The 208486-nt window shown below is 42.9% G+C and overlaps 3 protein-coding genes and 1 long non-coding RNA gene across 11 annotated transcripts; 2 read left to right on the forward strand and 2 right to left on the reverse strand.

The window, feature by feature from the left end:
• HBEGF (heparin binding EGF like growth factor) lies at nucleotides 12463-25200 on the reverse strand. Of its 2 annotated transcripts, XM_021081491.1 has the most exons (6): nucleotides 24850-25200; nucleotides 24472-24645; nucleotides 20930-21107; nucleotides 15353-15508; nucleotides 14498-14587; nucleotides 12463-14156 (listed from the first exon to the last, which is right to left on the reverse strand). In XM_021081491.1, exons 1-5 carry the CDS (start codon nucleotides 24893-24895, stop codon nucleotides 14515-14517), a joined length of 627 nt encoding a protein of 208 aa, XP_020937150.1. In that variant the 5' UTR covers nucleotides 24896-25200; the 3' UTR covers nucleotides 12463-14156; nucleotides 14498-14514. The 2 variants fall into 2 exon arrangements, with proteins under 2 accessions (XP_020937150.1, NP_999464.1); NM_214299.1 differs by lacking the exon at nucleotides 12463-14156 and having other exon boundaries at nucleotides 14515-14587; nucleotides 24850-24895.
• Nucleotides 30684-76112, reverse strand: LOC110259509. 7 transcript variants are annotated; one of them, XR_002341944.1, is made up of 7 exons: nucleotides 75574-76112; nucleotides 55868-55903; nucleotides 46786-46911; nucleotides 43478-44686; nucleotides 39126-39324; nucleotides 34972-35071; nucleotides 33221-33666 (listed from the first exon to the last, which is right to left on the reverse strand). It is a non-coding gene; the product is annotated as an uncharacterized LOC110259509 (long non-coding RNA). The 7 variants fall into 7 exon arrangements; XR_002341945.1 differs by lacking the exons at nucleotides 33221-33666; nucleotides 55868-55903 and adding an exon at nucleotides 30684-32134; XR_002341942.1 differs by lacking the exon at nucleotides 55868-55903.
• Nucleotides 38510-53108, forward strand: SLC4A9 (solute carrier family 4 member 9). Its single transcript, XM_021084880.1, is given in 23 exon segments — nucleotides 38510-39347; nucleotides 39677-39837; nucleotides 40119-40232; nucleotides 40644-40699; nucleotides 40847-41004; nucleotides 41250-41337; nucleotides 41646-41800; nucleotides 42201-42317; nucleotides 42478-42608; nucleotides 42611-42651; nucleotides 42808-42941; nucleotides 43109-43371; nucleotides 44195-44253; nucleotides 44444-44632; nucleotides 44760-44873; nucleotides 46480-46641; nucleotides 46792-46970; nucleotides 47790-47862; nucleotides 49281-49349; nucleotides 49607-49780; nucleotides 50386-50541; nucleotides 50904-51006; nucleotides 52006-53108. Coding segments are annotated over 22 exon segments (2865 nt in total). The 5' UTR covers nucleotides 38510-39129; the 3' UTR covers nucleotides 50958-51006; nucleotides 52006-53108.
• ANKHD1 (ankyrin repeat and KH domain containing 1) lies at nucleotides 76322-208105 on the forward strand. Its single transcript, NM_001203267.1, is given in 34 exon segments — nucleotides 76322-76708; nucleotides 100613-100766; nucleotides 104217-104373; nucleotides 105755-105902; nucleotides 106601-106748; nucleotides 109548-109781; nucleotides 112086-112180; nucleotides 122385-122622; nucleotides 122850-123041; nucleotides 129456-129565; nucleotides 152477-152564; nucleotides 156749-156876; nucleotides 157071-157214; nucleotides 158577-158679; nucleotides 167260-168018; nucleotides 176227-176372; nucleotides 176535-176646; nucleotides 177104-177249; nucleotides 177861-178003; nucleotides 178438-178651; nucleotides 181283-181458; nucleotides 181579-181741; nucleotides 184148-184243; nucleotides 185537-185653; nucleotides 190501-190675; nucleotides 191741-192197; nucleotides 192822-192968; nucleotides 196732-196881; nucleotides 197312-198924; nucleotides 203187-203363; nucleotides 205523-205723; nucleotides 206472-206647; nucleotides 207173-207337; nucleotides 207616-208105. Coding segments are annotated over 34 exon segments (7623 nt in total). The 5' UTR covers nucleotides 76322-76417; the 3' UTR covers nucleotides 207676-208105.

Raw genomic sequence — 208486 nt, forward strand, 5'->3', positions numbered from 1 at the left:
AACCGGCTCGATCCTTCATGCTCTTGCATCACAACGTCCTTGGATGCCAGGTATGAAAGATGACAAAGGGATTCCCGTTCTGACTCAGCGGTAACGAATCTGACTAGTATCCATGAGGGTGCAAGCTTGATCCGCGGCCTCACTCAGTGGGTTAAGGACTCAGCATTGCCATGAGCCATGGTGCAGGTCACAGACGTGGCTCGGATCCTGCATGGCTGGGGCTGTGATGTAGGCCAGCAGCTGTAGCTCTGATTTGACCCCTAGCCTGGGAACTTCCACCTGCTGCAGGTGTGGCCCTAAAAAGCAAATAAAAATAGTAATAAAGATGGCAGAAACCCAAGATGGAAGGGCTTAGGTCCCTAAACTACTATTTGAAGAAGAGCCTCCCATTTATTAGGAAAACCTCTATTTTTTTTTTTTAACTTTTTGTCTTTTTAGGGCTGTACCCACAGCATATGGAGGTTACCAGGCTAGGGGTCTAATTGGAGCTGTTGCTGCCGGCCTGTGCCACAGCAACGCCAGATCCTTAACCCACTGAGCGAGGCCAGGGATCAAACCCACAACCTCATGGTTCCTAGTCGGATTTGTTCCCACTGCACCATGACGAGAACTCCGAATACCCCTATTTCTTATATTTTATTTTATTTCATTTCAACTGCAGCCACATCATGCAGAAATTCCTGGGCCAGGGATGGAACCTGCACCACAGCAGTAACCCAAGCCACAGCATCTCCTTTACTGCTAGGCCTCCAGGGAAGCCCAAGAGTACTCACTCGAGACTTGATGTGAGTGAGAAATAAACTACTATGATGGGCTACAGGCTGGGCATTTACCCGTTTGTGCAGCCAGCATTATCTGTGCAATAGAGCTCCTTCCTCTCGCCAGGTCAATGCTACTTCTCCAGCCCAGAGCCTCCCCTGGGCTCCAAACCCAGCTCTACAACTATGCACCACCACCGCAGTAACCAGAGCCACAGCAGTGACAATGCTGGATCCTTAACCCCCTGAGCCACCAGGGAACTCCATCCTTAGCCACAGTCTCGAAGGAAGGCCCTGCGTGATGTGACCCAGCCTCCCTCTGCAGCCTCTTCACCTCTTCTGCTGACCCCAACCCGGCTGTCCACACTCCTGTCCCATCAGCTCATTTCATTTCCTCACTCACGTCATCCTCCCACCCTGAGCTGACTGTTCCCTCTGCCTAGAAGCCTCTTAGCCCTTCTCTTCCCTTTGACCACATCCGCTCACCCTTTCGGCCTCATCTTGAATTTCACTTCTTCAAAGAAGTGGCCTCCCTGACCCCTGGAGCAGGCACAGCCACCGATAGCACCTCCTACTGCCCATCACAACTCTCCTGACATTTGATTGTTGTGACGGGTTTAATTGTCTATCTTTCCTGTTAGAGCACACGTTTCTAGAGGGCAGGGCCTGGGCCCTATTCATCTTTGTGTCCCTAGCTTCTAGAGCAAACTAGGGATCTCTGCAGGACTGTTAAATGAACAGCTCAAGAATTGTCAATTTGAAGTTGCCACATGACATCTCTGGGTGGCCTCTTAGGAGTATCAGTGCTCTTTCATGAGAGCCAACAGTGAATTCTCAGAGTTTCTCTGTGATCTGAGTCAGGGTGATTCGCCCTGTCTCCGTAATGAAGAAACAGAGCCTCAAGGGAGCAGGTGATCTGCCCCAGGGAAGCAGAGAGGTGAGGCAGTCACAGGGCTCCAGCTGTGACCGCACTACCTCCCCTCTCCCTCCCCCTTTTCTCGCCTCTGAGCACCAGGCGGAAATGTAATGTCATGACACATTGGGGGATTTCTTTCTTCCACTGCATTTTTCTGATGTGACTCCAGCCTGGGGAGGTTGGGGGAGGCGGGCGGTGGGGAGGGTAGCTGCCGCATTCCTCAGCGGCCCCCGTTTGCATAGCTCAGAGAGAGAAGAAAGAAGTTAGCGGGCGTTGGCAGACGCACTGGGCATTCAGCTCCTGTTCTGGCAGCTGCAGAGGCTGGGCCCAAGCGCAGGCTCTGCTAAGGCCAAGGAGGCAGGCCCTCTCCCGCTCCAGGCTGCCAAGATGAGGTGGAAGAGGTCAGGGCCTCGGCCTAAGATGGGGGATCACAGAAAGAGGCCCCTTCTTTCTGCCCAGCCTGGCAGCCAGTTGGCCATGAGCCACCAAGTGTGTGCATGTGGGGTGGGGGTGGGGGTGGGGAACAATGGCAGGGCCTCGGGGCAAATCCCTCCAGGTTCGAGGGCTGATGGGACATCAGAGGGTCTGGGGGCCTCTTTTCAGCCCCTGCTCACCCTGGAGATACCGCAAAGGCAGCCCCTGGACAGATGTCCCCACCCAGCTTCTGGGGCCACTGCCATCACATTCCAGAGAGGGCCACAAGCCACAGACCGTGACTTGAGAAAGAGCGTGAAGCCTTGCTCACCATGGAAACCAGGCTTCTTGGGAAAAGGTCACATATTTGATGTGGCTGTCATCGGGGCACCTTAAATGAAGCACTGTTCCTGTTTTCCTGAGGACACCCACCAGCAGAGAAGGCCTGAGACAAAGGGGGTGGCAGCTGACCTGTTTGCCCGGCTTTAGGCAGGCCCCCGTCACACTTTCCCCTTCTCAGCAAAGCCCAGCGCTATACCCACTTCCTCAGCCTGACTCCAACTTGGCTCCACTGGGTCAGCCCCGCAGTCACAGCCAGGAGCCTGGCAAGGAGATAGACTGCTCCAAGAATCTGGAAAAGGAGGTAAAAACTAGCAGAGGGTTAGAAGTCAGAGACTGTTGTTGTTTTTGTTTTGTTTTGGTCTTTTTGCCTTTTCTAGGGCCGCACCCATGGCATGTGGAGGGTCCCAGGCTAGGGGTCTAATCGGAGCTGTAGTCCCCAGCCTACACCACAGCCACAGCATGCGGGATCCGAGCTGTGTCTGTGACCCACACCACAGCTCACGGCAACGCCGGATCCTTAACCCACTGAGCAAGGCCAGGGATCAACCCTGCAACCTCATGGTTCCTAGTCAGATTCATTAACCACTGCGCCACAAGAGGAACTCCATAGAAGCAAGAGCTTGTTAATAGCTATCATGTACCGAGTACTTGCTTCTCGCCAGGCGCTATGATAAAGGCTTTACACGCACCGCAATCCCCACAAAAACCCTAGTAAGAAAAGTCCAGCTTTGAGAGGTGAAACAACTTGTCCAAGATCGTTATAGCACCAGGAAATGGCCTGCTGGGGATTCAAACTCCACTTTGCCTGATGCAGAGCCTGAACTCTCAACCTCTGCCCTGCTCTCCCTCGTTCATTTATTCATGCCTTCACTCATTTATTCAATTGCCCATTCAGGCATGCCTGCGGCAAACATTCAGTGAGAGCCTCTGGTGTGCTCCGAACTGCACTGGGCCGGGCCTAGAGAGCTACAAAAGGACATGTTTCATGACCTCCACAAGTTCACGGTGGGATGAGCAAGCAACGACAACACACATCGTGATGGAAGCCATGGGAGCAGAACAGCAAAGCTGCTATGGGAAGAGGACTAATTTCCCTCGCATGGTCCAGGCCCGGTGCTGTGGCCGAAGCACAGAGGAGGCGTGACTCACTCAAGTGGGACTGCCAGTGGCTGGTCGTCTTTCTCTAGAAGGTGTCTGAACACATACCTGGAAAAGGATGCTTGTACCTGAAAGGCTGAACGTGGGTCAGGCTCCTCAGGCCTGGACTCTTGGGGTCTGGAGTTGGCTCATCTGAACAAGAGATAACACTCACCCCGAAATGGGCCTGCTCATTCTTAGCCAGCACAGGGCTTCCTGGGGCCCCCAGCCTACTCGGTACCACCAAAGAGATAGCAAGAAGTCAGGCCTTCCTGGAGAGCCTTGGGCGAGGACAGGCTGTACACAGCCAGGCTTCACCCAGACACGAACGGCAGAAGGAAGAACGAGCCAGTAGCTTCTTCCTTCTTCCACGCTCCCCGTGAAGCCTGCCTACTGTCAAAAGCTGGCTGGCAACAGGAAGAAAACAAGTGCTTCATCACAGGGAAACCAACCCAGGGACTTCTGGGTTAGGCAAGGCCTCGGGGGTTGGGGAAATGGGTGATTTAATTCCTCCCATCTGTCTGGTTCCAGCACCCACATCATCTGTCTTCCGGGGAGCCTCCCACGCTCACGACAGCACTCCAGCCCTGAAAGGACCCTTTCCTTAGAGGCCCTGCTGGTTAGTGATGGCCAAGATGCTGGGGCAGGGCGGGGGGACGGAGGGAGGGAGGGAGGTTCTCTCAAGAGCAGGAGGGCAGCTGGCTTCCTGTGTGGGTGGCAGTGAGCTAAGAGGTCTCGTCCTCTTCTCCATCCATCAGGGGGGCAATCAGCATGCCCTCACCCCAATGCGCAACTTTTAAAGTTCAAAAGGAAAATCCAAACCACAACCACCTCCAAATCGTATGAACTTGGTGGTGGCCTGACCCGCGGAAACCAACCATGGAAAGGGCCATGCCTTTTTTTTTTTTTTTTTTTTTTTTTTTTTTTTGTCTTTTTGCCTTTTCGAGGGCCACTCCCGCGGCATATGGAGGTTCCCAGGCTAGGGGTCGAATCCAGGAACTCCGGATGGGGCAATTCTAAGCTCGTCCTCCTGCTCTCAGGCAGGGCGAGCCCTTTTCTTCCCTCAGGGTGGGCCTCTGTGGAGTGACACTGCCTGCTGCCCCAGCCCCTCGAGGCCTGGCCTGGCTCGGGCACCTCGCCAAGTAGGGAGGAAAACACAGGGCCTTCGCCTCTCTTCTCTCTTTGGAGAATGGTGGTCAAAATAGGAGCTCCCGGTACGAGGAGCCTGGGTCCTCCTGGGCAACAGCAGCGTCAACCACACCTGCATTAGGTAGTCATAGCCTTGTGCAAGCTCCTCTGTGTTTCAGGGCCCTTGTCCACCAAACTGGAGATGATAACCCTACCCACCTTCCAGGAGGTCTCGTGGTGGCGCAGCAGAAACGAATTTGACTAGGAACCAAAAGGTTGCGGGTTCGATCCCAGGCCTTGCTCGGTGGGTTAAGGATCTGGCGTTGCCGTGAGCTGTGGCATAGGTTGCAGATGCGCCTCATATCCTGTGTTGCTGTGGCTGTGGTGTAGGCTGACAGCTGTAGCTCCGATTAGACCTGTAGCCTGGGAACCTCCATGTGCCGTGAGGGTGGCCCTAAAAAGCAGAAAACAAACGAACAAACAAAACTGCCCATGTTCCTGGGCACTGTAAGGATTAACTGAAATCCTATGAGAAGAGAGAAGAGGAGTTCTCATTTTGGCACAGTGGAAACAATCCGACTAGGAACCATGAGGTTGCAGGTTCAAACCCTGGCCTCGCTCAGTGGGTTAAGGATCCGGCGTTGCCGTGAGCTGTGGTGTAGGTCGCAGATGCGGCTTGGATCCTGCATTGCTGTGGCTGTGGTGCAGGCTGGCCACTGTAGCTCTGATTAGACCTGTAGCCTTGTAGCCTGGGAACCTCCATATGCCACGAGTGCAGCCCTAAAAAGACAAAAAGACAAAAAAAAAAAAAAAAAAAAGAAGAGAGGAGAAACATCATATAAATGCCAGCTGTCCTTTCTTCTGTCTTCAGGTCCTTCTTCTTTCTCCCCTTTGCCTCTTTTTTCTTTTCCTTGCATCCCTGTCCCTCTCATCACCCTCACTATAGGGCCCTCCCTGACTTTGTAAGTCCACAGAAAGAGTGCTTGATTTCCTTGGCCCTGCAAACTTTCGCCCCTATTCCTTCCCCTCTTGATGAACAGAATCACCACTTGCCCAGCTGCTCAGGCAAAAATCCAAGAAATCATTCTTTTTTTTTTTTTTTTTTTTTTTTTGTCTTTTTGCCTTTTCTAGGGCCACTCCCATGGCATATGGAGGTTCCCAGGCTAGGGCTCGAATCAGAGCTGTAGCCGCCCACCTTCGCCAGAGCCAGAGCAACGCAGGATCTGAGCCGCTTCTGCAACCTTCACCACAGCTCATGGCAACGCCAGGTCCTGAACCCACTGAGCAAGGCCAGGGATCGAACCCGCAACCTCATGGTTCCTAGTCGGATTTGTTAACCACTGCGCCACAATGGGAACTCCAAGAAATCGTTCTTGATTCTTCTCTTTCCCATAATACCCACTTTCAATCACCAGCATGTCTTACAGGTGGTTCCTCCAAAAACGTATCCTGCATGTGACCATTTCTCGCTACCTCCTCTGCTTCCCCCCGAATCCTGGCCGTTATCACGTCTTTCCTGGATGTGGCTGCAAAGGTCTCTTAACTGGTCTTGCTTCTTTCCCTTTGGCTCCCCTAGAACCCTTTTGCTGTATATCAAAGTTCCTGGGCCAGGAGTTGAACTAGTGCCACAGCAGTGACTGGAGCCACTGCATCAACACCAGATCCTTAACCTGCTCTGCCACAAGGGAACTCCCAAAGTTATACTTTTAAAATATGAATCAAGTCATATCAGTCCCCTGCTCAAAACACTCCATTGGCTTCCGAATTGTTCACCATGGCCTATACAGCCCCATGAGGTCTGGGCCTTACCGCCCTCTTCAACCTCCAAGGACTACTCTGCAGCTCAGGGGTTCCCTTCTGTCACTCAGAGATACGAAGCTTTTGCTTCACATGCCTGAGCCTGTCTTATCCCAGTTCAGATGTTATCTCCTCAGAAAGACCTTTCTTGAGCCACCTTGTAAATTAATTCTGTCCTCAGTGACTCTTTTTTTTGTTGTTGTTGTTGTTGTTGCTATTTCTTGGGCCGCTCCCACGGCATATGGAGGTTCCCAAGCTAGGGGTCGAATCGGAGCTGTAGCCACCGGCCTGTGCCAGAGCCACAGCAATGCGGGATCCGAGCTGCGTCTGCAACCTACACCACAGCTCACAGCAACGCCGGATCGTTAACCCACTGAGCAAGGGCAGGGACCGAACCCGCAACCTCATGGTTCCTAGTCGGATTCGTTAACCACTGCGCCACGACAGGAACTCCTGTCATCAGTAACTCTTTAGGAGATCGCTCGTGTGGGTGTGTGTGTGCTATTTCTGAAATTAACCTATTTCTTTATTTACACTTGTATTGTTGGTCCATGTGGCAGTCTGGTCCACTGTTCTCCAGTGACAAGAATCGTACTTGGCATATTATAAGTTCCCAGTCCATTTTTTTGAATGAATGAGTTAAAACATGTCCTCCAAAATTACTTCTTTTCTCTCCCAACCCTCACTTCATCCAAGCGCCCTCCCTCTTCTTCAGAGCATGGATCTCACATGGAAGGGACAGAGTAGCCTCTGCACATATTTGCTGAATGAATGAAGCTCAAACGATTTATATCTACTAAGCATGTCAGCCTCTTAACACATTCCCAGGAATATTAGCATTCTCAAACGGGCAGCTTGAATTTCAGGCTCTGTTGATAAAGGGCAAAATTTCAGGCCAGCCAAGCTGAATATATTTGGATCAAGTTACTGTTCCATGGCTTCTTAAAGCAACGTATATTTATTAAGACCCTTTAGGGCTCCTCTGAAACCAAAGTTGACATTAAAATGTAAAACAGGAACTGAAAAGCACTGTTTGTTTCTAAGGAAAGAATTATGAACTGAGAATAAGAGGCCTGAGGTTCCATCCTGAATGCGCCACTAATTAGGTCCTTGGACAAGCTGCTGCTGATAAACAGCGTTTACTGAGCATCTAACACGTGCCTGACCCCGACCTAGGACTTTAGTCACACCTCTCGTTGCTGCAACTCTGCCAGAGGGCTATTTTTAGCCTGTCTACTTGCTAGATAAGGAGCAAGGTTCAGAGAGGTCCACGACCAGGCGTGGGGGCCGATGCACTCAGGAACAGTAGAGCCGGACTCGGACCCAAGTGTGCATCAGCCTGTACTCCTGGGCCTTTCCTGACACCCCGATAAGGCACCTCAGGGCAGGAGAAGACCCTCTAAGGAGCTGCTCTCTATGTGATTTCTTCGCTATATTATTTCTGGATTTGAGGAAGAAGGAAAGATAACTCATTTGGGAATAACTCATTTGGGAACATGCCTTGATGGTTACGGTAAAGGCTCGGGTGTCAGGCATGACTCTACGGCTGACCTTAGGCATCTACCATGTTTTCACGGGTAAAGTCAAAGTATCTACCTCCTGGCCCAGTGGGCCATGCCTCCTGAGCACGCCACATGTTAAATACTTATTAACCTGGAGGACAAACTATCAAAATATTAAATCACTATGCTATACACCTATACCATTCTAAACCAACTACACTTCATTAAAAAAAGGTAAGTATTAGGGATGTAGTGTACAGCCTGATCACTAGAATTAATACCGCTCTATGTTATATACGAAAGTTTGTTGGGTTTTTGTTTGTTTTTTGTCTTTTTCGTCTTTTTTTTTTTTTTTTTTTTTTAGGTCTTTTTGCCATTTCTTGGGCCACTCCCGCAGCATATGGAGGTTCCCAGGCTAGGGGTCGAATCGGAGCTGTAGCCCCCGGTCTACATCCAAGCCACAGCAACGCTGGATCCAGGACGTGTCTGCAACCTACACCACAGCTCCCGGCAATGCCGGATCCTTAAGCCACTGAGCAAGGGCAGGGACCGAACCCGCAACCTCATGGTTCCTAGTCGGATTCGTTAACCACTGCACCATGACGGGAACTCCTGTCTTTTGTCTTTTTAGGGCCACACCTGCAGCATATGGAGGTTCCCAGGCTAGGGGTCGAATCGGAGCTGTAGCCAATGGCCTACAACACAGCCACAGCCACACAGGATCCGAGCCTCGTATACAACCTCACCGTAATGCCTGATCCTTAACCCAGTGAGCCAGGCCAGGGATCGAACCTGCAACCTCATGGATACCGAGCCACGTCAGGAACTCCTACATATGAAAATTTTTAAGAGAGTAAATCCGGAGTTAACATCACAAGGAAACATTTTTTTTTTTCTTTTTCTTTCATTTTGTATTTACATGAGAGGATGGATATTCACCCAACTTACTGTGATCATCATTTCCTGATATGTACATGCTGCATCCTTATGCTGTACACCTGAAACTTATCCAGGCTGTATGCTAATTAAATCTCAATAAAACTGGAAGGAAAAAAGTCTATTCATCTCACTACGATGATATGAACATCATAAAAGAAAGTCTGTCAAAGGCAGCTGAAAGGGATGCTCACAGAGAAGAGGAAGATGCTTCTTGGCGCCCACGAGGGCCGGGTTTCGTCCCCCGGCCAATCTTGAGAAGTGGCTGCAGGTGCAGAGGTTCCCAGGCAGACTGTATCAGCCAAGCAGATGCCAGGGGAGCTCCCGTGAAGCCAAGAAGAGCTTCAAGAGCAGCAGGAGACAGCCGCTGAAAGACAGGAAGCCCAGAGCCCACAGGAAACATTAGCTGGGGAAACAAAAGTGTGCTCGGAAAAGCCTGGCCCCGTGTGAGGCCTGAAGGCTTGACGCTTAGAGGCAGGAAAGGGAGCCCCACGAGGAGTTCAAAGTAACTCACGGCTCCAGGTATTTCTGACATTTCTACTATTTCCTCTGACTATCAAAGCAATACGCTGGTACTTTACATAGAGTTTTATGTAATGCAAATAGCAAACATGTTCCTATCCAAGTTTTTAAGCATCTTTTTCAATGAAGTTTAGCACCTATAGAAAAGTGCACGAGTCATACTCCATGAATATTCTCGGAGCATGTTCCCCCAGCTTGCCAGCACCTAAGTCTACAGTTCCTCTAGCTGCTGCCTTCCAGTCTTCACCAGTTCCAGTAGGAATCCCTTTCCCGATCTCTTTCTCCGTAGATTAGTTTTGCCTATTTAAAAATTTAATACAGGAGCTTCCTTGTGGCTCAGCAGGTTAAGGATCTAGTGTTGTCACTGTAATAGCTCAAGTCACACTGCTGTGGCACAGGCTCGATCCCTGGCCCGGGAACTTCCACATGCTGTGGGTGTGGCTAAAAAAAAAAAATAAAGATTAAACAATTTTTTAAATAAATGGGATCATGCAGAATGTACCCTTTTGTTTCTGGCTTTGTTCACTCAGCAGTATATTGCTATGGTATAGATTAGTATTTCATTGCATAGATAGACCATAATTTATTTATTTATTTCATCATCAAATATTAACGAGTGGGGAATTCCCTGGTGGTCTAATGGTTAGGGCTCAGCACTTTCACTCCTGGGTTCAATCCCTGATCTGGGAACTGTGATTGTAGATCAAGCACTGCGCACCATGGCAAAAAAAAAAAAAAACCTGACAAGTGAGTGTGGCTAATTTACAGGTTTTAGTTTTAGTAAATAATATTAAGAACCCTCCTGTACCTATCTTTTGGTAAACACATATATTCGTTTCTCTTGTATCCAGCCCCAGAAATGGAACTGCTGGGCTACAGGGTGTGCATATGTTTTGCTTTGGATATTCGAAGTACGTACATGAGCTCTGTGTGGGCCCCTGGAGAAGCTTCACAGCATCCCGACTAGGAGAGGACGAGGGAGGGACAGTTCAGTAGCCTCTGTCCAGTGGCCTCCCAGGGGGTCTGCCTCCAGTTCATCCAGGGCACCCGGACCTTCCCAAATCCCATTCATCCTGTCATTCCCCCCGCAGCCTGCCCCACACAGGCCCTTCTTTAAACCCAACCACACTTCCAGTCCCGCATCGCATCACATACCTGTGCACTTGCTGACCTGGGACTGGATTTTAATCATTTCGTATACTCATTCATCCCTGTAACAACTAGTATGTGTCTATGACTCAATTGCACAGTTTTGGATCTGGGATTAGAGCAGTGTACACACTACTGTCTCCATGGAGCTAGCATTCTAGCAGGAAGAGCTAGGCAAAAACAAAGAGGAATACGTTAGTGGCGATGAAGGCTATGGGGACGATAAAGCTGAATAACAAGGAGAATTGGAAGAGTGGGGAGAGGGAGGAACATGCTGGCGTTTAACAGGGTAGAGTCGGGGAAGCCTGGATCCCGAACCGGCTAAGCCGCAAGGGAACACGCTGTAAATGATCATTCTGGCAATTTTCTCGTGGCCTCGTGGGATTCAGTGGTTCCACTGCTATAGCTCAGGTTCCATCCCTGGCCTGGGAACTTCCACATGCTGTGGGCATGGCCAAAAATAATAGTAACTAAATCATCTATCACGCTTATTATGTTGGAATGGGAGCACAAATGGCAGAAGAAAGGGGACAGGAGGCCACGGCAGCGTCCAGGTAAGGGATAGCGGTGACTTGGGCTGGGGTGATGAGAGCAGCAGGGATGAGAAGTGGCAGCATTCAGCCTTTGTGTCCTAAAGGTGCATCTGACCAGACTTGTGATGGGTGGCACGTGAGTGAGATGTCAAAGCTGCCTTGTTTCCACCAAGAGCAATGCCTGCTTGTGGTGCGACACGGCGTCAGCCCCGAGACCAGGGTATCCTGACCAAAGGAGCCGATGCCCTTCCTGGTTCCGGCCGGCCACACTTTTCCTACGTGAAAGGTCTCGTCTCTCTGGTCTCAGAGATGGTGTGATGTAAGCAGGGAGACAAATAATTAGAGTCAGAATCCCAGGCACAGCTCTGTCATTTACCAGCTGTGTATCCTCAGGCAGGTTTTATCACCTCTCCAAAGCTCAGTTTACGATTTTGAAAAAAATGAGGCAGCACAGGAGTTCCCGTTGTGGCTCAGTGGTAGTAATCCCGACTAGTATCCATGAGGACACAGGTTTGATCCCTGGCCCCACTCAGTGGGTTAAGGATCCAGCATTGCCATGAACTGTGGTGCAGGTCACAGACGTGGCTTGGACCTGGCATTGCTATGGCTATGGTGTAGGCTGGCAGCTGAAGCTCTGATTGGACCCCTAGCCTGGGAACTTCCATATGCTACAGCTACAGCCCTATAAAACAAAACAAAACAAAAAAAATAAAGAGAGAGAGACAATAGTCCCTCCGTCGCAGGATTGTGGGGGGAACTCAGCACACATAAACAGGCCTGCCGTATAGCCTAATACAGAGACAGAGCTTAGAAAATACCTACATTAGGGAGTTCCTGTTGTGGCTCAGTGGTTAACAAATCCGACTAGGAACCATGAGGTTGTGGGTTCAATCCTTGGCCTTGCTCAGTGGGTTAAGGATCTGGCGTTGCCGTGAGCTGTGGTGTAGGTCGCAGACTCGGCCCAGATCCCACATTGCTGTGGCTTTGGTATAGGCCAGTGGCTACAGCTCCAACTGGACCCCTAGCCTGGGAACATCCATATGCCGCGGGAGCGGCCCAAGAAATGGCAAAAAGACAAAACAAACAAACAAACAAACAAACAAACAACAAACAAACAAAAAACCTACATTAGGAGTTCTCTTCAGGTGCAGCGGGTTAAGGATCCTGTGTTGTCACTGCAGTGGCTTGGGTCATTACTGTGGTGTGGGTTTGAGCCCCGGGCCCAGGAACTTCCACAGGCCGCAGGCATGGCCCAAAAAAAAAAAAAAAGCAAGAAAGAAAACACCTACATTAAACCAGTTTCCAGACAGAACAAACAGACAGAAGCCTCTGGTGTAAGGGTTATCTTTATTTGAATTGCAAAGTATAAATATGAACCAGGTTTGGAAATACAGGTTGTAACAGTTCAGTAATGGCACCAGAAACTTCCAGAAGGGGCCATGACAGCATACCTTTGCAGTTCTGGTGAGGAGAGGGGGTTTGTGCAGAAGCCCGCCTCACCTCCCACCTTTTCTGTGGCAATTGGTAGGTTATCAATTACCGAGATCAGTCAGCTCCCATGTTTCCTGCTCCTCCTCAGCCTTCTTCTCTGCTGATACCTTCTCTAGAGTGTCCTGGGCTGCACTGACCCCTGTGTGGAGTAGCACCAGAAGAATGGCAGGAGTAAGAGAGATGTCTTGACGCAAGGAGCGTGTCGGCGGGCCTGGGCCCAGAGCGGGTGAGGAGCCAGGAGAGCCACAGGAGAGCTCTTCCGAGATGGGGCAGGGAGAGGACACAAGGACACACTGATATCTGTGGCATCTTGACATCAGCACCTTGCGCTTTCAAAATACAAACGGTAGACACAATCGCCTAGGCAAGACGGCAGTCCAACTCATAGAGTGGATCTGACAACGCTAATTCCCACATCCTGACCACACGCAGCTCCCCCCGCGGCACTCCGAACGCGGAAGATCCTCAGAAATGTGAACAGACCACAGGGGACGACGGCAGAAGGGTCCCAGAGCCATCGCAGATTTGCGGCAGAGGCGTGTGATGCTGAGCCCGATGGCGGGCAACGCGGGGTGGAGGGCCAGGAAATTGCCAAAGTAACAGTCTAGGCACTTGCAATATTATTGTTAGATTGTTAAAAACTAAATAAATTAACATACATAGAATAAAATAAATATATAATTTAAGAGGCATTTTACAAACGAACAAACAAACGAACAAAAATAGTTGTTATTTTTCCATCTGGGTAGAAGTCCCCAAATTCAGAGTTCTCAGGTTTATGGTATTTCACAGTTAACTCATCAAATCCAGCGCTGGAGGGTCCAAATGGAAGATCCCTCAGGGGCGACTTGAGTACATGGCTTCTCAATCTTTGTCACTTTCTTCCAGTCCACAAAGCTTGATTTCTTCTTCCCCTTCTTCTTTTTTTTTTTTTTTCAGTCAAAGATCCTGGAGCACATGAATTTGCCTTTTTTTTTTTTTTTTTTAGGGCCGCACCTGTGGCATATGGAGATTCCAAAGGTAGAGGATGAATTGGAGCTGTAGCCGCCGGCTGACACCACAGCCACAGAAACGCCGGATCCGAGCTGTGTCTGTGACCTACACCACAGCTCAGGGCAACAGTGGATCCTCAGCCCACTGAGCGAGGCCGGGGATCGAACCTGCATCCTCATGGTTCCTAGTCGGATTCGTTTCCACTGTGCCACAGTGGGAACTCCCCTGGAGCACATGGCATTTTAATCTAGAAGACAAGTGTTTAAACAAACTTACGGGGGCACGTGGGGCTTGGCGGAGGGGAATCAGAAGGGCACAAAGGTTCCACACGTTTGCTTTCTTCAGACCCAGATCCCACTGGACATATTCTGTTTGGCACTTGAAGGCTCTGGTATTTTGGCAAAGCGATTTCAGAAGGCCCGATCTAGGTGGCAGCGGGGGCTGAAGGACTCTTGGGGGCCAGTTGTGAAGTCCTTCCACTCTGCAGAGTCTGAGCTCACCTCGGATCTTCTCAGAGGCAGCAGTCCCCAGCGGATCCCTAAAGCACAGGGGAAGGCATTTAAAACTGAATCCAGCTAAGAGGGCTGAAGCGTCTCCTGGGCCCAGTCTGAAGAAGTGGAAAAAGCTGGGGAGGGGTGGGAAGGAGAGGAGAAGCGGCTGCGAGGCTGTCTCTGCAGGCATCTCTCTTGCCCATCTCTCTCTAGCAACTTTCACCCCCGTGCAGACGCAGCACTGACGTGCTTCTGAAAAACACCTCTGCATTAGGACTGTGACCTCCAGCAGCCTGCCCCCAACCCTCGGTGAGGAGAATCCAGCCTGCCAGGAAACAGATCCAGGAAAGGTGGTGACGGTGCCATGGGGCAAGGGCTGGGCCATTACCTTGAGCACAGTTTCTCTCAGTGGGAAGCAGTCACGCCCAATTTCACTTTCTCTTCATTTTCCACGTCATAACCTCCTCTCCTGTGGTACCTGAGGGAGATAAGCCCAGTGAGCAAGCTCTGTTTGTTCTAACAGGATGCAGGTCCCCGAGCAGGTCCTTCCGGAACACTCTGGCCCAATGGTTCTCACCAAACTTAGAAAGGCCCAGAGACATAGGGCAGCCCAACAGGCCAAAGACCCAACTGGCCCAAGGGGTGCCTGTCTCTCACGGTAGGCTACAATTTGCAGACAAGGTTCACCCCATTTATGCAATCCTCACCGCATCCTTAAGAGGCCGGGGGACAGAGGTGACAGTCACGGAAAGATTCAAGCCTTAGGAAGAAGGGCGTGAGTGGATGGAGGCCTCACCACAGATGACCCCACTACTCGTAAATGGACAGAGGGCTTAGCAGGCCTCCCCAGTCTGGACATAACCGGGATTGGAAGCACAGCCTGAGGCCTGACTGTCTCAGGACTGGAAGGATCTCCCGATGGTGCCACCCATGCCCTGACCCCAATGCCAGCCAAGAACAGAGCCGGGGCAGAGGGCGGTGTGAAGAGGCCTGGCCCCAGGGTGGGCTGCTGAGCCTGCGGTGAGCAGCAGGCCCTGCTACGGCCTGGCGATTTTTGCCCTGGGCTCTAGACATTGGACTCAGGTCACACCAGAGAAGCCAGGTTCTTGGAGAGCCTGTACCCAGGAGTGTTAGACTCCTGGCCCGGGATGTGGGGGGTTGGAAGGCTCACGTGATCATCGGGTAGAAGAAGCCGGAGCAGAAGGAACAGAAGCGATGTGTGGAAACAGGCTGTAACACTCACCTGAACATGAGAAGCCCCACAATGACGAGCAGACAGACGGACGACAGCACCACGGCCACCACAGCCAGGATGGTGGTGTGATCATATGTATATAAACGATTTTTCACCGGGAGGCTCAGCCCATGACACCTCTCTCCGTGGTAACCGGGGTGGCAGCTGGTCCGAAACAGAAGAGAGCAGAGACGAGGTTAGTGCACTGGCCTCACTCTTGGCAACGGGCCACCTACCGAAGCCAAAGCCCGCTGCTCACATCGTCCGCCTGTCAGTCCCCGACTGTGATCGCTGTCCCTCCTCCTCTAGTTCAAGACTCTTGAGAAGCCCCTCTGAAGGTTCCTGGCCTTCCTCCCTCACTCCACGCCCCCCCTCTCTTCTCCCTCTGGTTCTCTGGCCCCATATTCCTGCTCCAGGCAGGGAAGAAGCCAGGGAGGACTTCAGGTCTTGGCTAGATACAGACCACGTGTGGATGATTCATTTCATGTGTGTTGAGATGGTCTGTTTAAACCCGTTCAGAGGACTCGGGCCCAAGAGCTGTGGGCTGAGCTCAGGGCATCGGGTCCCACTCCCTCCAGGGAGGCCCCTCAACCCTCAACGCCCAGAAATAAACCCAGCCTTCGCCACCAGTGCGTCCAGCGTCCAGTCGCTCTCTGCCACTGCCCAGCCTATTAATAGGCCTTGCTCCTTTGCCAGGAGTCGTTTTTCTCAAGTTTCCTTCATTCATCTCCCAGCTCCCCGCTTGCTGTGAGGCCCAGCTTGAAAGCTTCACTTGGCCTTTGGCCTGTGAACCCTAGGCCGTCAGGTCTTGTTCATCACAGGACAAAGCAAACAAACCAAGAAAACATCTTGCCCAGCTGTCCTGCCAGCGCATTTTGGAATGGCAGAAACACCCCCCTGGCTTTTCTCACTCAAGAAATAAATCAGGAGTTCCTGCGGGGGCTCAGGAGGTTAAAATCCAACTAGTCTCCATGAGGATATAGGCTGGATCCCTGGCTTCGCTCAGGGGGTCAAGGATCTGGCGTTGCGGTGAGTTGCGGTGTAGGTCGCAGACGCGGCTCAGATCTGGTGTGGCTGTGGCTATGGTGCAGGCCAACAGCTGCAGCGCTAAATGGACCCCTACCCTGGGAACTTCTATATGCTGTGGGTGTGGCCCTAAAAAGACAAAAAGAAAGAAAGAAATCAGATGGAAACTGCCTCTTCGAACACAAAACCTTTCCTGGAAGCTCTCGGGAAGACGCAGAGGCAGGTGAACAAGCCCACTCAAGTCTGTTTATCTGAGCATCCCAGAGATGCTCTGATGTAGGTAGGAGCCCCGAGTTACAGGAAGGCAGAGCTATTTTCCCCACAGTCACACAGCAGGGCAGAGACGGGGACGTGGACTGTCTGACAGTGCGCTCAGCCCACTCCCGTCCATGACTGCCCAGCCTGGGGGGCAGTGGCCCTGTCTGCCTGAGGACTTTAGGCCACGAGCTGCTGAAGGGAGCCCCGAGCACCTGGCGGCTGTCTCTTCTGACCTGTACATCCTCTGGGAAGGAGTTGGGGCACCTGGTTCCTCAGAGCAAGGAATCCCTTCTTCCTGCTGAGAGGTACTAGGAAAGCTCCAAGGAGCAGATCTGCCCAGACCCACAGCCAGGCTCCCCTGCCTTCCTGCCTGGCACCTCTCCCTTTCCCAGCTCCTCCTGGGTGTTTTGGGGAACCACCTCATGGCAGGATCCATGTAGGTCAGGCTCACAGTAGAGCACAAAGGTCCCTGCCCGGTCTTTCCATGCATCTGTCCCAACAGCCCAGATGGGCAAAACAGCAACCCCCATCCTGCCAGGACGTAGAGGACACTCTCGGGAGCGGCCCTGGAAAATCACTTGTGCCCAGCACTTTACAGTGTGTGAACACTACCCTTACCGACCAGCTTAGCTGAGACTCCTAACACCCTGGGAGGCAAGTAGAGCCTCTTTTACCGATTCAAAGACCAAGATGAGGGTCAGAGAGAATAAATGATTTGCCGAATGTTTCACAACGAGGGGGCAGATGGGCCAAGATGAAAAATCAGTCTTGGCAGATTCCAAATTTTTAATTCTCTCCATTCGGCACCGTGCAGGTTACGCCAAGGAAACACCTGTCTGATGGGCTTGATGGGTGTCTGGGGCTTCCGACTGTGCGCTCTCCCATCGTCACCCTCATCCCTGTCACCGTGAATCATGAATAGTAAATAGCACACAGGACAGGCTTACTGTGAGCTAAGTGCTCTGTCCTAACTGCTTTACAAGAACCGTCTCACGCGGTCTTCAAAACATCTCTCCGAAGGGGAAGCCACTGTCACCACTCTGCAGATGAAGAGACTGAGGCTCCTGGGAGAGAACTTGCCCCAGATTACACAGCTAGCCAGGGGCAGAGCCAGGATGCAACCGGGCAGCCTGGCCGACTTCAGAGCCTGTGCTTGCCTCGCGGGGAGTGGGGAGGGCAGCTGAAGTGGAGTCTGTTTTTCACTTCCAGCGCACCAGCCAAACCCCAAAGGTGTTACTCAGATGATAGAAATAAAGCTTGGCCTCAGAGGCCCGCAATATTCAGTTACATAATCCCTCCACCCCCACCCTGAGTCAAAAGGATAATAATGTAAACATCCTAATATTACCCCCTCCCCCTCCCTGTGCAGACAGCTCGGGGCTCCCCCAAGAAAGGAGCATCTCAAGCATCCCAGGGTGGGGGCAAGATCGTGCGTCGCGCCCAGGACCAGCGACCCAACAAACTGGGACGTGTTCCTCCTACCCACACCTGTGACCCATTTCAGAACGTGCAAGACCACAGAAGCAAGAACCTTCTAGAGTCCCGAGACACCTTCCAAATCGGATTGTCTACCCCTGCCCCAGGAGGTGGAGGGGGCATCTTTTGGCGGAGGGGACTCAGAGCACACGAGGTCCGGACGGGTCCTGCTGCTATTTCTAGCCAGGTGACGTCGAACAAGAGACCTGCCTGTCTCCAAGCTTTGGTTTTCTCACATGAAAGACGGGACAAAGTGCCTGCCTCACCAGCATTTTGTGAAGAGCCAATGAGATAAATAGATGACAGAACTTCATAAAAGGCCGAGTCCCGCATGTGTGAGAGCTATTCTATAATCGGCCTCCAGAGGACACTGCCCACATCCTGAGGAAGGGGACACCAGAGCGGGATGGCACCCAAGACGGGGGGCTGGCCATTCCTTCCTGACGTCTGGGCAGTGAGGCTCTGAGACCTCCTCAGCTCACTGCCCCCCGGCTCCCTCCTGCCACAGGAAACTCTGCAGCCAATTTCTGGGTCAGCAGCTAGTCAGGAGCCCAGGACACTGCTCTTTGAGGGCAACGTTTGGCTGGTGACACAAAAGGGTTTTCCTGTTGATGGTGGCGTGGAGGGCTGGTCTAGGAAGCTGGCCAGCCTCAGGCTTACCACAGCAGCCTGGACACACCCTGGCTGGCGGTTCCTGGGGCTGGAGGCAAGAAAGAGTCACAAAGGGCCCCAGATAGAGGTGCCTAGATGTCCCATTCTCCCAAACCAGGAGCTCTGTGTCTTCTTGCTACCTGCTGCCCTGAGTCCCAAGGGCTGGAGGCAGGAGGCAGCCAAACCAGACACAGAATCCGGCCCCTTGAAGATGGGCCTGGGAAGCAGACACAAAGTCTTCACATCAGCCTGCCACGCTCTTCGGCTGATAAAAACTTGAAGAGACCTGTGGGCCAATAGCTGTCCTCTGTAAAATCCTACTCTGACTCTGTAAGAACAGACAGGGAAGAAGGACATAAGCCAACACCCCGCGCAGCCCGGGGGGCATGAAAAGCATGTTGGACTGGAAGTCAGGCACCTGAGCGCCTGCCTGGCTCCTGCCACTTTATTTAGCAGTTGATCTCAGACAAATCACTTCCTACTTCCGGGCTCCAATTTCCTCATCTTTCAACTGGAGACAGCAAGGCCTGCCTACCCAGCAGAGGGCTTTGGAGAATCCCAGGACAGGGCCTTATCGTCCTGTCCCCTAGAAGAGCTGGCACCGAGCAGGTGCTCAACACGTATTATATGCACACTGTAAAGCTCCAGGGCACAGGAGGGAAGGCGCTTCCCCGTCATCACCACCATCCCGAAGGCCACCTTGGCCAGGAAACCAACATCTAGTCGAGGTTCTCGGGGCTCAGGTGGTCGGCCAAGCTCAGCTCTCCAGGAGAGCAGCCCTGCAAGGGTTCCCAGCTGAGCAGTGGAAGTCCAGCCACCAACGCCCTGGACCACTTCGGCCCAGACAGATTCCTGGCCTCAATCCATCCTGACTACTCTCAGTCACTGGCTCCGCCCTGCGCTCATAAGGCCATTTTACCAATTTAAGACAAACATTTCCTGCCTGGTCCCAAGACCTTGGAAAGAATAATTTGGGGACGGTCTAGGTCATTCTGAAGCAACCCCCTCCAATACGAAGCTCCTGACAAGGATATTAAAAGAGCGGACACACAAGTGATGTTGACAGCGTGGGCGGTGATGGGTCTGCCAGTTGCCAAATACAGGGCAGCTCTGCTATATGAGCTCCGATGGGACAAAGATGCTTTAAAAAGCCAAGGGATCTGTACCAATCCCGGCAGAAGAGATGGTCAGCCGGCCTTCCTGATGGGTTGGGGAGCTGCGTGCAGTCTCTTGACCCCGTCTGGCGTCTCCCAGGTCACAGAGGCTGCCTCTTCATGGGAAACGCAGGCCCAGAAGAGAGTGGCTGTTGGCAGCCCGATGTGGGTGGTGGTCTCGGGCACAGTGGCGACACGATGCTTGCCAGAGAGCATGGCAGTGCCGCCACCCCTGAGGGGTTGCCAAAGCAGCCATTTGCTACGCTTGGCCTAGGAGAGTGTCTGGGGAGCCCACCGCCCCGCCACTCACGCCCCTGCCCAGGGACGGGCTGGGGCTGCCTGGCCGGGGGCTGAGGCCTTCTGAGTCGGGTTCCATTTTCCCTTAATCCTGCACAAAGGAACGGTTCTCTCACCCCCATGGCCCAAGGTCAATACCCACCATGTCCCCCACCTCCTGGCCCTCGCTGGGGTGAGGACGACGGAAGGAGGGGCTGCTCCCTGCTCCCACAAGGACTGCTTTCTGTACAATCCCGCCGGGCCTTAGAATCAACCCGCATTTGCTCAATCCCATGCTCTCAGGTCCAAGGACACACACCCCATACCTGCACAGCACGCAGCCAAAGGCGCCTCACACCTGGCTGCAGGGCTTGGGAAAGGAGGCCACAGTAGTGCCATCACCCGGGAGCCCTGCTCTGCCATGTGCCCTACTGGCTTCTCCCATCCAGAGCAGGGCATGAGGCAGAAACGAAGAACCTGCCTACAGGTGTCGGCTCCCCTGGCCACAGGCTCACTTCTGAGCAAGCAGGAAACGCCCCCAAGGATGAAAGAGCGTCACAAACCCAGGCCACAGGAAACTGCATCCCAAGTGGGGGGGAGCTCCTTCCGCTGACTAAAAATATTTCCCCTCCTCCCAACTTCCTCCCAGAGGGTGAGAAGAAACTGGGCAGAATGATGAATTCAAGGAACAGGGGCAACCAGGAACAGCCACCTGGGGGACAAAGGGGGAGCCAGTGTTACTTACATGCAGGATGGCGCCCGGAGCTCCTTCACGTACTTGCACTCTCCGTGGATGCAGAAATCCTTGTACTTCCGAAGGCACGGGTCTCTCTTCTTCCCTAACCCTTTGCCTTTCTTCTTTCTTTTCCCTCGCTCCTCCTTGCTCGGTGTGGCCAGAGCTTGTGGCTTGGAAGAGAAATCAGCTGCGGGGGGAAAAGCACCATGTTCAGCCTTTGCCTCGCTCAGGGGCAAGAACGAGAACAGCACAGCGTCTGGAAGGCTCCTCCCTGAGGTCCGAGGTCCGGGCAGGCCCCTGGGCTCTGGGCCTCCCAGCTGAAGCAAGAAGGCACAGACCACCCAAAGCTGGGGGAGGAAGTAGAGGCGGTGGGGGTGGGAGAGTCCCAAGGAAGGCATTTCACAAGCTCAGTTTAAGAACCTCATTCTAAGAATGTGAGCCTCGGTGGATTGCAGCCGATTGGGCAAGTCTACCCACCGTGCCCCCAGCCCACTGTCCGGCCTCATCTCTTTCTCCCCACGCCCACATGCTTCTATTTCGGCCTTAAATCAGCCTCATTTCCTGATGCTGCACTCAGTGACCCACTTGCAGGAAGACAGGGTCGGAGATAAAAACTGCTGCTAGAGAAGGTACTTGGAGGCTATGTTAGAGGGAAGATTATTTTTTTTTAATGTTGCAAAATTTTTAAATATTTTTATGGATCTACAGTTGCTTTATGATATTGTGTTTGTTTCCAAGAGCGTTGCTTTTTAGACATCAGGCGAAATATTTACCCTGCTCTGTGCTCTTGGCAGCTAGTCGCTTCTCTCAAAGGTTTCTTTGCATTTATCCCCAAAGGTCCCGTGTATAGCTCTCTAGGATGGAGCGTACAGTGCACGAGAGGTAGAGAAATGGAAAGTAAAACTATCAGAAGGAACTAGAACTGTGGTGACTCTCCCCATTCTTTTCATACTTCGAAGGGGCAAAACAACCTCTCAGACATCCAGCCAGGACTGACCAGGGGCTGCTCCCATCAGCCCAGGGCTCTCATGCCAGTCCCCTCTCCCCTGCCTCCAGCAGAAAAAAAGGGGCCTGATCTCTATGGCTGTAGTGACGTGTCCAGCAGAAGGGTGAGCATCATACATTAGACTGGAGTCCTAGGATGCTCAAGGTGGAATTGATTTAAAAAAATATAGCTTTCTGGAGTTCCCATTGTGGCGCAGTGGTTAATGAATCCAACTAGGAATCATGAGGTTGCAGATTCGATTCCTGGCCTTGCTCAGTGGGTTAAGGATCCAGCATTGCCGTGAGCTGTGGTGTAGGTCACAGACGCGGCTCAGATCCCTCCTTGTTGCTGTGGCTCTGGTGTAGGCCGGTGGCTACAGCTGCGATTAGACCCCTAGCCTGGGAACCTCCATATGCCGCGGGAGTGGCCCTAGAAAAGGCAAAAAGACAAAAAAAAAAAAATATACACACACACACACACACACACACACACACACAATATAGCTTTCTGGAGTTCCCATCGTGGCAGAGTGGAAATGAATCTGACTAGGAACCTTGAGGTTGCAGGTTCGATCCCTGGCCTTGCTCAGTGGGTTAAGGATCCGGCGTTGCCATGAGCTGTAGTGTAGATCATAGATGTGGCTCAGATCTGATGTTGCCATGGCTGTGGTGTAGGCCAGCAGCTGTAGCTCTGATTGGACCCCTAGCCTGGGAATCTCCATATGCCACTGGTGCAGTCCTAAAAAGCTCTATCTTTCCATTTCCAGGTGAAAAACTTGAGGTGCCAAGAGTCAGTGACCTGCCCAAGGTCATGCAGGGTTGGGATCTGAAATGTGGTCTCTGGACTCCACGTCCAGTGCTCTTTCTAACACACCAAGCTGTCTCTCTCTCTCACACACACACACACACCCTGTCCTAGACGAGCCCAGAGCACCTGGGATGCTGAGCCAGGAGTGAGACAATAGATGGGCTAAAGTCAGCAGACTTGTGCTTCAATTTCAGCCCTGTGGTCTTGGGCAAAACACTTCATCTCTCTGAACCCTGTGGTTTTCAGTAAAAAGTCGGGGGCAGGGGTTCCTATCTCAGAGGGTTGTAATGAGGATTAATTAACCCACAAAAACATATTGAGTGCTTCGTACATAGAAGGCACGTAATAAATGGCAACATTTTTTTTTAAGGTGATAGGATCCCTAGAACTGAAAAAATGGACTTTTTGCCCAGCAAACCCAAGACAAGGGAAGTGGCAGGTGCCAGCAGTCCCGTAGCCGCCTCCCCAACCCCCCGGCTCTTCTGGTGCAACCCCAGACCCCTTCAGAACTCAGAAGGTAAGGCGGATGCTCAGAGGAAGCTGCTGACCAGAGCTGCAGCGAAACTGAGGCAGAAGGGCCAAGCTGGTCAGAAAAGGGAGGGAGAGAGTGACAGGGGGACAGCTAGGCTCCTGCCGGGGAGAGGGAGCAGTGAGTCAGGTCTGCAGAGGTATGAGGAGCAGCTGTGTGGGTGGAGGGTGAGTCACGGCCCCGCTCTGCCCTGCCTAGAAGGACAGGGCCAGGAGGATCCAGGTTGTTCAGGCCAAGGGTGACCCCAGAGGGCCACTGTCAAGAGGATGGAAGGCAGGAGCCCAGCCTCAGCTTTGGAGCAGACCCTGGGTTTATACACAACACCTCAGGGAAGCTGAGTGAGTAAGAAGAGGGGTAGCTGAGGAGCAGGCGGAGCTAGAACAGGTGGGTATCTTTGCAGCCAAATATAGTCATTCCAGGGCTCCAGGGCTCAGTCCCTGCTCCACCCTCAAGCATCTCTGCAGGTGGCTGGGGGCAGGGAAGCGAGCAATACCGGAGGCTCTGGACTCTGCCCTGTACTTGCACTCATGTGCTCAGCCACGGCGCTCGGCTGGTGGGAGGATCCCACCAGCCCTTCCTCCCTTGAAGTCTCTCTCAGGGACTCAAGGTGGTCAGGAAGTATCCGGGCGTGGGGAGACTTGGGAGACACCCAGCATTTCAATACAGCTCTCTAGGAACCCAGTGCTCACTCTTCACAGCCCTCCCAGGGGGAGCTGGTCTCTGCAGGGACCAAGAGTTCCTCATTTCCCTCCGTTTGCCCAACCTGGAGACAGGTGGACGGAGGAGGCTAACAGGACACACCTCCTAGGTGCCCAGCATCCGAACATCTGTTACCTTGTTTTATGCATAAAAGTCATTTGATGTAGAAACTAGGACTTGTGCCCCTTTTTACCTAGACACTCTAAGGGAAGCATCTCAAGCATTCCTTGCATCTCTCACCCAGTTTACCTCAGAGGAATGGACCGAGCCCAGACACCTTGCCTGTCTCAATTTGCCCCCAAGTATCCAGAAGGGCAGCAAGGAGCCACGTGAGACCCCAGGGCGAGAAAGACAACAGGACCTACATTCTAGGATCCCCCAGGGAGCTTGGCAGGCCAAGGGGCTTTTCCTTGAAGTCCTCCCTCCCTGAAAACCCCCAAACCGCAGGTGTGTGCAAGCAGCATCCTTGCCAGATCCACTTATTCTTCAACTGCCCACCAAGGTCCAAGGACGGACAGCCCCAGCACTAACCTCTCAAAAGGTCCAGGTCTGCCTCTTCCAAGTCCAGGACTTCCCGGCCTCGGCCACCTCCCGGGGGCAGCAGCTGGTCCGTAGATTCGGTAGGGGAGACCAGATTGCTGGTTCCATCCGCCAGCCCCCTCCGCAGGCGCTCCAGGCTCTCGCCGGTCACCAGCGCCGAGAACACTGCGGGTGAGGGGCAAGGCCGCATCAGACCCCCCGCCCAGACCCCCGTCGCTACGTACCGCAGCCGGCGCCCGCCCGCCAGGGAACACGGGCCCCACCAAGTGGCCCGCGCCGGGGACGCAGCAGCGATCTCCCTCCGTGCCCCCCGGCAGAGCGTCCCCATCCCCCCCGACCGACCCCCGGGAGCGGCAGCAGCCCTCCTACCTGCAGCCAGAAAGAGCTTCAGCACCACCGACGGCAGCAGCTTCATGGTCCCGGGCCGGGCGGAGGCGGCGAGGCAGCGATCACTTTAGAGGCGGCGGCGGGAGCTGGGCGCTGGCACGGGAGCCGGGGCGGGCAGAGCGCAGGAGACCCCGCCGGGCACGATCTGCTGCCGGCCTTGGGGTGCAGGCCTGGCTGGGATGTGCGGGGAGCTCGCGGCTGCCCGGCGCCTCTCTCGTTCACTCCGTCTGTCGGTTCGTCTGTCCGCCCGCCCGCCCGAGCCCTTGCGCCTCAGCCAGGCCAGCCGCGTGCCGCGCGCAGCTCCCTCGGTCGACTGAGCGCCGCTCGGCGCGCGGCCGGGAATAAAGCTCCGCGAGGCGCCCAAGCTCCGCCCCGCCTCCCGCCGCCCCCTCCACCCCCCCCCCCGCCCGCCCCGCGCGCCGGGACGCCCGCCCGGCTCCCGGCGCCGGCCGCGCAGCCCCCGACCCCGCGGGCGCGGCGGGGAAAGGGGGCGGGAGCGAGGGGCGGCGCTCACATATTTTGGGACCAGGCCAGGGCGGCCGCGGCCTGACTGTGGGTAGGGCTGCTGACCGGCAGGTGGCGGGGACCCGGTCCTACCTTTCCCCAAATGCTTGTCGCGCGGCAGCCCTGTGACGGCTGAGCGGCGCTTCGCCCTTGGACGCTCCTCGTCTCTTCCAGGCCTGGTCCCTCCCGGCATCCCTGTTCTAAACCAGGGATCCCCCACTCAGGTCATCATTTGAGCTTCAGATACCCGCTTCTTTGCCTCCCCACAAATCAAGGAGTACATAATAATTAACTCATTTATCATTTGAAAATTAGACAATGAAAGCCAACAGGTCTCAGGTGAGCCTGAGAGGTTACCAGAGTGGCAGCTGCAGGCCCTTGGTATCCATCCAGCAAAGGCGAAGAAAGTTACCAGTATTCTTTCAGCCGCTGGAGAGGCTTCTCCCCATCTTTGTCTCAGTGGACATAGTCTCCATTAAGATTTTTGAACTATGGGTTATAATTCCCAGGCTTCCGGCATCGGAGGGAGAGACACAGGCTGCGAAACAAGCCTTCGAATCCCATCATCTTCCGCCAGCGTGGGAACTGGGCCCCTCCCGCAGGCCCCAGCTAGTTAGCCTAGGTTATTGCGTTCAACAGGTGCCAGGAGTTCCCGGCGTGGCTCAGTGAAAACGAATCTAACTAGGAACCATGAGGTTGCGGGTTCAATCCCCGGCCTTGCTCAGTGGGTTAAGGATCTGATGTTGCCGTGAGCTGTGGTGTGGGTGGCAGACGCGGCTGGAATCCCGCGTTGCTGTGGCTCTGGTGTAGGCTCTGATTAGACCCCTAGCCTGGGAATCTCCATATGCCGCAGGAGTGGCCCTAGAAAAGACAAAAAAAAAAACAAAAACAAAAACAAAAAAACAGGTGCCAGGAGATTGATGTGTTTCTCTTCCATCCGAAGTATTTTTACAGGGGTCTTCTGGAGTCAGTGTCCTGGCCCAAAGAAATGACTCTCTCAGTAGGCATTTCAGCTCCCAGGGACGTGCTGGGGCGGGAGTTGTATGACACAGGGCTGGGTTGGCATTCAGAGCCCTCAAGTTGTGCCAGATAGAGCTGCTGGCCTGATGCAGCCCATGTGTAGGGATAAAAACAGGCCTGCTATTTATACACAGTCTATCCCACTCTCCCTCCTCATCCCCGCTTGTGTAGGGGTCAGTGGGGCGCTGTGCGCTTTAATTTGCCCCAGCAACTCGCTCCAGATTCCGGTTTCCACGATGCTGGAATCACGAAAGTCCCAAACTGGAATCCTGATGTTGCTTCTTACTGTGTGACCTTGGACAAATATTTAATGTCGCTGAGCCTCAGTTTCCACATCTCTCCAACGGAGACAACAATAATAATAACACCTACTTTGTAGACAGCGTCTTGAAGCTTGCCCTCGGGAACACGTATGAAGGACTTAGTACAGGGCCAGACATAGTATAATGACTGTGACCTATTGTTATTGTTATATTACTAAGCATTGTACACGGACCATTGCTTTTCCTTAGAAACCTTTTTTCTCTCCCTTTCCCAGAGGTCTGAGACGCCATGTGTAGTTGACTTGGTTTTAGGAGGAAACTCACCTATCACCCGTTTGGCTAAATGCCACTTTGGGATTGTTCCTCTGGGTGATCAGTATCGGGCCGAGAACCTCAGTAGCTGTCACCACCCAGGCCACACCTTTGTTCTCCCTCAGCAACTGCCTGGCCACCTGCTTCCCTAAAACAAAACCACCTTGGGGTCAGGGCTCTCCTGAAGGGAGGAGGAAGGGAAACACTTCCTGCCACCCGGCCAGGTCACCCCTCCTGCCCCCAGCACGGCAGGGTCACACCCTACTCTCCTGCCCCAGCCTGCCTCTGCCTTCACAAGCTCTGTCCTTCCGCCTTCTCACCCCCACATCAGCCTTAGCCCATTCATGGGGCAACTCCAAGCTTTCATCACCCCTGCGAGCCTCACCCCTGCGAGCTTTGTGTGTCAGCCAGGTTTTATGGGAAGGGCCTGGAAAATGAAGACAAAAGACCTGGAATGGTTGGGGGACAGTCACTTCTCCTCTCAGAACCTTGAGCGTCTTTCGATTAGAAAAAGTAAACGTCGTGGCACAGCGGAAACGAATCCGACTAGGGATCATCAAGTTGCCGGTTCCATCCCTGGCCTCGCTCAGTGGGCTCAGGATCCGGCATTGCCGTGAGCTGTGGTGTGGGTCACAGACGTGGCTCGGATCTAGTGTTGCTGTGGCTGTGACGTAGGCCAGTGGCTAAAGCTCCGATTAGACTCCTAGCCTGGGAACCTCCACATGCCTCAGGTGCGGCCCTAAAAAGGACAAAAGACAAAAAAAAAAAAAAAAAAAAAAAAAAAAGTAAACTTGGAGCTCCCCGCTGTGGTGCAATGGGATTGGCAGTGTTCTGGGAGTGCTGGGATGTGGGTTCGTCCCCAGCCTAGCACAGTGGGTTAAGGATCCAGCATTGCCAGAGCTGCGGCTTAGTTGAAGGCTGTGGCTGGGATCTCTGTATGCCTCGGGGCAGCCCCCAAAAAAGAAAGAAAGAGTAATCACGATTCATGCTGGGACAGCATCACTAACTCATTTATTCCACAAACAAGCAATGAATCGTTTTTTGGGCACTAGGACACAGCGATAAACCACAGAGCCACGGATGTGCTCTTACGGAGCTAACATTCTACAGTAGGGCGAGGGGCAACACATTAAATAAAGTAAAAAGGAAAACAGGAGGTCCTCTTGTGGTTCAGCAGATTAAGAACCCTCACAGAGCTGTGTCTCCATGAGGATGCGGGTTCTATTCCTGGCCTCGCTCAGTGGGTTCAAGATCCGGCACTGCCACGAGCTGTGATGGAGGGCTCGGCTGCAGCTCCAAATCGACCTTTAGCCCAGGGACTTCCATATGCCACAGGTGCAGCCATAAAAAACTTAAATAAAGAAAATAAGAAAGGAAAGTAGAGGAGTTCCCTTGTGGTGCAGTGAGTTAAGGAGCTGGCATTGTCACTGCTGTGGCTCGGGTTGCTGCTGTGGTACAGGTTCAGTCCCTGGCCCAAGGACTTCCACATGGCATGGGTGCAACCAAAAAGAAAGAAAGACAAAAAAAAAAAATGAAAATAGAGTCTATGATAAGTGCTAAAATGAAAGTTAAAATTCAACGATATACCATAGGATGATGTTTCCCAGGGCTTGCTTGGAACAACACTTGAGATTTGGTGGCTGATGAGCAAAAGTCTCTCTGAGCCTGTGACCTATAAGCTGATGCCTGAACAAGTGGAAGGAATCAAACTTGCGATGATGCATGGACAAAGCATTCTGAGCCATGCAGATAGGGCAAAAACTCTGAGGTGGGAACAAGCTTGGAGCATGCAGGGGACAGCAAGAAGGCCAGAAAGGAGGGAGGGTTACAAGATAACATTGAAGCCAAGGCTAAAGGACAGATAACAGAGCATGTTACAGGCCGAGGGAGATGCTGGACTTGATTCTCCATCACTGTATCAAAGAACCATCCACAAAAAGTGCAGGTATGCAGCAGGATTCTTCCGCCTCCTCCCCTCTCTCTACCCAGGCCTCCCCCACCTGCTCTCTGGCTGTCAGGTACCTGGGACAGACTCCTGAGAAAGCAGACAGGCACTCTGCTTTCCTGTCTATTGACCATGGCAACTGAGGCTTGGAAAACTACAGTCCCTGGGAAACCAATGAGTCACGAGGGAGCAAATCCGCAACAGAAACCCTGGCGTCCTGCTTCCCAGGCCTCCAGAAAGCCCAACTCCGTGGGACACCGCGTGCCACTGACTCTGCTAGGCCACGCGGACCTTCCTTTGGGGGGAGCACTTGCAAGCCAGTGGGGAAGAGGTCCTGGTGGTGACAAGAAAGGGGAAAAGGGGACTTGGAGAGGGGACTGACCTGAGTCCTTCCCCGCTGCGCCTGAGATGTCTACGCTAGTAGACGCGTTCTCCTACACCTGGCTGTGCATCAGGATTACATGGGAATTTATTTAAGATAAAAAGGCCCAAGCCCCACCCCACTGCTCCTCTTTCAAAACTCCTGGGGTGGGGCCCAAACATTTATACTCCCAGCAGATAATTCTGACATCAGCCTGATTCGGAAGCACTGGGCTGCATAATTAACTAGAATAATGACTCAAGTATCTGAACAAAATCTGAACATCTGAGGCAGAGGCTGAAGAGCTTTAAAGCAGTGACTCTTCCCATGGTTCAGCACTTCCGAGGCATCATCTCGTGTGGTCCTCACAACTGCCCTAAAACTAGATACTCCTCCCCATTTCATGGGGACAAAGCTTAAAAAAAAAAAAAAAAAAAGGGTACCAGGAATTCCCGCTGTGGCTCACTGGGTTAAGAATCTGACTAGTCTCCCTGAGGATGAGGGTTTGATTCCTGGCCTCACTCAGTGGGTTAAAGGATCAGATGTTGCCACAAGCGGCGGTGTAGGTTGCAGATGCGACTCAGACCCGGAGTTGCTGTGGCTGTGATGTAGGCCGGCAGTTGCAGCTCCAATTTGACCCCTAGCCTGGGAAACTCCATGTGACACCGGGGCCACCCTAAAAAAAAAAAAGGTGAGTAACAGCCCATGGCCACCCAGCTCTCGAGACTCTCAGCCTCAGTTTGAATTTCTCTTTTAGTCCTGTGCCTGTGCTCTTAAGTTCAACATGACCCTGAACAAATATACCAGACAATGGCCGCCCTCTCTCTGCTTCTACAGGCAGCAACATCCTCAGCCTTCCTGAGGCTCAGTGCTCCATCTGTGCTGGCGCCGGGGTGGGGAATGATAAGAACCTCTGCCTCACAGAGGTAAGGGCAGCAGGACAGCTAGTGCAATGGGTACACCCTCGGGAGCCAGACTGCCATAGGTTCAAATTTGGGTTCTGCTAATGCTCTAGCTTTCTAACTTTGGACATGTTGGACAATTTCCCTGATTTGCAATCTGCTCATCTGCAAACTGGGGATAATAATGGTAGCAGAATATGATGCCTGGTCCATAGCAGGTGCTTTCTCAGTGACAGTTACAGTTAAGACCAAATGCTTCCTTCCTTCTTTTTTTTCCTTTCCATCTTCCTTCCTTCCTTTTTTTTTTTTTTTTTTTTTTTTTGTCTTTTTGTCTTTTTAGGGCTGCTCCCATGGCACATGGAGGCTCCCAGGCTAGGGGTCAAACTGGAGCTGTAGCCACCGACCTACGCCACAGCCATAGCCACACCAGACCCAAGCCATGTCCGCAACCTACACCACAGCTCACGGCAATGCCGGCTCCTTAACCCACTGAGTGAGCCCAGGGATCAAACCCGCAACCTCATGGTTCCTAGACAGATTCGTTAACCACTGAGCCACGACGAGAACTCCTTCCTTCCTTTCTTCTTCCCCCTCTTCCTTCCAACGGCAGTGTGGTAAAGTGCTGCTTTACCCTGGGCCAGCCCGCCTCAGTTGAAGTGGTCCCTCTCTACTGGGAGATGGCCACACTTACTAATGAGATGAGGGATTTGCAAGATGGAGTTTCGGAGCCCTCTACCCAAGAAAGCAGCCCTGACTCAAAGCCCGGAGAGAAGCAGGTGCCCCCGGGGGAGGGGATTCAGCTGCCTCTCCTTCCACTCTGACCAGGAGAAGCACGTCCCAAACAGACTCAGGGACCTGCCAGGCGGGGAGAGGGATAAAGGAGGGAAGCCTCCACCGACGGTACTTCTGTCACCAAGTGACCATGAGCTCAGGGTAAGGAGTTCCTGCTCGCACCCCAAGTTGACTTCTTTCATTGCCATCTCTGTCCCCACTGGGGCTCGCTGATCACTCAGTTTGGGCTGCAGCTGGACTCGAGCTCGGAGCTGCCCTTTGGAGTGTCCACCTCCCCGCTGCCTGGGGGCTCCTGGATGTCGTGCCAGACAGGGCTTCCTGCGCACCCGCACCCTGGACGTCCGATTGCCTACAGTCAAGACCTGCTTCAGCAGGATGAGAGACAGGAATGCATGAGGTGGGGAGGGGGTCGAAGAGAGGAATCCAAAACCCCTGTCATCTGCAGAAGATGCTGAGGGAGGCATATGTATGAGGAACTTGGTGAAGGCTTGGATTCGGAGCCATCCTCCTCCATTTCTGGACCCATTTCTATGACTTCGAAGGACTAAAATCTCCAGTCCCAGGGAGTTTCCTTGTGGCACCATGGGTTGAGGAGCCAGCACTGTCACTGCAGCAGTTCTAGTCATTGCTGTGGCCCAGGTTCGATCCCTGGCCTGGGAACTTCCACGTGCCATGGGCACAGCTCCCAAACAAGCAAACAAAACCTCCGGTCCCAGGATTTTAGCTGTTCAGCCATCCCCTAGCCCAGATGGCTCTCTGTCAGCAGAGAGGGGCAAAGGCTTCTCACCCATCACACAACCCGCCTCCCTCCTCAAGCCTCAGGTTCCTCCATGTAAAATGAAGGAGCAGTTGAAACAATTGTTCTGCATTCAGGTGCTGGCCAGTGAGTCCATCATGAACCGTGTGCAGTCGTGCTCCTGTGAAAGGGCTTTGCTGGGACAATTCCGTGAGGTTCAACATTAGCTGATCTACAGGGCGTGAGAACCGTGTCTCAGCTCCCTCATCTCTTGGTGGGGGGAGAAGCGCAATCTACTTGCAGGTTCTTGTGACCACTGAAGGAGATGGCGTCTCTGAAAGTGCTTGGCAAAATGGAAAGCCCTGTATAAACAGGCCGGTGCTATTATTTTCTTCTCCAGGGCTCAACCTTGGAACGAGGTCACATCGCAACCTGTACCAGGAATGTATAAGTTTGGTTCCTCTGAGACATGTGGTCACAGAGCTGCAATTTAACAACTGAACATCATCCGTTTGATCTTTTTCATAACTTAGGGTTAATCTAAGACAGGGATTCACCAAGGAAGAGATCCTGCCTTTTAGGGGACATTTTAGGAATCTGTGGGAGACAGGGGAGTTCTCAGGCATTTGAGGGGAGGGTTGTTAAGCCTACACAATTAAGAATTGCCCCCCATTCCACGCTAAATTTTTTTTTTTTTTTTTTTGGCTGCATTCATGGCATGTGGAAGTTCCCGGGCCAGGGTTTGAACCTGCACCACAGCAGTGACCCAAGCTGCTGCAGTGACAACGCTAGATCTAACCCGCTGCTCCACAAGAGACCTCCCCACCTGCTTTTCAGGGGTCCACCAAACATTCGTACAGGTGAAACTCTTGGTTGTAATTACTGGAGCCTAGAATCCTCTCTAATTTACACAAAATGCAAAAAGAGTTTTTGCACCGACTTTTCCAGTAATGAAATGAGCATGAATCGTTTATTTTGGTGGCATCTGAGTTGTCATACAACTGTATGACAACTGATACAACCCTGTATCAGAAAGTATTTGTAACTGTCATAGTCAAAGAAAGTCTCTGTTGGTGCAAGCAACGGGCTACTTCATTGAGATTTCTAGAACAGTTGTGACCAAGCATTTGCATATTCCAGTAATATTATTTTATTTTTAGTGATCTTCTCTTTCATAGTAATTAGGGTCTTGACCTTCTTTAAAAAGTAAATGTGCAAATAGGATATTCTTTGTGAACTGGATCTCAGTATGGTAAAGAGGTTAACATATTTGTTAAAAAAAAATATATTGGTTCTGGAGTTCCCATTATGGTGTAGAGGAAACGAATTCAATTAGAATCCATGAGGATGGGGGTTCGATCCCTGGCCTCACTCAGTGGGTTGGGGATCCAGAGTTGCCGTGAACTGTGGTGTAGTTCACAGATACAGCTCAGATCCCATGGCTGTGGCTGTGGCTGTGGTGTAGGCCCGAAGCTGTAGCTCCAGTTCGACCCCTAGCCTGGGAACCCCCATATGCCATGGGTACAGCCCTAAAAAGCAAATATATATACAGAGAGAGAGTCTGAAAATGTTGAGAACCGCTGACATAAGAGCTATTCACATGAAATACGAATATCTGTATCCTTTGTAAAAGCGCTGTTCTAGATATTATCACATATACAGCCCCTGGCCACTGCGCGAATGAGGTGTAATAAACTGCAGTGTTAGAAAGTTTGGCTCATCTGGTATCTGGCAGAGGGCCTTTCTTTTGTGAGATAATGCAGGTGTAGAATTCATATGTTCCCTTTTTGCATCCACTGCCAGGAAGCTCAAAGTTAAGTTTTGGTACCCACTTGCAGCAATTAGCCACAGTCCAGCAATTTGACGACAGCTATTTCTTTCTGCTCCAATGTGTTTTCATTATGGGGCTCTTCAATCATTCTTTAAATATTTCCTCGTTTCTTTGTCTCTTGTCTAAATCTTTTCTGGAAGTAAGGGGAGCATAAATAATTAGAATGAAACTCAGCAATCACATACCTGCATTTGCCTTCCCAGCACTTCCTGCGTGTCGTCCGGCAGTCTAGGTCAGAGGCACCTGGAAAGCCTGTGGCAGAGCAGTTTACCAGAGGCTCAGGTGGTTTTGCTCTGCAGACTCGCTCCCTCTTTTTCCTCTGCCTCTTCCCTTCAAAGGCTCTCGCCCCTCCACTCCAGATGGGGTGGGGGCATTGTGAGAAGTGAGAGCAGGCTCCCGCTGTGAGGGTCCACTCCAAGTCCTGGCTGGATCTTGGTGGCCCGGGGGTCGAGGCAGAGTCAGAGAAGGGCACCCCGGCTCCAGGATCCAGAAGTGCAAAGCTCCAGCTGGAAAGACTCTCCCTCCACACACACTGCCCCCGCATCTCGTCTGGATCTCTCAGGGCAGAGGCTTCCAAGCTCAGCTGAGGGACGTGACTGTCCCCCTTCTGAATCCTGGGCCCACTGGTGCCTGGCTCTGACCTTGGACAAGTTACCTCTCTGAGCCTCAGTTTCCACATCCAGAAGTGGGAACCTCACAGAGCTACCGTGAAGACTTCCTGAACTCACCTGCACGGGTTCAGTGCTGGGAAAGAGAGCAAGTGCTCAGAAGGGCAGTGGCTGTTCCTTCCAGTCTGTCCTGGATTCGAATGACTCACAGCCTGTCTGCTGCCCCCAGCTGTGAGCTCCTGAAGGCAAGAGGGTGCCTTAAATCTCAGCTCCTCATTCATAAGCTCAGGGACTATGACTAACTGCTTGACCTGTCTGAGCGTCATTGTTCTTTTTTTTGTGTGTGTGTGTGTCTTTTTGCTATTTCTTGGGCCACTCCAGCGGCATATGGAGGTTCCTAGGCCAGGGGTCCAATCGGAGCTGTAGCCACCGGCCTACGCCAGAGCCACAGCAACACGGGATCCGAGCCGCGTCTGCAACCTACACCACAGCTCACGGCAACGCCGGATCCTTAACCCACTGAGCAAGGGCAGGGACCGAACCCGAAACCTCATGGTTCCTAGTCAGATTCGTTAACCACTGCGCCACGACGGGAACTCCCCGTCATTGTTCTTACAATAAAAGAAGAATAATGAAATACACCTCAAATTGGTGGTGTCAGTAAAATTAACAGTGCATATTTCAGGTAAAATGCATTTTCTTTTGTTAGTTTTACTCTTATGAGTATTTTGGTTTTTTCCTATAACAGATATGATTTATGTATTTTAAGTCACTTTACAAAAACATGCTTTTTTTCTTAAAAAAAACACACACATTTCTTGAGTACTCACATTTTAGGTGTTGTTCTAAGCACTTAACACACATTATTTAATTCTCACAACAGCTCTCTGAGGAAGATAGTGTTTTCACCCCCATTTTTGAGGGCTGCACCTGTGGCACACAAAACACATGGAAGTCTCAGGCCAGGGATCAACCATGCACCAAAGCAGTGACCTGAACCACAGCAGTGACAACACTAGATCCTTACCCCACTGAGCCAACAGGGAACTCCTTCACCCCCGTTTTCGATATGAGAAAACCTTAAGGAGGTTGAGCTATCTGCCCAGCTGGCTGGGAGTGAAACTACACGTGATAAAATTTCATAAAACTATACACACAAATGAGGGCAAGTAGGAATAAGTGACATCTAAATAAGGCCTGCAGAATTCCCATTGTGGCTCAGCGGTAACGAACCCAGCTAGGATCAATGAGAATACAGGTTAGATCCGTGGCCTCGCTCAGTGGTTTAAGTATCCGGCATTGCCATGAGCTGCGGTGTAGGTCAAAGACAAGGCGCAGATGTGGTGTTGCTGTGGCTGTGGTGTAGACCAGCTGCTGCAGCTCTGATTCAACCCCTAGGCTTGGAACTTCATATGCCTCACCTGGGGCCCTAAAAAGCAAATAAATAAATAAGCAAGTAAGGCCTGCAGTCAAGTTAACTGTGTTGTACTTATGTCATCATCCTTTTGTTTCGTTTTGCTTGTGTTTTTTTAGGGCCGCATCCACAGCATATGGAAGTTCCCAGGCTAGGGGTCGAATCAGAGCTGTAGCCGCTGGCCTACACCACAGCCACAGCAACTTGGGATCCGAGTTGCCTCTGTGACCTATACCACAGCTCAGAGCAACGCCAGATCCTTTAACCCACTGAGATGGGTCAGGGAACGAACCCACATCCTCATGGCTACTAGCTGGGTTTGTTACCACTGAGCCACAATGGGAACTCCTTCATCCTTGTTTTGATATTGTATTATTGCTGAGTAAGATGTTACCCTGGGGGGAAGCTGGATGAACAGTACCAGCCAGAGACCTAGTTTTTGGGCGACTTTTTCTACAGGTCTTCTATAATTAGACTCAAATAGTTTTTTTTTTTATTAAAAGTTTTTTAAAAAGCTTGTCGTAAGGATGACATGAGATAATACGCCTTGTACAGTGGTTGGAGACAACTGACGGTTCGGTGTATGATACATTCTTTCTTCATAGTTATATGACAGGCTCCCTTCATTGTGTATACTATGTACCAGCCCTCTTTTAATGCCCTGTTCCATCTAATAAAACCTATGATGTAGGCACTTGTATTTTCCTCCATTTGCTGATAAGAAAACTCAGGTTCTACAAAGATAAATCTCTTCTCCACTTGCTAGAAAGGGACCCAGCCAGGATTTGCAACCAGGCAGCCTCTTGGTGACACCACTCCCTCCCCCTCAGGGCCGGCTCAGTGGACTGCTACAGGTCTGCTTTGAATCTTGGAAATCATCTACTCCAACCATCTCAGTTTCGGTGGAAACAAACAGGCTCAGAGGGGGGAAGGGTTTGGCCCAAAGACTCCCAATACGTCTGTGACTGAGCCAGGATGAGTACCAGGTCTTTGAACGCCTGAGCCTGGGTGTCTCCCAGGGCTGCCGGCCCACCCCGCACACCCTCACTGGGAGACTGCTCGTGCCCACAGGCGGACCCTGGCTCTCATCCACCAACCTGTACAGCTCAGGGCCCTTGAGACCCAGCAGAAAGAGGGGCCGGGGGAGAGCAGAGGCATGGCGGCCCTCTAACACAGGCAGCATCGGGAGCCAGGGAAGCTGGGCCATAGAGAGGGCAAGGGCAGACCCTCTGAACTTGGCGGGGGTGGAAAGGGAGGGCGTGCTTGTGAGGGGGTATTCATGCTAAATCCAGCTCCTGTCCCCTCCAGACTCCCTTGAGTCACTTGCCCCTGAGGTTGGGACACATTCTTGGAGGGGGTGGCTAGGGGATTCCCCGCCCTCTCAAGCCCTAGGCCAGTTTCTGTTCATCCTGGGAACGAAACCAACTCCCTCCACTCAGACTCAGCCCTCAGTCCCCCACTGGTAATACGGTGACTCGCTCCCCTAATTGCTGTCCTGGGACCTCCTTGGACTTGGAGCGGTTAGCCCTAAATCCAGACCTAGGGTTGGTGGGGAGGGGAGGAACGGGTAACAGGTGTCCCATGGGGGGTTTGACACACATTCAGATGAGCCTGATGGGTTTCTCTCCCCACCCCTGTTGCGCTCCTCGCCATAGCTCATCGCACCAAGCCAATCTGCCGTGGGGGAGGGCAAGGCAGAAGTTCCTGGAACCCTCCAGGCCACCTCTGCGCGTGGTGGGTCCGCCGGGAAAGGAAACCCGACCGACCCTTGGACCAAGGGAGAGGCCCTAGCGATCCGGTCCGCGGGGAGCAGCGCCCTCGTGTGGCCTCTGGGAGCAGCGCCGCTCATTTCTCAACCCCTCCCCTTCTGTGAGCTCATTGAAGTAGTATTTATTGAGTGTGACTAGGTGCTCTAGGGGCAACGGTGAAGAAGATAGATAACATACCTGCTCCGTGGACAGCGCATTCTTCTGGGTGTGTGTGTGTGCGCGCGCGCGTACGTGCATGCACGCACGTGTGGAGGAGCAAGCAATAAATGATAAATAATAAACAAGGCAGTTACTACCAGTGATAATTGCTAGGAAGAAAATAAAACAAAAATAAGATGGAGAAACTTAGGACAGGATGAAAAAAGGAGATGTTCCTGAGTAGGGAATGTCTGCGATGAGACCTAGGTGAAGATCTGGGGGGGAAGCTTTCCTTGTTGAGAGAAGGGTTACTGCAGGAACAGAGGGGGGCTTTGGGGAACAGAGGGAGCTCAGAGTTGCTGGAAAGGATCGAGGAAGCACAGAATAGTATGAGAGTCTATCAGGGAGGCGGGCTGGGACCAGGCTATACGTCAGATCTTAGAGGCCATGACAGAGGTCGGATATTCTTCCAGGAGTAATGAGGATGCACAGGGTGGGTTTTGAGCAGAAGAGTAATATCGCTTGATTATCTTCTAAAAATGTTTATTTTGGCATTCTCTTGAGGTGCAGCCAGTTAAGGATCCAGCATTGTCACTGCAGCGGCTTGGGTCACTGTTGTGGCATGGGTTCAATTCCTGGCCCAGGAACTTCCATCTGGTGGAATAACAAAAGGACTCCTATGTTGGAGTGAAATGGAAACATACTAAAATTTAAAATAAAAATCATAAACTGAAAGGACCCCAATGGCTGCTGTGTGGAGAATGGAAGAGGGGAAGCAGGGAAATGACGCAACAGGTTAGAGCTATCGAACCAATCCAGGGGAGACGTGAGAGCGGCTGGGAACAGGATGGCCACGTGGAGGTGGGGAGTTGTGGTTGGATGCTGGGTCTGTTTTGAAAGTAGAGCCAACAGGACTTGCTAATAGACCACATTCTCTTGCTCACCTGGCTCCCTGAACGCCTCCAGACACACCCCCTAGCTGGCTCCTCCATGTGCGGTGGGGGGCTGAGTTAGCGGGTAGATCCCAGGCCCACAGCTAAATGAGGAAATTTCCAGGTGTTGTCGGTCAAAGGCATGTAAGACTCAGGCACTGCATTCTCAGTGAATGGCCTCCACTTTCCATTGTAAGTCCATTAAGCGGGCAGGGTGTCTGCCTGCTGTCTCCCTTAAGCTGCCTGACATCCATGGATAGACCCAGTTATTTATTGGGTCTCTGTTTATGCCAGTGGGTGCCCTCTGGGTGTGTTAGTGACACCCGAAACAGTCCACAGCATTCGGTGTTTGTATTTGACACAGAGTAGAGGGTAGTATGATCTGGGGGCCAGACCTCAGCTCAAGCCAGCGAGGGACTCCTGTTCATTTACACAAAACACAGTAGGGTCAGACGTGATCCCACAGGAAACGTGCACATTGCTTTGCCCCAGGTCAGGCATTTCTTGAAGAGCCTGGAAAGCTGAGATTAGCCTCACACACTCAGGCCAGCAGGGAATGGGGAAAACAAGCAGGGGACGAGGTGACCTGTTGGCTCCGGAGTCAGCAGGCCTCGCTCTGTCTGTGTCGTGCTGCATGGGGGGGAGGGTGCCTTATAAATACAGCCAGCCAGAGGGCCCTGGCCCCAGAACCGAGGACAACAGCAGCCCCTGAGCATCTGTGCAAGTCTCACCGAGATGAAGCTGTCAGGCCAGGAAGAGTTTGAAGTCTCCAGAGCTTGTGAAAATGTGCCCACAGGAGAGCTGGACAATGACTCTGGCTCTGGGCCCAGACCTGATGATCCCTTAGACGCGGCCAGCGGGAAACTGGGGGATCCCAAGGACCTCCTGCTCTTCATTCAGCTCAACGAGCTGCTGGGCTGGCCCCAGGCGCTGGAATGGAGAGAGACGGGCAGGTGAGTGGGACCAGGGCGGTTTTGGGGGGGTCTTTCCCCTGCCCCCAATGGGGCCTCCTCCATGACCGCCAGCTCTTCCTGTGTGTGTGTGGGGGGGGGGTAGTCTCACTCCCAGTCAGTTCCTTTCTGTGTTTTGAGTTCCCCGAGATGCAAGATGAGGGGTGACTACTGCCCAGGAAGGAGCATGCTCTTGTACCGCTGGGCCCAGGATCCCCTCCCCGACTGCCTCACCTTCCCTGGCTCGCCTGCATCCCCACTCCTAGCCTGTGTCCCCACTCCTAGACTTGGACAGATGCCTGCAATAACATGGTGTACCCTCTTCACCACAGGTGGGTGCTGTTTGAAGAGAAGTTCGAAGTGGGTGCAGGCCGGTGGAGTGCCCCCCATGTGCCCGCCGTGGCGCTGTCCAGCCTCCAGAAGCTCCGCAGTCTGCTGGCCAAGGGACTTGTCCTGCTGGACTGTCCAGCTCAGAGCCTCCTGGAGCTTGTGGGTACGCTGGGTGCCTTTGCTGAGAGGGCCTGGGCAGCCATGTCGTTTCACCAAGATTTTCCTCCCCAAAGTCTTGGAACTTTCCAAAGCCCACCCCGCCCCGCCGCAGGGGATTCCATCCCTGTCACAGGGGAGAGATGCAAACGCAGAGCGGAAAGAGCAGGTTCACTGGCCCCTTCATTCCCTGAGACTCTCAGAAGGGAAAGGGACCTGGGCAGAGGGGAAGGGGAGCGGTTGGGGGCAGGGAGTTCTTGGGAAAAGGATGGGAGCCTCTTTCTCCAGAGCAGGTGACCAGAGTGGAGTCGCTGAGCCCAGAGCTGAGAGGGCAGCTGAAGGCCTTGCTGCTGCAGAGACCCCAGCACCCCATCCAGACCACAGGCACCAGCCCCTGCCGGGGTGAGACGTCCCACCCTGAGCCCAGGACCAGAACTCTGGGGTGGGAGGGCCCCAGATCTCCCCTGTACTTCCCGGACCAAGGGTGGCCTGGCCTCTACTCAGACCTCAACCCAGGGGTGAGAAGCGGGCGTAGTAGGGAGGGCAGAAGAATGGAGGAGCCAGAATCCCAACAGCCAGAGCTCTGCGAAGGGAGGTTCTTGGTAGATGCTGGGGAGACTACACAGTGGTTTAATCTTCACAGCCATGGTGGGAGGCAACACCCACATTATCCCCATTCTAGCGCTGAGAAAACTGAGGAGCAGAGGGAGAAGGTGGGCTCCAGTTTTCACAACTTGGCAAAGCTGGGCAGGGAGCCCTGGGGGGTCTCGCCCAGAGTCTGTGCTCTTAATCACGCAGAATCCTGCTTTGTAGGATCGGCCCAACCAAGAGAGGCTTCGCGGGATGAGGAAGCGCCCCTGAAGGAGCAGGTGTGTGGCCCTTCCTTGGGCAGGGCTGGGAGAGGAGCCAGGGGTTCACAGAGACCCACCCTCCGCCAGCCTCCTCCTCAGTCCAGATCCTGCCGACAACCTCTTCCCCGAAAAACCTCTCCTCCTCCGGGTCTCTTTAACCCCCAGCGACAGAACCCTCTGAGACAGAAGCTCCCCCCGGGGACTGAGGCGGGGGCTGTGCTGGCCGGAGAGCTGGGCTTCCTGGCGCACCCCCTGGGGGTCTTTGTGCGACTGCGGGATCCAGTGGTGCTGGGGCCCCTCACTGAGGTGCCTCTCCCCAGCAGGTGAGGCTGCCGAGTGGGGCTCAGGGATCCTGGAGCCCCGAGGAGGCCCTTACTGGGGAGGGTATTAGGGGGTCTTTGGGCCCCGCTCCCTTGGGCTGGGGGGCTCAGGGAGGGGCAGCGGTCAGGACTGTGAGGAAGGCACCCGCGCGAGTGTGTGCGTGGGGCTGGTAGGGAGTCAGAGCCCAGCGCTGCCCTACGAGAGGGAGCAGCCGCCGACGCTCCCTGGAACCTGGTTCCTTCCTCAGGTTTTTCTGCCTCCTTGTCGGTCCCCCGACCCTGGGAAGGAGCTATCACGAGATGGGCCGGGCGGTGGCTGTCCTCCTCAGCGACCCGGTGAGCTGGGCAGGTGTCGGCGTGCACGCGTGCGCACCCAGGCTTGTGGCAGTGAGTGCGTGCGCGGACTCGATACGTGTGACCGAGTGCGGCAACGAGGCCGAGATCACCGGCCCTTGGCTAGCGCCGCACCCCCTCCGCCAGCGCAGCGCCGGGGCGCAGTAGGCACCCACGCTGCTCGATGCCCGCGTGCGACACGAATGCTTGAGGGACCCGCCTGCCTGTGTGACGTGTGTCTCGTTTTGAAACTGCAAGTGCCTGTAAGGGTGAAGCTTCGTATTTAGCGCCCCTCTGCGCCCTGTCCCCAGCAATTCCAGGGGTCAGCTCGTCGGGCCAGCAACCTTCAAGACCTCCTGGCAGCCCTGGATGCCTTCCTAGAGGAGGTGACAGTGCTCCCTCCAGGTCGGTGGGATCCAACAGTTCGGATTCCCCCGCCTAAATGTCTGCCCTCTCAGCACAAAAGGTATCTGGGGGTCATGGTCCCATAGAGACCCTTCCGCACTGGCCTTGGGTCCACTGTTGGGGGCGTTGAGGCGGGGAGGGGAGGCGGTTGCCAGGAAAGGGACAGGAGCCTGTGCTCTGATTGGGGTCAGGCCGACCCAACTGGGCTCACAGTCGCTGTGAGACCTTGCGCGAGGGCCTTCCCTTGCTGGAGCCTGGCTCGCACGTCTGCTAGACGGTCACACACACCATGCCCTGGTCCTTGTTGAGGTGGGGCCCCGGGCTCCGCGCGCGGGGCCGCGTCCCGCCAGCAGAGACACGGGCCGCCGCCAGGGGGCAGCGCGCCCCCAGCTCCCGCGCCCAGTCGCCGCGTCGCCGGCTGCTCGGAGATGCTCCGCCGACTTGGCTTCCCCTGTGCTCAGGCTCCCCGCGCAACTGCAGGAGGCCACGCGCCCCTCTGCCCGGCGAAGGGCCCCGGCCGAAGACCCGCACGGCTGCGGGCCGCACGCGCCCGGCCCTGAGTTGCGGCGGACGGGCAGGTGAGGCGAGCTGGGGTGCGAACCAGGGGCCGGTCGAGGCGCCGGGAGGAGGCGGAGGTGTGCGCTCAGCGTGCGGGGCGGGAGGCTCCCCCGGCCGCAGGGAAAGGGAGAGGGGAGTGGGCTGCGGGAACCCGGATCGCTGATGACCCCCGGGCGGGAGGCTGTTTGGGGGCCTTGTCCAGGACGTGCGCCGGAAGGCCTCGTGGTACCCCAGCGACTTCTCGGACGCCCTGCACCCCCAGTGCCTCTCGGCCGTGCTCTACATTTACCTGGCCACCGTCACGAACGCCATCACTTTGGGGGACTGCTGGGAGAAGCCACCGACGGTGCTCAGGTCGGCGGGGCGGGGGGAGCGGGCAGAGCTTTGGTTCTCCACGAGCCAGGCCCTCTGCCCTTCTCGGGGACGATGGGTGGGCTGAGAAGGCTCCCCCCAAGCTTGGGGGGAGGACTCCAGGGTCCTGCGCTGACAGTGTCCTCTAACGGCTTCTAGGGGGTGCTGGAGAGCTTCCTGGGCACAGCAGTGGCTGGAGCTGCCTTCTGCCTGATGGCGGGCCAGCCCCTCACCATCCTCAGCAGCACTGGGCCAGTGCTGGTCTTTGAACGCCTGCTCTTCTCCTTCAGCAGGTGGGAGGACTCACCCACCTCCCCTCGCCCTCACCACTCACCCTCGGCCTGGTCCTGGCGGCCTCAATAGGGGAGGATGGGAACGGCCTGGCTCCAGGGGCAGCTGACCCAGATTAGGCTGGGAGCAGAAGGGCCCTGCCCAGCCCTGCCTGTCTCTCGACCCCTAGAGATCACGGCCTGGACTACCTGCCCTTCCGCCTGTGGGTGGGCCTCTGGGTGGCCACCTTTTGCCTGGTGCTGGTGGCCACGGAGGCCAGCGTGCTGGTGCGCTACTTCACCCGCTTCACCGAGGAAGGCTTCTGTGCCCTCATCAGCCTCATCTTCATCTACGATGCCGTGGGCAAAATGCTGACCTTGACCCAGGCCTATCCCATCCAGAGACCTGGCTCTCTTGCCTATGGCTGCCTCTGCCAGTACCCAGAACCAGGAGGTGGGTGAGGAAAGTAGGGAGCTGGAGGAAAATGAGGGCGGAGGCAGAAGGGGTTGTCCCCTTGCTGTCCCGCTTAGTTCAGTTCAGCCAAGTGCTGAGTACTCACCTAGTAACCAGCAGTGCTCTAGTTCTGAGTCAGGTGAAAATAAGTCTACAGAGCAGGCCCAATATCATCTTTACTTCTGACAAGGCTGAGAGAAGAACACCGTTACAGCTATGAGCGAGCGGGCTTCCGAATGAGGAAACCAGACTTAGATGGACGGACTCACCCAGGCGGTCATGGCTGCAAAGACAGGGACTGTCTCGCCCCAGAGGAGCTGAGCTAAATGCACACACGGTGCCTGCAGCCTACTCCGCGGAGGGGCGTGGCCAGGCAAGCCCAGTGTCTTCTCCCCAATTCACCAATCAAATAAATTGCCACGCTTGCCCTTGGCCGAGTGACTGGGTGGCAAGAAGCTTGGAGTGTTACACTCGCCCAGATCCCTCCACAAGGTCAGAAACAGCAGACCAGGGAAGAGGTGTCCGCTCGAGGGTGCCGCCCCGTACTAGACATGGACGGGACCCATTCTGGCCCGGATGGAAACACAGATTGGTGTGCTCATCCATTTGCTGGGGATCTGCTTTCGCCAGGCCTGTGCTGAGGAGCAGGGAGTCTGTTAGGCAGGGAATCTGAAGGGACCAGGGCGCGAGGCAATGTCCTGAGGACGGACTTGTAGTGATTGGAGGCAGCAGACAGGTGAATCAGAACCAAGAACCCTCTGGGCCTGTGAGATCAGGCTCCTGATTAGGGGAAGATACGCCTGAATTCTTCTCTGCTTCCCAGGAAACGAGTCTCAGTGGACAAGCACGAAGCCAAAAGTCGAAGATGACATCTTAAGCTTGGTGAGGGCCTGTTCCCCGGAGGGCGTGGAGAAGAGCGGGTGCAGGCCAAAGAAGCCAGTGGTTCCTGGCTCTTCCCACCCCCCACAGGCCACTGAGGCCCAGCCATTGGCGGTGGCTGGAGCTCTGCCTCGCGTCCTCGGGGCCTCAGTGGTCCGCTCCTACCGCCGTGTCTCACCACCTCTCCGCACAGGACCTAGGCCTGGTCAACGCATCCTTGCTGCCCCCACCTGAGTGTGCCCGGCGGGGAGGCCACCCTCGTGGCCCTGGCTGTCACACGGTCCCGGACGTCGCCGTCTTCTCCGTCCTCCTCTTCCTAACCTCCTTCTTCTTTGCCATGGCTCTCAAGCACCTCAAGACCAGCCGCTTCTTCCCCTCCGTGGTGAGTGTCACCTCTTTCTGGGGGAGAGAACGGGCTCTCGGCCTCGGGCCCTGTCTGCGAATGGGAAAGACCACGGAAGGAGGTGAGTGGTGGCCGGAACCTCGCTGAGTGTCCACTGGGTGGCCAGGTGCGGAAGATGCTAGGCGACTTCTCCTCCGTCCTGGCCATCCTGTTGGGCTGTGGCCTCGATGCCTTCCTGGACCTAGCCACGCCAAAGCTCCTGGTGCCCAGAGAGTTCAAGGTGAGAGCTGGAAGTGGAAGGCGGGGGCCCAGCAAACAGGGCCGTAGAGGAGGAGGTGTGACTAGACCCCCCCCCCACTTCTCCTCCAGTCTTCCCTCACTCCTAAAATAATATAATAATGGCCTCACAGATGTCGTGAGGACACATCATGTGCCAGGTACACAGTGAGCACAGAACACTAGGGAGCTATTATTACAGGTAAGGGGTTAAAAGGATGGGTTCCAGTCAGACCTCCCTGGGTCCACTCCATTTCTGCCACTTCTAGCCGTGTGTCTTAGGGGAGTTAACCTGCAGGCTGAGCCTCGATTTCTTCCTCTACAAGGTGGAAGTAATAAATAGCAAGAGTTCCTCCTTCATAGATTGTTTTGAGGTTCACGAAGTGCAGAATGCAAAGCACTGTCACACTGCTAGGACTGGCACACACCATACCGACCTCCGTAACTGTTAGCCATTGTTGTGGGTCCTCCCCACCTCTGGCGTGGCCCGACCCACGGCCCTGCTCCCCCTCTTCTCTGCACCTCTGATCGCCTGCTCTGATCCAGTGAAGCCGGAGCTCTCTGTCTAGCACATGGCAGTGCACAGGACAAGGCTCAGCACTGACCTGGCACCTAAGCGTTGCCAGTGCATTTGGAGACCTCCCCTCCAGCTTCCCTCAGGGCAGGAAAGCAGGGGGGCGCCAACTGGGGCGGCCTCAGGGGCTCAGAATCCCAGCCGGCCGCTGGGGCCCCTCTCCCACACAGACGCTAGTAATCGGAGCAGACGCAGACACACCCAGCCCTGCCCCTGCCCCAGATCAAGGCAGGTCTGAGCCTGAGTTGCCCCACCCTGGATGGGGGGTGGGGGCGCCTAGGGAAAGGGCTTTGCACATCAAGAAGGATGGGCAGCTGGGGGTTTGGGATGGAAATGCTCTATCATTGTACAACTATAAATTTAATAAATTCATTGAATAATATTTAAAAAGTCAAACAAAAGTGAAAAAAAAAAAAAAAAAAGAAGGATGGGCAGGCCTCATTCACCACCTCTTCCTTTTGCAGGGAGGGAGGGGGGACTTGAGAACCAAAGTCCAGAAGCCCTGGCTCCAGCCCACCCTCTAGGCTGGTCCCCCTCCTTCTGCCCTCTGTCATTCTTTTTTTTTTTTTAAAGAATTTATTTATTTATTTATTTAATTTTTTTTTGGTCTTTTTGCTATTTCTTTGGGCTGCTCCCGGGCATATGGAGGTTCCCAGGCTAGGGGTCGAATCGGAGCTGTAGCCACCGGCCTACGCCAGAGCCACAGCAACGTGGGATCCGAGCTGCATCTGCAACCTACAGCACAGCTCACGGCAACGCCGGATCGTTAACCCAATGAGCAAGGGCAGGGACCGAACCCGCAACCTCTTGGTTCCTAGTCGGATTCGTTAACCACTGCGCCACGACGGGAACTCCTGTCATTCTTGCCCTGGGGTGCTTTGAACCAGCTATGCCTACCCAGTCTGCTCCCACCTAGCATCCAGTGTCTCGGGACTGGGGGGCCGGGGGCGTTGGGAAGAATGCCAAGGCTGGAGTGTGCAGGGGAGGTGCTCTTGAGAGACCCTCTCCAACCTGCCCGTGGACTGCCCTCCCCCAGCCCACACTCCCTGGGCGTGGCTGGCTGGTGTCACCTTTTGGAGCCAACCCCTGGTGGCTGAGTGTGGCAGCTGCCCTGCCTGCCCTGCTGTTGTCTATCCTCATCTTCATGGACCAGCAGATCACAGGGGTCATCCTCAACCGCGCCGAGTATCGACTGCGGGTAAGGCCTGCTGGGGAAGACCCTAGGTCCCTAGACCGAGGGACAGAAGTTCCGGGGTGGGGGGGTCCAGGCTCCCCCTCTCCCGCCCCAGAGGACAGAGGGCCCAGGTCTGGACTAGCTGCATCCTCGTTGCCCCACCACTACCTGCAGAAGGGAGCTGGCTTCCACCTGGACCTCTTCTGTGTGGCTGCGCTCATGCTGCTCACGTCAGCGCTTGGGCTGCCCTGGTACGTCTCAGCCACTGTCATCTCCCTGGCCCACATGGACAGTCTGCAGAGAGAGAGCAGAGCTGGTGTCCCAGGGGAGCCTCCTAGCTTCCTCGGCATCAGGTGAGGCCATTCAGGAGGCAGGAATGAGAGGTGGGCAGCAAGGTGGGCTAGTGGGTACAGGGCAGGGTTATTTGGGCAGCTTAAAGTCTAAGCTGGTGAGTCCAGAGGGCTCAGCGCCCCACCAGCACTGCGGTGGGGTGAATGGATGCGTTCTGGGACCTTGGCTTCTCCTCCTCCAGCCAGAGGACTGGGCGGGGCCTTAAGAGGAGCATCGCGGTTGTAAGGGCAGAGGCAGCCAGAGCTGAGCAAGGATGAGGTGCCCCCTAATAATCCCCGCTCAGTGTGGAAGCACCTCACTTAATGTTACACCATAACCATCACAACACTGATTTTGCTGAAAACACAATCTTACTGTTGAAAGTATGTGAAATCAACTTTGCAAATTGGGAAGTAAAAGGTATTATGGTAGTGTAAAGATTGCTAAATTTCCATCAAAATAAACAATAGAGCAACTAGAAGCTTGAACTGATGAAGAGGCCAGGGTCCCTGAACTGAAGTGCCTTGTCCCTTCCTCTCTCTCTTTGGCCATACTTGTGGCATGTGGAAGTTCCTGGGCCAGGGAGAGAGCCTGCGCCACGGCAGTGACCTGAGCTGCCCCAGTGACAATGCCGGATCTTTCACTTGCTGAGCTACAAGACAATTCTTTGCTCTCCACCAAATTTTCACACCAGACTAAGGCCCCCTCCCTGGCAGGTTCCTACTGGGAGATCCCTCCACTTGCCCCCTGCCAGGGTGGGTTGTGGTGTCTGGCCAGCATCTCCGGCCTAAGCACTGCAGGGCCCCTCCCAGACCCTGGCTAAGCCCTCCCTGTCCCCACAGAGAGCAGAGGCTGACGGGCCTGGTGGTGTTCATTCTCACAGGACTCTCCATCTTCCTGGCACCGGTACTCAAGGTACCTTTGTTAGGCCAGCATGGGGGCAGGGCAGTAAGAATCACGACTGTAGCAAGAATGGTCACTGGCTGAGGGCTATTGCGTGCCAGGCACTGTGTTAGGTTTTCTCTGGACAGAGTCTCATTTAATCCTCACACTGCTCCTCAGAGGCAGAGGCCCTTTGCAAGAGCGGAAGCCAAAGCTCAAAGAGATGAAAGAGTTGACAGGAGAACACCAAGAGAGCTGGTTTCTCAGATCTAATCTGAGAACCCAAACTCTTACCCGGTGGGCTTTCTGCCCAGTGGAGCTGGGTGTAGTCGTGCCACCATCCTTGGGGGCCAAGTGCCACCCCTGCTCCAGCCTCTCGGTGAGCTTTAAACATCACACCCCAAATCTTTGAGGCAAATGCTTTTACCTCTCCCTCACCATATGCTTACAGAACACCTGCTGTGTGCAAGGCTCAGCTAGGGACCCAGGAGAAGGGAGGGGGGAGGGGAGGCATATCCAAAAAGAATACAGAACCAAGCCCCGGTCGGCCACACAGACACACGAATAACCACTTAATAACAAGTAACAGCAGAAAGGCTCAACAAGCCGAGACAGCACGGCAGTCAGGAAGGGTGTGGAGAATGGCACCCAAGAGTCACTGGCAGGACGACAAGAGGTTAGGGGAGGGAGAGGTCATGGAGGCTGGGTGAGAGTAAAGGCATGGAAAGAGCCAGATGGACCGGATCAACCGCTTCCTGACTAGGGGACTCTCATTGAACAGGTATTTACTGAGCATAAACCGCATGCCCAGCACTGCTCCAGGCAACTGGGAATATAGTGGTGATCAAAAGAGATCATCGCCTCCTGCAGTCTGGTGAGAGGAGGCAGACTAAAACGATTAAAACAATAAAATAGGATCATTTCAGGCAGTGAGGACTTCTAAGAAAACCGAGAGCAAGGTGACTAAGAGCGCCGGGGGTCTCCTTTAGAGCAGACGGTCAGCTCAGGGGAGGTTTGTCTGGGGTGCGATGAGCAGTGAGAAGGAAGGCGGGGAAGAGCATTTTAGGTGCAGGGCGTAGCAAAGCAAAGGCCTTGCAAGAGGCAGAAATAAACTTGGGCATAAGGAGGAAAGGAAGGGAGGCCAGGAGAGCAGGAGCGGGGCGGGCTGAGGGGAACGTGAGGGAGGAGTGCGGAGAGGTAACAGGCACGTTACTTAGTCCTCTGAAATCCAGTGTCTCCCTCTGTAAAATGGAGACGACCGTAACATTTACCCCATCTGACGGACGCCAAGTGTCAGCGAGATCAGGCATGCAAAGTGGGGAGGAAGGGAAAGATCTGGACGTGCTTAGATGCTGGAAGCGGGGCTTGGAGCCTCGGGGTGTGTGTGGGAGGGTGTCTGGGCAGCTGGCAGGGACCAGGAGTCTTGCCAGCGCTCCACTTCTCTCTCCCAGTTCATCCCGATGCCTGTGCTCTACGGCATCTTCCTGTCCATGGGGGTGGCCGCGATTAGCAGCATCCAGGTGAGTCTGTTAGAATCACCAAGTAACCCCCCTCTGATCCTTTGCTTTCCTGCTGGTACCTCCTGCCTTCACTTGCCAGTTCCCATCCCCTCCTCTTGGCCTGCCTCTCCTGGGCACAGGGACTCTGCTGCCATGTTCTGGATAGGGTGGGGACCCAGGAAGCCCTCTGACCAGCCCCTGCTGGGCTTGGAGAGCTCATAGGGACAGCCTCCAGCCGACCTGAGTACCATGCTTTCCTCCTTCTCTTGTTCCCCCAGTTCACAAAGAGGGTGCAGCTATTACTGATGCCAGCAAAGCACCAGCCAGACCTCCTGCTCTTGCGGCATGTGCCCCTGAGCAGGGTCCACCTCTTCACAGCCATCCAGCTTGCCTGCCTGGGTCTGCTCTGGATAATCAAGTCTACCCCTGCAGCCATCATCTTTCCCCTCATGGTGATTCCGGGCAGAGCTGGGTGGTATCCTGCCAGCTCCCAAGAGACTCTGAGACAGGGAGTGTGGCCAGGGCCTGCACAAGAGGAAGAACGTCCCCTCTGTCACCCGCCCTGGCTCTGGGAATCCTAGCACAAAGAAAGATGGCAAAGGGATCCCTGTGGGTGGGCTAGATCTAGGGTATTTGGTTCAACCCTTTCCCCAACCTCTCTGGGCTGATCAGCAACAGGTAGGGATAGAAAGCCCAGAAGAAAACTGAGGCCCTGGGAGAGGCAAGGCCGGCACCTCTGTTGCTCAGTGAGATGATAATGTAAGTGGATCCCGGCCTTGTTGTTGCTCACTGGGCAAGAGCTTTGGGTTTTGCACCGGCACCAGTCTGGTTACTACATCCCCGCTCTGTGACCTCAGAGAAGTTTAACTAAACTTTCAGAACATCCATTTCTCTCTGTACAATGGGATAATTATTCCCTCCACCTCATACGAATGTGTTGGCATTCCGTGAAACTACCCACAGTGCCTTACACACAGGAAGAGCTCAATGAATATTCCTGTTGTTAACGTTCCTGCTGCTGCTGCTGACGCTCTTGGCTTTGTGTCTCTCCCTACAGTTGCTGGGCCTGGTGGGGGTCCGAAAGGCACTGGAGTGGGTTTTCTCACCACAGGAACTCCTCTGGCTGGATGAGCCGATGCCAGAGAAGGAGAGAAGCATCCCTGAGACGGGGCTGGAGCCGGAGTACTCATTCAACAGAAGTGACAGTGAAGATGTGAGCTCCAGGAAGGGTCCTCTCAGGACAACAGAGCAGGGGTGGGGGAGAGAAGTCCTGCCCGGGAGTTGTCCCTAAAGTCTAGTGTCTGAAGTCTGAAGATCTGACCAACACAATCACTCCTCTTAGTTTCCTATTAACAAAGGCGCACTGAAGGAGCGAGGGAAATTTCTCTTCTCATGAGCCTGTGGGGGTGGAAAGGGCGGGGGACAAAGCTCTAAGTGTCCTTTTCAATCCTGATCTTTGTCTTCGTCTTAACGTGGGTTTAGATCCTTTCCCTTTCTGGGTCCCTTTCAATTGGCCGTCTCTCTTACTCTTCTGTCTTTCTGTCCCTAACTCATCTTGGGATCTTTGTTCCACAGTCTGAGCTGAGGTATCAGCCAAAGGCTCCAGAAATCAACATCTCTGTAAATTAACTGGAGTAGGAGGAGTATGGAGTGGAGGCTCCAAGAAACTGAGAATGAGGTGAGGGTGGGAGGGGAGTGCCCCGGGTGTCCAGGAGGGGAGGTGGGGGCCCAGACCTTGAAAACCTCCCCAGTGCTGATGAGCCCCGTTCTCTCTCCAGTCCCTTATCAGCCCCAGACCCCGGGAGTGGGTAGAAGCCTTTCTCCAGGGGAAAGGAAACTAGCAAGGGTACCTGCGCCCGGCTCCCTGCAGCACTAAAGCCTGGCCAGTAGAGGGAGCTCAAGCCCACACCAAATTGGAAGTGGGGGTGGGGAGTAGGGAAGGAAGGGGGTTGATGATAAAAGAGTGGGTGGGAGGAGGGGAGGATAAAGCCCCCACCCCCACCCTTTGCCTGGAGGCTCCTCCCATAGGCTGCCAAGGACCACTCTCCAGACAAGTGGAGGGATCCTTGTCACTTGCCCTCTGCCGTTCCTTCATTTTATTCATCCACTTATCAGAACATTTTCAGAGTCCTTTCAGATTATCTAGGTACTAGAGATACAGCAGTAACACCATTACGGTCCTTGACCTCAGGAAGTTAAAATTCCAGTGGGAAAGACAAACAGGCAGCTGTTGGAGTGGGAAGGGCTGGCCAAGGAAGAAGCTGTGGCACAGAGGACTGAGGTCCCTTCTCGGAGGGTGGTGAGGGCGCAGTGGTGGAGTCTGGCAGGGCTTCCAGGAGGAACTGGTCCACAATTTGCAATCTGAAGGATGAATAGAAGCTAGCCAGGAGAGGATGGAGGGAAAATGTTCGGGGCCAAGGGTGTTAATGTGCAAAAGCCTGGAATTTTCCCTTAATAAACCAAACCCTTTGGGCCCACAGAATGCCCTCCACTCCATGGCTCTCCAAGTCCAAGAGTCCACAAGTCCCCATCAATTGTAATGGAAACTTCTGGGGGCTAGAGGGAGACAGAGCGAATCCAGCTGGCCCAGAACAAGATCACCTAGCGCTCCGTGGCTCTGTTCTTTGCCTTACAGTGTCCCTGAGTCCTGACCCCATCATGTCTTCTCTCTTCACAGATATTCACTCGGGAAGTCAGGACATTGCTGGCCTTTGGCTTAAGTGCCAGATGCTTGGTTGGCTGGGAACCTGGAACACTGGGACAGGACTGGAAGGCAGGTGGCCAAAACCTCAGTCACCCCCATGAACGAAGGGTGGAGAGTAGCAGGGAACAGGCAGGTTTGCACTACGGTTAGGAAAGTCGAGTAAGTCAGAGGGACTGGCCAAGCCCCAGTCACACTCTACCCCAGTAAAGGAAGCTAATTCCAGAAGCCCTTCCCATTTTGAACTTTCTGTCCTCACAAATTCTCTTTTATAGAATCAGGGGGTTGTCACATTTTGGTTTGCAAAAGGGAGAAAAAGCCCCTCTTTCTTATTATAATAAGTATTCTTCTATTTGAAACAGTTTCTTACACATAGAAAAATGTTTTGTTTTTTCATCGCAAAAGTAAATGAGATATAGCAAAATATTAGACCACTATAAAAATGTATAATTTTGAGGAGTTCCCGTCGTGGCTCAGTGGTTAACGAATCCGACTAGGAACCATGAAGTTGCGGGTTTGATCCCTGGCCTTGCTCAGTGGGTTAAGGATCCGGTGTTGCTGTGAACTGTGGTGTAGGCCCATGGCTACAGCTCTGATTAGACCCCTAGCCTGGGAACCTCCATATGCCGCAGGAAGCGGCCCGAGAAATGGCAAAAAGACAAATAAATAAATAAATAAATAAAAATGTATAATTTTGAAATGGAGACCAACCCAGAGATAACCAGTGTTCACATTTTAGTGTATATTGTGCATATTTGAGTTTAATAACATTTTTGACACTTAATATGCATTAGATATTTTCCCCATGTCTATACTACATACACATCCAATTTATCCATTTTGCATAGAATAACTTTACAAATTGAAAAAGATATTATATATACAGAAGAATATATAAAATGTCTTCTGCAAGTGCAAGAATTTCTCCAGAGTGCATACCTAGGAGTGGAATTAAAGAATAACAACAAAAGGAACATGTGTAATCCAACACTCAAGTTAAGAAATAGCATCTGGAGTTCCCGTCGTGGCTCAGTGGTTAATGAATCCGATTAGGAACCATGAGGTTGCAGTTCGATCCCTGGCCTTGCTCAGTGGGTTAAGGATCCAGTGTTGCCGTGAGCTGTGGTGTAGGTCGCAGACACGGCTTGAATCCCGCGTTGCTGTAGCTGTGGTGTAGGCCAGTGGCTACAGCTCCGATTAGACCCCTAGCCTCGGAACTTCCATATGCCAAGGGAGCGGCCCAAGAAATGGCAAAAAAGACAAAAAAAAAAAAAAAAAGAAAGAAATAGGATCCTCCTAGTACCTCAGAAGTCTCTTTGTATGTTCCTCCCATATCACACTCCCTTCCATGTAAACACTAAATTTTATGGTAGTTATTTCTCACTTCTCTTTATAGTTTTAACATGTATTTTTGTATCTTATGATTTATTATTTTGCTGATTTTTGAATGTTATATAAATGGAATCAGTGTCTGAATTCTGTAACTGCTTCTTTCACTCAGCAGTGTTCTGACACTCGATCATGTGTACGTATGCAACTGTAAATAGTTTATTCATTTTCATTGCTGTGGAGCACTTCATTGCATGACTCTACCACAATTCAATTATCTATTTTACTGGTGACTCAAATAATTCACTGCTGAAGCCATCTGGACCTGGTGCTTGCTTTGTGGAAAGTTAAATTGCTTTAAATTCTTTTTTTGGCCTCGCCCATGGCATGCAGAAATTCCTGGGCCAGGGATCTAACCCAAGCCACAGCTATAACCATAGCCACAGCAGTGACAACACCAGAGCCCCAACCCACTGAGCCGTGAGGAAACTCCTGATTCAAATTCTTTAATGGTTATAGAATTTTTTTTTTTTAATTAAAGAGGAGTTCCCATTATGGCTCAGCAGGTTAAGAACCAATGTAGTCTCTGTGAGGCTGCAGGTTCAATCCCTGGCCTCACTCGGTGGCTTAAGGATCCAGCATTACCGCAAGCTGCGGCATAGGTCATAGATGCAGCTCAGATCCAGTGTTGCCATGGCTGTGGTATAGGCCTGCATCTGCAGCTCCCATTTGACTCCTAGCCTGGGAAACTCCATGTGCCACAGGTGTGACCTGAAAAGAAAAAAATAAAAATTAGGAATTCCCCTGTGACTCAGCAGTAACTAACCTGACTAGTTAATCCATGAGGATGTGGATTTGATCCTTGGCCCTGCTCAGTGGGTTAAAGATCCAGCATTGCCACGAGTTGTGGTGTAGGCTGCAGACACAGCTTGGATCTGGCATTGCTGTGGCTGTGGGGCAGCTGGCATCTGTAGCTCCAATTCAACACCTAGTCTGGGAACATCCATATGCTGCAGGTGCAGCCCTAAAAAAATAAAATAAGATAAAAATTAAAGACTATATATTTTTAGCATAGTGTTAAGTTCACGTTATAGGATTTTCAGGTTATTTCTTCTTTAGCCAGTTTTGGTGGGTCATATTTTTCTAAAAATTTATTTATCTTTTTTCATATTTATTGGCATCAAGTTATTAAAACCTTCATTAAGCACATCTAGCTATAGTCCCTTATCACTTTTAATATTATTTGCATTCTCTTCTTTTGTTCTTGGTTACTCTTGTCAAAAGTTGGTTTATTAGCTTTTACAAATAGTTAACTTCTGGCATTGTTGATCTTCTCTAATTTTTTTTTTTTTTTTTTTTAGGGCTGCACCTGCAGCATATGGATGTTCCCACGCTAGGGGTCTAATCAGAGCTGCAGCTGCCAGCCACAGTCACAGTCACAGCAACACCAGAGCTGAGCTGCATGTGTGACCTACATTGTAGCTTGCGGCAACATGAGATCCTTAACCTACTGAGTGAGGCCAGGGACTGAACCCACATCTTCATGGATACTAGTCAGGCTCTTAAGCTGCTGAGCCACAATGGGAACTCCAATATATTTTACTTCACTATTTTCTACTCTTTATATTATTTCCTTCCATTTTCTTTTGGTTTATTCTGTTAATTTTCTAACTTCTTAGCTCATTATTTTGAGCTTAGTTATTTCCTGATATAAGCACTACTGCTACAGATTTCCTTCAAGGTACCACTTTAGCTGCATCCCACAGTTTTGCTATAGTATTTTCACAGCAATGTATTTCTAAGTATTTCCCAGTTTCTAGAATGATTTCCTCTTTGATCCACAAGTTGTTGAAAAGTACATTTAAAAAGTTTCTAAATATATGTTTTTTTCCCCCCTTTTGGTAACTGATTTCTAACTTAACTGCACTCAGACATTTGTGAGGCTAACTTTATGGGCTGGCATGTGGTCAATTTTTGTAAATATTCCATGCATGCTTGAAAAGAATATTTACTCTCCAATTTAGGGAAGCAATTTTATATCTATTTCTATTAGGACAGACTACTAATTATCCATTCGAAATGTTCTCTATATTTCATAACTTCTTTTTGGGTCTGCTTAAACCATCGAACACTAGAGGAGGAGTTCCTGCTGTGGCACAGTGGGTTAAGGATGCAGTGCTGTCTCTGCAATGGCTTGGGTCACTACAGGGGTGCAGGTTCTATCCTTGGCCCAGTGCAGTGGGTTAAGGATCCCCTGTTGCTAGTTTCACTCCCCGGCTGGGAATGTCCACATGCCACAGGTATGGCAAAACAAAACAAAACACAACAACCACAAAAATACCCTGTTGCTGACTGATCAAAAAGTTTGGACCTTAAAATAATACTTGATCCTGTTGACTATCTTTGGTTAAGGCCACTCTCTCTAGCTTTCCAATGACAAGTACAAAAACCACTTTGCATTAAGACCAATTAATATTCTAAGATTCTTAGAAACGGACAAACTACTTACTACTTATTTTGGTTGTTCCTGAAGAGATGTTCTTGCCTATGGGGAAAAATACAAGGTGCTAAATAACAGTATCACTTTATGGTCTGCTATGACATTGGACCATGTCACCTGTTCCCAAAGGAGGATGGCTTCTCCCAAGAGAGAGCTTAAAGCCACACATACTGTGACTCCAGTGTTTTTGGCATAAGTAACAGCAAGAATGGAATTGCCATTGACTGAGTCCATATTTGGTCATTTTAAATATGGTGCCTTTTAGATAATAAGGTAGAGATGTCAAATAGGACATGCAGATCTGAAGTTCAGGGGTAAGTCTGAGTCAGAGATGAAAATTTGTAAGTTTATTATCTTAACATTGTATCTAAAAACTAGGAGGAGTTCCCATCATGGTGCAGTGGAAACGAATCCAACTAGGAGCCATCAAGTTGTAGGTTTGATCCCTGGCCTCACTCAGCGGGTTAAGGATCCGGCATTGCTGTGAGCTGTGGTGTAGGTAGCAGACATGGCTCGGATCTGGCGTTGCTGTGGCTCTGGCGTAGGCCAGAAGCTGTAGCTCTGATTGGACTCCTAGCCTGGGAGCCTCCATATGCCACAGGTGCAGCCCTAAAAAGCAAAATAAAATAAAATAAAATAAAATAAATAGACTAGGTAGGAAGTTCCCTGGTGGCCTAGCAATTAAGGATCTAGCCCTGTCACTGTTGTGGCTCGGGTCACTGTGGTGTGGGTTTGATCCCTGGCCCAGGAAATTATGCATGCTAAGGGGTGCATCCCTTAAATCAATAAACAAATAAAATAGACTAGGAAAGATCATCAAGAGAGTAGACACAGTTAGAGAACAGATAGATCTAAGGATCAAATCTTGGAATACTCCAGTGTTAAGATGTAGGAGACTGGGGAGCAACCAGGAAAGAATACTGAGTGGTTTGTGACATGGAAGCACAACCAGAACATGGTGTCATTCTTTCTTTTTTTTTTCTTTTTAGGGCCGCACCTGCAGCACATGGAGATTCCCATGGCTAGTGGTCGAATGGGAGCTACAGCTGCCAGCCTACGCCGCAGCTATAGCAACATAGGATCTGAGCTGCGTCTGCGACCTACACCACAGCTCACGGCAACACTGGATCCTTAACCTACTGAGCAAGGCCAGGGATCAAACCTGCAACCTCACGGTTCCTAGTTGGATTTGTTTCCGCTGTGCTATAAGGAGAACTCCCATGGTGTATTCTTGAGGTCATGGAGAAGTATTTCTGGTTACAATTTGTTTGGGGATCATTCTAACTCATTACTTTTGTGACAATTCATCTATGAATTTTAAAGTTAAAGAGATGCAAACCATTGCCTTTGGAATGCATAAGCAATGAGATCCTGCTGTGTAGCACTGGGAACTATGTCTAGTCACTTATGATGGACCATGATAATGTGAGAAAAAAGAATGTATACATGTATGTGTGACTGGGTCACCTTGCTGCACAGTAGAAAATTGACAGAACACTGTAAACCAGCTATAGTGAAAAAAATAAAAATTATTATTAAAAAAAACCCTGGAGTTCCCGTCATGGTGCAGTGGAGGTTCCCAGGATAGGGGTCCAATTGGAGCTGTAGCCAACAGCCTACGCCAGAGCCACAACAACGCAGGATCTGAGCCGCATCTGCGACCTACACCACAGGTCACGGCAACACTGGATCCTTAACCCACTGAGCAAGGCCAGGGATCGAACACGCAACCTCATGGTTCCTAGTCGGATTTGTTAGCCACTGCGCCATGACGGGAACTTCTCTTTAAGATCTTTAGATGAAAGACCTAGGGCTGTTTAGAGGGTTATTAGAGCCCCCAAGCCCCAAGGAAAATCCATATCAGTAACCTAGGTTCCTTTCTTTCCCGTCTGTGGCTGTGGGACAATGGTGCTCAATTTGTGGGCACTGGAATCAAAGGTAGTTACAATGTGAATTCCTGGGTTTTCTACCTGAGGTTCTGATTCTTCCTAAGTTTCTAGCGTCTCATCTTCTAGTTCTGGGTTCTTCTGTCTTCTTGTCCAGAGCCTCATGCTTCCCAACACTCTAGATTTTTGTCTTTGCAAATGGATTTGAGTGTGCACTTGTTCTCTTGATCCGAGACATATTTGATCCTTTTCCCTGAGAGTAATCCAGAACAGAGACTGGATAAGGCAGTATCTACTTCTCAAACGCAGATATAAGTTAGAAGGAGGATTTGGGGAAAACTTTGAGTAAAAGGAGGGAAGAACTGCTGACTGCTACAAAATGGGAGAAGACAAATACAAGAAAAGCAATTAATCCTGGTCTGAAGACTACTGCTTCCTTCTTCTCTTCCTAGTGCTGAATCCCAGTAGAAGCTATCCAGGGCTTGACTGATCAATTTATTCATTCAACAACTGTGTATGTATTAAATATCTATCATATGTAAATCAAAGCCTTGATGAGATTCCATTCATGCCCACTGGATGGCTATAAATACCAACTATTGGTGGATGTGGAGAAACCGGAACTCTAATACACTGCTTATGGGAATGTAAAATGGCACAGCAACCCTGGAAAACAGTTTGTGTTCCACAAAAAGTTCTACAAAAAGTTAAATAAAAAATTAACATACTGGAGTTCCCATCATGGTGCAGTAGAAATGAATCCGACTAGGAACTAGGTTGTGGGTTCAATCCCTGGCCTTGCTCAGTGGGTTAAGGATCGGGTGTTGGTGTGAGCTGTGGTGTAGGTCACAGATGAGGCTCGGATCTGATGTTGCTGTGGCTGTGGCGAACGCCGGCAGCTATAGCTCTGATTGGACCCTAGCCTGGGAACTTCCATGTGCCATGAGTGCGGCCCCAAAAAGCAAGCAAAAAAAAAAAAAAATTAACATATGATCCAATAATTCCACTCCTAGATATATATACCCCCAAAAATTAAAACCAAAGGCTCAATGTTCATAGTAGTGTTAGTCACAATAGACAAAAGGTGGAAGTTCCTGTCATGGCTTAGCAGAAGTGAATCGGACTAGCATCCATGAGGACACAGGTTTGATCCCTGGCCTGGCTCAGTGGGTTATGGATCTGGCACTGCTGTGAGTTGTGGTGTAGGTTGTAGACGCAGCCTGGTGGTGTGCACCATCGGCTACAGCTCCGATTCGATCCCTAGCCTGGGAGCCTCCATGACCTGTGGGTGCAGCCCTGAAAATGAAAAAAAAAAAAAAAAAAAAAAAAAGGTGGAAACAACCAAATGACCCCACAGCCCAAACTGATAAATAAAATGTGTTGTATCCATACAATGGAATATCATTCTGAAACAAAATAGCATGAAGCCCTGATATATGATACAACATTCATAAACCTCAAAACATCATTCTAAGTGAAAGAAGCTAGCCACAAAGGACCACATGTTGCATGATTCCATTCATATGAACTATCCAGAAAAGGCAATCCTGAAAGGCAGACGGTAGACAAGCGGTTGCCTAGGGGACTGGGGTGTTGAGACATAACAGCTCATGGTTTTTTAATTAATTAATTTATTTATTTATTTTGCTTTTTAGGGCTACTCACGTGGCCTACACCACAGTTCAGGCAATGCTGGATCCCCGACCCATTAAGTCAAGCCAGGACTGAACCCGCATCCTTATGGATACTTCCACTGCACCACAACAGGACCTTCCTAAAAAAAATTATTATGGTTGATTTACAATGTTCTGTCAATTTCTGCTGTACAGCAAAGCGACCCAGTTATACCTATATAAACATTCTTTTTGTCACATTATCCTCCATCGTGTTCCTTCACAAGTGACTGGATATAGTTCCCTGTGCTATACAGCAGGATCTCATAGCTTATCCACTTTAAATGCCACAGTTTACATCTCCTAACCACTAACTCCCAGTCCATTCCACGCCCTCCCTCTCCCCAGTGGCAACCACAAGCCTGTTATCCATGTCCAAGAGTTTGTTTCTTTTCTGTGCTAATGGGTTTAAGGATTTCTTTTTAGGGGTGATGAAAATGTTCTAAAATAGCTAAGATGGTTGTGTAACTCTGTGAATATAATAAAAGTCACTGAATCGTACACTTGGGAAGAATCGCGTGGTATGTGAATTAGATTTCAATAAAGCTGTTAAAAAATAAAAAAGAAATGGTAGGGGCCAGAGCCTGGTATCTAATTAGCAGACTCACAACAGGGAGGCTGAAAACCTCTAGAGCCTCCAAGACCAAAGGAATTACCACTGCTGGGCAAGACCTGGGGAATTCTCCAATACCAACTCTAGGAACATACTAGCTAAGTGAACCCCAGGGAAGAACCATGGCCTTGAGAGGCTTCTCCAGGTTGTTTTCAGAGACCTCTGTTTGTTCATTTACCTTGAGTATATCCATGTCCAAAGGGGATAACGTGTAGTGATGCAAACTAGAGCTATGTGCCCTCTCTAGATCCTCTGCTTTTTTTTTTTTTTTCTTTCTTTTTAGGGCTGCACCTGAGGCATATGGAAGTTCCCAGGCTAGGGGGTCAAACTGGAGCTACATCTGCAGGCCTACACCACAGCCACCGCTATGCCAGATCCAAGCCGCATCTGTGGCCTATACCGAAGCTCGAGGCAACACCTGATCCTTAACCCATTGAGCAAGGCCAGTGATTGAACCTGTAGCCTCACGGATACTAGTGGGATTCTTAACACGCTGAGCCACAACAGGAACTCCCCTCTGCTTTTTTCAATGACAATATGTTTATTCCAGAGTCCTTAGTTTCCAGTCTGGACATATATCCTGTTCATTAATAACTAAAGGATGACAGAGCTGGAAGATCATCTCATCTGAAAGATGCAGAAACTGAGAGTCCAGAGAAGGAGCATGACCTGCTGGATCACACAGCTGGTAAATGGCACAGAGGAGACTCAAATTATGATGAAAGGCCTTACCCCTAAAATCCCTATCCTAGTGACTATATCCCTAATGCTTCTGTAATAGCCTAAGGAAGGAAGGGCTCAGGCCGGGAAGGGATGGATGGCAGGAGGGAGAGGGAGAAGTTCAGGGGACTGTGGAAGTGGAAGGGGAGGTATGGGCGAAGGAGCAGTTATTACTATGTTGGTTTACATTTTACTCTCTTTTTCTTTTTTTCCTTTTTTTTTTTTAGGGCCATACCTGTGGCACATGGAGGTATGTGGGTCTAATCAGAGATGTAGCTACTGGCCTACAGCACAGCCACAGCAATGCCAAATCCGAGCCATGTCTGCGACCTACACCATAGCTCACACGGCAACGCTGGATCCTTACTTAACCTACTGAGTGAGGCCAGGGATCGTGGTTCCTAGTCGGATTCGTTTCTGCTCTGCCACAATGGGAACTCCATACATCATTTTTTTTTTCTCTTTAAGCCTGGTTTCTTTTCATGTTGACCTATTCTAATCAACCATGTGGGACTGTGGCCTAGAAGAACTGTTGGTTCTTAAAGGCCACTGAAGGGTTTAGGTCACTTTTAAGAAATGGGCCACAGCAGGAGGAAGGGAATTCGAGTTTTGCTGCTTTAGAGAATATCCCTGGCTCCTCCCTCGCCATGCTCTTGAGCCCAAGTGGACCAGCTGTGGCCCTGGCAGCTTGACTTTACCAACCAGCTTTGGTGTTTCTAAATACCTTCCTTCATGGCTGTGAAGGTGCCTTACTCTCATTTGATGCCCTTTCCTGGTCTTCTCTTTACGCAGTGCAACACCCAAGTCTCATCTGGAGACAAGACAGGAAGAAGGAGGTAAAGAAGTGCCCTTCCCTTTCATAGACTCACACCAGCAATACTTGGAACACAGTTTATTTATTTTTAAATTTTTAAAATTAAAAAAATTTTTGTCTTTTGTCCTTTTACGGCTGCACCCGTGGCATATGGAGGTTCCCAGGCTAGGGATCTAATCAGAGCTGTAGCCGCCGGCCTATGCCAGAGCCACAGCAATGCCAGATCCGAGCCACGTCTGCAACCTACACCACAGCTCACGGCAACACTGGATCCTTAACCAACTGAGCAAGACCAGGGATCAAACCTGCAACCTTATGGTTCCTCGTTGGATTCGTTTCCACTGTGCCATGATGGGAACGCCTGGAATATAGTTTATAGCTCTTGTTCCCAAGCCTTGATTGCTGGGCTAAAGATGTGCGGTGGCTGAGTGGGGAGACTGAAAATCCAGCAGTCTCCGTAGGTCCTCTCCTCCCTTCCTCTGCCGCCACTGGAACTGCTATCCTATACTATTGCATCAGTGCTGAAGCTTTTTGGTCTCAGAACCCCTTTACACTCTGAAAAATTATTACGGACCCAAAGAGCTCTTGTTTAAATGTGTGGACTTTGTCTACTGACATTGTGTCTATCGATATTTACTGTATCAGAAATGAAAACTGAGGAATTTTTTTCCTACTGTATAGCACAAGGAACTATATCCAATTCCTTGTGATAGAACATGATGGAAGATAATATGAGATGAGAAAAAGAAAAAAATATATATGTATGACTGGGTCACTTTGCTATACAGCAGAAATTGACATAACATTGTACATCAACTGTAATTTTAAAAACTAAAATAAATAAATAAAACTCAAGAATTTAAAAAATCTCTAAGTTCATTTCATAAATATGATCATGAGCCACATATTTTATGAAAAATATGTCTTTCAAAAAAAGAAAGATTAATTTTTTTTTTTGTCTTTTCTAGGGCCACACCTGAGGCATATGGAGGTTCCCAGGCTAGGGGTCTAATCAGAGCTGTTGCCCATGCCACAGGCGCAGCAATGCCAGATCCCAACCAAATCTGCCAACTACACCACAGCTCACAGCAACGCCGGATTCTTAACCAACTGAGCAAGGCCAGGGATCGAACCTGCAACTTCATGGTTCCTAGTCGGATTTGTTAACCACTGCGCCACAATGGGAACTCCAGAAGAGTGGAATTTTTAATGTCTGGCTTAATATAAGACAGATGGATTGTCTTATCTGCTTCCACATTCAGTCAATTGCAATACAGTGCATTGGCTGAATAATATGAAGCAATTGTGGATTCATACATATATATACATATATATACGTATATATATGTATATATACGTATATATAGTTGGAAAAGAGAGAAAAATTAAATTTTTTTTTCTTTTTTGGCCACCTCACATCATACGGAGTTTTTGGGCCAAGGATCAAATCCGAGCTGCAGTTGTGACCTATGCTATAGCTGTGGCAATGCTGGATCCTTAACCTACTGTGCCGAGCTGGGAATTGAACCTGTGTCCCACTGCTCCAGAGATGCCATGATCCCACTGAGCCACAGTGGGAACTCAAGAGAAAGAAATATTTTAATAGCTTTTCCAGATAAATGTGGTTATTCCCTTTAATATCACACCAAAATTCAATGGCTGTTAGTTTTGTAAAAGTTGAAACCATAACTATAGACTTTATACTCTGTTACTCGAAAAGATACATTAACTCCAATGTTCACTGCAGCACTATATACAACAGCCAAGACATGGAAACAACCTAAATGTCCATCCACAGAGGAGTAGATAAAGAAGATGTGGTACATATACACAATGGAATATTACTCAGCCATTAAAAGGAAAGAAATAACGGCATCTGCAGCAACATGGATGGACCTAGAAATTATCATTCTAAGTGAAGTTAGATAGACAGTGAGACACCAACATCATATGCTATCACTTACATGTGGAATCTAAAAAAAGGACACAGTGACCTTCTTTGCAGAATAGATACGGACTCACAGGCTTTGAAAAACTTATGGTTTCCAAAGGAGACAAGTTGGGGGTAGGGGAATGGGCTGGGGTTTGGGATGGAAATGCTCTAAAACTGGGTTGTGATGATCATTGTATAACTATAAAGGTAATAAAATTCATTGAGTAATTTTTAAAAATTATATTTTAAATTGAGATGAGGGGATCTCCCCTTAAAGGTTTTGTTTCCATTCTTACATTAAAACAAACAAACAAACAAACACCTGAACCTTAAAAAAAACCAAACTTCACACTAAAATCCACTGGTCTATCTCTGGATGGTTCTTCTCCTCATGTTATTGGTTTTTAACATCAACCACTGGTCACTTGAGAAATATGGGTCTATTGAGTTATGCCGGTCTTGCAAATACTGATACATTTAATTATATAATATCAAAACCCATATTTGTTAATACCACCAATATTTCTTCAGAAAAGTCTTTTAAGTTTTTGGTAAACCGTAAACAATGGTAGTGAATGCAATTTTGCAAACTCCTTATTTTTGCCCCAAAGCTTGAATTTTTAAATTGGAAACAAACACTTTCAGCTGTTTCTCTTCAAGTGGCAGGCTCCAGAAAATATCTGCCAAATACAAGTCTAAATTACCAAAGTTTATCTGTCAGTCACACTTTCAAGTAAAAACGGTGTCCATGAAAAAGTGGTTAGTACAGCTTTGTAACTGGAATAGTTGCCTAAGTATTTTTCCTTGAAACAATGTACTTGACACAAGCAACATGTAGCAGAAGTGCTTTGTGTATACTTCCCATTTCCTCACATAGAATATTTAAAATACATGTAGGAGTTCCCCTTGTGGCTCAGCAGTAACAAATTCATCCAGTAGCTATGAGGATGCAGTTGGAACCCTGGCCTCCCTCAGCAGCTTAAGGATGCAGCAGTACCACAAGCTGCCACACAGGTCACAGATGCAGTTCAGATCTGGCATTGCTGTGGCTGTGGGGTAGGCCTGCAGCTGCAGCTCCAATTCAACTCCCAGCCTGGGAACTCCATATGCTGAAGGTGTGGCCCTAAAAAGAAAAAAAGTAAAAATTTTTAAAATTAAAAAAATAAATAAATAAAAATACATGTACTCAAGGGTTGAGTTTCCACCTGTCCCCCACCCTGCCCCCAAGCTGGCCCCCACGGTATGTGGAAGTTTTCCAGGCCAAGCATTGAACCCCCACCACAGCAGTGACCCAGGTCACTACAGTGACAATTCTGGATCCCCAAACCACGAGACACCAGAGAACTCCTCAAGAGTTGAGCTTTTTATTAAGTTTTGTTTTTGTTTGTTTGTTTGTTTTTTAGTGCTGCAGGTGCAGCATATGACCCCAGGCTAGGGGTCAAATTGGAGCTACATCTGCTAGCCTATGCCAAAGCCACAGCAACGCCAGATCCAAGCCAAGTTTGTGACCTACACAACAGCTCATAGCAATGCCAGATCCTTAACCCAGTGGGATCAAATCTTTGTCCTCATGGATGCTAGTCAGATTCGATTCTGCTGCCCCACGACAGGAACTCCTCATTGTAAACAAATTCAAACAATAATTGTGCAAATAAAATATTTTTACTCAATGACAGAAATAACAGCATATTTTTTTTACTCAGCAGTTACCATGAACATTCTGCTTAAAGATTGCATTCGCTCCTTTTTGTTTGTTTGTTTGTTTGTTTTTGGCCATGCCTAAACCATGTGGAAGTTCCTGGGCCAGGGATCAAAACTTGTGCCATAGCAGTGACGCAAGCTGCTGCAGTGATAATGCTGTACCTTTAACACACTATGCCACAAGAGAACTCCTTCAATTGTTCTTTTTTTTTTTTATTCACTCTTCTTAACAAGTGTATACCAAATCATCTTTACAGCTGTACTACAATTTATTTAGCCACTTCCTTATTGATGAACAAGCAAGGGTTCAATGATCATCTTTGTACAAATATTTTTGAGCTCATGTGTGTCTGTGCCACTATTCCCCCAGAATTTTAAGTGGATTTGCTAAGTTAAAGGGTATATACATTAAAAAACTTGAAAGCACTCCCCTAACTGATTTCCCTAAAGACTGTATATCAATTTACACTCCTGTTAAAGGCGTATGAGAGAGCAACATGGGACTTGTGATTCTAACTGTTGGGCATGAGATGATCAGGTTCTGAACAGTGGTCTCACTATTGTTCTTGAGGTTTTTTTTTTTTTTTAATATTTCTGAATCCTTTGGTCGTTTTCCAGGAATTTTTTTTTTTTTTTGTCTTTTTGCCATTTCTAGGGCTGCTCTTGCGGCATATGGAGGTTCCCAGGCTAGGGGTCTAATTGGAGCTGGAGCCACCAGTCTACACCAGAGCCACAGCAACGCGGGATCTGACTAGTAACATGAGGTCTGCAACCTACACCACAGCTCACGGCAATGCCAGATCCTTAACCCACTGAGCAAGGCCAGGGATCGAACCCGCAACCTCATGGTTCCTAGTCGGATTCATTAACCACTGCGCCACAACAGGAACTCCCAGGAATCCTAACATTTATTTAAAATCCCTCGTAGATAGAAAAATGCTGCTGCTTTTTTTTTTTTTTTTTTTTTTTGTTTTTTCCAGGGCTGCACTTACGGCATATGGAGGTTCCCAGGTTAGGGGTCTAATTGGAGCTGTAGCCGCTGGCTTATGCCAGAGCCACAGCAACGTGGGACCTGAGCCATGTCTGCATACTACACCAGAACTCACGGCAATGCTGGATCCTTAACCCACTGAGCGAGGCCAGGGATCGAACCTCATGGTTCCTAGTCGGATTTGTTAACCACTGAGCCATGATGGGAACTCCCCAAAATGCTGCTGCTTTATTTGGACTCTCCATTATGGCTCAATAATAGATAAAATACTGACAGCTTATGGGCAGAGGCATTGGGACTTTGGCTTTAGCCAAACCCAAGAGACCACTGACTGGCTTGTCCACTTCTTAGACATTTGTCCTACATAACTCTTGTAATGGTGAAGCCATCTCCTTCAACTGCAAACCTTTAGCATCTACAGGATCCCTGCTGGAAAAGTCCAACCCTGGCTGTTTTTTTTTCCCACCCTTGTCACCAATGGTGCCAATGCCAAGATTTAAGAGGGCCTCTAGGAGCTCCCGTCGTGGCTCAGTGGTTAACTAACCCAACTAGTATCCATGAGGATGAGGGTTCGATCCCTGGCCTTGCTCAGTGGGTTAAGGATCATAGCATTGTTGTGAGCTGTGGTGTAGGTTGCAGATGCGGCTTGGATCCTGTGTTGCTGTGGCTGTGCTGCAGGCCGGCAGCTACAGCTCCAATTTGACCTCTAGCCTGGGAGACTCCATATGTTGTGGGTGCAGCCCTAAATAGACAAAAGACAAAAAAAAAAAAAAAAAAAAGAGGGCCTCTAGGTGAGAAGTTTCAGGCTAGAGTCCTGACCACAATTTTTCTTATAGCTGCTGTGAGCTTGTACTAGACTCATGTCTCAACTAGACTGTCTACAGATGTCATCTAGGGGCCACAGCAGACACCATGCCACTTCTTTGGGGAAGAACATCTGGGAGGTGGCACTGTTACCTGCCCTGCAGGTGAACGCCATGCTGCGTCTCCTTATTTATGGGCCTACCTTGATGAGCAAGGGGTGTGGTGAACTGAGTTGAGTTCAAACACTCCACAAGAGACTCTAAGATCAGCCTGCAGAGTGACTCAGTTCTCATATATAAGCCAAACCTCCCCGAGTTGGAATCACAGGCTTGCTCTCTCTTCACTGGTGAGCAACGATCTACTTCCGGTTCTTACAGGAAACACCAGAGGGTGAAAGGGGGGGTCATATAGGAACCTCAGAGATCCTCCTGGGAGATCCTGACCTTAATGCCCATTCTTCCACTTTCTCCTTTATTAAAAAGACTAGAGGACTCCTTAAGAGACCTTCTGAATCAAAATTGCTAATGTACTATGTGCCAGACCACTGCGACCTGAGAGAGAAGCTGATTCTTACTGTGGGGTTACTATTTAACTGTTCTCATTAGGAAAGTGCTCAAACCATGAGACTCCAAATTTTTTCCAGTCGTGGGACCTTGTAAAGTCTATGGGAGAATGCCATGGTACCAGCCAAGGAGAGCTTCTAGAGAAAATGGGTGTGGCTACATAAGTTACAGGGCGCAAGAAGACATATGAAGCAGATTGTCTGGAGTGGTTAGCCTCATGTTTCCCAAGTGTAGAATGGGGGAGGGGGGAGCCTCGCTGTGATGCACACGGTAGAGCTGGGTTTCTCCAAGAGACCTACTGATTACAGGCTTTTAGACCCTATTCGTGTCAAAGTGCTTCTAAAACTGTGGGCCGGTGCATCTAGGCTGAAATCCTATATACTTGCTGGTACTTATTCCTCAGTGTGATTCTTGACCTTCCCTTTTAATTAGTGCTGAGGGATGGTGGAAAGCACATAGAATTGCCACCAGTATTTTCAGTGGAGGCAATAGCCAAAATATACTTATCAAGGACTCACCTGGGGGAAAAGTGACAATTTTTATTGCTAACTACATGATCTTTCTGCACAAATGTGTTTCTTTTTTTTTTCTTTTTTCTTTTTTAGGGGCCCACCTGCTACATATGGAGGTTGCCAGGCTAGGGTCGAATCAGAGCTACAACTGCTGCCCTACGCCACAGCCACAGCAACGCAGGATCCAAGCTGAATCTGAGACCTACACCACAGCTCCAAGCAATGCTGGATCCTTAACCGCTGACTGAGGCCAGGGATCGAACCTGCAACCTCCTGTTACTAGTCGGATTAATTCCCCTGTGCCGCAACAGGAACTCCACAGAGATGTTTCTTTTTGTGAAAAGCAAAGCTACAACTTGACATCCTTTAAAAATTTGTTTACAGTTAGATATTTCTCTGTTTTCTGTCCAGTTTGTTTCTTTTGGGGGTATATTGCCAACTGACCATGTACAAAGTCCTTCCTGCTGCTATCTAAAACCAAATCCATAGGATGAACCCATCATCTTCTTCACCTGAAAAGAATTGTTCCTGTTTAATTTTCCTAACACTGTCAATAAATATCCCATTGATCAGTCCCTTGATTTGACATATAAAGTGATTTTCTTCTTACAAATGTTATTAAATTTTCTCCTGACCATGAGAGTAATATATTACTTACAGAAAATTGAAACATAAAAATCACCCATTATCCCACCACCCACAGATAATATCTCTGGCTGTGTGTCATTTTGATATATGGGGATATTCTATTCATTTTAGTGCATTGGGAATCTTATATACACTTTTTTTTTTTTTTTTTTTTTTTTGCTGCACTTGCAGCATATGGGAATTTCTGGACAGGGACTCAACCCACACCACATCAGTGACCCCAGCCACTGCAATGACAATGCTGGATCCTTAACACACTGTGTCACAAAAGAACTACTATATCCTTTGTCTTACAATTTAATCCTTTTTTTTTTTTTTTTTTTTTGTCTTTTTAGCGCCGCACCCACATATGGAGGACCTAGGCTAGGGGTCAAATTGGAGCTGTAGCCACCAGCCTATGCCACAGCCACAGCCACACCAGATCTGAGCCGCATCTGCGATCTACACCACAGCTCATGGCAATGCTGGATTCTTATCCCACTGAGCGAGGCCAGGGATCCAACCCACAATCTCATGATTCCTAGTTGGATTTGTTTCCACTGCACCACAACAATAATTTTATTTTCTAATATAATGTTAACTTCATTTTAAAGACTATAGCATCAAATTACATACCAAAATTGAGTTAACCTCAATTAATCCCTGTTATTTAGGTTGTATTGATTTTTTTTCTTTTCTTTTTTTTTTTTGCTATATGATTTTCTGTGCCATGTCTGATTAACTTTTTTTTTTTTTCTTTAGTGCCACAGGTGCAGCATATGGAAGTTCTCAGGCTAGGGATCAAATGGGGGCTACAGCTGCCAGCGTACACCACAGCAACATGCCAGGTCCAAGCTGTATCTGCGACCTACACCACAGCTCTTGGCAATGCAGGATCCCCACTGAGTGGGGCCAGGGATGGAAACTGCAGTCTCATGGATACTAGTTGGATTCGTCTCTGCTGAGCCACAACAGGAACTCCTGATTAATTCTTTAAAATAAATTCCTAGGGAGTTCCCTGGTGGCTCAGTGGTTAAGGATCTGGCATTGTCCCTGCTGTAGCATGGGTTCAGTCCTTCAGGAACTTCCAAATGCTGTAGGCGCAGCCAAACAACAACAACAACAACAACAACAACAACAACAACAACAACAACAACAACACCCCAAATTCCTAGAAGTCCAAGGAATAAACATTGTAAAAAATCAAGCTTTTTTTTTTTTTTTTTTTGGCTACAACCACAGCATGTGGAAGTTTCTGGGCCATGGATCAAAGCCACCCCACAGTTGCAACCTGTGTCACAGCTGGGACAACGCTGGATCCTTAACCTGCTGTGTCACACAGGAAGCTCCAAAGAAGAACTTTTATGAGACAGTGGATTTTAAAAGTTCTCATCACAAGAAAAATATTGTAGGGGAGGAGTGGAAATGAATCTTAATAGTATCCATGAGGATGTAGGTTTGATCCCTGGCCTTGCTCAGTGGGTCAGGGATCTGCTGTTACTGTGAGCTGTGGTGTAGGCTGGCAGCTGTAGTTCTGATTCCATCTCTAGCCTGGGAACTTCCATATACCTCGGGTGCGGCCCTAAAAAGCCAAAAAAAAAAAAAAAAAGAAAAGAAAAATTGTAGGGGAGCTCCTTTCATGGTCTAGTAATTAGTACTCTGTGCTTTCATTGATGTAACCAGGTTCAGTTCCTTGTCTGGGAGTGGAGATCCCATATCAAGCCACTGCTCACCATGGGCCCTCACCAGAAATTGCAACTATGTGAGGTGATATTTGTTAAACTAAACCTACTGTGGTAATCATTTTGCAGTATATATGTATAGCAAATCATTATGCTGTATAACTTAAATTAATACAATGTTATATGTCAATCATATCTTAATAAAACTGAAAAATAAGGAGCTCTCATCATGGCTCAGTGGAAATGAATCTGATTAGCATCCATGGGGTTGCAGGTTCAATCCCTGGCCTTGCTCAGTGGGTTAAGAATCTGGCATTGTTGTAAGCTGTGGTGTAGGTCACAGACTTGGCTAGTATCTGGTGTTGCTGGGACTGTGATGTAGACAGGCAGCTGTAGCTCCGATTAGACCCCTAGCCTGGGAATCTCCAGATGCCGTGGGTGCAGCCCTAAAAAACAAAAAGAAAAAAACAAAAAACACCTTAAAAAAAAAAAGAAAGAATTACAATGAACATTTTGGTTTTACACGTAACCTATCATACTTTTTTTTACTTTTTCTACATATGTATGGTATTTGATTTGAAGTAGTAAGTATGTTTTGTGATATGAAATACCTCTCAAGTTATGTACGTTTAAAGTGTACCTCAAAAGGACAAATGGACACAAACTTGGTCAAGAAGCACAGCATCCCACACGTTATACTAGTCGCTTGAAGTAGACTTGGTATTTCTGATTCCCAACTCAGAGATCCTCCCACCAAATCCCACTTCCTTTCAATAACCCTATTGCATATTCTCCTTGACATGCTGTCCTTTATTCAACAATTCAAGGATTTAAGGAACCTTGACAGAACCCCAAGGAAGAAAATGGGTATTAATTGTTCTCTATTGTTGGGAACATGAGTTGAGAACATTCTGTCACAAGAGATATTTATCTACTCATTAGTTTTAGAAGTTTTGGGGAAAAAAATATACGCAATTACACATATTCAAGTGTAGCTCAAATAAGTGGTAGCCTTCAGTCCAGTTGCAATTTTATGGTTTTTCAATTGAACTAATTTGTGTCTAATACTTCCTGGAGGATAGAGTTCTGTAGCATTGCTTAAAAAAAGGAAAAAATCTGAATGTCCAACATTATAGTACTGGATAAATAAATTACAGTACACTTGGTTAACAGAATACCATGAAGTAGTTAACAAGAATTACACAGCTCTTTATATACTGACATGGAATCTCTCTAGGATACATTAGGTGAAAAAGCAAAGTACAGAAATGTGTATAGTATGCTGCTATTTGTGTTAAAAGGAGGGGAAATGGACATGTATGAAATTGCTTATATATGTAAAAACATTTCTAGAAGGAGACTTAAAAAAACTTAATAACATGGTTTGTTCATAAGTGGGGATCTGGTGTTTAGTGGACAAAGTAAGATGCCTCCTTTCACTGTATTAGTTACTCAGATCTTTTTTTTTTTTTTTTTTTTTTTGTCTTTTGTCTTTTCAGGGCCACCCCTATAGCACATGAGGTTCGCAGGCTAGGGGTCTAATTGGAGCTATAGCTGCCTGCTTATATCACAGCCAGAGCAACCCCAGATCCAAGTTGCATCTGTGACCTACAGCACAGCTCACGGTAATGCCAGATCCTTAACCCACTGATAGAGGCCAGGGATTGAACCTGCAACCTCATGGTTCCTCCGTTGGATCCGTTTCCACTGTGCCACGACGAGAACTCCTACTCAGATCTTTTAATGTGAAATTACGTGGTCTAAGAAACTAGCAATATAGTTGCAGAAATCAGGAGATATGTTTTAAATTAAATATTTCCAACTGTTATAAAAGAGAGAGATATCAAATTTGGTGGTCATCAGGGATGACTTTACCTAGAGTGCTAATTAGCAGGTTAATAAGAAGGATATAATGGTTGAAGTAGTGTATCAGTTTACCTGATTGATGAAGTTCCCCTGCCTTTAAGGGTACCATGGAATCAGTGTGATATAGTGGAAGAGCATGGGTTTTGGGGTCAGGCGGAAATAAATTCAAATCCTAGCCTTTTTATATATTGGTCTTAGAAGTTTGGGTAAGTACTTAACCTTTTTAGAGTTTCAATTTCCTTATCTGTAAAATCCTGATAGGGTATTATAAAAGTTAAATGATATATAACATCCAAGTGCAACAAATTTGCTGTTTTACTTTTCTGTCTTTCTTTATGCAGATGGGCTGAACTGAGATGGACCGATACGCAAAAATTAAATGTCTTGAGATAACACAGGTTGCATGTGAAAGAACCATATGTAGCTAAAGTCCTTGTACCTATGACTTAGTCTGTCAATCACATATTTCTTATGAGGAAAAAAGCCTTTTATTACCTCAAAGTTTTAAAAATCCTTGTACTATACAGTTTCCCTTTTTCCTTCTGTCTGAAAGATAACCAAAACGAAGAGAGTACTCTGAAACATATTACAACTGCACCCTAAATATACCCACTGGTTTTCTGTGGAAAAAATATTTTATTCTGATGTTAACTTCCACCAAATATGCTCTTAAAAGTGATTTTGCACTCTACTAATTATTCACCATTTGAAAAATAAGTGTACTGCTTTTCTTTCAGAAGTAAGCACCATCTTAAGATACATCAAAACCAGGGTTACCCACTAAATCACATTGATACTCATTGCTATTTTACACTAGTATAACTTTATATATTCATCAAATCTGGAGTTCCTGTCATGGCTCAGTGGTTAACGAATCTGTCTAGGAACCATGAGGTTGAGGGTTTGATCCCTGGCCTTGCTCAGTGGGTTAACGATCCGGCATTGCCATGAGCTGTATGTCTGTGTAGGTTGCAGACGCGGCTCGGATCCGGCGTGGCTGTGGCTGTGGTGTGGGCCGGCGGCTACAGCTCTGACTAGACCCCTAGCCTGGGAACCTCCATATGCCAAGGGAGTGCCCTAGAATGGACAAAAAAAAAAAAAAAAAAAAAAAAAAAATCTATTACTTGATATCATGACTTCTCAATCAGTTTTCACCTTTGTTATAACCACATGAATGTAGTATATATGGAAATATTAAATCATATTTAGTACAGACTCTATCTAGCAGTCACCAAAAGCTGGAAGATTGAGAGATCCTGACTCCAATACTGACTGTCAAACTACTGACAACAAGTGTCTCAGGTAAAGGTCCTGGTGAAATAAAGATTATTGTCCAATCATATTTCCACAGCTATACTCAAGGGTGGTTGCTAGGGAGTATTTGAGTATTTTTCTCTCAAATATGCTGGGGAAAATATATATTTCAGATTTCCTTTCTCTCTGTTCTGAAGATTATTACATTCGTTTAATGAATATTTTTCAGGGAGCTGCATCATAAATTATTTTGTATTACTGGTAGGAATGACAAGTAGTTATTTTGTAATGTTGTACCAGTCAATACCTGTTTTTGCCTAAGGATGTAGCCATAACAATTCTGGATAATCCAGCTTTGAAGTGGGTTGGGCAGTGTTGGGTTTCTTTTGTGGGTGCTATTACTTTGGGTTGTGACTAAAGACAGGAGCTAAATCAGGTCCACAGATTCTAACTAAAGCTAGTGTATATGGCATTTACATCAAAAGAGTTTTCTAGAAAAGATACTTTCCCCCATTTTCTATAACTTATTATCAAGGAAAATATTTACCTAAAACTTTCTGCTCATAGGAAAGTCACTTGTCTGCATGTGAAATGCCAAAATGAGTATTTACCAGCCAAAGGGATATTCACACTCTTCAAAACACTCTTCACATGGGCAGAATCAATTTTTTAAAAAATTATTATTATTATTTTTTGTCTTTTTGCCATTTCTTGGGCCGCTCCCACGGCATATGGAGGTTCCCAGGCTTGGGGTCTAATCGGAGCTGTAGCCGCCAGCCTACGCCAGAGCTACAGCAATGCGGGATCCGAGCCGCGTCTGCGACCTACACCACAGCTCACGGCAACGCCGGATCGTTAACCCACTGAGCAAGGGCAGGGATCGAACCCGCAACGTCATGGTTCCTAGTCGGACTCCTTAACCACTTCGCCACGACGGGAACTCCGTTTTTTTTTTTTTTAATTAATTTTTTTTTAGAATCAATTTTTAACGTCATTTTAAAAATCATTTTTTATAAAAATTTCAGATTCCAATTCAAGGGAGGTGAAATATTAAAAGTTACCCAAACAAGTTATACAAAACCCTTTGTTAAAGTTGCAAGAGAGGAGACAATGCCCAATCTTTTGCTTTTAGCCAATCTTTCTTGGCTAAAACTCATGTGGACATTCTCTGGGACAAAGAACATTTGCCACACAAACTTCAACAAATGCTTTTTCTTGTGATCTCTGATTTTAGGATTAGTTAGAGCATGGGTATTTTTAAAGCCCTCTTTATTGACAAAGGTGATAGAGAGACAGAGATAAGAGAGGTGGAGAGGGATCCTTAGGGGGTAGGGGACACCCCCTTGGCTAGCCTTGTTTTGCATCACAGAGACCTGACAAGAATTAGTCTGCCTGGCAGGTGCCAGAGGCTGGTGGAGGACTCTTAAAAGAAGAGTAAGTAACGACATAACGAACTCACTTTTGCTAGTTAACTCGAAGTTAACTTTGTGAAGCACCTGATGGTAGTACCAATTTATTTATAACAACCATCCCATGAGGTAGGTACCCCTATTTTACAAACAGGCGAACTGAAAGTCACAGTCACAGAGACTAAACAACTAATGCCCAGAGGTCACCCAGTAACTAAGGGGCGGCAGCAGACCTCGAAATTGCTGCAGAACACGCAGCCTTAACCACGGCGTTCAGCCCCCAACCCCCGCCCCCCGCCCGCCGCCGGCGTGATTCCGCTCGACATCCGCGGCCCTCGCACCCTCCTTCGTGGGACAGTTCCCGGTACTGAGGCACGGCGCTGTCCAGCCCTCAGTCGCGCCGCTCCCACAGGCAACTGAACGCGGTCCCGCGGGGCGACCCCGCCCGCGGGCTGTACACATGCCGCGCCCAGCCACGTCCTGGCACGCGGGCGGGCCGAATCGCCTCCCGGCGGCCATCCTTAGCCGTCTCCTTGGCCCCCTCAGCTCAGCCGGCCTGGCTCCGCTCCGAAAGGCGCGAGGCGCGCGGCGGGAACAGCGCGGCCCGCTCCCCCAGCCCCCTACTCCCGCGGCAAAAACCCGAGGCAAGGAGTTTAGCCAGCCTCACCTGTCCCAGAGGCGGCGACCTCTCTAGTGACTGACGCGCCCCTCCTCCAACCAGGGACTGGCGGGGAGGCGGACCCTAGCGGAGACTGATAGCTTCTTCCCTCCAATCCCCGTGCAGCAACTCTCCGCGCCTGGCGGGGAGCGACAGGTGGGGGCTGCGTTGCCTCCGCGCCTCTGGCACCCTTGACGTACAAGCCTCCCCAAGTGCTGGGTGAATTTACTCCAGAAAGCACCAGTGCTTGCAGGTCGTCACTTCAGCCGTCAATTTAATCAAGAGTGGAAATTCCCCAACCCTTTCCCGTCACCTCGGATGGGGGCGGGATGAATGGTACCCTTACCGGCCAATTGTTCCACGCGACGTCCTGTGACAAAGTGATCGACACTTTGTGGCACGAATGAAGTTTCCCATTGTCAGGGGTCACTGTGCCTGACCACAAGGCCCACTAATCCACTTTAAGGTCGTGACGCGATAGTCAGAGAGGCTGGCCAATAGACTTAGAAAAAGACCGGAAGTCGGCGCGTGGGGAATCGGAGGCGGGTGTTCGCAACCGCCTAGGCCTGCGCGGGTCAACGCAGCTTGGGGGCCGCGAGCCAGCGAGCAGCGCGTGACGAGAAGCCTGAGTGACGGGTCGCTTTGGCCAATGATCTGCAGCCGCTGGGGAGCTGCAGCCAGTGGCGAGTGTGAGGGGCGGGAGGCAGCAGGTTAGGCAGTGAGAAGTTAGTGGCGCTGCTGGGACGGGGGGGAAGGAGACACTTCTTCCTTCTGCTGCTCCTCTCGTTCCCGGGATCGGCGGCGGTGGCGGCCGCGAGTGACTCGGCAGCGTCTCCGGCTCCGCGTGCGAACCATGCTGACCGACGGCGGAGGCGGCGGCACCTCCTTTGAGGAGGACCTGGACTCAGTGGCTCCACGATCCGCCCCAGCCGGGGCCTCGGAGCCGCCTCCGCCGGGAGGGGTCGGGCTGGGAATCCGCACCGTGAGACTCTTTGGGGAGGCCGGGCCCGCTCCGGGAGTCGGTGGCGGCGGCAGCGGTGCGGGCGGAGGGGACGCGGCGCTGGATTTCAAGTTGGCGGCTGCCGTCCTGAGGACCGGGGGAGGAGGTAGTGCCTCTGGTAGCGACGAGGACGAGGTGTCCGAGGTACGGCTCCGGGACCCCCGCCTCCCACACAGCTTGAGGCATGAATTCTCCCCGGGCCAATGCAGGGCCCCGGGCCACCCTCCCGCTGCCCGGGCGGAGTCGTTCTCTGACAGCGATCGGCTCCATGGCGGCAGTGGCAGCGGTGCAGGCCTAGTGCGCCCTCGGCTCACTCTCCAGCCCGCGGCTCGAGCCGGACCGGTTCCCGTCACCATCCGTAGACCCACAATAGGGAGTCTTTTGGTCTCTGAGCTTCGCGCGGGAACCGGGACTCCTCGGGCTGCCTCCCGCCCACCCTGCTTTGGCGCTGGGGCGGGGCGGGGTCTTGCCAGAGTCCCTGCCCTTGGTACTGAGAGAGCGAGACCGAGAGGGCGAGGGCGAGGAGAGAGACTCGGGCAGAGACGGAGAGCGAGCGAGCTTGCTGGCTCCAGGAGCACTCCCGTTCTGCTGAGTCTTTGCTGGAGTCGAAGGGCTGGACTTTATGTGTCCTGTGGGTTGAGGGAGGGTTCTCCGTCCCCCTCTTGAGTTTGAGGCAGGTGAGTACTACGGCGCTGTCTGCGTTTGCGTTGGAAAATCACGTGGATCTTGCACCTGGGACTGTGTGTGAAGTTAGACAGGAAAAGAAAGTTCCAGTGCACCCCTGAGCTTCCCAACAGCTGGATAGCTGAACCCGGGAGATTTTTAGGCTTGGAGAAGGGGAGGCTCGCTATGGACATCTTTTGCAGTGAGGGCAACATGTTATCAGATCTTTCATTTCTTTTAAGAGTATACCGGGCCTTTTTAGGTCTAGGCAGCCTCGAATGGTAGGCATCATCTTTTAGGCTCTAGGGCAAAAGGAGATCTTTTATATATGTGCTTATTTCTCTTGACTATGGCTTGGGTATTGGGCTGTCCTGTGATGACTCTTGTTCTAAGGGCTCAGAGTATTCTATTTTAGTTCTAAGGTGCCTGGCTCATCCCTCACGACTAATCATTTTAACCTCTGATCTTGGTGTTAAAGTACAGGGATTTCTCTTTGTGTACAACCATCCTGGCTGCTGTATTTGAGAGGAATAAGGGGAAACTATTTGTGGGTTGTAGAGTAGAGTTAGATTTAAAACCTTAGTGTATTCTGACCCCAGTATTTTGCTCTTGAAAAAACTGTGTGGGTTACAAAGGAGATGGTTCCTTGAATATCTGTATCTTTCAATTTCACTCTAAAAGAAATAACTTGTCAGCAAGGTGGGACAGGATTTTATTTGAATAGGCAGTTATGGGGCGAGTCTCTGGAGCCCTTCCACTCCTGGGCTTGTGGAAGGCTTTCCTTTAGATTTTGAATGAAAATTGACAAGAGATGAACCGGGAACACATTTACTTTTTATCTAGGAAATAACGTGGGAATATCTTTAGTCTCTAAAGCTTAGATTGGAAGCTTGTGAGATAGACTGAAAAGTTTTGCTCTGGTCCGAATGTGATAGAAAGATGCTGCCCTTGATTTTCTGGACCATTTTACGTAATTGTCATAGGTGAGATGAAGAAGTACTTTTGCTGAAGAAGTACTCTTAATTTCCTTCCGACGTAGAGTTGCTAGTGTCCCTTGGAAGTTAGGAATCTCTAGCTCTATAGGCTTATGGGTTGTGCCTAGGGAAGTGCGCCTTTGAGTGACCATTTCTGTGAGGATTGTTAGCCTGCAGGGGAACACACAGACACAAACAGACACAGACACACACGTACAGATTATTTCGAGTCTCCATACCTGGCAGTTAAAACTATGAGCAGAACCCACGCCTTTTATGGTTGGTTGTTTTTTTTGTTTTTTTTTTTTTCAAGTTTATCGTAGAAATTGTCCACAGTTCCTTCACCCATTTAGGTTAATGACAGAACTTCTTATTCTCCTAAATTTTCTGTGCTTAAAGTATTTAAAGTGTGCATGTAGACCTCCTTTTTGGAATGGAGGTTTCTAGAGTACCCACAGACTTTAGTCTCGTCTAACATGATGCTGAATGTGTATATGGGTTCTTCCTTAACTTGTGGAGAAGGGAAATTTTGTGTTTATGTCCTGCTTGATCCAAATCACATAGAGAAGAAATTCCTGGAATATCTAGCGTCTGTTGTATAGTATGTGTGGTAGGGTATAGTGTCTGCTTTTGTGAGTGAAATGACCTTTTTGCCCAAGCAATTTTCTTGGCTTTTCTCTTTTCTCTCTGATAAGATGAGCTGTTTTCTCCAATATTATTACTTTTGAATTTTCAGTGTGAAGAGACCATAAAAAAATGTTCTTCAAAAAACACTCATCCAGCAGGCATTTGCTGAATAATAATCTTTATTTTCATAATACTTACATGTTTTAGAGTGAAGTACTTAGAATGTAGACATTCAGAGAGATGAGTTGGTTTGTAGTTTGAGAGTGAAATTTGTCTTGTCCTCCAAATGGGGCAGAAATCTGAAGGCCTAGTGCCTTTGCTCTAGAATTAGTTGAAGTTCTTTTTTTCTTTTTCTTATTTTGGTGGTGTCTGTGGCATGTGGAAGTTCCCAGGCCAGGGACTGAACCTGATCCACAGCAGCAATGCAAGCCGCTGCAGTGACAATGCCAGATCCTTAACCCGCTGCACAACAGAACTCTGGTATGTAAATACTACAAGGACCTCTTTTCTATTCATTATCAGAGCCAGCAGCTGAGGAAAACAACAAAGTGTTTTCCCTTGCTGGCTAAATCAAAAGACCTTGTAGTTTGAAGAAGGCGCTTGGGTCTTTTAATACATTTTTTTATATTAGAATTGTGCTATCTTAGGTAACTCTATCCAATCTCCTGGGATACACCATGATGGAAGATAGTATTAAAAATGAATATTTTTTTATATGACTGAATCACTTTGCCACATAGCAGAAATTGGCACAACATCGTAAACCAGTTACATTTTAATAGAAAAATTAATAAATAAAATCTCTTTTGATCAAAAGATGCCAAAAAAAGAAAAAAAGGATTGTGCTATTTTAGGGAGTGCCACCATTTGGGATCTTTGGTTCTTGTTGTTTTAAACATTGGGGTGATTACCTATCTTGTATTTCTTCAGGCATATTCAGCATGTTCCTTAGCTGTCCAAGGCCTTGAATGGAAGAGTCAGAAGGTGCATTAGATTCTTTTGAAACGTACCCATTATTCAGAATAAAAGTCAAATTGAAAGTTCTTTAAAAATCAATTTTTAAATGTTAATTTTAGATTTGTAGCCTTTTTTTTTTTTTGTCTTTTGTCTTTTGTCTTTTGTCTTTTTTAGGGCCACACTGGTGGCATATGGAGGTTCCCAGACTAGGGGTCTAATCGGAGCTGTACAGCCGGCCTACACCAGAGTCACAGCAACGCCAGATCCCAGCTGCATCTGCGACCTACAGCACAGCTCACTGCGATGCCGGATCCTTAACCCACTGAGCAAGGTCAGGGCTCTAACCTGCAACCTCATGGTTCCTAGTCAGATTCATTTCTGCTGAGCCACAATGGGAACTCCTTAAAGGGTTTGTTTTGTTTTGTTTTTTGTCTTTTTTTTTTTTTTAAGTAAAGTAAGAGAAAAATAAATTTCCAGGCCTATATAAGCCTATGTATATGTGTATACATGTTCATATACACACTTAAGAGACAGATACCCAATGAGAAAGTATTGCTGAGGCTTTTTTATCTTGAGGCAGGTGCCATATTTACACATAGGTAAAAGCACATAGAAATTGTGTACAGCAAATTACAGCAAAAGCTTTGTAGGGAATTTTTATTTTTTTCCCTGAGAATTATGTTAAGAGACAGAAGCATAGGCCATAAAGAGTTCCATTCTGATTTTTCTTTAATAGGAGCTGGATCATTTCCTTTAGGGTTACTTATGATCTATAATCTAGAGCAAGGTTTCTCAGTGGAAACATACTGACATTTGGGGCCAAATAACTCCTTGTTGTAAGGGACTCTCCTGTGCTTTAGCAGCATCCCTGGCTTTTACCCACTAGATAGATGCCCGTAGAACCCACCCAGCTTTGACCACTAAAAATGTCCTAGACATTGGCAGCAAAATCACCCTTGGTTGAGAACCACTGGTCTAGAGACCCAGTCTTATCTGGATGGCAATTTTGTCATGAATACTCTGTATTCAAAGTTCAGGTAAACAAGGTGAGTCACTGCTTTTAATAGCATCTCAGGGCTTATGCTCATAACCTGGGCAAGAGAGAAATTGAAAGAGGGTACTGACAGGTTTAATGTTAGAAATTTTTTATGGTAAATTTAGAATTTTAGGAAACTTAAAATATATATTGTTTTTGAAAAATTGGTTTCTTGTCCATGAAACTCAATATCTAAAAGACCTTTATGAGGACTTCGTTCAAGGTAGAAAGGTTTTATTTCATGAATTATCATCAGTAATGATAAAATAAGGAATACAACTTTGTATTCTAATGAGCAAATTTTGGAGACATAAAATGTTGATTGAAGAAAAAATTACATGTTATTACTGTAACAGTTTGTTATATTGCACAAGTATCAAGCTTGCACAAGTTTCATTCTTTAAAGCCTTAAGACTTTATGTGAAATGATTGGTTGACGAGTGCGTATGGTTCTATGATTGGTGAGTCGAAACAGAGTGGATGAGATACGGGTAAAGGAAGACCTTATTGTGAAACTTGAAGTATACAGAGGTTTTCTATTGGTTATCATTTAGTACATTTTGATTGGTGATTTACATTCATTTAGTTCATAAGGCTAATATAAAGGCAAATACAGTAAAAATGTTTTGATTTTACTCCTGCTCCCAAGAATCCTGCCCTTTACACTTTTAATAACAATGTCCTTTCAGAATTTCTTTGTGGAAATACAATGTGTAGTTTTATTTTCCCCATTGTTACACAAAAGATAACATACTATTCATGTGAGATTTTTAAATGATGAATTTGAGCAGAATTTAGACTTTTTATCTAATCAGAGCGATATGACATGTTAAGAATGAAGCATTGGAGATGAGTTTAAGCACATTCCTTTCTGAACCTATCTGGTAGTTGAGTGATGACCTCCGAAAATCAATTCTGGCCTTTTGATTCAATGAGAGACAGGAGAAATAAAATATGTTGCTTTAAAGGAAGCAAAGCAATTGTATTAATCTTGAATTGGCAAGTAAAAAGAAAAGAAATGAGGACTGTACCTTTTTTTTTTTTGGCCAAATTTACCCTCCTACAGAGAGTAGTTTTAGGAAATAAACTCCTCCATAGTTTTAGGAAATAAATTTTTTTTCTTCTTTTTAATTCACTACAAATGAATTATTCCAATATATCTGTCTTCATGGATCTTATTATTTACAACTTTCCTTTCCTGTTGCTTGTCTATACAGTCATAGAATCTTTGTATACCTATGCTATGTCTCCACTAAATGCTTGCTTGAAAATCCTGTTGAAGTTTTCAAAGATCTGCAGTGAAATTTAAGGACAATGTGGTCAGTTTCTCATCAAGTTATTTTTTCCCACTTTTTTCTATTTTGAGATAATGCTCTTCCTACTGTTATGAAGTTAATTTAAAAACTATCTATGCTTGACAAAATATCAAATTGGAAACTTCCTGGGTAAAGCCTCAAAAGCCTGGGAACCATTGATCTAAATGACTTGCTCAGGGAGTTCCCATTGTGGCTCAGTGGGTTAAGAACCCAACTAGTATCCATGAGGTTCAAACCCTGGTCTTGCTCAGTGGGTTAAGGATCTGGTGTTGTTGTGGCTGTGGTGTAGGTGGGCAGCTGTATCCCCGACTGGACCCATAGCCTAGAAATTTCCTTCTGCCTCAGGTGCTGCCCTAAAAACAAACAAACAAACAAATAAAAAAAGGGAAGACAGGGAAAAAAATGACTCACGCAGGATCGCACAGCTAGTTTGTAGATGAAAATAGGTCACATGACTCCCATTGTAGTTATCTTAACTGTTACATTGTCCTGCTGTTTTTCTTTCTGATGCACTGTACCAGTGAATTTAATTAGTTGTTTAAGAAATCTCAAATTATCATATAATCTGTAGTTGACCTTATTGGAAAATTTATATTATGTAATACAACTGGTGACTGCTATGTAGATAAGTATATTAAGGCAGTCAAAGGTGGAGAACACTTTTAAGATAATTTTATAATTGAACATACTCGAGAAGTTCAGGTCTTATCATTATTAACTTTTAAAATAATTAAGAAATATTAAAAGTACCAATATAGGAGTTCCCTTTGTGGCCCAGCGGTTAATGAATCCGACTAGGATCCATGAGGATGCTGGTTCGATCCCTGGCCTCACTCAGTGGGTTGAGGATCTGGCATTGCCGTGAGCTGTGATGTAGGTCACAGACTTGGCTTGGATCCGAGTTGCTGTGACTGTGGTGTAGGCTGGCAGCTGTAGCTCCTATTAGACCCCTAGCCTGGGAACCTCCATATGCCATGGGTGTGGCCCTAAAAAAGAAAAAAAAAAAAGTACCAATATAGAAAGGCATGTGCCCAGCTTTGCACCTTTGCCAGTATGGGGAAACATTGGTTTTAATTTGTAAAAATTAAAATCTGTCAACAAGGACCTACTGTATAGCAAAGAACTCTACTCAGTATTCTGTAATAATCTATATGGGAAAGGAATCTGAAAAAGGATGGATATATGTATATGCATAAATTACTTTGCTGAATCACTTTGCTGTACACTAGAAACTAACACAACATGGTAAATCAACTATACTTCAATTAAAACAAACAAAAAAATCAGGTGAGTTCCCATCTTGGTGCAGTAGTTAATGAATCTGACGAGGAACCATGAGGCTGTGGGTTCGATCCCTGGCCTTGCTCAGTGGTTTAAGGATCTGGCGTTGCCCTGAGCTGTGGTGTAGGTCGCAGATGAGTCTCGGATCTGGTATTGCTATGGCTGTGGTGTAGGCCTGCGGCTACAGCTCTGATTCAACCCCTAGCCTGGGAACCTCCATATGCTTCGGGTGCAGCCCTAAATAGACCAAAAAAAAAAAAAAAAAAAAATCAGTGCTAAACCTCAGGGCTTGGTGCAAAACCAAGCAAGTTATCAGAACTATACAATGGAGTTCCCATTGTGGCTCAGTGGTTAACGAGTCCGACTAGGAACCATGAGGTTGCAGGTTTGATCCCTGACCTTGCTCAGTGGATTAAGAATCCTCCGTTGCTGTGGCTCTGGTGTAGGCCGGTGGCAGTGGCTCCGATTCGACCCCTAGCCTGGGAACCTCCATATGCTGCAGGAGCGGCCCAAGAAATGGCAAAAGGACAAAAAAAAAAAAACAAAACCCAAAAAACCCCAAAAAAACCAACTATAGGAGTTCCCGTCGTGGCGCAGTGGTTAACAAATCCGACTAGGAACCATGAGGTTGCGGGTTTGATCCCTGCCCTTGCTCAGTGGGTTAAGGATCCGGCGTTGCCATGAGCTGTGGTGTAGGTTGCAGACGCGGCTCAGATCCAGCGTTGCTGTGGCTCTGGCGTAGGCCAGTGGCTACAGCTCTGATTAGACCCCTAGCCTGGGAACCTCCATATGCCGCGGGAGCGGCCCAAGAAATAGCAACAATAACAACAACAACAAAAAAAAGACAAAAGACAAAAAAAAAAAAAAAAAACAACTATACAATGATAGATCAATAGACTAATATTTAATGAATGTTAGACCTTCTGGCCTTAAAGTTCCAGGGTGGAGTCACTGGTTGGCGATGTGGAAATTGCTTTTGTATTTTCTCAGTTTGATCTGAGAAATTTCAGTTACAAGATTTAAAAAAATTTATTTTTGGTTTCAGCATTTCTTTTTCTGTTTGGTAATCACATTTTTAATTAGGCTGCAAATGGGTCAAATAACAAGAAAATTGACTTGTTTTAGTAATAAAATTCATCAAACCAAAAAAAAAAAAAATTTAAAGCAAACACCGTGTTCCATTCTATTGGTAGTAACTTACAGTATGGTTCCTGTGAATGAAGATCACTGGCCTTCATTCATAGGAACAGGTTTACTTTTCTGGCCCACTTTATTGAAACCAGGAGGAAAGTAAAGTTGTATATAAAGCTTTTTATTTTTATTATTTAATAGGCTGAAACTTAGCAACAATTTATTGAAGACGACATTCTGTTCTTCCTCCACTATGCATTCTTTTATTCTCAAAACGTTTTTCCCTTAATGGATGCTGTTTTCATTGGTTTGGTTTTGTTTTTTAAAGTAAATATCCCGCTGTATCCTAGTGGTTTGATTCACCTGCATTTGCAGTTTTGAAAAGAAAAGTATACCTCCCAGGGATTAGCTCCAAGAACCAGAGTTGAACAGAACAGTTTATTCAGTTGCACAGTAAGTTTGATGCCTTATGAGGACAGTTAGGTTGAGAACAGTTTTTTTGTTTGTTTTGTTTTTATTTTTATTTTTGTTTTTTGCTTTTTAGGGCCGAACCTGTGGACTGTGGATGTTCCCAGGCTAGGGGTCGAACCAGAGCTGTAGCTGCCAGCCTATGCCACAGCCACAGCCACAGCCACACAGGATCCAAGCCTCGAACTGTAGCACAGCTCATGGCAACTCTGGATCCTTAACCCACTGAACAAGGCCAGGGATCAAACCTGCATCCTCGTGGATACTAGTCGTATTTGTTACCACTGAGCCAGGACGGGAACTCCAGGTGTTTGTTTGTTTTTTTAAATTGTGGTAATACATACGTAACAAATTTACCATTTTAACCATTTTCAAGTGGTTTTAAGTACATTCACATTGCTGTGCAGCCTTCACCACCAGTCAGCTCCAGTACTCTTTCATCTTCCTAAACTGAAACTCTGTATCCTTAAACAGGTGTGCCCAGTTCTCTCTTCTCCAGCCCTTAGCAACCACCTGTGATTTCGACTACTCTGGGCAGCTCAAATGAATGGAATCATACAGTTTTTCTACTTTGGTAACTGGCTTATTTTACTTAGCAGAATGTCTCAAAGTGCATCCATGTTGCAGCAAATGTGACAAACAGCTGAATAGTACTCTCTTGTATGTATATACCACATTTTGTTTGTTCATTCATCTGTTGATGACACTTGGATGCTTCTACCTTTTGGCTGTTGTGAATATGCTGTGGACATGCATATACAAATAGTTGTTCCAGTCTAGTTCTTTTTGGTATAGACTCAGAAGTGGAATTGCTGGATCATAGGTTAATTCTATTTTTAATTTTTTGAGGAACCACCACACTATTGTCCATAGCAGCTGTACCATTTTATATTCTTGCTGGCAAAGCACAAGGGTTCAGATTTCTCCACATTCTAACCCATACTTGTTATTTTCTGTTTTGTTTTAGGTAATAGCCATACTAATGGGTGTGGTTTTTGATTTGCATTTCCTAATGCTTAATGATGAACATCTTTTCATGTGCTTATTTTATGGGTCATTCATGTTTTTTCTTTAGAGAGCTGTCTATTCAAATCCTTTGCCCATTTTTAACTGGGTTGTTTTCTCAGATGTATAATTTGAGCATCTTTTCTCACAATCCATTGGTTGCTTTTTCACTCTGTTGATAGTGTCCTTTTGTGCTTAAAAGGTTTAATTTAGATGAAATTCAGTTTATCTATTTTTTTTCTTTTATTGTCTGGGCTTTTGGTTACATAGCCATAAAGTTGTTGCCAAATTCAACGTCATGGAGATTTTCTTCCAGTGTTTTCTGTTTAAGAATTTCATAGTTTATTCCCATTGTGGCACAGTGGAAACGAATCTGACTAAGAAGAACCATGAGGTTTTGGGTTCGATCCCTGACGTCACTCAGTGGGTTAAGGATCCAGCGTTGCTGTGAGCTCTGGTGTAGGTCGCAGACGGGGCTCAGATCTGTCATTGTGGCTCTGGCGTAGGCTGGCAGCTGTAGCTCCGATTCAACCCCTAGCCTGAAAACCTCCATATGCTGCAGGTACAGCCCTAAAAAGAAAAAAAGACAGAAAAAGAGAAAATAATTTCATAGTTTAAGCTCTTATATTTAGGTCTTTGAGCCATTTTGAGGTCATTTTGAATGTGGTTTAAGGTCTGAGTCTAGCTTCATTCTTGAGCATGTGGCTATCCAGTTTTTCCAGCACCATTTGTTGAAAAGACTGTAATTTCCCCATTAAATGGTCTTGGCATCCTTGTTGAAATTAATAGATCATGTATGGGAGGGTTTACGTCAGGGCTCTCTGTCTTTATGTCTGACTTTATGCCAGTATTGCACTGTTTTGATTACTCTAGCTTTTGTAGTAAGTTTTGAAATTAGGCAGCATTAGTTAACATTGTTCTTTTCCAAGGTTGTTTTGATGATTCAGGGTTCCTTAAGATTCTACGTGAGTCGGTCTTTGTATTTCTATAAACAATGCTGTTGAATTTTGATGGGGATTGCATTGAATCTATAGGTTGCTTTATGAAAAGTTTGAATACAAATCTTATGTAATTGTTTCATCACAACAGACATTAACAAATCAAAAAGCTTGAGATTAATGAAACAGTAAAAAGCTTCTGTCTATGGTGAGGAGAAACTGAGCACTCACTGATGTCCACCCTGAAGCCATTGAACTCAGTTTACGTGGACTACTGTACTCTGAATAGATGTTTCTGTAATAAAATTCTTATTTGCTCCCCCCCAGTTCTCATATTGACTAATTTGTGATTATCATGCTTTTTTTTTTTTTTTGTCTTTTTGCTATTTCTTGGGCCGCTCCTGCGGCATATGGAGGTTCCCAGGCTAGGGGTCTAATCAGAGCTGTAGCTGCTGGCCTGCATCAGAGCCACAGCAACTCGGGATCCAAGCCGTGTCTGCAACCTACACCACAGCTCGAGGCAACGCTGGATCGTTAATCTACTGAGCAAGGGCAGGGACCGAACCCGCAACCTCATGGTTCCTAGTCGGATTCGTTAACCACTGAGCCACGACGGGAACTCCCATGCTTCATATTTTGATTAAATGCTAGGAATAATACTTTTTTATCCATTTTATCTTTAGAGATGAGTTCAGTTTTGGAAAAATTATCTCAATCTGGCATTAAGTCTAAATAAAACATACAGTATGTTCTTTATTGACGTAGAATTTAAAATTTTTCACATAGGCATTTTATGAAATCTGAGAAAGTAAAAGTTTGGTCATATCAGTTCAGACCTTGAGTGGTACACTTTGGAAGTACTTTCAGGGCGTTCCCGTTGTGGCTCAGTGGTTAACAAGAATCCGACTAGGAATCATGAGGTTGCGGTTTCGATCCCTGGCCTTGCTCAGTGGGTTAAGGATCTGGCGTTGCTGTAAGCTGTGGTGTAGGTCACAGATGTGACTTGGATCCCGCGTTGCTCTGGCTCTGGCGGAGGCCGGTGGCTAAAGCTCGGATTAGATCCGTAGCCTGCGAATCTCCATATGCCGGAGCGGCCCTAGAAATGGCAAAAAACAAAACAAAACGAAACAAAACTGTCATGGAAGTACTTTCAGCTTGGAGTTCCCGCCATGGCTCAGCAGTAACAAACCCAACTAGGTCCCCAGAGGACTCCGTTTGGTCACTGGCCTCGCTCACTCAGTCGGGGATCTGTCGTTGCTGTGAGCTGTGGTATAGTCACAGACTCGCCTCGGATCCTGTGTTGCTATGGCTGAGGTGTAGGCCAGCAGCTACAGCTCCCATTCGACCGACCCCTAGCCTGGGAACTTCAATATGCTGTGAGTGTGGCCATAAAAAGACCAAAAAAAAAAAAAAAAAAAAAAAAAGACAAAAAGAAAAAACTTTCAGCTCTTAGCTTCGTATTGATTTTTTTCTTGTTTACCTATTCTGCTGCAAATTGATTTTTTTCCTTGTTTACCTGTTCTGCTAATCTATACATTTCTGGTTTTGCCTTTTCTTTTCCTTTTTTTCTTTTTGTATTTTTCTTCTCTATGTTTTTGCCTTTTAAAAATTGTACAGGAGTCCCCATTGTGACGCAGCGGAAATGAATCCGACTAGTATCCATGAGGATGTGGGTTCGATCCGTGGCCTCACTCAGTGGGTTAAAGATCTGGCTTTGCCGTGGTGAGCTGTGGTGTAGGTCGCAGACTTGGCTCGGATCTGGCGTGGCTGTGGTGTAGGCTAGCAGCTATAGCTCTGATTGGACCGCTAGCCCGGGAACCTCCATTTGCTGCAAGTGTGGCCCTAAAAAGACAATAGACCAAAAAAAAAAAAAAAAAAAAAAAAAGGTAAAGAAAAATAAATACATAAAAATAAAAATTGTGCAATTGCTAAATTCAGTAACATATGTGAAACAAACTGTCATTATCAAAGAGCAAAGCCCCAAAGGGGCAGTACTCCAATTATATTGGATACATTCTGTCTTCTTTTTGATTACTTTTTATTTTGATATAATTTCAAACTTACTGGAAAGTTGCAGGAATAGTACAGAAATTCCTCCCATTTATCCTTTATCCACACTCACCAATTGTGTTTGTTCTGTCTGTGCCCCCTCAGCAGACAAATAAGTAATTTATTTTCTGAATCATTTAAAAGTAGGTTCTATACATCATGCCTCTTTTCTTTTTTTTGGCTGCACCCATAGCATGTTGAATTTCCTAGGCCAGGGATCGAACCTGTACCACAGTTGTGACAATGTCGGATCCTTAACCTGGTACGCCACTAAGGAGTTTCCAGAATTCACTCTTTAAATTGTACAATTCAGTGATTTTTTTTTCCTTTCTTTTTTTGGCTGCCTGGAGGCATATGGCATCCCTGGGCCAGGGATCAGATCCTAGCCTCAGTCTTGACCTTAGCCAAAGCTGTGGCAACACTGGATCCTGAACGCACTATGTGGGGCCTGAATCAAACCAGCGTCCCTGCACTCCCAAGACTCCACTGATCCCATTTTGCCACACTCCAATTCAGTGATTTTTAAAAAATACATTCATAAAGTTGTGCAACTTTAAAACATTTTAAAATATTTTCGGAGTTCTTGTTGTGGCTCAGTGGGTTAAGAACCTGACTAGTATCCATGAGGATGCCGGTTCAATCCCTGGCCTCGCTCAGTGGGTTAAGAATACGGTGTTGCCATGAGCTGCAGGGTACGTTGTAGATGCAGCTTGGATCTGTGTTGCTGTGGCTGTGGTGTAGGTCAGCAGCCGAGGCTCCAATTCCACCCCTAGCCAGGGACCCTCCATATGCCGTGGGTGTGACTAAAAAAGTTTTTTTTTCCATCACCTCCAAACAAAACCCTGTACCCATTAGCAGTTGTTTCCCATTTCACTGTCCTTGCACCCTCTGGTAAACACTAATCTGTTTTCTGTCTCTCTGTATTTGCCTACTCTGGGCATTTCACATAGATGGAATCTACAATATGTGTTTTTTGGTGCCTCGCTTCTTTCACTTAGCATATTGTTTTCAAGATTTCTGCATGTTGTATCATGTATCGGTACTTCATTGGAGTAAAGTGTTTTGTGGTAACCGCATTTTGTTCTCTGGTTGAGGACATTTGGATTGTTTCCACCTTTTGGGTATTATAAAAAATGATTCTGTGAACATTTGAGTACAAGTTTTGTATGATGATATCTTTTGTTTCCTTGAGTGTGTACCTAGGAGTGGAATGGCTAGATCATATGATAATTCTGTTTTACTTTCTAAGGTTCTACCAGACTGTGTTGTGTAGCAGCCGTGTGATTTTTCATTTCCACCATCAGTATATGAACGATTCAATTTTTCTACATCCTTGCTAACATTTTTTTAATAGCCATCCTAGTGAAATGAAGTGTCATCTCAGTGTGATTTTGATCTGCATCTCCCCAGTGACTAATGAAGTTACGCATCTTTTTATGTGCTTATTGTCCATTTATATGTTTTTGGAGAAATGCCTACTCACATCTTTTTCCCAATTCATGGTTGGGTTGTCTTTTTAATGGTTTTTTGTTTTTGTTTTTTGTTTTTTGGGTTTTTTGGCTTTTTAAGGCTATACCCATGGCATATGGAAGCTCCCCAGCTAGGGGTCGAATCTGAGCTGTAATTGCCAGCCTACCCCATAGCCACAGCCACGCGGGATCTGAGTTGTGTCAGCAGCCTACGCCACAGCTCACAGCAAAGCTGGATCCTTAACCCACTGAGCAAGGCCAGGGATGGAACCTGTGTCCTCATGGATGCCAGTCAGATTCGTTAACCTCTGAGCCACAACGGGAACTCCTATCTTTTTATTGTTGAATCAAGTTTGTTTTCAGAAAAAATATGTATTCTGAATACTAGTCCCTTGTCAGATACATGATTTGGAAATATTTCCTTCCATTCTGTGGGTTATCTTTTCACTTTTCAGTTGGGCCAACTTTTATATTTATCTATTTTTTGTTGTTGTTGCTTCTGCCTTTGGTGTCATGTCTGAGCGACCCTTGCCGACTCCAAGATTATGAAAATTTACACCTGTTTTCTTATTTTTCTAAGAGTTTTGTATTTTTAGCTCTAGTATTTGGGTCTTTGATCCATTTTGAGCTAACTTTTATATAAAATGTGAGGTAAAGGTCCAACATCATTCTTTGGAATGCGGATATCCAATTGTCTCAACACCATTTGTTGAAACTTTCTTTCTTCATTAAATTGCCTTGGCACCTTGTCAAAAGTCAGTTGACTGTAAATATGAGGGTTTATTTCTGGAGTGTTTATTTTTATTTTATTTTGTTGTTCTATGTGACCCCTTATGCCAGTTCTAAACTATCTTGATTATTGTAGTTTTTGGTTTTGTTTTTGTTTTGTAGTAAGTTTTTAAATTGGGAAGTGTATGTTTTCCAGCTTTGTTCTTTTTCAGGATTCTTTTGGCTATTCTGAATTACTGGTTATGTTCTTATTCTCTTGATCTAGTCTTCAGAAGAAGTTTAATAGGGGATATTTTACAGGCTAGAGAATTTGTGGTCACACACAAAAACTTACCCTGCTCCCATTAATAATATCCCATCTCTTGAAATTTCTGCCCCTCTTGTATATGCTGAAGGTGGATGGTTGGGAACTCTTGTGCTTTAAATCTGTGTTTGCCAGGCTTCCAGAAGAGCACCTTCTTGTAGTAGTGTTTGTTTGTGCATCACCTCCCGAAGCCTGGGTATATTTCTGAGAGACAAAACTGAAGAGGAAGGATGTGGTTGGTTTGGGTAGTTGCAACCTGAGTGCATCTGATGTGAACTATATATAGTTTACAAGGAAAATATGGGCAGAATTTCTTTTTCCAGGAAAATAAACAAATGAATAAGTGGATGTGAGTCTGCTCTGGCACAGTGGGTTAAGAATCTCTTTGCAGTGGCTTGGGTCACTGTGAAGGGACGGGTTTGATCCCCAGCCCAGCACAGTGGGTTAAAGCTTTGCTACAGTGGTAGCATAGGTTGAAGCTGTAGGTCAGATTCAGTCCCTGGTCCGGGAATTTTGGTATGTCGTGGATGCGGCCATTTAAAAAAAAATTTTTTTTAAATAAAAAAAGTAAACAAATGGAAAAGTGGAATAAAATATAAAACATAGCGATTAGTGCTTTTGCATCTGGTATCTTCTAACAGTTACTTAAGAGGTGTGGATTCAATATCTGAATAACACGTAATTTGCCTGATACTCAAGCCAACCTGTGTGATTAAATTGTGAAAACAAATCTTTGATGCTACTGTTCAGAGGGTCCCAATTATGTTAATTTACTAGTTATGTTGACTCCAAATAGCGAGACTGTACTGTATTTTAGTACTTGTTTTTGCTTGGAACTTGACTGACAAGTTAATTTTTTTGGTTTGAAGAGACCATTATTTAAGTCTGTACTTAAATGGATTTGACCAATTACCCCCTCCCCTAAACAAAAGTTAAAATAATACGGTAATAGAGTATCAAAGGTACTTACTATTGTGTATCATCTCCTTGTTAGTCTGTTAAAAGCATGTTCCCATTCTCTACAGAAGAAAATCAGCATTTGGTTTGGGGTAGGGCCTCTTTTTCATGGACTCACATCTTGTATTTATTTTTCAGAGGTTAGAGTCCTTGGCACACTGTTTAAGAATTCTAATTGGGGGAAGTTCCTTTGTGGCGTAGCAGATTAAGTATCCGACGTTGTCAGTACTGTGGCTCTGGTTACTGCTGTGGTGCAGGTTTGATCCTTGGCCTAGGTGCAGCCAAAAAAGAAAAAATAAGAGTTCTGGTTGGTAATTTATTCTGATTAGTAGATTGATTCTATAATAATTTACTTATAGTTTATTATTTGTTAAGCTTTGTGCTGTGCTTTGGAATTACAAAGATGAAAAATACGGTCCCTAAAATTAAAGATATTTTCAGGAACATGAACATTTCAGGGAATGTGAAAACAAGGTAAATTATTTATTCAAATTATATTTGCCCTTCTAAGCTACTTTTACATAATGATACATTATATTCGAATGTTTGTTCTAGGCATGGATACCTAAATTGCATCACCTGATTTAATAATTTCCTGGTCTTGTGACAGTCCAAGATCCTCAACTCTGTGTGTGGATCATTGCCCTATTTTAGTTGGATGATCACTGTATGGGTAGTTGTTTGGGTGTCTTACTTCAGGAGTTTGATGGGCTTTAAGTAGCAGGTTTAACGGAGCAGTGATTTTAAATGAAAGGGTACCAAGTTCATCAGCATAAGATATTTGAGCAAAACCACCACTGTTTCTTTATGTTCTCTATATAAACTCTCCAAGTATGTCCTGCTCCAGAGCCTTTGGCATTGTTCCCTGTCCTGGGAGCATTCTTCTTTTAGCTATCCATGTGACTTCTCTCACTTCTTTTAGCAGTCTGCTAAGAGCCCCTCCAACTACCTACTATAGGTACGTTCGGTAAACATCTCAGAGTCATGGTTCTAAAATTGAACTCATCACCTATCCTTTTTTGCCTCCACCTTTGTAAATTACATTGCCCTAAAACTAGTCAATGTAGTCAGACACCTCAGAGCTCACAACCGCTCGTTCTTCTTGCCACACACATCTAAGCAGGCAGTAAGTCCTGTAGGTTCTTTATTAACATCTTGTTTGCCTCTTTCTCTGTATCCTTACTGCTTCCACTGTGAATTAAACCATTGTCTTTCGCCTGCCCTTATTCTAGTACTCCCTGGCTCTGTCTACCTCTACCGTTATACTGCTTGATTCTTCCTCTACTCTCACAGTAAATTCTTTAATGCCAGTTCAATCATGTCACGCCTTTGGCAAAAAGCCTTCCCATTCCTTAGATAAAGGATAAATCAAATTCCTTGCTATGGCATGCAGAGTTATTTAGGATTTGGCTTCTGTCTAGTTCTGTCTTTGCTTTATCCTACTTTATTTGCTTTTATATATATATTCCAGCCATACCAAATTGCTATAGTTCTCTGAAACGTATTAAGCTATTATACCAAGTAATAGCTTTCACTGCTTTGGCTTCTAGAATCACGATAATACCTTCTATATGCTGAGTGTTTTTTCATCCACTGGCGTGAATGTTTTTCTATATATTCTCAAATAAACTTTATAACCACCATATGAAGAAAGTAATATTATTCCCAATTTGCAGATGAGGAAACGGAAGCTTAGAGACATTATATATAACATGCACAAAGTTGTACATTTAGTAATGATGGAGCCAGGATTTGAATCAGGTTTCTTGGAATGTAAAATCTATGCTAACTATACCCTACGCTGCAGCTGTCACTGATGGCCCCCTTTCCCATCTTGTCGAATACCTTCTTGTTTCAGAGTCATCACCTCCAACTGATTTCCTTCATTACTGTCCCACCTGGAATTGACCATTTTTCCCATCCTCTTGTTCCCATGCTGTCTGTGTATAACTCTTTGTTAGATATCATCTGGGAGTTCCATCGTGTCTCAGTGGGTTAAGGAACTGGCATTGTTACTGCTGTGGCTAGGGTCGCTCCTGTGGCGTGGGTTCCAACTTTACGTGCCATGAGCACGGCCAGAAAAGAAAAGTTACTGTATTGCATTTATTATTGCATTGATTATCTGTCTTTGGGGGGGGGCGGTGCTGCAAATGTGGCATGTGGAAATTCCCAGGCCAGGGATCAGACGCCATTTATGTTTTTTGAGAGGAGGACTGTGAACTGAAATTAGCAATATAGTTTCCTTGTAGAAAGAAACTTGGAAAGTTTTATGATAAGGCGTACAGCCTTTTCATTCCGTTATTTCCAGATATTGTTGCTGATTATATTGGGCCTTACAGTATCAGGAAAACACATTCCCAAGTTTATCATTATTTGGTCTTGAATTGCAACTATATTATTTTTTCTTGGAGTAGATCCTTGGAGCATGTTTGTGGTGATGAGAATGTTTTGAGAAAAGGAATTAGTATTTCCTTCAGTAGTTATTTCTTGGAATTTTTTTTTCGCTTTTTAGGGCCGCACTTGTGGCATATGGAAGCATATAAACCCAAGTCCTCGTGGTTGTGTTCATTTCCGCTGTGTCACGATGGGAACTCCTAGAATTTCTGTTGTTGTTGTTGTCTTTTTAGGGCCACACACATGGCATATGGAGGTTCCCAGGGTTGAATCCGAGCTGTAGCTGGCAGCCACAGCCCCAGCCACAGCAGTGCCAGATCTGAGCTGTGTCTGCGACCTACACCTCACCTCACAGCAACACCAGATCCTTAACCCACTGAGTGAGGCCAAGGATCAAACCTGCGTCCTCATGGATGCTAGTCAGATTCATTTTCACTGAGCACGATAGTAACTCCTAGAATTTTTTTTTTTTTTTTTTTTTTTTTTGGTCTTTTTGCCTTTTCTAGGGCTGCACCCGAGGCATATGGATGTTCCCAGGCTAGGGGACACCACAGCCACAGCAACTCGGGATCCGAGCCGTGTCTGCACCCTATATACCACAGCTCATTGGCAACGCCAGATCCTTAACCCACTGAGCAAGGCCAGGGATCTAACCCACAACCTCATGGTTCCTAGTCAGATTCGTTAACTGCTGAGCCACAACAGGAACTCCTAGAATGTTTTTTAATAACGTGTTTTCTCTGCTAACTACTAGTCACTATTTCCAGAAATATAACCTTAGAGAAGGTGACAATTGGATATTGACAGATGTATAGGTGAGATTTTATTATTTTGCTATTATAAGATTTAAAACATTAATATTATTGAAAGTATTAATTATAGCACTCTTTACTTCACTTGAATGAAATCGTAGGGGGGTTTTGGTGGAAGCAAGTTTTTGCCAAATCACAGCTAGGTTAATGAAAGATTTTTTTCTAACTAGCTTTTGGCCACAGTGGCTGAGTTTATTTAAAGGTGATAATAGCCTAGTCTGTGATTATTCTCCCTAGTAACTATTGCCATCCAGTGGTTCGTTTTTGAAATGTCATATGGGATTAAAAAATGGGAGAAAATACTTGTTCCCCTTTTCCTCCCTCCCACCTTTATTTAAATTCTGGTGGAAGCTAAAAACCATACTTTTTTGGGGGGGGGGCTGCTCCTATGGCATGTGGAAGTTCCTGGGCCAGGGATTGAACCCAAGCCATAGCAGCAACCTTAGCCACTGAAGTGACATTGCTGGATCCTTAACCTGCTGTGCCACAAGAGAACTCTCCCACACTCATATTTTTTTAGAAAGAAGAAAGGGTGAAAAAAGACTTTTTTTTTTGGTCTTTTTCTTGGGCTGCTCTTGTGGCATATGGAGGTTCCCAGGCTAGGGGTCGAATCGGAGCTGTAGCCACTGGCCTATGCCAGAGCCACAGCAACGCAGGATCCGAGCCACGTCTGTGACCTACACCACAGCTCATGGAAACACTGGGTCTTTTAATCCACTGAGCAAGGGCAGGGATCGAACCCGCAACCTCATGGTTCCCAGTCGGATTTGTTAACCACTGAGCCATGTCGGGAACTCCGTGAAAAAAGACTTTTGAGGAGTTCGACATCACGAGTTTGCCTTTGCTTTTTAGGTCCACACCTAAAAAGTGGTATATGGAGGGTCTTAGGCTCAGGATTGAATCTGGGCTGCAGCTGCTGGCCTACACCACAGCCACAGCAATGCCTGATCTGAGCCATGTCTACAACCTATACCACAGCTCATGGCAACGACCCACTGCTCGTTCAATGACCCACTGAACGAGGCTAGGGATTGAACCTGAATCCTCATGGACACTACTCGGGTTTGTTACCACTGAGCCACAACAGGAGCCCCACCTGTAGCATTTTAGAAGAGATAACCTATAAGGGAAAAGTAGGTAACTCTTTGTGGGCCAGATTTCCTCTGATCCTTTTTCCTCTACCTTTTATTTTTGTACTGAATCTGAAGTAGGAAAAAAAAAAAACTGCCATGTTTAAGACTTGAAATAAACTTTTCTTTGCCATTGGTAAAAACAGTACCACTGTAGGTGGGTGTTTTATGTTTGCTGTGAAGTGTAGCTGCTAGATAGAAATGAGCTATGTAACTACCATTAGTCAATAAAGAAATTTCCGTGGGGCTTTAGCTGTCTGTTAGAAGCTGTGAGGTTTATGTTCATTTGCATGATGAATACTGATTTCAATAGATATATCATTGTTTTGGACTTATCTGTTAAGGACTTTTTTGAGTGTGTTCTATCACTGAGCCTATATTAAATGTATGATGTTGGTCTTAATATTTCCATGTAGTTATAAATGGTTTCCATCTTGGCTAGCCAGATACAACAGAGGTAATGCAGGTTTAGCAGGTTTAGCAGGTAAGAAATTTATGAACTGCCAAAAGCAATTCTCCAAATGGGCCCAAAGTAATAAGCCAACCTGGGTATATTGTCCTTTTATTGATTCTACATTGAGACAGACTTTTAAAATTTAGAGTGTATGACAAGAAACTGCTAGAATTGAGTTCCTTTTGGCACATCTAATTGATACAAATGTAATTTATATCATTTATGTGTATGGCTATGTGTAACTATAACTCATTCTGGGAACTAAAGATTTTTTCCACAAGTGTTAGAAATTTTTAAAAATTTGATCTTGTGCAGAGTTCCTGCTGTGGCTCAGCGGAAAAGAATCCAACTGATATCCATGAGGACACAGGTTTGATCCCTGGCCTCTCTAGGTGGGCTAAGGATCCGGCATTACTGTGAGCTGTGGTGTAGGTTGCAGACGCGGCTCGGATCTGGTGTTGCTGTGGCTGTGGGGTAGACTGGCAGCTACAGCTTTGATTCCACCTCTAGCCTGGGAACCTCCACATACCACGGATTCAGCCCTAAAAAGACCAAAAAAAAAAAAAAAATTTGAGCTTGTGAGTCCAAACTTAAATATAAAATGCCTGGGAAGTTCCCTTGTGGTACAGGTCACAATTTGGCACGGGTTCGATCCCTGGCTGGGAACTTCTACATGCCACAGGTGTGGCCAAACAATAAAATAAAATAAAATGCCTAAAACTACACTTGAAAATTCAAATGATCTTCACAAGGAAAAAGAAAATTGTAACTATGTGAGGTGATAGACGTTAACTAAACTTAATGTGGTAACCATTTCACAATGTATTCTTTTTTTTTTTTTTTTTTTTTAATGGGGGCATCTGCCTAAGGGTCAAATCTGAGCTGCACCTGAGGACTGTGGCACAGCTTATAGCAATGCCAGATCCTTAATCCATGAGCAAGGCCAGGGATTGAACCGATCCTCACGAACACTGTTTTGGGTTCTTAACCTGCTGAGCCACAAGGGGAGCTCTTCAAATGCTCCTTCTTGTGCAGTCTTCTTAGATTACTGAGGCAAGAAGTGATATCTCTTTCTTCAGTGCATGTATTTTACCATTTACTTCTCTTGGAGGCTTTTTGTGACATTTCTTCTAGCACATTTGTGTCTTTGACATTTCTTCTAGCACATTTTTGTACTCTCATGGTACTTTGTATAAAATAGGACTTCAGTAAATATTGGAGAATGAATTGGAAAACCTTAATTTTTAAAGCATTACATGATACCTAAAATCTGTGTTTGTCTTCGTAATATGTGTACTACTACATCAGACCAATGCTTTTTATAAAATAGACATGTTAACATCTAAATGCCATCTTTAGGAGTTCCCGTTATGGCTCATTGTGTTAGTACCTGCCATAATCTTTTGAGGATGCAAGTTCAATCCCTGGCCTCACTCAGTGGGTTGGGGATCCAGCATTGCCGCAAGCTGTTGCATAGGTCACCAGTACGGCTTGGATTTGGTGTTGCTGTGACTGTGGTGTAGGCAGGCCTCAGGTGGAGCTCTGATTCAGCACCTAGGCCAGGAATTTTCATATGCTGCAGGTGCTGCCTTAAAAATAAATAAATAAAAATACATGCCATCTTTAAAAAATTCCAGAATTTGGAATGGTGGTTTACCGGTCCTTACAACTGGTAGGTATATGTATTGCAAATACCTCATAATTTCTTGGCTTTGCAACAAGCTCTTTGTTGCACAAACAGTTACCTTTCACATCTTTTGAAAACTGGTAGTCTACATTTACCTCTTTTTTTTTTTTTTTTTTTTTTTTTTTTTTTTTTTTTTGTCTTTTGTCTTTTTTTGTCTTTTGTTGTTGTTGTTGTTGTTGTTGCTATTTCTTGGGCCGCTCCCGCGGCATATGGAGGTTCCCAGGCTAGGGGTTGAATCGGAGCTGTAGCCACCAGCCTACACCAGAGCCACAGCAACGCAGGATCCGAGCCGCGTCTGCAACCTACACCACAGCTCACGGCAACGCCGGATCGTTAACCCACTGAGCAAGGGCAGGGATCGAACCCGCGACCTCATGGTTCCTAGTCGGATTCGTTAACCACTGCGCCACGACGGGAACTCCTACATTTACCTCTTGGCATTGAGCTAGAAGAACATCTTTGTCTGTAATTACATTCTTTTGCAATGGCCACACCCATGGTTTATGGAAGTTCCCAGGCCAGGGACTGAATTCGAGCTGCATCTGAGACCTGTGCACCTGCAGCATTGCTGAATCTTTTAACCCACTGTGCAGGGTAGGGGTGAAACCTAGGCAACTTAGGTTGCTGCAGTTAGATTCTTAATCCACTGTGCCACAGCAGTAACTCTGGGCATTTTGATACACATTTCCAAATTGCTTCCCAGAAAGGAGCATATTTTATTTGGTAAGAAAATTCATTTAGAATTAACTTGATTTGAAATTGGAGGGTTGCATGTTTATTTTCTTGTTTTTGCTTATACTTTTAATTCATTTCAACTAATGTCTATTGAATAACTACTATGTGTGAAGTATTCTTTGGCCCAGAGGATAGAGCAATGAATAAATGGCTATGATTTCTTTTTTTCTTTTTGTCTTTTGTCTTTTTAGACAAAAGCCGCACCTGTGACATATGGAGGATCCCAGGTTAGGGGTCTAATTGAAGCTGTAGCTGCTGGCCTATGCCACAGTCACAGTGACCCCAGATCCGAGCCATGTCTGTGACCTACACCACAGCTTACAGCATCGCCGGATCCTCAACCCACTGATCGAGGCCAGGGATTGAACCCGAAACCTCGTGGTTCCTGGTCAGATTTGTTTCTGCTGCGTCACAACGGGAACTCCCTAAATGGCTATGATTTCTAACCTTATAGAGTTTTCCTGTCTATACCACTTAAGATATTTGGCAGTGGGTTAAATCTTTTCTTGGGTTTAAGAGTCAGAATTGAATAAATTGGTTGGGACAGAGGAAAAACTATACCTTAATGACCTGTGTATGCTATCTAGTCTTTTTACTATCTAGTCCTGTATACATCTTCCTAGCGGCTATGTTGATGTACTTGTTTCATTTTAAAAAATGCTGCTTTTCAGGCTCTGTGGTACACACAGAAGATTCATTGCTCTCTAGGAAACTTGAATCTCGTGTGTCTGGGTTATGTCTGTAGTTGTGTCCGAAGATAAGGAGATAGTCAGGTGGCGCCCTGAAAGTCCCTTCCCATAACATCTTGTTTCTACAGTAATTTTTTTGGTTGTCTTTAAGTTCCAAATCAGAAGTCATGTGATTGTAATTTTGCAGTTATTCTAACAGTGTTAATGTGAGCTTAATGGGTATTGCATCTTTAATTTGCATAGGTTGAATCATTTATTTTGGACCAAGAAGATCTAGATAACCCAGTGCTTAAAACAACATCCGAGATATTCTTATCAAGTACTGCAGAAGGAGCAGACTTACGCACCGTGGATCCAGAGACACAGGCACGACTAGAAGCATTGCTAGAAGCAGCAGGTACTTTATTTTTTGTTTTCTCTTTATGTTTTTAAAAGTCTAGATCTCTATACAGAGTTACACAAGATTATCCCAAAATTATGTACTATATAAAATCTGAAATTTGTAGAATTCATAGTTTTCTTAAATTTCCTAAAGAAAATGTTCATATTTTATATTTAAAAATTCTTGGTTGAAAGTTCTCAGTGAGTGATTTTTAGGTTCAACTTCAACTTAAAATTTTTTTTTTTTTTTCATTTATCAGCTGCACCCATGGCATATGGAAGCTCCCAGGACAGGGGTTGAATCTACAACCTCTGATCCTTAACCCACTTCTCTGGGCTGGAGATTAAACTGGCAACTCCACAGAGACAAGCCAGATCACAGCAAGAACTCCTTTAACTTTTTTTAAAATTGAAGTATAGTTGATTTACAGTGTTATATTAGTTTCTGGTATACAGCAAAGTAATTCAGTTATACATATATATATTTTTATATACATATATGTGTATATGTGTGTTTTATGTACATAGATATTTTCTATACACAAACACACACACATTCTTTTTCATTATGGCTTATTACAAGATAGTGATTATAGTTCCCTGTGCTATATGGTAACACTAACATTTTGTTTTGTTTTTTGGGGGTTTTTTCATTTGTTTTTTTCTTTTTAGGGCCACCACCTTGGCATATGAAGGTTACCAGGCTAGGGGAAGAATCAGAGCTGTAGCTGTGGCCTATGCCAGACACAGCAGTGCCAGATCCCAGCCACGTCTGCGACCTACACCACAGCTAACGGCAATGCCAGATCCTTAATCCAGTGAATGAGGCCAAGGATTGAACCCGTGTCCTCATGGATACTTGTCAGGTTCATTACCACTGAGCCACAACGGGAACTCCAGTTAACGCTAACATTTTAAAGGCATTAGATAATCAGCTAGTTATCAAGGAAAATTTACCAGTTACACGTAAAACTAAAATGTGGGAGAAGTTCACATACAGTGCAGCTGGTTAAGGATCTGGGGTTGTCACTGTATTGGCTTGAGCTGTAGCTGTGGTGCAGGTTTGATCCCTGGACCAGGAACTTCCATGTGATGTGAGTGCAGCCAAAAAAAATTTTAAATGTGGGAGATAAACTGAATCCATCAAATTATAAGTTTTTTAGCTGATTGGGAATTCTGCACATGATTACTTAATGACTTTAATCTGTATGTAACTTCATTATAGATTGCTAAATTAGAAGACATTTAAATAAAAATTGAACACAGAATTGGACCAAAATTTTCTGGGCTGTATCAACTTCTTCTGAAGTAGCAGAAAAGAAAAAGTTCATAAAAATTACAGCAATCTTAGCACATTTCATATTTAAGGAAGGAAAATTAAAAACAGTGTTGCATCTTACCAAATAATGCCTAGGAGGAAAATAAGAACTAAAAGAAATTGAATATTTTTATATTATTTTTGTAAAGACATAGTATGTTAGGAATGTGTTTACTTGGTATCATCTTGTTATCTATCCCTTTAACTTTGTCCTCTTGTGGAAAAGCATAGGTACGATTTATAGTAGATTGGCTTTTAGTCCATCTAACCTGTCTTTTTGGAACCGATAGAAACGTAGAATTAGATTGAACAAAATATTTAATTATCTGGCAGAAGACTGTTTACTTTAGAGCAAGACTAGTAATTTTTTTAAAAAACATTTAAAGATAACGTTAGTAATTGCATTGGTGCCCCCTCCCTTTGGATTTCCTGCAAGTCTCCTGGTTGTGATTTAGATATTGTATATAAGATTCCTAAAAGAGGAGTGCCATGTCCACATCTGATTTTTTTTTTTTTTCTTTTTTTTCTGCTTTTTAGGGCCGCACCCGCAGCATGTGGAAGTTCTCAGGCTAGGGGTCTACTTGGAGCGACAACTGCTGGCCTACACCACAGCCACAGCAATGTGGGATCCGTGCTGTGTCTGAGAACCACACTACAGCTTACCCACAGCTCAAGGCATCATCAAATCCTGGACCCCCTGAGCAATGCCAGGGATTGAACCCTCTTCCTAGTTGGATTCATTTCTGCTGCGCCACAATGGAAACTCCCTTTTTTTAATGTATCCTTGATAGAATTATCTTTTTTCTGGAGTTTCCTTGTGGTACAGCAGAAACGAATCCAACTAGGAACCATGAGGTTGCGGGTTTGATCCCTGGCCTTGCTCTGTGAGTTAAGGATCTGGCATTGCCATAAGCTGTGGTGTAGGTCGAAGATGTGGCTCGGATCTGGCATTACTGTGGCTCTGACGCAGGCCGGCAGCTACAGCTCCAATTAGACCCCTAGCCTGGGAACCTCCATATGCTGTGGGTGCAGCCATAAAAAAGACAAAAGACAAAAAAAGAAAAAAAAATTATCTTTTTTTCTGGGCAAATATATGATCATACTGTTGTAATTTTAGATAGCATCACAATATATTTTATATCTAATTGGACAGGTTTTCTCCTTTTTTTATTGTTGATTTATAAAATTTTATTGACCGTTTTTCTCTGATTTTCGGCAGTAATAAGTGGTGCTTTTATCCATGGAATTTTTTGTTACCATAGTCACTTATTCCTTACTGAATCTGGAGGAAAAGATTTATTGGCAAATTTTTTTTTTTTTTTTTTTGCTATTTCTTGGGCCGCTCCCATGGCATATGGAGGTTCCCAGGCTAGGGGCTTAATCGGAGCTGTAGCCACTGGCCTACGCCAGAGCCACAGCAACGCTGGATCTGAGCCGCGTCTGCAACCTACGCCACAGCTCACGGCAACGCCGGATCGTTAACCCACTGACCAATGGCAGGGACCGAACCCGCAACCTCATGGTTCCTAGTCGGATTCGTTAACCACTGCGCCACGATGGGAACTCCTTATTGGCAATTTAGACCTACCAGGTTGTGAGCTCTATAGGGACAGGAACTATGTCTTATTCCTTTTTGTCTCCCTAGTGTCTGGAACATCATAAGCACATAATAAGTACTAAATATGGGAATTAATTTATTTTAATTTGCAGTGTTGCCCTACAGAATTGTTCTAGATGGCTTTTCAACCAAAGGAGAAACTGTTGGAGTGTTTGTTGTTATATTACAGAATATCCCTTTCAGTACTACTGAAAATAGGATAGACAGTTATGATTCTGTACTAGAGATCATATGCTTTGACAGTATAATTTGATAGAAACCTTGTTCATTTGTTACGGTAAGCATGATATTAAGTAACAATTTTGAGGTAGGTAGAGGACACATTAGTATTATGTGCATTGTAAAGATGAAAAGACTAAAACAAGTAGTTAGTTGATGGCCCTTTGACGTTAGTGGCAAAATTGAAATTACTAGCCTTGCATATATAGACTGCCATTTTTGCCCTAGATAATAGTGTTTAGAAATGTAATTACAATTGACACATTTATCCTTTCTCTTTACCCACACTATCTAATTGATGAACACTGAAGGAATTGGCAAATTGTCAACTGCTGATGGTAAAGCCTTTGCAGATCCTGAGGTACTCCGAAGACTGACATCCTCAGTGAGTTGTGCACTGGATGAAGCTGCTGCTGCACTGACACGGATGAGAGCAGAAAACAGCCACAATGCAGGACAAGTAGACACGTATGTGTTTAATGACTTCTGCTGGGTATTTAATTCAATACCTGGTTTTCATTTCTAAGCAAGTTACTTATTCTAAAGGTTATAATAGTAAACTCTAAACTGACTGCCTGAGTAATAATAAATGAAATGGGTTGCTAATGCAATAATCTAGGTCCTGGAATTCTCTTGTGGTACAGCACATTAAGGATCCAAAAGAAAGAAAAAGAAAAAAAAAAAATAATCTAGGTCATTGCTACTTGGATATGGTCCATGGACTTAGCAGCATCAGCAATACCTGAAAACTTCTTAAAAATGCAGAATTTTATTTTATTTTATTTTATTTTTTAATTTATTTTATTTATTTTTTTTTTGGTCTTTTTGCCATTTCTTGGGCCGCTCCCTCTGCATATGGAGATTCCCAGGCTAGGGGTCGAATCAGAGCTGTAGCCGCCGGCCTACGCTAACAGCCACAGCTACTCGGGATCCGAGCCGCGTCTGCAACCTACACCACAGCTCACGGCAGCGCCGGATCCTTAATCCACGGAGCAAGGCCGGGGGTTGAACCCGCAACCTCATGGTTCCTAGTCGGATTCGTTAACCACTGAGCCACGACGGGAACTCCAAAATGCAGAATTTTAGACCCCCACCTTAGATCTACTGAATTAAAATCTACGTTTTAACAAGAAATTTTGTTAGTCATTCTGTAGTAAAAATTTTTCTTAGATTTTCACCTTGTACTGTTACCAAATAAAATTTTGAGACAGGGTTTTATTCTAATTATTACATTAGTTTAAAAACTTGTGCATCTAATGCTTTATAAACTTTATTTAAAATTTAATATGATAAGGAGTTTCCTTGGTGTCACAGTGGCTTGGGCTGCAGCTATGGCATGGGTTTGATCCCTGGCCCTGCAACCACATGCTGCAGATGCCAAAAACAGTAAAATAAAATTAAATACAATATGTAGGGCATCTTGAAAGATAAAAATGACATCTATTTTCATATTCACTTACTGCCTTTCTGGCTTGATTCACATACATGAATAATCAGTATTCCAAACAAGATGTTCAGATAATTTTTTTCTTACTATATCAACGTTTTTCTTTTCCTTTTTTTCCGCTCTTTTGGCTGCACCCATGGCATATGAAAGCTCCCCCCTCCCCGTCAGGGATCAAATCCAAGCCTCACCTGCAACCTACACCACAGTTGTGGCAACACTGGATTCTTAACCCACTGCACCGGGCCAGGGTTTGAACCAGCAACCACAGAGACAAGTTGGATCATTAACCTACTGTGCCACAGAAGGAACTCCTCAACGTTTTTCTATGTCTGACTAACGATATATTTAATATAATTCATTATCATAGGCTCTTGAGTCTGTCTGTGTTGGTTTTGTTTTCAGTCGCAGTCTGGCAGAGGCTTGTTCAGATGGGGATGTGAATGCTGTTCGTAAATTGCTAGATGAAGGCAGAAGTGTAAATGAACACACGGAGGAAGGAGAAAGCCTGCTGTGTTTGGCGTGTTCGGCTGGGTATTATGAATTAGCACAAGTAAGCAGAAATAATCTTTAGTTGTCAAAATTGTGAAAGAGTTTTGATGTTTTATTTATTTTTGTCATTAATAAAAGAAATTGTAATTAGTAGCCAAGGTCTGTCTTTCTGGCAGTAGGTAAAATAAAGACTGATACATAATTAATTTTTGTTGCCTGTACATGCAACTGGGCATGGTCCATTTTGAATCCACTTACTTAAAAGTAGTCCTAATGAATACGGAACACATAGAAATAATAGTATCTTAAACTTGCCCTTAGAAATAATGTACAGCTATAATTAAAGATGTTGATTGATTTCATCTAGATTATCTCAGTTGTTATTCCCGTTAGAACAATATTGGGAAATAGCCGTGTGTTTACCAAATTAGTTTGTCTTGTGAGTATGATTTTGCTATTCTTTTGCTAGATTATCCCAAACGTAACACAAATCCTTTGACAGGAACAATTAATTATTATAATTGGATGGCTAATGTGATTACCTATGTTACTTAAAATTAATATATAATGGATAATATCTAACTTGGTATTTTGAGCAGTGAAAACTGACATATTTTCCCAAAAGGTGATTATTTTTTAATTTTCCTTACCTCCACTCTAGAGAATATCTTCCTAGATTCCATTTATTCTCTAGAAGTACCATTAATTCTTAAAATTGTAAGAATTGACAATTTCTCTCTGTATATGTGTGTTTTAAAGGTATTGCTTGCTATGCATGCTAATGTTGAAGACAGAGGGAATAAAGGAGATATAACCCCCCTAATGGCAGCATCCAGTGGAGGCTATTTAGATATTGTGAAATTATTACTTCTTCATGATGCAGATGTCAACTCCCAGTCTGCAACAGGTATGTAGAAAATGATGGGTTAATTTGAGGGAAATATATTGGTATAATTAATTATAACATGAGAGATAAAAATATTACATCTGGGGAAAACTGTTTGTAAACCTACAGAAAAATCATAGCCCTTTTAAATTAATTGATTTTATTTATTATTTTTTTGGCTCTGCCAGAGGAATATGGAAGTTCTCAGAACAGGGATTGACTTTAAGCCACACTTGTGACCTGTGCGGCAGCTATGGCAATGCTGGATTCTTTTTTTTTTTTTTAGTCTTTTTGTTTTTTTAGGGCTGTGCTCGTGGCATATGGAGGTTCCCAGGCTAGGGGTCCAATCAGAGCTGTAGCCACCGGCCTATGCCACGGTCACAGTAACAGCAACGCGGGTTCCGAGCCAGGTCTGCAACTTACACCACAGCTCACGGCGATGCTGAATCCTTAACCCACTGAGCCAGGCCAGGGATCCAACCACATCCTCATAGATGCTAGTTGGATTCGCTAACCGCTGTGCCATGACGGGAACCCCTAGATTCTTAACCCACTGTGCTGGGCTGGGGATTGAACCCATAGCACTGCAGGGAGAACACCAACTCCCTAACCTGCTAAACCACAGCAGAAACTCCTATAGCCCTTTTTGAGAATCTCTGAGTAAAATATGGATTAATTTGATGTCTTCAAATGTCTTTAAAATATGCTTAAATTCTATTTGGTCAAGATTGACTATTTTTTCTAGAGTTCTCCTGTGGTGCAGTGGGTTAAGGATCCCACATTGTAATTGCAGTGGCTTGAGTTGCTGTTGGAACAGCAGTTTGATTCCTGGCCCCAGAACTTCCACACACTGCAGGCATGGCCAATTAAAAAAAAAAAAAAAAAAAAGATTGACAGTTTTTCTGCTGCAGACAATTTCTTTTTTGCCACAATGATATATAATGTAAAAGGAGGCCAATTTATGAACTGTATCACTGACAATTCTTTTTCACATTTAAATACAACTTCCTTGTATAGATTAGCCTGAGAGTCAAAACCCTGTAAAATTTTTCATGTCAAGCCTGAGAATATATTTACTGATAAGATATTTGGTGGCAGCATGACAGCTACTCTAGCAAGGAAACTTTTTTTTGGTCTTTTTAGAGCCACACCCACAGCATATGGAGGTTTCCAGGCTAGGGGTTGAGTTGGAGCTGTAACTGCCAGCCTATGCCACGGCCACAGCAACACGGGATCTGAGCTGTGTCTGTAATCTATACCACAGCTCACAGCAAAGCTGAATCCTTAACCCACTGAGCGAGGCCAGGGATCAAACCTGCGTCCTCATGGATACTAGTCCGTTCATTAACCGTTGAGCCATGACGGGAACTCCAGGAATTTTTTGTTGTTGCTGTTTTTGGTTAAGCCCACCTGCCAGAACCAGAGCCATAAACGTGACAATGCCAGATCTTTAACCCACAGAACCATGAGGGAACTCCATTTTATTTTTATTTTTTTAGTTTTTGGGTCACCCGCGGAATATGGAAATTCTCAGGCTGGAGGTTGAATCAGAACTGTAGCTGCCAGCCTATGGCCAGCGCAGGATCCGAGGCATATCTGTGACCTACACCATAGTTCACGGCAATGCCAGATCCTTAACCCACTGAGCGAGGCCAGGGATCAAACCTGCGTCCTCATGGATACTGGTCAGATGTGTTTCTGCTAAGCCACAACAGTAACTCTACAGGAACTCATTTTTAAATCTAATTTTATTTATTAACTTATTTTGATTCTTATAAGCCTTTGTCATATGTCTTGAGTTACAGGTATACTTTTAGTAACGAGATTCCTTTGATTTAGGGAAGCATGCACATGGTGTAAAAAACAATTTAATAACAACATTGTAAATCAACTATACTTCAATAAAATCTAACAAAAAACATTAAAAGCACATCAATGTCCCATACCATTAAGTTGTGTTAAATGTAGCCTAGTTTTTTATTTTTATTTTTAAAGGATGCACCCGCAGCATATGGAAGTTCCTACACTAGGGTTCAAATCCGAGCTACAGCTGCCAGCCTGCAGCACAGTTTACAGCAATACTGGATCCTCAACCCACTGATCAAGGCCAGGGATTGAACCTGCATCCTCATGAATCCCAGTCGGCACGTTAACTGCTGAGCCACAAAGTGAACTCCTAGCCTAGTTTATTTTTAAAATAAGCACGACTGGAGTTCCCACTGTACAGTGCTGAGAGAAAAAGGTATAATTTTGAGTGGTACATTAGAATATTTTACATTAAAATATGTTGACTGCTTTTTTCAAGATGGCACTTAGTCTTATTTTATAAGCTAAGATAATGTGAAGAGAGGTGAATTGGTCTATTTATTTATTTATTTTGTCTTTTTGCCTTTTCTAGGGCCACTCCCGCGGCATATGGAGGTTCCCAGGCTGGGGGTTGAATCGGAACTGTAGTCACTGGCCTATGCCACAGCCACAGCAATGCGGGATCCGAGCGGCGTCTGCAACCTACACCACAGTTCACGGCAACGCCGAATCCTTAACCCACTGAGCAAGGCCAGGGATCGAACCCACAACCTCATGGTTCCTAGTCGGATTTGTTAACCACTGAGCCATGATGGGAACTCCTAATTAGTCTATTTATAATAAACTTTTTAACTGATAAAAAAAGAAATTAAGATGATGCTTCTAACCAGTACAATGAATAAACTTTAGATGGTAATTCTAGTGGTTTATGTAAGGTAATTGAAGAGATAGAACTGGAGCAGTAGTATAATCATCGGTTTTATCATAATTTTATATTTATTTTTTCTTCATTAGGAAATACTGCACTAACTTATGCCTGTGCTGGAGGATTTGTTGACATTGTGAAAGTGCTCCTTAATGAAGGTGCAAATATAGAAGATCATAATGAAAATGGGCACACCCCCTTAATGGAAGCAGCCAGTGCAGGTCATGTGGAAGTTGCAAGAGTTCTTCTAGATCACGGGGCAGGCATCAACACTCATTCTAACGAATTCAAAGAAAGTGCCCTTACACTTGCCTGCTACAAAGGTACTCTATAAATGTATGAATGTTTATAGGGTTTTTTCAATAGCAGTTTTTTGAATTTTTAAATATTTGAATATTAAGTATTTGAGCTAATTTTGTATTACTTATACTTTCCCTGTGCTATGAAATAATCTAGCTTCTAAGAGATTATATAGAAAGTCCATTTTAGCCTGTTTCTTAAAGTATAATTTCATAGTGTGTTTATTATTTTAATTCAAATTTATTCAGTTAGCTGGAAAGTCAACCAAAACTCTTAGCATAGATTTAGATGGTTTCCATTCTTTAATAACTTTTGTTTTATATGATTTTTCCAACCTTTATTTCAAAAATAATATGCACGCAGATAATAATCCACACTTGATAAAGAAAACCTGAAAAACACAGAATAGTGTAATTTTACAATAACATGTAATGCTACCATCTAAAGATTTAAAAAGCATGTAAATGATATTTTGGTATATTTACTTCTAATGTGTTTTTAAAGTATATTTAGAAACAAATATATATATACAGTTGACTTCTACAACAGGGATTTGAGCTGTGCAGGTTCACACTTATACGCAGACTTTCTTCCATAAATATGTAGTATAGTATCACACAGTCCGAACTTGGTTGGCTCTGTGGTCATGGAGGGCCCCCTATGAAGTTAAATGTAGATTTTTTTGCTGTACCCTAAAAACCCCCTGCATTATTCAAGGGTCAACTGTATATATACATTTTTTTAACTGAGCAGTCGTAATCTAACACTATTTTATAGTCTGCTTATTTTATTTAGCAGTACATCATGGACATCTCCCCATCTCAATAAATATTTTTGTAATAACAGGTTTTGATGGTCACATAATATTTCATTATTTCTGTTAGGAATAGATTTGGTTGCATATGTTGCAAAACCTGTAATAATAGTGATTTGAACTAAAGGAAGCATTTTCTCTTCTATACAAAACAATTCCAAGGGTAGGCCATCCAGAGCTAATAAGACAGTTCCATTGTTATCAAGGTCTCAGCATTCTGTTTTTCTGCTCCACCATCCTAGTATGTGGTTTCTATAATCAAAAATGATAGCTAGGGCTCCAGCAATCCATATTCTAGGAAGGATGCAGAGGGTAAGGGCAAAATGAGGAATGCCTTCCAATTTTAGTAAGCCCACCTTTAAGGAGTCTTCCTAGAAGTTCTGCCTTATAACTCCCTCTTACATCTCACTGGCCCCCTTAGCAGCAAGGGAGGCTGGAAAATGTAGTCTTTTAATTAAGCATGTTGCCACTGAGATGAAAAAGGGGTTCTGTTATTAAGGAAAAATGAGAGAATAGATATTGGGTAGGGAATTAACTAATCTCTGCCAAATACATCAAATGGATGCACCATAATTGCCTATTGTTGGACACTTGAATTGTTCCCAGTTTTTCACTATTATTAAAAACACTGTGATAACATCCTTGTGCAGACATTTTTGCCTAATCTCTGATTATTTCCTTAGGATAAATTCCTGGAAGTGGAATTGCTGGGTCAAAGGGTATGGACATTTTTAAGGCTTTTGATACATATTGCCAAATTGCCTTCTAGAAAGGTTGAACCAATTTACACTCCCACCAGCAGTGTTTGAGAGTGCCCTTTACCCCACCCTACACCCTCACCAACACTGGGTATTATCATTCTTCTTAATATTTGCCATTTTGATAGTAAAAAATGGTGTCTCATTTTAATTTGCATTTGTTTAGTAGGAAGGTTTAATATTTTTCTCATCAGTTCAATGTTCATTTTCATTTCTTTTTTAAATTACCATTTCATGTCCTTCATCCATTTTTCTACTGGAGTGTTTGTCTTTTTCTTACTGACTATTAAGACTTTTTATATATTAAATGTATCAAGAGGGTTGAAATTATTTTGAATGGAGTTTTCTGTGCCTGTTCATTGCCACAGTGAGTTTATGGTTATTATTTTAAAGCTTTATTTCTGAAAAATCGGACCCAGACATACTTTATCTGGCATTCTATTTGAGTTCATGTTTTGATTTATAGTTTAAATAGACTAAATCAAAGAATAAGTATTATATCTTTACTTAATTTGAATTAGTGTGCTTTGGACTAATTTAATCTTTAAAACCTAGATAAGACCTTGACAAGAGACTGCTTATTACTTTGAATTAGCTTTGTAAAACTGTCATTGATTTATTTAGTAAATGCAAAATAAATTTTCTTATAAATTTTTGTATAGACATCTGAAAGAAAAAGATTCGCCATTTTAATAGGTATTAAATTAGTTCTTTAGAAATATAGTTTTAAAATTTGTGTTCTTTTTTTTTTAAAGGTCATTTGGATATGGTTCGCTTTCTACTTGATGCTGGTGCAGATCAAGAGCACAAAACAGATGAGATGCACACTGCCTTAATGGAGGCTTGCATGGTAATTTTAAATTGCACTCATTTGAGATTTTTGGGGAAAAGGGGTCATATGTGTTAAGCCTTTGAGAATTTTTTTTAGAGAAATAATTTATGAGATTGTAAAGGTTTTGAAATTTTTGTACATTATGGAAGTATACCATGTTTTGTTTAGCTTTTGATACTAAATCTGTTAATGTGGGAAACTGTACAAAAAGGCAGGTTTGGCTGTATCATTTCCAACACACTGATGTACTTTAATTTTCTTCCTAACTTTTTCATTATGGTAAAATATACGTATGATGAAATTTACCATTGTTGACTGTTTTAAGTGTTTGTTTTTTTTTTAATTTCTTTTTGTCTTTTTGTCCTTTTTAGGGCTGCACCCGAAGCATATGGAAGTTCCCAGTCTAGGGGTCTAATCGGAGCTATAGCTGCTGGCCTACGCCACAGCCACAGCAATGCTAGATGTGAGCCGTGTCTGTGACCTACACCACAGCTCACAGCAACGCTGAGTCCTTAACCCACTGAGTGAGGCCAGGGATTGAACCCGCAACCTCATGGTTCCTAGTCGGATTCGTTTCTGCTGCGCCATGACGGGAACTCCAAGTGTTATTAAATAATGTTGTGCAACCATCACTGCCATCCATTTCTTTTAACTATTTTCATCTTATAAAACTGAAGCTCTCCATCCATTAAGTAGTAACTTTCCATTCCCCACTTCTCCTTCTTGGTGGTCACTATTCTACTTTCTCTCTCTGATTTCGACTATATTAAGTACCTCATATAAGTAGAATCATATAGTATTTGTCTTTTTGTGACTGGTTTATTTGTTATCATGATGTCCTCAGGTTCATCTGTATTGTAGCACACATCAGAATTTCCATCATTTAGGAGTTCCCATCATGGCGTAGCAGAAACGAATCTGACTAGGAACCAACCATGAGGTTGCAGGTTCAATCCTGGCCTCGCTCAGCAGGTTAGGGATCCCTTGTTACCGTGAGCTGTGATGTAGGTCACAGATACGGCTCGGATCTGGCGTTGCTGTCTCTGGCGTAGGCCAGCAGTTACAGCTCCGGTTAGACCCCTAGCCTGGGAACCTCCATGTGCCTCGGATGCAGCCCTAAAAAGACAAAAGACAAAAAAATAAAATAAAAGGAATTTCCTTCATTTTTTTTTTTTTTTTAAGTCTACATGGTCTTTATTATATGTATACCATGTTTTGCTTATCCATTAGTCAATCCACTGATGGACACTCTGGTTGCCTCCATGCTTTGGCTGTTGTGAATATGAACATGAGTGTATAAATATGTTTGAGTCCTTGCTTTCAGTTCTGGGCATATACCCAGAAGTGAGATAGCTTAACCATACAGTAATTCTATTTTTAATGTTTTGAGGAAACACTACCATACTGTTTTCCACAGCAGTTGTAGCATTTTCATATTTCCACCAGTAATGTACTAGGGTTCCATTTTCCTCCACATCCTCACTAACATTTGTTATTTTCTGGTTGTTGTTTCCCTTGATAGCAGTCATCCTAATGTTTCTAGTTTTGATTTGCATTTCCCTCATTGTGCTTTTGATTTGCACATCCCTAGTGGTGTTAAGCATCTTTTCATGTGCTTGTTGGCCAATCGTATATCTTTTGGAGAAGTATCTATTCATATCCTTTGCCCATTCTTGAATTAGATTGCTTTTTATTAAAGGGGTTGACGAGTTTTTTATATATTTTGGATATTAATCTCTTATCAGATATATGATGTGCAAATATTTTCTCTCATTCTGTGGGTTGCCTTTTCACTCTGTTGATAGTATCCTTTTGTGCACGAAAGTTCTGTACTTAAGTCAAATTAGTCTTTTTTTGTTGTTGTTTTTGGTGATTTCATATCTAAGATATCATTGTCAGTTACAGCATCATGAAGTGTTTGTGTTCTATTTCCTTCTGAGTTTTATAGTTTTAGCTCTTATATTTAGTTCTTTAATCCAATTTGAGCTAATTTTTGTTTATGATATTAGGTAGGTATTCAGTTTTATTCTTTGCAGTTTCCCAGCATCAAGGTTGAAAAGACTGACTTTTCCCATTTGAATCATCTTGACACCCTTGCCAAAAATCATTTGACCATATGTACAAGGGTTTATTTCTGGGCCCTCTGTTCTGTTTCATTGGTCTATATGTCTGTCTTTAAGCCAGAACCACAAAGTTGTAATTATTGTTGCTTTGTATAAATTTTTATTTATTTATTTATTTTATTTTTTACTTTTTGGGGCCGTACCCGTGGCATATGGAAGTTCCCATGGGGGTCGAATCAGAGCTGCAGCTGCCAGCTTATGCCACAGCAACACCAGGTCAGAGCTGCATCTGTGACCTATACTGCAGCTCACAGCAACGCTGGATCCTTAACCCACTGAGTGAGGCCAGGGATCGAACCTGCATCTTCAAGGAAACTAGTTGGATTCGTTTCCACTGCACAGCAACAGGAATTTCCTTCTTATTTTTATTTATTTATTTATTTGTTTTGTATAAATTTTGACATCAAGAAGTTGAGTCCTCCAGCTTTATTCTTCTTTTTCAAGATTGTTTTGACTCTGTAAGGCTCCTTTACATTGCATATGAATTTTTTAAATTTTAATTAATTAATTAATTTTTCTTTTTAGAGCCACTCCTGTGGCATACAGAAGTTCCCAGGCCAGGGGTTGAATTGAAGCTACAGTTGTAGGCCTACTTCACAGCCACAGCCATGCCAGATCCAATCCTCATCTGTGACCTGCACCACAGCTCATGGTGACACCATATCCTTAACCCATTGAGCAGAGCCAGGTATCAAACCCATGTCCTCAGGGATACTAGTCAGGTTCGTTACAGCTGAGCCGTACGTGGAAACATGTACATATGAATTTTATTTTGTTTTTTATTTTATTTTAATTTTTAATTTTTTTTAAAGGGCTGCAGGTGCAGCATATTGAAGTTCCCAGGCTCTAGGTGTCAAATCGGAGCTGCAGCTGCCAGTTTACATCACAACCACAGCAACACAGGATCCACGCTGTGTCTCTGACCTACCCCACAGCTCACAGCAACACTGGATCCTTAATCCACTGAGCGGGCCAGGGATTGAATCCGCGTCCTCGTGCATTCTCGTCAGGTTTGTTATTGCTGAGCCACAACAGGAACTCTAGCCACAACAGGAACTACTGAATTTTAAGATGAGCCTTTCAATTTCTGTAAAAAACTCCTTTGGACTTGTGGTGGAGATCACGTTGAATCTGTGCATTGCTGACATCTTAACAATATTAGGTCATCCAGTTCATGAACATAGAGTGTTCATTTATGGAACATTTATAGAGCCTTTATTTATGGCGTTAATTTCTTTCAGCAATGATTTGTAGTTTCCATTGTATAAATATTTTGCTTCTTTTGTTAATTCCTAAGTATTTTTTTTCTTTTTGAGGCTATTATAAGTGGAATTGCTTTGGCGATATCCTTGACATATTGTTCATCAAAAAATGCATTGAGGGATTGCCATTGTGGCTCAGTGGAAACATATCTGCCTAGTATCCATGAGGATGCAGGTTCGATCCGTGGCCTTGCTCAGTGGGTTAAAGATCCGGCGTTGCAGTGAGCTGTGGTGTAGGTTGTAGACATGGCTCTGATCCCTCCTTGCTGTGGCTGTGGCATAGGCTGACAGCTGTAGCTCCGATTAGACCCATGGACTGGGAACTTCCATATGCCAGGAATATAACTCTAAAAAGCAAAACAACAACAACAACAACGAAAAAGCATTGAAATGCAACTGATTTTTGTCTGTTTGTATCCTGGTAGTCTGGTAGTGTGGTGAATTCACTTATTTTAACAATTTTGTGTGTGTAGTCTTCAGTATTTTCTACATAAAAGAGCATATCATCTGTGACCAGAGATAATTGTACTTCTTTTCTAATCTGGATGTCTTTTTTTCCTTTTTCTTGCCTAATTGCTCTGGTTGGAACTTCCAGTACTATGTTGAATGTAAGTGGTGACAGTGGGCATCCTTGCCTTGTCCTTGATTTTAGAGGAAAAGCTTTCAGTCTTTCGTCATTGAATACGATGTTCACTGTGGGTTTCTTATATGTGGCTTTTATTATGTTGAGATAGTATCCTTCTAGTCCTAGTTTGTTGAGGGTTTTTATTATGAAAGGGTTTTGAAATCTGTCAAATGCTTTTTTCTTTGTTTTTTCAATTTTAGTTTTAATTTTAATTTTTTTTTTTTTTGGTCTTTTTTTTTTAAGGGCTGCACCTGAGGCATATGGAAGTTCCCAGGTTGGGGTCTAATCGGAGCTGTAGCTGTTGGTCTACGCCACAACCGCAGAAACGCCAAATCCTAGCTGCGTCTGTGACCTATACCACAGCTCATGGCAACGCCGGATCCTTAACCCACTGAGTGAGGCCAGGGATCGAACCCATAACCTCATGGCTCCTGGTCGGATTCGTTTACGCTGCGCCACAATGGTACTCCCCAAATGCTTTTTTTTTAAATCAATGAAAATGGTCGTGTGGTTTTTTCCTCCTGATTTTGTTAATGTAGTGTATTACATTGATCAATTTTCATTTGTTGATCCATCTTTGAACTCCAGAAATAAATCCTACTTGGTCATGGTATATGATCCTTTTAATATGTTGCTGAATTCAGGTCACTAGTGTTTTGTATTTTTGCATCAGTATTCATGAAGAATATTGGTCTGTAGTTTTCTTCTGTAGTGTCTTTTGTCTCACTTTGGTATCAGGTTAATGCTGGCCTCATAGAATGAGTTTAAATGTATTCTCCCCTCTTTAATTTTTTGAGAAAACTGTGAGAAGGATTTGTGTTCATTCTTCTTTAAGTGTTTGGTAGAATTCGCCAGTGTAGCCATCGGGTCCTGGGGTTTTCTTTTTTTAGGAGACTTTACCACTGATTCAGTCTCCTTAGTTATTCAATTTATTGCTGTACAGTTGTTTATAGTACTCTTTTATAATCCTTTCTATTTCTGTTGTATTGGTAGTAATGTCCTCACTTTCCTTTTTGATTTTAGTAATTTGAGTCTTCTCTCTTTTTAGTACATCTAGCTTTGTTGATTTTGTTTATCTTTTCAAAGAACCAATTTTTGGTTCCATTGATGTTTCTTGTTTTTCTATTCCTTATTTTGTTTATCTCTACTCTAATCTTTATTATTTCCTTCTTTCTGCTAGTCTTGGGTTTATTCTTTTTTTTTAAATTAGTTTCTAGTTTTTAATTTCTTGGTTCTAAATTAATGATTGAGTATGCTTTTGGAAAAGGACAGTATCATGTAACACAAAAATAGTGTATTTGGCTTTAGAGATATTACTGATAAAACTAATTTTTTAGATAATAGACGTTTTTCTAAAGTTTTTGTAGCTTCATGTTAAAACCTTACAAAACATACTCTATGGATAACTTGTAAAGCATTTATTTGCTTATCAGAGTAACTTAGAATTAAATTTAATCGTCTAAGCATTTTGTATCAAAGAGAAATACTACCTTTAATGCTGTCAGCATAAAATCTTTAAGTTGGAAGCTTAGATCAGACTTTATTTTATAACTGTAAGAACTGAGAAACAAAGAAATTGGGTGATTTTGTCCCAAATCACGCAGTTATAGTTAGATAGCAGATGTTAGAGTCACCACAATCAGTTGTATAGATTGTGCAGTAGTATACGGTAGCCCTGCTTAAGTCTAGGTCTTCTTTTTTCAGCTGTTTTTGCCACTAATATTATTACACTGACTCTTATTTAAGCCAGATTTTAAAAATAGCAATATTTGCTAGAAAAATCATAGAAAAATGTTTGACAGTAAAAATGAAATATTTTGGGGAGTTCTCATTGTGGCTCAGTGGAAACGAATCTGACTAGTATCCATGAGTATGCAGGTTCAATCCCTGGCCTCACTCAGTGGGTCAGGGATCCAGCATTGCTGTGAGCTGTGGTGTAGTTTGCAAAGGTGGCTTGGATCCTGCATTGCTGTGGCTGTGGCGTAGGCTGGCAGCTGTAGCTCCAATTCAACCCCAGCCTAAGAACTTCCATGTGCTGCAGGTGCAGTCCTAAATTTAAAAAAAAGAAAAAAAGAAAAAGAAATATTTTACATATGCTGATAATTTTTTACTAACGGTTGCAAACATATTTAATTTAAATTTTCTATTCACAGCACACATTTTCAAAACAAACATGTTTCAAAGGATATTACTTAGCAAATGTATGCTTTTGTTGATGAATCAGTGCTGGATTCCAAAAACGTCTGTAACATATTTGATTTTTTAATTTTTTTTAATTTTCTTTTTTTTTTTTTTTTTTTTTTTTTTTGTCTTTTTTCTGTTGTTGTTTTTTGTTGTTGTTGTTGCTATTTCTTGGGCCGCTCACGCGGCATATGGAGGTTCCCAGGCTAGGGGTTGAATCGGAGCTGCAGCCACCGGCCTACGCCAGAGCCACAGCAACGCAGGATCCGAGCCGCGTCTGCAACCTACACCACAGCTCACGGCAACGCCGGATCGTTAACCCACTGAGCAAGGGCAGGGACCGAACCCGCAACCTCATGGTTCCTAGTTGGATTCGTTAACCACTGCGCCATGACGGGAACTCCTGTAACATATTTGGTTATAGATCAGTCCAGGAGTGATTTTTCTTCTGCTTTTATAAACACTTGGATATTATAGATATACTTCTATCTACAAAACATACATCAAATACAAAGAAATCAGAGTAATCTGAGTTTTTAAGACAAGTTTAATGATAAGAAAGTTACCTGGAAGTACAAATGTTTTTTTGAAATGTGATTACGTGCATTTTCACCTACTTTAATTCCTTTTTTGTTGTATGTTACTGCATAACACTCAAAACATGGTGGTTTAATACAATGGCCATTTATTATTTTTCATGATTCTGTGGGTTGATTGGGTGGTTATTTTGTTGTTCTCTTTCAATGTGTTTAGTTTTAAACATTTGAATGTTTGAAAATGTTTCTGTTGTCTCTCTGTTAATGATTTCTAGTTTGATTCCATTCTGATCAGAGAACTCATAGTATGATTTCAGTTCTTTAGTTTTTGAGGTTTGTCTTACAGTCAGGATAGGTATATTCTATATTGATAAAGATAGATATCAATATATATCTATATTGATAGAGATATAGATATCAATATCGGTGTATCAATATCGGTAACAATATAGATAATACATGGACATTTGAAAAGAATGTATATTCTGTTTTTGGTGGGTGGAGTGTTCTATAAAGTTAGTAAGTTCTTGTTGACAGATGATAGAGTTCTTCTACAGCCTTTCTGAATTTCTGTCTGGTTGTTCTAACAATGGTTGTGAGAGATTGTTGAAATCTCCACCTATACTTGTGAAATTTTCTGTTTCTTCTTTTAGTTGTTTCATTCCCTCACCCCCCCAACACACACACATTTTTGGAGCTCTTTTTTGGTACATAAACATTTTTGAAATTGCTATGTCTTGGAGTTCCCATTATGGCACAGTGAAAACGAATCTGACTAGTAACCATGAGGTTTCAGGTTCAATCCCTGGCCTCTCAGTGGGTTAAGAATCCGGCATTGCCATGAGCTGTGGTGTAGGTCGAAGATGTGGCTTGGATCCTGCGTTGCTGGAGCTGTGATGTAGGCCAGTAGCTGTAGCTCCAGTTGGACCCCTAGCCTGGGAACCTCCACATGCCTCAAGTGCGGCCCTAAAAAAAACGGAAGTTCTTATGTCTTTGTGAATTGACCCTTTTATCATTATATAAAGTCATTCTTTATATTTGATAATTTTCTTTGTTCTAAGGTCTTTTTTATCTGATGTTACTGTTGCTACTCCTGTTTTCCTTTGATTAAGTTTGCCTGATAAATGTTTTTATCCTTTTCTTTCAAACTGCCTATATCATTATACTGAAGTAGGGTTCCTGTAGACAGAGCATATATTTGGGTAATGTTTTATAATCCATTCTGCCAGTCTCTATTTGTTGATTTGTTTATGTCATTTACATTTAAGTAAAATTATTGATATAGTGTTTTTGTATACTGATTTTATATGAAATTTATTTTTTCATCCATTTTTTCAATTTTTTCTCTCTGTTTAATATATCTAGTAGTTATTTTGAAGTTCTTTTTTTCTAACTCCTATATTTGATTCATATCTGGGTCAGCTATTTTTTTTTTTTTTCCTTTTTTGTCTGCACCTGCAGCATATGAATATTCACATCTGGGGATCAAACCCACACTGCCATAGAGACAATTCAGGATCCCTAACCTGTTGCACCACAGCAGGAATGCTATCAAATTTTATTATTTTATATTTTGATGATCATTCCCTTTTTTCTTGCCTCTTAATATGTCTGGTAATTTTTTATAAGCCGTAGGCTTGCCATGTATTATCCCTTTTCAGGGCTCTGGATTATCATGTCCTTCTTTTAAGACTGTTTAATTCTGTTCCAGCATGCATTAAATTACCAGTGATTCACTCTGATCCTATTGAGGCTTAATTTCAGCATTACTTTTACTCCTAGGTCCTTACTCTTGGGTCCTAGAAATATTCACCCTCTGTTTAGACTATATTTTCTTAGGCTATGGTTTAGAAGATGCCAAAGAGAGAAAGAGTTCCCTTTTTTAAGTGGTCATAATCCTAGCCCTAGGTTGGTTGCTATTTAATGCTTCCAGTTGTTTTATGTATTTTCCCTATTTTTTATAGTTGTTTACGATAGAAGAGCAAGTCCAATACCAGCTACTGCTCAAAGGCTAAGACTAAAGTCTTAGAATTAAAAAAAAAAAATTCTGATAATGATATTAGACATTTAAGACTATTCTTTTTTATTTCTGATTCTTTTTTCCTTTGGCAGAAATAATATTGTTCATTAATATTAAAAAAGTGCTTAGGAGCTCCCACTGTGGTGCAATGGGATTATGGTGTCTTGGGAGCATTGGGACATGGGTTCAATCCCCCGCCTGGCACAGTGGGTAAAGGATCTGGTGTTGCCGCAGCTGTGGCGTAGGTCGTGACTCGGGGTTGGATATGATCCCTGGCCCAGGAGCTCCAAATGCCACAGGGCAGCCAGAAATGGAAAAAAAAAAGTGATTTTCCTCTCTTAAGAGAGGAGTACAATTCCTCTCTTAAGGATTGTACTCAAGATATGTTAGCATAATATATAAAGAATCTTCACAAATTTAAGTGAGTTCAAGCAAAACAACCTCTTGGGAGCCTGGAGGAGCTGGGTACCATAGTAGTTCCCTGATCTGTGAATACTCATAAATCCTTATTTTATTTTCGATTAGATTTTTATTTCAAACACCAAATAACCCAGGAATTTGGTTAAAATATATTTTATTTTACATATATTTGAAGCATTAGAAAAACTAAAATTCTAGCGTGAAGCCATTTGTTTTTGGCATCATGTCAAAAGTGATTACAGTTAGGCTAGTCATTTAGTTAAATGTAATAAAACTATGGGTGGATACCAAAATAAAGAATAGAGCATCTGTCTTTGTAAGCTGCAATAGGAGTTAAGACATGCATAAGATTTTGAGCTAAAGAATTTGAAACTTAAGACGTGTTTTTATGTTTGTAGAGGAGCATTAATACCTGCCATGAGACTGTTTTATTGTTAATTGCCTCACTATCTATGCAGATAGGCTCATGGTAAAAATTTTTATGAGTGAATAATATTTATTTTTACACCTTTGTAAAGTTCTTTGCCTCATTACAAGCTAGAAATGAGGAAAAATGTCGGGTAGTATCAGTCCACAGGGATTTACCTTGGTGATATAATCCCAAGTGGTAATGACTACATAGAATTTGTTGTTATTTTTGGCCAGTGTTTGTCTCATAAATAGATATAACACAGTTTCTGCACTTAAATATGACACCTAAGTTTGAGACTATAGCTGTATTTGACCTGACAGTAATATTCATAGTAATTATTTTGAGTTACTGTTGACTATGAGTATAAAAGTTTTTTGAACTTTAAACAATGTGGAATTCAAAATTATTTGGAATTGTAACTGTATTTTGGTTTGCTCAGAAGTGAGGTAAAATAATTTTTATGGAATTTTAATGACAGATATAAAATTATGCAGATGGGCATGATAATACATGTACGTCTAAACTGAATCACCTTTTATTTTCTTCCTGTCTTTCCTCAATTCTTGCCTTTCTTCTCCCACTTAAAAAACAAATCTCAAAACAAAAATTCCTTTCTTTTTGCTTTACTTCTGAAAATCTGCAGGACGGACATGTGGAAGTAGCACGTTTGCTTTTGGATAGTGGTGCTCAAGTGAATATGCCTGCAGATTCTTTTGAGTCTCCATTAACGCTGGCTGCCTGTGGTGGGCATGTTGAACTGGCAGCTCTCCTTATTGAAAGAGGAGCAAACCTCGAAGAAGTTAATGATGAGGGGTACACTCCCTTGATGGAAGCTGCTCGGGAAGGACATGAAGAAATGGTGGCACTACTCTTAGCACAAGGTAAAATCGTTTTCTTCTTAAATAAAAAATCAATTTCCTTTGGATGTTTTGTGTTGGTATCACTAAAGTTTATACAACAAAGATTATTTTTTTGCATAGATGATAAAATAAATTACCAACACCCTGGAAGGAATCCCAGAAGCAGAGATGAGAGAGAGATGATTATCACAATTCGGAACACTTAGGTCTTTTACAACTAGTTTTATCTATTTTTATGCTTTCCCCAGGAGCAAATATAAATGCCCAGACGGAAGAAACCCAAGAAACTGCTCTGACTCTGGCTTGCTGCGGAGGGTTTGCTGAAGTTGCAGACTTCCTGATTAAAGCAGGGGCTGACATAGAACTCGGCTGTTCCACACCGCTGATGGAAGCTTCTCAAGAGGGACACCTGGAGTTAGTTAAATACTTACTGGCTGCCGGTATGTGGCTTTAAAATGCCTTTTGACAAAACTTTTATATTACTTTCGTAACTTTAACAATTAAGCATAACTTTTTAATTTCTGCAAAAGTTGAAAGACAGCTCCAAAATTTAACCTCTCATCTTAGGCTTTTAAATGTCCAAAAATGTTTTTTTTTGTTTGTTTGTTTTCACCTTTTTTGTCTTTTTAGGGCCGCACCCGCGGCATATGGAGGTTCCCAGGCTAGGGGCCGAATCAGAGCTGTACCTGCTGGTCTATACCACAGCCACTCAACTCGGGATCTGAGACACATCTGTGACCTACACCACAGCACACAGCAACGCCAGATCCTTAACCCACTGAGGCCAGGGATTGAACCCATGTCCTCATGGATGCTAATCGGGTTCACTAACTGCTGAGCCATGACGGGAACTCCCAAAAATGTCATTTTTTAAAAAGTTTCTTTTTATTTCTAATGTTTGCTTAGTAACCATAAAGCTTCTCATTGACCTTCTCTTTCCAGTGAATGGTTTGTGGCTTCTGGAAAGAAGTTTGTTCCTTTGTCTTTTAATGAGAGGAGGTGGGGATAACATAGAGGTTATAATTTGATATCTTTAAGCCTGTTCATTTCTTGATATTTCTGGTTTCTCAAAAAGAAATCAAGAGTGAAAGAAGAAATAAGTGGGAAATTGGGAGGAGGGGGGCAGAAGCACTTAGTTTTAAAATAAATTGTGGGAGTGGTGCAGTGGAAATGAATCCGACTAGGAACTGTGAGGTCGTGGGTTCAATCCCTGGCTTCGCTCAGTGGGTAAAGGATCCGGCGTTGCCGTGAGCTGTGGTGCAGGTCGCAGACGTGGCTTGGATCTGGCGTGGCTGTGGCTGGGGCGTAGGCCAGCAGCAACAGCTCTGATTCGACCCCTAGCCTGGGAACCTCCATGTGTGGTAGGTGCAACGCTAAAAAGACAAAAGACAAAAATAAAATAAATTGTGATTTATGTATTGTTAAGCAATAGTAAGAAATAAGTATTTTTCCATAGAATAATTTTAGTTTTATATAGAACGAAGTAAGAATATACCAGAAAAATTTATCCAGATATGTATAAACCTTTATAGATTCTTTAGAAATAATATAAAATTTTTCCTTTTATCCGTTTCTAATAAATTGTTTAAAACTTGATATATAAAGAAATAAGTATGTAAAGGAAAATATTTAGCAAAACTTTATGCATCCTTTTTGGGCTTTCACTGTTCATATTAATTCGAATATAGCCGAGCCTCAGTTTTTCCTTTAAATTATTATTCAAATAATTTTGTAATCCAGATCATTAATGGTTTGGATACTTGTTTAGATTTGGGACCAATACACCAACATCCATACAGGCTGGCTTCTTCCCTGTCTCAAATACTGTAATTTGCTATAGTTTGTATTTGCATTATTCAGTTATTGTTCCCACAGAAGGAACTGTCCCATTCAAGAGTCTTTTACCAGTGCTTATAATTCTTCATTTTTCCCACCTCTCTCTAAATAGTCTTGGCATTAAGGGACTTTTAAAAGAAGGAATAAATAAATGTTTACTAAGAAATTATTAAATACCAGACATTCTGCTCAGTTCTTTTTGTTTTTTCTGCTAATTACCCCTGATCCTGTTGGTATAGTAGGAAATATCACACACATTTATAGGTATGGAAACTGATGTATAATCATGTTACATAACTTCCCTAAGTGAATCAAGCCAATAAGTTACAGAGCCAATATTCAAACTTAGAACTCCTGACATTGTTTTTTCTGTTGCATAACCACTGATTTTCATATTTAGCTACTTTTTCTAATTTGAACTACGTATTTTCCAGTACTATCTCAGGAGCTTGAGAATCAATCACTCTTTTCTGTGATCACTATCTTAAAATTTTTTTTCCAAATTTGAGTGTGATTTTTTTTTTTTTACATGAATTTCTTCTTACGGTGTAGCGCTGAAGAAGAATCCAATAGGTCTTTGAACACATTGCCTATACGATTTTTTAAAAATTCAAAACCTTTTTGTTATGACATTTTTTTCAAACATTTAAAAATATATAAAAGGGGAGTTCCTGCCGTGGCGCAGTGGTTAACGAATCCGACTAGGAACCATGAGGTTGCGGGTTCTGTCCCTGCCCTTGCTCAGTGGGTTAAGGATCCAGCGTTGCTGTGAGCTGTGGTGTAGGTTGCAGACGCAGCTCGGATCCCGCGTTGCTGTGGCTCTGACGTAGGCCAGTGGCTACAGCTCCAATTGGACCCCTAGCCTTGGAACCTCCATATGCCATGGGAGCAGCCCAAGAAATAGCAAAAAGACAAAAATAAATAAATAAATAAATAAAATAAAATAAAAATAAAAATATATAAAAATCCTGGAATTCCTTGGTGGCCTAGGGGCTGTTGTCACTGCTGTGGCCGAGTTCAATCCTGGGCATGGGAACTTCTGCATGCACAGGACACAGATGCAAAAAAAAAATACAATGAGTCCTAAGGACTTACCACCCAGCTGTAAGAATCTCATTTGACCTATATTTCCCTATATTCCCCACTTAATTTTTATACAGTTTATTAAAAAATAATTAAACATTTAAAAATTTATTCGGATATGTGTATTTTATATACACATATATATTTTTGTGTGTTTTCAGGGCTTCATCTGTGGTACATGGAGGTTCCCAGGCTAGGGATAGAATTGGAGCTGTAGCTCCTGGCCTACACCACAGCCACAGCAACACCAAATCTGAGCCAAGCCTGCTACCTATACCACAGCTCATGGCAACACCAGATCCTTAACATACTGAGCGAGGCCAGGGATCGAACTCACATCTTCGTGGATACTAGTCAGATTCATTTCCACTGAGCTACGACGGGAACTGTATGTATTATTTTGCTTTTTAGCGCCACACCCATGGCATATGGAAGTTTCCGGGCTGGGGGTGGAATCGGAGCTGCAGCTGCTGGCCTAGGCCACAGCCACAGAAACAAGGGATCTGAGCTGTGTCTGCAACCTACACCAGAGCTTATGGCAACGCCAGATCCTTAACCCATTCAACAAGGCCTGGGATCAAACCCACATCCTCATGGATACTAGTCAGATTCATTACTGCTGAGCCACAATGGAAACTCCCAAGATATAATTGACATACATTATATTTGTTTTATATGCACAACATAATGATTTGTTATTTGTATATATTGTGAAATTATCACTCAAGTCTAGCTAACATCCGTCACCACACAGTTATACATTTTTTAAATTTGAAAATAAATTATTTTAAAAATAAAATTTATAAATTATTGATAAATATTTTAATATCTGTCTCTAAAAGAAAATCTCTTTAAAAAGTAACCATGGGGGAGTTCCCATCAGTGGTTAACAAATCCGACTAGGAACCACGAGGTTGCAGGTTTGATCCCTGGCCTCGCTCAGTGGGCTAAGGATCCAGCGTTGCCATGAGCTGTGGTGTAGGTCACAGACGCAGCTGGGATCCCACATTGCTGCAGCTGTGGCGTAGGCCGGCAGCTACAGCTCAGATTAGACCCCTAGTCTGGGAAGCTCCATATGCTGCGGGTGCAGCCCTCAAAAGACAAAAAGAAAAAAAAAAGTAACCATGGGTAGTTCCTCTTGTGGCTCAACGGTAACAAACCTGACTGGTATCTATGAGGATTTGGGTTTGATTATTGGCCTTGCTCAGTGGGTTAAGGATCCAGCTTGTGGCGAGCTATGGTGTAGTTTGCAAACATGGCTCAGATCCCACGTTGCTGTGGCTGCGGTGTAGGCCGGCAGGTACAGCTCCAGTTCAACCCCTAGCCTGTGAACTTTCATATGGTGTGGGTGTGGCCCTAAAAGAGACAAAAAAAAAAAGAAAAAGAAAAAGAAACCATGATAACATTTTCTTGGAGTTCCCGTCGTGGTGCAGTAGTTAAGGAATCCGACTAGGAACCATGAGGTTGCAGGTTTGATCCCTGGCCTTGCTCAGTGGGTTAAGGATCCAGCATTGCCACGAGCTGTGGTGTAGGCCTGCTGCTACAGCTCCAATTCGACCCCTAGCTTGGGAATCTCCATATGCTGCGGGAGCTGCCCAAGAAATGGCAAAAAGACCAAAAAAAAATTTTTTTTTTCTTAGCTAAATTTTTAAATTAATAATTCCATAGTGTCATTAAATAGCCAGTCAGTTTTCATATTTTCCTGATAGTCTTATAACTGGGTATGTGCATATCTAATCCCTTTTTCAAATTAGGATTCAAATAAGATTCATACAATAAGTATATATCAATGCATCCCTTAAATACCATTTAATTTTTTGGCTCCTTTTCCATCATTCTTTTCTCTTCCTGTGTAAGTTTTTGTTGAAGACCTGAAATATTTATCCTTTAGGTTTCCCAGAGTATGGATGTTGCTAACTGCATCACCACAATTTCATTTAACTTGTTTTTCTGTCCCTTGGATTTTCCATAAAGTAGTACTTAGATCTAGAGACTTGACTGAGTTCAGTAGGATGTATGTTTTGTTTTTAAAAGTACTTCATTAGTAGTATTTGTGTATTTTTTCAGGAGGTGGTAAGTGTCTGATTGTCTCTTTTTTGGGTAATATTATTAGGCATTGATGATTATTGCTTAGAGCCATTAATTCATTAGAGGTTGCAAAGTGGTAATATTCTAAATTCTCTTATTCCTTCCTTGTTTATTAAGAATTGATTATAAAGAGAAACTTCCTGAGTTCCCATATAGTCCACCTAGTTAAGGACCCAGTGTTGTCACTGCTGCGGCACACGTCGCTGATGTGCCACAGGTTCAATCCCTGGCCCGGGAACTTCCACATGCCATAATTGCAGCCAAAAAGAAAAAAGAGAAACTTCCCCATATCAACTCTTTGATTACTCTTAGGTATAAATTATTTAGGAATAGTAATATAAATGTTTGATTTTTTTCCCCCTTAGTCATCTCCCTCGCCCCTGCAAATAATGAAGTGGTCCCTTATTATCCTTCATTGATGAGCAATGAAGTGTTTTTTTGGTTTTGATTTAAACATCATTTTGAACTTTTAGATTTAAACATAAATATGGTGGCTATTACTCCTCATTCTTTTTGATATAAAAATTGCTGAAAGATGGGACAGTTTCACTATCTTTGGTCAGTAAGTTTAGCTCCTAAATCCTTTGGGTGTGACCTCATTATAGTCTCTTAATAGTTTCCTTGCTTTCTAACATAGCAGGGAGTTTCAGGCCCATCTTATACAGATTCGGCCTCAATCTTGGAGTCAATTATTTCTCTAAGAAGCCCTAATTCCATTTAGTAGGATATGTTACTTAGAGATCACAGTCTAAGCTGGAAATGCTATTTCTGCTTGGTCTTTCATTCTCTTTAGGCCTTTTTAGTTGATTAGAGTTAGGAATTATTTTCCTTACAGATAAAAATGCAACATGAATTCATGCCAATTCTGATAATTCAGAACCATATGATTTTACTTAACCTCAGCAATCTTTTATCTGTATTTTCTCTCAGCCATGCCCAGATTTTCACCCACCAAAGGATTATCACAGTAGCCATAGAACTGGTTCAGAATAGACACGAAAACTATCACCGTTATGATTTCTGAAAACTGATGGTTTTTGTTTTAGCTCTTTTATTTCTTAGGCTATATCTTAGTAGGAATGTATAGGCAGGTTATTATATTTTTTAATTGTTTGGTATAGTTTCTTTCTGTATTGTTAAAACATTTTTTAAACATATTTAAAAGAAAATTAAGGAGTTCCCATCGTGGCTCAGTGGTTAACGAGTCTGACTAGGAACCATGAAGTTGCAGGTTCAATCTCTGGCCTTGCTCAGTGGGTTAAGGATCCAGTGTGGCCGTGAGCTGTGGCATAGGTCACAGACGCAGCTCAGATCCCAAGTTGCTGTGGCTCTGGTATAGGCCGGTGGCTACAGCTCCAATCAGACCCCTAGCCTGGGAATCTCCATATGCCACAGGAGCAGCCCTAGAAAAGGCAAAAAGACAAGAAAAAAAAGAAAGAAAGAAAGAAAATTAGGATTCTTAAAATATATTTTGGGGGTTCCCATCATGGTGCAGCGGAAACGAATCCAACTAAGATCCATGAGGTTGCTGGTTCAATCCCTGGCCTCACTCAGTGGATTAAGGATCCGGCGTTGTCATGAGCTGTGTTGTAGGTTGCAGACATGGCTCGGATCTGGCATGGCTGTGGCTGTGGTGTAGTCTGGCAGCTGTAGCTCGGATTAGTCCCCTAGCCTGGGAACCTCCATATGCCGAGGTACGGCCCTAAAAAAGTAAAAAAAAGAAAAAAATATATGTATACTGTTATTTTCATATTTAGAATTTGTGCGTTTCATCAAATTACAAAATTGAATCATCAAATATACTTTTAAAATTTACAAAGTACATGCATAAATTTTTTGTTTGCCAGGTGCTAATGTTCATGCTACAACAGCAACAGGAGACACAGCCTTAACCTACGCTTGTGAAAATGGACATACGGATGTTGCAGATGTTTTACTTCAAGCAGGGGCTGATTTAGTAAGATATTTTAATTTAAAATATTTTTGTGTGAATATTAATATTCCTTTATTTTTAACATTTAGAAAACACTAGTAAAGAAGATTAATAGTTTGCATGCGTTGTATAAAATAATATTTTAAAAAATTTGGCTACTTGGGGATTTCCCGTCATGGCTTAGTGAAAACTAATCTGACTAGCATCCATGAGGACACAAGTTTGATCCCTGGCCTCCCTCAGTGGGTTAAGGATCCGGCATTGCCATGAGCTGTGGTATAGTTGGCAGACTTGGCTCGGATCCTGTGTTGCTGTGACCATGGTGTAGGCCAGCGGTTACCGCTCTGATTTGACCCCCAAACCTGGGAACCTCTGTATGCTGCAGGTGCGGCCCTAAAAATCAGAAACAAAAAGCAAAAAAATATGGCTGCTTGTTCTCGTTGTTGCATTTATTAAATATATTTGAAAGTAGTTTTTAAAAGGGCGTACTGTTTCTTTTCCTAGGTAAAACCATTCATTTGTTTCTTGCTTTCACTCCAGTCCCATTTGACATTTTTGATCCCTTTTTTACTGCCTTTTATTAGACATACCAAAATTCGGTAATATGTTTACTGAGTAAAAAACCTGTCAGATCTCTTGGAGTGATTTCTTTGGTTTTTCTAATTAATTAGACATTTGAAATGAAACTACTGTCATCTTCCTAACAATATTATTACAGCATTCTATTCTTTTTCTGTTCTTTTAGTGTCTTCTATTTTATCTTTTCAAAAGTTCAGGTTAGATGTCATGTTCATATGTGTAATAATTCTTACAACTGGGAAATTGTAAACAGTATCCCACTTCTTGCTGAAATTTGTGCTTTGAGTAATTTTTGTTTTGCAAGAGTACTTTAAACTGCTCTCTAAAGTTTGTCCTAAAATTCCTTTATGTATTTCTTAAAAATCTATGAGACATACATAGTTACAAATGTTATAGAAATTCAACTTTATTAATGTCAGTTATTTAGAAAGAAAGTGCAAGTATCATCTTTTAAACCATTTCTAATAACAAGACATTCCCCCCAATACCTGAGAACATTGTTGGAAAATAATTTTCGTTTTATTTTGTTTTAATTTTTTTTATTACAGTTGATTTACAATGTTCTGTCAATTTCTGCTATACAACAAAGTGGCCCAGTCATAAGTAGGAAAATAATTATTGACTAAAATAAATGTATGGTATAATTATGCTATTTATTTAATCATCACTTCTGCTAATACTAAATGTTGTAATGATAACACTAGCATTTATTCTCATTAATCAGGATCTACCCCATCAGTTACAATTTCTAAGAGGTATACTTTTTTTTGTTTGAAAATTATCACAAATTGGAGTTCCCCTTGTAGCTCAGTGGTTAACGAACCCGACTAGGAACCATGAGGTTGCGGGTTCAATCCCTAGCCTTGCTCAACGGGTTAAGGATCCAGCATTGCTGTGATCTGTGGTGTAGGTCACAGACACGGCTCGGATCCTGTGTTGCTGTGGCTGTGGCATAGGCCAGCGGCTACAGCTTTAATTCGACCCCTAGCCTGGGAACCTCCATATGCCACGGGAGAGGCCCAAGAAAATGGCCAAAAGACAAAAAAAAAAAAAAAAAAAAAAAAGAAAGAAAGAAAAGAAAATTATCACAAATATGTTAAGTAGATTTAATTATCTGCCTTCTTTATTTATCTCAGTCCATTTATAAGTGCTTTGGGTCATTATAAAAATTAAGAATCGAAGTATTTCATCACTTTAAACAAAGATAGGGTAGAACATAAAAGCTTAGATACTACAAGCAAAGTTTAATACTCTTACCCTCTAAACTCTTATCAGAATTCTCTCTTCTCCCGTTTTTTCATAGCAAAGTCCTTTCTTACATTGTTAAGGATCCAGCGTTGCTTCGAGCTATGGTGTAGGTCACAGATACTGTGGCTGTGGTGCAGGCCGACAGCTACAACTCTGATTTGACCCCTAGCCTAGGAACTTCCATATGCTGTGGGTACAGCCCCAAAAAGATAAAATAGATACAACAAATAAAATAAGAATTTATTATGAAATGTTTTTAAAGGGAGTTCCTTGGTGGCCCAGTGATTAAGGATCAGCCTTGTCTCTGTTGTAGTTCCCTGGCCTGGGAACTTTCATGTGTCTCAGGTGCAGCCAAGAAAAAAATTTTTTTTAATGTTTTATTTTTATAGTTTTCTGGAATTAGGTAAATTGTGATTAAACTTCCTCAGAAGAATTTCATTTAAGGAATGGATAGAAAGATTTGAATTTATCATTTTGTTTTACATTCAAAATATAAAATTTAAAAAGTGGCTCAGATAAAGATGCTAAGTACAAAGATCATACTGTTATTCTAATATAATTGTTTTTTCTATTTTGCATTCTACCTTTGCATGCATATTTACATGTAGTTTACGTGACATAATATACAGTTGTTTTCTGTTTTCTGGCTGTGTGTTCTGTCATAATCTTTTCTGTATTGCATATTCTCTATATTTATAACTCTTGCATAATATTCCAAGTTGATGAACTATAATTATTCACTTATTATTGAACTTTTGACTTGCTTTTTATTTTTAACAGTCGTAAATTATGTTAGATTTAATAATTTCATGTGTATAACTTTTTCTTTTTTCTCCTTTTGAATTATTTCATTTTTTAATTTTTTACTTTTAAAAAATATATTGCCTATTTCATGCTTTTGCTGTCTGTGGAGTGATATTTCAGTTTTAATATTAGTTCTTTTCCTGATCATAAAAAGCGATTCTTGTTCTTTATAGAAAATGTGAAAAATATGGAAAAAATGTAGTAGGTTTGAGATTTAAAACTTACAAATAAACTTTTCAATTTCAGGCTTTAGTATAAGCCAAAGGCAGAAAACAAAAAACCTAATCAAAACCCCAAAGTGAGTAAAGCAGGCAGATCAGTCCCTAAGTCCTGAGGGAAAAAATGATTGATAATTCTGACCTAAAAAGACAGTAGCATCTTTCTTGCCCTTCATCCTTTTTTACCCCTTCCTAGAATCTGTTGAGGACTATAGGATTTTTCTCCATTGGTTTGGAGATGGAAGGCTCTCCCCTCCCGTTGCGTGGAGTGGAGATGCGTTCCATTTCTGGCATCCCATAGGTATATTCTTGATGTCTACATTTGGTAGCTCTTGAAGGTGTTTTGTTTTGTTTTGTTTTTGTGGGCTGTCACTCATGGGGGCGGGGAGGGGGTACTACTTTTACCTTCTTCTTCTTCTTCTTTTTTTTTTTTAGGGCCATTCCCGTGGCATATGGAGCTTCCCAGGCTAGGGGTCTAATCGGAGCTACAGCTGCCGGCCTATGCCACAGCCACAGCAACACAGGATCCAAGCTGCATCTGCAACCTGCACCAGAGCTTATGGCAACGCCAGATCCTTAACCCACTAGCAAGGCCAGGGATCGAACCCACAACCTCATGGTTCCTGGTTGGATTCATTTCTGCTGTGCCACGTTGGGACTCCTGCCTTCATTTTAAAATAAGATTGTACAAGTCAACCTTTAGAATACAATCTGGATGAATTCTTCTGCTTTGTTAGATTTTTAGAGCTTAACTTTTACCACAATTCAAGATTTTGATATTAGATTTCTTTTAAAAGGAGCTTAAAAGCTGTTGTCTCATTCTTTAAAATATTCTGCACCAGAATCAGGATGTTAATTATAATTTCAAAAAAATATAATGCTACAATTTGGATTTCTTATATTGTTTCCTGGGATGAAACTGAGAGGTTTTAGGGTTTTTCATTCTATATACGTAGTAGGTATACTATATTTATTTATTTTTGTAGTAGGTATAATTTAGAACTTCATTTTAAAGGAAATCTATACCTTGTCTTACTTATAGCTTTTTAAAAAATCCACAGCCAGAACTGATGGTATACTTGAGCATTTTTAGGTAGATCTGCAAAATATGTGCATGTTCTAATTTGAAATTTAGTTATTTGAAACTTCATTTTTTTTCTTACTTTAAAAATATTTTAAATGAAAAATATTTATAGATATTTCCAGGGGAAAAAAGGCACTGAATATCCATCATATTTAGATTATGGATTGATATGTAACTTGTCTAACTTTGTAATAATGCATAAATTTGAATAGTCTATTATTTAAAACCTTGGACTAAATTAGTATTCTTAAATAAGCCATTTAAAATGTTCCTTTTGGGAGTTCCCATTGCGGCTCAGTGGTAACGAACCCAAGTAGTATCCATGAGGATGCAGGTTCAATCCCTGGCCTCACTCAGTGGGTTAAGGAGCCAGCATTGCTGTGAGCTGTGGTGTAGGTTGCAGATGTGTGTCTGATCCCTGCGTTGTGGTGTAGGCCAAAAGCTGTAGCTTGGATTCAATGCCTAGCCTGGGAACCTTCATGTGCAGTGGGTGTGGCCCTAAAAAGACAATGTAAATAAAATATTCCTTTTGGAAATCAAAAATTATGTGAAATGAGAAGTTGTCCATTAATTCCAGAGCTTTTTGAAAGTTCTCCCTATTTAGTATGTAGAATTGTTTTACCTACTCAGTAAGCAGAGAGCTTTGAACAAATCACCTAGTCCATATCTTCCTGCTATGTGCATCTCGTCACCACTATAAGGGGAATCACTGCATATGGAAATAAAGATTATTCCTTCATGTGTTTTCTTTTTCTCCATAGCCTTTTTGGTTTGGGGGCTCAAATTTGGTTTTAGGGTTATTCGGTGTGATTACAGGTATTATATGATGTAAATCTGTTGTAAGAAAGTTTGTATTAACATTAGCATTTGTAGCATACTTAAAATCTAAAAGAGGAGTTCCTAATGTGGTTCAGCGGGTTAAGAACCTGACTAGTGTCCATGAGGATGCGGGTTTATTCCTGACCTCCCTCAGTGGGCTAAGAATCTGGCCTGGCTGCTAGGTGCAGCATAGGTTGAGGCTTGAAATTGATGTTGCCGCGGTTGTGGCGTAGGCTGGCAGCTGTAGCTTAGATTCAGCCCCTTGCCTACGTAGAGGTGTGGCCCTAAAAAAAAAAAAAAAGTCTAAAAGAAAGGAGTACCCTTGGGGCATAGTGGGTAATAATGCATAACCCACTGATCCAGCATCGTCTCTTGTGGCACAGTGGGTGTAATGCATAACCCAAGATCCAGCATTGTCACTGCAGCAGCTTGGGAACTTCTACATGCTGCTGGTGCAGCCAAAAAAAAAAAAAAAATCTAAAAGAAATTAAAAAAAACAAAAACAAAAAACTGACTTTGGAAACTAACCTTGTTTCTCTGAAAAGAAATATATTATCAGTGTCCTTACAGATTTTTTTTTTTTTTTTTTTTTACTTTCCCACTGTACAGCAAGGGGGTCAGGTTATCCTTAGATGTATACATTGCAGTTACAGTTTTTTCCCCACCCTTTCTTCTGTTGCGACATGAGTATCTAGACATAGTTCTTAATGCTATTCAGCAGGATCTCCTTGTAAATCTATTCTAGGTTGTGTCCTTACAGATTTTTTAATGAACTCCTTCACCAGAAATAAGCAATAAACAGGAGTTCTTGTAGTGGTGCAGTGGAAACGAATCCGACTAGACACCATGAGGTTGCGGGTTTGATCCCTGGCCTCACTCAGTGGGTCAAGGATCCGGCGTTGCAGTGAGCTGTGCTCGGATCTGGCACTGCTGTGGCTGTGGTGTAGGGCGGCAACAACAGCTCTGATTAGACCCCTAGCCTGGGAACCTCCATATGCTGCCCGTGCGGCCCTAAAAGGCCAAAAAAAAAAAAAAAAAAGAAAGAAAGAAGCAGTAAACACCATTTAAAAACTGAAGTTGTTCCAGACCCATAGTCCTGGTGTCCTATATTATTATTACTCGAGACCATTTTCCCCAGTTACTGGCTTTAGACTGAAGGCAGAGTTTTAATATTTTATTCTTGTTCTCATTTCAGTAGTTTATTTAAGCTAAAGCACTTGTATGGCCTGATTTATTTTATCACAGTCCTCCAGCCCCCTCTTCACTATAACTTTTATGTTTAATGTGGTGGATTTGAATAGTTAACTATTAAACAGTATGGTTTGGATCATAAACACTGTTCTGCTTCTTTCTTTTTCTCTCTTGCTTGCTTTTAATTTTGACTTACTTTGTTTGTGTTTTCCTGGCTTTCATCCCAACCGTTTTATTGTTATAGAGATGATCGATGGCTATGATGACGGTCAGGTCAGAGTTTGCAAAGGCCCTAATGATAGTATGTTTAGGTGGCAATATTGTGTTGGCTAACATGGCAGCATTGTTTTGTTTTTCTGTTTTAAAAAAAAATGATACATATTTGTATAATAGAAGGTTTATTTTTATTTTTTTTCTTCTAGACTTTTTAATATATAATTGATGCATAGCACTATGTAAGTTGAAGATGTATAGCATAACAATTTAACTTAAACACATAATAAAGTGATTATCACAGTAAGTTTAGTGAACATCTATCATCTCATATAGACACAAAATTCATGAAACAGAAAAATTTTTCATTTCCTTGTGATGAGATCTCTTAGGATTTGCTCTCTTAACAATTTTCATGTATAACACATGGCAGTGTTAATTATATTTATCGTTGTATATTACCTCCCTAGTACTTATTTGTAATTGGAAGTTTGTTGAGAGTTGTTTTGATTTGGTGGTGTTTTTGTTTTTCAAACCATTTGTGAAAATAATGGATTCTTTCTCATCGTGTTGTGACATGTCAATTTCAGCAAGAAAGCTTTGATACATTTGTTAAGATAAAAAAATATCTGTCATCTAAGGAATTTCCTTCACATGTATTTGCCAATGAAGCTAAGATAGGAATGAGAGAAAAAATGATACATAAACCTGATAAATAAGTATTCTTTCCTTGTCTCCAGCTCCTTGCCTTTTATTTCTCGAAGAGAAACTCAAGTAGTATTTCCCATTATATTACAACTGACATAGGTATTATAGAAGGTAAATACATTCTAGTTGTGTTCATATAAAGAGATTTTGTGACCCACTTTAGCATGTTACAGGCCTGTGTTGCTATTCCAAAGTAGATCTAATAGAAGGAAGAAATATCTGAGGAAGGCATCCAAAATCCTATATTTGAATGGAAATCTAATGAGTGGCAAAAGCTACATCAGTTATGTAGAAAGAACTCAACATTAGAGATGCCACTGAACATTAGACAAGACACCTAAATTTTCATCATAGCCATCAAATCACTAATAAGTAAATACCTGCCTCAGTATTCTCATCTATAAAATGAAATCTAGTATTATTCTCTGCACTATTTTAGCAAGATCATGTAAATGTTCTTTGGCCCGCTGGGTGTCCTTGGGCAAATCACTTAGATTCCCTAGGCTTCTTTTGTTTTTATTCATCTCTCCTTTTTCTTTTCTTTTTTTTCTTTTTTCATTGAGGGGTTTGGACCAGAACATCTGTAATGATATGGCTTAAGATATCTAATTTTATGATTTTTAAAGAACAAGTTAACCAGCTACCTATTTGGAAGTATTAGGTGGACTAGATGATCTTGAGTGCTTTGCCCAAAAATGTGTAAAGTGCTATGAGATCTTTGACCAAAATGAAATTTTAAGGTAGAAGTCATAATTAAGAAGGATAATAATGTCTTAAATACATTTTTCTTTCTCTTAAAATCTTAGTGTATAGTAAATGTATCTTAAATTACCCCAAACTTTATTTTGGGTGTTATTTATAATTAATAATTAGATTTAGCTTATTTTAAAACACTTTTACAGATTATTTTAATAGTTAAAAGTTACTAGTTCCTGGAGTTCCCGTCATGGCTCAGTAAAAACGAACCCAACTAGTATCTATGACAATGGAGGTTTGATCCCTGGCTTGGTTCAGTGGGTTTGGGATCATTGTTGCCTTGAGCTATGGTGTAGGTTGCAGACACAGCTGGGATCCTGTATTGCTGTCGCTACAGCGTAGGCCGGCAGCTACAGCTCTGATTCAACCCTTAGCCTGGGAACTTCCATATGCTGTGGTGCCACCCTAAAAAGACCAAAAAAAAAGTTACTAAATCCTCAAGAACACAATAATTTGGTAAGGCAACCCCAATGAAGAATAATTTGGGAGTTCCTGTTGTGGCTTAATGGTAGTGAACCTGACCAGTATCCATGAGAATACGAGTCTATTGAACCCCTGGCCTTAGGACTTCCATATGCCAAAGCAAAAAAAAAAAAAAAAAAAAAAAAAAAAAGAGAGAGAGAGAGAGAGAGAATAATTTGGCATTATAAAATGCTAAATAATTATCTCTCCTATTCTTATTTATCTTAGCTAGATGATGTCAAAGAAGTAGGAATAGTTTCCTTGCCCTGGATTTTTGTTTTAATAAACTATTTCCTCAAGAATATAGTTTCTCCAGTTATCTTTGGAATTGTTCAATTATAACTTTATTCTTCTTTCCCTGCAGTTAAAGTTTATTTCAAGTAGTAGAATAAACTTGATATATCCTCCTCTTCTCATCTTATATGCCTTCAAACTTTTCAAAGCTCTGGCTTTTGAGTTTACATTGGCAGTGTCCAGTGAGAGGCAAAGATTTTAGAATTATCATTTTACTTTAAAATGTTTGCCACCCTGAAAATAGGGGTTTCCAGGGATGAGAGAGAACATGGTTTCTTTATGCTCATAATAAATCTGCTTTAGATGAAGTGAATCAGAAAATAAATAGAACCGGAGCTCCAGTTTTGGCTCAGTGGTAATGAACCCGTCCCTGAGGATGTGGCTTCCATCCCTGTCCTCGCTCAGTGGGTTAAGGATCCTGCGTTGCAGTGAGCTGTCGTCTAGGTGGTAGACGCAGCTTGGATCCCCGTGCTACTGTGGCTATAGTATAGGCCAGCAGCTGCAATTGATGGGTGTATTTCCATTTGATATGAAAGCAGTATTTAGAGAGTTCCCATTGTGGTCCAGAGGAAACGAATCCAGCTAGTATCCATGAGGACTCGGGTTTGACCCCTGGCCTCGCTCAGTGGGTTAAGGATCTAGCATTGCGGTGAGCTGTGGTGTAAGCCACAGATGTGGCTCAGATCCCACATTGCTATGGCTCTGGCATAGGCTGGTAGCTACAGCTCTGATACCATCCTGAAGAAGAGTGGTAGGTACACAGTGATACTGAGTAATAGGCCATATTGAGTAATAGTTGGTCCTATGCAAATCAGTTATATTTTTTCTTATTTTTAAACAGGTAATACCTTTACATGGTTCAAAATCCAGAGTATAAAAGTGTCCCATGGGTACCCAGTTTCCCCTTCTATTGGCAGTCAATTTTGTTTATTTCTTATATCCTTCCAGAAATATTTTATGTATGTGTAATGAAAAGCCACATATTGAGGAGTTCCCGTCATGGCTCAGTGGTTAACGAATCCGACTAAGAACCATGAGGTTGTGGGTTCGATTCCTGGCCTTGCTCAGTGGGTTAAGGATCCAGCATTGCCGTGAGCTGTGGTGTAGGTCTCAGACGCGGCTCGGATCCTGCGTTGCTGTGTCTCTGGTGTAGGCCAGCAGCTACAGCTCCGATTCGATCCCTAGCCCGGGAACCTCCATATGCCACGGGAGTGGCCTTAGAAAAGGCAAAAAGACAAAAAAAAAAAAAAGAACAAAAGTCACGTATTGAAAGAAACGCATACTCTAGGCACTATTTAATTCTTTGCATAATTCCTTACTGAAATAGAATTTTGGTTTTTTACTATTCTAATTTTCTTTCTAGTGTTGATCATACTTTTTAAAGGTTTATTATTTTTAATGTTGAAATAAAAATTGAAGCACTTTTGCGCCGAGTAACTTGAGTTCTTTGAATATGTCATCGTGATCTATCACTGATTTTCCTCCCTAACCACAAAGTAAGCTCTCTGACCCTGGGTGCTTTTCTTGGACTGTATTCTGCCAGCCATCTGAACTTTGGTGGGGCATTTTCTTAGAACAGTTGAGCTAGTATCAACTGGGTGATTTGGACATGGATACATTAGTCCTTCTGATTCTTAATTCTAGAATTTATTTCCTTTGAAATGAGATTTAATACGGACTTACCAAACTGATCCTTCAAAAGTTTTGTTTGTTTTAAGGTAAATATTATGAAAGAGAAATGTAGACTAGGTCTTCTTTCGTAAGTTTTTTTTTTTTAATTTAAGCAATATGTCATGTCTTTAGACATTGCCGTACACCCAAGCATATATATATGTAGGCTATATGTCTTCTTTGTGTAAATAGATTTACTACCACAAATACTGTTCTGAAACTTTTTTCTTTTTAATGCAATATTTTTCTGTCAATTCCTATAAATTTCTCATTCTTTTTCACAGGTACCCCGTGTTCTGTATAATTTATTGACCATTTATGTTTATACCATAAACATCTGGGTTATTATCGTTTTTAAATATTACAAATGGTGTTGCACTAAATATTTTTATGCATATTTACATATCTTTGCTACTTTTGTGAATATATCTATAGGGATAAATTCCTGGCAGTAAAAATGCTGGTTATCAGCCAGACTGTTTAAAAATGCTGAACCAGTCAACACTTCTGTTAACAGCTGAGGTCTCCTGATTCTTACATCTCATTAACATGAGTTAGATTTCTTTTTTCCTTCCTTCTGTCCTTTTTCTATGGTTTAATTTTCTAATCTCTGATCATAGTCCCCTTGATTGTTTCATCTAAAAAAGTCCCTGTGGGGGAGTTCCCATCGTGGCTTAGCGGTTAACGAACCTGACTAGGAACCACGAGGATGTGGGTTCGATTCCTGGCCTCACTCAGTGGGTTAAGGATCCAGTGATTCAGCGATTCAGCGTTGCCATGAGCTGTAGGTCACAGATGTGGCTCAGATCCTGTGTGGCTGTGGCGTAGGCCAGCAGCTACAGCTCCAATTCGATCCCTAGCCTGGGAACCTCCATATGCCATGGGTGTGGCCCTAAAATAGCAAAAAAAAAAAAAAAAAAATGAGGTCAAGGAATCTCAGGAAAGAATTCACACTGTGGCAAGAGAATGTGTTTCGCAAATATATAAAACTGTCTCACTGAAGGCTGTGGTGTAGGTCAGCAGCTACAGGTCCAATTAGACCCCTAGCCTGGGAACCTCCATATGTGCTGAGAGTATGGCCCTGAAAAGCCAAAATAAATAAATAAATAAATAAATTCCCTGTGTTCCAAGTAGCCCTATGAGCTGCTCACGAATTGTTTCCAAAGCTTTGGTGAAATATATAAAACAGAGATATAAAATTACTTCCTGGAAAAGTATTGAGATGTCATTTACAAACACAAATTTTGAAATGTTTTGTTAATTCCTTTAGAAAACAAACTGATTTTTTAAAAATCAAATAGGAGTTCCCATTGTGGCTCAATGGTTAACGAATCCGACTAGGAACCATGAGGTTGCGGGTTTGATCCTTGGCCTTGCTCAGTGGGTTAAGGATCCAGCGTTGCCGTGAGCTATGGTGTAGGTCACAGACGCGGCTCGGATCCCGCATTACTATAGCTCTGGCATAGGCCGGTGGCTACAGCTCCGATTCAACCCCTAGCCCGGGAACCTCCATATGCCACTGGAGCGGCCCTCAAAAGGCAAAAAGACTAAATAAATAAATAAAAACCAAAAATCAAATACTCAGACAATCTGTTGACTCCTTTCTGAAGAGGGAATTAATTTTCTTCCACCATAAGATTTTGATGAGTTATTTTGTTATTACATTGTCATGATTTTGTAACATTTACATGCTGTTTTATGACACTGTTTCTCTCAGTTGTTTAACTTTAACTGTATACTTAGGTGGATACAGCATTCACCTTACTAGTCTTTCATATTATGCAGCCTCTGATTTCCTCATTTCCTGAACTTGACTCACCTTTTGGCTGGCTGATGTCAGTCTTGTTTTGAATTTACTCTCCTCCACTATAAAAAGGAGTTCACATGTGCTTGCATTTTTGAGACTATTTTATGTTGTATTTATAAATGAATGTGGCCATATATAAAATAATTGAATCACTTATTTTTTACCCTAAAAATTCTAAGCCCTCTATTCTACTGTCTTCTGGTACTAAATATTTCCAAACCCTGTAGAATATTACCCTTTACTTGTCAGTGACTTCCTTTTCTCTGCCTGGATTATCATAAGATTTAAATCACAAAGGTTTAAGTATAAACTTTGTGTCTTGGTAGTTATTGTTTTATAATAGTTTTTCCTGGAAAACACTGAGTGCTTTCTATCTAAAGATTTTATTTGTCCTCTTTCTCCTCTCCTTTTCTTTATCCTCATCCTCCTCCTTCACTTTTCTTCTTTTTGCTTTTTTAGGGCCGCACCCATGGCATATGGAAGTTCCCAGGCTAGGGGTCCATTCGGAGGTACAGGTACAGCAGCCGGCCTACACCACAGCCACAGCAATGCAGGTTCCAAGCCGCATGTGTTACCTACACTGCAACTCAAGGCAACACCAGATCCTTAACTCACTGAGCGAGGCCAGGGATCGAACGCACAACCTCATAGTTACTAGTCAGATTCATTTCCACTGCGGCACAATGGAAACTCCCAGTTTTCTTCTATTACAACCTTGAACACTTCTTTTTCTATTGTTTTCTTCTGGGATATTTATTATCCATATATTGGATCTCCCTTATTTGTATTATCTTTATGTCTGATTATTTTTATTTCTTTGTCCTTTTCCTCTGTATTCTTCCACAAGCCCATCCACCAGGTCACTATATTTTCTGTATATTTGTTGTGTTTCTAATGTGGTTTTCATGGTTTCATCATTACTTAGTTTCTTTTGCTTTTCCAACTCTCTTAAATTTCCTCTTGCTGTTATATCACTTTGTTCAACTATTTAAAAAGTTTGTATTCTCTTGAATTAGTGAAAGCATAGGGGAATATTTGCCTAAAATTTGTTTCCATTTTTGTGGGAACATCTTAAAAGGTTCTCTATTGGATACTTTGTGCTTATTTATTCATATGAATGGGCTTGTTTTTGTTGAAAATCATAGGGGATGAGGAAGGGAGAAGTGAACTTTAATAGTATTTCAACTTCTTCAAATCATGTAGTTGTCTCTGAATACTTTCTTACCGATCTCTATAGGAGCACGTATCTCCTTAGGATAAGCACATCCCCTAGGAGGTTGGAATGACTTAGAGTGAAGCCTTTTCCGTATTTCTTCTATTTGGAGATTTAGTTAACCCTGCTGGTCAGTGACTGCAAGGCCTGTTACTATTTGTTCACCTGTCTCCCTGTCTCATCTTCAATTACTTTATCTCTTTCAGGAGTCTAGATCTAGAGAAAATACAAATACTCCATCTCTCAAGTTCTTTGAGTTTCTTGTTTTAGTTGAACAGTGTGAGCGCTAAATGCATTTATAGTGGGAGTAAGAGGTAACTATTTAATCATCTTAACAGTATATTTTCCCTACTTTTTCTCCCAACCTCTGATATTCCCAAATCTTTTGATCCAGTTAGTTTCCTTGTTTGGTTAGATTAGAAAGATACTGCTCTTAATTCTGTGGTTTTAGTTATATTTGGAGACAAAGGCATGAGTTCAAAAAATTTAGCAGAATTATGTCTGCATATGTTAAGATTCATATTGAAGTTATATTGTTAGAGAACCACACTGTCAAACCTTTAAAAATCATACTCTGCTTATGAGATTATGGTCTCTACGGATGAGAATCTTTTCATTTGAAGATCCTGAGTTAACAAAACCCAGCACCTGAAGTATCAGTCACCAGGTCTTCATGGCCAAATGTGATTTTCCTTTTTGGAATAAGATCCGTGAGTTCTTCTTTTTCCTTTCACAGGACAAGCAGGAGGACATGAAGACTATTTTGGAGGGCATAGATCCGGCCAAGCATCAGGTGAGGGTGGCCTTTGATGCTTGTAAGCTCCTACATAAAGAATAGATGATGTAGATAACCAGAACTCTGGATATCTCAATCCAGCCAAGAAGTTCCAGGACCCTGCTGGGTGACAAAGGAAATCCTCTTCAGTTGAAAAATGAAGTTCCAATAAAAAGAGATTGACAGTACTAGTAGTTTGCTTCCTTAGTATTCTTTTCATGTGGTATTCCTAAAAAAATCTCTTGGATGAAAATAGATTTTCTTATTCAGATAGTTCTTTTGTATTTTTGCTTATTGAGAGAGTGAAGATACCCTAGAGAGAAAGCCTCAGACATAAAGCCCTTTGTATTCAATTTTGTTCATCAAAAATCTGAAACTCAGATTTAGGGTGCTGTATTGGATTATTTTTTATGTAATCCTTAAAAAAACCAAAAACAAATCATTTAGTGAAACTTTCTCTATATTGTGCATTCCCTAATATCTATAAAATTAATATTTTTTTCTTAAAACCATCTCATGTAACCTCATTCTAAAATTGGTTTTAAGAAGACAAATACTTGTTCTTAAGCAAATATTTCTCTTTTTTTTTTGAAAAGATTTTTTTTGGAAAAAATTTTTTTGAAAAGATTTTTTTTGAAAAAATGTGTGGAACTTCACCTGATGGTTTTGAAAGTCAAGCAAATTTAATATCCATTGTATTCCAGAGGGATTTGTTTAAACTCAGGAGTAGTTCTTAATTTTTAAATTAGGAATAAGTTGTGATTGCATCACAATTAATAATTAAAATAAATTTTTCATTGTCAAGCCACTCTCAACCATAGTGCTGATTCAGTATCTTCTTTATTGGCTTTTTGAACAGAAGTTATATTCATTCTATTTTGAAGAAAGTAAATATATTTTTCCATAAAATATTACATGAAAATGTAAACTTTTACTGTTTACCTAATAGCTCTGGCTCCTATTAGGAATGTAAAGCTGAGTGTTATTTCAGATAAAGTATTTCTCTCCCTGGATTTGTTAAAGGAAATGTGATTATAAATCTGTCTTTCTAGCTGTAAGTTTCAAAACTTGGGATACTTTCTAAAATTGAGGTTTATAGCTGCACTTTTAGAGGTTCAGATTCAGCAGACCTGAAGTTTGGAGTCTGCATTTTAAATGATGTCCCAGGTGGTTCTCATAAAGTTTTCCATATTCCACACTTGGAGACATTGCTAGAATCTGTAGGTTATTCTGCATCATTGTTAAGTTCTGGGTTTTGTTTGTTTGTTTGTTTGTTTTTTCTTCTTTACTTTATTATCATTCTTTTCTGATCCAAAGTGAATAAGCCTGTTTTTTCTCTTTGTTATTTATGATTTTTAGAAACTGAGCTAAACACAAACCTTGAAACAGTGCCTCTTAATCTTTTTCCATCTCAGTTCTGCTGAGGGATATGAATCTGATCAGTAACAGATCACTAAGGTAATGAGTAAGATGCAGTGGTGAGTTGGAAGATTATACGCCCCCAGGGAGAGTGTAAGAATCCTTTAGTACATATATTGTATAAAACAGTGTCCTCCCCGCCCCCTTCTGATTCTGGTCCTTATCTTTAGACAATGTCCTCCTTCAACTCCAAGAAACACCACTTCTCTGATGTATTTATAATCTTTGATATATACTTTGGGTGCCCGTGTCTGATTTTAAAGGAAATCATCTTATTTTAAAGAAAGAAACCTTGGTTTAAAGTAAAAATTTATTATTTAAAGCCAAATAGAAAAAAAAAAAAAAAAAAAAACCTGCCCTTTTTTTCTTATAGTGCTTCTTCATCAGAACCAGAACTTTTTGGTGCATTTTTTATGGATAAGATTTTAGGAAGCTTATAAGCTCTGATGATCCACTTATCAAGAAACTTGAACTGTTAGTGATTAATTTACCTTAATAAACTATGATCTCCTACTTTTTAATTAACTTTTTATTAAGGGATAATATGTATACATATTTTAAATTTTTACTACTTAAATCTAGAAGACTTTTCTTCTCAGTCTCTGTAACTATCTGTGAAATACACAAAACGCCTAACACACCTTTTTTAAAGACCAGGTTCTTTCTTTCTAAATTATCATATGTTGAATGAGTCCTATCTCAAGGTTATTTAGATAAAAATAACAAATAAAGAGTTCCTGTTGTGGTGCAGCAGAAACAAATCTGACTAGTATCCATGAGGATGCGGGTTTGATCCCTGGCCTCCATCAGTGGGTTAAGGATCTGCCGTTGCGGTGAGCTGTGGTGTAGGCCGGCAGTTGTAGCTCTGATTCAGCCACTAGCCTAGGACCTTCCATATGTTTCAGGTGTGGCCCCAAAATGCAAAAAAAAAAAAAAAAAAAAAAAAAAAAGACTTCCAGTCAAGAAGGTAACATCAATATATTTTGCTACTCTACCTCTCTTCTATCATTTCACATACATAGATATAATAAATAAAATATGGGGTTAGAAACAAACTATACTAAAAATATGTAGCTATATTCAGAAATAAGATTAAAGAATTCTATGGACTGGAAATGGAGCCTGGATCCATAGCTGAAACTATAGGCCCAAGGAGAATAAAGCCTAAAAAGAAATGGCACTGGGAGTAAATGTTGTGGCTCAGCAGTTACCAATCTTACTAGTATCCATGAGGGGGATGTGTGTTTGATCCTTCGCTCAGTGGGTTAAGGATCCATTGTTGCCATGAACTGTGGTGTAGGTTGCAGACGTGGCTTGGATCCTGCATTGCTGTGGCCGTGGTGTTGGCTGGCAGCTACAGCTCCAATTCGACCCCTACCTTGGGAACTTCCATATGCCTCAGGTGCAGCCCTAAAAAAGACCCAAGATATAACTTTCATAAATAATGGGAAACTGAAAAAAAAAAAAAAAAGACCCAAGATAGAAAGGAAGGAAGGAAGAAAGAGGCACTTGGGGCTGAGATTTCATCTTTTTTTAAGGCAGTAAGGACTGAATACATCTTGCATGGAATAGACTGATCTTCTCTACTTGACTGAAGCAAGGACTGGTTCAGTATTGCCCTACCTTTGAATCAAGACAGGAAAAAATTCCAAGCAACTGCCCAGGGTTGCAGTTAGAAATGAGTTAATTGTTCTTAATAGAGAGAAGATGTAGGACAGCACTGTAACTAAGTACTTGGAGGACATAATTATTTGATTTAGCAAAACAGAAATAACTTCATGGGGTGAGAAACTTAAGTTGTGAAGGCAAGATCTGCTTCTGAAAGGAACCAGACTGAGGTAACTTTCAAACCATCTGATGAGAACGGATATGTTTGGAAATGGAAACAAAAGTAAAAACAACTCCGATACAAAATGAAGATTTCAAATAAAAAATTTTGAAGCCCAGAAGCAAACCTACGTACATCAAGAGAAATAGTCAAAATGCAAGAAAATAGGAGTTCCCTGGTGGCCTAGTAGTTAAGGATTCATCTTTGTCACTGCTGTAGATCAGGTTTGATCCCTGGCCCAGGAGCTTCTGCTTGTCACTAGGGGTGACACACACACACATACCAAAAAGAAAAAAGGACCAAACGAAAAGTAGCAACATGGGAGAATACAGGGCCAGGGATACTGAAACAAAAGAATTTGATCTTTTAGATTTTAAACATGCTTATTTTAAGCTATGAATAATAGCAAGGCAATGAAACAAAAGCTGATAATTACAAATGAAGAACAGATAAATGTGAAATAAAACATTTAAACTTTCAGGGGGAAAATGGAAATAACTCAATATATAGGATAAACAGTATATTGGACAGTTGACTAAATAATTGATGAATCAGATGATAAAATAAATAAGAATACAGCACAAAAATAAAGAGATGAAAAATGTGAAAGAGAAATTGAAAGGGGATAGATTGACATGCTCAACCATGCATTTGAAGTTACTGAAGATGAAGATGGAAATAGAAAGCAGAGGGGAGTTCCCATTGTGGCGCAGTGGAAACGAATCTGACTTGGAACCATGAGGTTTCGGGTTCCATTCCTGGCCTTGTTCAATGGGTTAAGGATCTGGTGTTGCTGTGAGCTGTGGTGTAGGTTGCAAACATGGCCTGGATCCTCCGTTGCTGTGGCTGTGGTGTAGGCGGCAGCTGTAGGTCTGATTCTCCCCATAGACTGGAAACCTCCATATGCTGCGGGTTCGGCTCTAAAGAGCAGAAAGAAAGAGAAGGAAGGAATAGAAAGCAAGAGAAAGCAGAAGCAATGCCTGAAGAGAAAATGGTGAAGAATTTTCCAGGAATGAAGCCTGATAGAGTCTTTGATTGAAAAATCACTAAGCAAAACAAATGAAACTACAGAGATAAAAATCTTAAAAGCTCTTGGAGGAAAAAAGCATTATTAATAAAAGAACAGTCAAATTTTTGACAGTAGATTTTCATCAACAATAATAATCACAGAAAATAAAGCAGAGTAATATCCTCAAAATACCAGAAGAAAATAACATAATATAGAAATCTGTACTCAACTAGCATTCCAAAGGACAGAAGGATATTTTCACATCTACAAAGAATGGAAGAGTTTACCACTTCATATCCTTGCCAGAAGAACTACTAAAAGATATGTACATCAGTAAGGAGAAAAATGAACCCTGGAGGAAGGCGGGAGATGCAAGAAGCTACGGTAAGCAAAGAAACTGGTAAAATATAATTATAAATTTGTAAGCATTAAATTGAAATTGTTATGCTTGAGACCAAAGAAGTACTAGAAATCTAAACAAGAATATGAAATTCAGAAAAGTATGTTAGGAGTTCCTGTCATGGCTCAGTGGTTAACAAATCCGACTAGGAGCCATGAGGCTGTGGGTTCGATCCCTGGCCTTGCTCAGTGAGTTAAGGATCCGGCGTTGACGTGAGCTGTGGTGTAGGTTGCAAACTCAGCTCGGATCCCGAGTCGATGTGACTCTGGCATAGGTTGGCAGCTACAGCTCCGATTCGACCCCTAGCCTGGGAACCATCATATGCTGTGGGAGCAGCCCAAGAAATGGCAAAAAAAAAAAAAAAAAAAAAAAAAAAAAGAAAGAAAGAAAGAAAAATGTTAGAAAAGTAAAAAGCCATGCTAGAATCCTTGGCTTGTGCAGGAGAAGAGAAATAGGTACTAAATAACTTAAAAGACTCTTTTTTAGAAAAACATATTAATCAAAGAAAAATATAAACCTATTGAACTTATGTGTTAAAGTTCAGAGCTATTGAATTTGGATTCAGAATCAAAATCTAATAAACTATGTTTTCAGGAGGAAGACTTAAAGCATAATGTCAAGGAAATGTAATGGGAAAAGTTATGTAAGGAAATACTAATATCAGGCAAAATGGAATTTTAAGCCAAGGCTCGGATCCCATGTTACTGTGGCTGGGATGTAGGCTGGCATCTGTAGCTCTGATTTGACCCCTAGCCTAGGAACTTCCATATGCTGCCGGTGCAGCCCTAAAAAGCAAAACACACAAATAACCCAAAAAACTACCAAAGTCGATTCAAGAATAGGAAGCCTCAGAAGTCCTGCTGAATTGCAGTGGGTTAAGCATCTGTCGTTGCTTGCAGCTCTGGTTCAGATTTGGTCCCTAGCCCAGAAACTTCCATATGCCCTGGGTGTGGTGGAAAAAAAGAAAAAAGAAAGCCTCTATAAAACAATAACTGTATTACAGATTGAGTCATTAATTTAAAATCATCCATCCTAAAAAAAATAAATAAATAAAGCCACCCATCCTATAAGGTAAGAGGATCTCAGATTTATAGAGTAGTTTTAACAAATGTTCAAGGAATAGACAATCCCTATATTCTAACTGTTCCCCAATAAAGAGAAAGAAAAAAGGTTAAACTACATAATACCTAAGTTTGTAGCCTTGAAAAATAACTTTCTGTGTTTATGAAGGACAAAATCAGAACTTATATCCTAAAGTTTTATTGATATTAAACAAATACCGGCTGACATCATAAACCCAACATTCGTAAGTAAGTAGCATGGTTGACCCTTGGACATTGTTGGTGTTAGAGCACCTACCACATGGTGGAAAATACGCGTATAATTTTACAGTCTGCCTTGTTACTCCCTCTGCATCTCTGTTCAGTCCTCTGCAGATGATGTAGTGTAGTACTTGGGTATCAATATATAAATGGACCTGCACAGTTCACACCCATGTTTTTCAAGGGTCTACTTATAAACAAACTTGATTCCTATTTTATTTTGTTTATTTTTTTGAATCCTATTTTAAAAGAAGGATTTAGTGATCACATATTTGGGGATTAATGATATGTGTTGTGGGATATACATTATTAATTTTAGGACCTGAGATCTTGTAAACATATTATAAAGTTGTAGCATTGTCTTATCAACTATTTTCTCAAACGTATTGTTCAGAACCAGAGGAATGAATGTGTACTTATATGGAGGAAAATAAAATAGGCTGCTTTTAACACCTTTTGTTTCTGAAATTTTATTAGTATGTTGAATTTTGAAATTTCTCTTGGGGTGAGGATCTTGAATTATACTTTTTCATTTTTTATTTTTAACAGCTATGGGAATATTTTAAGTATACAGAACTAACAGTTACTTTAAAAGTGTATTTTAAAGTAAGGCTTTCAGAGTTTTTTGTCTTTGCTATTACTCATGGGATCTAGTTATGTTGATGAGTGTCACTGCCAGGCTTAAGAGATAACAAAGGAAAAAAAAGAAAAGTGACATTAGAGGAGTTCCCATCATGGCGCGGTGGAAACGAATCTCCCTAGGAACCATGAGGTTGCGGGTTCGGTCCCTGGCTTTGCTCAGTGGGTTAAGGATCTGGTGTTGCTGTGAGCTGTGGCAGAGGTAGCTCGGATCTGGCGTGGCCGTGGCTGTGGCTTTGGACTGCAGGTGCAGCTCCGATTAGACCCCTAGCCTGGGAACCTCCATGTGCCTCGGGTACAACCCTCAAAAGACAAAAAAAGAAAAGAAAAGTGACATAAGTATTGCCACCCATTTTGTAGTAATAATGATTATCACGTGCAGGTAATTAATGTCTTACTCTAAGTGTAGCTACTGTTCTTAATTTCTTGTTAAATTAACTTCTCTTATTTACCTAAGAGAAAATTAAAACTTGCAACTTCATTTCTATGAGAGGGAAGATTCAAGTACTTCATTGTTTTAGACATTAGGTATATAATGGTAAGCAAAAATGAACACAATTGCTGTTCTTGCGAAGCTTACAGTTGTGTTGTGGACATGTTAGCCAAAGTTACACAAACTAATCCGTGATTGGAACTTAAGGAGAGGTTCATAGAGCTGTTGGGTCAAGAGTAGGAAAAGTGGTCTAGTCGGGAAGGCTCCGGGGGGGTCTTTCTTGAGGAAATAACACTTGTCTGGAGACAGGGATGAAAAGGAGCTAACAGAGCAGTGTTACAGGGAAGAGAGAGCAGCTTAAGCAAAAAGGCCCTGAGACAGGAGAGGAAATAGTGTTCGCTAAAGGAGCGATTTCTTTCCAATGTGTAGTGGATACAACTCCAGTGTATAGTTTGTAGTTGACACAGCTTTTTAGGTCTTTCTGAGTAAGCCCTTCATTATGTGTATTCCATTTTGTTTGAAGTAAATTGCCAGAATATTTGATTTACCTATATTTGAATATAAGTTGAAAATCCATTCTAAAGCCAAATTATTTTGGCATTATCTATAGTTACTCATTTTTCTGTGCCTTAGAGTTAATAAACATTGTTGTCCGGCGTTCCCGTAGTGGCGCAGTGGTTAAAGAATCCAACTAGGAACCATGAGGTTGTGGGTTCGATCCCTGGCCTTGCTCAGTGGGTTAAGGATCTGGCATTGCCGTGAGCTGTGGTGTAGGTTGCAGATGCAACTCAGATCCCGTGTTGCTGTGGCTCTGGTGTAGGCCGGCAGCTACAGCTCTGATGAGATCCCTAGCCTGGGAACCACCATATGCCACAGGAGCGGCCCTAGAAATGGCAAAAGACAAAGAAATAAAAATTTTAAAAAATAAAGATTGTTGTCTAAGCACTATGCACAGCAAAAAGTCAAAGCATAAATTAATTTTTATAGGAGGTTGAGAGATTCTACATTATCAAGATAAAAGAAGAAAAATTTTTTTCAGAGTGGAATTCCTGTCACTGCAGTCCATTGGGATGACAATCTACTCTTATTTCTCATTGTTAGTTTGCCTAAATTGTAGATCAGATACAGCTACGTAAATATACTAGTTGACTGCATGGTAGCTAGAGGGTTCTCTGAATTAATTAGAAGAAACCACCATTCTTTGTCAGGTTTTTCTTAGTAACAAAAGAGAACCAGAACCCCAGAAATTAATGTTTGCATACATGGTGAAGGAGGGGATAGTTGAGAGAACTCTTCATAGATGTATCAGCTACATCTTAATACTTAGATGAATGTGGTGAGAGTTCACACTTCTCCCAACAGACAGTACTTCTTGCCATACAAGCAAACTCCTTTTAGTAGCATTTGATAATAAGGTGGTTGGAAACTGTTTTATCATTCATTCCTCTTGGCAGCAAACTTGCTAGGAAGCTTAACAATCTTCCTGCAATTGTAAGACTGCTTCTTTTGCCCTTGACTCTTCGGGCATTTAATTTCTACTCTAAAAAATATCTGCTCTTTGGTATATTTTTCTTTTTCCTTTTTCCTTTGTTCCTGAAATATCATAGTGTTTTTCTTCAGGAATTGGTTTCCATCCTTTGATAGAGCTCTTATTGGCTCCTGCTGTGATGAGGTCAAGACCCTCATAATCATCTCACAAAATTAAGGTTCCTTTTTCATAGTTGAGATGAATAGTTAGGAAAACATCTTTTTAACCTTAGTGTTAGAAAAATGTGGTTATTCCTCTTTGGGGAATCAAACTAAACAAGTCTCATCTGTCATAGTTATTGCTTGCTATGCAAAACTGAACTTGTTCTTAAAAAGTTACATCAGCTAGTGTGGCCTGAAATTAATCCTGTATTTTGGAAGACTTGAGGTAGGTAGCATAAGTGACTATGTTGAGTAAGTATTGAATATTCATTATTTCCTATGTTATGGGTAATAACTGCTTAACATAGGTGGTTAATGAATTGGTACTGATGAATTATTTTGTTTCTTTACTAGGAACACGAATCTGAAGGTGGAAGAACACCTTTGATGAAAGCGGCAAGAGCTGGTCATTTGTGTACCGTGCAGTTTCTTATTAGCAAAGGTAAAGACAGTACAAGTGAACATTTCCAAGGGGCTACAACTTACCAAAAAAAGTTCCTACTCTTGCAATTTATGTTAAAGCTACTTTACCTATAGTATAGTGTATACTACTGTATTCTAGTCTTTTGTTGCTATATTTTATTACAAAGCATAGAGTTCCTAAGGTAATTACTGGGATCTTTATTAGTTTTGAGTTTGAAGTTTTCATCAACCAAACAGCATATTGTTGCTCCCAAAAGTTGGAAAAGTCAAATGTAAAATGTCCGGCTATGTTTCGTAGGTAGAGTATTGTTTGGCACTAATGACAAGGCAGTTCTGCTGAAAATGGGGAAGGGTAAGGGGGAAAGTCTGCTGCTCTTGTGTATGGTACAGTTACATATGTATACATATTTACATATGTATGTACATGTGCATACAAGGTTGTTATTGTTATCTTCCTCTAGAGATAATATTATTAGAGTATATTTGGGCAAAAAAATTCAAATGATAGATAAGAGTTAGTTCAAGACTGTTTACTGTAGAAAAATGAATTGCTGCTGAACTCATTTTAGGTCCAAACATAAAATTGTCATTGTATACAGCAAAGATGGTAACATCAGCCATTTCATTTAATTCAGCCTAACTCTGTGTAATGTTAGAGGTACTCTGGCATCCGATAAAAAATCCTAGGCATTCGCGTCATAGCTCAGTGGTTAGCAAACCCAACTAGTATCCATGAAGATGCCAGTTCATTCCCTGGCCTTGCTCAGTGGGTTAGGGATCCGGCGTTGCCGTGGACTGTGGTGTAGGTCATAGACGCAGCCCTAGTTGCTATGGCTGTGGTATAGGCTGGTGGCTTCAGCTCCGATTGGACCCCTAGCCTGGGAACCTCCATGTGCTGCGGGTGTGGCCCTAAAAAGACAAAAGACCAAAAAAAAAAAAAAAACCTCATTAAAAAAGGAGTTCCTTTCATGGCCCAGTGGTTAACAAACTGGACTAGTATCCAGGAGGACAAGGGTTCGATCCCTGGCCTTGCTCAGTGGGTTAAGGATCCGGTATTGCCATGAGCTGTGGTGTAGGTCGCAGAGGCAGCTCGGATCTGGCATAGCTGTGGCTTTTGCGTTGGCCGGTGGCTACAGCTCCATTCAGTCCCTAGCCTGGGAACCTCTATATGCCTCAGGCCCTAAAAAGACCAAGAAAAGAAAAAAAATTCCTAAAATAGGATGTTAAACTATAAGGAAGGTCCACTCAAATGTCGGATTATAAAAATAAACATTTTATATCTATATTCCAACAGAATTTGGAAATTTTGTACATTAACAATGTAGTGGAGAGAAAAGAACCTATACATGTATGTGTAACTGGGTCACCATGCTGTACAGTAAAAAATTGACAGAACACTGTAAACCAGCGATAATGAAAAAAAAATCGTTATATAAAAAACGTATAAGATTTTAGCATTTTAAACATACTTGCTTTCTTATTTAATTGTGGAAAACTAGGTTTATTTTCTTCATATTACATTTTTCTACCAAGTAAGGCGTGTCTTACATAATGCTATAACCTAGTCTGTAAAAGCTATTTACCTCAACTATGCAGAAGTAATAAACAGATGGATAACCTTTAGTTATTTTTATGCTCCTTTAAAGAAATTACCTGGGAGTTCCCATCGTGGCGCAGTGGTTAACGAATCCGACTAGGAACCATGAGGTTGCGGGTTCGATCCCTGCCCTTGCTCAGTGGGTTTAGGATCCGGCGTTGCCGTGAGCTGTGGTGTAGGTTGCAGACACGGCTCGGGTCCCGAGTTGCTGTGGCTCTGGCATAGGCTGGCAGCTACAGCTCCGATTCGACCCTTAGCCTGGAAACTTCCATATGCCGCGGGAGCGGCCCAAGAAATAGCAAAAAGACAAAAAAAAAAAAAAAAAAAAAAGAAATTGCCTACTCATACCCAAGAACAACCTTGCTAAGCATATAATCAGGCTTGTCAGGAATAAGAACACATTGATCATAGCCTTTCTCAGCTGTGGCAACTGCTAAAGAATCCCATCATCTAAATTTACTAATAGCAACTTTTTTTTTTTTTGTCTTTTTGCTATTTCTTGGGCCGCTCCCGCAGCATATGGAGGTTCCCAGGCTAGGGGTCTAATCAGAGCTGTAGCCACTGGCCTACGCCAGAGCCACAGCAACGCGGGATCCGAGCCGCGTCTGCAACCTACACCACAGCTCACGGCAACGCCGGATCCTTCAACCGACTGAGCAAGGACAGGAACCAAACCCGCAACCTCATGGTTCCTAGTCGGATTCGGATTCGTTAACCACTGCGCCACGATGGGAACTCCATAGCAACTTTAAAAATAATCTCATGTCGCTAATGAAAGGATGTTTACTGGTGTGCCTTGCTTTTCCCAGAAGGGACTTCAGTGCAGTTTAGGATTAGGTTCAGTAGGGTATTTTTGAAAATTAAATGAATAGTAGTTTTCACCCATAAGTTTATTTTTTCCTTCATAAAGTAAGTCTGGAATTACGGAAGAAGGAAGAAAGAATATTGCTATAGTCTTAACTATCTAGTTGAATCCTTTGGGATTGTGAAAAGTAGTTGAAGTAAAAACAAGTTCTTTTTTTCTGGGGGTCAAAATTAATTTACTAACAAAGAGGCTCAGAAAAGATTTTTTTTTATTTTTTAAAATTTTATTGAAGTATAGTTGTGATAACTTCTGCTGTACAGCAAATTGATTTAGCTATGTATGTATATATACATACACACATCCATTCTTTTTCAGATTCTTTTTCCATATTAAGAAAAGATTTTGCAGTTAAACTTTCTTCAGGTCATATTGTACAAAGCTGTTGAACAATTTACAAAATCACCTTTCTTTTTTTTTTTTGGTCTTTTGACACCACAGCTCACGGCAATGCTGGATCCTTAACCCACTGAGCAAGGCCAGGGATCAAACCCACAACCTCATGGTTCCTAGTTGGATTCGTTAACCACTGAGCCATGACAGGAACTCCCAAAATCACCTTTCTGACAACACATTTGGATAATCTTATGTCTTCTTTTCATATCCAGGTCTATCTGACCCTTAAAATATATGATATGAAGAATTATATTTCTCTTGAATATTGTTTAAAAATTTTATTTTCTCTGGAGTTCCCATCGTGGCTCAGCGGAAACGAATCTGACTGGTATCCTTGAGGACACAGGTTTGATCCCTGGCCTCACTCAGTGGGTTAAGGATCCAGTGTTGCCACTGGCTGTGGTATAGGTCACAGACATGGCTTGGATCTGGTGTTGATGTAGCTGCGACCTAGGCCATTGGCTACAGCTTAGATTTAACCCCTAGCCTGGGAACCTCCATATGCCACGAATGTGGCCCCCGAAAAAAACAAACAAACATGGAGTTCCCGACGTGGCGCAGTGGTTAACGAATCCGACTAGGAACCCATGAGGTTGCGGGTTCAGTCCCTGCCCTTGCTCAGTGGGTTAATGATCCAGCGTTGCCGTGAGCTGTGGTGTAGGTTGCCGACGCGGCTCGGATCCCGTGTTGCTGTGGCTCTGGCTTAGGCCGGTGGCTATGGCTCCGATTAGACCCCTAGCCTGGGAATCTCCATATGCTGCGGAAGCGGCCCAAAAATAGCAAAAAAAAACAAACAAACATGATTTCTCTACTTTAAGACCTCGTTATACTTCCACATTGTAGAAGTAAATCAAAAATGTCTTTGAAGAGTTACATACAATGGTATTATGTGGCATTCAGATAAACCTGTACATATTTATTAATCTAGATTTTTCATTTTAGAAGTGATATTGAATGAATGAACTACAACTGTGCTCAACAGTTTGGATGAATCTCACAAATATATATTGGGCGAAAGAAGCCAGGCACAAAAGAGTTCACTGTGTGATTTCATTCATATAAAGTTCAAAAACTAAAACCAGTTTGGAAGTCAGCGTAGTAGTTGTCATTGGAGGGGTGGGTAGCGATTGAAAGGCTGCACAAAGTGGGGCTTCTGGTATGTGGATAATGTTCTTTTTCTTAATCTGGGTGCTGGTTACACAGTTGTGTTCACTTTGTGAAAAATTTTCAAACAATACACTTATGACTTGTGTACTTTTTTTGTGTATGTTTTGTACTTCAAAAAAGTTTTTAAAATCATATTGCCTGAATTGGCTTTGCTAAGATTGCTGTTTATTTTTACTTGAAGGTGCCAATGTGAATAGGGCTACAGCCAATAATGATCATACGGTAGTGTCACTGGCATGTGCAGGAGGTCACCTGGCAGTTGTTGAGCTCCTCTTGGCTCATGGGGCTGACCCTACTCATCGTCTCAAGGTATTCTACTGCAAAAGAAGTAAATTATATATATAATCATTGAAATACATTTCAGATATTTTAGTGCTTAATATTTTTACTAATATTCACTACCGTTTACATGAGGTTTGAGTTTTGTATTAACTGCTAAGAAACTAAATGTATATAGTAATCAAATTTAGAGTTAATTAATTATGGTGTCATTCTTTTCCCAGGATGGCTCAACAATGCTCATTGAAGCTGCAAAAGGTGGCCATACTAACGTTGTTTCTTACCTATTGGATTATCCAAACAATGTTCTGTCAGTTCCTACCACAGAGGTATCTCAGCTCACCCCACCTTCCCAAGATCAATCTCAGGTAATATAAAGTGTCGTTTATTTGTACAAATATTCTTACAATTGGGAGTTTTTGTTTAACATTAGTCTTAAGCAAAAGGAGCTGATTTCTCTTTTAAAATTCAGATAAACCTGGTCCTAAATTCTTTAAGTTTTTCTTTCAAAAGTCCATGGAAAAAATTTTAATTATCTTATTTACTGAAAGTAGTAAGTGGGGTTTTAAAGAGTTTTTTAGTGTTTCTAAAAAAAATAACACAATACCAAATATAGATATAAATATTCCAAGTTACCCTCTTATTACAACCAGGTCTTTAGGATCGTGTGTTTTTTGTTGTGTTTTGTTTTGCTTTTACTTTTTAGGGCCACACCTGCGACATACGGAAGTTCCCAGGCTAAAGGTCAAATCAGAGCTGCAGCTGCCAGCCTATGCCACAGCCACAGCAACGCCAGATCCTAGCCACGTCTGCAACCTACACCACAGCTCATGGCAACACCAGATCCTTAACCCACTGAGTGAGGCCAGAGATGGAACCCACATCTTCATGGATACTAGTTGGGTTCATTACCGCTGAGCTGCAATGGGAACTCCAAGATTGTGTGTTTTTAATGAATTAATTAAAAGTAATTTTTAATCTCTAAAAATACGGAGAGAATATAAAGTATACTAAGTATACATAGTTCAGTGAAATCTTAAATTCTTTTTTACAAAGTTATCCTGAGAACTGTTAAAATACACCAATTTGGGAAATATATTGGTTTCTTTTTCTTTTGACCATATAAAATTTGAATAAGTGTATATTGGCCAGTTGAATGTGTGGCTTGTACTCCGAGCTATAATTGAAACCAACAGCTTTCTCCTTAACAAAAGAGTAATATTCCATTTAGTATAAATCATTGACCATTTGTTGATTACCTGAATTTGCTCAATCAGTATAATCAGAAATTATTCCTTGCTGAATGCTACTGCTGCTGCTGTTGCTGCTGCTGTTGCTTCTTTTAAAGAAACAAAAAAGTGAATTTGGAGTTCCTGTCATGACTCATTATTTAACAAATCCGACTAGGAACCATAGGGTTGCGGGTTCAATCCCTGGCCTTGCTCAGTGGGTTAAGGATCTGGCAACACCATGATCTGTGGTGTAGGTCACAGACATGGCTCAGATCATTGCTGTGGCCATGGTGTAGGCCGACGGCTACAGCTCCACTTCAACTCCTAGCCTGGGAACCTCCATATGCTAAGGGTGTGGCCATAGAAAAGACAAAAAGCAAAAAAAAAAAAAGGTGAATTTGATGGTATACGAAGAAAATCTAAAACAGGATTTCTGTTTCATTTACGGATTTTTTATTTTTCGGTCTGAGAATATTTTTTTCTGAGTTGACTTTATAGGTTCCACGTGTACCAATGCATACACTTGCCATGGTTGTACCTCCCCAGGAACCTGACAGAACTTCACAGGAAAACTCTTCTGCCATTTTAGGAGTACAGAAAGGTTAGTTATTGAATTATTTTCCTTAAAATGGGTATTTTATCACCTAATGTATGGCTTCATAAAGGTGCACAGTTACCGTGTGACCAGAATTGAGGTAGGTAATTCTAACAAACGCTAGTTGTCTTACATACTATTTAAAATAGAAAAGATACAAGCACTAAGAAAAATGATTTCTCAAAGTGTTAACGTACTGCTAGGTATAGTTTTTATCTGGCACAGACAAAAATACTTGAGCATACGAAGTTCTCCATTGTATTAAAATAGTAAAAATTTATCAGGCATTCATTTTTCATTTCACAGTTCTTTAGCTTAACAGTAGTAAAATATGAAGAATGAAAATATATCTTTGCTGTCTAGTTAAGCCTTAGTAGCATTGTTGAATTTATGGGTTAGCATTTATCGATACACAAACACAGACAAATAACTATTAAAAAGTATATGAATACTATCCAAGTAAATGTCAAAGAGCAGTATATTCCTGTTTAAAGGACCCAAGTTTATGAGCGCTGTTATTTTTCTGCTGTCTTTTCATTTGTAAAGTAACTTAACTTGATAATCATGTATGGTTGTCATATCTAGGTTCTCTGAAATAAAGAAAATAGGTGATATGAAAAGTATTAAAACCTATTATATATAAAACAAATTCATGAGCGTATTTCATTCATTATATGATAATCAAATCCTGTTTTTTTGAAATCACAATGAGGTGTATAAGTATTTATTAGTATCTTTAATACAGCTTTAAATAAAGCTGGTAAGGAGTGACTGTTTTAGCAGCAAACAGAAGCTTCTTTCAAATTAATGACAATATTAGTAATTTAGAGTGTTGTGGGCCTTTACCAAGCATTACTTCATTTCAAGCATTAATTTCAAAGATAAAATACCTGTAGTTTCTCTAACTCAGGCTAATTCTAGGAGTTTTCCATTAGATATCTAGCTCTTCAAACTTTTCAGAAAAGGAACACTGCCATTTTTAGTCTTAACATATAGAACAAATTAAGTATGTACTTATTAAGAAATCTGAGCATCCTAACCAGCTGACAGCCTTCAGTAAAATATTTAAAGCTAAATGCCTCTGTTTTTGTGGGGTTTTTTGTTTGGCTATACCCTATGGAGAACTGCAGTAACTTTAGCTAGAGAAATTCAGTACTAAATAAGTAATCATTTAAAAAATATATTTAGGAGTTCCCATCGTGGCTCAGTGGTTAACGAATCCGATGAGGAACTATGAGATTGAAGGTTCAATCCCTGGCTTTGCTCAGTGGGTTAAGGATCTGGCGTTGTCGTGAGCTGTGGTGTAGGTTGACCTGACAGCTGTAGCTCCGATTCCACCCTTAGCGTGGGAACTTGGATATGCCATGGGTGCAGCCCTAAAAGCAAAAATAAACAAACAAACAAACAAACAAAAAAGCTTAAAAAAAGAAGCTAGGAAGGACATGGAATATGTACACAAAGGGAGTAAAACATTTTAAATTTATATTTAACATGTAAGTTAACTGAAATGTTTGTGTAGTGATTTTTTAAGTTGATACTCAAGTGAGTAATCATATTTTTGTTTACAAAATAGATTCTCATACTGAGTATCTACTGAGTATCTACTTATTTTCACTTTGATGTTTTACTACTTACTGAATAGTATCAAAATGAGCTAACCGTTAAAGGAGTCTTTCATTTTACTAAATTATTAGGGAAGGAAAAAATAAACACTTGAATCTAGACACTTGGGTACTTGCTGTTGCCAGCTGCCAGGTGGCATTGCCAACCCAGCATTTGTTTATACAGGATCAAGCTATGATAATGCTTTGTGTTAAGATGTCATGTTGGCATAACTCGTGTGCATCATAGGATAGTGTATCAGTATAAATTAGGAAAAATTAGGTCATTATGTAGGAGTGCTTATTAAGTCACCTGGTTAGACAGAAAAACCAATCTTAAATTATTAAAAATATGTTATTTTCTCCTTAAAGTGGCTTTTTCTTTTCAAAATTTCTCATTTATGTCTCTAAAATTCCTTTGAATGAGAAAATTGCTGTTCGACCCTCCTGTTTCTAAGTCCATAGGTTGTATCTGTGTTGCATATGTGGCTAGGCATGGAGGAAGGATTCTTATTCTCTAGGACTCACTTCTTTTCCTCTTCTCGCAATCATCTTGTCAAGGTTATAACATTTTACTCCTATCTGAGTCTTTTTTTTCATATCTGCATCCTTTTAAAATATGTTCACATCTGTAAATCTTACCCAGGTGTTTATATATCCTACTCAGATATTCTTTCATGACCCATTTTCACCATTCATCCAAGCTTCATCCATCTTGACTCATATTCTCCTGATTTAGGCAACTGATCTCACTTATCGTCAGTTTTCAAGGATTTGAGATCCTAGGTGGCATCTCACAGAAGCCTCAGAATTGCCTCTATAAACAAAATGTGAAACTAGGTGATAATGATAAGCTCAGTTTTCTCACATTATTTATTATCTATAGTTGTGAATATTCACATGGGAAAGGATATATATATAATACCCTTATCTTTCCAAATTTAATTTTGTAAATAAATTTGTAGATTGAAGCAAGCCACTTGTTGCAGCTAACTTATTTGCTGTAGCTGATCCTATAGAGATCCTAATGTAGAAGGATTCATGATTACTCTCTGCGGTTGGATAGCTTAGAACCAGCTAATCCATTGCAAAGCATTCGAATGATATCATGGTAAATAATACACATCTGTTGTGTGCACATTAAGCCTTCTTGAGGAGTCATTTCTTTTCTCTGAACTCCTATAACACTTTATTGGATTTTCCTTCTGGCTCTGGCCACTCTTGTACCTTGACCTCCCTTTTGGACTTCAAGTGCAGAAAGCTGAGTTAAACACACTCAACTCCTGGTACTTTGGCTTCTTGCGTGTTTTACTTTATTCCCTTTGTCCCTCTTTCCATACCCATGCTGCCCCTTAGGCAGGCAGTCATTCTACTGTGTTTGATTTACAGATTGTTTTGTTCTTACAAGTTCTTATAAAATACTTATTTTTAATTTACACAGTGTTATAGATCTGTCTTGTTTTTTTATTTTTTTCACTCAACACTGTTTTTAAGATCTATTCATGTGTCTATCTCTAGATTGTTTCTGCCTGCAGCATAGTGTTTCACTCAGTATATCTTCTGTTTTTCTCTTGTTATTTCTCCCAGTGATGGGTACCCAGACTGCCTCTCATTCCCCACCACCACAGATAATGCTGTGATGAAAATTCTGGTACAGTACCCTTATGGATCTGTGTGAGAATTTCTTTGGGACAAACTCAGGAGCAGAATTACCTGTCGTAGGAATGCTTAATGATTATCTCACAAAGTACTATAAATTCACTGCCTAGAACAGCTACAGCAATTTACACTCCCACCAGTGATATATAAGTGTAACTATCTAATACACCTCCATCCCATTTCCAAACCTGCTGATGCTTAGCTTTATCCATTTATTTGGATTTTACACCTTTATCTCCCTTTTTAGACTGTAAGCTCCTTGAGGTCAAGGTTTATGTTCCTCGTCTTTGTATGGTCCACTATGCCTTGCTTGTACTAGATGTTAAACATTTGTTGAATAAATTAAACTGAATTCCAGGCTAAGAATATAGATTATTCTGAAGGCAAAAGAAAATTTTTAAGAATTTTTAAGGAGAGCAACATTGTGATTAAAGAGGATGTTTAAAAACTTAAGAAGTAGTATTCTAGACTAGTGGGGAAAAGATTGAAAAAAGAAATATTGGAGTTCCCTTGTGGTGCAATGGGTTCAGGATCTGGCATTGTCACTGCAGCACCTTGGGTTGCTGCTGTGGCATGGGTTCAATCCCTGGCCCAGGAATTTCCATATGCCACAAATGCAGCCGTCCCACCCCCCCCTCAAAAAAAAAACAGAGTTAAGAATTAACATGCTGCTTGATATCACAGAGTTGTTTATTGAAGTAGGTAACATGAAAAGTTCTAATTTTTATATCATCATTAAAATTGTATAGAAAAATTATATGTATGGTGAATGAGGTTGAGTGTTCCTCTGGAAATTTTAGTCTAATATTCTTCAGTTTAATAGATTTCCATTTTTGTAGTCATGCTTATGTGGATTTACATATGCACAAATTTAATAATGTCTTGTAGTATATAACTGCTTACAGTAAAAGGCAAAAGGTTGATTTAACCTGCTAGCATGTAACACAGATGCTCTAATTTTGGACACATTTGTTAAACATAGATCCAGTTACATATCATGCATTATTTTCCTTTGCCCATTTTTTTTCTGTGGCCCAGCTGACTAATTGTTTTAAGCACAAAAATGATTGATAGAATTAAACTCATTTCAGTAATAAACTAAATATTTGACAAGTATATGTCCACCTCATTCTCATCATTTTTTATTACAGACTCTTTTAATTAATGTAGAAAAAGTAAAAGTTGAGGAAATAGGGTAGAAACCAAACCAAAGAGATGAGATGGTAACTCTGCCCGTGTTCCGAAACAGTGCTTTACAATAGCACTCACTGCTATCAATGAGTAGATTTATTTACTTGTATCTGACAGTGGGAGAGATTTGAGGGAGAAGGAACTCATTTTCTGGCATCTTATACTACTACCTTCCTACCTACTGAAAATTGTGTTGCTAAATGAACACTTGTTAACATTCTCTACTTTTCCCCCAAAATTGAAGGTGCTGCTTCAGCTTCTAGGAATAATTAGGTGATAGTTGTTTTTCACCAACATGGCTTATTCATGATGCTATAGCTTGTCCTAGAGCTTTGGTGTGTATCTAGGCAGTCCCACTAACTCCATGGTTATAGATACTCAGTCATTGGCTGTTTTGGGAAGAACTGCTTTTTGTGCATTACTTTCACCATCCTCTCTTTTTCCTGCTACATGTATTTTGGGCTTTTCATCCATATGTTTAGTTACATAAGTTATTCTTAATAATCTTGTGCTCTAAGCTTCTTATATTCTATTTATTAAAAGATGAGACCAGGGAGTTCCCATCATGGCTCAGCGGAAACAAATCTGGCTAGTATCCATATTCCACAGCTGTGGACCTAAAAAGACACCCCCCCCCAAAAAAAAAAAGATAAGGCCAGGAGTTCCTGTCGTGGCTCAGCATTAATGAACCAACTAGTATCCTTGAAGATACAGATTCGACCCCTGCCCCCTTGCAGTAGGTTGAGGATCTGGCGTTGCCATGAGCTGTGGTGTAAATTGCAGAGGAGGCTCGCATCTAGCATTGCTGTGGCTGTGGCATAAACGGGCAGCTGCAACTCTGATAGAACCTCTAGCCTGGGAACTTCCATGTGTTGTGGGTGTGGCCCGAAAAAAAGAAAAGAGCATTCACTCTTTGCAGAACTTCTAAATGTACTTTGCTAATGTTACTGAATGTATTACATGACTGAAAATTGCCTTGCTGGGCTGGTAGATTTATACATTGCCATGTGTGGCAGTTCAATTCCCTTTTTTTACCACTGATTATTATTAGGTACTTTGAATATGTAAATCAAACCACAGGTTCCTATATGATCTTACAAAAATGGTTATAAAATTATTTCACAATGGCTTTTGTGCTAAAAAGATAGAATCCGTTCCCATCATTTTGCTTAGGTAAAAGTATAATATTGAAAGTGGATAATACATTTTGCTGAATATTGCCTTTAAAGAATAACTGAGCCTCTTAAAGTAATTGCAGTGATTTTGAAAAACTGTGGTTGTCTGACCTTGCTAAAGACAATATCTAGGGGGAAAACTGTTGGACTTTTTTGGTAGTAACATGTTGCAAATATTTGAGCGATCTGTAGCTTTGAGTTCTATTCTAGCAAAAAAAAAAAAAATTAATCTCTTTTAAGAACTCTTTGAGTTCTGAGCATTTTAATATCTAATGGGTTACTTTTTTCCTTTGGACCTGAGAATCATTTTGAATGCATTGGTTGGGCTTATTTTTAACAACTCCTAAGTTACATGTGTTATTCACATATATTGACTATGGTCCTTAAGAGAACTATTTTTTCACCCAGTTTAAAAAAAAAATATATTGAAGTATAGTTGATTTATAATTTGTTAATTTCTGCTGTATAGCAAAGTGATTTAGTTATACATATGTATATATTCTTTTTCATATTCTTTTCCATTATACTTTGCTATGTAGTAGGATCTTGTTGTTTATCCATCCTATATATAATAGTTTGCCTCTGCTAATCCCAAACTCCTCTAATCCTTCCCTCCCCTGTCCCTGCATCCCTCTGGGCAACTACAAGTCTGTTCTTCATCTGTGAGTCTGTTTTCGTTTCATAGGTATGTTGATGTGTGTTGTATTTTCGATTCCACATATAGATGATATCATATTATTTCTCTTTCTGACTTATTTCACTTAATATGATAATCTCTAGGTCCATCCATGTTGTTGCCAATGGCATTATTTCATTCTTTTTGATAGCTGAGTAATACTCTATTGTATATATGTTTGTATATACAAGCATCTTCTTTATCCATTCATCTGCCAGTGGGCATTTAAGTTGTTACCATGTCTTGGCTATTGTAAATAGTACTGCTCTGAACACAGGGGTGCATGTATCTTTTCAACCCATTTTTTTAAACAGCCTTATTGTGAAATTTACATACCATAAAATTCACTCACTTTAAATATACGCTATTTAAATAACTTTTAGTAAATTTACGGGATTGTGTAACCATCACCACCATCTAGTTTTGGAACATTTCCATCACTCCACCAGGATCTCTCATACCCGTTTATGATCAGTCCTCATTCTCACCACTGTAACCCAGGCAACCACTATTTTCCTTTCTGTCTCTATAGGTTTGCCTTTTCTCTACAGACTTGATATGAGTGGAATTGAATAGTATGTGGTCTTTTTAAGTCTGGGTTCTTTGACTTAGCATTATGTTTTCAGGGTTCATCCATGTTGTAGTATGTGTCAGTAGTTGGTTCCTTTTTAGCAACAAAAAGTTGAATAGTCCCACTTGTTCCTAAACAAGAAGATTAAACCTTGACTTTGCCTCAAAGTAGTTATTATATATTTCCTCTATTTTTTATGTGCAGATGTTAGTAATATTGATAGTTATAGTTATTTTGCCATGAGGGGAGTGAGTTAAGTGTGACTGAAATCTTAATGGGAGTTTCTGTTGTGGCTCAGTGGTAACAAAGCTGACTTGTATCCACGAGGATGCGGGTTCCATCTGCGGCCTCACTCAGTGGGTTAAGGACCTGGCGTTGCTGTGAGCTGTGGGGTAGGTCGCACACACAGCTCAGATCCTAAAATGCAAAATGCCGTGACTGTGACGTAGACCTGCAGCTACAGCTCCAATTCAACCCCTTGGAACTTCAATATGCCTTGGGTGTGGCCCTAAAAAAAAAAGATGAAGATCTTAAATTAATATGCAGTTACTTAATTTTTAACATGCACTATCAACATGTGTAATACTCTTTAGGAACTCTGATTTTTTTCTCTCATAAACTTTTATGTGAAGAGTTTGTTTAAACTCAGAATAATTGTCCTTTGTAGTATGTTCAATACCATGTTCAGGTACAGAAGTGTTTAAGACAATGAAAATTTGTAGATGGTTATTGTATCTTTAAAAACCTGATTTCACATTATATTTTAATATAATAAAAGAAACATTTTGACAGTTTTAAACCAGTTTTCAATGCTTTGATCTGTAAGTTATAGTTTCTTTTTCTTTTTTTTTTTTTTCTTTTGCATTTTAGGGCCACACCTGCAGCTTATGGAGTTTCCCAGAGCTACAGCTGCTGGCCCACTCCACAGCCACAGCAATGCTAGATCCAAGCCTCCTCTGCATCCTATACTACAGCTCATGACAACGCCGGATCCTTAACCTGCTGAGCAAGGCCAGGGATTGAACCTGCAACCGCATGGTTCCTAGTCGAATTCGTTTCTGTTGTGCCACAACAGGAACTGCGATTAAGTTATAGTTTCTTGAAGTAACCTGTACTTGGAGTTAATATTGTGCAAACCACAGTTGGGCAGTAAGCTAACAAAAATGGTGTCCTCAACACTTTTGATACTGCTCTAAATTTTTTTTTTGGCTGCACCCGTGGCATGTGGAAGTTCCCTAGGCCAGGGATTGAACCGGCGCCACAGCAGTGAGAACACCAGATCCTTAACCCAATAGGCCACCAGAGAACTCCAGTACTGTTTTAGATGTGATGTTCTTTTAAAAGTCCAATTTAATAAGCAGATTTTTGAGATTCTTTCTTCTTCGATTTCCTTTTCTCCCTACCCTGTCTTATTTTCCAAAAATCCTCCGATCTTAAATATTAAATTTTTTAAATTTAAGAAGTCACATTTTTTAAATTGGCGACATTCCTGTTTGTGTTGCATAAAATAGCTGAGTCTGATCTTTAATAATGGTAATCTAGTCTGCGAATCTTTGAACATTCATTCTACAGCATTAGTTATGTATGGGTTTTGGGAGGGAGGTGTTGGGGAGGGTGGGCTGGGGTTTTTTTGGTTTTTGTGTTGGGATGGTTTTTTTCGTTTGTTTTTTTTTTTTACCATGGCACATTTTCAAACATTTTTCATGTGCTTAGGTACATCCAAGCAGAAGTCCAGTTCCCTGCAGGTAGCAGATCAGGACGTACTGCCACCTTTTCACCCTTACCAGCCTTTGGAGTGCATAGTAGAGGAGACTGAAGGCAAACTGAATGAACTGGGACAAAGAATTAGTGCTATTGAAAAAGCACAGCTTAAGTCACTGGAGTTAATTCAAGGTGAACCTCTGAACAAAGATAAGATAGAAGAACTTAAAAAGAACAGAGAAGAGCAAGTCCAGAAGAAGAAGAAAATACTGAAAGAACTGCAGAAAGTGGAGAGGCAGTTGCAGATGAAAACACAGCAGCAATTTACCAAAGAATACTTGGAAACCAAAGGTCAGAAAGACACAGTGTCTCTGCAGCAGCAGTGCTCTCATAGAGGAGTCTTCCCAGAAGGGGAAGGAGATGGTGGCCTCTCAGAGGATCACTTTTCAGAGTTACCTCAGGTTGACACAATCTTATTTAAAGATAACGATGTTGACGATGAGCAACAGCCTCCAGCATCGGCAGAACAAATTGATTTTGTCCCAGTCCAACCTTTGTCATCTCCACAGTGTAACTTTACCAGTGAATTAGGTTCTAATGGGACAAATTCTCTTGACCTCCAGAAAGTATCAGGTAATCATCAGATTATAGGACAGCCTCAGATTGCTCTTACTGGACATGATCAGGGGCCGTTAGTTCAAGAACCAGATGGACTAATGGTTGCAACTCCAGCCCAGACGCTTACCGACACTCTTGATGACCTGATAGCAGGTGGGTTAAGAAATATGTTTGTAATCATTTCTCTTTAATCTGTGTGCTCATCTTCTTTGCACGACCCTACAAAAACACCAACTTGGTACTTTTCTATTTTAGAATTAATCTTTGTAAAATTACTCATTTATTGACATGTTTTGGAAGTGAATTTAACTAAGCTCAACAGCACTAACACCCAAAAGTATGTTTTCCTTGTTTTTTGGTTTTTTTTTATTTGCAAAATTAAAGACATAAAGTTACCATGATCCTTTACTTTAGACCTTTCAAATAAAAATCACCCTTTCTTGGGCGGGAGATCTCAAAGTAGAATTTCTTCGTAGGCTTTAGAAATAATCATATAAGATTAGAGAATTAATTTTCCTGCTAGGAATTTTCATGTTTGGAAATTGGAAATCTAAATCTCTTTGCTTTTTCTTTATAATTTTATTAGATTAATTTAAATATTTCTAAATAAAAGAGATGTTCAGAAAAAACTGTAAGCATTTCATATTGTTAAAATAATTTGTGGTTAGAAGATCTCAAGCACATTGAAATTACTGTCAACCTGATGATGATTTGGAGATTGGGATTTTTATAGTAACTGTCCTGTAAAGCACACACACAGACACCACACACAGAGCGCAAAAAGAGCCAGGCCTGATAAACTTAAAGTATATGTTTCTGTTTATTGTTGTGTGGAAAATTACAACTAGATATGAAATAAGGTACACAAGTTTACTTTCCCTTTCATTGTCCTTGCAGCAGTGGGAAAACAGTGCAATTAATCATTTACCTTCCTAAAGATGGCTGGTGAATGTATCACCTCCATGAGAGCCCAGTTCAGTGATGCAGCCAGAATGGCTGTTGACAGTGGATGAAGACCAAGAACTAAGATGTAGCTGGAGTGATATTCAAAGGCAGGCCAGTCCTCTGTCTCTTGATTGCAACATTTTTTTTCTTTACTGTTGTCTGTTTCTTCTTGTCATATTCTCCTCCCCTCCTCCCAACCCAATTATGCTATCCCAGTTTCCTTTCTTCTTTTGTGAGCTTTTAGTCTTCCTAATCTTAACTGAATCTTTAAAATGTGGAATAAGATTACATAATCCAGGAATTTTATTGGGCATGTGTATGACTTCCAGTGGTTATAGAATTGTAATACTGCCTTTGAGGCTCCTCCGATATGTAATAGGTATCACTGCGCAGAGGAGGAATGTCTTAGTTTCAATAAAGAAAATAAAAATGCTGGGAAACGTTTTAAGGAGTTAGATTCATTATTCTTTAATTTAGGTTTTTACATCTTTGTCCACCGCCACTTAACACAAATTAACTTAGTGCCGTTAGTGTTGAGAGTTATAAATTTTGAATAAACACTTATTGTCCATTTATAGTTGTAATTTTTACTCTGGGCAAAAGCAGATATTGAGGTGAAAACTATAATAAGTGAAACTGGTGACCTGGGGGGTAACATTTTTAAGAATTAGTAGTTCTATAATTATTAATATAATGTTCCTAATTAAGTACTCAATTTGGGAGTTCCCGTCGTGGCTCAGTGGTTAACGAATCCGACTAGGAACCATGAGGTTGCGGGTTTGATCCCTGGCCTTGCTCAGTGGGTTAAGGATCCCGCATTGCTGTAGCTGTGGCGTAGGCTGGTGGCTACAGTTCCGATTCAACCCCTAGCCTGGGAAGGAACCTCCATAAGCCATGGGAGCGGCCCATGAAATGGCAAAAAAAAAAGTTAAGTACTCAATTTGCATTTCTGAAATCCATATTACCTACGTTACTGATCAGTATAGTTTGTTGGAACTTAAGAGGTGTCCTTATTTTATTTGTTTGTTTGTTTGTTTTATTTAAAGAATGTAGAAACAAGCCTAAAGGGAACTTGTGGATGTTAACTTTATGGTAATATTTAAGGATATTTCTTGTAGAGGAGGTCAGATTCTGTTTATTTTACTAAAGTATTTGTTAGTTTGAAATGACTTTTTACAAAGTTCACATGAAACTTCAAAAAATTGGTTTAGAAATCTTTTAATTATATTTAATGTTAATATAAATGAATAAAATTTAGGAGTTCCCGTCGTGGCTCAGTGGTTAATGAATCCAACTAGGAACCATGAGGTTGCGGGTTCGATCCCTGCCCTTGCTCAGTGGGTTAAGGATCCGGTGTTGCCGTGAGCTGTGGTGTAGGTTGCAGACGCGGCTCGGATCCCGCGTTGCTGTGGCTCTGGTGTAGGCTGGTGGCTACGGCTCCGATTCAACCCCTAGCCTGGGAACCTCCATATGCCGCGGGAGCGGCCCAAGAAATAGCAAAAAGACAAAACGAAACAAAACAAAACAAAAAACCTAATTTCTGTGTTAGACTTTAATGCCTAGTGGTGGTTGGCCCACCATTTCGTACAATATTCTTTATTAGTAACATTTAATGTATAAATCAGTCATTCCATTAAAAACCATCTTCACGAGAGTTCTCTTGTGGCACAGCGGGTTTAAATATCCAGTCAGCATTGTCACTGCAGCAGCTCAGGTTGATGCTGTACCATGGGTTTGATCCCTAGCCTGGGAACTTCCACATGCCACGGGAGAGGCCAAAAAATTAAAAAAAAAAAAAAAACTATCTTCATGAAAAATTTCTTCATTTTTATGAGGTTTATATTTAAAAATATATATAACAATAGTTAGATTTTCTTTGTTCAAAATGATGAGTTATTTCAAAGTTTTAAAATGTTATTTTGGAGTACCCCATTGTGGCTCAGCAGGTTAAAAACACAACATAGTGTTGTGAGGATGCAGGTTTAATCCCTGGCCTTACTCTGTGGTTAGGAATCCAGCATTGCCAAAGCTTCGGTGTAGGTCGCAGATGTGGCTTGGACCCTGTGTTGCTGTGGCTATGGTGTAGGCCAGCAGCTGCAGCTCCAATTTGACCCCTAGCCTGGGAACTTCCATGCCACAGGTGCAGCCCTAAAAAATAATAGTAATAATTTTCTAAAACAGAGTAAAAGAAAATGTTATTAAGTATAAGTTTCTTTTAATTTCTTAACTCAAGGTGAAAGAAATTAAATAAGGATGAATTAGGTATTTACCTAATAGGTATTTACCTATAATTATGAAATGTTATTATTACACCAGTAGAATTATAGATCAAGCCAAATATGTAATTAATTTTACCAAAAATTAAATCTAGTTATCTCATAGTTAATAAAAGAGGGGATACTCTACATCTTGGACAATACTTATATGTAAAAATGTCTTACTCTTTAAATATAGAAGTATTTTTCTTTATTGCTGTCATGATAATGAATTGGTTAGATACATAATTTATTAGTGTCGTAACTTGATTAGTGGGCTGACAGTCATTTAGTATATAGTCTTATTTGTATTATACTTGGTATATTCCCAAATGGAATATATGTGTACTCTTAATTGGAAGCATGGTTCTTCAGGTCCTTTTCTTCTAAAAGTAAGTGTTAGGCTTTTAGAAATTATTTTAAGGAGTTACTGTCATGGCTCAGCAGAAATGAATCTGACTAGCATCCATGAGGACGCAGGTTCAATCCCTGTCCTCACTCAGTGGGTTAAGGATCCAGCATTGCTGTGAGCTGTGGTGTAGGTCATAGACATGGCTTGGATCTGACATTGCTATGGCTGTGGCGTAGGCTGGCAGCTATAGCTCCAATTCGACCCCTAGCCTGGGAACCTCCATATGCCATGGGTGCAGCCCTAAAAAGCAAAAAAAAAAAAAAAACTAAAAATTTGTAATAGCAAATAATTCTTGGTTCAGATGTCTAAAACTAAGGTCTGAAAATAAAAGGCAATTTTTAAAAATTCAAAATATCTTTGACTGTTGAGCAGTTCTAGAAACATCTAGTAAAATTTTCATTCTTAATATGTAAAGAAGCTTGAGAGATCCCTCTATGGGGCAGCGGGTTAAGAATCTGACTGCAGCAGCTTGGATCACTGTTGAGGTACAGGTTCCATTCTGGGCCTGTGCAGTGGGTTAAAGGATCTGGTGTTGCCACACCTGTGGCATAGGTTGCAGCTGTGTCTTGGATTCAGTCCTTGGCCTGGGAACTTCCATGCACCATGGGTGCAGCCATAAAAAAAAAAGAAGAATCATGGATATAAGAAAAAGCTTTTGGCAAAACTCACTACAAAAAAAAGAAGAATCATGGATATAAGAAAATGCTTTTGGCAAAACTCAAAATTCAAAGATATTTTGAATTTTTAAAAATTGCCTTTTATTTTCAGACCTTAGTTTTAGACATCTGAACTAAGAATTGTTTGCTATTACAATTTTTTTTTTAAATCAGAAAAATAGGAATGATGCCTACTTCTGTTTCCTAATTTCCTGATGGCAAATTCCTCAGCTTGAGAAAGAGCACTTATAAATATCCTTCAGCTTGCATCATAGGCCAGGGGTGCATCCATAAGCGTGTGTGTATGTGTGTATAAAGAAGCATGGTTAAAATTCAACTAGTATCACTTAGTTTACATTTATTGAGCAATTATCATGCACCAAGCTCAGTGCTAAATTCTCTTACATACATTATCTCATGGGTTATTTATAGTTATACTATAAAATAAGTCCATTTCCCACCTCTGTTTTTGTTTTGAAAATTGAGGCCTAGGGAAATTAAGTTGCTGGTAAGTATTAAGATTCAAACTCAGTTCAGCCAAACTTAAGAACCTTAGATATAGTATGCATGCATCTGATTCTTTTGAAGTTCCGAGTTTGTATTAAAGGTAATATTTCCTTAGACTTCTGAATTCTGTTAAATAGGGGGTTCCCATTGTGGCACAGAGGAAATGAATCCAGCCAGTATCCATGAGGATGTGGATTCGATCCCTGGCCTCGCTCGTTGGTCAGGGATCCAACGTTGTGTGAGCTGTGCAGTGTAAGTTGCAGACTTGGCTTGAATCATGTGTTCCTGTGGCTGTGGTGTAGGCTGGCAGCTACAGTTGCAATTCGATCCCTAGCCTTGGAACTTCTGTATGCCGCAAGTACGGCCCTAAAAAAAAGGGAGGGGGCAATAAATTGATTAAGTAATTCTATTAAATAAAAATTTCCTTTATTAGTTTTATATTAAGCTTTGATGTGCAGTGAGTTAAGGTGACACAGTGGATTAAAGATCTAGTGTTGTCACTGTTGGTGCTCATACTGCGGCTGTGGCACAGGTTCAATCCCTGGCCCTAGAACTTGAGCATGCTGCGAGTGTGGGGGGAAAAAAAGATTTGATTTTTTTTTTCACGTGAGATCTAATGTGGTTTTGTGAGTTTAGAACATTGTTACATTGTTGGTATTTAATAGGCTTCAAACAAATTCTTCTTTTTTTTTCTTATTAGGACCACACCTGTAGCATATGAAAGTTCCCAGGCTAGAGGTTGAATCAGAGCTGCAACTGTTGGCCTGTGACACACACAGTAATGCAGGATCCGAACTGCATCTGTGACCTACACCATGGCTCACAGCACGCAGCATTCTTAACCCACTGAGCGAGGTCAGGGATTGAACCAGAGTCCTCATGGATACTAGTTGGGTTCGTTAACACTGAGACAAAATGGGAACTGCTTAAAACAAATTCTAACTCAAGAGTATTTTAAGTGGTTCTTTGGAGGTTATTTTAGGCTCAAGAGTAAAACAGTAATTAGGAAACATATCAGGAATTATATTAGGAAAAATACTTACCATAAAATATCTTTAAATAATTACTTCTAATATTTTGTAGATTGTTATTTATATGGAGCTATGTAATAAAGTTACTATTATATAAAACAAATTATAGTAATTTAATTTCTTAAGACCTCACAACAGTTAATCTAGTATCTGAGATTTTTTTATATAGTAAGTGTTGTTATCTTCTGTATTGCCTACAAAACTAGCTTAAATTTCAAAAAGAATTAAGTAAAATACTGCACTTATTTAGTTCTTCTATAACTCCACTTTAGATAGTATATAAATTTAATTTGAATTATATAATGACTTTGGTGGTATTTGGTCATTTTCAGAGACATTTTGTTCAGATGTAGGAAATGTTTTAGGATTTATGAAACTGTTGTCGTTCTGGTATAATTTTATCTTAATAAAACCTTTATTCAACATGTGCTTTTAAAATCTTTGCTACTTGCTTTATCTTTAGAAGTTTTCATTTATAATTAATCCTGTTAAATAGACTGTTTCACTTAAGTCATTTCTCTGGAATGTTTCTGATCGTTGTTATTTCAAGGAGGAAAACATGTTTCTTAGGACACTGCGGTGCAATCAATGTAACAATACATTTTTCGGTAATAGGGCTGTTAAATACACAAACGTATTTTTTTAAATCATTTCTTTAAAAAATCTTTTATATTCGCATTCTGGCATGGCACTCTAAGCAACTATTTAAAATTTTTTGAATATCTGTTTTTCACAGTAACAAAAAGGGAGAACATGAATAAACAAATTTAATAATGATAGAAAAAATATTTAGTAAGATGTGTTAATAGTTATGAGACCACTGTTAAAATCTTAACAATTAAAAAAGTGTCGTATAGCAATGTTTAGTGTCTTATTTCTGGAGGTATTTTCCAAACATATCAGCTGTTTGAAGTGGTACAACAAAATACTATCTGCTTTTAATTCAGTCTATAATAAAAAATTTTAAAGCTTTGTTTTCGTGGTGAATGTTGTTATAGGCAAAACAGATGTTTATAACAATCATTTCTCTTTGTAACTGTGTGGTTAACTTTGTATGTATATTTGTGTGGTGACAAACTGCAAAAATTCATATTGTCAAGGTAATTTTTTATTATCTTGACATACAGACAGATCATGTAGAAATATATCTGATTTTCTTAAAATTTTTCTGAGTTATTTAAAGAAGTAGCCTTCTATGCTTGGTCATTCACACTTGTAATCGGTAGCCCTTGGTTGGGATCTGGGTACATCACAATTCTAGAGAGAGAACCATTCTCTGACCCTTGAAATGTTCACATTTTCCTTTAAGACCTCTGTGTTTTTACTTTTATTTATTTAGTTATTTCAATTTTTTGTCTTTTTAGGGCCGCACCCATGGCATATGGAGGTTTCCAGGCTAGTGGTCGAGTCAGAGCTGTAGCCACTGGCCTGCTTCACAGCCACAGCCATGTCAGATCCAAGCCGCGTCTTCAACCTACACCACAGGTCACAGCAACGCCGGATCCTTAACCCACTGAGTGAGGCCAGGGATCAAACCTGTGTCCTCATGGATGCTAGTCAGATTCGTTTCTGCTGAGCCACAATGGGAAGTCCAAGACTTGTGTGTTTTTTATTGACTTTTAGTGTAGGTAAGAGGATGTTATTGCCGTTGCTTAAGCTTTATTGTCTTTCCTAGGTTATTAATGATTATTGTTTTTTCTTGCTTGCTTGAGTTGTAATGTTTTTATTTTACAATGCATTGAATGATAATACTGAAAGTCCTATAAAATATCTAATAATTACATATATAATTAGGCACTTACCATGTACCAAACACACAGATGATTCCCAGCATCCCTCTATAGGTCATATTTCCCCCTTTATGGGGCAAATGCCATCTCTTATGAAATAAAAGAGATATGCAGAGACATAAAAATGTAATTTCATTTAACTCAGTTTTCTAACACTGTATTTTGAGGCCTCAAAGTTCCAATGTTTGTTTTTAAAATAGTTTGATTTTCAGACATTGATTGATTTTAGCAAATTTTCAGGATATATACTGAATTTTAAAAACACATACTATTTATGTGAGAAATAGTCTACTTTGTTCTTTCCCTTCTTCTGCTTTTTCTTCTTTTTTCTTTATTTTCTTATTTTGTGTTATCCTCAGAATATTTTTACCTAATCGCCTTTTACAAACTATGATATAAAGTTCCTTTTTTTTTTAATTGGATACTATTCATTATATATGCACTAAATATCGGGTACCATGCACAGTATTTTACTTTGTTATCTCAAGTTGTCTTTCCAACAACCTTACAAGGCAGGTACTGTAATTATCATCCTCATTTTACATATAAGGAAATTGAAGCTCAGAAAGGTTAAGTTACTTGCCCAAGATCAGAAAGTCATTGGTGGAACTGGGATTCAAACATATGTCCATCTGACTCCAAAGCTTGTGATTTAACTGCTGCATTATATTACTGCTATAGAATTTTCTGTCCTCTATGTTTTTCTGTATACAAATGGCATTACTCTTTTAAGTAGAATTCAGCAATATGAATATTGTTTTTCAGCGGTGAGTAGCAGAGTGCCCACTGGTTCGAACAATTCTTCTCAGACCACAGAATGTCTTACTCCTGAACCCTGTTCACAGTCTCCAAGCAATGTGGCTTCCCAGTCTATTCCCTCTGTGTACCCTTCAGTTGACATTGATGCACATGTGAGTAGACTGCTTTATTTGAATTTATTTTGCACGTTCTGATTTTCTTTGGAAAGGAAAAGAACCATTGTACATTAATTGTGAAAATAAATATTGCTTGCTCTTCAACTGATAACCCACTATAAACAAAAACAAAATCTGATTTTTTTTCCTTTTTCCTAGACCGAGAGCAATCATGACACAGCATTAACACTAGCTTGTGCAGGTGGCCATGAAGAACTTGTATCTGTACTCATTGCACGAGATGCTAAAATTGAACACAGAGACAAAAAAGGTAAGAAATGCTAGTCAGAAATAAAGTCTGAGTATATCAGAAAATTCATTTTTTCACTGTAAGTAAGTGTTTCTAGACTTACCTTTGTGAAAAATGTGTTAGCATGTTTCAGTAAGGACTATCCAGATTTCTACAGGGCCAAATTATTCTTCAAAAATTAGACTGTAGATCATCAGGGAAGTACAGCAAGTTGTGGTTGGCTTTCTCCTCAATCCAAAAGTAGAGCATGCAGAGGCAGCCAAGTTTATTATAATTATAAACTTTTATAGATTTGTTCGACTTAGCATTTTCTTCTTATCAGGTGTTATGGGGTTTTGTCACTAAGATACGAAGGTTTAAAGCAGTTTTAAGTATCTGCCCTAAAGTCCTTTTCTTACTAAAGCAATAGAGAATTAAAAACAGTGGCTTAATACGGAAAAAACACACGTTTGTTTGAGGTGTTTCTTTTGTGATTTAGGTTTCACACCACTGATCCTGGCGGCAACAGCAGGGCATGTTGGAGTTGTTGAAATCCTTTTAGATAAAGGTGGCGATATAGAAGCACAATCTGAGAGAACTAAGGATACTCCACTTTCACTGGCATGTTCTGGTGGACGTCAGGAAGTATGTTCATTTTAATTTTATAAACATTTTACTTATATTTTGAATATGCATATGCCTAGTAATTTAGTTACATGAATAAAACTTGCATGTATTTCGACATGTTCTATATACTAAGTTTAATGAGAATAGTAAATGCCCTTTTAAGGAATCTGTTTCTTGCATTTTAGGCAAAAAAAAAAAAATTCTCTTTATCTTTGCATTTATTGAGACTGAATGAAGCACAGTCCCAATGCATATGATATGCAAATTCATCACTTAATAATTGAGGAGTAGAGGAGTTCCCTGGTGGCCTAGTGATTAAAGGATCCAGCATTGTCACTGCTGTGGCTCAGGCTCGATCCCTAGCCTGGGAACTTCCACATGTTGCAAGCACAGCCAAAATAATAATAGTAAATAATAATAATAATTGAGTAGAAAGAATAACATCTTGTTATTTCCGTATAATTGGGATTTCATAGCTATGAATTCCTTGATATTAAATTGAATTCATTTTTCTAATTAAAATGTTAGATATTTAGACAAGGAAGTCATAGATTCCATTTTGTTGTGCTTCATTATAAGGCAGACCCTTGGTGAAAACTAGATTTCTCTGTTCCTGTTTTACTTTGTAGGTGGTAGACTTGCTGCTGGCTCGGGGTGCAAATAAAGAGCATAGGAACGTGTCTGATTATACACCACTGAGTCTAGCTGCATCTGGAGGATATGTTAACATCATTAAGATTCTGCTTAATGCTGGGGCAGAAATTAATTCAAGGTATCTATCACCTTTTCCTTTTATTACTCATGATTAGTAGACCATTACCTTGGAGTTAAGTGTGTTCTCCTAAATATTTGGACAAATACCATTTTTAATTAAGACAGTAGTGAAGTTGCAAGGCTGACTATTCTCATAATGTGCTTATAAATAAGCAAAGCTTATTTCAGCTAACATGGTTGTTTTTAAAGAGGTCTCATTTCTAAAAACACTTTGTTATATGTAGTTGGAAATTTATGAACTTTAAATAGGGATTGTGTTTTAAATTTTGAGATTTTCCTATTCCTAATTAGTCTAAGCGAATAAAATCTATTCATTGGCGGTAGAAACCTTTCTTTTTACTGCAGCTTTTTTATCATTTATGTTCTCTACGCTTTTTAGAAAACAACAGGCAACATATTATTTTAATTTTCTAAGTGCATTTTCCCTCTTAGGACTGGGAGTAAACTAGGTATTTCTCCCCTGATGTTGGCTGCAATGAATGGACATGTTCCTGCAGTGAAACTGCTGCTTGATATGGGTTCAGACATTAACGCCCAAATAGAGACCAACCGGAACACAGCTCTCACTTTGGCCTGTTTCCAAGGCCGGGCAGAAGTAGTGAGTTTGCTTCTGGACCGAAAAGCCAATGTTGAACACAGGGCAAAGGTAAGTATTTTATTACTGTCAACTACTTCAGATATATTTCCAGTGGAAAGAGCACAGCACTTCAACTCAGATTGAAAGTGCTCTTGTAAATTGTCAGAAATTCAGCTGTTAGCCCAGAGCAGGACTGGAGAATAGTGCTCTTCAGTGGCCAGTGACACACTATCACCATTCAGGATTTTTGTTGAGGACAGTGAAGAAAAACAGAATCAGTACTTTTTTTTCCAACATTAGGCTTGAGCGGCTTTTCATTAATCCTCCAGTTTGCAACTTTTTTTTCCTGCCTTTTTTAGGGCCACAGCTGCAGCATATGGAAGTTCCCAGCCTAGGGGTCGAATTGGAGCTGCAGCTGCTGGCCTATACCACAGCCCACAGCAAAGTCAAATCCTTAACACCCACTGAGTGAGGCCAGGGATCATACCCCCATCCGCATGGATACTAGTTGAGTTCGTAACCTGCTGAGCCACAATGGGAACTCCCTTTTATGTATATGTTTAAAGAGCTCCTTTAGTGAGGCATATGCTTACCATTAGTAAAAACCTCAAATGAAAAATTACTGTATACATTATAAAATTAAGACAGCTCTGTGTCCCCTGGTGGCCTAGCAGTTAAGGATTTCGTGTTGTCACTGCTGTGGCTCTGATTCAGTCCCTGGCCTGGAAACTTCTGCATGCCATGGGCACAGCCAAAAAATAAATAAATAAGACAGTTGAAATCTAATCTAACCATGACAGATTCTGACAATCTCATGATGATGTGGCATTTAGAAAACAGGAGTTAGGATTTCCCGTCGTGGCGCAGTGGTTAACGAATCCGACTAGGAACCATGAGGTTTCGGGTTCGGTCCCTGCCCTTGCTCAGTGGGTTGACGATCCGGCGTTGCCGTGAGCTGTGGTGTAGTTTGCAGACGCGGCTCGGATCCCGTGTTGCTGTGGCTCTGGTGTTGGCCGGTGGCTACAGCTCCGATTCAACCCCTAGCCTGGGAACCTCCATATGCCGCGGGAGCGGCCCAAGAAATAGCAACAACAACAACAACAACAAAAAGACAAAAGACAAAAAAAAAAAAGAAAACAGGAGTTAGTATATCACTGTTTAGATTCTCTCCCCCCGCTTAGGACTGTTAAATACTTAGAGCCCTAGAAATATATAACTTATAATATAGCTCTTTATAATCAGACAATGGTCAGTCAGGTACTCATTTCATATTAGAAATGTTTGAATGAAAACCTCCTATTTTTTTCCTAATCTCCATTGTTTGTACTTAAAATTTAAAGCAATATTTATATTTTTTTATGAGGAAGTGGGAGTTCCCCTTGTGGTTTAGTGGCTTAAGGACCCGATGTTGTCTCTTTTAGGATGCCAGTTCAATCCTTGGCCTCACTCAATGGGTTAAGGATCCAACATTGTCGTAAGCTGCAGATGCAGCTCAGATCCAGTTTGCTGTGGCAATGGCATGATTTAACCCCTACCCTGGAAACTTCCATATGCTGCAGGCGCGCCTATAAAAAGATTAAAAAAATAAAAGTTAAAAAAAATAAAAAGTAAAAAATTTTTGAAAAGAAATGTAGTTTTCTCTTAAACATTTCATCACACAAAGAGAAATGAGCCTTTCTTGCTATCTAGTTTATCTTTCTGTATTACATGTATTTACTGTGGTCCATTTATCTATGAGGAGTCTTAAAAAAGCTGTATGATTTTGGAAGTGATACTGGTAGGAAAAATCTCTTGGTAAAATGTTGGAGACTAATAAGCAAAGACACATACATAAAACTTATGAAATGAAATTTTAGTCTCTTTTACCAAAGTTTGAGTAGCACTTAAAGAATTTATCCTGGCTTATTTAGCAAACTGCATTCTCAGATAGAGTATATTCTTTTTGTTGTTGTTTCTTTTTTCCTGTTTAGGGCCATAAATGCAGCATATGGAAGTTCCTGGCTAGGGATCCAATTGGTGCTGCGGTTGCAGGCCTGCACTACAGCTGTGTCAACATGGGATCTGAGCCACACCTGCAACCTGTGCTGCCGCCTGTGGCACACCAGTCCTTAACCCACTGAGCAAAGCCAGGGATTGAACCTGAATCCTCATAGATAGATACTAGTCGGGTTCTTAACCTGCTGGGCCACAACCAGAACTCCAAATTGAGTGTATTCTAAACAAGTTTTTCCCATTGAATATTGTGCCATATTTAATTTTCTTTTTGTTTTAATATCGCTATCCCTTGTGCAGAGAAATTACTGTCTCATGTAAATTTGTAACAGTAGAGATGTTATGAAATTTTTTTTAGTGTGAGGCAGTGTAAGTGAATTCATTCTAGCATGTCTTAAACTGAATCTAATAATTTTCACTTGCTATTTAATAAAGTTTAAGAGTGAATATTGTTTGGAGTTCTCTTGTGGCACAGTTGGTTAAGGATCTGGCGTTGTCACCTGCAGCAGCCTGGATCACTGCTGTGGTACAGGTTTGATCACTGGCCCAAGAACTTCCACATGGCCGTGGGCATGGCCCCAAAAAAGTGAATAGTGCTTAATATTCTTAGGAGAGAAAATCAGAAATAGAATCTACTTATAAGTCAGTTGTTTCAGTCCTTTAAAGAAATGAGTATAATTTACTCACATAATTTTTTGGTTTAAACAGACTGGTCTTACCCCCTTGATGGAAGCTGCTTCTGGGGGATATGCTGAGGTGGGCAGAGTTCTCCTAGATAAAGGAGCAGATGTCAATGCTCCCCCTGTGCCTTCCTCAAGAGATACCGCTTTAACAATAGCAGCAGACAAAGGTCACTACAAATTTTGTGAGCTCCTAATTAATAGGTGGGTAAATTTTAGAGAATTTTCTATGATCCCTTTCACTTTTCAGAGCCTTTACAGTTAATAAAATTGTCGGCCGCTTCTCATAGGAACAAACTGTATTAACGTCCTTTGGTTTTATAGAGGAGCCCATATTGATGTTCGTAACAAGAAGGGAAACACACCCCTTTGGTTGGCATCCAATGGTGGTCATTTTGATGTGGTACAGTTGCTAGTGCGAGCAGGTGCTGATGTGGATGCAGCAGATAACCGGAAAATCACACCTCTTATGTCAGCATTTCGCAAGGTAACTTGATGTGGGGAGAAAAAGATAGAATGGGTTTAAAATTTCTAAAGTTCAAGTTGAAATCATGTGAGAAGGATAAATTGGTCTTGAGGAATTGATTCTTTTTCTATATGCAAACATCTGCTGTCTTTCCTATTTGTGGCCAAATCTAAGAGGTGTATGGTAATTCCCTGTATCTTGACTATTTAGGCCGTTGTACATAAAACATGAGATTTAAGGACAGGCATTACATGCAGATGGATGTTGTCTCTACCCAAGAGGGACAAAAACAAGTGGACTCTCATAAAAATGTATTATACCTCCTATATATTAAGGTTCACTTATCTGCTGTATTTTATGGAGCCTCCCCATTGCAATTGTGATAAACGATAAACTGCTTAACATGGCTTACAAAGACCTGCATGATATGCTTATGTCAGCCTCGGACCAGTCATTGCTACTACCCTTCCCCTTTGCTAACTACACTTCAAATGCCTAAAATGCACTAAATTTTTAACTGCTTGAAGCCCTTTGCTCACTAGTTCCTTTTTCCTGAAGTGTTCTTGCCCTCGTTCTTCACCTGGCTCACTTCTCCTTCTCCTCTAATGTTTACTCATCCTTAAATACCACTTCTCCGAGAGTCCTTTCCTAACTCGCAATCTGTTAAGGTTCTCTTCTTCTCTTTTATAGTACATTATTTTCCTTATCTCATTTGGTAATTTTACATTCAAACTTGTATTTACTATTTTAATGCTCATCTCCCCAGTTAGACTGGAAGATCTATGAAAGCCAGGATTCATGACTCTCTTTTTCATATTTCACCACTGTTTGTACCGTTGTTCAACACAGTGCCTGATACATATTAGGTGGTCAGTAAATAGCTATTGAATGAGAATAGTGTTATGTGTCTTAGAGGAAAATGTTAGGGAGTTCCCCTGTGGCATAGCAGGTTAAGGATCCAGCATTGCCGCAGCTGTGGCGTAGGCTGTGGCGCAAGTTCTAAAATGTGCCGAGAACTGCCATGTGCCATGGGCATGGCCTAAAGAAAAAAGAAAATATTTAACAGCATGCAGAAGTTCCCAGGCCAGGGATCAAACCTGTGCCACAGCTGTAACCAGAGCCACAGCAGCGACAACACCAGATCATTAACCTGCTGGGCCATGAGGGAACTCCCAGTATTTTCTCCTTTTTTTTTTTCCAATTTTTTTCTTTCCTTTTAATTGAGGTATAATTTATACCTAGTACAAACATACAAATCTAAGGTACATAGTTTAATGAGTTCTTTTGGTTTTTTGTTTTTCTCTTTTTTGGCTGCCCCCGAGGCATATGGAGTTCCCAGGCTGGGGATCAGATCCCAGCCACAGCTGCGAGACATGCCTGATCCTTTAACCCATTGTGCCAGGCCAGGGATTGAACCTGTGTCCTTGTGCTGCAAAGGCATTGCCAATCCCATTGTGCCACAGCTGGAACTCCAGTATAATGACTTTTGATAACTCATTAAGTCACATGCATATTCTCATGTAACCTGCACCCTATAAAGACGTGAAATACTTGCATTGTCCTAGGAAGTTACCTCATGCCCATGATCAGTTAATTCTTTACCCCAGAGGCAACCACTTTGCTGATTTTTTTCACAAACTAATTCTTTTTTTTGTTTGTTTGTTTTGTTTTGTTTGTTTTTTTGTCTTTTTGATATTTCTTGGGCCACTCCCGCGGCATATGGAGGTTCCCAGGCTAGGGGTCAAATCGGAGCTGCAGCCCCCGGCCTACGCCAGAGCCACAGCAACTCGGGATCCGAGCCGCGTCTGCAACCTACACCACAGCTCACGGCAACGCCAGATCGTCAACCCACTGAGCAAGGGCCGGGACCGAACCTGCAACCTCATGGTTCCTGGTCAGATTCGTTAACCACTGCGCCACGCCGGGAACTCCACAAACTAATTCTTAAAGATGTTTTAGAGTCTTAGTAGTAGGTGGAACTAGATGGATTTGGTTATATTAAAATAGATGTACTTAAAACTGATTACAGGTCATCCAGCCCCTGATAGTGACATTTAGAAAGGGTTTTACTTAGTTTCAAGTCGGAGGACTCACAAATGTGACAGTCCACCTTCATTAGTTTTGTAAGACAGAGGCAAAATAATGCTTTGAAATCTAGAACATCCTCTTTGTTTTAGGACTAATTTTCCTTTTATATTGAGATTTTATTTCACAACATCAATTTTTATTTTACTAATAGATTTATTCTGAGATAATGATTTTCTACAAAAGCAATTCTCTATTCATTGGGAAGTAGGCAAATTAAATTCAGGAGATATGTCTCGGTTCACCATATATTCCTAAATATGTTGTATTTTTTTTGTTTATAAACTCAAACACCCTTTTTATTTAAGAATTCTTCTAAACTTTTTGTCATACCTCTTCCAGGGTCATGTAAAAGTTGTTCAGTATTTGGTGAAGGAAGTCAATCAGTTCCCTTCCGATATAGAATGCATGAGATACATAGCAACAATCACAGATAAGGTAGGTTTAATATGCTGCTGAAGCACATTTTTATTTCTTTGTGGAGTTATATGTCAGAGCATACAGTAGAGCAGCCTGTGCTTTTTGTTCTCTGTAAGACTCATCACCTGATCTTTCTGTGCTTTAGTCTCCCCATTTGTAAATGAAGAATGGGTATAATACTTTTTTTTGTTTGTTTGTTTGTTTTGTTTTGTTTTGTTTTGTTTTTGCTTTATCTAGGGCCACTCCCACGGCATGTGGAGGTTCCCAGGCTAGAGGTCGAATCGGAGCTGTAGCCACCGGCCTACACCAGAGCCACAGCAACGTAGGATCCGAGCCATGTCTGCAGCCTACACCACAGCTCAGAGCAACGCCGGATCCTTTAACCCACTGAGCAAGGCCAGGGATCAAACCTGCAACCTCATGGTTCCTAGTCAGATTCGTTAACCACTGCGCCACGAAGGGAACTCCGGGTATAATACTTTCAATAAATTATTTTGAGATGTCCTTCCTATTGTGGACCATAATTATAATGACTACAGCTAAAGTTTTGTTACTAGACTATTAGCCTAATTAGAAAAATTTCTAAAAACACATAAACTTTTTAGGAAATGGTGCCCTTTTTTTGTGTCTTTTTAGGGCCACACCCATGGCATATGGGAGTTCCCAGGCTAGGGGTCAAATCAGAGCTGTAGCTGCCAGCCTATGCCGCAGGCACAGCAATGCAGAATCCGAGCCACATCTGTGACCTGCACCACAGCTTGAGGAAACGCCAGATCCTTAACCCACTGAGCAAGGCCAGGGATCAAACCTGTGTCCTCATGGATACTAGTCAGGTTCATTACTGCTGAACCACAATGGGAACTCCAGTGGTGCCTTATTTTGATTGAAAGATTGATACATGACTGGATTCAAAAGAAAGACTAACTTGTTTTAGTAAATATTCAGTAATTTGAATTTTAAGCCCTGGACTTTGATATACTTTTCAGTTCAAGTCTTATTGGCTTATTTATGTTTTGTTTGTTTGTTTTTTGCTTTTTAGGGCCAAACCCGCAGCATATGGAGGTTCACAGGCTAGGGGTCAAATCGGAGCTACAGCTGCCAGCCTACGCCACAGCCAGAGCAACCAGATCCAAGCCACGTCTGCAACCTACACCACAGCTCACAGCAATGCCAGATCCTTAAGCCACTGAGCAAGGCCAGGGATCGAACCTGCAATCTCATGCTTCCTAGTCGGATTTACTTCCACTGCGCCGTGACGGGAACTCCTATTTATGTATTCTTGTATTTATGTAATTGCATTTTCCACTCTAGGAACTATTGAAAAAATGTCACCAATGCGTTGAGACAATTGTGAAGGCTAAAGACCAGCAAGCTGCAGAAGCAAATAAGAATGCAAGTATTCTTTTAAAGGAACTTGATCTGGAAAAGGTGAGTGGGAAAAATCATTTTCCATATTAGAAATGGTTGAATATCTAATAGAACAAATTTGCCACCTCTATGACCGTAAGATATGACCATAATCTTAACGAAATCTCCTTCACTAAAAAATGATTAGTAGATTATCAAACCACCATCAAGTTTTTGATTCTGGCCTATTATTCATAAAAAAATATTTTGAACTGAGGTTTTTGAACAGATCACGGTTTTCCAAATGACATTACTGCATTAGTGGTTTTAGCATTAGTCTCAAAAGGAATTTATTAAAACATTGGAAATATTTTATTATAAAATTTGGGCTATAAGTGGCTTATTAGATTCTTAATTAAAGAGTAAGTGTCTAAGTTTCCTAGGATGTGTGATAGATTAATAGAAAAAAAATTTTTTTAAAGATCGCTTTTCTGAGGCTCATTGTGCTTACATGGAAAATGAGGTTGTTATGAACTCAGAAGTTTATAACAACTTAAAAGAATAAATACCATGATCAAGTAGAGTTATAGAAATGCAGGAGATGGCTTAATATTAAGGTATTTTTTGATGATAAAAGGAAGAAAAAATTATCATTTTGAGAGATGCTAAAATTTTGATACCAATTATTAGTTTATTAAAAAAAAAAACCAAACTTGTAAGTTAAGAACAGAAGAAAAGATTCCTTACAAATCAATGAGAAAAAGATAACTTGCCTAGAATGAACAATGAGAACACGAATGGGCAATTCACAGGAAAAGAAACATATATTGTTCAGTAAATACATGGAGAGTGTTCAACTTCTTGAATAGACAAAGAAATGCACAGTAAAAGAGTGATTTCTTTTTTTTTTTTCCAGATTGGAAAAACTTAGAATTTAAAGATTTGGTAATAGCTATTGATGGCAAGGGTGCAGAGAAATTAGCACTGCAGTTTGATTTTAGATGTATTGTGTAAATTAATTTGACTGTTAATGGAGATGATTTTACAATTGAATTAAATTTAAAAAGTGTGCATACCCTAACTCCAGCCATTCCCCTTATAGAAATTTAACCTCAGTAAATAATTAGACAAATGCTCAAAATGTGAATGTATGAGGACATTCCCTGTTACATTGCTTTCCTCCCCTTTCCTTAGGGGGGAAAGGTATAAACCTTAAAATATTATCATTAGGGAATTAAATTTTAGTACCTCCATGATAAGCTTGATTACAGTTCAAATCAAAGAGGAAAAAATTATATTTATTTATTTATTTATTTATTTTTCTTTCTTTCTTTCTAGGGCCGCACTCATGGCATATGCAAGTTCCCAGGCTAGGGATCTAATTAGAGCTGCAGTCGCTGGCCTACAGCACCACCACAGCAACACCAGATCCGATCCACCTCTGCAACCTACACCACAGCTCAGGGCAATGCCAAATTCTTAACCCACCGAGTGGGACCAGGGATCAAACCCACATCCTCATGGATACAAGTCATGTTCATTACCACTGAGCCACATCAGCAACTCCAGTATTCATTTTGGTTTTTTGTTTGTTTGTTTTTGTCTTTTTGTCTTTTCTAGGGCCGCACCCCCGGCATATGGAGGCTCCCAGGCTAGGGGTCTAATCGGACCTGTAGCCACCGCCCTATGCCAGAGCCACAGCAATGCCCAATCCGAGCCGCGTCTGCAACCTACACCACAGCTCACAGCAACGCCGTATCCTTAACCCACTGAGCGAGGCCGGGGATTGAACCTGCAACCTCATGGTTCCTAGTTGGATCCGTTAACCACTGCGCCACGACAGTAAATACTCATCTTAAATAAAGTGCACTTTGAAGTTAGGTCCCTTCCATGTCAATAATTTTTATTGTTGTGTAACTACCTGGGTATATGTGGTCAGTAATTACCTAAATAGCTATTTTGATCTTAAGGCAACAAAATGACAAAATAATTTTTAGCTGAATATGCAGTCTGTTCTTTCAATCCTCAGTACCTTTCTCATTACATAGGGGGTTGACAAACTTTATAAAATGCTGAAGAGTAAATATTTTAGGTTTTACAGGCCATAGGCGCTTTGTCATAACTCCTTGATTCTGCCGTTAGAGCACAAAAGCACCCATAGACGATGGCTAAATGAATGTGTTCCAACAGAACTTTGTTTATGAGCACCAAAATCCTAATTTTGTAAGATTTTCATATGTCATGAAATATTTTGCTTTTTATTTTTTTCAACCATTTAAAATGTACATCAGTCTTAGCTTTCAGGCCATACAAACACAGGCAGAGGACCAAATTTGACATTCAGGCCGTGGTTTGCCAGTGCCTAATTTAGATAAATAAAAATGTTGTCCTGTCATGGCGTAGTGGTTAATGGATCTGACTAGGAACCATGAGGTTGTGGGTTCGATCCCTGGCCTCACTCAGTGGGTTAAGGATCCAGTGTTGCTGTGTGCTGTGGTGTAGGTCACAGACACGGCTGACTCCCCTGTTGCTGTGGCTCTGGCTGTAGGCCAGTGGCTATAGTTCCGATTAGACCCCTAGCCTGGGAATCTCCATATGCCGGGTGCAGCCCTAGAAAAGACAAAAAATAAATAAAAATGTCAAAGAATAAATAATTTATGACTCAGAATGGTAAATTATGGTTTCGAGGAAAATGCTTTACTTAATTACCAGGACAAACTGGAATTCATTGACAAATTCCAATGGTGAGCTTTTTTTGGATAATTTCCATAGAAATATGAGTAATCTGATGGGTTTTCTATTTGTTTCAATCTTTCATTTTGATGTGAGGCAATCATTACCAATATTTCACTTTCTGAAAAAAAAAGAGACAGATTTCTATAATGGCCTCTTGTCCATATTTTCAAAGTAAAATTTGTTAGTGTCTTATAAAGATCATAATAGCTGCATTTTAGTCAGACACACATAAATATTTTTTTTAACAGCTTTGTTCAAATTTAATTCACATACTACACAATTTGCCCGCTTAAAGTCTACAGTTCAGGTGTTCCCCCTTGTGGCTCAGCAGGTTAAGAACCCACCTAGTGTACATGCGTATGCGAGTTTGATCCCAGGCCTCGGTCAGTGGGTTAAGGATCCGGTATTGCCGCAAGCTGCTTCGTAGGTTGCCGATTCATCTCAGATCTGGCATTGCTGTGGCTGTGGCTGTGGCGTAGGCCAGCAGCTATGGCTCTGATTCAACTCCTGGCCTAGGAACTTCCATAAGCCTCAGGTGAAGCCTCAAAAGACAAAAAAGAAAAGTATATAAGTCACTGGTTTTTAGCATATTCAAAGAGGTGCATTCATCACCACAGTCTGTTTTAGAACATTTTCATTATCCCAAAAAAGAAATCCTACATCCCTCAGGTACTATCCCCCAACCCCTTCAGTCCCTTCATCCCTAGGGAACCACTAATCTACTTTCCATCTCTATGGATTTGTCTATTTGGACATTTCATATAAAGATAGTCATACAGTATTTGGCCCTCTTCTTTCGCTTCATAATGTTTTCGAGTTCATCCACATTATTGCATGTATCAATACTTTATTCTTTCTCTTGCCAAATAATGCCCCATTATGTAAAATATACTACATTTTGTTTATCCATTCATTAGTTGATTGGCATTTAGGTGGTTTCCACTTGGTAGGTATACACAGTTTTTGTTTTGTTTTAATATGGAACACTTCATGAATTTGCCTGTCATCCTTGTGGAGGAGCCATGCTAATCTTCTCTGTATTATTTCAGGTTTTTTTTTGGCCTCACCATGGCATATGGAAGTGCTCGGGCCAGGAATCGAACCCATGCCACAGCAGCAACCCTAGCCACTCTAGTGACACCACCAGATCCTTAACCCACTACACCACAAGGGAACTCCTTGTTTCATTTTTTTAAAATATATATGCTAATGAAGTGAACATGATGTGCAAGTTTTTGTATGAATGTATTTTTATTTCTCTTGGGTATGTATCTAGGAATGGAATTGCTAAATCATAGGATATTCTGCTTTTAACTATTTGAGGAACTATTTGATTGTTGTCTGAAGAACCTGCATCATTTTATGATCCTACCAGCAGTATGTGAAGGCTTCAATTTCTTTACATCCTCACCATGATTTGTTTTATCTTTTTTTTTTTTTTTTGATTATAGCCATCCTAGTGACAGTGAAGTGCTTATCTCTTTGGAATTTAATTTGCTTTTCGCTGATGGCTTGTGATATTGAGCATCTATCTTTTCATGTGTTTATTGGCCATTTACATATATTATTTGGAGAAATGTCTATTCAGATCCTTTGCCCGTACTTTTTTTTTTTTTTTTTTTGTCTTTTTGCCTTTCTGGGACCACTCTCGAGGCATATGGAGGTTCCCAGGCTAGGGATCTAATTGGAGCTGTAGCTGCCAGCCTACGCCAGAGCCACGGCAACGCAAGATCCGAGGCGAGTCTATAACCTACACCACAGCTCACGGCAACGATGGATCTTAACCCACTGAGCAAGGCCAGGGATCAAACCCGCAACCTCGTGGTTCCTAGTTGGATTCGTTAACCACTGTGCCACAACAGGAACTCCTGCCCATACTTTAATTGAGTTATTTGTCTTTTCATTGTTGAGTTATAAGTGTTCTTTACAAATTCTTGATACAAGGCCCTTACCACATGTAAGATTTGCAAAAATTTTCTCCATTTTCTGTCTTTTCACTTTATTGATGGTCTTTGAAGCACAAAATCTTTTAATTTTGATGAAGTCCAGTTTATTTCTTCTGTTGCTTTTATAAATGTGTTACGACTGACATCCATGGGAAGTCCCATGTGTCATAAACAAAAATATCCTTTCATTCTTTATTTTAAATTATTACATTATTGATAAAAAGGAGATACCTACTTTATTTGCAGTCAAGAGAGGAGAGCAGAAAGCAGGCTCTTGCAGCTAAAAGAGAGAAGAGAAAAGAAAAGCGAAAAAAGAAGAAAGAGGAGCAGAAAAGGAAGCAGGAAGAAGATGAGGAAAACAAACCTAAGGAGAATTCAGAACTACCAGAGGATGAAGATGAAGAGGAGAATGATGAAGATGGTAAGGAATGACCCATCTGAATGAGTGATAAAATTCTCCTGTATTTATTGACTTCTTTTTGAGTGATTTTTGCTTAATTCTAATTAAATATTCAGGTACTTTAATCTGAAATCAATAATTGACTTCTTCAGTAAATTTTGCCAAATAGTTTTCATTGTAAATTGATGCAGAGAAACAGAAGGGCCCAAAAATAATTTTCAGACATTTGGTTGTAATTTAAGTTCCCCCGTAAAACAGTGTGTATGTCCTAAAAGTCATACAGTAAGAGATCTGCCAGCTTTTCTTCTGGTTCTTCCCTAGCCTCTTTCCCCAGTTGGAAACTGGGGAGAGACCCATTTCCTAAATAAATTTTTATCTAAGGCTCAGGCTTGAAGCTGCGTAGGGCTCGGGTACATTATTCTCAAAGAGTTGTACAGTCTAGTAGTGGTTGTAGTAGACAAATAATTCTGCTCTATTTAAATTTTAATTCTAAAATACTATTTAAAGAATTTCTTTTAAAAAAAGAATTTCTTGGAGTTCCCGTTGTGGCGCAGCAGGAATGAATCTGACTAGGAACCATGAGGTTGTAGGTTCGATCCCTGGCCTCGCTCAGTGGGTTAAGGATCCGGTGTTGCCGTGAGCTGTGGTGTAGGTCTCAGACACGGCTCGGATCCCTCGTTGCTGTGGCTGTGGTGTAGGTTGGCAGCAACAGCTCCGATTCGACCCCAGCCTGGGAACTTCCATATGCTGCAAGTGTGGCCCTAAAAAGACAAAAGACAAAAAAAAAAAAAAAAAAAAAAAAATTCTTAAATGAAAGCTATCTTGTGGTTTTGGTTACTTTATGAGACTAGAATTTCAGATCGTAAGAGCATTACTGGCATGAATGTTTTATACCAAATTAGACATCGAAATATGATATAGTGTATTCTAACCACATTAAAGATTTTTTATTAACTAGTGAATACTGGGAAAAGGAAAATACAACCTACGAGTCTGAATTATTATAGAGTATTAGGTATATTTTGAAACAATTTGTTTTGGGATAGTGGCTTTCAGTGTGATTTTTATCCTTTTTCATAATTTCAGTGGAGCAAGAAGTGCCCATAGAACCTCCGAGTGCGACGACCACCACCACAATTGGAATATCGGCAACATCTGCGACATTCACAAATGTGTTCGGGAAAAAAAGGGCCAATGTTGTGACAACGCCCAGTACCAATCGGAAAAATAAGAAGAACAAAACAAAAGAGACCCCTCCCACTGCACATTTAATACTACCAGAACAACATATATCCTTAGCACAGCAAAAGGCAGAGAAGAATAAAATAAACGGAGAGCCCAGAGGTGGTGGTGCAGGTGGGAATAGTGATTCAGATAACCTGGACAGCACAGATTGCAACAGTGAGAGTAGCAGTGGTGGGAAGAGCCAAGAGTTGAATTTCACTGTGGATGTGAATTCCTCTAGCGATAGGAGATACCCCTCACTGCTACTGCATTCCCAAGAAGAAAAGACAAGTACCACCGCTTCCAAAACTCAGACACGGTAAAATTTTCTCGCTTGTTAACTCTGAACCTACTTTCCCTTTTGCATGCCTGGCACAAAAACTTGAAGTACCTGTTCAGGCTCCGTGATGTTAAACAATTTAAGTCCACCACATTTTCTTTCTTCGATATTCAAAACTCAGTTTCACCAGTGATTTTTTTTTCTTCCTAATCATGTGCTAATTATGAAATGACACTGTTAGAACTTTTAAGATTAACTTTTGAAGTTGAAAATATTAATATGCCTTGATTTTATTTTAACTGTCATTTCTGTTGAGTCTAGTCCTTTTGTCTTCAGAACCCATTTTAATACTAATGATATAATGTTAATAATTTGATGTGCAGCAGGTTAGGAATCTGACTGCAGTGGCTTGGGTGGCTGCAGAAGCACGGATTCAATCCCTAGCCCAGTGCAGTAGGTTAAGGATCAGGCATTGTTGCAGCTGTGGCATACATAGGTCTCGGCTGTGGCTTGGATTTGATCCTTGGCCCAGGAAATCCCATATGCCGAGGACGTAGCCCCCCCCAAAAAATGATGTGCCAAATCTTATTTCAGATATTTCAGCAAATCTCTTGAGTTTCTTAAAAATGTATCTTTTATTGGACTTGATATTTCTCTTCTCAGACTTGAAGGCGAAGTGAACTCTAATTCCTTATCAACAAGCTACAAGTCAGTGTCATTGCCATTAAGCTCTTCAAACATAAAGCTGAATCTGACTAGCCCTAAAAGGGGGCAAAAAAGAGAGGAAGGGTGGAAAGAAGTTGTTCGAAGGTAAGTAGAATTAGTCTCATCTTTTTAACTTTAATGGGTTCTCCTCTTGTGGGATGGTTACTCAGTTAATTTGAATATGGTTATTATTTTCAACTGCAGTGCCATGCTACATCCAGCATAGGCCAGAGCAAAGTTAGAAACAGTATGTAAATTTTGCATGCATATTTTATATGATACAAGAAATGTTAGTTTTAGAGTAATAAAAAATATTAAAATTTAAAGCTTGGGAGTTCCCTGGTAGCCTAGGGGTTAAGGATTTGGCATTGTCACTGCTGTAGCTTGGATTCAATCCTTGGCCCAGGAGTTTCCTCATGCCTTGGGTGTGGACCAGAAAATTAATGTGACTCAGTTTACAAACAAACCATACAAAAAGGTTACAGGGGGAATTCCTGTCATGGCTTGGTGGTAAAGAACCCAGTTAGTATCCATGAAGGCGCGGGTTCCATCCCTGGCCTTGCTCAGTGGGTTAAGGATCCGGCATTGCCGTGAGCTACAATGTAGGTCACAGACCTGGCTCGGATCCCAGCATTACTGTGGCTGTGGTATAGGCCGGCAGTTGTAACTCCGATTCCACCCCTAGCCTAGGAACTTTCATGTGCCATACCTGCAGCTCTAAAAAGGAAAAAAAAAAAAAAAAAAAAAAAAAAGGTTATAAACTTATTTTTCCTTTCTTTCTTTCTTTCCTTCCTTCTTTTTCGATTGCACGCACAGTGTATGGAAGTTCCCGGGCCAGGGACTGAATCCAAGCCAGAGCTGTAAACTGTGCTGCATCTGTGGCATCACAGGATCCTTAACCCCCTTCACTGGGCTGGGAATCAAACCAGTGCCTCCACATAGACAAGCCAGATCATCAACCCACTGTACCACAGTGGGAACTCCAGGTTACAGGCTTCTTAAAAGGAAGATTCACTTGCCAGCAAGGTCACAGTGGTATTAGCAAGGGCTGTGATGTATGCTTAATGGTCCCACATTGATTCAGACAAGCTTGGCCATCTGCAGCATTTAAATAAAGTTGGAACTGGCTTGGCTTAGGGGTTTAAAGATCTGGAATTGTCACTGCTGTGGAACAGGTTCAGTCCCTGGCCCTAAATTTCCAGATGTTGCAGGCGCAGCCAAAACTATAACAATAATAATAATAATGGGCTAGAGATCATGAGTGGCTTTTAGCTAATGTAATTAGATCACCATAAAAAGAGCTAAAGGAGCCAGTGAAGTTAAAACTACCTTCTCCCTCAAAATAAAGAAAGGAAGTGCCCTTGTGACCAGGCGTTGCTGCCCCTGTGGTGCAGGTTGCAACTACAGTGTGGGTTTGATCCCTGGCCCAGGAACTTCCACATGCCAAGGGTGTGGCAGAAAGTAAATAAATATTAAAAAATAAAGACAGGAGTTCCTGTCGTGGCACAGTGGTTAACGAATCCGACTAGGAACCATGAGGTTGCGGGTTCGGTCCCTGCCCTTGCTCAGTGGGTTAAGGATCCGGTGTTGCCGTGAGCTGTGGTGTAGGTTGCAGACGCGGCTTGGATCCCGCGTTGCTGTGGCCCTGGCATAGGCCAGTGGCTACAGTTCCGATTTGACCCCTAACCTGGGAACCTCCATATGCCGCGGGAGTGGCCCAAAGAAAATAGCAAAAAGACAAAAAAAATAATAATAATAAAAAAAAACAATAATAAAGACAAAGACTTAAACCCCCACAGCTAACTTTGACAACTCCGTTCATTCATACTGCTTTATACTTAAACCATGGTGGAGGGAATGAATAAAAGCAGAGCTGGGGAGTGCCCGCTGTGGCGCAGTGGGGTCAGTGGTGTCTCTGCCTCACCAGGATGCAGGTTCCATCCCCAGCATGGCACAGTGTGTTAAACGATCTGACACTGCCCCAGCTGCCACATAGGTCTAAACTGCAACTCGAGTAGTTCCCATTGTGGCTCAGGAGGTGAAGAACCCAAGTATCCAAGAGGATGTGGCTTCGACCCCTGACCTTGCTCAGTGGGTTAAGGATCCAGTGTTGTGCAGCTCCAATTCAGCTCCTAGCCTGGGAACTCCGACATGCCACAGGTCTGGCCCTAAAAAGAAAAATAAATAAATAAGAAGAAAGGAAGAAAGAGAAAGACAGACAAAACATAGATTTGCTAATGTGCCCTAATCACCAGAGGTCTAATAAGATGTTTGGCTTTTATTCTGTAATGTTTCTAACTAAGACTTTTTGTCCAGTAAAAGCAGAGTTCCCATTGTGGTGCAGTGGAAGTGAATCCAACTAGTATCCTTGAGGATGTGGGTTCAATCCCTGGCCTCGCTCAGTGGGTCGGGGATCCAGTGTTGCTGTGAGCTGTGGTATAGGTCACAAATGGCGACTCGGGTCCATTGTGGCTGTGGCTATGGCATAGATAGGCTGGCAGCTGTAGCTCTGATTTGACCGCTAGCCTGGGAACTTCCATATGCCATGAGTGCAGCCCTAAAAAGCAAAAAAAAAAAAAAAAAAAAAAAAATTAAATAAAAGCAGACAAAAAAAGGAAGAAATCTTGGCTGAATAGAAGTGATGCATACTTCTTTGGAAGGGGCATGTCCACTGTTCCTGGGCCAGGGCTCAAACCCATACCACAGCTGAAACCAGAGCCACAGCAGTGACAATGCCAGATCCTTAACCTGCTGAGCCATGAAGGAACTTCCCAATACACACTTAACAATCGATTGATTTAACTATTATTCATGATATAGAGCCTAATCTATGTGCTACCTTGCAAAATATAGTCCCATTTTGTCTACATTAGGATGATAGGTTTTAATCACGAAATTTATTTTAGAGTCTGTAATCGGGTATTCTTCTTGTAGGTATAGTTCAAAGTTCAAGGGTCCCTAACTCAAAGGGGAAAATCCTGGCATCAGCAATAACCACTTGAAAATAATGAGTCTTGCTCTTATTTGGTTCTGCCAGCTACCACCGGGTTTCCCTGATAATCCTGCAGGACACCCAGGCTGTCTTTTCAGATCCCTAAATCAGCCTCTGGTCTTTCTGGTTCCACTCACCTCACACAAGTGGACGTCCCAGGCTCCACTTGTGAATTGCTTTTTATGTAACTAAAATCTGAGGCTTTATTTTTTTATTGCTAAGTAAAGTTGTTGACACTGATAAACTGCCTTTATTCATATTTAGTATAGAGTTTAACAATACGGTATGCATTATTTTAGTTTAGAAAGTGGCAATATAGGAGTTCCTGTCATGGTGCAGTGGTTAACAAATCCGACTAGGAACCGTGAGGTTGCAGGTTCCATCCCTGACCTTGCTCAGTGGGTTAAGGATCTGGCATTGCTGTGAGCTGTGGTGTAGGTCGCAGACGCGGCTCAGATCCCGCACTGCTGTGGCTGTGGTGTAGGCAGGTGGCTACAGCTCTGATTAGACCCCTAGCCTGGGAACCTCTATGTGCTGCGGGAGCGGCCCTAAAAAAAAAAAAAAAAAAAAAAAGGAAGAGTGGCAATATATGTATATGATCATTGCAGTTTAGTTAATATGTGATAACTTGGGCAGATTTGAATGCTGAGATCATGAGTGATTTAAATATAATTTTTTAATGGCACTGTGTTTTTTTACCTTTACTAAATTAAATTCAGTGTAATAAAAGGTCATTTCTAAAAGAAAAACTTCTAATACTTTCCTCTTTAAGGTTGGAGAAATATTATACAAATGTCCATGAACATACTTACCGAGACATCTTTTCTAGTAAAGTCATTTGATTTCATAAGTTCATGTGTGGTCTTCATTGTACAGGTCAAAGAAATTGTCTGTTCCAGCCTCAGTGGTTTCCAGGATAATGGGAAGAGGAGGATGCAACATCACTGCAATTCAGGATGTTACTGGTGCCCATATTGATGTGGATAAACAAAAAGATAAAAATGGCGAGAGAATGATCACAATAAGGTAGTTGTGGGAGTTCCCGTCGTGGCTCAGTGGTTGATGAATCCGACTAGGAACCATGAGGTTGCGGGTTCAATCCCTGGCCTTGCTCAGCGGGTTAAGGATCCGGCATTGCCGTGAGCTATGGTGTAGGTCACAGACGCAGCTTGGATCCTGTGTTGCTGTGGCTCTGGCGTAGGCCGGCGGCTACAGCTCCGATTAGACCCCTAACCTGGGAACCTCCATATGCTGCAAGTGTGGCCCTAAAAAGACAAAAAAAAAAAAAAAGGTAGTTGTGAAATATATACTTTGTTCTGTGAAGAAATTAAATTGTATTAGAAGCACATTTCATTAAATATTGTACCATCAAGAATTTTATTTCATGGTGAAGATTACCCAGTTTTTTATATTTTTGATCTTGGTTTGTTTGTTTGTTTGTTTGTTTTCTCTTCAGGGGTGGTACGGAATCAACAAGATACGCAGTTCAGCTTATCAACGCACTTATTCAAGATCCTGCTAAGGAGCTAGAAGACTTGATTCCTAAGAACCATATCAGAACACCTGCCAGCACCAAATCCATCCATGCAAACTTCTCATCTGGAGTGGGCACCACAGCAGCTTCCAGTAAAAATACATTTCCCTTGGGTGCTCCAAGCCTTGTAACTTCACAGGCAACAACATTATCTACGTTCCAGCCCAGTAATAAACTTAGTAAGAACGTGCCAACAAATGTACGTTCTTCTTTCCCAGTTTCTCTACCTTTAGCTTATCCCCACCCTCATTTTGCCCTGCTGGCTGCCCAGACGATGCAACAGATTCGGCATCCTCGCTTACCCATGGCCCAGTTTGGAGGAACCTTTTCACCCTCTCCTAACACTTGGGGACCATTCCCAGTGAGACCTGTGAATCCTGGCAACACAAACAGCTCTCCAAAGCATAATAACACGGGCCGTCTACCTAACCAGAACGGGACTGTTTTACCCTCAGAGTCTGCTGGCCTAGCTCCTGCCAGTTGTCCTATCACTGTCTCTTCCGTCGTTGCTGCCAGTCAGCAACTGTGTGTGACTAATACCCGGACTCCCTCCTCAGTCAGAAAGCAGTTGTTTGCCTGTGTGCCCAAGACAAGTCCTCCGGCAACAGCGATTTCTTCTGTGACAAGCACTTGTAGTTCCCTGCCTTCTGTCTCCTCTGTGCCTGTCACCACTGGGCAAGGCCCCACCACCTTTCCGCCCGCGAGTACTCCTCAAGCACAGCTTTCTTCACAAAAGATGGAGTCTTTCTCTGCCATGCCGCCCCCCAAAGAGAAAGTGTCTGCACAGGACCAGTCCATGGCAACCCTCTGTACCCCTTCTTCAACTGCAAACAGCTGCAGTAGCTCTGCCAGCAACACCCCGGGAGCTCCAGAAACTCGCCCGTCGGGTAGTCCCACTCCTCCCTCCAGTAACACACAGGAGGAAGCACAGCCATCCGGTGCGTCTGATTTAAGTCCTATGGCCATGCCTTTTGCCTCTACTTCCGAACCTGCTCCATTGACTTTGGCGTCACCCAGATTGGTTGCTGCTGATAATCAGGATACCAGTAATTTACCTCACTTAGCTCTACCAGCTCCTCGAGTTTCTCATCGAATGCAGCCTAGAGGTTCTTTTTATTCGGTGGTGCCGAATGCAACTATACACCAGGATCCCCAGTCTATTTTTGTTACAAATCCAGTTCCTATAACACCACCTCAAGGCCCGCCAGCTGCAGTGCAGCTTTCTTCAGCCATGAACATTATGAATGGTTCTCAGATGCACATTAACCCAGCAAATAAATCTTTGCCACCTACGTTTGGCCCAGCCACGCTTTTCAATCACTTCAGTAGTCTTTTTGATAACAGTCAGGTGCCAGCTAACCAGGGGTGGGGAGATGGTCCGCTGTCCTCACGAGTTGCCGCGGATGCCTCTTTCACTGTTCAGTCGGCATTCCTGGGCAACTCTGTACTTGGACACTTGGAAAACGTGCACCCTGACAACTCCAAGGCACCTGGCTTCAGATCACCTTCCCAGCGAGTTTCTACTAGTCCAGTTGGTAAGTTAATCATAACTATCACTATGGCACAGTTTGGGGCTTGAACAACATCATCGACTCTTCCAAGATAATAAAGCATTTATTCTGTACATAATAATACATGCTCTTAAAGAACTATGAGAGTATGTCATAAATGGTCTCGACCCCTTAATGACTGACTGCTGATTGAGTGGACAAAAAAGTAGCTATAGGTAAATCATTCACATATGAGCTGCTTTATATTCTCTTTTATGGTCTCTCTATCCCTTATATCAAGGAAGTTATACCTTGTGTCAGTCCATTTTCTTAAATTTGGTGTAAGACAATATTAAAATAAGGACTCAGGATGCTTCAGTGATTCCAGATTTACAGACATTTTAAAAATTGTACTCACTGTTTGCATTTCTCAGATTTTAAAAGATTGTGTTACAAAGATGTTTAGGTACCAGTCCATAATCCACGTTCTTTGTTCTCAGTCTTGGGTGCTCAGCATGAACATTAAATGTTGTTGTTCAGCAGTTCCCACTGTGGCACTATGGGATGGGCAGCATCGATCTCCAGCCTGGCACAGTGGGTTAAAGGATCTGGAGTTGCCAGCTGTGGGTTAGGTTGCAACTGTGGCTGGAATCTGATCCCTGGCCTGGGATCTCCATATGCCTGTGGGTGGCTACAAGGTGGAGGGGGCGATGTTGTTTAATAGTATCTCTGTATTAGATGGAGCTGTTTGAAGAGATCCAGTCACATGTGGGTTCTTATTTTTAAAAAAGCAGTTTAGATTCAGCTACTTGTTCCTTGAAATTAGAAATTAGCTGCTGAGGCAGTATAACAAAGATTTAGAAAGATAAGAGGCTACTGGTGGCTTGGAGATATTTGGAAAATTAGAATCTATTTTCTAGAGTCTAAGGGCCAAATATAAGTCCAATCTGAACAATTCTGTAAAACAAATTAGAAACTGTGGAGTTCCCGTCGTGGCGCAGTGGTTAACGAATCCGACTAGGAACCGTGAGGTTGTGGGTTCGGTCCCTGCCCTTGCTCAGTGGGTTGACGATCCGGCGTTGCTGTGAGCTGTGGTGTAGGTTGCAGACGCGGCTCGGATCCCGCGTTCCTGTGGCTCTGGCGTAGGCCGGTGGCTACAGCTCGGATTCGACCCCTAGCCTGGGAACCTCCATATGCCGCGGAAGCGGCCCAAAGAAATAGCAAAAAAAAAAAAAATTGTGGCTGACTTAGAATGTGGGTAAGAAAAACCAGTGCTGCTTAGGTGGCATTTTTCTTCCAGTGTGAAAACTGTTCTATAGCCCACCCTTCCTTTTTGCTAATTATAAACTGACCTAAGTTGTATAAAATTTTTTGAGTTTGTGGATATGGCATAGTCTTAGCCTTTTACATCAGATATGTTTCCATTTTTTTGTCTTTTCAGCTTCCAAATAGAAGTAAAGCTTACATAAGGTCGTCTATGATCCAAAATATTCTCTAGGATTTTTTTTCTCCTTTTCTGTAAATAGGTACCTGTTTTAACTGTTCATTTTGGGCAAACTAATAAAAGTTTCAGAGGCCCCAGAATGAAAGAAGAGCTCAATGCCAGGGCTCAGGCTGTGGTAGAAAGCATTAATCTTTGACTTGACTGGCAGTAATATGTGAATTTTGAATGCCCTAGCTAGAGTTGACTTACGATCTCATATTACAGTGTTTGAGCTCTTGGCACTTCAGAAGATGTGCAGATTTTGAATGGATGGAAAAAAAGAGTCAAGGAAATCATCCATCTAGTTTGGTAAAAAACAGGTTTGGGGACCTTAATTATTCAGATCTATAACATCAAAATGATTTATTGCTAATTTAAAAATAATTTTTTAACAAAGCAAGCATTAATCCTTGACCTTCCTTCTGGGGTCTAGGATTAATTCTGCTTGACATCATTTCTTTTTTCTTTCTTTTTTGTCTTTTTAGGGCTGCAACAGTGACATATGGAGGTTCCCAGGCTAGGGGTCTAATCAGAGCTGTAGCCACCAGCCTGCACCACAGCCTCAGCAATGCCAGATCCAAGCCGAATCTGCGACCTACACCATAACTCACGGCAACGACGGATCCTCAACCTACTTAGCGAGGCCAGGGATTGAACCTGTGTTTTCATGGATCCTAGTCAGATTTGTTTCCACTGAGCCATGACAGGAATTTCCTTGGCTTCTTTTTTTAACATCCTGGGTGGTTTCTTTGGTTGATGTTCCTCTTTCATGGATATTGTTTACTTTTCCTGGTTTACTGGTAAGAAATAGTAATGCTTAACATATTAAAGGGTGTGTAGAAATTGGAACCTTCAGGTGCTGCTGGTAGAAATTTGAAATGGGGAGTTCCCAGAGTTCCTGTGGTGGCACAGCGGAAATGAATCCGACTAGTATCCATGAGGACACGGGTTGCTGGGAGCTATGGTGTAGGTCAAAGACATGGCTCAGATCCCTCGTTGCTGTGGCCAGCAGTGTAGGCCAGCAGCTATAGCTCCAATTCAGCCCCTAGCCTGGGAACTTACATATGTCACAAGCATGGCCCTAAAAAGCAAAAAATTAATAAAGTCAAATAAAATGGGGAGTTCCCATTGTGGCACAGCAGAAACAAATCCAACTAGTATCCATGAGTTCGATCCCTGGCCTCGCTCAGTGGGTTAAGGACCACAGACTCGCCTCGGATCCTGAGTTGCTATGGCTGTGGTGTAGGCCATCAGCTATAGCTCCAATTCGACCCCTAGCCTGGAAACTTCCATATGCTGCAGGTAAGACCTTAAAAAGCAAAAAAGAGAGAGAGAGAGAGGGAAAGAAGGAAGCAAGGAAGGAGGGAGTGAGGGAAGGAAGGAAGGAAAGAAAAAGAAAGAGGGAAAGGAAGGAAGGAAAAAAGGAAAGAAGAAAGGAAGAAAGAAATTTAAAATGGTACAGAAACTTGGGGAAAAGTTTGACAGTTCCTCAAAAAATTAAAAAGCATTACGATATGATCCAGTAATTCTACTTCTGGTTATACCCAAGAAGAAACATGTCTACACAAAAACTGGCACACACATGTTCATAGCAGCACAATTCATGATCACCAAGAAGTGGAAACAACTCAATGTCCATCAACTGATGGATGGAAAAACAAAATGTGTTGTATCTATATAATAAGATATTATTCCCGGAGTTCCCATCGTGGCGCAGTGGTTAACGAATCCGACTAGGAACCACAAGGTTGCGGGTTCAATCCCTGGCCTTGCTCAGTGGGTTAAGGATCTGGCGTTGCCATGAGCTGTGGTGTGGGTCGCAGACATGGCTCTGATGTAGGCCGGTGGTTCTGGTGTAGGCCAGTGGCTACAGCTCCAATTAGACCCCTAGCCTAGGAACCTCCATATGTTGTGGGAGCAGCTCAAGAAAAGGCAAAAAGACAAAAAAATAATAATAAGAAGAAGATATTATTCTCATTATAATATATATTCTATATTATGAGATATAATTAAATGAAATAATCCTTTGTGCTACAACGTGGATGAACTTTTTTTTTTTCTGTCTTTTTAGGGCCACACCTGCAGCATATAGAAGTTCCCAGGCTAGGGGTTGAATCAGAGCTACAGCCACAGCCACAGCAACACTGGATCTGAGCCCTGTCTGTGACCTACACCATAACTCGTGGCAATACCGAATCCTTAACCCCCTGAGTGAGGCCGGGGATCGAAACCACATCCTCATGGATACTAGTTGGGTTCATTATTGCTGAGCCACAATAGGAACTCCAACATGCGTAAACTTTGAAAACATTTTGCTACATCAGAAAAGCCAGTACAGAAATATTGGTACCATTTAGTCACAACGTGCTCTCTCGTTTCACGTCCCCCCCCCCAATGAAAGCTGTGAGATTTATGTGGAACATACTCCAGGTGACTACCATTCCTAAACACTGGACTCACTTTTCTACATCTGGTGCTACCTGGTGATATTCTTCTGGACTGCAAGAGAAAATGGGTTTGGGACAGATAGTATGATAGAAATTGGTTCTTACCACTGGATCCACAAAGTAAACTGCACACTTTCTTCTTTTTTAAAGAGGAATTAAGGAGTTCACCTGTGTTGCAGTAGGTTAAGGATCCAGCATTGTCACTGCTATGGCTCAGGCCACTGCTGTGCTGCAGGTTCAGTCCCTGGCCTGAGAACTTCCACATGCTGCAGGGCACAGCCAAAAGAAAGGGAAAAAAAAAGAGGAATTAAGTAAACCTTGGACTTTGCATTTTAAAGCCTTGCCTAATTCAGTGTCTTGGACTTGTTTTATTTCAGGGTTACCATCCATTGATCCATCAGGCAGCTCCCCATCTTCTTCTTCTGCTCCTCTGACAAATTTTTCCGGCATACCAGGAACGCGGGTTTTTCTACAAGGGCCAGCTCCTGTTGGGACTCCTAGTTTCAACAGACAACATTTTTCTCCCCACCCTTGGACAAGCACCTCAAACTCATGTAGGAATCCTAGAGGAACTCTTCCCACTGAATAAATTACTAAGCCATTTGTTTCAGGGAACACAGTATTATATCGTTAGTAATCTAAATGGTGTGCAAATACCAAAGGTTTGTACTGCAAAAATGAACAGTCATGGAGTTCCCTAGTTGCCTAGCAGTTCAAGATTTAGAGGTGTCACTGCTGTGTCTCAGGTTCAGTCTCTGGCCCAGGAACTTATGCATGCCACAGGCACAGCCAAGGGAAAAAGAAAAAGAAAGAAAGAAAAGGAAAAATTATCAGCCATTTGTGGGTAGAAAACTTGAGTAGGGTCAAGCTGTTCTTCCAAGCCAGGTTCGTTTACATTGAGACTTGGATCAAGAAAAGAGGTAAAACCGGTAGAAACGAATCTGACTAGGAACCACGAGGTTATGGGTTCCATCCCTGGCCTCGCTCAGTGGGTTAAGGATCCAGTGTTGCCGTGAGCTGTGGTGTAGATCGCAGATGCAGCTCGGATCTGGCGACAGCTCCGATTAGACTCCTAGCCTGGGAACCCTAAAAAGACAAAAGACAAAAAAAAAAAGAAAAGAAAAGAGGTAAAACAAGTAGTTTTATAAGACCCTTTGTGGGCAATATTATGAAATAATTTGTCTGAAAAAAAGATGAAGTTAGGTATCTAGTCAGCTTGGTATGATTCCTCATTTATTTTTACATTTTAGGAAACTGTATTATTGTCATTTATAGGTAAAAATATTCCTCTGTTCTCTTTTACTTATTTCAGTATTTAGAACAGATGAAGTTCTAGCAGGATTTAAACAGAATTTGTTTGTTTTTTAATGAGCATGATGAAGTAGTCTCTAACCCTAACCCTTTGACAAGGAAAACTCCATATTACTTGAGAGTCCCATTAAGAAATAAAGCTGTGTGGAGTTCCCATCATGGCTCAGCGGAAACAAATCTGACCAGTATCCAAAAGGACACAGGTTCAATCCCTGGGCTCACTCAGTAGGTTGAGGATCCAGTGTTGCTGTGAGCCATGCTGTAAGTCACAGACATGGCTCGGATCCTCTGTTGCTGTGGCTGTGGCCTAGGCAAGCAGCTGTACCTCTGATTCGACCCCTAGCCTGGGAACTTCCATATGCCACAGATGCGGCCCTAAAAAGCAAAAAAAAAGAAAATGAAAAATAAAGCAATGTGGTGTTCCCATTGCAGCGCAGCAGAAATGAACCCGACCCGGAACCATGAGGTTGCAGGTTCAATCCCTGGCCTCGCTCAGTGGGTTAAGGACCTGGCGTTACCATGAGGTGTGGTGTAGATTACAGGCGCAGCTCGGATCCTGCATTGCTGTGGCTGTGGTGTAGGCCAGCAGCTGCAGCTCTGATTAGACCCCTAGCCTGGGAACCTCCATGTGCCAGGCATTCGGCCCTAAAAAGCAAAAATAAATAAATAAATAATGCTGTGAATTGAATCCTATGATGCTTTGCTAACATTTAACCTTTGTGTCTTATGGGAGAGTGGGGGAGGGCTATAGAAAGAGGAGAAATAGCAAATAGCTAATAAGTAGAGAGGACCATCAACTGTTTTCTAGACAGTATGATAGGTACCCTGGAAATATTACATTTAAGTTAATTTAAAATATGACAATATATATTTTGAGAAGATTGTATATTTTTCATTATTTTTTTTAATTAGGGCTGCACATGCAGCATATCGAAGTTCCCAAGCTAGGGGTTAAATCAGCTGCAGCTGCCAGCCTACACCACAGCCACTGCAATGCCAGATACTTAACCCACTGAGCGAGGCCAGGGATCAAACCCACACCCTCATGGTTGCTAGTTGGGTTTTTACTGCTGATCCATAATGTAAACTCCCAAGAAGATCTTTTAGAACTAGAGTAAGAATAAATATGGCCTTCTTCCTTTCTAGCCTTGCTTAGCAGTTCAATCTGAAATTTTTAGTCTTTGTTTATATTTACAGGAAAATAGTATAGAATAATGTTTATAGAATTGTAAAATGAAAATTTTCTTTACAGAACCTATGTTGTGAAATAGACCTTTTCAACAAGGCTTCTCATATTCTTATAATTAGTTTTTATATGTAATAAAACAATAGAGAAATATTTTGCCACCAGGTGACTCTCCTATTCCATCTGTTTCTTCGGGACCATCTTCACCTCTTTCAGCCACTTCTGCACCGCCAACACTGGGCCAACCCAAAGGAGGCAGTGCCAGTCAGGATCGAAAGATACCTCCCCCTATTGGAACGGAGAGACTAGCGCGGATTCGGCAAGGAGGGTCTGTTGCACAAGCCCCCGTGGGGACCAGTTTTGTCGCTCCTGTTGGACACAGTGGAATCTGGTCATTTGGCGTCAATGCCGTATCAGGTACAGTTATGGTGCAAGAAAACTTAGTTCCTACACTTAATCAGGGGGATTGTTTAAAACTTCGAGGTTTTCAATCCAGTTTCAAAGTCTGTAATGTTAGTTTGGATTATACAAACTATCATACATTATATGTCATATGTATGATAGTAATATATAAAATAATAAATACAGAGTTGATGAGAACTAAAAGATTCCCTCTTGAACTTTTCTTGTAGAATGGGACAATCATTTGACTTCTTTCAGCGAGCACTTAGTCTTTTGAAGGACAAGGTAGAGTGTTGGAGGGTGTTCAGAGGACTCCATTCAGTTTTCCAGGAAGAATTTTTTTTTTTTTTTTGGTTTGCAAAGACTCATGCATGTGTCCTGAGCTTGTCAAAGGAATGATTTTGATTAAATTTAGTATAAAAAAGAATCAGGAGTTCCCGTCATGGCGAAGTGGTTAACGAATCCGACTAGGAACCCTGCAGTTGCAGGTTCCATACCTGGCCTTGTTCAGTGGGTTAACCATCCGGTGTTGCCGTGAGCTGTGGTGTAGGTCCAGACTCGGCTCGGATCCCACATTGGCTGTGGCTCTGGCATAGACTGGTGGCTACAGCTCCGATTAGACCCCTAGCCTGGGAACCTCCATATGCCACCTGAGCGGCCCTAGAAAAAGCAAAAAGACAAAAAAAATTTAAAAATCAAATGGTAATATTTTGTTATTTTATCCAAATAAATACCTAACCCTGATCTCAATTCTTCTTTCTAGAAGGCTTATCAGGTTGGTCACAGTCTGTGATAGGGAACCATCCAATGCATCAACAATTATCAGACCCAAGCACATTCTCTCAGCATCAACCAATGGAGCGAGATGATTCTGGAATGGTAGCCCCTTCTAACATTTTTCATCAGCCTATGGCAAGCAGTTTTGTGGATTTTTCTAAAGTGAGTTGACAAACATCATTGTAATTTGTTTAACACTTTGCGAGTCAACATGGTCACATGTTAAGGAGTAATTTGTACTGAAATAATTCTTGCTTTTGGTATCACTACTTTCTTTCCCTGACTTTGCCAGCTCTTATAGCCAGTTTCAAGAGTGGGTTATGTTGTCTCCATCAGTTTGTACTCAAATTATCCTGAAGATACCATCTTCCACCCAAAACTTGGGAGATTCAGGTCTTGCTCCTTTGCGTTTGTCTGCCACAGTTTTGAAGAAGGCCCCTTCCCCTCTAGAAAGCTGGCTGTGAGTTCCCCATTGCCTGCTTGTCTGCTCTAAGAGCTTCCTGGCAGCCATAAAGGCCAATTGTGGCTGCAAGCAAGCGTGTAGAGTTCCCCTTTCCTTAGCACAGGCTTATTAGTAAATCTAAAATACAGGAAGCTGGAGGGAATGAAGGGAAGTTAGAAAGATCTATCTTGGTATTCTGGAATCATTTATAATCACTTCATGATTAAACCTTTCTGCTGTTTTAGGGTCTGCCGATTTCCATGTATGGAGGCACCATAATACCCTCCCATCCTCAGCTGGCTGATGTTCCAGGAGGCCCTCTGTTTAATGGACTTCACAACCCAGATCCTGCTTGGAACCCTATGATAAAAGTTATTCAGAATTCAACTGAATGCACTGATGCCCAGCAGGTAAAATGGACTTAATGCTCTTTTATTTTTCAGATATATCATGTCATTCTTTTAATTCTTTGGGAGTGCAAGTTCTGAATATGAAAAGTCATGACATCTGACCGCCTTGATCTGAATTAAGTTTTTCAACATCGAAATGATGCTACTTAACATTTTATTTCTTATATGCATATTCTTTCTAGGCAGAAACAGTGAATTGCCATTGCATTTATATATTCATTTTGTAAATGTCTAAAGATTCCTAATTAGAAATTCCAATTTTTCCTCCCCCTTTTCAGATTTGGCCTGGCACGTGGGCACCTCATATTGGAAACATGCATCTCAAATATGTCAACTAAGTTAGAAGGTCTTACTCTTTAGCCTTGTTTGAGAAACCTTTGACCTTGGAAGAACCCTGGGGATTTTTTTTTTTTTTTTTTTTTTTTTTAATGTGCCTAAGAAATTTTCTCTGAGGCTTTAGCAATGGAAATTTGACTGCCCATTGTATAAGAACAGAGTGATTTCCTATCCACCTGATTATGTTCTCTGGTTAGTTTAGCCATTTTGAACTTAGTGCTTCGGGCTAAACATACTGAATGCTACTTGTCTGCAGAAGAGAATTAGATGATTACATGTTTCAACCTTTTAGGGTGGTAAATACATGTACAATTGTTTACATACTTAAAAGGAAAAAGTTGAGTAAATTTCTTGTCATATAGTGGCTCTACTTAATGTAGCCTGTATTAATGTGAAATATTTACCAGAATATTCAATAAAACGATGAACAGTGTTTAGAAGTGAGGTGTGATCCTTTCAGTGGTCATGCAGGTTTTTCCCAGTCCACAGTCACACTGAACCAGGTTGTTAGTACTGTGTTTGTAGTTGACTTCACGCATTTTACACTTTAGAGTCCGTTCTCAGACTGCCTTGGAAAAGCACCTTGAAGATTATTTGGGTACTTATTCCATGTTAAACTTTCCTTATTCTCTTGTTTTCATCCACATAATTTTCTAAGTGAGAGAGTTTAGCGGATAGGTAATTGCACAGTTTAGCTCTTTGTGGATCATGAGTATGTCAGCAAGAACAACAGGATTTCAGTCAGATGATGCTGAACAAACTTAGGGACTCCCAAGTCATCCTTCAGATAGCTTTTGTGCTTCCTGACTTTTT

This window comes from Sus scrofa, chromosome 2 (genome assembly GCF_000003025.6).
Source record: "Sus scrofa isolate TJ Tabasco breed Duroc chromosome 2, Sscrofa11.1, whole genome shotgun sequence".
Classification (NCBI taxonomy): Eukaryota; Metazoa; Chordata; class Mammalia; order Artiodactyla; family Suidae; genus Sus; species Sus scrofa.

Excerpts from the sequence above, each read along its gene's own strand:
- HBEGF (XM_021081491.1), bottom strand. The coding sequence starts at position 24,895 with ATGAAGCTGCTGCCGTCGGTGGTGCTGAAGCTCTTTCTGGCTGCAG. Across the intron at positions 21,108-24,471 it reads AGACCTGGACCTTTTGAGAG|CTGATTTCTCTTCCAAGCCA; the intron begins GTTAGTGCTGGG and ends TTCCCCCCGCAG. Across the intron at positions 15,509-20,929 it reads CTCCGGGCGCCATCCTGCAT|CTGCCACCCCGGTTACCACG; the intron begins GTAAGTAACACT and ends GTTTCGGACCAG.